The sequence below is a fragment of the Pholcus phalangioides genome, unplaced genomic scaffold (genome assembly GCF_987345545.1).
Source record: "Pholcus phalangioides strain wild (caught in Gottingen) unplaced genomic scaffold, Ppha-v1.0 ptg000010l_1, whole genome shotgun sequence".
In the NCBI taxonomy this organism is placed as follows: Eukaryota; Metazoa; Arthropoda; class Arachnida; order Araneae; family Pholcidae; genus Pholcus; species Pholcus phalangioides.
The window spans coordinates 31,685,421-31,969,482 of record NW_028301603.1 but is presented as its reverse complement, the minus strand read 5'-3'; the positions used below and the strand labels follow the sequence as shown (position 1 = coordinate 31,969,482).

General features: G+C 37.7%; 6 protein-coding genes and 1 long non-coding RNA gene across 12 annotated transcripts; 2 read left to right on the top strand and 5 right to left on the bottom strand.

The window, feature by feature from the left end:
* Positions 1-33,770: 33,770 nt before the first annotated feature.
* Positions 33,771-34,067, bottom strand: LOC149081286 (uncharacterized). Its single transcript, XR_016193417.1, has 2 exons — positions 33,930-34,067; positions 33,771-33,824 (listed from the first exon to the last, which is right to left on the bottom strand). It is a non-coding gene; the product is annotated as an uncharacterized LOC149081286 (long non-coding RNA).
* A 20,115-nt stretch (positions 34,068-54,182) lies between these two features.
* Positions 54,183-63,531, bottom strand: LOC149081285 (retinol dehydrogenase 7-like). The gene is made up of 5 exons (XM_089238125.1): positions 63,172-63,531; positions 58,170-58,382; positions 57,893-58,075; positions 57,675-57,807; positions 54,183-55,429 (listed from the first exon to the last, which is right to left on the bottom strand). Exons 1-5 carry the CDS (start codon positions 63,479-63,481, stop codon positions 55,087-55,089), a joined length of 1,182 nt encoding a protein of 393 aa, XP_089094251.1. The 5' UTR covers positions 63,482-63,531; the 3' UTR covers positions 54,183-55,086.
* Positions 63,532-70,542: 7,011 nt separating this feature from the next.
* On the bottom strand, positions 70,543-103,102 carry Pitslre (cyclin dependent kinase 11B pitslre). 2 transcript variants are annotated; one of them, XM_089238123.1, is made up of 17 exons: positions 102,942-103,102; positions 98,456-98,622; positions 96,685-96,809; positions 94,451-94,769; positions 89,524-89,642; positions 88,496-88,660; positions 86,537-86,731; positions 85,184-85,264; positions 82,670-82,864; positions 79,030-79,151; positions 77,981-78,086; positions 76,352-76,473; positions 74,827-74,934; positions 74,620-74,736; positions 72,042-72,190; positions 71,601-71,790; positions 70,543-71,496 (listed from the first exon to the last, which is right to left on the bottom strand). In XM_089238123.1, the coding sequence occupies exons 2-17, from the start codon at positions 98,593-98,595 to the stop codon at positions 71,392-71,394; spliced, it is 2,358 nt and encodes a 785-aa protein (XP_089094249.1). In that variant the 5' UTR covers positions 98,596-98,622; positions 102,942-103,102; the 3' UTR covers positions 70,543-71,391. The 2 variants fall into 2 exon arrangements, with proteins under 2 accessions (XP_089094249.1, XP_089094250.1); XM_089238124.1 differs by having other exon boundaries at positions 102,921-103,087.
* Positions 103,103-111,254: 8,152 nt separating this feature from the next.
* LOC149081283 (histone acetyltransferase KAT8-like) lies at positions 111,255-128,098 on the bottom strand. Its single transcript, XM_089238121.1, has 9 exons — positions 127,897-128,098; positions 124,300-124,377; positions 122,386-122,555; positions 121,863-121,916; positions 118,733-118,897; positions 118,560-118,649; positions 116,263-116,497; positions 115,161-115,311; positions 111,255-114,842 (listed from the first exon to the last, which is right to left on the bottom strand). Exons 1-9 carry the CDS (start codon positions 128,063-128,065, stop codon positions 114,629-114,631), a joined length of 1,326 nt encoding a protein of 441 aa, XP_089094247.1. The 5' UTR covers positions 128,066-128,098; the 3' UTR covers positions 111,255-114,628.
* A 3,705-nt stretch (positions 128,099-131,803) lies between these two features.
* Positions 131,804-224,654, top strand: LOC149081282 (sushi, von Willebrand factor type A, EGF and pentraxin domain-containing protein 1-like). 5 transcript variants are annotated; one of them, XM_089238116.1, is made up of 23 exons: positions 131,804-132,234; positions 135,254-135,400; positions 135,718-135,912; positions 139,182-139,364; positions 143,453-143,617; positions 149,961-150,128; positions 155,317-155,502; positions 162,374-162,547; positions 171,004-171,195; positions 177,133-177,306; positions 184,725-184,907; positions 196,280-196,459; positions 202,549-202,740; positions 202,902-203,081; positions 204,044-204,232; positions 209,177-209,365; positions 215,946-216,146; positions 217,940-218,131; positions 220,678-220,941; positions 222,404-222,451; positions 222,621-222,674; positions 222,813-223,019; positions 224,249-224,651. In XM_089238116.1, exons 1-23 carry the CDS (start codon positions 132,159-132,161, stop codon positions 224,401-224,403), a joined length of 3,894 nt encoding a protein of 1,297 aa, XP_089094242.1. In that variant the 5' UTR covers positions 131,804-132,158; the 3' UTR covers positions 224,404-224,651. The 5 variants fall into 5 exon arrangements, with proteins under 5 accessions (XP_089094242.1, XP_089094243.1, XP_089094245.1 ...); XM_089238118.1 differs by having other exon boundaries at positions 132,164-132,234; positions 135,166-135,400; XM_089238117.1 differs by lacking the exon at positions 204,044-204,232.
* A 22,010-nt stretch (positions 224,655-246,664) lies between these two features.
* Positions 246,665-249,754, bottom strand: LOC149081281 (uncharacterized). Its single transcript, XM_089238313.1, has one exon. The coding sequence runs from the start codon at positions 249,752-249,754 to the stop codon at positions 246,665-246,667; it is 3,090 nt and encodes a 1,029-aa protein (XP_089094439.1).
* A 3,655-nt stretch (positions 249,755-253,409) lies between these two features.
* Positions 253,410-276,599, top strand: LOC149081280 (BTB/POZ domain-containing protein 7). Its single transcript, XM_089238115.1, has 8 exons — positions 253,410-253,785; positions 262,720-263,939; positions 264,093-264,301; positions 266,413-266,488; positions 267,175-267,500; positions 268,956-269,139; positions 273,124-273,512; positions 275,318-276,599. The coding sequence occupies exons 2-8, from the start codon at positions 262,781-262,783 to the stop codon at positions 275,456-275,458; spliced, it is 2,484 nt and encodes an 827-aa protein (XP_089094241.1). The 5' UTR covers positions 253,410-253,785; positions 262,720-262,780; the 3' UTR covers positions 275,459-276,599.
* The last annotated feature ends 7,463 nt before the right edge of the window (positions 276,600-284,062 follow it).

The window sequence follows — 284,062 nt, the reverse complement described above, 5'->3', positions numbered from 1 at the left end:
ATCTATACCACTGGAGAACACGGACCTGCCTTCCTTTATTTGGCGCACTGGGGCGTGAGACACTGAAGTATATAGAGGCATTTGTATCCTTTCTTAACTTCAGCAAGAGGGCCTATGTTCGAGTCCCAGTGGAGACCAGATGACTTTTATTTCCGAGTTCACCTCTAATATCCAGAAAATATATTTCCTTAATACATTGCGCTGAGAAAAAACCGTCTATCTCTATCTCTACTGTCCCAAGTAGGGGCCATTTGCTGAAGTTAAGAGAGGCTAGCTACTAAGAGGCTACTGCGCGGCCTCTACTTCAGCGCCTCTAATGCCTCTACTTTAGTGCCTCACGCCACAGCACGTGAAATAAGGAAGGTAGGGAGTGTCTCCACACTCGCCTCAGAGGGCAACAGGCCTCTACAACGATGAAATTATTCAATGATTACAATTCGCTTAGAAAAACTGATGGCAGCACAACAAGCATTGCACAGAAGCAAACTTCAAGTTAGGTTCGCTACACGTACATACACATTAAGTCCTAAAGTCATTCCTCCGCTTTTCCGAGGCTCAGTTCGTCCTAGATTGGAGTATGCTGTATGGTTTTGGAGTCCATACCTACAGAGGGGCATCGACTTGGCTGAAGGGGTGCAGAGAAGAGCTGCGCGTGTCCTTATTGCCACACGCTGCTTGAGTTATGAAGTGAGACTTCATTTTTTGAATATGTTTACATTGGATGAACGCAGGTGTAGGGGAGATATATATGATCGAAGTGTTCAAAATTTTGAATGGGGAAGATAGGATGGACCATGAATTATTAATTCACCGTCAATGGGAACAAACACCATTATCGTTTAGTAAGGGGCAATTCTAGGTTGGTGTCACAGGGCATTTTTCTCTAATAGGGCTGTTAGTAAATGGAACAGCTCACCCCCAGAGGTAGTTAATAGTAACACAATTGGCACGTTTAAAAAAGAAATACGATGTTGGGGTAAATCGAGAAGCTATTCATACTTAGAATAAGACAACCATAAATACTTTTAAGGGCATTGTATTTTTAGTTTCCATAATGGCATCATTAATTGGGTTGCTGTATTTTAGAAACATATTGTATCCATATTTTTTATGGGAATTTTTTTTCCTCAGCCACCTCGTTTCGTATTTTGCCTGTTGTGGCGTTGTATTTGTATTTATTCCAACATGTATGAATTCGTTATAAATTCCGCAGAGGAATATACACGAGGTGCATGTGTGGTTTAGTAGGGTCGTGTCTCCAGTGGTGCAGATGGTAGTATGCCTGCCCGGTTTGCGATAGGGCCTGGTCTCGAGTCTCGGCGGAGAACAGATGACTATTCCTTCCGAGTTCACTTCGGCATGACATCAAGAAAGCATATATTTCCTTGATATATTGGCAGAGAAAAAGCTGTATATCTCTCTGTTGGCACTATTATTCAATAGCATTTTGTACCAGAAATATCTCGTGACATACCCACTCCCCGGACAAAATACACGTCATGCCGAATTGTCGTGGAGGAAGATAAGGAAGATGCATAGGAGCACTTCATTGGTTTGGAAACGTGTAGCGGGATACATAAGTAAATGTATCGCGGGCCATTTAAAGTGGTCTGAAGCAGCGCCCCAGGTCACTTAAGTGGCCAGTGTCAAGGATCACTTACCTCATCTGTAAATGTACCGAGAGTCGCTTAAGTGATCTAGAACAGCGTCCTAGATCACTTCAGTGATCTGTAAATGCACCGCTGCTCAATTAGGTGATGTGTAAATACGCCGTGGGTCATTTAAGTGATCTGGGAACGTGCCGCCGACCACAAAAGTGATCTCAAGTCAATCACTCAAGTCAGAGGCGTAGCGAGAAATTTCGTTCGGGGGGGGGGACCACTTTCATTTCTGGGGGGGGGGACCAAGTGAACAATAGATTTGGCCATCTTTTTTCCGTTTTTCGATCATTTCTCACATTTCGGGGGGGGGGGGGGACCAGACCACCAGGCCCAACCCCCGCTACGCCCTTGACTTAAGTAGTATGGAAATGTGCCTCGGGTCACTTGAATGATATACAGTCGAATCCCGTTATAACGAACTCCAAAAGACTGGAGAAATCCCTTCACTTTAACGAAATTTCGTTATAAAGGAATTCCTAATTTTTGAATTGTTTCTATGAAAACTTATCTGGGGGGGATTAGAAAAATATTCTTTGAAACGAAATTTTAGCTATAACGGTATTCGTTAAAACGGGATTCGACTGTATAAATATGCCGTTGGTCACTTAAGTAGTCTGGGAATGCACCGCGGGGTCACTTAAGTGATCTGGTTACGTGCTGCTTAGTTCATTCTTACAAAAATCAAGTTTGAGGTCGCGGGTCACATTAGACGACGACTCCGAGGGCCACATTCGGCCCACGGGACATGGGTTGAGCATGTATGTGAGTTAGAGACCGAATGCATTATTAAACTTTGGCTTACGTTTACCACCGAAGTAACTCTCGAACCCGTTAATCAAGTCACTGGATGCGCGTGTGTGACGGGAGGTTTCTTCTCCGTTGTACAACATAACAGAAAGCAACTTTTTAAAAAGTTTTTCGTGAATCTAGTAGAGAGAAATTATGTAACTTTTTTCTTTTTTCCGGATGTTTTACGAGGCCAGATTTTTCTCCACAGTGAAAAAATATATATATAGAAGAATAAAAAACTATCCACCCTGAAAAGAAATGTTATGAACGAATGCGTAGGCGAACACGAATTCGCTTTAAACGTGTAGCACAAGGTCAATGGGCTGCTTATTTTCAAAAGAAGAAGAAGAAGAAAAGCCAAGAGAGAAACCGCAGAACAACTTGTTTTTTTCCATTTCCACTTTTCCCATTCGCAACAAAGAAAGGTAATGGTCATAAACAAAGGGATTAAACCGGCGCTTATAACTTGTAGCAATTTGTCCCTTCTTCCAATTCGTGTCGTTTTTGACACCTGGAGTTGTCAAGTTGGCGTCTCGGTTGCGCAGTTGGCGATGATCTCTTGCCTCTCCCGAGTCGTTGTAGGCGGTCGATACCTCATCAACTAATTGGGTTAACACGTAGGCATCTAAAAAATCTCATATGAATCACTCCCGAAACCTACTGAGTATCGAGCGCGCGTGACACGGAACTGGATCGGTTGTAGTTCGGAATTGTGATTGTAGGCGTGTTTTCTTTTTTCCATGAAAAGGCGGGTTTCGGAATGAATTATTGCTAGATGTTGTCTACGATGGGTGGCCATCATAAAGATAACCTTAACCAGCAATAAACTATCACCAAATCAGTTGTACGAAATCATGAGTATTTATGTTTCAGCTTTTTTTTCCTTTAAGGTGTGAGGTAGATCTCATTCTGTGCACGATTTGCGCATTGCCACGAGGCAAATAAATAGATAAATATAAGTGTCATTAAACTTCTGTGACTGTGACAAGGAAGTCCGTGGTTTAATTTGTGCATGTGGTCTGGAAAATCCCTGGACCTCAATTCTATCGGACACTTCCGGATGATGGAGAAACTTTCAAGTACCATCTAAAGGTATCGAGAATTAACTGCATTCTTTGCAGAGCTCAGCTGATGCTGAAACACTAGAGGTTTCGGGTTTTCCGCTCATTCATTCCCATAAATTAATTTTAACGAACTTATTCGTTTCACTTTCAGGCCGGTATTGCACTATAAAAGTTTGGTAAAAGTCCATTTACAAAACTTGAAAAATGCAGCCAATAAGGTCACCGGTTGCATTTTCCAGAATGTAACCAATAACTTCATTGGTTATATTTTTCAAGTTTTGTAAAAGGGATTTTATCAAACTTTTACAGTGTAATACCGGCCTTAGACACTTTTATTCAAACCTATACGCGAAGATATACAGGGTGGGCAAAAAGTCCGTGTGTAGGGAACTTTAAAAATTCATAAAAACCGGAAAAATAACCGAAATAATAAACGGTTTGCAGGGTTAGCATCGCTAAGTCACGGGAATTTTTAAGACACCAACGCCACCTATCAGCTGTTTTTTGTTGTTTTTCCCGTTTCAAAAAATAACTCAAAAACAGCCGATAGGTGGCACTGACGCACACAAGTCAAAGAAAAGATACGCAAATAACAAACAGGATGCCTCCAAATCATTTATTACAGCAGTAACAAGTTCTTATAACCATCTCATTTGCATATTTCCACCAAAGTGACATAGTGATGCTAACCCTGCAAACCGTTTTTTATTTCGGTTATTTTTCCGGTTTTTATGAATTTTTAAAGTTTCTACACGGACTTTTTGCCTACCCTGTACTTGAAAGTCATGGTGGGGCATGATGACGATTGCTGGGTGGGGGCGTGATGATGATGATATGAATTCATATATACATTAGATCAGTCGGCTACAACTTTGGCGCTGATCTTATAGTCATCTCATTGCACTACTTAGAGCTGGAACGTCACAGATGTGACGCCACAATTATTGCCATCGAGTATCGTAGACGTAGATTCACAATTGATCTTACAATTAGTGTTCCTTAGGTATCACAGATGCAACGTAACAATTAGCGTTCCTCGGATATAACAGCCACTGCGTAAGAATTACTATTCCTTAAACATCGTAGCATGTGTCGCAAACATGAGGAGTACATTTAGTGTTCCTCAAATATCATATATGCGACGTCACAATCAGTGTTCCTTGAATATCACAGACACGAATCATTGTTATATTTTATTAAAATGAAATTTTTCTCCACAGAAGGGAAATTTAAGAGATTAATTAATTGGTTTAGAATACAATTTTATACCTGAATAATACCAGACTTCTCTCAACAAGAACTCAGCCCAATTCCTCAGCGAAAGAGGAACGTGATGCTCGTCTACCACCGTGAAGGTTGCTGTCATGATCCCAGGTTCAAACCCGAGGGAGGAAGATATATAGATAAGATATTTTCCCTTCCCCTAACGAGCTTGTGGTGACCACTGATAAACAGCGCCTTCATTTCGAAACCCATCTCATTAATGGCAGTAAATTGCAATATAGCGATATGGCCACCGATAGGATGAACCTAAACATAAAATGAAGTTTAAAACTCGTCTGAAGCTAAAGATACAAAATAACACAGATGTGAAAAATTTCATACCTTATCACAACTATGTTCCATAGAAAAAAACCGACATTGTCCCAACACGTGCAAATATTTCAGTGTCTCCCCCCACGAAAAAAAAACAAAAACATCAGTTCTTTTTCACTATTACGATGTAGACGCCCCCGTGCGTCTTTGTGCAGAACTTTTTTTCTTTTCTCCGGGACGAACCCAGCGCAGTAAAAATACATTCACGAGGAAGGAACCCCGAAATATATTTCAATGATAGGTGGAGCCCCAATGAAAACTGCTTAGACAGCAAAACAAAAGTGAGAACCTCAATGTCTTTGACCTTCGGGAACAGCACGCGACACATTTCCATGTTCATAAACGACGCCATTCCCGTTTCTTCTTCTTAAACATACACTGCTCCACCAAAAAAATAAAGAAGTAGGAAACAGAGAATGTGAAAAACCACATGTTTGGGATAGTTTCGAACAAGCGAACCAGTTTCTTTTTTGTTGTGTTTTTTTCTTTTTTTTTCAATTTAAAACAGTGAAAAAGCAAAATGTTTCGGATGTATACAGAACCACTCCCCAAGTTTCCTTTACAGGAAAGTACCACGTGGATATCCAGGTCAGGGGCGCGGAGGTAAAAATACTTTACAGAATATCCGTTAAAAAAGTGAACATAAAAATTCAAATGTTTTGACGCTTTTAAAAAAAATAATAGATTCTCAATACAGTAGAACCTCGTTTATACGTCTCTCAGTAATACGACTTTCACGTTTATACGACGTTTGATATTGGTTCCTATGAATTTTAACGTTAAAATAATTCATTTATTCGACGTAAAACCTCAATTATTCGACGTTTTCACTTTGACTCGAAAAATCAGAATCTTTTGAAAAAAACGTCATGTATATCCATTAAATGCATAAAAATTTGTTGTATGCAGCGAAAATGCGTTGCTGCAACAGTTTCTCCTTTGCATAATGTCACCGCGAAAGATATAAATTTTGGGGTGATTGCTGACGTTTACGAAAATAGTGAACTTGCTGTGATGGCCGTTTAGACTCTTGAGTGATTTTTTTTTATTGCTTGTTTCTGAGAATACACAGACGCGGTGGACCCCAAATGAAACTGAATTCAATTATTTTGACGGCCATATATCCTTCCAGAATCTTTTTACCCCAGTGTCTTCAGCATCATCCCCAGACGGTAAGAAAGTCCATTGTAAGCATTCGGAGCGTACAGGTCTGCCGATAAGAGACACCTAAGGCAGTGGTGCGCAAACAGTGGGTCACTTCCCCCCCCCCCCCCGGAGTGGTCGCAAGAGATTATCCAGAATAAAAACTTCCAAATAAGAAATTCATTTTCATTTTAAAATACGTCAATGCTAAAGAATGCTTTTATTCAGCTGAGCTAATTACAATGTATCATACAATGCAATTTTATCAAATTCTACTTGCACAATAATCAATATATCAGCTCCGTCATGCCAGAATCCCGAATGTGCAATATCCTTGCAAAAAAAGAACGTTGGAAATGACGTTTTGACGTTTGAATGTTTACTCTACCCATGGAATGTGTACTCTATGGAAGTTATCATCCTAAAATCTTTTGTAACGTGTGTTTCAGTAGGGATACACATTCGAATTTCAGGCAAAACAAGGTATCCAAACAGCTGATAAAGAAAAGGGGAAAATTTGTACATTCGTGCCTCTGGTGCATGCGGCGGACGATATCAACGACGTGTTTTTACAGCGTGACTTGGAAAGAATCACCCGATTTCCAAAATTGTTTATTTCTTAAAAACTGAAAACACAAAATGGAATGATAAGTAATATGTTTTACACATTACAATACATTTCCACTTTTCAATCAATTAAAGCTACTCCCTCTGCAACATCTGTACGTTTACAAAAGTTTAAAAATGTTTTATAAAAGAAGTCGCCATCTCAATCTGAAATTACATAAATCTGGAATGCAATTTAGACGTCATACTATACAGGTACCAAGGCCAAATAAAACTCGTTTCCAAAATTTTTTCCTTTATTTAGCTCCCAAAATATTTAATTTACTTCCTCAGTTACTAAAAGAACAATCTTCATGTACATCTCTTTTTATCAATTTAAAATCTTGGTTGTTAACTCAAGAAGATTTAAATTATCTGTTTGATATCGCAATGTAACCTTCTTTTATCTTGCATACGCTGCTAAATGCCAAATTTTTTTGTTTATCAATTCCATTCCTGTTGCCACTTATTTCTTGGTGTTATATATATGTGTGTTTTTTTCTCTCGTTATTATTTATGCCGACAGATATGTATCGGATATTGTTTTGTGGGCTCACAAGGTTGCTTAGCCCCTAAATGTTTTGTAACTGTGTTTAAAAATCTTAAATAAAGGAAATTTGAAATATGTGAATATAAGGAGGAAAATGTGTCTACGTTTTATGAACAATTTTGGTTAATGGTCGATTTCAAATGTAGAATCATTTTTAAATCGGATGAATCTTTCTTAATCACCCTGTATACGAAAATCAAGGAACATACGATTCCATCGCTACACTTCCATCTTACATAAGGGACACCAAGTCCATCCAAAAAACAAAGTAAATCTTTATATAATGCTAAAAAAAAATTGAATATCTCTTTGAAAGAGTAAATATCGCCTAATGAAAATCGAAACGAGCTTTCGGGACAGCACGTTTTACTGGCAAAAATGAACTGCTTCACCTGGCCATATCGCTATTTACTGCCATTAGATGGGTAGGAAACGACGTTAGGGAAACCATCTTACCTATACCCTCCATTGGGTTCGAACCCGGGACCGTGGCAGCAACCTTAACGGTGGTAGATGAGCATCGTACCACCACGACACTCAGGCGTCAGCAAAAATATTCTAGCTGATATAATTTATATTATGAAAATGCAGTATGCGTGTGCTTCGCGACGTTTTAGTAAATGCAGTCGAATCCCGTTTTAACGAATAGCGTTATAGTGAACACTTTTGAAATCCCCCAGATATGTTTGCATAAGAACAATGCAAAAAACCTGGAATTCCTTTATAACGAAATGTCGTTATAACGAAGTGATTTAACCGGTCTCTTGGAGTTTGTTATAACGGGATTCGACTGTATTAAAAATTTCAATAAGTATCGTGTGGAATAAACGGGAAAAAAAATGTATAAAAAAATCCGAACAACGAAAATTACAGGAATGTCCCGTATTACGGGACACAAGTGGCCCGTCAAATCGTTTCAGATATTTTACTGGTCCTTGTCTTCAGAAAGGTTGATGAGAAACACCTGGCTTGTCGACATTTACACGACGTTTTGACTCGACCTCTCGAACGTCGTATAAACGAGGTCCCACCGTATTTCCGATTACTGTTTGTGGTGGAGAGAAAACTTCCGACATGTGTTTATTCCGTCGATCATGGTTTTTTAATGATTAATGCCGGCCTTGTTCAAAATGCCAATGTTTGATTGGTGGGCGTGTACGTGTGTGCATATCAATATGTGGTAGAGATTCTTCTCTGAGATAATGTCTAGAAAAAATTTTTTTGTCTTTTTTTGTATTTTTCGTTAGGGTGCGGTTATTTGTCAAGGTTCTAATTATGACGACGTGGTTACTACTGTTAGCAAGTGGTTTATAATGTGCGTCTGATTTCCGGAAGAACTACGTGAGCGCAGTTCGATGATTTATTGTCTTTGGGTTCGAACCACAAAATATGAATAGAGAAATCATTTAGTTGGGTCTGCCTTTATATTGCTATTGACAAATATGTGCTCATTGAAGACATTGAAATGAAGGCATTAAGAGATAATTACACGAACCAATGACATTTTCGATCACCACCTGGAAGATATCAAAAAAGAGAGATAAATAGATTTTTCCGTTACGGAAAATTGATAGTGCCGACATTTATGCAGTGGCGTATTTGTAAGGGGAAGGGGGGGGGAGGTTGGTGGGTTATAGCCCAGGGCGGCATGTTCTGAGGAACGGAAAATTTAGAAAATGAGTGGCCAAGAAAAAATTTTTTGATCATTTCTGTCGCATTACGGTCATTTTCTACACACGAGGGCTAATTAGACCGTGATCTACAATTTATTGCCGATTCCGAGAGAACGGTGGCCTTTTTTATACTTACCGAAGGGGTTGGTGCGCTAACCCCTCGGTGTGCAACTCCCTGCGGTAGCGATCTTTTTCTGTGGTCATGTCACTTGAATGGGCTCATCATCCCGCAAATTCGACTCAAGATCAAATCTCTTTGATCGAGAAGGAGGAACCACCAACATCTGAAAGTATGAACATCACAGACGGGTCCAAAACCGTTGACGGTACCGCTGCTGCTTTTTTGGTGGTTAGAGACCAGACAATATTATTTCAATGGTCTAGAAAGATGTCAATTTCCAATAGCGTGTTCCAGGCCGAGCTCCTGGCGCTCTGGGAGGCCACTAAATATGCCGCCAGGACAAGAGAAGTAGAAAAATCTATACGGACTCTTTTTTCCCCCCATATGCTATTCTGGACCCCCGGTCATCCCACTCCATGGCCAGGAATATTCGTATGCTTTGCTCTGAACATTCTCACATATCCCTATCATGGGTCAAGGCACATGCACAGAACTGAGGAAATGAGGCAGTGAATCGACTGGCCAAAGAAACAACGACGAGTGAAGAGATCAGTGTTTCACTGCCTCCCCCAGTTTCGTGGGCGAAAACACTGTTGAAGGAGGGACTATTCAATAGATGGCAACATTACTGGGACTCCACAGTTCGTTCCGGGAGGAAAGTTCACGAAATCGTCCCAGCAGTGGCCTTCCGGAGTCTCGGATGGATTAGGGAAATGGTCTACTTCTTCACAGAGCACGGGCCATTTTTTTCGTACCTTCACCGATTTGGTAAGCGTGACCAGAGTACCTGTGAATGCGGAGGTGAAGGGAATGTTACACATTACGCCACAGAGTGCAAATTTACCGAAAAATTTCACTTTGGGAAATTCTCTGAGGCAAACAAAACTCTCTGGAGACAACATCTTCTTCAGAAGAAGTCCTGCTATCAGCAAATTGCCAAACTAGTTCGTTTCATTGAAGACACACAATCATGACTCCATAATTCTCACATATCTGAGATGTCAACTGACAGATCCGGATGCTGACTCCTCGTCAAATTCTGATGAAGATTTCTTGCCATAAACAGTCCGTACCCACACGGACACTGACATTTGGCCGATTTCCGTCGCTACGTGCTCTATACTTGTGAGATTTGTCATGAATACTAGCAACTCTCTTCTTGGTCCCATACCCTCTCTCGTTCGAATATGTAATTTCTGAATTGTCAACCGAATCTTTTATACAGAGTTTTTGTCCCGCATTTACGTTTTTTCGATCTTTCAAACGTTCTGAGAAATGATTCTTGTGTGTGCTGAACATCTTTCGATACATTAATTTACAAACATTCCGTTGTGTGAGTGTTCTGTTGTTGTATCACGAGTAACCTTTGTCAAAGTTTCATTGGATCATGTAGCAAGTGTAATTCTCAAATTTTAGACCGAATTTTTTATACAGAATTTTTTGGCGTATATTGAGAGATTTTCGGTCGATGCTTCGTTATATTTGTATTTCTGTTCATACAAATCAAATGTTTTTGACTTTTTAGACTTCCTTTTTCATTTTTGATTTTGTACGTCGTATTTGTTGTAAATCTATGATCACCATGTATTATTGGCAATTCTTATGTATCTTTTCATAATATTGCATTATTGTCTATATGCTCATATGTGTGTAAATATATAACTTGTATAACTAGTTTTCGTGGGCCCACTCCTGACCTGCAGGCGATGTGCGTCTCTGCACCTGCCCATGTTCCCCCATATCTTTCTATTGATACATCATTTAATGTACAACAAGTGGGGAAGTGTGTGTGTACTTGGGGAGGGTGAAGTTGTATGGGGGTCCTGTTGCGCTTGTGGCTTGTTTGCTGGTCTTGGATGCCGTTGGATTTTTCCACCGTGGCCCATGTCTCCTGAGACGGACCAGCTTATATCCCCTAGCGGGACAGAGCGGGGGTCACGGTTGGTCTGGTGGTTGTCATGCCACCGTATCTGTTGTACCCCAGGGTCAGGAAAGTTTCTGACAAGGATGAACCGGGTATCGAACTCGCGACACCTCTAAACATCCTTTTGTACTTTAGGCGAGTGCCTTATCTACCTGGGCTACCGCGCCCGCCAAGAAAATCAGTAGAATGGGAAGAGAGTGGCAAAACTTTGTATATATAGCCCTCACCATGAATCTACCTCTGCCCAGATAGCGAGGGATTTTTCAAAATCCCAGTTACTGTTGTAGACTTCAGCGAGCGTGTTCAGCATTTTCTCACAGAGCTAGAACTTCGTTCCGTTTTCGTAGAACGCAACCCCTGATCAAACCAAGACTGAGGCAAGACGATTGGCAATTCGTGATCTTAGAGGTTTCTCTGCAGCTTTGTGAGAGTTGGATACGCGTAGATGCATATAGATATGTGGTTCAAAGACTATCAATTTTTTTTATTTTTTTTTCATCTGCAAAAGCAATTTTTTGAGAGCAATGCTTGCGTAACAATCAAGCAAACGTTTTGGTCGTGAGAAAGTGATCTGTCCCCCATCTGCAGGTTTTACGTTTGGAACATTTCAGAGCAAGCAAGGTATAGACATCGTGAAGAGATCCCGCACGATGTAGGAACCGCACTTGAGACCATATGATGAATCTATACTTATTTACTAATAACTCCACAGAGATCGAGAATGCGATGACTGATCACATGCAACAAACAGGCGCCCTATATCTTGAGGCTGTGATGAATCGACATTTATTCGATAATAACTCGACAGAGGCCAAAATTGCGATGAATGACGCACTATCTTGAAAAAAAGATAACACAACAAAGATCAAAATCGCGATGAATAAACGTGTGACAAACCAGACGCGCTATATCTTGAAACAGTGATGCATGAACATAATTAGCTAGTAACTCGACACAGATCGAGACTGCGATGAATAAGCATGCAACAATAAGACGTGCGATGTCGTGAGCCAGTGATGAATAGACAAATATTGTAATAACTCGACAGAGATTACAATTGCGATGAATAAACTTGTGACAAACAGACGCTCTATGTCATGAAACAGCGTTGAATCGACATGATTCGCTAATAACTCGACAGAGATTTAGATTGCTATGAATAAACATGCACGATGTGTCTTGAGACTGATCAATCGACATTTATTCTATAATTACTCGACGGAGATCGAGACTGCGATGAATAAACATGCAACAAACAGACGCACTATGTCTTATAACAGCGATGAATCGCCATTTATTGAATAATAAACAGATCACAATTTTGACAGGGATCAAACTGCGATGAATAGATGTGCAACAAATAGACTCATGATATCTTGAGACCGTGAGTAACAGTAAAGTATTCTTATAACAAAGATTGAGAATGCGATGAATATACTTGCGACAAAAACTATACACTCTATGTCTTAAAACAGCTATAAATCGACAATATTCGCTAATAACTCGACAGAGTTCGAGAATGCGAGGAGTGAACAGACGCACGCTGCTTGAAACTGACGAATTGACAAATATTCGATGATAAGTCGATATAGTAGATCGAAACTGCGATGAATAAACGTGTGGAAAAGGGATTAATAATGAAATCGCGATGAATCGACATTTGTTCTTTGGAGACAGAAATCAGAGACTTGTGTAACAGAGAGAGATATAAGTTAACGTGCCGTAACTTTTAGAGTGGCACACACTCGTTCACAAGACGCACAGATAAACAGTGCCGTCTTAAGGTATGGGCCCGGAGACCTCAAGATAAGATGGGCCTCACAAAAATGAGATCCGGTTGAAATTTTCGAGAATTTGCCTGGGCCTCAGAAAAATCCCTTTGCCCGGGGGTCCATGATGCTCTCAAGACAGCCCTGCGGATAAAACCAGACTGCAATGAATAGACACGGATATGCACACTACATAGTAGTTACCTGACTGTGACAATAAACACCAAGTTTCTGGCTTAGATTGTCATCAAAAATCTTACCAGTGTTTATAGGAAAGTGATCACGTGATCAGCTCACAATTGAATCTGCCACTGTAAATGATTGTAGCTGTCATAGTAATAATAATAATAACTGTAACGAAAAGGGAAAAGCGAGGTGATTTCTAAGATGGAAAAGTGCTCACAACAATAATAATTCGGCACACACACACAAGAAAAATTACAAGAAGGAATAGGTAAAATTATTAGTGTGTGCGTAACGGTCACAATCTGGTGGGTCATAACCTCAGCTGACGAAGCATGACGGGTAGTTTTGTCTCGATTTATATCTATCATTATATTATTACAGACATACGTGCGTACTTTTAGTTGTATAACATTTCTGTTATACATGATGGAGAGATTGGACACGTGATAGCGAGTGGTTCTGTCGAACGAAGCCGGAAAATTCGCACTGCGCGATGGCAATTGAAACGTAATTGCCGCGTGCCTATTTTTTACCCTTTGTTATAATAGTTTGAAATTCTTATAATTACACCATAAAAATCCGAAAAGTTAAAATTGTGTTTCGTACAACTACACTGATAATAAAAAAAAATTGACGTGAAGATATGATTGAAATCATATTCTATTCCTGGAATAAAAAAAAAACTGTTATTGAATCATTTTTGTCGCACCATGGTCATTTTCTGAACACGAGGGCTAATTAAACCGGGACCTACAATTTATTGCCTATTCCGAACGGCAGGCTTGGTTTTCATACTCATCGAGAGGTTGGTGCGCTAGCCCCTCGATAGGGGACTCCCTGCGGTAGCAATTTTTTCTGTAGTCATGTCGCCGTTTTTGTTGTACCCCATGTGTCAGGAAAGTTTTCTGACAAGGACGAATCGGGTATCGAACCCACGACACCTCTAAACATCGTTTGGTACTTTAGGCGAGTATCCTATCGACCTGGGCTACCGCGCCCAACTGTTATTGAAATGTGGTGATTTTAATTGTTTCCAGAACAATTAAAATCATCGTATTAGCTACGCCATACATGCTCAACCCATTACGTGCTGGTCAAATGCGGCCTTCAAAGTAATCGTACGTGGTCCATGATCTCAAACCTAATTTTGTAAAAATTTACCAAGCAACACATTTCAAGAGCACCTAAGTGGCTCGCAGAACATTTACAGATAACTTGAGTGACTGTGGCACAGTTCCAGAGCACTTGAGTGCTCCGTGGAACGATCTACAATCCTGCAGTTGGATAGAGAGGTTTGGGTGGACGTAATTCTCAAAAGACCTGATGACTACGAAGTGAACGATAAGAGGTGGCTTCATCATCCCAGTGTGAACTTGTTTCAAGACCAAGTTCCACTGCCTGGTGTGGAAAAAAACAATGGCCATCAGATGGAGCTATCAACATATTCATGTATGGATCAAGAACAGAGACAGCTACGGCCTGTAGCCTGTACTGAATTACTGAATACAGATATATCTGGTTGGAGAGAGAGTCGATGGTTGTGTCAAGGAAACAGCATCTTCCAGGCGGAGGTTCTGGCCATACTAGCTGCAGTGGAGTGGGTGATTATGTAAGTTCAGCAGATGACGATATATACTGACAGCGCGTCTAGTATTAATGCGATTCGTGATGACGAATGCGAAACATGAAAATACTCGGCGTTATACGCAAGCATTTATGCAATTATTCGTCGATCAGTATCAAATGGGTCACGCAGGAATAGCGGGGAATGAGACTACGGACAAATTGGCCAGAATCTCTTAATCTCCCAACGAAAGAATAACTCTTTCTGCCACGCAACCATATTAAATAGGTGCTAAAAAGTGACTAAAAAGTGGCAACTTCTATGGGGCAAGAATGCTCATAAAGATGCCTACAAGTAACAGAAACACGTCCGTTGGAATAGTACCATTTTGTCTAGAGAGAAAGTGATTATGACAACTGAACACGACATATCTAGAACGTCTCAAGAAGTCGGACAACGCCAAGTGTGCTTGTGGTGAGATTGGATATTTATGGCATTACCTGACATCTTGTCCACATACGACAAAACTTCATTTTGGTGCTATCCCCAGAAACGGTCGACTGTGTTTCAAAAGGAGAGTTTTGAAGAGTCCTATGAACCTTGCTCGGGTTCGGCGGATTGTTCCTCGATAACAACCTACACCGCATACATACTAAGAAGACTGGCAGTGCGCGTTTGAGCGGTGAGAGCGATGAGTTCAAGCCGACATGAGCCCCAATGAGTGATCTTAAGAGGAAAAATATGACCTCCGACTACGACGGCATCAACAGAAGAAACCAGTGAACGGGAAAATCTAAGCACGTTCACCTGTAGAGACAAATTAGGTCACATCGACGACAAGGACGTTTCAAATGTGATTGTTTATAATTTTGATTGCCCATTGGCTTAGGCCATGGTTTCCCAAACTTTTCATTCTATCGCCCCTTCTTGACAAATTTTTTTCTCTCATCACCCCCCAACTCAAGTGAACCCAAAGGATCCCCTGTTGCATCGGTAGTTTCTATCGCCGCCCTGGACCATTTCATTCCATCGCCCACCGGGAGACGATATTGACCACTCTTTGGGAAACACTGGCTTAGACCGTTTATATATTTTATTTATCTGTTATATGATTCCAGATTGGCAATTGCTGATGTTTCAAGATGATTGTATTTTTATCTTATATTTTGTTACTTTCGTCTGAGGTGACTGTTTCTTGATTCTAATAAAACTTTCCGGATACATCCATCCTTCGGGAACGCTTCGATATCTCTCCGTGATGGTGATGGGAAGCGGAGTGTTTCCTGTCTTCAAAGGTCCGCGGCACATACGCAGACAACGTAAATGGCCAGCAGCACATTCCCAGATGACTTTAGTGACCCGCGGCATATTTACAAATAACTTGAGTGGACCGCGGCACAGTTACAGATCACTCAAGTTGCACTCGACCTATTTTCAGAACATTTAAGTGACCGAGGATTCAGTTCCACATTTTGCATTTTCAAAAAATTAGGGAACATGTAATACGTACTGTCGTAAGGTGTCGGAGAGGGGGGGGGGGTTGGCCAGATGCCCAATATACAGTAGGAACTCTAGGGCCATACCCTGAGCCCCTCCTTCTTGCACTTATAGTGCTGTAGACATAGAGCAATGGTTCTCAACCGGGCGAACTTGAGATATAAGTGGGTCGTGGGTGCAAAATCAAGTAAAAGGAGAGCCGTGATAGGTAATTAAGGTGGCCACACAGATAGAGGCTGCTCAAAGTCTGTGTGACTCATGCAGCCACATGGGGCGCCGCTAATGGATGGGGCACCAAATTAAGGGGTAAATAGGAAAAAATTATTGCAAAAAAAATCAGAAAGAAATGCTTTATTAATTTATTTGATATATAATATGGAACGATATCATAAAGAAAACTTTAATTTTTGATGCGTTCCATCTAACATAGCTGTGAGTTTCAGCTAGTTTCACTGGTACACAGGGCCTGTTCCTCATAAGCTCTGGCCCTATGCAAATATGATTTTTTTTTTTGTTGGGGGGGGGACTTATATGTAGTCTTGTTTGGGAGAAGCGTACACACAGGAGTAAAGGCATGTAGGTTGTGCCGATTCAAAAGACAACCAATTCGGGAACCCTGAAAATTTATGGGCCCTGGGCACGTGCCCTTTTGCCCATGCGATAAACAGACCCTGCTGGTGCTGTTATACGCGAGAAAGGTGCCGGAACGATGTTTCGCACAGAGTAGGGCTACCAGACGCTTTCCTTCTTTTTTTTCACGTCATTTGAAGCGTCTTCCTATGTTTTAAAAAATTCATCCTTTTTGTCCTCTTTTTTTTCACCGGTTTCCAAAATTCTTTTTCTTCTGGTGAAAACATATTTTCCCCTCTGAAACATATATATATATCCCTTTTATTTTTCTTTCACAAGTGTTTATGGGTTTTGACCGACTGCCGTCGAAACTCCTAGAATACAAGAACCCAAGTTGCTTCCGAGCAGGACGCAGATCCCATTCTAACCACGGCCCAGCTTTGCTCCAGGATAATATGAAAAAGACAGTGGGAAGGGGAAAAAAAAACACAGATCTGGAAGAAGAAGCCGTAACATCCATTTTCAGAATACCACTGTTTGCGTTCGTAAACTCGAATGCCATGTAGGCTACTAAAGTGCGGAGGGTGGGGACCCCAAAGCAGAATGTGCCACAATCTGCGACGTACGTCGCAGAACAATTACCCCTACTGCAGAACAGTTTGGAAGAATTTTAAGAAAAAGTTACATGTATGGTTACATGTATGTTTTACATGTAACATACATGCTAAAGTTACATGTATGGGGATTTTTACAGCATTTCCAGTCAACCGAGGGCTCGTCGCAGAACAGTACTAAACATTCTGCATTGGGGGGTGGGGGAGTGTTACCTCTTCCATTCAAAAATAAAGAAAATAGGATGCAAAAAGAGCACTCAATGTGGAAGAAAAACCAACGCTCCCTAAAGAAAAAACCTGAGGGTAAAGCTATGAAATCTTTCAGAAATGCCAATAAATGTAACAACAGTTAACGTTATTCGCCAAAGAAAACCTGTCGTCATGCTCCAGGAAAAGCAATAAAATTGTCCAGAAGGTGGGAACAATTTATTATAAACGAAGGGAGATGGATTGTTATTTTTTCTTTTACTTCGTTTCTTTAAACGGTCCTGTTTTAGTCGAGAAAAAATAATTGTGTGTGTGTGTGTGTTTTTTTTTTGTCAGTATAGTGATGCCATCTGCTGTGGAAAGTGGCGTTACTGAGGTTGAGTGTGCAAGCGTCCTCCTTTCTCAGTTTTCGAATCTCGTAACCCTACGCACGGGTGAGATTTTTTTTTTTTGAGTCGCCTCTGGCCGCAGAGAAAACCGGGTGCCTTATCTTGCCCGTGATTAGGGTGGCCAGATCATGCAACTTTTATTACCAGACGCGCCCCGCTCCCCATCCGATACAGACACCAGAGCGTTCCCGAAGTTCGCCAGGATAATCCAGCCAACTTTTTTTTTTTCGCCAACGGACGAATAAATAAATCGTAATCACCGTCAACGGACGGGTGTATACAAAATCTTAATCGTCAATTGAAATCAAGAAGAATAGATTTTGACTTGATAATCTTCGACTTGAGCGTCCTTTGCGCGCCCGTCGTCACGCCGGGAGGAATCTATTACGTCTAAAATAAAATCGCAATTGACAATATATATGATTAGGGTAACGAATTTTCATCACTAATGCAATCGATTGATCTGTTTTCTTTTTGACCTCTGAAGGCTTGAAATCTTGATGCTCTTCGTTTTGTCCTCAAATATATTTTTGCTCCCGTCTCTTTCTCTTGCCTAATCTCCAAAATCAATGAAGTCTTAGATAGCAGGGTTTAGTTATTTATTTTTTCGATCGTGATCGAGTTAGTGGTGGAGAACTACGATCTTGCATATCATGTGCCGTCGATCTTCTTGTTCGACTTGTTAAACTTTTTCAGCTGCGACCCAAAATACAACGACATTACCAACTTCACGATCCATCGGTCCGTTTTCAGTTAAAACATTCGTATTAAATATTTCTGATCAGTCGTTTAGTTGTCGAAATAAGTGAAACCAGTTTCTTGCATCTCAACTGGTGGGCCAGCAGGCCCTGAACTCAGTTACCCGAATCACACAAGAGGGCTCCAAATTATCTTTCCAAATTTATTTCAAAAGTTCTAGAATTCAAGATACATACCGGCCATCTCTAGACTGGTTACAATAAAAAAACGCGTATGTGACAACTATATGAGATGAATATATTTATAAGACCGTAATATATAAATCCCGATAGCCTAAACTGTCATGATATCAATTATACTACGATAAGACCGTAGTGTACCTTCTCGGGGCAGACTTTTCCTTCGGGGCCCCCCTCTTGAAAGGCTTATTATTAGGCAAAACAAATGTAAACTCTTGTGGGGCCTCTTATTCGGCCCGTGCCAACCATCCTAGTTACGGCCCTGGATAACTATGACATCATTTCATTAATATATGTCCTGAAAATAATCTCAATTTTTTATTTCAAAAATCCGAAAAATTCGTTGGAAACAGGGCATTTCATGAAAAACTTGGGAATAGTCAAAATAACGAGAACCTCCCGTAAAATGTGGGCCACATGGCACCCTATATATACAAGTTTCTGACCCGCGATTAGCAAAAATACCACTTATTATTCGACATTAGTCCTACAAGCATGATTACCCACACTTCAAACATTTACCGTTCAATGATAATTTGCAGAATTTTCTAATGATAAATAATATGGGCAGACACAGCACGAGATGATATTCAGAATGTATTTATTCCTGTCAAATGCATACTGATTCCAGATTGTACAACAGCCAACAACAATATGGCAACTAGAGCGCAATCCGGGAAGCATCCTCAGTAGTCGTAGTAGTAGTCTGCAAGGAGAAAATACTTCGTTTAGAATTTCAAGGCGAGTAAAAAAAAAGAAAGACGCTCAAAATTTAATACTACATGCCATACAGATAATAAAGAAACCATGCATAACGGAATATACGATTGGTACACATCACAAATTAGAACAATTTCTAAAGCACTTACATGACTGTAACATTAGAGAACCACAATATTACATGAGCATTTATCTCTATAATATCAGTATATATCTTCCCCTTTTCAGTACTCAAGAGTGCTCGAGGATAGGGTCTGATTTCGTTCTTCACGTACTTAAATTTGCACTTGTGACATCGTCCTTCACAGTGCGGAATGCGAGAATTTATTATGCCGAGTCCCGCACTCAGGACTATAACAGCGGCTTACAAAAGGCCTGGCAGGCTGAAATTCAGTGGGAAATAATTTCCCAAAGGCCAAAGGTCGAGTCCGGGTAAAATCCGCTTATGCTTTAAAGTTAAGATTTTTTGCAGGTTGAATTTAGCACGTTAAGAATGGGAACGAGCCAATGCGAACAAATTTTGAATACTTGAAATCAACACGAAATTAAATTTAATTTCGCGGATGAGATGAAAATAATACAAGTTCAGCTTGTTAATCGTGTTATAATGAAGAAGTCCTTCACAGCGACCTGACTAGAGCGTTTACGGTGGTCCCATGGCAGCAATGGCCATTCTACCACACTTAGGGGAAGGCCTTAATAAAAGAACTTCAAGAAGATACGTTTTAATCCGAAAACCGTAATTGGTGAAACGGGGTTCCAATGGATAGTTATAATCCATCAACACCCCTTCATCATGACTCTGCCAATTCCTGTGCAGTAGTGCGCTTTGCAGTGATAGTTAGATTCTAATAAGGTGGGTGAAGACGTAGGTTCACCTGAGACCCAAGGGTTTTTTTTTTGTTTTTTTTTTCTTTCAAAAGTTTTCAAATCTTCATAGACCTGGCAACACAGGTCGAGGCATGTGTAGAAAATTTTTTGGTCTTTTTAATCGTGCTTTGTGTCTACTGTCGTATGATGAAATCTCCGCAAGGTGTGGAAATTCAGAATCGTTCAATTTATCAAATAAGTTCTTTGCCAGTTTCTTTGCATATGACGTTACATCAGCCACTCCGGAATCACGTCTGATATTAACGTTTCTAACGTACCAAGGTAGTCCGGTGTATCTCCTCAGAGTCTTGTTCTGAAATCTCTCCAGAGCGATGATATTCATTTTCTTCGAGAACAACCAGACAGGCGCAGCATACAGAAGAATCGGTCTAATTGCCATCTTATACAGAATAATTTTATTTCGAATTGAAAGACTTGAGTGCCTGTGGCTTAGTCTGTTGAGCATGACCGAGGCCACGGTCGCCCTACGGATGGCATCAACACACTGCCGGGAGAAACTGAATCTCTTGTCCATTATCACCCCCAAATATTTATTGTGAATGACTGGGTTGATTATAACTCCTTGTACCTCTATGTGTGCTTGTTGTGGTAATGAGGACTTGTTAGTGAACCACATGAATTTGGTTTTATCTGCATTCAGTTCAACACGGGTTCGCACACACCAGCGCTCGACCAATCTTACCATTTCTTGCAAGTTTGAAAGGGCCTTGCCAGGGTCCCTATCTGTGCAACAAAGGGCACTATCGTCGGCATAAAGAGCAGTGAAACCCTTAGGGGCAACTGGGAAGTCATTCATATGAAAATTGTGTAGGATAGGACCTAACACACTTCCCTGAGCTATTGATGAACGAATCTGTCTAGAATTAGATATTGAGTCATTTATCTGTACTCGGAAAGAGCGCGAGTCGAGATAATTGCTCACAAATTTGATGATGTTATACGGCATTCCCATGCGAATCATCTTAAACAGCAGCCCATTGTGCCAAACTTTATCAAAAGATTTCTTTAAATCGAAAAAGGCTACTGCTGCAGTGTCTTTATAAATTTTGGCTTCTTGAATTCGTTCTACGAACCGCAATAATTGAGTGGTGGTCGAGTGCTTGCTGCGGAAACCGTGCTGCTCTGGACCGATAATGTTATTGTCCTCTACAAATTTGTGTAGTCTGATGGCTACCACTCTCTCAAAAAGTTTCCCTAATGAACTGAGAAGTGAGATTGGGCGCCAATTCTGTGGATAGTGTAGGTCATGTCCAGCTTTGGGGATGACCTTAACTTTAGCGAGTTTCCATTCTGCCGGAAAGTGATTTGTACGAAGTAATTCGTTGAATATGTTGACCAGCTGGCGAACCATATTTTCGGGGAGATTCTTGATAGTGTTGTTGGTGATGGTGTCCTGACCAGGTGCTTTTTTCTTTTTGAGGTTTTTGATAATGTTTGTTACTTCTTCAGTGTTCGTAGGAAATAAAGCAGAGGGTTGTTCTGGGAGAATATCCCTAAAGAATACTTGAACTTCTCTGTCAACACTGGCAATAAGCTGAGGAGGAGTGTTATCACATGGAGAGAACTGTCTCTCATATGTGTCAGCAAATACTTCCGCTTTATCACTGTCACTATATACTGTTCTGTTTGTGCCGACAATAGGAGGAATCCTCGAATAAGTGGGCTTACATGTTTTATACACTTTGTATAACGTGCCATCAGCACAATTTGCCTCACGTAAAAAGCTGAAGTAACGCTCACTCATAAATTCTTTGATTTCTCTAGATACTTCTCTTTTTATAGATCTGTATCTATCTTGGTAGTACGGATTTAACGTTCTTTGCCATTTCCTCCTAAATTTGTTTTTTAATTTGATGCGTTCCTTAATCCAGTGAGGAATACCCAGTGGATTATTAATGGGAGCATCTCGGGTGGATTCCTTAGCAGTGTTAGTGATGGTTTCTGTGAAAAACAATAAGTCAGATTCAATTTGATCAATATTGCCACCCGTGAAGGAAGGCAAGGTGATTCTGGCCAGCTTTCGCTTAAATAATGGCCATATCACTATTTTCTTTGGTTTACATATAAAAGGAATATTGAAATCCGCTACCAGAAATATAGGGTTGTGATCAGAATCCGTGACAGGTTGAACGTGAACCGACATAGCAAATGTATGGTTCTTAGCAAGCGCTATGTCAAGAATATCTGGTGACTGGCCAGCCTGGTCAGGAAAATGAGTTGGAGTGTATGGCGCATAAGGTTGAATGCTCTTTCTGATACAAAAATTTTCGAGCACCCTGCCTTGGGTGTTTGTAGAGTACGAGTTCCACAGAAAGGATTTAGCATTCATGTCGCCACACATTATCACTGGATACTGACAATTGAAAAATTCGTTAAAAAGTGGAATGTCTATAGTATTTCTCGGAGGTTTATAGCACACTCCTATCCTAATTTTTTGATTGTTTACGTAGATCTCTATTGCTATTACCTCACATTGTGTCGAGGGAGGTAGCTGAATAATATCATAATTAATGTGTCGCTTTACATATATAGCTACTCCTCCTCCTGGACCAAAGCTTCTATCCTGTCTGATACAGTCATAATTTGCTACTTTGGCAGTGTGATAAGGACGAAGCCAAGTTTCCCCCACCAGTGCCAAATGAACACCCTCAGTGTCAAGGATGTCCCTGAACTCAGTCATGCTAGAGACCAAGCTTTGGGCATTCCAAGCCATGATCTTCATGTTATGCAACACAACATTTTGTGTACTAGGCATTTGTGAGTGTTGAAGCAAATAAGTGTTCAGCTGCAGTTAGAAAACAGTTGAAGAAGATTTCTATTTTCTCCTCGTTTGAAGTAGCTCTGAGGATTTTCAGAAAGCAGTCCTTCGTAATAGATATTAGTTGTTGAATCGGGAAAATTATGCTATTAGAGTTCATATTGATATCGTTATTTGCTATTTTCGTGGGTTCTTTTTCCACACGGTTGCCACCACACATGTCAGATCGTTGATTCGAAGCTGTTGGTTTCACCACATTGCAGTTTACTTTACTGCTATTGGAAGCTGCTTTGGAGACCCGCACGTCTCTAACAGCTGTTGCCGGTGATTCACTTCGTCGAGGAGGGGACCTCAGTATTTTGGCAAAAGGCACCATCTCGTCGGTAGCCCGCTGAACCACGACACTCTCGTCATCATGAGTTGGCACTGCCTCAGCCGTTGGTACAGTAGAAGTCCTTTCAGGTTCGTTGAACCTTCCCTTCCTTCCTTTGGGCCAGCCTCTAGCTGAACTGACGCTTGAGCAGTCATCATCATGGTCATCTTGAGATTTATATTGAGATTTGTGACTTGGTCTCAACTTGTCGGATTGTCTATCATTTTCACGATTATGCATACCAGTATTTGGTCTGTTTGTTGGTATATCTGGACGTCTTGTCATGTTTTCATTTCTGGCCATTCTGCCTTTGCTAGTGGGGCACGATAAACAGCCTCTATAATTTGCACTGTGTTTTCCTCCACAGTTGGTGCATATCGGATCTTGCTCACCCCGCTTCAGACTGCATTCAGAGGAGTGATGTTCCCCTGGACACTTGACACAGCGTGGATCATTATAACATGACTTCGATGTATGTCGCCAGGCCTGACAATTGAAACACTGGACCACACCCTGGCGTTTTCTATACATCTCAACTCGAATTCTGATGTAGTTCAAAGAAGTCAACTTATAAATTTCCTTACTCCGATTTTTTCGGGGCATTTCCACTAGCCAAATCGGAATTGGTACTACTATTCTGTCAGGGCCCTGTCCTCTATGGCTTTTTAACTGAGCAACATTTATGATTTCGAAGCCCTCGACTTCCAGCGACTCTTTGATCACTTCACAGGGGGTGTTTCTTTCTAAGTCCTTGATAACCACTTTTATTGTCTTATCTGAATGGAGCATGTATGTGCTATACTTTATGTTATTCGCATCGAACATTTTTGTAATCGCACGGTGGTCATTTTCACAGTTCAAAAACAACATCATATTTTTACCGGCTGTTTTTGCCGAAAAAGTCTCTTGGCAGGTGCTTTTAATTTTTTGCAGCAATTCCATCCAGTTCCCATACTTGGTAAGAGTCAATGGGGGAATGCGAACTTTCTTATGAGAGACTTCTCTCCATTGATTAGGATTATCAGGGTCTGGATCATCAATTTCTTCATTTTTTGAATTATTTCCAGAGTTTCCGATATTTTGTCCTGTATTTCCCGCATTTCCTACGGTACTTGTTGATAGTATAGCTTTGGTGACATCGCTCCTGCGCGTCTTATTGCTGGTTGAGTCCTGATTGGCTGTAGCAATGACGTCACAAGTAGCTGTTTGCCCATTGGCTGGAGCGACCACGTCATTACTGGCTGTTACAACATTAGCCAAATCGACCTTTGATGCGCTGGCCACAGCGTAGGCACTAACAAGTGGGGATTCGTTTGAACCATCATTACACAGGGTACCCTGGGGCACCTCACACCTTTCTACAATAATGGGTTCACAAATAATGTCCTTCGGGCCATTATCTCTCTTCTTTTTCTTCTTATTTCTCTTTTTCTTCTGACCTCCCTTTCCATTGACGCTATTTGCATCGTCATCAGATGATTGACGGAAGTGCTCGATGCCTCGGCATCGAGCACTTCACCCAGTTTCCATATCATAGCATCCTCAATTTCGTATTTGTCATAATCAACTTCACAGTTTACGAGCCTAAAGCCCAGTTCAATAAGTTCACAGAAAGAATTGTCACCACTGCACGCGCCTCTTGAAGACGATTTAATCTCTGCATGTCTCGTACGGGACGAATGCATGTCGAGAGTTTTTAGTATGGCGACTATTAGGTCGTGTCTAACACTAGTTTCGTTAGGGGCCTCGTCGTCGTCACTACGTGCGTTCATATCATATTCAAGTAATGAAATATAAGCATTAGATACCTTGTCCCATGCCGCACGATGGCTGGCAAAAGAAATCCCATGCAAAAAACACAGTTTCGACATACTCTTACTTCCCATTTTCAAGCGCACTGACAGCCCAACAAAAATGAAATCGGCATAATCAGAAGACTCACCCCTCACAGCAACGAATGCGCACTCGAATTGCAACACTATTTTACGTTTTAAGATCTTCTGAGATGATACGTTTTAATATACACTTTATGATAATATACATAAATAATTAACTTTAGCAAATATTACAGGGTATTTATACTGCGCACGTAAATGAATATATAAATTTTTTTCATTCAAAATTTATGCGCACACACAATAATTTTTTTAATACTTACAGGCTGTGTATCGAATAAGATTTCGAATATTAATTTTTATACATACAATAATATCAAACGAAAACTATTTTTGATCTGATAGATGGCAGCACCATCATCGAGTGTTTCCAATGATGAATCTTTTAACCAGAGGCAGATTTAACGGCAGGCGCAACGGGCCCCAACTTCTGAAGGGGACCCCGAAAAACCTAAACTTTACACTTTTTATAATCTAAGGAGGCCCAACATTTTCTTTTGCGCCCGGGGCTTAAACCGACTTAAATCCGCCACTGCTTTTTAAACTGTATTGTAATCCAGTGTTTTTCTCAACCTCAGTAGGGTTAAGACCTTATTAACGGATTCGAAAATGGAGAAAGGAGGATGCCCAGTGATGGTAACCTCTTCCAGCAAAATTTCCCTTTTGACTAAATTTTCCCCACGCATTCAGAAAATGTGCTGCCATCTAGCGGGGAAATTCCATTTAGCGGGGAAATACGTAATCAAGAATTTTACAATAGAAATGTATTGCATTTCTTGCAGAAATTATTTTGTTTGACGAACTCTCAAAATTTCCTACAAATGCTAAGAAATTTCCCACTTGGGCGAATTTTGTCCAATTTTTCCCACGAATATGGGAAATTTAACACGAGTTACCATCAGTGAGGATGCCTGCGCATGTACCCTTACTGACGTCACTTTTTCAATTTTCATAATAGATGGCGCCACGATTCTCACTAACAAAAAAAAACCAAAAAAAAAACGGCCACAACAATAATTTTTTCAGCTCTGAAACTAAACTGTAAAAAATAAATGCGGAAACAGAAAGAAGTCTGGGAATATTCCTACAGCCAGAGGCGCTGACATGAAGAAAACATTAGGAGGGCCAAAAGTTGCTGGTCGCAGGGCCATCTCAAGAGCATCATGGGCCCGCGGGCCAATTGGTTTTCCTGAGGCCCTGCCTCCTAAATTCTAGAAAATTTCAACCGAATCTAATATTTGTGAGGCCCCTCTTCTCCTGAGGCCCCCGGGCCATACCCGGGTGGGCCCATGTGTTAAGACGGCACTGGCTGGTCGTCCGGTATATACGGGACTCAAGCGGGTTCGCAGGAAAGGGAAGGTGCATTGTATTGATTTTTCAGAAATTATTAAGGGGACCCGGATCCACTGCTGTGTCTTGGTTGGCGAACATGCACACGGTTGACTAATGTGCGACGTTTTCGAACGTGCGTCGGTGTCCACGATTACGTATCTGAGCAACACCTAGTCAATGCATTCTACAAATGTCTCTTGGACAATAAAAAGCATTTCATTATGTTCATCGCTAAACGCTAGCATTCCAAGATGGCGTTCGTGACCCTCCATTTGAGGTTTTCATTTGTCTTTATGCACCCTAGCTCTCCTATAAGTCTGTGCAGTGGCGGATTAAAGTCGGTCGAGACCCCGGGCGCAAAAGAAAATACCGGGCCCCTTAAATTAGATAAAAAAGTGTGAAGCTTGCGTTTTCTGGGGCCCTTTACAAGTGGAGGCCCTGGGCTTGCTCCTGGTGCGCCCGCCGTTAAATCCGCCTCTGAGTCTGTGCATGCTTTTTTGGAACATCCTTTATTTATATTATACAAACGTCTTCGAGGAATGTAGGAAATATTGGAATACGTAAAGCTATACTTACACGCTGCATAATCGATCACGGGATTTAATTGCATGAATAATTCAAAAAAATTATTTATGAAAATTAATTATGTAATCATGAAAAAATACAAATTAATATTTGTCATAGTCAGAGTGAGCATATGAACCGTGTTTCATGGGACATTCCAGCCGGGTTTTATGGGATCTTAGCCGTCCCGACTGTTTCATAAAAATGTCCCGTTTTTTTTACTTAAAGAGTCTCCTACCTTTTTACATGGTAAAAACTTTCTTATGTAGAAATATTATTAAAAATATTATTTATCCAGTGATTTATTTCAAATTTTTACCTCATATACATTATATTTGAGAGTGTATGCTTTCCTATGACAGTAAAAAAATTTCACACATGTTTTTGGTACTTAAAATTTTACAAATGAAAAAAAAAATGCATTAAAAACATCTTGAGCGCATGATAAAATTGCATGAAATCAATGTTATTGAATAAAAAATTATTCAAAATGAAAAAAAATTAAGATCTTCTCTCGAGACTCAATCTTTATTCAAAATTAAATGTTTAAGACTTTTATAAAACATAAATATGAATGGATGTCGAATCGTTTTCATCATTTTATCTGAACTGAACAGTTTCCTTTATTTTAATCAACTTTTATTCAACTTTATTGATGTCATGTCTTTTTATAATGCGCTCAAGCGGTTTTTAATACTTTTTTTTGAAAATTTGCAAAAAAAAAAAAAAAAAATTAAGCTTTATACAAATATGTAAAATTTTATACTGTGGCATAGGATAGCATATAGTACAATCTATACATATAGAATAACATGTCCTGACTGACTGATTCGTCACCGCCGAACCGAAACCGCCGAAACTATAAATATGAAACTTGGTCAGTGAAGGAGTTTTTCGAAATTCGACCGCCAAGAGGGTCATAGGGAGTGTTCAAAGGTAAAGAAGAGAACTATCACGCAGACAGTCGAAACTGCTTAAGTCATAAATATGAAATTTGGTCCGTAATATATTTCATAATGTAGAGATTCACTAAGACAGGATTTCTAAAAATTCACCCCTAAAAACCGGGGGGGTCACGAGGGATTCAGATGTAAAATGGAAGAAATCATCGCGGAGCAATTTCCGGATATTACCAAATCCAGCGAACGAAGCCGTGGGTGATAAAAACTGAACGCCTCCCCCCCCCCCCCCATTTGGATGTTTGTCATACATACCACCAATCAGCATAACAGAAATGCATATTTGACACTTACCCTCTAATAAATGAAATTCAAATCGGATTGATATTTTGGAGTTCATTTATTTACAAGTAAGTTAATTTAAAACAGGGTGCGGGAGGAACTTCACAAACCTCCCCGAAGTCTTTATAAGGAACCCTCAAATGGGTCCGTGGACTTTTAATTAAGAACCTCTGGTGTAGCGAAGAGGTGTGTGTTTCGAAGTTTTAGAGTCGATCCAAAAGTCAGTCAACATTTGGAGAAGTTTAGTGATTCATGGAAGAGGGATAAAAATTGATATACAAATGCTGGCTGGAAAAACGATATCGGTTCCATTGAAACCTTAAAAAAATAATAACAGAAATGGGCAACTGATGGCGCTTCATCTGATAACAAAAGCAAGAATTCAGGATTACAATGCATCTTTTAGCAAAGATTAATTCATATATATCAATTAAAGATAGGTTAACAGTCTGTCCAGCGCCGTCTGTTGACCATTTTTGTAATTTTTTTTTTCAGATTTCAATAAAATCCCATGTCGTTTCCACAGCATGTGTCAATTTTATCCCTCTACGTAAATTACTGAACTTCTAAATGTTAATTGACTTTTGGATCATCCTGTATTATCAATATTAGGTTATGCTACACTCTAAACAAAAGGAAATCATAATACTTACTCTCTAATGAAATAAATTAGGCATAGTTGATTTATTTATGCTATGAAGCAGAGACAAGTTTCAAGTTTGAGTGCTGGACCACAGAACTGAAGTTGGGGGGGGGGAGGGTGCGATTATTTTTAAGATTGGCTCCGTATCTGGTAAAAGCGGGTCTGCTAGTCCAGCACAAAACAGCTCATGCTTTAAATGTGAGTATCGATCAATGATTGACTATTACAAAAAAAAACCTCTACACGCTCTTAAAATGCCTTGACCCGAGACTAGTGTCAAAAAAAAACTTTCATTAGAAGAGATACGGTATATATATTATGGTAATTTTCGGAAGCGCTGTGAAAATTATGGGGCTACTCTACAAATTTCGCAGTTGTCCCATGTAGAGATCATGTTCAGGTTATGCCGATGGCAACACATGTAAAGAGAGAGAGATATCGGAAATTATATTTTTTCAAATAGATTTAAAAACAAAAAGACTGGTATCGCCGTTCTAATATGGAGGGTGAGGAGTCCACCCGGTTATAAATGGATGGACTCATCGTAACCCTAAGGCTATAAAGGTGCTTAGGGTGAGTTAGGTATGATGGTTAGAGGCATGGCAGCTCTGTTTCGGTTGGACAATTATTGTTGTTCTCCAGGACAGTATAGTGGCGTCATCAGTTGTAAGCAGAAATAAGTGACGTTGCCAATAGGGAGGGCATGCGTGAGCGTCTTCATTTCAGAGATTTCTAAATCTGGTCAACAATTAACCAATATTTGCCTCGTAGCTGGGCGAGAATTTTTTTTCATGTGCCGCCAACTATTTTTCCGATTTGGACAAATCGCATGTAACGAGTTGACGCATTTTTCTCAATGATGCAGTGATAACGAAATAAAGAAAGAAGTGTATAAGTAACTCTTTACTTACGCGTCTGTACTGTAAATATAGTATTGAAAAGTTGCATAAGTTTCCTCTGATGGCAACTAAAATTCTTTTGAAGTACAAAATAATCTATATTTAGTAATAACTAAAAAAATGTTAATCAGTATTCTTTTAAGTACATAAGACGTAACGGCTCTCCTTTAGTGAAGAGCCAATGATCGGGGAGATTATGGCAATACGTGGTCGGTACTCTGAACCAAAGCTGGGTTTGTGACACGACGGCTACGCTCTTTCAATCTGACCACAACCATCGCCATGGGCAATTGACTACCGAATGAATTGAGTCGGAAGTGTTGCATGTTCAAATGACAGTCTGAGTGCGTATTTAATGTAGTGCGTGAAATTTTCAGTGCTTCCATCTATTTTTAAAATTATGAGTGAAGTGTAGTTATTGCAGTTTTGTACCGTTGTAGACCTGATGACGCATCGATTTGAAATAACTGTCTAATTAGGCCTAAAACATTAGTATGGACATATTCCTTTTGTATATACTCAAATATACTTACACGCTGATTTAATAGATCACAAAGGTACGCATATAATTCAAGTCATATCAATCTTATTTCGTAACTCTTCCGTATAAAAGTGTATACGTGTTCAAATATGTATGCACATAAACATACAGGGTGGTCCGTAACTCTATGTAAAAACTATGAAGGAAAGCAGAGAACATGAAACTGTAAAAACATAATGAAACAGTGAATAGCGCTACCTTCTGGTGAGGTTTTCCGTCATGTGTAAATGTGATTTTATTTTTTAGATATTCTCTCCCTTCAGAATGTTTATATATTTCTGAATCACCCTGTATATGCTCATGTTTTCTCTATAATATATGAAGGAGTCATAAAAATGTTATACACAATCATGTTGTACTTACACGCTGTGCGTTCATGAATTTCATTCATTATTTAAAGATTATCAAAGATATTATAAAAGTAATCAAACCACAAGATGGTTGTGGAAATTGAATTTACTACAGAAAAATTTCACACGTGTTAGAGTTATTACAAAGTGTGCGAGAATTTCAATAATATCGAATATTACTTACAGGCTGTTAATATGAATAGAGACCGTAGAGATATAAACTTCTCTATTCCAGAACAATATCTTTCATACACCTTCGTAACATCAAAAATGATTCTCGAACGGTGTGTCGTTGCAATTTATGGTGGCTGAATCAGCCAGTTTAAGGAAAATTCACCGCTGGGAATTGCATGTGCATGTCCATCATTAGAAGAGGAGCACCTAGGGCAAGGGTTCTTAACCTTTAGGAGAGTGTGGGGCCACTTCACTTGTTTGAAAACGTGTCGCGAGTCACGTGATTGTTCTGAAAATGTGCCGCCTAGTTAATTTTTACAAAATTACATTAGAGGTCGCGGTTACATCAGATGACTCCGAGGGCCACATTTGGTGAGCGGGCCATAAGTTGAGTAAGTATAACCTATATACTCATATGCCTAAAATGTGACCCATGAATGATGATTGTTTAATACGGGTATCGATCTTTCTCTGGCGATTATAGAATCAGCCGCATTCGGAGCACACTCTTATTACTTTGAAGAGCACCACGGTGCTCGCGAATTGTCATCGGTACGCAATTTTGGTCTACTCTTCAGCAGGAATATCTAAATTTTAAATAATGAAGTCCTCTATTCTTTGGCTAGAACGGGGTAGAACAGAAACAAAAAGGGCCCATGAGAGAAGAGAAGAGAAGAACGAGACACCCTCTTTATCATACTGAGGATGAAACGTCATTATTTTGATTTTAGGATGAAACGGTACCTAGCGAGGGGCGATATCACCCACACTTTGGGAAACATTTCCTCACTAAACCAGATAAAAGCCATTGGAAAACTCCCAACGGTAAGAACCCCGCCAAAGATCGCGGTTGAAGGTGCCTTGGTATGCTTATTGTACCATTTGTTTTTGAGACCCCATTCGTGTAAATAATGATTGAAACACGAGCACTTACCCTCTTCATTGAAAATAATGAATTCGGTTCGTCAATTTTTCATTGGAATTGCTGAATTGAAAAAGAATGAAAAATTGCGAAATGCAAAATAAACGAATCCGAAAATAAAAGGAACTTGAGTTTGAAAGCCCCGTATGTTATAAACGTTTCATCCGTAACTTGTGGGATTAATCGTAATAATAATAATAATACTTACAGGTTGCTGTTATTTTAGAAAAAAAAGCAAGAGATCATATATATGTATATATTGTAAAATGAAATCTTTCACATTTTTAATTAACTTGCAATTTTATTTCAACTTGTATCGGAAATTTGTAGAATAGCGATCGATGAATCAAATGATTAATGACCTTTAAAATTGAACGAGTGAAGGTCGTACTTTCATTGCGTGGCCCTAAAAATCCCGCATTTTACACCCCAAAAAAAACATTATTTTTTGTTCTTGGGGGAGGGGGTGTCTTCTTCTGAATCCGTGGTTGCCACCTTGGCCACCAGCACTTCGGTCCATTGCCCCATTTAGGTAATTTATTGCCGATTCATTTCCCCAAGCACACAATCGCCGTCCTTCCAATTCTTTTTATTCATCTGCAAATGGATTGCTCAAATTCATTGTCATGGGTGGAGATACGGGAAGAGTGGGGAGTCATACTATATAATAAGCTGACGTCATCATCATCATCATCATGTCCATCACCAATCATCATCATGTCCATCACCAATCATCATCATGTCCATCACCAATCATCATCATGTCCATCACCAATCATCATCATGTCCATCACCAATCATCATCATGTCAATCAGCAATTATCATCGTGCCCCATCCCCCAGACTTTCAAGTTTATTTCCGCCTATGTTTATTGTATAAGGTAGTTATTCTTAACCTGGGGCCACATACCCTCCTTTTCGTCCTGGGATATTCCAAGGGGCCAGGGGTGAAAATCAAGTGAAAGGGGAGCCACAACAGGTAGCTGGGGGGGGGTGCCCACGGAGAACTGGGGGGTGGAATCGACTGGGAAGAGCTAAAGCTCTTGAACGAGATATGGTGAGGGGAAAAATATGACTACTTTCACAATCTCCAGGCAGACCTATACCATAGAACCTGGACCATTTTAATGCATGGGCTCATCCAGGCATGACCTGGGGAGGGGGGGGGGGTTGAATCATGCCCATGTAAGAATTCATGACGACGAGATCTGGTGCTATTGTATCTACTGGGTAGAAGTAACAGCTTATACTTATACTCGTGAAGTATGGGGCCCGAAAATGAATGCAATTTGTACAAGGTGTTTGATTAGGACGTTGATGTTGATCAAGTTCACGCGAGCACGAAATTGGACACGAAAGTCGAGCACTCTGGGTGCTTCAGGGTAGCACCGTGGTGTTCGCGAGTAACACGTTGAAGATGCCTAATCTGGATCCTTATGAGAAAGGGTCCACTCCCTTCGAGAATTATTTTAGTACGTTTTTAGGTGGTTCTCTAAAAACGATTAACGGATTTTAGGTTGTAATAGTAATTTAGATTAAGGGTGGGATAATAACGGATTATGCTTACATCGTAGTAGTAGTAGCTGCCTCCGCCTCCTCCTCCTCCTCTTTGTTTCTTGCCACTTGAGGTGTCGGAAGGATATTTCTCTTTAGCACCGAACTGTAATGAGATAAGTTAAATTTTATGGCATTGTTTTAAACCGCACACATTAATTCATATTTAGTTCGCGAATCACGTGATCGAACTGAGACAAAAGCGACTTACGGCTTGATTCCAGACTCCACGGATGTCACCTCTCTGAAACAGAAATTACCCCCATAGTATCATTATATATATATATACTAACAGTATAGTATCATTATATCCAATCGACGTTGTGAAACCTCGCTACAACGATAAATCCCTCCACGACGTTATGTTTTCAAATCTTGTTTGGAATTGCCTATACTCTAATGCTGAACTCTCGATGTGTGTAACGATATTCCTTACTACTATAATTCCATTTATAACGATATTTTTCGAAGGCACAGCAACGTATCTGTAACGATATATTTTTATATTTTGCTCAAAATCACCTTCAATATATTTGTAAATTCTTAAACATTTTTTGTGCTTGAGAATCGGCGATAAATCTGGTAACCTTGTCCTAACTCAGCCGCACGTTAGAAAGAGTAAGATGTAATAAGTAAGATAAAGTAAAGTAAGTAAAGTAAGAAGTTTCTCAGCCACCTCGTTGGGCATTTTTCCTGTTGTGGCGTTGTATTCGTATTCGTATATAATATATTTGATATACGGTGTAACCACACCTGTCACACATCCCTAACGGTGGCTCTGTCTTGAAAGTTCAGAAACTCTGGGACAGCTATTTTTTTCAATATAAAATCCAAAATTCATGATATCTTGCCGCAAACCACGTACGCAATCATTAATTTTGTTCGATAGTTTACGAATTTCCGAAAAGCCTAGTGACTTTTTGGTTCACCCAAACACCTTTTAATTAGCAACATGAATCACGACAAATGTGAACGTGAATTAATTAAAACTAGTGAAGTCATTATACTTACGCCCTGGATTGATAATCAATACAGGAAATAGTACATTAGCATGACAAAAACAATAACATCGGTTGGAACTGTGTAATTTCAATTGGAATGATAGTGGCATATACATTATCATGTATATCCACATATGTACATACATTACCTGATCATTTGTATCCGGGCACACCCATGAAATATTGTGGACCTAATTAGTAACTATATGCACGGCCGTCTTAAGAGCATCGTGGGCCCCCAGGCCAAATGATTTTTCTGAAGCCCTACGTGGCGAATTCTCTGAAATTTCAACCACATTTCATTTTTGTGAGGCCACTTTTCTCTTGAGGCCCCCGGGCCGTGCCCGGGTGGGTCAATGCGTTGAGACGGCACTGACTATATGGCTGTCGGTTCCCCCGGCCCTTTGGTTCCTGAGCCACAGCATCATATACTTTACGGACAATCAACTCTCTACCCTGCCCACACTGTGTCAAAAGTGCAACGAAAGGTCCTTTTCTGTTTCAGGTTGTAAGCTTCAGGAGAAACGAAGTGGAAGAAAGCCTTTGAGAAACAGGGGATCACGAGGAAGAAGAACAGACATTCGAAAAGGGAAGAAGGATCGTGTGGAAGTTTGTACCGGAGGGACATGACGGTTTTGTTGGGGAAGGTGGATAATAAAATGAAATAAAGCCCCGTTCACATGTGCAAGATTGGGGGTCGCTTTGGTAATAATTACCGGCATGACAACTTTTTTCCCCTCGTAGGGAAGAAAAACGTGGGAGAGAAGCTTATCAAAAAAAGCCCATCTTTCTTGGGGTGGATTGGTGGTCGACACCGACCTTCTCTCCCATAATCCTTTGCGCCGCGAAAACTACTTTAAGCTCCTTCGTCAGTCATCTTGAATCAATCACTTCCGTTCAACCCACGTAACCCGTGACGACTTCCGGAAAGAAGAGGGATGATTACCGGCATAAACTAAACGTCATGTGAACGGGTTGTAGCGAAAATCCCCGTTACCGGGAACTCCCCGGGATGTTTTATTGCACATGTGAACGGGGCTAAACTGTTTGTTTTTCTTTGGGAGTGTAGAACCCAGTTATTTCGCCCCGAAATAGCATTTGAAGTACAGCCAAGGACCTGCGACCGATAAGAAGAAAACGGGGAAAGCTTTATACTTAGGTCCATACTGTTCGTGACTCGTCGTACCGTACGCAGCTGGTTTCTTGAGATGACTACCCAGGAATCGGATTTGACTGCTTAAGAGCCCTGCCCCTAAGGCACTTAGAATAAACCAAGAGGACTCATCGTCCTTCATCTTCGAGTGGCAAAACGAGTTTTCTGTTCAAAATGACGTCTATTCATTAAAAAAAGCATAGGGAATAGTTGTCGACTGTAACGATGGTACTGACGTCACAGTTCATGCAAATATGCCGAATGAGCCAGCCTGGCGTTTCCAAGATCTCTACCCTGATCTATATCCTATCGAGTGAAATGACTATCCAGAAATCGGATTTGACTGCTTAGAGCCCTGCCCCTAAGGCACTTCGGAGTACCTCTGAGGTGAACTGAAAGCAATTAGCATTTTAAAGATATTGAAAATATGTTTCCCGGTTAATGACTTTAGTCAGAAATCCCGTAGGAGATGGACCGAGTCACCACACGGTTAGTTTGTTATTTTTCTGTTCAAATTGACGTCTAATGGTGGGAAAAACTGGATAAAACGGGAACAGCTGTTGGTTGTTGGCGATAATATTGACGTCACACTTTTCGCAAAAACAGCGGATAAGTCGGCATTGGGGTTTCCAACTAGCTATAGCTGCGATTGCAGTTGAAAAGGTGAAGTCACTCGTTATTAATTCCTGCTGCGTGGGCCGATAACTTGGAATATCGAAAGAACACTCGTGATCAGATAGTGTACATGATACTAAAGAGTTACTTGAAAATCAAAACGACGTTTTAAATGGAATAAGTTTCGATGATATAAATGTTAACAAACATATTCATAAGAGAGTATAATTTTGTACATTATATTGCCAAAAATATTCAAACAATTAAAATACACCGATTTACCACAATATGTCGTGGTTCCAAGCATATTTGTGTAGGAAAGGGCCTAGTCTTTTGATCATTCAGGCTTCCACCGTGAACTTCCAGCATGGTCAAAGGTACCAGAATGTCTCTTTGTCTGGGAGTCTATGGCAATGTTGAGACGGCCGATACCGATTAGATACTACATATCGATTAGATATTTAGAAGGTATTGACAGACCCTGCTGAAAACATCATGTAATAATGGGCTATCGTAGCTCTTTGAAGAGTTGAAGCACTCATTCAAGTCAAAGATGACTCTAACTATATGCATTTGATTTTGCTACATGTTGTGCTACTTTTAGTTCCAAACATGACCGCTTACTTTTGGTGATATAATGTACGTATTTGAAAGTGGTCAATGGGTAGATAATGCTAATGATCATAACCAGGATTGTATACTCACGAGATCCTTCACACCCTGGGCAATATTGCCGGCCTGTGGGCAAATAGATAATAATAATAATTATTATTATTATTTTAAACGAATGACACTATATTTATGATGCATCAAAAAAGTATAACACGCAACATCAAGTGTAATCACTATCGAAATTTCAGTGCGCAAATATTACTCACCATATCTCCAAGAGTGTCACCAACACCCCCGACCTGAAATTCAAAAGCAGTAAAATTGAGAGGCTCTGGTTACTGACAGACTGACGTGCGTGCTTCATGTATAGTATAACCATTGAACATATTAACTACATGGTTATTATAGAAATTTTACACTGAATGAACCCGTTATCGTCTTGATCAACTGAAAGAACTACTCACCAACTGCATAGGGAATTCGCAAATCAAAATAACTTCCACCGGAATTGTCATCAACAATTTCTATCTAATACAGCAATAATTGTGGGAAAAAAACTGGCGAAAGAAGCACCCAAGTCCTTATAACCAGGGCAGTATAAGCACTGACGCCATCTTCTGGATCAGAAAAAGGCCTCAGACTTCTAAAAATTCCTTCACCACCACAAATCAGAATATGAAAGTCCTTGAATATATGAAGTCCCTTGTCGGTTGGAAGCCAAGGCGATACCTTTTCGTATTCTGCAAGGAGTTTAGCAGGTGTCTGAGCTTGCTCACTCGACATTCGAAAAGTATAGTTGTAAGTTTGTCAAAATATTTCATCGCCAGCCAAGCAACGCGCACTAGACGAACGCCAAACTTGGAAAACTCTACCAACGATGGATTCGGGAGGAAGAGCTAGCGTTGAATGCCTTTGATTTTGTATGGCCAAGCAGTCGGAACCGAGTTGTGAGTGGGTGTGAGGAGGCGGAGAAAGAAAGAAAAAAAAAGAGGAAGGGAAAAGAACACGGAGACTTGCAAAGCAAAACCACGACGAACAGAGTTCAGTGCGAGTTAGCCTATGCTAGAGCAACTTTATATACAGCATATAAAGGCGTCTACGCCTATGCCAGGAGATAAAAGCACTAATCTGCATTGCCAACACCAAGGCACTGTCGCACTCAAACAAATCTTGTCTAAAGCCATTGTCCCAAAATATCAGGATGAAATTAATACTTACGTTCTACGAAAAAACATTTATGAAATCGTTATGAAACGGTGAAAAATAGTCTAACGCAAATGATATATATACCATTTTTTTACAAAAAAATAATAATTCCGCGATTTGATTTCTGGTGCTCGTGTTTGTTGTGTCATCTATTGAACATTGTACGTATTGTAATTTAGTAGTAATTAAGTAATTAGTTTATCAGTAATTTAATTTTCAGTTTGAATGGAACTAGGCAGATTCCCCTCCCCCAGCCCTATAATGGGTAACTGGTATAAATTTTTTTTATTTATATTACTTCCTTGAATGAACGTAGACAATTTTAAATTTCAGTGTGGGGGGTCGATAAGATAGAAGCAAGTTTGACCGTTTTGTTCGTTATGGTGGAAAAGTTTTCATCTTTTCACACACACAATCGCTCCAACGAGTCAATGAGCCCCTAGGTTGAATACCTCTGGTGTATGTATAGTAACATGAATCTTAGTTATACAGAAACGTTAATCAAATGAACATATGAGCTCGAAACAATCTAAACACCGATTTTTAGATGTAAGCGATAAAGTACTTACGGGCTGAATAAGGATACGTTTACATTGTTTACAGCAGGTGCCCATAGAATCGGAACTTTTTGAAATACGAAAAAATTTTTTAAGTAACTTATATTGTTGCATTAAAACATGTGAATTCGTTTTTCTTCCCCGTTTCGCAGTATAAAAATATCGTTGCATTGCAAGTCCAATTTGCAGATATGATTCGGGCTTCGGCCGGCGAATCGGCTGGAGATCCCAGGCCGATGTTCAATGTGCTGATGTAAGACGATCCGGTAGGCGTCAAATCCTTTTTTTTTTTCCTTTCATAGCCAACGTGTGATATATGGCTATATACAGGGTATCCTGTAAGTGCTAGCACGGCCTTTATCTCATCAACCGTCCCCTTCGTAGAGGTACGATTCCAATTCGAAAAATACTCAAAAAGCGTTCAAAAATTACTCTTTACTAGTTTTGAGGGTGACAATACAATGTGTAACAAAATAAAAATCTAAATTTTTATGTGGTCCCCTCGTGCTCGAACTTCCAATTAGAAAGTTGTTGCCCTGTCTCTCCCGATGCCAATAAAAACAAACTTCCACGCTTCTAAGTGTAATATTCGCTGAGATATTCGAATTCAAAAATCGGAGAAAAGTTTGGATAGGACAGCATAAATGAGGGAAAAAGAGCTTCGTGTCCGTAAGATTTTGCTGTTCTCTCATAACTTTTCTCCGATTTTTGAATTCAAATATCTTAGTGCGAATATTGCACTTAGGAGCGTGGAACTTTTTTGTTAACATCAGGGGAGACAGGACATCAACTTTCTAATTGGAAGTTAGAGCACAAGGGGACCGCATAAAAATTAAATTTTTTTATTTTGTGGTATACTGTATTTCCACTCCCAAAACTGGTACGAGGTGATTTTTGAACGCTTTTTGAGCATTTTTCGAATTGGAATCGTACCTCTACGAAGAGGACGGTTGATGAGATAAAGGAAATTCTAGCGCTTACAGGACACCCTGTATACTAGCTGTATAGGATTAACTCCATGTGGCGAGAGGGGAAAAAAGAAAGAAATTTGAAGGAAAAAAAGAAATTTATGTATTAACTAGGGGGGAGAGCCCCCCCTTGCCACCTTTGGCGACAACCCCCCCCCCCCCTACCACCACCACTTCCCTTCACAACATATCTTGTTCATTTCGTCCCACTTCATGAGCGTGCTATGGAAAGGAACGTGTGAAAGCACCCTTCCTGAAGAAGCGAATTTTACAATAATAAGCAACAAAAAACAAATGAGATTCATCAAGTACCCCCAGAAAACTTCCCCATGGGGGTCCCCAGATTCAATTCGCTGAATTTTAGTGGGGCATCAGACTGGATATATCTCGGGCTACCGATGTGTGGCGAATTTTACAATGTTAAACAACAAAAATCAATGAGATACATCCAGGGGCCCCGAATTAGAACCTGTAACATTTTCATGGGGCCTTGACCTGGAAGCTTGTCGGACACCACCCTGTGAGGGGCCACGAAAATTTTTCATTTTTATCAATTTTACAACGAATAAAATACAGGGCCCCACATCCAGTAGCGGGGACACAATACGCAGAGTTTTAGTGGGGAATCCAGACTGGCTTTATCTCGTTCTTCCGCTGTTGCAAATTTTGCAACAGAAAAGAATGAGATTCATCCAGGGCCCCCAAAATGAAACCTGTAAACATGGGGCCCCGACTTGGAATCTTGTCGGTCATCTCCCGCTGCGAGTGCCAAGAAAAATTTTCATTTGTATTCGTTTTACCAACGAATAAAATTCAGGGCCTCCAACCAATTACCCGTCACACCAATTCGCATACTTTTAGTGGGGCCCCAGACTGGCTCTATCTCGGGCTTCCGCTGTTGCAAATTCTACGACAGAAAAGAATGAGATTCATCCAGGGCCCCCAAAATGAAACTTGTAAACATGGGACCCCCGACTTGGAAGCTCGTCGGTCATCCCCCGCTGCGAGTGCCATGAAAAATTTTAATTTGTATTCGTTTTTTACCAAAGAATAAAGTACAGGCCCACCCACGCAACTATCCGTGACCGAATACGCAAATTTTATGGGGGCCCCAGACTGGATATATCTTGGGCTTCCGCTATCACAAATTTTTCAACGTTAAAGCAGCAAGAAAACAATGAGATCGATCAAGGGTCCCTGGAAATGAAAACTTTTAACTTCCCCATGAAGGTATACGTGCAATCCCCTCGGGTACCCCGACTCTGTGTGTTGGGAGCACTGGTGTTATATATATATTATACATATACGTACCTCTCGGCATGACCCCCCACAAGGGCAGGGCTGACAGGGGCCGGAACGATTCTTATCACTTTTTGATTTTTCACACTATAAATTAACCACAGAGGGCCCCCTGAAAAGCTGGTTTGGGGGCTCGCCAACTAAATTCCGGCCTAGGGGCCCTGCTTTAGGATGTGGGAGCCTCTCGGTACATGCACATAACATGGTCCCGATGGGTCAAATGGGTCCCGATATATGCTAGAGTTAAATGAAAACCGACCCAAAATCGTAACCGACTTCCGTAACACAAAAACGTCACCCATTTCCGTAACATAAAATTGTCACTAATTTCGGTGGCTTAGAAACAGGCCCTTTTCGAGTTTGTGATTTTTAATTATAGAGTAGATATAGGCATGTAGTGTTTTCTCTGTCAAATTTCGGGGGAAAAAAATTATTATCGCATCGTGACTGCGATATGACGGGTTGACATAGCTAACTAACGTGGACGTAACTGCCACGAAAAAAATATGCCAAATAGCAGTGCAGCAAAGCATGCCTTTTCTTTCCGGAATTCGCCGGCCAAAGCCCGAAATTCGGACATAAGCGGGTAAATTCACAACCAAGTTGGCCAATTAGCGAACTGGCAGATTCCGGGCTTTGGCTGTAACGTGTACGCAAAATTGAAAGGGAACGTATTTTCATACGTAAATTGCCCCGTAAACAAAGAAAGATATACTTACAATCTGTACGTTAGAAATTAACGTTTTTGCTCGTTCATAAAAATGCATTTGAAGAACAACATTTATTATTATCATATTATACGTTATATATTTTCCTGTGGGTAAATATTTTTCGAATACTTACAATCTGAGCAAGAATGAGCACAAATTGAATTAACTAATGCTTATCGATGAACTAAGAATCATGAGCGAATTGTCAGAATAAGCACCTAGGCTTTCTAAAAAATGGGCCACAAACGGAATTTTTTAGTCATCGAAGTCTTTACAGGGAAGTGTGTAACATCAGATCAAAATTCCAGTACTTACTCCCTCCTGAAGAAAATAATTGAAAATAAACGATTACATATAACATTCGAATGATAATCGTCGTCGATAATTTTAGTCGACGTTATTGTCAAAGTATAGAAATTGTAAATTGACCGTAACACGAGCACCAAATATCAAATCATGATTCGATATTTAGTAAATATAAATTTATATAAGTAACAGTCGTACCCAGACTGTACTTATGCAGTATCTGTCTGACGCAGTGTTTCCTAAAGTAGGCAATATTACCTCCCCGGGGGTAACGAGGCAACGGCCCCCCCCCCACCCAAATGATTGGCCTGCTATGAGTTGGTTTATGATGGGGGCGATGAGACGAAAAAAGTTTTGAAAAGGGGAGCGAGATGGAACGAAAAGTTTGGGAAACTATGGTCTAACGCATAGTTCCCAACATTTTTTGTCCCATCGCCCCCTTCTTCAGAAATTTTTTTCTCCCAACGCCCCCCCCCCCCAACGCAATCTAACCCATAGTATCCTATGTTATACCGTAGCTTCTACCGCCCCCTGAAACATTCCATTGTCCCCAGGGGGGCGTTAACGCCCACGTCGGGAATCACTGGTCTAACGTATAGAAAATAGTCACTCCCCCTCCCCTTTTCTCTTCACATCATATCTTGTTTAAATTTACAGTGTTAAAGCAACAAAAAAAGCCAATGTGATTCATCAAGAACTCCCCTCCCCCCACCGAAATGAGTCAACTTTTCTATGGGGTCTCCAGACTAGATTTGAGCCCTGTTGCAACCCCCACCCCTCGTGAGGGTCACGAAAACTTTTTCATTTGTAATCATTTTATCAATGATTAAATTCCGAAAGCCCCTAACCTAGGAGCGGGAGGACAATACGAAGATTTTTGGTGGACTCCGTTTGTAAGTGGATTTATAGCGACCTTCTGCTTTGGCAAGTTGCTGAAATAACCAAAACCAATGAGATCCATTAAGGCATCGCCGAAATTCAACCTGTCAACTTCTCCATGGGCCGGGGAGGGGGGGGGGATCAACAAGCTGGATCCCTGTAAGACTTTCACCCCTGTGAGGGCCACAAAAGAAGAAACTTCATTTGTATTCATTTTACAGGTTGAATGAAAACCGAGGCTCCCCGAAATGAAGCCTGTCAACTTCCACAGATGCTTTCGAGCTGGAGGCTAGTCGGACGTCGACGAAAAATTTTCACTTGTATTCATTTTACCAACAAATAAAATCGAGGTCCCTCAACCAACAAAGACCCAGGGCCCAATCCACACGTTTTTAGTGGGGCCCCACACTGGATTTATTTCGGGCTTCTGCTATTGCAAATTTTTCAATGTTAAAGCAACAAGAAAACAATGAGATTGATCAAGGGCCCCCTCGAAAAATGAAACCTGTCAAATTCCCCATGAAGGTATCTGTCCAATGCCCCACCCTGGGTACTCGGAAACTGTGTGTCGGGAGCACTGGTGATATATACATATACATACCTCTCGGCAAGGGCATAGCGAGGGGAGAGGACTTGGAGGGTCTGGTCCCCCCCCCCGAAATGTGAGAAAACAACCGAAAGAAGGGGAAAAGATGGCCAAATCTATTGTTCTATCACTTTGCCCCCCCCCGAAACGAAAGTGTGCCCCCCCCCCTCCCGAACAAAATTTCTGGCTACGCCCCTGCCTCTCGGAACATACACATTGCTTGGTCCCGATGGGTGAAACGGTTCCCGATATATTCTCAGGCTTTAAATGAAAACTTGAACCAAGTTTACGTCAGCAAATTTTTAGTCATTTTGATTTTGACCCCACCTCCCACGATCAGCAAAACTCTGACCCCCCCCCCCCTCCCTCCCTCTTTGTCAGCAAAATTTCGTCAGCTCCGCCCCTTACCTCCATTTCCTAACGCATATTGGGATCAGAGAAGTATGTTGTTGGAGGGGGGGGGGAGTTAGGGGAGGCTCGTGTATTCCCCCAGACGATCAAAAATTTATTTTTTTAATGAAAAAAAATTAAAATTTTCTCAAGAAAATACCTTTATATATGTTACTATAATCAATTTCTGTTAATTTCAATGCTATTTGAAGGATAAGAAATCAAAATTTCTCTTTAAGACAATTCATTGAGGCCCAACCTTAAGCCTAATCCAAGCCCCTTTTCTTTCTTCCTTTCTTTAATACCGAGCACAACTCAGTGTGGTCTATCGCCAATTTACTACCTGGCGAGTTGTGCCGAAAGTGTGAGTGTGTGTGTACCTAACAGTCTAAGTGCGTATCTAGTGTTGTGTCTGATTTTTCTGCGAGACTTTTTAACAGGAAGAACGCAGCTCGCATTCGTGCCTCGAAGTTGGGAACCACCGATATGCTAAACTCATGGCCCACGGACCAAATGTGGCCCTCGGGGTTATCCGATGTGGCCCACCACTCCAAACCTAATTTTGTAAAAATGAACTAAGCTGCACATTAGCAGATCGCTCAAGTGACCCGTGATACGATTCCAGAAGGCTTAAACGGTCCATGGCACATTTAGAGATGATCCCTTGAGTGACGTGTGGCACAGTTTTAGAGCACTTAAGCGGCCCCCCAGTGCAGTTCTACATCATTCCAGTTACCACATTCCCAGGTTACTTACGTGATCCGCGGCATAATTAGGGATCACTTGAGTGACGCGCGAAGCGGCCCGGACATATTTCCGGATCACTTGAAGGATCCGTGGAGCATTTAGGGATCACTAAAGTGGCTCTGTAGTGGACTTATCAATAGGGAGAATGTTAGTTCAGGTGGCCACAAACTGGGCAAAGCTTTTTCTTGTTTTCGGCACAGCGAGTAAGTTGCCCCATTACTAATATTACATATTTTTATAAAGAGTGGTTGATGACGTAAGCATCATTCAAACCCCCCCCCCCCGTTGTCATCAAAAGTCAGCAAACCCAGAAACCCCTCCCTCCCCAATATCGATGCCGACGTAATACTTGCATGACCCCCATAGAAATGGGCATATTTCAAGTTTGCGATTTTATATTATAGAGTAGTATATGGATTACACATGTGATGACTATTATTTGTAAGCACGTTATTGCATATGCAGACACAATTTCAGCTCTGTTTGGAGTATGCAAATAGCCAATAATACTTACGCCATCTAAGCAAATAAAATAGGGAAGGAAATTATATTGCAAAAAATTGCGATACAAATAATTAAATAATCCCTGTACTTCTATAATGTACAGATGGTGGTTACCTATAACTTTTCGCACCCAAGAAAAGTATTTACCCGCGCTAGAAACCCTTCACCCACTTGGGTCCTTCGCCCCAAATATTAACACTACAACGACGGTAGCAGTCATTTTGACAGGTTTTTGATTTTTGAAAACGCCATAATCTCGGCAGTATTATTCAGTGCACACACTCCATTTTTGGTGACTTTTCATTATTTCTGTACTTATCTCCGTGTACGAAAATTTGAAGACATTGAAGGTTTTTGTTCGGGAGATATCGCCTAGAACGGCCAAGAGCAGTCATTTTTACTTAAGTATTTTGACAGTAAATTGTACATGTTTGCTCCTTGGGGAAGCCATTCATGTATACTTTTGCTCGGTTTATTCCCTATCACTCCCTGATGTCACACACACAACACAACATATATGCACGAGAAACATTCACGACCAATAAGAAAAAATTAATAATTTTATTTATTTTTGTATCATGCTACTGGGCAATCTAAAGAGTCTATTGACAGGGACACACAGTATGTATCCACAATCAAAACCCTATATTTCAATGAGCTATAGCCTCTGTTATCAAAGTCGAGGGAAAAAAAAAAAAATTTCTGATTGTTCACTTCAAAAGCTGTTTTTGCTTTAGTTTGGCATTTCATGACTCTTCATGCCACCACCTGCTTTAAAATCTTCCTAGAGGAAAATAGGTTCATTCACAGTACAGCCGGGTTTTCCTAGGAGCAGGTTTCCTGTGCCGCGCGAAACGTGATTCGCCCAGCGCGACACGCCGTCCACTCACCAGTAAGAAAAGCAGCATGACTGTTTTCCTACAGAGCGCAATACGCCTGACGACAGCGCTTTACGTCGGGCATGATTGGCCGACTGCTTCTGGAGGAGTCAAATGCGTCGTGCGCCGTGGTTTTACCGATGTTCTCTTCACTCTTGTGTGTCTTCTTTCCCTTCCCTTCAAACCGGAGCATGCAGACGACAGAGTAGCTGATGCCAAAGCCATATACGATAATATAGCCGCCCTGATCTGATGCGCCTCGCTAGGAAAACACAAACGCGTAGCGTGATTATGTAACACGTTTCTGTCTGCGCGAAATAGTCTGATTCGGTTCACGCTGAGCAACAAACCTATTCCTAGGAAAACCCGGCTTAAGTAGTAATTTTTCAAATCCTAATCCATGGCTTAATTCTAAGCATATTAAGAAGTCACCAACGAATAAGGCGAATACACGAAAAATACACAAACAAATTGTGCGTCGGAAATACATTTCGACACACAATGGGTGTCGTCTTCAGAGTAAAAAATATTTAACCACTTATCACGCTGACCGAGGATCCCACTCGGATTGGACGCCAAATCTAAACTCTCGGTTGCTCAGCGGGGGAAAAAAGTACATGTGTTTATTCCAAACTTCTTCGTCAGAAGGAAGCTGAGAGCCTGCGTGTAAGACTAAAATGCAGCGCTCTAATTGAATGCTTGTGGAATGGACTACCCAATTGGTCTATTCTTAGAATTTCCGCTCGCAGTGAAGTTAATCCGTGGCGTTGCGGTCGGTGGTGTTGATTTATTGGCGTTTACTGATATATTTTTGACGTCTCGAATACATGTGTCCTCTCGTAGAAATCTTAATCGGCTACGAACTTCGCTTCCTGAAATTTAAATCTATGGCCCTCTTGCCAACAGTGGGCGGTGATGGCCGATTTTTCACATTCCTGATGCAGAGCCGAGCGTGCTCATGTAACCTTGCTCCTCCTCCTTGTCTGTCTTGTATAAGCAAAAGGGCAATCACCACATGGAATGTAACAAATCCCCAATTGCTTATTCCGTGTTGTAATATTTCTGGGGGCTTGAAACCTAACTTTTTAGTAGGTTCATCTATGGGTAGTGGGTTGAATTTTTTGAAGAATCGGTTTGATCTTGAGTGAGACTATCGGATCGTAAGGTATATAACTACACTTCCTTTTAGCGGCCTCTCTGTGACATTTCATGAAGTGGTTTCCCTTGTTGGTTTTATGAATTTTCTACTAATTTTGTCAACGATCTTAGTGCTGAACACCCCTGTGTCGTTCGCAATCGCTCTGATTGTTTCAAGTTCATGGTCAGAACATATGGTAAATGCTCTCGCTACATAAGTACGAAACGCCGGAGTGTCTGTTGCATGTGGGGTGGCAAGATCTACAATGCGGTGGTAGTGAGCCCGAGAAAGGCTCGTGGTATTTGATTGATAGGATTACGATACTTCTCTTACGATAGTTGGGGACTTCTTAATATTCTGGGGCAAAGTTGATTCTACTCTTCCGTAATTCTGAGCATACCAACCTTTCCAAAATTGAAAATTAGGTGAATGAATCCCAGAAGAGACATAGAGTACAATAGAAGAGAACCCAATAACATTAATACTGTTAGGTGTGACCCTAAATGCGTTTCAGCACTGCAGTTTATTTTTCTCAAAAAAATTCCAGTGCTGAAATATTATTATAGCCACACTTTATTCCTTTGTCGTGAATGTCCAGCAAGCAAAAAACGAGCTATCACTTACCACCGGCGAAGACTCCTGTAAAAATGGAAAAAACTAGCATTTAGATCATAAATATTCAGCTTAAACAACAACAACACGACATGTTCGTTCATTTTAACATTTTAAGTAAATAGATCAACTTGAAATAATCACAAAAAAAAAATAACGAAATTCATGACCTCTAGAATTTATTTCTTATGAAGGACAGGAAGGTTATAAGTTAATACGTAAGATTAGAAAGGGGTGCCATATTCTGAGGAAGACGATTCCTGGGCGGAGAACGGTTCTGATTAAAAGCCACCCTTAGAGGGGGGTGTGGCTGGTGCGATCGCACCGGGACCCGCAATTACAGAAATAATAAAAACTCCTTTCATGAATTCTGCAAACGATGTACAGCGACGGAGTAATAAAGCTTCGCTTGTAGCTTGAATATCATCTACTTTTGATAGAGGATGCCTAAGGCCGTGCACATAGTGAGGCGGCCAAGAGGTACGGGGATGCATAATATACACTTGTGACGAAAACAATCGTAACTCGAGAAACGAGATAAAAGACAGAACGACGCCACTCAACGAGGTGCGGGAGTTGAACAAACATGTTTTTATTTTCACCTCTATGTGCTGATTTTCCCTATCTGCTGATTGATCCGTTTCTCCCTTATTTTGTTTTTCTCTCCCTCTTCTGCGGAAGGATCACGCCATGTGTTACCATCATCCCACCCCTACATTTCAGAACCCCCCTCCAGTCATTTTCTCTATCCTCCTGTTTTACTATGTGTGGAAATCTCTTCTTCCACCCCAATGCATAGGAGAAGATCATCAGAAGAAGAATACCCTCGCGGCAAGTTTGGCATACGAATGCATGAGATCAGAATGATTTTAATCCTTGATATGCAATTTGTACAAGGTGTTTAATCGGGATGTGGATTAAGTGTTCGCGAGCAGGAAATCAGACACGGGCATAGAGCACTATGGGTGCTTCAAGGAGCACCGTGGTGCTCTCGAGCAGCGGGTTGAAGACGCCTGCTCTAGAAGATACGACGAAGTCAAAGGCCAGGATTACACTATAAAATTTTGATAAAAGATCTTTTATGAAACTGGAAAAATTCAACCAATATGCGCATCGGTTACATTCGAGCAAATGCAACCGGTAATCTTATTGGTTGAATTTTTCGAGTTTTATCAAAGAGCTTTTACAAAACTTTTATAGTGTAATCCCGGCCTAAAAGTATATAAAGACGCCATAAAATTATCGTATTAAGCGGGAAACATTGTCACTACGGGAGTGCTTTTTTTGCCGGAGTATTTTATACAAATACAAATACAAATACAACGCCACAACAGGCAAATTGCCCAACGAGGTGGCTGACTTAAGAACATCATGGATCCCCGAGCCCCTACCTACTACTGCTACACCACACATGCACCCCCCCCCCCCCCGCGGAACCCCCCAACGAATCGGTTATCGTAACCGTTCAAGCGAGGTATCCGTTTATGTATTAACGGAGTGGTTTTTAGTTTCATGAAAAACAATTCCGACAGGGCTATCTTCTTTGAAGAGTTGCAATTCGAACCGAGCACGACCAGACTTTGTCACAAACGTGATTTAAGGTCAGTGCTACAAGGGAAGGTGGTCGTGCCGGAAATGACTCCAACGAAACATATAGCATAGGACATTTTCAGTGCTACACAATGAAATAAAATAGAGAAAAAAATCTGTACGTATATATCGCGGGAAGGAGAGTGCTTGATTCTTTGAGCATTGAAGGACCGGACACCACTCACTTCACATCTTGGGGAGAGAAAAAAAATTTTCTTTCTGAATTTCTCTCCGGCTTCTTTAAAAAGTAAGGGTGGATTCACCTCTACAGACACTAGCTGTGTCGTATCAGACATGGCTAACATTCTTTAATATAAAAATGCCTGTCTGCGCCTGAGCAGGCACAATACGATAGATATGAATAAGTTCACTTGTCAAACAATATTTGCCGTGTCTTAAAGGACACGGCGAGTCTCTGTAGATATGAGTACACCCCTAAAACGGTGTTGGTCGCGAAAGACTAGTGTCAGTTACAGTAAATTTACGATATGCATTGCACTCACCGGTGAAGCAGACGGCCGCGAGCACGGTAGCAGCGCAAACCACGAACACCCTCATGGACAACATCCTTGCTTGTTACAACGATCGTACGAAACCGACCAGTGTGTCAGCCGCTCAAATGCTCGACGTATATATACGTGGGAAAAATAAATATCTAATTAAATTAAACGCTGAAGGCATTAATTATAAGAATACCAAAAAAAGAAATTGACGAGTTTACATTCAATTATGAGGAGATCGAGATTAAGATCACAATGTTCTAAGGAATTCGCTCGTGATTACACTACAATTTCCCGGTGTCCATTCAGCTGTGCTACCGTTATCTTCAAGCATAATCTGACCGTTTTCTGATGAGGAAGCTCCACATCATCATCGAAACTTTGTGTTGAAAACGCGTAACACGTGCTGTGTGCGTTTGAACACCTTCAGTCGTCTTCGTCACTGGCCTTTTTTTTATTGGGGTGCTCATTATTTTTTTTAGTGTTGATAGAACAAATCACGCGTACGTCATTATCTCCCAGGAAGTTCTTAGAAGACCTTATTAATATTTATGTAATATTTATGATGTAAGAGGATAATGGTCATTTCTAAAATTAAATTTAACTGAAAATAAAATATTTAAATTTGGTAATTTTACAAAACACACAAAATGCTCCCGTATCAGTGTAAGATGGTTTCGTCTGTGGCTGCTTTAGGATTTGTGATACTCTAGGCTAAATTTCCACGGTTAATCTGTTAAAACAGTGATCTCCATCCTCTTTAGCGCATACCCCCGGTATGAGCCATCGGGGGGGGAGGGGGGGGCGTACGCGAAACAAAAACTACTAATAGTGGTCGTCATAGTCATGAACTCGCATCGCGAGGTCCCGGGTTCGAACCCCACTGGCGTCACAGTAATGGTCGGCTGAAGTTGATATTCTGTGGTTCCCAACTTCAAGGCACGAATGCGAGCCGACCTTTCCGTTAAAAAGTCTCTCGCCACAAAGGCAACAGGCCTACAACCGGTACAAATGTTCAATCATTAGGGTAGAGGGGTACAAATCCGCCCCCCCCCCCTTCTACTGGCTTTCGTGTTGTTGCTTGGCGCGAGCGAGTTATTAGGCACCGCCCTAGAGAGAGACGCGGAAAGCTTCAGTCAGTACCGCCATTGAACTTGTTACGTTCTTGATGACGCTGTGTTGGTTTATTTGATCCTAATGTTGAAAATGGCGTGATTCGTGGAGAATTTGGTAATAACGGACTTCGGTACCGCTTCATTATGTGCTCAAAGTGGGCTCATTCTGAACACAGTGGATGCGACAGTCCGAAAAATTACATTTGTGATTTTTGCATACGCCCATAAACATTTTCACTTTCTATTATGACTTGATAGACCTATTAATATTGTCATCTACTTGACAACTTAACTCTGAATTTAAACTAATTGCTGGGCTATAGCTTTTTTGTAATTTGTAATAAGCATACGTTTTTATGCACGAGTATCCCTATGTGTGATATACTTAATTTAAAAAAAAACACCTATTTAGCTTATGGCGGAATCGTCGAACTATATGAGGCAAATCCGCCACTTTGCACAAACTTTACCTTTTTAATATATCTAAGTTACATATATACTTTTCTCAAAAATAACAAAAGGTATATAAATGATCTATTAATGCGTTTAAATATATAAAAAAATATTTTCCAGTTATTTTAATGTCAGAAAAAAAAAAATTTGTCTTAACGTAATGGCATAATCTCGCTTTCCCCTATACGTCTCTCTTTATTCGCTTCTGAAATATAGACGGCAGCACTGAAATATCACGCACAACACTAGATATGTACTCAGACTGTTAGACAGCGCCCTCTTAACGCATGGGCCCACCAGGTCACGGCCCGGGGGTCTCACGAAGAGAGGGGCCTCAGAAAGATGAGAAGTAGTTAAATTTTTCGGTGGAATTTTTAAGGTGGGGCCTCAGAAAAATCACTTGACCCGGGAGCCCATGATACTCTTAAGACAACCTTGCTGTTAGGTACAATGTACAAACACTTACACCTCCGGCACAACTTACAGAGTAGTAAATTGCCCATGGCGGTAGAGTTGAGTTGTGCTCGGTTTGAAAGAAAGAGAGAAAAAAACCAATAAAATGGCGGACAAGAACGTGTTTTGACGTAATATACAAAGAGATACGCAAACGCAATTTCTAAGAATGTTCGCCACTCGTGCGAACGAACTGTATTTCACGTCGGCCGAAAAAAACCCGAAAAACTTCAGTTTTTCTAAACTAATCAGTTCGAAAAACTAATAAGTTTTCTATATTCGTTAATTTTTTTCCTGTAAACAAATTGTTTACGCGCATTTCAAAGGATACCCTTGTTTTTCCGCGCATATACAATTCATTTCATGTACATAATTCACACATATATAAATACGATTCATCATGCATGAATGAAACGGTCTTCATTAATACTTTTATAATTTCTTAGATTTATAAAGATGACAATTTTTGAAAAGAAACATACAAATTAATAAATAAATTTGGCGTAAAATATTAATATCATTATGTGGAGCGTCAGTTTAAAAAAAATATAACATGGCTCGTTATAGTGTTATTTCCGAATTAGAGTGAAAAAAAATGGATGACAAATAAACACCAAAAGACGTCAGATACGACATTTTTAAAAATATTGTTCAATATTAATAATGGAAAGTAAGAATTTTTTAAACAATTTTTTGAAGGAGTATTTATTTTTTTCATTTTGGGTATCGATGGCTAATTTATCGTATTGTTTTGAAGCTAAAAGCTAAATAAACGAAGTTTTTATATGAAATAATTTTCATTCGGTTTAGGAATAACTAAAATTTGATTTGGTCTTCTCTGGGATTAATAACAATGCGTTTATTGCACTGAACTCGATTTTTGTGAGCGGCAATGCAGATTTTATAGAAATACAAATGTCTAATGGATAAGATGTTAAGGTTTGTACTGTTAAGTCAAAGTTATGCTTCCATTAAAATTAGATAAAATTTTGATAAATTTATTTTGCATTCGTAAAACTTCGTTAATTTTAGTGGTATAGTCTCCTCCCCCATGCTATATTTGAGATTGAATCCAGGAATTGTACAGTGTTAGTGAAAAATTATTATTCACTTTGAATTTTAGAGTAAAAAAATTTGCTTAGAAAAAATCGTAATTTATTTGAAAAAAAATTTTATATGGGTTTTCCATTTTTTAGATTAGGGTCTATATATATTCCAAGATATTTAATAGATGAGACTTAGAAGTGTTGGCAGTTACAATTTGTTAGTACTATTATCGTTTGACAGAAATTATCGTGATATGTTAGAGCGAACTCAGAAGTTTATAATATTGTCAGTCTCTTTTAATTTGAAAAGCATACATTTAGTTTTGTTAATATTAATATCCGTATCGTTTGCCAGAAACCAGTTACGTATCCTGAATAAGTCTTCATTTATATTAGTATTTAGAGTATTTAAATTCTTTGATGTAGATGAATATAGAAGCACGGTGTCATCGGCGAGAAGCTAATTCATTTTCCCTTTATTTTATTTATTTATTTAAAAATGCAAACTACGGGCAAAAGCCCAGTTACAGTTTTCATATATGAATACAAGATAAAGATAAAAACATTTGTTACACAAAATTAAAAATACAAATTTAAAACTATACATCATCAGTATTACTCCATCTTAAAAATCGGTACAATAGAGAATTTTTCAAAACATTAGAACGATATGGAGGAACATGAATAAGATTGATTCGTGGGCAATGAAAAGTAATAAGTAGAGCCCGGATTATATGCAAATGCATATGCACATATGCATTTGCATATTTAGGCTTTTTTGACGCCCGGAATATTATTTAAATTCAAGACACCTCTGACTCCGCTATTATTTTCGCGCCGGGCTCCGGGTCTGGTAAGGACGGCCCTGGAAAGTTTATGAGGGGAAGGGGGCAAACGGGATTTTGCCACCCCACAGTAAACTTCGATGATTTTAGAACAGTGTTTCTGTTCCTTCCTGAAATTTGCGCCTCTTAAATATTGCTGCCCGGGGCAGTTTCCCCTCTGATTCCGGCCCTGACTGCCAGTGCTGTATATTTTTAGACGACACACACTCACATACGGCAGGAGCTGGTATTACATTACATTATGGAGATTTTACGCGTCGTCTCAGCTGCTGTTGGTTCGGTTTTTTTTTTTTTTTTTTTTGCAAAAACTTACATAGTCTCGTTAGTCTAAAAAAACAGCTGAGTATGACCTTGAGTAAGATAAAGCTCATTAGTTGAAGCTGAATCGGCATTCTTAAAAGTGTAGGACGATTCTTAAACATATGACGATTCGCAAATGTAAAATTTATTCCATGTCCTACATCCACGCTTTCATCAATTCTCACAAAAACGTGGCCTCTGTTAAAATGCGAAATATGCATTAGGGACATTAGGGGCCATTCAAGTATTACGTAAGTAGATTTTTAGCCATTTTTGACCCCCCCCCCCTTGTCAGCAAAAGTCAGCAAAACACTGACCCCCCCCCCCGTCAGCAAAATCTCGTCAGCAGCTTAGAATATTTCATATCTTCAAAAAGGGTGGTTGATGACGTAAGCAACCTTCACGTCAAGGGGGGGGGGGGAGAGCCGTGAGTGAATAATCGCTAGGACAATGAAGCCGCGGTTGCCGAAAGAACTACTGCGGTAAAGAGAGAGAGAGAGAGATCAGCTTATATCTTTAGAAATTTGGCATGGATGTGATCTTTGACAATCAAAATCTAGATACCAGGATAATTCCTTGAAATGGACTAGCCTTACGTTGGTGAGTGACCACCGGTCACCAACGTAAGATGCCCGAGAGGAGTGTGAAAATGATCCGAGTTACATCGATCAAAACTTGTTCTGTTAGACATTACGGCAAGGGTTGACCTTGATATACCGATTAATGACTCCCGTGACTATAACACCTTGGTCATCTTTCAGTGTCCATTAGATAGCGACCTATACAGTAGTCTAGAGTCGATTCCGAACGGCTGGAGAAAGACATCAATGCACCGGTTAGTACTTGAACACAGATCTATTGAACCGAAGGCTAATCACTTGTCCAAAGAAAAGAAACGTCGCCTGTTATCGAGATTGTTGCAGTACGACTTCATTTTTCATCATGTCTCTGGTGACGAGATGGTCGTAAACAGGTTTCGGCAGGTTCCTCAATATCCAGGACAGAGCTCTCAGAGATCTGGCCCCGGGGCCGTAAGAGTATTTAGGTTGTTCGACCGTCACGGCTTCCTCGAGACACTCCATGACGTCACCAATGCCATCGCTATACAGCATGTTGGCAAATTTCGACAGCTGTCGCTTGTACAGATCCAAATAGTCCGGTGAATACAGCGCTTTGATTTCTCCGGAAGTTCCGCTCCACGTCTTTTCCAGATTCTCCGACATCAGCGACGTGCCGTTGAATGAGGTTCTGCAAAGAGAGAAAGAAAAATGCGTTATAGTTCATGGATGCAATAACCCCCGCCCTCATCCCTGAAGCCGATACGGCCCATCAAGGAATTTTACAGGACCAACGAACGATTTGAAACAAGTGCGTTTTAAATAAATCTGTCTTCTTTTTTTTTCATTTTTCTTTTTAGTCATCAGACTATTCGACTTCAACCGCTTCGCTTACAAGCAATTGGCGAGAAATTTGGATGATCTCTGTTTGACGAATCGGCGATAAATATAGTAATCTTGTTCTAACCTAACCGCATGTTAGAGAAAAAGAGGAAAGAAAAAGTAGAAAAGTAAGAAAAAAATGAAAGTAAAAAAAACAAGAGAGGGAAGAGATATATACTTATCTATTATATGGCTTTTATACTGCCTACTGAACAATTTATCCAGCTTTTATACTATAGAGAAGTTACTCAGCTTTATACTGTCTTATTTAGTTTTTATAAAATTCCCATGGAGAAGTTACCCAGCTTTTATACTGACCGAGGCCTAAACGATACTGGCATAACATGAAATTTCAAACATTTCCATCTTCACTTCAGAAAATGGAAGACAGACAACACGAAACAAGAGCAACTCGACATTATAAATACGTCAGAGCCACACATACACTCAGAACCCCCCATTCCGGCATGTACCGATTCGTTAGAAATTCCGTAGAGGAATGTGTACGAGGTGCATGTGCGGTTAATTGGTAGTAGTAGCAGCTTTTACACAGCCTATGAAAAAGTTATCCAGCTTTTATACTGCCTTTGAAGAATTTATTCAATGTATGTACAGTCCTCGAAGAAGCTGTTCAGCTTTCCCTCGAATACGTTATCTATTCGATATAATACAGGGTGCTTCAAAAAGAATCATCCGATTTAAAAAAATCATAACTATTCAGCTTTTAATCCGTTTTGATCGAATAATGTATAGGTAGAAAGAGGGGAAATCTCGAGTTTCACGCAGACCCTCGACAGGTAGCGCTAACGCTTTTCCTTCGGCCGCTTGAAAGAGAAATGCTTGAAAACTAACTTTTCCCAAAGTTAGAAACCGATTCGGATGACCATTTTCCAGCAGGATGGGGGCACCCCCACACTGGAGCCAGAGAATTTTTGAACAATATAGCATTCTTAAACGATGGACCGATCGTACGTGACCTGACGATTCAGTTAAACATCACTGGCCTCCAAAATCGCCGGACCTCACAGTGTGCGATTTCTTCTTGTGGGGGTTTATAAAAGAATACGTTTATGTGCCTCCCCTTCAAGCTACATTAGCCGAACTGAAGTAATAGCAGCAGTGGATGCGAACATGATCGCAAAAGTTTAGGATGAATTTGACTACCGTATAGACATATGCCGTGCATCCCAAGGTGGACATATTGAGCACCTTCCAGTTGGTTTGGGAAAAAACTTTATGATTAGCCATGTAATATAAGATTAATCGTAAGTGGCTGTGTTCAATATTTTTCGTAATATACGCATTTCAAATCAGGTGATTCTTTTTGAAACACCCTGTATATAGCTTCAATTGTAGCTTTAACCCTCTCTATGGCTCACCTGCATAAAAAATGTATTGAACTTTTTTTTTTACAAAAACGGATGTAAATTGGTACTGTTGCCATAATTTTTATTGAAACAATATATCAATCAATTTAATAAATTAGAGGAGATTTTCTAATTAGCAAAAATGTGGTTAATCAAGGGCAAAATATACAGTTTGCCTTAATTCTATTGTTATCTATATAAACAGATGAAATCTTGCTCAGCAAAGTTTAGTAGTTTTTCCTTGAGCGTCTATTCGAACCCCGTGCGGCCCCACTGGTTGCTAAATCCGTAGTAACGGATAAAAATAACTGCAGGAAAATGTAGAAAAAATGTCTTATCTGTAAAACTGAAACTTTGGACGTAATTGAGTGGACTAATGTCTGTGCGCCAAAGAAACAGTAATTTTTGATGCATTGCATCTATACTAGCTGGGAACCAGAAAAACAATGGATATTTATCAGTTTAAGCAGAAGTGGAGACCAGGGTAGAATTTCAATCGCTAAATTGCCAGTTCTTTTCCCAAATCACTTATGGCGGACACAAATTTGCGAATTTTCTGGGTAATTTTACTAGTGCGGCTTATACACCGGAGTGTTGTCGCTGGTGCGGCCCGCGACGCTGCAACTGGCCATCACGTTGGCCCTTGGACATTAAGAAGTTCGCCACCCCTGCTTATACTGTATTTACCTGATCATATAGGGCTCCACCGTCACGACGTGGACACCAAACTTGTACATTTCGATGCGCAAAGATTCGCAAAAGGTGATGACGGCGCTTTGGCTCGAGCAATAACCTGCCATTCCCATGAAACTCAGACGACCTGCAGACAGGAAAATGAGACTGGCGTGAGTGACACGGCGAATTCCCATGAATGTGATAATAATGACTCGAACATCGCGACTCACCGGCGGCGCTGGTAACAGCGATGACTCGTCCCTTGCATTTGCAAAGAAGAGGGAGGAAAGCTTTCACGACTCGGACGGTTCCCAAGTAGTTGTGGTCGCATATTTTCTGGAAATCGTCCACGTTGGTCCAAAGGAACTCGCCTTCGTCCTGTGCATCGGCGTTGCATACGACTGCCCACAGTTCTGGAACACGTATGATTAAAATTAATTATGAGATGCAGGTAGTGTTCATATCAGGGTAAGTCGCGGTGCGGAACTCTTACATCAATAAACTTACTGTTGTTGCCGAGGTTTTCTGAGACATCCTCGAGCGCTTTCTCAACGTCCCCATTCTTTGTAGCATCCATTCCGACGACCCGTAAACGGCTGGAAGAGGTCTCTCCGAGGCTTTTGGCTTCAGCCTTGTCGGGATGAAGACAGCAAGCGAATACATGGAACCCTTTGTCATCCAGTTTCTTCGCCAAGAGTCGGCCGAACCCGCTGTCACACCCTGAAAGCAAAATACCAAATACTTTGGCACAAAAAAATTGCATCTGGATATGATTATTCTTTACAGAGCCCTCAAATCTTCGAGCCAGGCTGATGTGGATGAAGGGCAATGTGTCGGGAGGGGCGATTATTCGTGCACTGAGCTATAAGTAAACTGGAGTGAAGACTTCCTATACAATAACACAGACGTGCGCGAGCCGACGCAGAGGAATACAAAAGTGGGCGTGACGGAGTGAGACGGGCAAAACATTGCTATTTCAGCATGTAAACAATAGGGGAAACTTCCATCTCGAGAGTTTTTTTCAGTTGTTTTCATATTATTTCATTAATATAGTTGTCCATCTGCACATACACAAATGGTGATATTGTGTTCTGTCTATAATTGCTCTAACCGATGATGAAATTGAAGGAAGATGGAAATATACTTCAGTTTTTCATAAGTAAGTGCACGTGGTATTGTGTTAAAAGATGCATTCATTTTTATACTATAATTGTAAAATTAAACGCACGTAGTTCTCATTTCACGTTCAATTTCTGTTTAATGAGCATAATTCAAAATAACAAATTAATATAATTTTGGGGAATTATTTATAATAAAATAATTTTGGGGAAATAATGTGAGAATGAGGAGTATTAAAATGCAATTAATACTATTTACATCATCAGTTTTTGCTAAATATGAAAAGCGAAATATGCAAAATCATAAATGTATCATAATCATCAAAGTATTATAATTATGTTCACATCTAATTATATTATTAATGTATTATAATTATCAAACAATTATGATTGTTAAGCTACTATTATGAACAATGATTGATTGATTCTATTGCTTTCTTGAAGCCTGAATATACTTTTTTTTTTTAATAAAGGTTTCCCTCTTCGAAACCCAGAAGTTCTTAAACAATGGGTGGAAGCTGTGAAAGGAAGGTCTTGACATCCTATTTGTGCTGAGAATTTCGCAGCTGACAGCTAAACTCCTCTTCTCAACGCTATTTGAAAGAACATGATGTTCCTACTATATTCAATTTTCCAAATCACCCTCAACCTTTGCAGAAGCGACGCTGATCACTTATTAAACACCTTCCACTGGTAAGATATTAAGTTATTTTTCCTTGTTTAAGTGGTTCGAGTACAATCGGTCCCACTTAAATGGTTATCAACAGTTCTGGAACATGATATTTGATTAACCAGTGTATTCAATTATGCGGCGAACAGTCAAATTGCCATTGTGCACCATAGTACACAGCTTTTATATTGCAATATATATATATATATATATAGTTATAAATACTCAAAATATTGGCAACTTCTGTTTTTCGCGTAAAAATGAGAAAACTTTATTTGCAAACTATCCTGGAAAATTACAGTAAAACTTCCTAACAGCGGCCACTAACAGGACCATCCAAAATAAATTAAGCCTTCTTTCTAGGGCATTTTTATGTTCAGTCCGATAGCTGAAGACGTTCTTGTGAAAAGATTGACACATCCCTCCCAAGAAATTTATGCCCTGGATATTTCTATTCATTTGTTATTTGCAAGGTCCATTTTTTGTATTAAACCATGCCTTGAAGTAGGGAGTGCCACATAAACAAATCTTTTCTAGTAATTGGACAGCTTGTGTATTAGTGTTGACAGCATGTCTTCTGTTGTCCCCCCCCTCTAACCTGTAAGATTTTTTTCCCCTCTCCACTGCCGTCAACACCTGTCTAGCATTTATACCCAGGAATAGAAAGCATACACACACAGTCGTTCTTTTCATAGAATTTGGTGAGGGGAGGGGGGGGGAACTGCCTTGAAAATCAACTTGAATTTTTTTTTAATTTTTCTCATTGTGCTAATTATATTTTTTCAACTCCGTGTCAAGTGTTCGTTCGGAAATAGTTGATCGGAGGTTACTTGTAATGTTAAGTCTGAGACAGAATCCTTTGGTTTCAACAAAATATGGCAGTAGTTCGGAGGTGGCCATTAGAAGAGGTTTACTGTATATGAAATTAATATTTTAATTAGGTTTGTTTTTTTTTGCAGGTTTTTAAAAGGTTGAAAACTGCTGTTCACAATCATGACAACATGGCGAACACTGATGAATCAGATGTTCAAAATGAATTTGAAGCAGCTGCTACAGCATTATCCTTTGTCAACAGTCTACTGGCTACAGTCACTTTGTCAAGGGAGGATTGCCCTAATTTTCCAGGCCAGATCAGTTCTGAAGTGCCGAAGTCAGATATTCCCACCAAAGCTGAACTGAGGCGCAAAATAAAACTGCTCCATGTAAAGATTGAAATGGAGTGAAATTGAGGGACAAAAAAATATCAGATCTTACGTCAATGTTAACAACGGTGCAAAAAGTATGTGGAATGCCCATGCAAACTGTTACCTTGTTAAAAGACATTTTTGGAGTTGTCCCATTTGAACTCCTAGTATATACCAGCTGAGAAATAAAAATGTGAAACCGAGTAGGAGACGATACACATCATGTATGAAAGAATTTGCACTTACTTTATATTTTTATTCTTTTTGTTCATATAATTATATATAAATTTGTGAAAAAAGTTTACCCTTCCCCACCCAGCGATGCTGAGATCATGGGTGAGCTCTACCGAATGTTACCCAGGTTTCATGAGCGAAGCTTTCTCATATGTTGAAAATGTTACAGCACAAGGAAGCACTCCCCTGGATTGTGCTCTAATAATTGACTGTCTATTAGGGTAGGTCCTGTAAGATTTGATTTGTGTGACTTACATGTTCTTCCATGTCAACTCCCCAATTAATGAATACACAATGCCCTGCTTTCTTCATGTTGGCACCTCTGGTCTCTCCTTGAGCTTCGATTGCGTAGTTGTGAAAATGCCAATTTAATGCAGTTTTTTTTTGGATAGTTTCAAGTTCATTTAAATTCTAATGTATCGCCTGTGAAATATCTTTTATTGAAATTTTGGGCCACCACCTGGTCATCTTCCTTAATGTGTTGATTACTGCTGCTGTGGACCTGTTTGTAAATTGTTTATTGGAAAAAACTTGTGTGTGCACATTGTTGTATATATGTTTGAAAAAAAATATTAAACACTTTTTTTTCTCTCTAATTTTTATTTCATTTCTTGCGTTGAAAGTTCTTTTTTCAGCAGTTAATTCGCGGAAATATTCACTGCTATGAATTTTCGAAGTGGAAGCCTTCACCAAAATGAAAAACACAATATTAGAAATATATGTAGGTGTTTTTTTATAAAAAAAATAGTTCCTCTTAAGTTTTGGAAAAGAAAGGGTATTTCGTGTACGAAAGTAAGTATTCATTTTTATACATTTTTTTGAAGATAAAGAATACATAATTATTGGCCGAGAAGTGAAAATAAACGGAATGTACACGTCTCGTATTTGGAATTGCCCTATTACATTAACATGGTCAGGAAATTTTTTGCCCGGTTCGCTACAAAAGGGTGATGCGGTCGCGTAGGACGACGGCTCGCGCAGTCCTCACTCCACTTTACTTATAGCTCAGTGTATTTGTGTAGGTTCGGAGGATTGTCCCGTATTTTACAAGGCAGACTAATTTTTCCAATACTATCCGGAACTTAAAAAAGGTGCTCGCCAGCTCCCGGTGTGCACCACTGTTTCTGCGGTCCACTTTTAAGTGCAGAAAAATCGTTTTACCCGTATTTAATGCTGTTTTTCGCAAATTTCCTCCATTTTTTCGAATTCGGATATCTCAGTGAATATTGCACTTAGAAACATGGAATTTTTTTTGTTGGCATCAGGAGGGACAGAGCAACAACTTTCTAATTGGGGTTTGGAGCACTGTATAAAAAGTTAATTTTAAGAATTACACAACCCCTTGAAACATGAATGGCATATCTGAGTACTACACGTTATTTGGAAACCTTTTTTTACTTGGAAGTATACCTCTATACGGTTCGTCAGTCAAATGTCATACCACCTGTTTGATATGCACCCTGTATATATGTTACGATAAATGTGATAAATGCAGTTGTTATATATAATAATCGGAGATTATGCGTAGTACCAAGCTTTGCGTCGTTGGTGAACATGATAAATCGTACTATATGATAATTCATACATGTATCATTATATCGGGGTACGATAGTAAAATTTGTTATTATTATATCGGGTCCGACTATAGGCTATTCATCACACATACTAACAAGCCCGTCATTTGGGGGATCAGTAGGAGAATGGATCAGGATCAACCTGGCTTTTACAAAAATTTAATAGAAATGGACGGACAAGGTGAAATATATATATATATATATATTTATTTAATATAGCCCCCCCCCCGAGCCAAGATTATAGTGTTATTTTGCAGGAAAAGACGTAAATACCCCCCGGAAGGAAAAAAAAATCTAAACCCCCCCCCCCCCGGAGAAAATTCTGCGTACACCTATGTATACACATTTATTGAGCATTTGTTCTTTGCCCCCCCCCCCCGAAAAAAGATGAAATGATGGGCCTGCATACACCAGACCATTTGGAATATTTTTCATATTTATCAAATTACCAATTATACACTAGAGTATTATGAATAATTACAGATAAAAGCTATAAATTTCAAGCATTTATCAAATTTACCAATGACGATTGGGTTTGATGCATGTTCACCGGTAAAAGTTATAAATTTATCACAATTACCGAGACGATTAGTAAGTATGGAAAATAACCGGTTATTATGTATAATAAATAACAATTTATCACATTTACCGTATAACATATATACGTATATATATATACCCCGCATCTCTGGTAATGACGACCCTTGAAAAAAAAAATCATTGTCTCACCCGTAATGAGAACAGCCTTCCTCCTAGCTTCGACCTTACGCTCGCGCTTCTTGTTACCAACGAAATTGGGAAACAGGATGGCCGAAAGGCAAGCCGAGACGACAACCATCAAAGACCAGCTGACACATCTAGGAAGAATCCATAAGATAAGAAGACCGATCAGTGCCCCGATGGAGAGCTCCTTCAGGGCTGCTCTATATGGCCGGTTCAAGTTCTCTCGGAAAGTTTCCACCAAACGCCAAAACCCTCCAGTTCCTTGAAGTTCCTCTCGCTTCACAGCACCGTCCGAAAACCTGAAGAACTCGGACATGATGGTGACCACTAAAATGAGAAAAACGTAATCTGACCAGGGATGAACGAGACGTCTGGGAGTGGCGCTAGTATAAGAGCGTTAAGTGCGATTTCGAAACTTGATTGTCAATAAGGAAGTCACCCTTTTGTTTTCCGAACACAATGTCCATCTTTGAGTTATTCTTTTCTGCCAAAAAAAAATAGGGAAAAATTACTTCTAAATGAGGAAAGTATTTTGAAGAAAACAATTGAGAAATATATATTTTTTGTGTTCATTATTTTCCATGAAATTCTATCATGTCTCGTTGCGATAATTCCGGTTTTCTCAAAAGTTGTTGAGCAAGAAAATAGTTTAAAATAGATTTTTTTATCTCTTTCTTTGAGAAATATCCTCTATTTTTTTCTGACAAAAATTTGCAAACAGTGAGGTTATTCGAGATTCTCTCTTATTAGGTGAAATGTGAATTTGAAAAAAAAAATTGGCAACAGTTTTAATGTACAGTCGGCCCCACTTCCAAGAAGAGGCATTCAACGGTTCGAGCACATAATTATCCGATTGAGATTGAGCGGGGCATTCGGTTATGCAGGGGAAAATCTACATGTACATTTTTGCCCTTACTCAAAGCCTTAGTCACGTGATCATAGAAACAAAGGAGGTTATTTACACATGACCCTCCTTCTATGAACCCTAGCTGAGGAAGGGGAAGTCCTGTGTAACTAACCGCCTTTGCTTCTATAGTCACGTGACTAACACTTTGGGTAAGTGCAAAAATGTAGATGTTGTTTATCTTATTTTCCAGATGGCATTCGATCGGGTCCAACATGGTAAACTCTTGAGGCGTTTACACGAGGTTGGGATTGGGGGACAACTTCCTGAATTTGATAGATTCGCGGTTAAGAGATAGGTCACAACGAGTTATGGTGAACGGGGAATTCTCTGATTGAACAGGCGTCACAAGTGGAGTTCGTCAAGGAAGTGTCCTTGCCCTCCCCCCCACTTACCTTTTTTTCACTTTATATCGATAATCTCGATCAAGGTATCGATGGGATTTCTAGCAAATTCGCAGATGACGTGAAGGTAATGGGGGTAATCGGGAATCAAACCGATAGAGAGTTGCTCCAGACCAACTTAAACAAGACTGGAGCATGGGCAAATGAATGGAGCATGTCGTTTAGCGTTGATAAGTGCATGGTCACTCATTTTGGTTCGAACAACCCACGTTTCTCTTACAAGTTGAATGGTGTCACTGTCCCGGATGCGACTGAGGTGGGAATTCTCATTGACGAGCGGCTTAGGTTTTCAGAACATTGTTCAGCGGTGGTCAAAAAAGCGAATAGAATGCTCGGTTTCATTTTCAAAAAGGTCTCTCCGCTTTCGCCTAAAGTCATTCTTCCGCTTTTTCGAGGCTTAGTTCATCCTGGACTGGACTATGCTGTAAGGTTTTGGAGACCATGACTACAGAGGGACATAGACTTGGTTGAAGGGATGCAGAGAAGAGCCACGCGTGTCCTTATTTTAATATGTTGACATTGGATGAACGCAGGTGTAGGGGTGATATGATCAAAGTGTTCAAAATTTTGAATGGGATGGACCATGAATTTCATCGTCAATCGACTGCTTTTACAAGGGGACACCACTATCGATTGATAAGGGACAATACTAAGCGCGCGGTGTCGCAGGAAATTTTTCCCCAATAGAGTTTCTTTCTTTGTTTCAAACCGAGCACTATCTAACAGTGTATACCTAACAGTCTGAGTGCGTATTTTAATGTTGTGTCTGATCTTTCAGTGCCACCATCTATATTTCAGAAGTGAAATGAGTGAGGTGTAATGACTGGAAATTTGTATCGTTTGCGCGCCTGTTGCTCTCTGTGGCGAGACTTTTCAATGGGGAAATCGGCTCGCATTTACGCCTCAAAAGTTGGAAACCACAGAAAACCAACTGCAGCCGACCACCACTGTGGCGACGGTGGGGTTCGAACCTGGGACCGGATGCGAGTCCGTCACTCTGACCTACCTCTGGCATTACTTACCTGGCTAAAAATTCCTACCTACCTACCTATTTGCATATTTACTCTTGAAAATCGGAACCAGATCTAATTTTCACTTGACACCTCGGAGAAAGTGCCCAGATGGGGTCCATGAAGTAAACCAAGTTCTACAGAATAAAGGCATGATTTTTGTGGGTCATTAGTGGATCAACTGTGTAGTTTGATCTATAGAAGTAAAAGAAATGCTACCAGGTGTAAATTACAAACTTAAGAATGTATCTAACAGAAAATATACCCAATATAATGATGATTCATCGGAAATAAGATACCTATAGGCAGGGCCGCAACTGGATACTTGGTTAGCTGGGCCAATCACGCATTTAGGCACCCCCCTCGTAATGCTGAAGGATAGGATGAATAGTGAAATTTGCGCCCCCTTTTGTGATGCTCCCGGGGTACCAGACCCGCCTGCTCCCCCCACTATTTGCGGCCCTGCCTATTGGTAATATTATGCCCATTGTAAGATTCAATGGTTTGTCCTCGGAGTGTTGTTACAGCCTTTATCTCATCAACCGTTCGTCGTAGTTGCTATGGTCCTAATTTTAAAAATTCTCAAAATGTGACCGAAACTCACCCTTTACGAGTTTTGAGGATGAAAATACAGTATACACAAAATAAAAAATGTAAATTTTTATACGATCCCCTCGTCCTCTAACTTCCAATTAGACAGTTGTTGCTCTTTCTCTTCTGAGCCCAATAAACAAATTACATGTTTTAAACTGCATTGAGATATTTAAATTCAAAAATGTGAGACAGGTCCGGGCTTTTTTAGGAGGATTTCGCGGCCCAATGCAAAAAAAATTTTTGCGGCTCCTCTAAAAAAATTGTATGTAGTTGCTCCCCGACTTACAGACTTTTCGAGTTACGAACATAAATCTTGAAGGGAAAAAAAATTTGCAGAAAGAACGCATTTTATTACACTCGTTTTTTCATTATTTCAGGAACGCGTTCATAGTCAGGATCGTAATCAAACACTATCCTGTCTAGAGGGAATGGCATTTAAATGAATTTTGCAAAATTCATAAATTAATAATAATAATTAGCGCTCATCGTAGACACTCATCGTAGCTCGAATCAAACAGACATAAATTTTTGTCATACTTTTGAAGCGCTTCATCATCTCTTTATCAAATATACGTTGCAATTCGATAACTGATCATTTTTCGAATTTTTTATTGCTGTTTTTGTTTAATTAATGTAAATTAATAGAAGTAAAGGAATCAAGTTCTGGAATTCCATGACCCCCACAAGAGTGGGGCTGACAGGTAGGATCGTCTTAAAAGCATCATCACCCCCCCCCCCCCGAGCCAAGAAATTTTTTGGAGGCCCTACCTGAAAAATTCTCGAAAAATTTAAGTACGTCTCGTTTTTCTGAGGCACTTCTTCTCTTGAGGCCCTTCGGACACGGCACGGGGTGGGGGAGGCATGCGTTAAGATGGCATGCCTAAGGTTCGCATCAGGCATCCTCCTTTTCAATTTTGAATCTGATAACCCTATCTGAAGACCACACATAACCCGTATTCTCACTTATTTGTTCGATAATCCATATCGTCCGAATTTTTTTGTGGAAAGAAATAATTATTTTTTCTACTTAAAAAAATCGATTATTGCAAATGTACGACTTTTGTTGCCAAAATTTTCGTCCCAAAAAAATTTTATGCTAAAAAATAACAAACTCTCTCTCAATTTTTCATCATCGCATGAGTTGCCTGAAATTTCGAGATTTAAATGGCAGCACCAACTACCTCAAGCCTCCATCGAGCTTATATTACTGGAGAGAGTATGACGTCAGCGGTCTGCGCCTTGGCAGTACTGAGAACGGTGTCCCCCCAACATCTTTCGTCGTAACATCACGTGACTCGGTGAAAACAAACACGATCCCCCGTTATTTTCTTATGGCATAAATAGGAGTTTAAAACAATAGATGAAAAAATAATTTCAACATCGGTGAGATAATTCCAAAATTAATGAAAGAGATCATTTTAGCATTAATGGAAGAGATCGTTTTAGCATTAATGGAAGAAAATATTCTAGAATTAATGCAAGAGATAATTTCAGCATTAGTGAAAATAATAATAATAAAATTAATGAAAGAGACAATAATAAAATTAATGAAAGATACAATAATAAAATTAATGAAAGATAATTCCAGAATGAAAAAGAAGAGATAATTCTAAAATTAATGAAAAAGAGATAATTCTAAAATTAATGAAAAAGAAATAATTCTAAAATTAATGAAAAAGATATAATTCTAAAATTAATGAAAAGGAGATAATTCTGAAATTAATGAAAAAGAGATAATTTCAAAATTAATGAGAGAGACAATTCCAGAATCAATGAGATATAATTTCAGAATCACTAAAAGAAATAATTCCAGCATTTATAAAAGAAATAATTTCAGCATTAATGAAAGAAATAATTTCAGCATTAATGAAAGAAGCAAATCCATAATTGACGAAAGCAATTATTCCAGAAGTAATAAAAGAAATAATGATTAATAAAGAGGAAATAATTCCAGAATTAATGAAAGAAAATTCAAGAAATAATGAAGGAAAATTTCAGAATTGATGAAAGAAATGATTCCAGTATTAATGAAATAAATAATTTAATTTTTTTCACCTTTAGAAGAGTTCTCTATCCTTTTTTTAATCTTTAAAAAGCAATATTTAGAGACCGAACTGTACATTTCTATGGGCAAATTGCCAGGCAGGTCCTTTGTTTTCATCGGGTCACGTGATTTCCTTGCATTTGATGTCGCTGCCGTCGCGATGGCTGAATGCTCCCTCCAGTACTGTCGTCTGCTTCCTTCCGGGTTACTTGTTTAGAACGTCTCCTTGTGTCCTTTAGAAATTACTGAACTGGCAGTTCGAATTTCCAGTTCTGCTTGTGAGCTTAGCTTGTAGGGAACCGAACAAACTGTCTGTCGTCTGCTCAATAAGAGGTTATTCGTTTTGGACGTCTCCTTATGCTCAAATAAAATAACCGAACTTTCAGTTTAAACTTCCAGATCAGTTTATGAGCTTTGTTTATAAGGAACTGAGCGGAATAAAGAATATAGATTTTTTTACTTCAAACTTCATCATCACCACTTGAGTCATTTTTAAATTTGAGATTAGATGGCAGCACATTACTATAAAATGGGAATGTGAAAAAATTCACTTTTTACGATCTTACCTGTCACCTTCTTGTGTGGAGCTCCTTTGTTTTGGATGTTTCCTTGGGTCTTGAAAAAATAACTGAACTGGAAGTTAGATCTTTCAGGTCAGTTTATAAGCTTTGTTTATAAGGAGCAGAGCTGAATGAAGAATTTAGTTTTTTATACCTGATATTCGTCATCACCACATAAGGCACTTCTGACTTTGAAAGTACATAAATAGCAACACCAACAATATTTTTAAAAATGAATGTCTCAAAGTATTCTAGATAGGGGCGTAGCCAGAAATTTCGTTCGGGGGGGGACCACTTTCATTTCGGGGGGGACCAAAGTGACAGAACAATAGATTTGGCCATCTTTTTCCCTTTTTTCGGTCATTTTCTCACATTTCGAGGGGGGGGGACCAGACCCCCAAGTCCCCCCCCCCCGGCTACGCCCTTGATTCTAGAGTATTAAATTAATTTTAATTCCCTTAAAATTGTTAGTGCCATTGTGAATTCGTGGCAAATGCTACAAGGCAAAAAAAAACTGCTATTGGCGGACGGCGTAACGTTTTGAGTCACCCTTTGTATACTCATTACTTCCTAGATACAATATCTATAGGATGTACTGGCCTAGCGGGAAGACGGGATGCATTTGTCACTCCCACGTCCTGCAGCAGGGGTGGCTAGGCTGGGAACGGGTCGTTGGTCCCGTTCTTGCATGATCTTTTTCCGGCCGCAGCGATGTCGTAGATTTTCATTTTTTACCGGATTCCCGATATTCACGGTACACTCGTGAAATGGTCGTACGTGAAAATCCAAATTTCATCGCTACCTCGGAGACGCTATGTCCCATTTCTCGTGCGCCGACTATAACACCACGTTCAAACTCACTTAAATCTCGATAACCTGCCATTGTAGCAGCAGTAACCGATCTAACAACTATGCCAGACACTTGTTGTGTTATATAGGCGTTGCCAACCGCAGCACCGTACTCTGATTGGTTCCATATCTCTTTATTTTGCATACGCATGCCTGTACCAGTTTTTTTGGCTCTTCAGTGTATATATTTACAGTTATCGTGTGACTCACAATATTCAATTAATCGGGGAGTTGTTTATAAACTGTTCTATTAAGTGGGGTAACTTCAACATCATCTCTATGGGAGAAAATTTGAGTCCAATGGAATTTATTCGTTAACTGATTAAGTGGGCCGAGACTGTATATGAATCTTACAAGTGTTTTTGGTGTATACTTATGATTCAAGAATCAGGCTTGCAGTACAGTTTTTGACACAGTATGGAAACCTGGATACCAAGCAGAAATCCAGTTTTTTTTGGGTTTTTTTTGGGGGGGGGGGGGTGTAGCACATGGAATCTCTTCCAAAACTTTTGAGTCACTAACCTCCAAAAATTTATTTCAATTAACGGAACTGATTAATGTAGCATATAAAGACATTGAGATATTTTTTTGGCAAAAATACTACTTGTCATTGATTGTCTTGGGAAAGGGTAAGCACAGGCTCTGTGCATACACCTCTGCACGTTCAAGTATTCAGTGTCACAGTAATTAATCCATAATAAAATATTTCGTAAATGCTATTTATTTTTTTATTATTGTTCTGCAGCGAAATGTTGTGTTGGGCACAGAAACAAAGAGATTAAAACGATTGTGAACACATAATATCGAGAACATTTAGCTCAAAGGTTTTTTCTTTGATTATGTAATTATAAATTTGTCATTATGCTAGATATTCCACTTCAATATCATTAATTGGCTGGGTCATCTTGTGTACTGACAATTTTTCGTACATTAAAACACATTTTATAGAGCTTAAAAAATGCTATTACAAAACAAAACTAAATGTAATTAAGAAATATACATACACGGCACAAATGTAAAAAATTACGTTTATTCTGGCTTTTGTACGATTATACAAATGATCATTATTTTCACAATTTCTGTCACATCAAGACCGAGTGCTACATATACAGGCTGTCCAAAATTGTTTGCACAGCGGATATCTCTGCAACCGTTGACGTTAGAAAAATACTTTGAGTTACAAAAAGTTTTCAAATGACAAAAATGCAGTTACTTAACCTTTACAACGGCAATCCTGAGATATCTAGTCATCTTAAATCCCTCTCACTTCAGCAATCTTGAGTGTAACTAGCTCTCTGTACAGAAGGCTTTGCTTGATAACATTTTTTCCTTCCCCCCCCCCCACCCTTCTTTTAATCAACTGCCAGTGGGCAGAGTCAGCTTTTGTTCAAAGTTAGATAAGAGAAAGACTGCCCCCCCCCCATTTTTTTGGAGTTGTATAGAAATATGCATACAGAATAAATGATAGAAAAGAGATATAGAGTGTTAATCTCTCGTTTTTATTATTCGTTTTGGAGGGGGAAGCATTTATCACTACATGTGAGATTGGAAAAAAATATTCTTCTTGAACACAAGTGACAATTTCTAGAAGGTTTAGTGATTTTCACTGCGGCAGTTATAATGCAGATGAGGGAAATTTTAAAAACCGTTTAAACGGTTAAAATCATAAAATTTGTTTGAGGGATGAATACATAAAAAAAGTAAGAAATTAACTGTTTAACTTATAAAAAATTGACAGTGCTAAAACTCACAATTATCGAAATGTAGATCCTGAAATCAATGATTGTAGAGATATCAGCTGTGCAAACAATTTAATAAAATAATGATAACAATTTAAGGACATAACAGAGAGAAAAGTTCTTCAAAACTTCAAACTGAAGCCGTGGCCTTTTGCTGACTGTCCCTCGTGAGTAGCACCCATGTGGAAGCCAGCAGACACAATGAGACCTTCATCATCAGCTTCGCCCTAAATTTCAGTGGAAGAAAAAAATCAATGCACAAATCATATAAATTTTATGTTTGTTCTAACAAGAAAAGTATCATATCGATTGATATGCATGCAATACATACCATTTGACGAGCATACTGCTTCCCTCCAGATGGAGGCTTTGGACTCTGAGCTTTCCTATGACCCTGCTCGCTTTTCGCTGGCCAAGTGGGAAACATGGACGGGTGCACTGGTTTGGGTGTCTCGTTGAAGAATTCATGCCGCCTACCATCCTCAGCAGTGATTCTTCTTGCTGGGTTATAGGTCAGGAACCTTCGAAGTAGAAATTCAAATGCTTGACAAGATATCAATATGCATAACAGCACTCATAAAAACTAGACCCATTTCAAACTTGAATGCATGTTGAAGACAAAAATTTCACTTGATAAATTTCTTATGAATGAGCATTGATGCTCAATGCTCATTCATAAGAAATTTATCAAGTGAAATTTTTGACAAAATCAGACATGAGCATTGAGCATCAATGTCTGATTTCTAAAAACTTTTTCTACCATGCTCCTTACCTATTTAATAAGTCGAATCCCAGATTTGTGAAATTATGGCCAAACCGACTTCTCAAGTTATTGTATGGATATTCTGTGAAAGTGACCTTTTTCACAACGGGTAACTCAGTGTAACCCGGCCATATTTTCTCACTCGGCGTACCAAGATCCTAGAATGTGAAAACCAGAAATATCTCATGTCATTATATATCACAAAAAATAAAGTAGCACCTTGCATATATTAATGTGAATCGGTGAACTGATATTAAGTACATTAGATGAAATCATTGGTAGATATTGCAGACAGAGAGAAGGTACAGTCAAACTCTGATTCGATGCCACCATTTATTTCACAGAATTCTAAAGCTAGAATAAGTTGTTTGGTTTGATATCAAATCACGGTTTTACACATGTGAAGGGTTTGGGTGACTTGGGGGAGGGGGAAATGACGACATTATAACGGGGTTTGACTGCATTTATGACATGATGACTCTCAGTAAATCATCTTTCTGGGTTGAGACCTTCAGTTTTGATCAGAAAACCTACACAAACAGTTGTACTTCAGTATCTGACTACTTCAGAAATAATCAAACAATACTGGTTTAATTTTGAGGGAAAAGAAATTTCTGCACTCAGTGACAAATCTAAATATGAAACAAGAGGCACTTCACATCTGGTTTGACAGAAATAAAAAATTTGCTGCTTCTAATGAGAATACGAAAGTAATTGCAGCTTGATAAGGGGAAGTTTCGAATGGGAATAAACATGGGCAATTCATTTCATGTACAGTCAAACCAGTTAACAGGATCGAAACAATTTTTTTTAGTATTACAAATAATTTTTTTTTAATTCAACTTCTTTGAGAAAAAATATATGCTCCACTTTATAAGGCATTACATAGCGTTATGCGATTTGCATTTACAATAGTCTCTCGAAAATCCAAGCCTTGAAAGTACGAGTCTCCCGGATAATGAGAGGTGCTGAATGAATGAACGCCAGGGTCTCTGCCACCGAACTTATCCCGCTGCCGAGATCTCTTCCAGTCCAGCTTCGTGGCAGAGTCTGGAACAAAGTGAGTGTGTACACCTAACAGTCTGAGTGTGTAGCTAGTGTTGTGTATGATATTTCAGTGCTGCCATCTATACTTCAAATTGTGAGTGAAGTGTAATGAGTGAATATTTGTAACGTTGTAGGCCTGTTGCTCTCTGTGGCGAGACTTTTTAACTGGGAGATCGGCTCACATTCGCTCCTTGAAGTTGGGAACCACAGAAAAGATCCGAGGTGCTGAAAATTTCCAAATTTCCTTCTTGAGAGACCCTCTTTTTTTCTATTTTTTTTCTCCAAGAATTCAACTTCTTTTTTCTTCCAAGGAATGCTATTGGTATGCCCATTTTGTACGGTAATTTTAGTTTGAAAGGGACTAGGCAGCTCCAGCACTATAATGGGTAACTGCTGTCAGAGACGTACGTGGGGGAGGGGACCCATTGCACCCCCCCCCCCTCCCCCAGCTGACCAAACATTAGGGAAAAAGAGAGATTTGCAAGTGGTTTCTTCGCTATTAGGCCATGGTTCAAAGCATTCTGTGACAAACAAGAAAGGCTTCATAAATCTAGTGTCGTCAAGTTGGTCTCTATATAGGCCTCTGAGGCTTGATCAGCCATAGAAGAGCCACACTGGCTGACGTTTGGTAGCGGATCAAGCCTCAGAAGTCTAAGATATATAGATCAACTTGACGACACTATTCAACAATAAACACTCTCTCACCTGTCACAGAAATCTACATAACATCAGCAGATGCCTACCACAGATATGGGCAAAAACGTAAGGAATAAAATACCTTAGACCATGGCCTAATAGCCCGGAAACCACTTGCAACTTTTGAGAGCCACTGAAGCCGGCTTTCCACTAGTCACGAAAGCCTCAGACAATAGTTCAATTATAAAAATTTTTTAGGAAAAAAAAACATTAAAATGTTTCCTGAAAAGTGGTAACTCAAAATTTCTTGGGAAGAAAATTTTTATGCCCCCAGCAAAGGTTGATCCTACCTGCGCCCTTCACTGCTGTATTATACTCCTTTGGATAGATGCAGCCCATTTTAACTTCTACAGGTTAGCTGAGAAAGAGGAGCAAGTTTGACAGTTTTCTTCATAATGGTGTAAAATGTCATAATGCCCCCTTAATTGCTTGCATGAAATCATTGGGAAGGCAGTTGAAAGCTCTCAGTGTCATTCATCATCAATCCCATCCCCCAACTCCTCTGAATCCCTCTCTCATTTTCATTTTAACATTCTTAATTTTTTTTAACACATTGCATATCATCTATATCTTAATCAAGAATAAAAATACAGTTAGTATGCTTGTACCACTTTTGCCTGTCTTTTTTTGTTAAATTAAAACCATTATTTAAAGCATTTTTTATTGTTTTTCAGATAATTCAAGTTTTTCGATAATCTGAGGTGACCTTATTCCCATCCCATACCACCTCGGCTTATTGAGACTACTATACAGTGTTTGACTATATTTACATTTGAAAAAAAAGATTTTTTGTACAATATTTTACTGTTTTGTGTACGAGAGAAGAAAGGACAAGTTCATATACTTTGAATATCCTGTTCAACTGATCGATCTCAGATTTTCCTGGAAACAATGGCTTCATTGTTAAAAGCTCGCCAAATATACAGCCAACAGACCACATGTCAATCGCTGTGGAATATTGCTGAAAAGGGGAAAAAAATACCCATGTAATAGTCAAAAATGTATCACCAAATTAATGCACACAATGAAGTAGAAATTGAATTACACTTACTTTTACACCTAGTAACAGCTCCGGGGCTCTGTACCATAAAGTTACGACTATGGGAGTGTAAGGTTTCAGTGGTGAACCATACTCACGAGCAAGACCGAAATCCCCTACCTAAAATAAAAAAACTGGAATATAATATATATATATGACTTCTCTTTCAAATATAAAATTAATACCTTGAATGTAAGAACTTGCATGATATGTTGGATGCCCAATAAATATCCAGACTTTGCCAGAATAATCAATAATCTGCGTTGCAACGTTCACAGAATTAAATTGTACTGTATACAGGGTATCCGTAAACTGTTAATAAAAAATGGGAAGGGTGATAATTCTCATCAAGACAAACAATATTTCTGATGGAGCCCATGATGGAAACTCACTCAAAGCGTCAGAAAAGCGAAAGTTAAAAGAAATGCGTCCAACAAGTCCTCACTTCATTGACGCCATTTTCTGCTCTGCCAGAAAAGCAGCACTTCTTCAGAACATAACTGTCAATCATTTGCCGTATGCAAATTTCTAGGTATTACATACAATTTATGCAAATATGTATGGAATATTTGCACATGAACATACATAAATATTGTTCATCTTGATTTTTCCCTTTTTTTCTGAACTGTTCATGAACACCCTGCATAATTGACATTAGATATGGAAAGATGTGAATTCCACCTTTTCTTTGTACCATATTATTTGAAATTGTGCCTGATCAATTAGCTCTAGTGTACCGATTCCCAACCTTCCAGATTTTCTTCCCCCTCCCAAATAAAATGTATAGGAGGCATATGTATTCCTTCTAAAATTGTGTAAGAGGTTACAAATTACTAGAAGTATTGCAATAATCTGAGGCTACTTTGTACTTTTAGGGGTTATTTTGTACCAATGCTGAAAAAAAGATTCAATGTTATCTAGCCGCTATTCTAATGAATATTTCTAAATAGTTTACATTTTGCCCAACAAGAGATGTTATAGGTCAAATGATGTATTTGAGTTATTGATGCATTTGCCATTTTGTGATTAAAAAAATTTCAATTTTTTTTCACTAAAATTCCAGTTGAAATTGAGCAGCTCACGTATTTTTATTAAACGATATCCAAAATGGCAGCCGAATCAGTAGCTCAAATATATGATTTGACCAATAGCATCTCCCGTCAAACAAAATCAAAACTGTTTGAAAATATTCATGACAATAGCCGCTAGATAACCTTGAATATCTTTTCAGCATTGATGCAAAGTAGCTCAAAACTATGGTACATAACAAGAATGCTTATTCCATGAAATGTGTAGGAAGTGCATGAACCTCCAAGAAATTGGTAGAGGGTTTGCATTTTCGTACAAATGTGTGTTGGCAGTATTTATACACCAAGATTTGATTCATTAAGAATGATCTTTCTGAAGGTTCCCCAAAGCATTCTTCCATGATTGAAAATATTGCAACTGTGTTTTGAAACTACACTGTTTATGTAGATTAAGTTCAAAAGAAAGAAAGAAAAAAAATTCTCCATGTTTGTTTGTCTACTTCACTCACCTTCAGGATTCCCTTGTGACTGAGCAGAAGATTTGACGTTTTCAGATCTCTGTGCAGTATCCAATTGTCATGCAGGTGAGCAACTGCATCAAGCAGCTGGAGCATCAGCGTTTTAACCTCACCTTTGGAAAAAATGAAATAAATTAAGCACAACAATATTGTGAAAAGAATGAGAGAAATTTTAGGATTCAATTTGTGATGAAAATCAGGGAGATCGTGGCTAACGAGCAAGAGTATTAACACATTGAGGTTGGGCAAAATCCGAGAAACTAACTATTCTACCATGTCGACCAGAATTCGACCAAGACCTGTTGTACCTGAGCTTTAAAACATTTCAATATCTAGTAAGAGATGTGAGGTAGGGTTGATCTGGTGATGTCATAACTCGAGCTTGGTGTGCTCATTATCACTCAGCAACTGGTCGTCAAAGCTTTCATCATTAATCTGTTAACACCCAGCATACAATTTATAGAACAGGAAAATAAATTCCATGCCTTATAACATGAATCATTAGCTTTTATAATGAATTTGATTCAAAAATACTCTTGGATCACAAATGAAATAATAGAACATATCATAATCTGTCCATTACAATACAACCAATAAGCTGATCGGTTACACTCGGGCAAATGTGATGGATCAGCTTATTGGTTGTATTTTTCAAGTTTTATGAAAGCACTTTTACAAAACTTTTATAGTGTAATCCCGGCCTTAGATACAGCGTAGAAAGATAGCTGTTATATTTCTAGACTTTGTGAATGAAAAAAAAATTCAGAAAAATATATATACAGAGCTGAACTTATAACTGCACAACGAATTTGCAATGCATTACCATAGAGCACCAGGGTTTCCTCTGCTAAAAAAACAGAAATTAGTTTTTGAATAAAGCCTTGAATTCTATGTCCCTAATTGCCAATTTAAAGTAATAAATATTGTACCAACATGAATACCGTTGCACGTGAAATTTTAATGTGAAAAGTGAAAAACCTAAAGTTTGCTTGTTTTTTTACAAAAACTCGTTAAATCTGAGAAAGAATAAAAATGTGTAAATTATATTAAGCAACATTGTGATAGTCGGAAACACATAATAAATGCATACATCAATTGTGCAAGAAACAATCTTGTCAATACAATGTTTTGTTTTTTTTTCATTTAGTTGATGAGGCTGACCCTTTGGTTGTACATCGAGATGAATCAAGAAACCTTGCATCATATGTGATACTGAATCGCCACCAGATATTCACTTTAAAGGGTGGGGGGAATAAAAGCACTTTTCTCTACAAGAGAAATGTTAATCCATGAAGTTAATTTGGGCTCCACAACCTTTTATGTTACAAAAACACAGAATTTTGGTGTTCCTTTATATATTTTGCTTGTAGTTTATTCATTAAAGCTGAATAAAATTTGAGAGATTATATGAAAATATGCATTTTTAATTATTAACAAGGAGTTTTTAAAATTAGTAAACAGTCAGTTAATTAAAATAAAAAGAATCCGATTGAAATAAAAAAAATCTGAGTTTTTTGATTGTTTTTTTTAAAATCACGATTTTTTTCATATCTTGTAAAAATCCTATATATAGGATACTACTGGGTGTTAGTGGGTTAAGAGCAAACAATGAACACTCACCTATTAGGAAAGGTTGCTTCATAGTTTCCATCAGGCTTTTCAAATCATGTTCCACATAGTCCATCACGATGTATATCTTATCCATGTTGCTACCAACTACAATTTCCTAAAAAGAGAAGAAAAACTTACAACTGCAGATGAAATAAGACTAATACAGGAATAATTTAAAACTTTCCAAGTAAATAAATTCTAATGATTGTAATGCAATAAAAATTTTTGCTAGAATTCTGCAAAAATATATCAAAAATGCATTGAACTTTTCAACAATCTATGAAAATTTTAGATTACATTCTAACTAGGGGTGGGGGATAGGCCTAGTTCCTTTGGTAACAGTTAAGCACAAACTTCTCGCCATTCAGATTGTACACCTCAGACTACTTTTGTGGATCGTATAAGAAAGAACTGTGACACAGACTCTTCACAAGCCAAATATTAATCAGAAACACTGAGAAATTAACTTAAACAAAGCAGTGTTAAGTATTACTGTTAATTACTGTTACTTGTAATTACTGTTTGCATAGTTAATTCTATTCCACAAACACATAATATTTGATTGCACATGCTGAGGCGTATTGTCAAATAATGATATTGGAAAATTATACTTCGATATTGCTTCAGAAGCCAGATAAAATTCTTCAAAATGCCAGATTGGTCGGGGTAGGGGGAGGAGGGAGTTGATGCATTCAGCTGTAAGGCACTCACTTAAGATTTTGCTATTAAAAATGACATTTTCCTTCATATACGTATATAAGCATAAACAATGCAGGTTGAAGGATTGGAAGGGGCAAAAAGGTGTTACAACCTCCAGAGCTAGGGGATAAAAACCCCCTTGCACCTAAATGTCACGAGGACTGAAAGAAATACATACAGATATATAAGTACAGCCATAAATAAGGAAAAATTAGCCTCCTGATAGCTGAATATGACAACACTAACTGCACTAGATAGCAAACAAAACCTACTGTAACAAAAGTTTCAGAGAAATCTAGAAATGCATTATAAAATTATCATGACAGATTCGATAGTCGAATGAGGGTAGTCCTACCTACCCTCACTGTGACGATGTTAGGATGCTGAGCTTTTAACAAAGTGTTGATCTCCCTCAGTGACGTGATGGGAAAGCCTTCTTTTTCTTTTTCCATTTTCAGACGCTTCAGCGCTACTATCTCTTCTAGGATATTAAAAGGAAAAAAAATCAATAAATTTTCACATCATTCTTAGTTATCTATCGAATGTAATAAATTATTTCTTCAAAAATGAAATTTGAAAGAAATCAGCCATTTGAGCATACATACAGCATAATACACATACTTTCATACAGCTTTAAGTCTATTTCAAATAAAAAAACAGCAAAAGATTGATAACTTTTAATCAGAAGAACTTTTCATTCTACAACCCTCACAGATTAAAAGGATTCTGATATATCTCAATAAAACACATCCATGGGACCAGACACTTTTTCCCCTTTAAATAGAGGTGCCCTTCCCCCTATTTACAGGTAAATTAATTATTCAAAGGAACATGGGTAAAAACACCTTTTTTTTAAATAAAAGATTATTAATTTGAACATCCCTTCCTTACACAGAAGTTTGACAGGAACAATTTATTTTCGAACGCGGGGACCTCAACTATATCAGATTTCTGTGAATAGGGAGCAAATATTATTTTGCTGCCTCCCACCACTGTAAAATTTGGTTATTTTATAACAGTGTTTTTGCTCCCTATAACACTTGACACCCTCTAGCTCCAGCCCTGCATATACATTACAGGCAAAGCAGGGTTGGATTTTTGCCAGCAAAAATGGGGGAAAAAATTGAAAATAATACAGGGTTCACATACAAAATTTCCTAAATAAAAATTAAGGAGTTTTTAAGGACTTTTTAAGGAGTTTCAAGCAGTTTTTAAGGAGTACTGGCAAACTTCATAACTTACAAGTTTTACAACAAAAAAAGGGCGGGGCACATATGCAAATTTATTTTTAATTTGCCAAACAAATTTTCCCTCTTCTCAAAAATATAGACATAGAAGTGGTTCAGAAATTTTGATTTGTTACCCAGCATCATAAGAATTCATAAAATAATCAATCCACAGATAATCCATACTTTTCTGTTGTCACCAAAGTGTTCCAAAACCTTCAAGTTTCGGTTAAAAATATAACTCGTAACAGCATCACATAAATTATAAAAATTCTATAAGTGATATTCATTTCCCCTCAATTGTATTCAAAATAAAAAAACCACAGCTGACAAAGATTTTTCTTACAAAATTATTTATATTTTCAGCAACTCTTTATTCACCTCTTGCTCAAAGTGGATCAACACATACACAAATTCTTTAAAATTACGTTTTTCAATTTTCCTTCTTGTTTTTCAGAAAGAAATTGTTGCAAAATGGGAGCAAATTTCAAGACATTCAACATGATGTTTGGTGATTTAACACTCGTTATTTGGCGAAATTTACAAATTAACACTCGTAAATCGGCGGACTAGCTCTCATTCATGAAATGAATTTCTTTTTTCTCCCCACGAAACATTGGGATTTGACGTAATGATGATCAACCGTAGTAATTTTTGCTGCTTGCTGTGGTGACTTTTTTCTTCTTTATCTTTTTTTGAAAACTGAAACTGCGGTCGGTTGTTGAGAAACACTGGACTAGAGTAAACCATCTTCAGCTGTATGATCAAGGATATGATCGGGGTTTCACGACGAGGGGCCGATAATTTGAGTAAGGAGCTGTGGTTACCACAATCCAATTTTCTGGGACAAAATCAAGAGTGGGAACTTGCCAAGAAAATCCAATACTCATCTAAATTCAATTTCAATCCTTCAAACTTTTTAGAGGACTGAAAATACTCTTCCAAATTTTGCGTAACTTTTTTTCATAGGATAAAATACCACTTAAAAATAAAAATAAATTAATAATATTAATAAAAAAAAATTTTTTATAAATACCTCCCCTTAAAATTTTGGAGACGAGTGAAATCACTCTTCAAAATTATTTTCTCGCATAGTTCTAAGTGCGACTATGGAAGATGGGAGGAAGGGGTGGTGCTGAAGTACAAAGGAATAAAACACGCTCCCTGGGAAAGAATCGTTTTGTGGCACGCGAAACCTTTTCTTGTGCCCTTTTCAGAAAATCTGTGAATTTAATGCTAAGCGTCATTGTACATACTATAGAGGAAAAATATAAGTATTTCTTTCTCCTCTAAAAGGTCAGGATTACATTATAAAAGTTATTTAAAAGAGCTTTTTTAAAATTTGAAAAATTCAACCAATAAGATTATGGGTTGCATTTGTACAAATGTAATTATTTGTAAATATGCTTTATTGGTTGGATTTTTTTCAAGTTTTATAAAAGGGATTTTATCAAACATTTATAGTGCAATCCTGGCCTAAGGTACATACAAGGCAGGTATAAAAGTATTTCGAGAAGTTTCCAAGTCCACACAGAAAAAAGAAAAAAAAAAGCACTATTTGACGCAGAAAAATATGAAAACACACTATAGGAGCAAGATGTTAATTTTGGCGCAGAGTTCCCACCACTGGTAGTAGCATCATTTTCTGACAGAAATGATAGTTAGAACTTAGCTAACTTCTTTATTTCAATTTCATTGTCAATTTTTCGACAGCACAACAATCTTCTTTTCCCGTTTTTCTCAGCATATCAGAAGCGGGTGTGGCCACTGTAGTCCGACCAATCAGGTGATGTTATCTCTTAGCTGTGCTGGTTGTCGGCAGAGCTGCTCCCACCCACTACAGGGTGGCCTTGAAATCCCTATACAGAAATCTCCCCCGCTCCCCCACCGACACGCCTCATTTTCTTTTTTCAGGGACTTTCTTTCAGCATCCAGTGCTACTCATCAACCTTAACAGGAAATATTCCAGAGTGGGAGAAAATTCTTTTTTTAGAAACAGTGGGAAGGATTTTAAGGAGTTTTTAAGGGCCTTAAAAAGGAAATGAACTTAAAAAGGAAATGAAAATTAATGACTTTTTAAGGAGTTTTTAAGCACCGTACGAACCCTGAATATTATGTTATGGATGTTGAGTGATTATCAATCATTAGAACTATTGTGGGAGCTTTTCATGTAAGTAGTGTATATTTCAAACAAAACTACTTAAGCATATGATTTTCAACAAGCTCATTTCCCTTAACAATAAAAAAATGCTACATGCCAAAAAAAAACTATTTACTTTTCATTCTTAGTTATCATTTAGCACATTCAAAATTTGTTGAACAGTTCTTATATGAAGTGACAAATTAAAATTTTGGTTACAATTATCAACTTGAGCAATACTGAAAGATTATAATACAGTGAAAACCATGCTTGGCTCCTATAAAAGCCTAAATTTTTATACCGCTTTGTCCCACTTGACCTTATGCAACCTAAAAAAATATAGAAAATTCTAAACTTGATGATGATGGACACAATAATCTCTCGTTTCTTGGTCCTATCAACTTCTTCGTGAGGTGGGTATGACGTTAAAGACACATTAGCCTGACTCAGAGATTTTCTGTATTAACATAAATATTATTTATCTAATAAAAGTGAAATCGTTATTCCACATCTAATATTGTCCATGTTTTCAGTTGTAGTTAGACTTGTAAATGAATGAATACTCTATTTTAGGTAGAACCATATACTGAACCATCAGAAACTGAACTGCGAACGAAATGAAAACATACATACTCGTACGTTGATCCATTGCCCTATATACAACACCATAAGTGCCTTCTTCTATTCGGTTTAGACACTTAAATTCTTCAACACTTCGACATCCCTGGATAGCAGGATTATAACACGGAGCCATCACAGCGGGTGGTTTGGTGGGCGATGTCGCTTGAGTATCTTCTTTTTGTACCTCTTTTTCCTTTGCTCCTTTATCTGAAAATATATTAATATACAAGATACATTGTTTAACATTAGAAGGACCACAGCAGTCATTTGGACCATTTCTTAAATTCTCATTAAATTTTCATGAATAACCAGATTATTTAGAATGCAGATGTGCCAACTTTTGGAATCCAGAAATCCGGAGATTCTCCCAAGAAGGGAGTACCTCTCCCGCTCATAAAAAAATTTCACAAAAATTTTTTTTCATCTATTAAGAAAAAGTTCCAACCTTCCCCCCTCCCTAGACAGGTTCTGCATTGTCCCTGAGCAGAATATAATTCACTGTCAGTCTTTCCATGCAGAATAGAGAAATCACATCTACATACTGTTTATAAAACATAAGTTTCCTTTGGTGGATGATATCAGTAAAATTGAGAACCTTGGGTATACGAACTCTTAAAAGCAGTAGAAATGAATTACCTTTTGGATTAGATAATACAATTGAATGACCGACATTAGTTGAACCCATATTAGAAAAGAACCGCGGCTATACGCGTTTTGGAACTATAAGTTCCGTCATCAGCAGCAGAAACAAAGAAACATATCAAAAATACTCCTTATAGTGGGAGTTACTCACTGTTGTAGACAAAAGATTCTAATTCAAAATGAACCGGCAACAAGAGCGGAGAAGGACGGGAAAAGAAAAATGGGTCCTATAAGGAGTATTTTTCAATATTTTTCTTTGTTTCTGCTACTGAGGAAAAAACTTCATATAGTTCCAAAACTTGTATAGCCGTGGTTCTTTTGCAATTTTGGGTTTAACTAACATCGGCCGTCCTATAGGGCATGTTAGTGTGACGTCACGACCGGCGGCACTGATTCCAAACAAACACAAGCTGGGCGAGATTATAAAGGAAAACACCATAAGACGTAGGTGAGTCTATTTAAATTATTTTTCTAAAAAATATAAAATCAAATAGTACTTGTGAGCTCTTGAAATGGAAACTTCAAACTCATGAAAATGCAATGTTAATTATTAATAATTTTTCTCTAATTAGCTATCAAAGCTTTTAATTTCTCGCAAGCTATCTGTTTACTCATATTTATCCCAGTAGCCATGCTTTTGATTCATGCATTAGATCCATGAATCACTTGAATCTACCAATCATTGAATCATTATTCAATATTGATTGAATCTAAAAAATTGTTTTCGGGTCATTTTTTCTCTATAAAAAATGGTGATGTGTTTTGTGCCTGATTGTAAATGCTTTCACTATGCCCGAGATATTTTCATCATCTCTATCATAGTGAATGGATCTGACATGATCAGATTCTATTGCATTTTCCCCTCTTTCTCTCAGTTTAGTTTCTTTGATGGAATCAAGTAAATTATGAAACTGTCACATTTTTTCGAGCCATATTTGAGAAGAAACCTGAAAACAAAAATATAATAGATACTAAAGTGAAAACTAATCACAACTTCGCTTAGGACAGGGCCCCCCTAGGCTGGGATCTTTCGCGGGCCAGTCGAAATATCAATTTAATGTCCTAGAAGTAAATAATCAATGAATATTATGACTTCTTTATTAAAAAATATTCCAAAGTGAAATACGGTTTTGAATCAACAAGTGAATTATTTAGAAACAAGTTATGTTAATCTTTCAGGTGTTCAAGGGCTAGTGCCCTGGTCCACAGTGCTGTGTGCAGTGGCACATTTATGGGGGGGGGGGCTTAGCAGGCTATAGCCTAGGGTGGCAAGTTCAGAGTAGCAGCAAATTTAAGGAATGATTGGCCAAGAAAATTTGTATAACCCTCAATACACCCACCTCTGCCCAGACAGCTAGGGGCTAGGTCATTGAGTGACTAAGAAAGTAATCTAGATAGTTTGCAAGCACGAGTGAGCAAAAGAGTGACTTAGAGCACGAGCAAACATGTGAATGACATATAGAGTGAGGGACCAGGTCAGTTTGTGACCTAGGGAGTGTGCAAGCTTGTGAATGACCAAAATAGGACTAAACTGTACAAACATGTGAATGACTAAAAGAGTGACCTAGAGGGTGTGAAAGCATGTCAATGACCAAAAGCGTATGAAGCTTGTGAATGGCAAAAACAGCGACCTAAAGTGCATGCAAGCATGTAAATAACCAAAAGAGTGACCTAGAGCTTGTGTAAAGGTGTAAATGATTAAATGATCTTAATCAGCATAAATAATGCTAATAATAAATGCTGTGGATATGTACACGGCCATGTAGGTTTATTTGGTGTAGGGGAGAAGTGACAGCACTTCCATTATGTCAGCCATTATACACTGAAAGAACGCATGCTGCCATGTATGTATCTTCAGCAAAAATTTGAATTTGATCAACTAACCTTCAGCCTTGACTGCTACTATCTCTGCTTCATCGGCAGAAATCTTTTCACTTCCTTCTTCATCCTCCGAATGACTTGATTCTAAAAATATGAACATTATTTGTAATAGTTTGTAAAAATCAGAATCTTGAAAGAATTACTAATAGCAAGCTCATTGATGAGGATTCACACTGTAGAGATAAATATAGGTTTAATAAGTACTGCAGTCTCGATAATCAGTCTCATAATTTCAAAGTTTGGGATAACAGGAGTTGCTGATTTTTTTTAAATTCATTTTCTGTCGGCATGGACTTTAGCCCCCCTTCAGAAAGTTGCCAAATGTGTCATTTTGCTTATAATTATATATTTTCTCTGTGTGTATGCTTCTTTGGTTCTGATGTTTTTCCTATCTAATTAGTATCCCTCAGTACCATTTAGAAGCAAAAAGCCTTCTAAAAGACAGTGTGGATATATTTTCCTATTTAATTACTATTGCATAAAAAAATAAAGTTGCCTATTGTAAAAATAGATTGCCTGTACTTAGGGAAGAGAACATTGAAGTGAGTAAGGGATGCCAAGCATTCTATATATCCCCATCCAGTGTCACTAGACAACACTTTAAAAAACACCCACCTATTTAAATGACCTCAAAATTAACTCTAAATCATAGTTTCCCAAACTTTTCATTCCATTGCCCCCCCCCCTTCTTCAGAAATTTTTTCTCTCGTCGCCCTCTAACTCATGTGAACCCATAGAATCTTCATGTTGAATCCGTAGCTTATCACCCCCACCCTGGACCATTCCATCGCCCACCAGGGCGATATTGCCCACTTTGGGAACACTGCTCTAGATGTTGTAACCATTTCATTGTCCCTCATTCATATTTATCTGTCGGCAGAAACTCAATTTAGACAGCAACAGAATTAAAAATAAATGTGAAATTCAAAGTTTCTTTCAGAACTGAGGAGGATAACAGGATTCAATAGAGCATGCTGGAACCACCAAGGGCCTCATAAAGTTTCTTTGGTGCTCAAGTGGTCTTAAACCCCCAGGTTTCAGTGCCCATCTCCCTGTCCCAGCTGAATAAGTGAAGATAGTTTAAGCATGAATCTAGAAGTCAATTCTTGATGGAAAACACAATTGGTATTATTTTCTTCATTGCCATTTTGCTTCCAAATTGTAGCTACAAGCAATGATTTCATTACTTCTCATAATTTCACTGCAAAAGCATGAACATGCAAGTACGAAGTATCTTAAGATATCAGAGATCAGCCTTCTCATTTTGGGGGCAGAGTTGTTGGACACCCTGTACAATTAGGTACTAATAAAAGCAACATAAAATAATGAAAGGATTTATAATGTAACATTCCGTACCTTCAGAATCACTGTCACTGCTTTCAGACTCTACATCTGTGTCCGTTTTCTGCTCTGCCGGACTTTCTTCTTCTTCCTCTTCTACTTCTTCCTCCGAATTCTGGCCACTTCCTTCACTTTCAATCTCTTCATCTTCTAACGTTACAACTACTTCATCGTCTTTTTCCTCTGTTTCCATTGGCTCAAGTCTGTGGGCTTCAGAAAAGAGTCATAAGATGCATCACAATTAACTGAGAAACAAACATGTCAAAACACAAGAGGTACAAGACTATAAAAAAGAAGCTGCAAAAAATATATCTTGAAAGTGACCAAAAAACGTTATTTGTTGTTGTTGTTGGGGAAAAAAATGCTCACAAACAGGATAGACTTGGGGGAGAGTGATAAGAATGCTTTAGCACCAAAATTATTATTTCAAACCAAATAATTAAAAACTAGGACTTCTTCCTTCTTTATGGTGACAAAAATAACAAAATTTATCACCTGAAGCATTATTAAAAGTATTAGTAAACTACATTAGTTTAAAATTGTTTGTTGAGCCCCATTCCAAGATGGCTTGGGCCTCATGAGGCATGCCTGCAGGACATCGTTGGAATAGAGCATAAAAGAACTAGTTCTCACTCTCTCATCTTCTGCTGCTCGCTAGAATAGTCTAATAAAGAACTGCTTCATGGTGATGAATAGGCACACGTTAATAAGGACAGCTCACTATGGTGCTTCAAGGAACTACAGCACAGACTTTGAGAGCCACTGGCATAGAAATTAAAAAAAAAGAAAGGAAATCAATAATGGAAAGAGAGAGCTGACTAGAGTAGAAGGCACAGATGGACAAGGACACTAAAAAGATAATTGAAGAACTCACTGCCAAAGAGAAATAAAACTAGTGAGCTATATCATCTGAATAGAAATTGGCCATCCATGTCTGCAAAAAACCAAGACCATAATCAGGCCATATCAACCCATACACCAATTAGCCCTTGATATAAATAATTACAGAGTCCCAAAATGATGAATGGTATAGGTATAGTGATGGCTATTTTGCTGACACAAGTAATAATTTATTTGATAAACTTGCAGAACAGACATCAGCTCAGCTAGAGTGGAAAAGAAAAACAAAATAAAAAATCTACAGCTATAAGCAAAGAAAAGAGGAAAATCAGGAAATTTCGAATGGAAATATATACACATTACAATACAGAAAAAAAATGAACAAAATAAAAATGCTCAAATACAGCAGATTGCGTTTATAATATTTTCAAGAAATTATCATTATGATACCATATAAGCAGGGAAAAGGCTATAAACTAGAATAGTCTAACTACTTAAAAATTATCAGAAATCCTTTTTACAGCTATCGTAATTTCTTTATACAGTTTTTGAATTATTTACAAAAATTACAGCATACAGATTTAGTAAGAGAGAAGTGACTATTTTATATTGCACCATTATAATACTAATATTCACATATTTTATACAAGAAAAAATTAATCATCTATAGGGAGTACCACACGATGCAGAAGTCAATTCTTTTTCCTACAGTTGACAGAAAAACTATGTCTATATTATTATATAAGTTTATTATTACATTAAGTTATCATTATATTAGTTTTTATTCTCAATTTTCTCTTTTTTTCACTGGTCATATGAAACTAATCCAATACAGCTACTATACATAGCCAAGTATCGTTTGTTGGTGATGAAAAAAATTTCTAGTCTTTTTGCGAATTGGCCAACCAAAGCCAGAATCATTTCTGAAAATCAGACTTAGGCTGTAACAGAACGAAGAAATAAAAAAGCATTGCTTCATTTTGAACTGAAACTCTTTGTGGAAGAATTTCTATAGGATAAATATTTTTCTCTCTCTTGATTATTCAATTCCCAAGTCTCCTTACTGCACAGATAAGATATGACAAAAACAATACAAGCAAGACTAAATTACATTAAAAGTAACTTTTTAAGTACTTGATGTCGTCTCTTTTTCAGTTCCTTTCTTCATTTCAATGGATCCTTGTTCCTGTTTCATTTCTTTTCTAGGACTTCTGTACTTCTCAATTCTTCTTTCCCGGTCTTGGTTCCTTTCCTTTTCCCTTAGCTTCTCCCGCAAATCTCGTAATTCTGATGGGCCAGCTAAAGAATTTAAATGAGAAAAAAGTTTATACAAATAATAATGACAACCAATATGAAGCTTGTTACTAAGGTACCTTATAGCAGCAATAATTAATGATCTTTCTTTTACTATAATCTTTAGAGCCCAGATTATTAAAGCTATCAGGTGCAGAAGCACTAACACAAGAAAAACATCGGAAAGAACAGAGCCAGAGTGTTTAGCCCGTTGTCTCATACATGGGGGAGGGGCTCAAAGGCCTACATAGGAAGGGGGTGTCGCATTGTGTATCCATGAATTATTAAGAGGAGAAAAAACTATACCCTGAGCTCAGAGTTTCAGTATTCCCTGTGATGAGGTGTCACTCAACCACTAATCTGAGTACTTTCTAGTCTTTATCTAGAGTTACGACATCTATGGCTGTCATATGTAGAATACTACAGTTAAAAAAATGCAATATCATTCTATAAGTGATTTTAAAGTTATACTGTGATTTTCACATTTTACGCTGTAAAAGCTTCTGAAGGATTCTACAATCAGTACACACCTTCCCAGCAATGAAAATGTGCATACCCCCCCCCCCCCATTTCCATTCGATATTTTTATCAAAATAATGCTTTTTATTAAGAAGCTCATCACTGAATAGTTTCGAAAATGTGACAGTTCTTGCACCTTTCCATAGGCACTGCCCATAACTGTGGTCTAGGGAGTGCCAAATTTTTAAAAGTCTACAATACTAGAATCGCAGTTGATTTATCAACAAATAAAAGAAAATTTATTAAAAAGAAGGATTGAACGGCTGTAACTGATTAAAAAATGCAAATGAAAAACCACATAGAAATAATGGGATTTTTCATCTTTTTTTTGCTTCGAAACATGAGCTCACCTTCCTTTGTTGAAGACCACATCATCTTTGTCCCCTTCACATTCAAATTCTGCTCCTTTCTCTTGAGAAAGAGCTGCCGTTTCTTCCTCCATTCCATTTTCTTTTCTTCCCACTTCTCCCTACACAAAAAAAAGGAATTTAAAAAAATAAATAAATGTGCAAGAAGAATATGAAAAAAGGATCTTGCATTTGAACAGTCATGGCATTTATTGATAATGCGGTGGTACGATTTTTTGCTAGAGCCTCCAGTTTAAACAACATATTTTTGCCAATTAGAAAAATATTATTCTCCTCATAACTGTTTTCCCAGGACCTCTTTCGAGTCCAAATTTGAGCCACCTTTCTCTCTCCCCATAAGAAGGAAGGAAATGATTGTGGTACTATAAATATTTTAAATATTGCACTAGTAAAAAAAATTGTGTACCATAACAGATGGTGTCTCTATCAGTTTGTAAACATCATCTACTATTAATCAGAGCCCTTTAAACACATGGACCCCCCCCCCCCAGGAATAGTCTATGGGATCTAATGATTTTCGAAGAGTAAATATGAATATTGATAGGCAGTATTTCCAGCTGGGTGGGGGTTATGCACAAATCTAGGATGATGTGTAGGGAAGAGTAATTGTGTAATTCCATTGAACCTCCCCGTATTTTACGGGACAGACAAATTTCTCCTATATTATTTGGCTCATAGAAGGGGCAAATTCCCCCTCTCTTTGGATAAGCATTTGGGTGGGGGGAGGGCAGAAGATCACTTTGCTTGGAGACCCACGGTGCTGTTAAGATGGACCTGCTTATAATTAGAGACAGCTAAAAGTAACAATCAAGAAAGTTAATACTAAAATTTCTACTTCATTTAAGGTACCCAACTACATTTAAATTGCCATTTTGGAAGAAAATATCAATTTTTATTTTTCATAAAAGCCATATTCTTTGTGATTCAAAAACAGGCCTTGTTTTGTTGATATGATGCTCAGAACCAAAGTTACATCCACTTTAGTGTTGCGTTTTTACATATAAGTAATGCGTGAATAAAAACTTTAAATGCGCTTAACAAAGAATATTATTTTTCACATTTTACTTGAGTTTGAAGCACGATTTCTAAAGCTATATTCATTGTATCACCAATGAATAGACTTGTTTTACATACAAGTAATGCGTGAATAAAAACTTTAAATGTGTTTAACAAAGAATTTTATTTTTCACATTTTACTTGAGTTTGAAGCACGATTTTTAAATCTCTATTCATTGTATCACCACAAAATTTTAATATTATATTATGCTATATATTGCTGAAGTTATGAACCAAAATGTAAAGTCTTTTACATACATTTGTTTAATTACAGTGTTTTATAGACGATATCTAGGATGAAATTTCAAAAACTTCACACGTACATCAACAGATTTGAGTGTAACTTATCAGCATATCATGCAACCCTTTAAATTTTAGTTCATAACCTGAACCATTACTAGCAGAATGTACTGTGAAAATAACAAAACATTGCATTCGTAGAACTTTTTGCAATTGCGTTCGGAATATAAGATGTATTTTGCTTAAAATTTGACCTAAAGATTTTTTTTCCATAGAAAATGACATAGGTAGTCCAAAACTTGTTTTCATCATTTTGAGACACTTTCTATCCAAAAATGCTATTTAGGTTCACTCCACTATAATTTTAAAGAAAAGTGACGAGAAAGGTGTTGTTGGATACCTTAATGGAGGTTTGAGGTGAAAAATGCTCAATTTCCATCAAGTTTTCCCCCACAAGTTTAGTTTTCAACTCTTTAACAGAATTTAATAATTATATAATCTCATATGATTCTACTCCACTCCACATTTGCTCAATTTGAAAAAAAAACCAATTCAAACAACTGCTCTCTTCACAAGTCAATATCACAACTCACAATTCAAAACAGAAACTATCAGTCAAAGGATTATTTTTTTTTCTAACATGAATGTTTACCTGTAGCAGTGATGCCATTTAGGAAATGTTAAAATTTTACTGTTGCCACACAGTAGAAATATTCAGCAAATTATTATTAACAAAATAAATATTTAAAAAAAAATGCCTTTGAACATATAATATACACGGTGGACAAAAAAATCTATAAAAACTGAAAAAGTTCATTTAAAAAAAATGGAGACATATTATTTTACTGAGGTAGGTTGGGAGATTTGAAGTTCTGAACATAAGGGATCATTTATTTATTTCTAAGAAGAAATAGTTCCATAAATTCCTGTTTCATGAACTTCTAAAGCTCTGTAAATTTTGGACCTAACTGCTTTTCATCTCATACAATATATAGTCGGAACCATTTTGAATCCGGAAGTTGTTTCCATCAAAAATGCTTGTTATATCCACTCATTAAATCCATTTTCAAGCAAAAAAATTAAATTTTGGAAATAAATTACATCAAACATAAACTATATATATATATATATAATTTATTTTCTGTCTATGTGTTTTCTATACAAATCTACAATTTTGGATCAATCATCACCAAATTTTGCATATATACCAAATGGGACGATAGGCTAGTTTAAAATTTCGTCAGAGCAGGGCAAATACCCCAAATGGGCTAAAAACTGTCGGGCAACAATGGTTTCTGGGCCTCAGCAATCACTTTCGGAATGTTTACTTTGGTTACCGTGGTTCCATAGAAATGCATTTCAGAAGTGTATATGCCTTTACAATGGTTTGCCACATTTTCAATCTTACCCGTATGAGACTTTTTAAATAGATGTCAGAATCAGCATCACTTTGAGGTTCAGGCAAAGGACGATCCCCATAGAAATCAGTGTTAAAATAGCCTATTTTACTGTAAAAACACGGAAATTTAGTGGGATTTTCTGCCACACCGGTAATTTTAAAAACTGTATTGAATTCTCGATTTTTGAAATATTGAGTTCACTTAGAGATATATACAACTTGTATATACACAAAGCCCAGAAAATTAAATAGGAAGTAATTAGTCGGACCTACTTTTGAGTTAAATATTCATGCAATAACATTGATTTAAACTTTTTATTTATATCTTCTCAAACATGAAAATTAAGTTCTTTGTATTATCTTTTCATATTCAACTGCATAAATTGATATAGTTTAGGTTGCTTTAAAATTAATTATGGGCCCGTAAAGTAGATCAAAGAAATTCCACAGCTTTAATTAAGAAATTTTGGAAGCTGAAACAGGCAGATTAGATTGGATAATTTGAAGTTTAAGGAAGAGGGGGAAGGAATTGAAACACCTAGCGTCCCTTGAAAAAAGGGAAAAAATATTAATTTCTACCTTTCTTTAAATCTAGATTTCTTTTATGTCATGAGTCACACAGGAAATCACCATATTGGTTAATTTAGACACGGTTTGTATGTCCCTCAAAGAAAGAGGGAGATATCACATGATCCAAAAAGCCTCATTGAAGAAACCCAGCGCAGTGCCGGGTGTTATAGCTAGTAACATTATATCGATATTTGATTTTTGAACCTTTGTTTTTTCACTTTTTTTAGATAGGAAATCCTTCAGCTTATTTTATCCTAGACAGTTAAAAGTTTGCTTTTGGATATTTCTTTCCAAAAAAAAAAAAAGAACACAAAACACAGTGAAAGAAAAATTCTGGTGATGATACCCACTTAAAATACATAGTTTTTGTATTGGAAATTCAGCAAGGGCTGAAATTGTTTTCAATTCTGATTGGTAAGTTTCTTATCTTCATATTTCGGATGCCAACTCCTCTCTTCAAGACAAAGTGTTGCCTGCACATTGACAACAACCCTTGAGGGTTCTAGATCTTCACTGGATAGGTCTTTTGTAAAGCTGTTTGATTGCCATTTAGCTATCGCTCGTCAAAGTATGTTACTTCCATATTATAATAGTAAGAGGAAATCATTTTTGTGGTCGCCCTTGCATTTACATGCTTCTCACATGCTCTCATTTTACTTTTTTTTACGATACCCTTTTAAATCCAAGGTGTCGTGAAAAACTTTCTATAAGCGGATTGCTATATAATTAGCATCATACCAAACAAAATGCATTAATTTGCTCATTAAATCCAGACTGTTGCTAAACGCAGCCTTGTTATAGGCAGATGTGACTGTATAACCTCTCCAAAGGAACACATGTGTGTACCTCATTTTAAATGGATTTTAATGATTCTTGTTTCAAGTTAAGACCTGAGGTGCACATATGTGTACCTAACTCAAATGGTTCTATCAAAGATATCAACCCAAATAATTAAAGCCCTATTCTATGTGATTCCAAAACAGGCCTTGTTGTCTTGTTGTTTTTATGACACTCACTACAAAATTTTAATATGATATTCTGCTATATATTGCTGAGGTTACAAACTACAATCTAAAGTCTATCACATATATTCATTTAATTAATGTTTTATAGACAGTATATAGGACAAAATTTCAAAAACTTCATATGTGCATCAACATATTTGAATGTAACTTATAAGCATATCATACAATCCTTTGAATTTTAGTTCATACCCTGCACCATTATTAGCTGAATGTACAGTGAAAATAGCAAAACGTTCCATTCATAGAATTTTTTGCAATCGTGTTTGGAATATCAGATGCATTTTGCTTAAAATGTGACATAAAAATGACTTTTCATGCAAAATAACATAAGTAGTCCAAACTTATTGTTTCCTTCTTCCATCATTTTGAGACATAAACGAAATTAATTAAACCAACCATACAAACCCATATAACCCAAATTAATTAAAATATCTCCCAAGGTTTTTACTGTTTTTCATTTAAGAAATCCCTCTTGTCCTGAATCCACTCCTGGCCTCTGTTAAATTTGTATTCGATTTTAAGAACAGCACACATATGTATGAACAAAAATAGAATCAAAGATTAGAAAAACAGTTTCTACATAATTTAGAGGGAAAAAGAGAAGCAGGAAAACACTTACAGATCTTTATCATCTTTGCTCTTGACTATGAGGTCGCGAATCCTTTCATTTTTGTCCTGAGGATCTTTCATGTCAGTTTCACTTTTCATACGAATATCTCTGATATCATCGCCCATTTTTCTAATTTGGATGTCTGGAATTGTTTTATCCGTATTTTCTGATGCTTTGCGAGAATCCCGGTGTCTGTCCCAGCTTGAGTCTTCTTTTTGACGTGAGGATCTGTGGTCACCATGTCTCCTTCTGCTCCCTTCTCCAGAACGGTTATGCGAATCTCTATGAGAATTATGTTCCCGACTTCTGTGATGTTTCTTCCTATGTGCTAAAGGGGAATGGAGGAGGGGTGCAGAACATTAATGAACTTTATCTTTTATAACCTTTTCAAAGCTTCTGCATAAAATGACAATTTTGAATTACGTGTTACAAATTATGGAAGTGCAGTGAAATCTTGATAAAATATTTTGCCAACCAAGAATATAGTTGAAAGGTTATCAATGTAACCAAGAGGTAGCGTTACCATCAGGCACCGCCAAATTTATGCTGTCATTAGCATCTCTTCTTGATTGCCATTGTTAGTAACACCCTAAAATGCAAAATAAGCATTTATTCAAAGCAAAAAAAATACTAATTGAATAGTTGACAAAATTCAGTTGATTTGTTTCAAGTTACATGCTCAATTAGTATGTACATTTCCAGCAATTTGGCCCAAAATTGAAAAAGAGATGCTATTGACATTGAACATTGAAGGACCGGACACACCCCGCTTCCCATCTCAGAGAGATATCGAAGCTTTCCCAGGGGATGGGTGTATCCGGAAATTTATTAATTTATGTGAAAATAACAATGATATACATATATACAATAAATAATCTGGAATAAATAATCGTACAAATTGTGATCATATAGCATCATCCACAGATAATGACAGCATAACATAAACTAAAAAAATAGGTTTGAATAAAATCTTTTCAGAAGGAACAAAACATATGTGGGAAATTACCACAGGCGAAATGTTCAAACATGCATCTGCTAGCAAGTGGCAGTCTTCCCCTCCTTCCTAGTAGTGATTGGGTCATTAATTTCTATGCATCTCTCCACATGCAGCGGGTCACCCATATCCTCTTTCAGTTGCTTCTAGGATTCCCATGGAAATTGTATCAATTAATTTTGGGTTTTCTTGAAAGCTTGAAATAGATAACTTTAGTGCAGGAGAAAGAATAGCAACATCTAAAAATATAATTTAAAAGCTTGGCATTGCCTTTCCTCTGGTAATGAAACGGTTGAAAATGTTCTCACGCAAATTTTTTGTGGATCTATTTTTTTTTCCCCCTCTCAGTATAGAAGATTGATTTCTCAAACTTCTATCACCCACGACTCCCACGCCTCAGTCAACCTTTATCCGCAGCTCTCCAGAACTGTCAAACAAAGAATCACTTTAAAGCACAGCGCATTCACACATCAATATCGTCAGCTCATTACGACACTTGTGACAAAGATTAGCTACAGCTCTAGCAGCCATAGAACGCACTATGGGAACCAATGGTAAAGAGGTTGAACTTTATTGCATAGATATACCTGTATATAAATTATGTACACATGTTTTAACCAATGAAGCATACAAGAATGATCACGATTCATATTCGTTAACCACATGCTGTCAACCACAGCGTTTATGAAGATCTATTGAAAAGAAAGAGCATTCTGCATCTGCAGTGTGAAAAGAGTTTTCTCTGAAAGTGTGATCTCATAGTTACTGAGCATGTTCGACTAAGTCAAATTCGCTGGTTTCTTTGTGTTTTTTTTTACTTTTTTTCATACCAGAATGGCTCTTACTTTTGAAACTCCTTAATACAGCAATAACTCCTTAATACAAATCACCTCTCTTTTATGGCCAAAAAATAATAATTTTTTTTTAACTCTTCAATAGCATCCCCAACAAACGTGGGGTCATTCCACTTTCCCCAGACTATTTTTTTTCTCACTGGTTGTCCATAAAAGAGGGGGTTCTACTATATCACAGTAAAACCACTCTTAACAATCACCTGTCTTACAGCCAAATAATAATTTGCCCTTATTTTATAAAAGAATGCATTTCAAACCATGCATTTTTAAAAGTCACTCCATGCAAAGAATGCATTTTTAAAGGTCACTCCTCTTTCATGGATAGATTTTTTTTTTTCTTTTGTCCCATCGGTGTATGCAAAAGAGAAGTTTTACTGTATAACAATGTTACTTACTGTCTCGCGAGTGTCTGTTTCTCTTGCTTCGACTCGAACGGCTACTAGGCTCCTTTGAAAATGAAATCTGTGGTGGTTTTATTGTGAGTGATTCGTCATCTTCATTGTCTTCTTGGAAGCTTTCGCTAAATGAAACAATGAGAGAAATACACTTACTTAACTTTCATTTTGCAACTGATAATTTTAAAGAAATCTTTGCACAAGGAAAGTTAAAAAATTAAATGGCTATAGAAATGTTTTAATCTATTGGAATATCATTTCGGTGAATTCTATAGAAATTCCCAGTTTCACAAATAAAATAGCCCCTTGTTTTGGCATGAGCATTAGGATATCTTTGTATTTTAAATTAAAAATTTAATCAGGTTTTTCAACTGCAGAATCTAGAGGTTTCTCATATATACACCCAGTGTTTGCCAATAGGCATCTAGACGCATGATTCATGTATCAAAATTCAATTTCACTCCTTCAAATTTTGTTGAAGAGTGAAAATACTCCTCTATTAATCCTCTTAAATTTCAGGTAATCTTTCTTAATACAGTTGTTTCTCAACGATAAAAGAAAATACCTTTCTTTATACAAAAATACAGCTTATAATTTTGAAGACAAGTGAAATTACGCTTCAAAATTATTTTTTCAAGTAGCCAATGTGTGCAGTGTGCCCCCAAAAGATGAAGTCCAGTGGATTTAGAAGTGTTGGCCGCACCCCAGGTCCACCACATCCGATCCACCGTCCATGATATCTGACATTCAGGACATGTCGAGCATTTCTCATCAGAAATTTACATGCGGCGAATGATTGATGGTGATGTTCTGGAGAAGCAGGCCTGTCATTTGGGGGGGGGGGGTCTTTTAAAAATACACTAAAAATGGTGTGTGTATATATATATATATATATATATACATACATTGAGTACATGTTCTTCGAAACCCCCCCCCCCCCCCGGGATAGTTGAAATGACGGCCCTGTGGAGAAGTGCTGCTTCTCTGACAGAGCCGAAATGGTTTTAGAAGTGAAGACATGCTCGTTGGACGTGTCTCGTTTCTTTGGCACTCTTGTTGAATGGATGGTGGCCATAGGTTCTATTGCAAATATTGTTCATCTTGATGGGTATTATCACCCCTTCAAACAGTTCATGAACGCTCGGTATTGTGCTCTTTTTTTTTTCTTAGTCAACAATATAAACATAAAATGAGTGATCATGGCCCAAAATGCATTTAAAAAAAAAACAAAAATTATTGAATACCAATCTTTGACATTTCGTCCTAACTCTTCTCCCAATATGCACAATAAAGGATTGGGTTAGTACTAATATTGTTCCAAACAAATTTTCCATGGTATTACATACCCAAGACTTGAATTTTATCACGCAAAGATGGAGCATGTTATGTTAAAACTCCAAACTTTCCATAGCCGCTGCTCTTATTTTTTTAAAAAAAACCAAAATACTTCAGTTTCATGAAACAGGAAAGAAAGATGGGAAAAGGCAGTGAGAAATTGAGCTCCATAAGGGGATGTGTGTAAAATAAGTGAATAAAGGATCCTCAAACAGGGTAGGGGGCGCACAATTAATCTGCCTATCACAATGAGTGTGGAGGGGTAATCCCCCTTCGACTGTATCCGCCTATGGTGTGTGCGCACATTATCAGTTATATCTTATTTGTGTCTTTGTAATTCCACAATTCCGGAAAATAATGAAAATAAACTGAATTCAGTACTTGACAAATGGAAAAAACAATTAATTCTAAGAATCTAAAAAAAACCTGTTATTACCTTTCTTCATCTTGTGATGCTTCCTTGGGCTTGACAGCTTCTTCCTCCTCATCTTCTTCTTTGTTTATTTCTCCATCCTCTTCCGATTCCGAAAAGATGTTGGCAACTTGAACTTTTCTCAAGTTATCAAATGACGCCATCACATGCACCTATGTTTTTCAAAGAGTCTGGAATGAAATGCTATTAGAATAAAATTTATCCAAACAATATGATAAATTACTGTTATCATCATAGAAAGGCTTGACAAATCCTACACACCATGACAATTTAAAAAAATTAATATTCGCGTCTAAAATTACCCGTATGTGACTACTAAATTAGCTAAATTTGTGCAAGTGTCTACTAATATTGAAAAAAAGATGGGTCATCAACTCTCAGAAAAATGGTAAACAAGGTGCTTATTTGGCCATCTTACTTCACGAGTTCCTTCAGATGTGGGAAATGCCTTACACCAGAGATATTCAGCCTTATTCTAGTTGTGAGCGCTGCTTGAATCCATCATCAAAAGAAAAGCACCCTTACAGCAAATTTGACATATCAATAATGGGGTCTAGGTCAATTCGTCGCGATCAACTTGTCGCAATCAATTTGTCGCAGCGTCAATTCGTCGTGCTACAAACTCGTCGCGGTACAAATTTGTCGCAGAGTCAGTACGCATAGATAAGTTATGATAAAATAAATTTTCAAAATTAAATTTTCACCGTATAAGCCGCACTCCCGCTTTCTGGCGGGATCTCCATTTCTCGCAGCGAGTGGCGTTGGGCAAACACACCAAGATGATAAATTACGATAAAATAAATTTTCAAAATTAAATTTTCACAGTATAAGCCGCACTCCCGCTTTCTGGCGGGATCTCCATTTCTCGCAGCGAGGGGCATTGGGCGAACACACCAAGATGATAAATTACGATAAAATAAATTTTCAAAATTAAATTTTCACCGTATAAGCCGCACTCCCGCTTTCTGGTGGGATCTCCATTTCTCGCAGCGAGGGGCGTTGGGCGAACACACGAAGATGATAGATAAGTTATGATAAAATAAATTTTCAAAATTAAATTTTCACCGTATAAGCCGCACTCCCGCTTTCTGGCGGGATCTCCATTTCTCGCAGCGAGGGGTGTTGCGGGAACACACCAAGATGATAAATTAGGATCAATGCCCATCCCAAAGCACAATTTGCCTAAGGGGTCATTCAGGTATTACGTCAGGATCGGGGAGGGAGTTTCGGATTTGTTGACTTTTGATGGCGGGGGGGGGGGGGGTTGAAGGTCGCTTACGTCATCAACCCCCCCCTTTTTGAAGATATGAAATATTCTAAGCTGCTGGTGAAATTTTGCTGACAGGGGAGGGGATGGGGGTCAGTGTTTTGCTGATTTTTGCTGACAAGGGGGAGGGGGTCAAAAATGGCTGAAAATCTGCTTACGTAATACTTGAATGGCCCTAATTCACTATTGAATATGTATCTGCCATGAAGGGAATACATCTTTGAGGAATTTTTTACCGACAATATATCTAAGGCTAGCATTACACTATGAAAGTGTTCTAAAAGTCCTTTTATAAAACTTGAAAAATTCAACCAATAAGATTATCGGTTGCATTTGCTCGAATGTAACCTATGAACTTTATTGGTTGGATTTTTTGAGTTTTTAACTTGAGCAACTTATCCGGTGCAAATTAAATTTTGAAAATGTATGTGATCGCAATTTATCATCTCGGTGTGCGCCCCAACTCCCCTCGCTACGAGTAATGGAAATCTCGAGAGAAAGCGACAAGTGTGGCTTATCCGGTGAAAATGAAATATTAATTAAATTAAATTATTAATTATTTCAGGTTCTTGTGGAGATACTGTAGTGGTTAATGTTGGTGGGAGTCTCGATTCCACATGGGACAGATACAAGTTTACACTTAAAGAGAGCCTCCGCTGTACTGTAATTTGGGGAATATCATAAACACCGACATTTTTTTACAGAATTTAAAAATTTTATCATAGAAAAAATGATTTTTTTAACATTTACAATAATTAAATAATAAAACATTAATATCAATTGTAATTTTAATTTCGATGTAATTTCGATGATTTTTTTCGAAATGACAAAAAAAAAAATTTAGTAAACTGTGTGCATTTCTTGATGGAAAAAAACTTTTCTTCATGTTTATTTTTTCACGTATGAGACAAAAAACCTACATACAGATCGCGTGACGAGTTGACTCTGCGATAAATTGACGTCCCGACGAATTGGTTACACTACAAATTGTCACTGCGACGAATTTGTACCGCGACGAATTGGCTCTGCGACGAATTGGCTCTGCGACGAATTTGTACCGCGACGAATTGGCTCTGCGACGAATTTGTACCGCGACGAATTTGTATCGCGACGAATTGGCTCTGCGACGAATTTGTACCGCGACGAATTTGTATCGCGACGAATTGGCTCTGCGACGAATTGGCACTGCGACAAATTGATGCGCGACGAGTTGAGCACGACAAGTTGATTGCGACAAATTGACCGGCTACGTCAATAATGTGTGAAATCAGGATAATTTTAATCCGTCAAAGCAATCTGTACAATGTGTTTACTTGGAACATTGATCAAGTGCTCGCAAGTACAAAATCAGACACAAGAGTCTAGTACTCTAGGTGCTTCAGAGAGCACAATGGTGCTCGTGAGCAACAGGTTGAACATGCCTGTCTCATACGATGCGAACAAAAGTATAATTTTCCCTCAACCATCATTTTAGGGGCCTAGCAAAATCTACGGTTGCCACCAAAAAATTAGAAAAAGCATTATTTTGGATAGTCTTTTTTAAACAAAATTGCAGAGATCGATCTTAATGCAAAGAAAGTGATTTTTTTTATGAAAGGTGAACAGCCTTGCAACTGGCAACATTTTTAAAACTGGCAATGGAAAATCTGTGACTCGTCTGTGATTTTGAAGACGCTAAGCTTGATTTTCGCTGAACTTTGAGACTTTTTGGTTTGACTTGATATTTTTTCCCTAAAATATGTAATTCACTATTTTTTTTATCATTGTTACATATGCGTATGTTTGTGAAAAGTTACGTCAATTTAAATTTAATGCGGTGAATCATAGTATCAGTGCTGAATCCATATCACCAACATCCTGATTGGCAAATAAATGGGCCTACATAATTCTACGCTGATTCTCCATTGGTGATCTTATATATACGTCACAAATTGGTGTTCAATCTGTTTATGAATATTTGCATCAACTATTTTTCGAATAGATGAATTGAAAACTTTGTATATGAGAGTGTCAAGTACAGGGTGAAGGTCCCCTATTTTGAGCTGCCTATAGATTATGAAACTTTAGGAACGTTCTAATGAAGGAATGAAGAAAATTTTCAAAGCCCTTTTAAAGACAGAAAATCACTGCATAACCATAGGCACCAGAACCGGGGATAAGGACCTGAGGCTACTTGAACCTCCCCCCCCCCCCCTATAACTTATGAATATACAATCCAATGCAACCCTCCCCTGTTGTGTACTGGCTCAAAAAAACACAAGACAACTATCAACTTTCTACCCCATCCCCCATCGACATTCTCTTCATGCTGACACCTCTGAGCATAACTTTTGGCGCCAAATCACTATGTTTATGAATGACTTTCACCAGCAAAGCTTGACCTTGTAAACTCTTGGGTGTTTAAAAGTGTCATACTTTTACATGCAGTTTAAACCCGTTATATCGCCAACCTGAGCAGTTTAGCAGTATAACAAATCTTCCATTTCTAGGCCTTACGTGTGAAACTGTGATTCAATACAATGTCAAACTCATTTTAGTGCCAGAACTAAGCAAAATAAATGGTGGTAATAAATCGAGGTTCAACTGCATATATGTAGCAACCCAATTTAGTGATAAACAGTAAGGTGTTGTTTGAGTACAGTAGAACCCTCTCTTGTTTGCGGACACCAGTGGGACAAAAAAATTATAAAAGGGGTGACAATTAATCATTGGGTTTGAAATGAATACTCATATTATACAAGGGCAAATTATTATTTGGCCATAAAATGGTAACTGCATTTGAGGGGTGTCCGTTGAGAGGGGTTTTACTGTATAGCCAAATCTCAAGTAGTATCACTGTTTATTGGTGCCTATTACTTCCCTTTTACAACTCGCCTAAAGTTTTGTAGCCAAAGAGGTAAGTCAAACCTTGTGAAAAACAAACATGGACAAAGACAACTCCATATGTAAATGCATTTCATACAGTGCCTGAAGTTTGAGCCCTGGGCAAAAAATAATTTTTTGAGGCCCCTTACACATGGTATTTCTCGAGGCAGAGAGGCCTGTGCCTGTAACATAAAAAAAACATTCAATTTCGGGGAGTTGAAAATTTGTGGGCCTTGTACGTGCCCCGTTTGCCCATGAGAGAAACGGCTTGGAGTTGAAACGGTAGACATTAAAACATGCAAAATTTAACTCAAAGGCAACGACAAAACACGATACCTAGGTTTAAAAATAACTTGCCAGTAATAAACAATCTCCTAGATACTTCAGCTTAAACTGATCATTGGTTATTCATAATGCGAGGATTTATTTTCTCATTTTATTTGTCGATTTCAAAGTATCAACAAACGCACAACGAATAAACGTCCTCAAAACTTGCCATAATTAGGACGGCTTTAACTCAAGAATAATCACCTTGTCCAGGGAAATTTCCTTCAAAAGTTTCCCTTTTGAGTAAATTCCTCACATATACATTTGGAAATGGATGTGCTGCTATCTATTAGTAAATATACATAGATATGTACAAGTCAAACCTCGTTAATGAGTCACTCTTGGGAGAGCAAAAATATGACTTAGTAAGCGGAGTGACTCGTTAAACGGAGTAAGCCATAAATGTGCCGATTCCTGCCTGAAGACAATTGGGACTTCCAAAAAAGTGACCCGGTAAACGGAGTGACTTGTTAACCGGGTGACGCACTAACGAGGTTTGACTGTATTTGATGGTGATAAAAGCATTTTGCACTGGGCCGGATGTTATCATCAAGGAGAAATATAAGTTAAGGCGGGGTTTCCTAGGAGCAGGTTCATGTGCTGCGCACAACGTGATTCGCCCAGCGCGGCACGCCGTCCACTCACCAATAAGAAAAGCAGCATGACTGTTTTCCTACAGAGCGCAATACGCCTCTCGACAGCGCTTTACGTCGGGCGTGATTGGCCGATATTCTCTTCACTCTTGTGTGTTTTCTTTTCCTTCCCTTCAAACCGGAGCATGCAGACGACAAAGTAGCTGATGCCAAAGCCATATACTTTATATAGCCGCCCTGATCTGATGCGCCTCGCTAGGAAAACACAAACGCGTAGCGTGATTATGTAACACGTTTCTCTCAGCGCGAAATAGTCTAATTCGGTTCACGCTGCGCAACAAACCTATTCCTAGGAAAACTCGGCTTCAGGAGCAGGTTTTCTGTACCGCGTGTAACGTGAATCGCCCAGTGCGACACGCCGTCCACTCACCAATAAGAGAAGCAGTATGACTGTTCTCCTACAGAGCGTAATGCGGCTCACGACAGCGCTTTACGTCGGGCGTTATTGGCCGACTGCTTCTGGAGGGGTCAAATGCTTCGTGCGCCGCGCGTTTTGCCGATGTTCTCTTCAGTCTCGTTTTCTTTCCCTTCCTTTCAAACCGGAGCATGCAGACAACAGAGTAGATTATGCCAGGGCTATATACTATAATATAGCCTCTCTGGTCTGATGCGCTCCGATAGGAAAACACAAACGCGTAGCGTGATTATGTAACACGTTGCTGCCGACGCGAAATTATATAAGAACAGTCCCCCAACATCTTTCGTCGGAACATCACGTGACTCGGTGAAAATAAACAATCCCCATTAATTTTCTCATGTCATCCACAGGAATTTAAAACAATAAATGAAAGAAATAATTTCAGCATCGATGAGATAATTCCAGAATTAATGAAAGAGATAATTCCAGAATTAATGAAAGATAATTCCAGAATTAATGAAAGATAATTCCAGAATTAATGAAAGAGATAATTCCAGAATTAATGAAAGAGATAATTCCAGAACTAATGAAAGAAAATATTGTAGAACTAATGAAAGAAAATATTGTAGAACTAATGAAAGAAAATATTGTAGAACTAATGAAAGAAAATATTGTAGAATTAATGTAAGAGGTAATTTCAACATTAATGAAAGATAATTTCAACATTAATGAAAGATAAGTTCAACATTAATGAAAGATAATTTCAACATTAATGAAAGATATAATAATAAAATTAATGAAAAAGAGATAATTCCAAAATTAATGAGATATAATTTCAGAATCAGTGAAAGAAATAATTCCAGCATTAATGAAAGAAACAAATCCACAATTGATGTAAGCAGTTATTCCAGAAGAAATAAAAGAAATAATAATTAATAAAGGAAATAACTTCAGAATTAATGAAAGAAAATTCAAGAAATAATGAAGGAAAATCCAGAATTGAAAGAAATGATTCCAGTATTAATGAAATAAATAATTTAATCTTTTTTCACCTTTAGAAGAGTTCTCTATCCTTTTTTTAATCTTTAAAAAGCAATATTTAGAGACCGAACTGTACATTTCTATGGGCAAATTGCCAGACGAGAACTTTGTTTTCACCGGGTCACGTGATTTCCTTGCATTTGATGTCGCTGCAGTCGCGGCGGCTGGTTGCTCCCTCCAGTAATATAAGCTGGATGCAAGCGCAGCTCAGTGGATGCGAGCCTCCGAATCTCTGTCGTCTGCTTCCCTCCTGGTCACTTGTTTTGGACGTCTCCTTGTGTCCTGAAAAAATTACTGAACTGGCAGTTCGAACTTCCAGTTCTGTTTGTGAGCTCAGCTTGTAGGGAACCGAACAAACCGTCTGTCGTTTGCTCATTGAGGGGTTCTTTGTTTTTGACGTCTCCTTATGCTCAAATAAAATAACCGAACTTTCAGTTTGTACTTCCAGTTCAGTTTATGAGCTTTGTTTATAAGGAACTGAGCGGAATAAAGAATATAGTTTTTTTTTTTACTTCAAACTTCATCACCACATGAGTCACTTTTAAATTTGCGACTAGATGGCAGCACATTACTTTAAAGTGGAGTGTGGAAAAATTCACTTTTTACGATCTTACCTGCCTGCTTGATCAGAGGTCCTTCGTTTCGGATGTCTCCTTGAGTCATGAAAAAAGTAACTGAACTAGAAGTTTGATCTTTCAGGCAAAGCTGCTTTAAAAAAGTGTTTCAAGTGGCTTTGCTTTCAGGTCAGTTTATAACACTGAGCTATATGTAAACTATACTATAAGTAAACTTTACTTGTTTATAAGGAGCAAAGCTGAATGAAGAATTTATTTGTTTATATCTGAGCTTCGTCATCACCACATGGGGGCACTTCTGATTTTGAAAGTAGATAGCAGCACCAACAATATTTTTAAAAATGAATATCTTAAAGTATTCTATAGAGTATTAAATTAATTTTAATTCCCGTAAAATTTTTAGTGCCATTGTGAATTCGCGGCAAATGCTACAAGGCAAAAAAAAAAACTGCTATTGGCGGACGGCGTAACGTTTCGAGTCACCCGGTATATACGGGACTCATTACTTCCTTGATACAATATCTGTAGGATGTACTGGCCTAGCGGGAAGACGGGATGCATTTATCGCTCCCACGTCCTGCAGCAGGGGTCGCTAGGCTGGGGCCTTAGGGGCCAGATTTTTCACTGGTTCCCCGATAAAGAATGTATAGTATGAAAAAACAGAAATTATAAGAAACTACGCTGAAGCCTTTCAGCCTCCACAGAGGCCGTGCGACCTGTGCAGCCACATGGAGCACCTATCTAGGAAAGCGTGCGAAATCCGAGTTAGAAGGTAAAAAAATATTTGTTGAGCTGAGAAACGTCATCGGGGGGCACCAGAAATAGATCCCGCACGGGCAGAGAGAGATTTCTTTCTATTTTCTGCCCCTACCCATATTTGTACATCAAGGCTACCTTAAGACCAGGGCCGGATTAAGATGCTTGAAGGCCCTAAGCTAATTAAGTAATTCGGTGCCCTCCCCGCTCACATTATTGAATCTATCAATTGAAGGGAAAAAAAATTGGGCGTAGACACGACCCGAAGTTTTGACGTGAATACGTTCTTCGTGATTTGAATCGCGTAGTAGGTAATGACAATGATGTTATTAAATTGCTATCATCAGATTTGTCTGAAATAACTAACAGGCGATAAGAATGCTATCTATACGCATTCCGTACCTTCCGAGATACAATGTAAAACTATTTCGTTACGAAAGCGGACCACGAGCCTGGTGACCAGAGAAGAGGTATTAAAACCAGAGGGGGATATCATTGGATTTACTTTAATGAGATCTACCCGCAGACATCAAAATCACTGATATATACTGAATACTTCTTGAGATATGAGCGTTTGAATTAATTCGTTTTCGCAACTTTTTGCGGATTCACCCAGTCTCTTCAAATGTATTAAAAGACGTATTTGCCTAAAAAATACGTTGGATGAAATTTTATAATAAAGAAGTAAACTATTGTTACGATCTAGAGATGATAGATGGCGTGGTTCTCTATCGCAATTTTCTGTTGGCAACAAGAGTTGATACCAGTTTCGGTTTAGCGCCGAGACATACGATTAGCGGAGAATGTGTAGAGAAAATTCCAGAGGGATCCACTCCTCCAGACAATGGCACCACGAACCTGGTACTATGGAAGAGAAATTTGTGGAATGTGTTCTTTTTCTCGAAGTTTCGACCGAAGCTATAGTGAGGTGAACACAAGATGCCAGATTCGAGATTAAAGAGACTGGATGAAAAGTCAGTTGTGATTTAACTTTGCGAGAAAGTTGTTAGCTCTCTGAAAAGCTTGTAAATACGTGGAAATTGCTGTTCGCTGTTAATAAATCTGTGTTTGTCTGTCGAACCACTTCTTGTTTTCCAATCTCGAAGTCTTGTGGAAAATTATCCGGAACACTATTATATCTAAGGCAGAATATAATGTGAATATTTCTACGCACACACTTCATTTATTTGGAAGGTTCACCCCCCCCCATTTTTTCTAGTTTTGCAAATTCTTTGATGACATTAAAATCAGTGCCACATAACACATCTGCTTGTACTTTTAGTTGAAATGAGAAATCAAGCTCTTTATTGTTCTGCAAATTTTTGTTTCAGTGCTTGACATAATTCTGGTTTGAAAATGACAAAACTACATTTCTGTAGTTTTTTAATGAAAATTTTTCTTATTCGATATTTCTCGTAAGGAGCCATTCAAGTATTATGTAATCAGATTTTCAGCCATTTTTGACCCCCCTCCCCGTCAGCAGCTTAGAATATTTCATATCTTTAAAAAGGAGTGGTTGATGACGTAAGCAACTTCAAACCCCCCTTGTCATCAAATCCAAAACCCCTTCCTCCCCCCTCGATGCTGACGTAATACTTGAATGACCCCTAATTAGGATGTAAAATTCATTAGAATTTTTATTTGTTGAATTTAGCAAGCTAAAGAAACGCAAGTCAATGTTACTATAACTGTTTTTGAATTTTTCAAAATTTTTGGAATTTTTATTTCATGTTTTCGAAAGACAGACCTCAGGTTTTTTACCTTTTGTTCTAGTCCAGTGTTTTCCAAAGTGGGTGATGGAATTGTCCAGGGGGCGATAGAAGCTGTGGATTTAGCATAGGATCCTATAGGTTCACTTGAGTTGGGGGGGAGGGGCGATGAGAGAAAAAATTCCTGAAGGGGGCGGTAAAATGAAAAAAGTTTGGAAACTTTCTAGTCTTTTAAAAACATTCCAAGATATTTTCTCCCATTGACCACTATAGAATTCCCGAACCGGCTTCAGAAGGAACCACTGAACTGGCATAGCCCACATCTTCTAAAGAAGGTTCTCTAGGTGTTGCATAGCCACAATATTATTATCTACAGGTACCTCATTTTTGGTAAATCACCATCATTGGGTGCCTTTTCCATCTGATAAATTTTTGAATTCGTTTGCAATCTAGATCTGGTAGTATTTCTTTTGCTTCTAAAATAAATCAAACTATGGGCATAGCCAGAAATTTCGTTTGGGGGGGGGGGGCAAAGTTATAGAACAATAGATAGATTTGGCCATCTTTTTCCCCTTTTTCTCACATTTCGGGGGGGGGGGGAAACCAGACCTCTAAGTCCTCCCCCCCCCCTTCTCGCTACGCTCTTGGATCAAACTACACACAGTCGATCTTATTATCCATAAAGAGAGAGGTCTTGTTCTAAGTTCATCCTTATTCTGTTAAGCCGCTTCTAATTTTGAGATTAGATGACAGAACCAACAGTAATAATTGTGGAAAATCTTATTTCACCTGAGGTCTGCTTTTTCAAACGTTCTTTGCTGCAAACACCTCCTTATTTCTAGGATTAATAGAATTGAACTTTCTATGTAGTTCAGTTCACTGGCTTTTGCCCATGGGAAACTGAACTGAATGAAAAAATTCTGCTCCCTCTATACCCGAACTATATCACCATAAGTCATCTCAAATTTTGAGGTTAGATGACAGCACAGTGGAAAACCAAACGGTACTAGACATAACTATTTGGCTCAAACATGTCTATCATCTGCAAAACCACAGCAGGCGCAACCCTCCCACCCTCAAGTTCCTAGGATGGATCAACATTCCATCATAGTAGCAGCAGTTTTGGTGCTCTATCCCCTGCAGTATTTTGTAGCAATTTGTTAGAAATTCCATAGAAGTATGGTTTAGTGGTAGCAGTATTTTGTAGCAAAGGGCAGAGAGCCCCCAACATTGATTCAGAAATCAAAACATCCCACATCAAACCAAACATCCATAGAACTAAAACATCTTCAATGCCCCTCATCAGAGGGACAATTTTTAAGTAGGCTTAGCTAAACTGCGCTTCTACGAGTGGAGAAAATAAGTGCATTGCAAATTAAACATGATATATGAAAACCATATAGAAATGTCCTCCACTTGTCAGTACAAGATTCATTGAAAGACTGGTTATTTGTGGAGATGAGGATTACAAGGAAGAAAATTCATCACTGCCCCCACGGGGAAACGAACCCCGGTCTCTCGCTTGCTGGACGAGTGCTGTACCATCTAAGCTATGGAAGCAGATAGAATGTTTCAACCTTGGAGCGTATATATATATATATATACACTCGTGTATAAGCCGACCCCCCACCTTACTTCAGGACCACCAAAACCGCAATAAATTGAAAACCCGTGTATAAGCCGATCATAAAAAAATCCGTGCATTTTAGAGAGAAAAAAAATCTTATATTATCATGCAAAATGAATAGCTTGCAGAAATTTACAACAGAAAATGATTCTAACTTTTTAATCCATTTCTTCTGAGTCCCCAAGCTCATCGTAATCCATCAGATCATCATTGGGGGTGCAGCATCTTCGATTTTTTCTTCATCTGGGCTGTCATCGCCATTTTCAAAGAGGATATCATCTTCAGTTCTGGCCATCGCATTGCTGATGCAACACTTTTTGAAGGATCGGCAGAAACAGAATTCCATGCATCATGTACCCATTGGCACACCAATCCAATATCAGGTTTCTTCAAGTCACCACTTTTTGTAGTTTCTTTATCATCGGAACTCATCTATTCAATCCACAAATTCCTCAAATAGTCTGAGAGGCTTGTCAATGCTCACATCTAAAGGCAGTACAATTGACGTTAGCCCACCTGGTATCAAAGCCAATGATGTTTTCGATTTCTTTGCTTCGACATTATCCGTTCTGTAGGCTTTGAACATATCCCATACCAATAATGCCGGATTCTCGAACACTGCTACAAAAATGACTACTGATTGTGGGGATCGATATTTTCTCATCAAAAACTGACCCGAGTATAAGCCGACTCCCCCACTTGGGGAACAAATTTTTCCACAAAAAAACTCGGCTTATACACGGGTATATACGGTATGTTGAAAGGCACCGTACATGGACGGCGTCAACAATCAACTAATTGATTCAATCATTAGATCAATTCAAATCATTCAATCAATTCATCAATAGCTCGTGAATGACATAGGCCAACCAGATGCCCACATGCATATAGAAATGTCCTCTCCACTTGTCAATACAAGATTCATTGAGAGACTGGATATTTGTGGAGATTACAAGGAAGAAAATTCATCACTGCCCCCACGGGGAACTATTAGTTGATTGTTGACACTGTCCATGTACAGTGCCTTTCAACATATACTTGTATATACGCTCCAAGGTTGAAACATTCTATCTGCTTCCATAGCTTAGATGGTAGAGCACTCATCCGGCAAGCGAGAGACCGGGGTTCGTGTTTGAATTTTCTTCCTTGTAATCTTCATCTCCACAAAAAACCAGTCTCTCAATGAATCTTGCATATGAAAACCACAGGAAATTTTAATGGATTTGATGCGCTCACACACATTGTGTCTTCACTTGACAGCACGCCAATTTGATGGTGCCTGAATAAGCCACTTGATTGAGCACAAATGAATCACACATCGCTATAAGGGGTGATAGAGCACACCAAAAGTATATATATTTTTCTGGCTCTATCACCCCTTAAGGTTCATACCATGCAAATCATATTCTTTAAATGCTTTCAAGTTTTCTTCTGACAAGAAATCTGTGGGGGTGGGGGGGGGGGGGGAACATAGCCAACAGAAGATATAACTGGTATTTAATTTCATTATAAAATAGCAAACAAATAGGTACACATATTTTAACACAGGGAGGGGCTCTGTTTTCAAATTTATGAAATGCAGATGTATGTGCAAGATCATAATTAAATTCATATAAACTTTTTTCAACAGAATTTATAAAAAAAAATGAAATACAGTCAATAGAAAGTAATCAAAGGCATTTCCCTTTATAAAAATGCAAGAGAAGAGAAACAATTTACTGGCATTCAATAAAATTGGGTAGGTGAGGTAGATTATTGACAGAATGACAACTTGCTTACCAGCTTCCCAACTATACTTTGAACTGTCAAAACCTTAAATATTTTATATCAATTTTGAAATTTCTCTTGAAAATAACACACAGTCGGACCCACTTATATCAAGTCTGGATTTAAGGAGCAAATTAATGCATTTTGATTCGGTACAATGCTAATTGTACAGCAATTCTGTTGCTTTTAGAGAGCAGGTTTTTCACGAATCCAATTAATTATAAAGTTGTTGCCCTGTCTCTCCTGATGCCATCAAAAAAATCCCATGTTTTTAAGTGTAATATTCACAGATATTTGAATTCTAAAACAGAGAAAAAGAACAGCAATAAATGTGTATAAAATAATTTTTACACCGTTAACAGCATTTAATGCTGTTCTTTCCCAAAATTTTCCAACTTCCTCCATTTTTTTAATACGAATATCTCTGTGGATATTGCACTAAGAAACATGGAATTTTTTTATGGCATCAGGAGAGACAGGCCAACAACTTTGTAATTGGGTTCTTGAGCACATGGGGACATTTGGCCGCTGTGGTGGTCGAGTGGTTATAGTGCCGGACTCGTGATGCGAGGATCCGGGTTCGAACCCCACAGTGGTGGTCGGCTGAAGTTGGTTTTCTGTGGTTCCCAACTTCAAGGCGCAAATGCGAGCCGATCTCCCCGTTAAAAAGTCTCGCCACAGAGAGCAACAGTCCTACAACAGTAAATCATTCAACCATAACACTTTACTCATAGTTAGTAAAACTGGGGGCAGATGACAGCACTACACATAACAAGCATTACACAGAAACAAACTATACGTCAGGTTGCACTACACGTACACGCACATTCCCGCATTTACCGATTCGTTGGGGGGTTCCGCGGGGGGGGGGGGGTGCATGTGTGGTGTAGCAGTAGTAGGTAGGGGCTCGGGGATCCATGATGTTCTTAAGTCAGCCACCTCGTTGGGCAATTTGCCTGTTGTGGCGTTGTATTTGTATTTGTATAAAAATTTAGATTTTTTTTATTTTGTGACACTCTGTATTTCCACTCTCAAAACTGCTACAGGGTAATTTTTGAGATGTTGAGCATTTTTTAAATTGGAATTATAACTCTACGACAGACTATTGATGAGATGAATGCCCTGCTAGCACTTACAGGACATCCTGTATATTTATATAATCTCATGTAGACTCACTATCCAAACTTAATTCTAAAATTTCATGTTTTTGACTTGAAAAAAGGTTGAGCGAGTGACCAGATTTAATGAGCATTTGAAACAATCAAATGCTGAAAACAATCTTCTTATTACAAGTGGATCTGACTGTACTACAACCCAATCGGTGAGAAAGAAAGAAGTACAAGTCCAAATTCACTCTTTTTTTTTTAATGAATTGGTTTGACAAATGTAGATCTTAACATTGGGTGTAAGAGCAGAACTAGACCAGCCTTCTTTGATTGGTTCCAGGCATGTTTTAAAAAAGAACAGTACCTGTTTTGAAACTTAAAACTTGATTATCTCGAAATGAGAATTTTGGACACTAGTACTGTACTTCTCACTGATTCCATTTAATGTTTAAAATTCCAATAATTACACAAAAAAGAATGCCAAATATCTGATATGCTTATTCAAAAATTAACTACTTCAGATTTTCAAGTAAAATGGTTAAAACCAGTTAAAAAAAACCTAGCCAATTCATTCCCCCTCTATGCTACCATGACGAAATTACAAGTCAGGTGACAGGTTAAGCACAACATTTTTTTCAAAACAAATAGTATTATTGACTATTGCTCACGGTGAAGCTGGTGATTTGACAACCAGGAAATAGCAAAGCTGCGTGAGGAAAGAAAAGAAATAGATTGCTGCTGTCTGAAAAAAAAATTACCATTTACTCCCGTAATGATGTTTGCTCAAGACAAACTTACTGACTAGTGAACAACATGCACCAGAAACCTGAAACAAGAAGGCACATGCCAGAATTTGGCACATCTTATCGCAGCATATGCACAAAATTGCACAAGGAGCTTCAATACCATTCATGCAAAATTTTGATAATGCATAAACTGCTCATGAATGTGCAAAGAGACTAAACTCATTTTTCAGAGGGTTCTGAAAATTATGAGTAAAAACTTTGAGCTTATCAGCAGCCTGATTATGAGTAAAAAGAAAAATTCTGATCGAACTGGCTTTGTAAACAAGCAGAACATTTGATACTGGTCACATAGGAATTCTCAAATGCTCCATGAAAAGCTGTCTGTCCCACAATCAGAAAATGTTAATGTGCCGCGGCATACCATAGCTTAAAACCATAATAAAACTCCTCTTTTGCAGACACTGACAGAACTAAAAAAATTCATTCATAAAAGAGGGGTGACCGCAATTAAGGGGTTTGAAACACATGCATTATACAAGGGAAATAATTATTTGACCCCAAAAGAGAGGTGACTGCATCTGAGGTGGGGGGGGGGGGGTGACCAATAAGAGGGGTATTACTGTATTAAGCCTTATTTTCGTGATAGACACAGAAATGGCAATGTCCATACCAAGGGTGAATGTGATGAAGAATGTGAGGCTCACATGAAAACTTTCTCAATAATGCCTCACTGAGACTTTGAATGTGTGATAGAGAATGGAAATACCTGCATGAGTGGAGATGTCGTTCAATAATTTAAAAATGATTGTTTTTGATTCTCCCCTTTCACTGTCATACCTAGTTTGATAGAATAGATTTCGAACAGATAAAAAATACAGTAAAACCTGTCTAAAACGATAGAAATAATATTGTTATAAAGAGGTTATCGTTATAGACAGTTAAAGCATTTACACTATATCCTATTGAATAGGATTTCTGCCATGAACACAGAAAATATTGTTATAGGCAAGTTCATTGCTATAGACACAGTATCATTATACACAGGTTTCACTGCATATGAATTTAAAATATCAAAATTAATAACTGGTAATAAGTTCTTAAAAATAGAAAACATTGTTATCTGCATAAAAGCAAGCTGCTTATTATTTCATGCATCTATTTTGAGTGAAAAATTATTTGGAAACATCAACTGAAGTTCGTGACTATTTAAATCAGTTTATGTCGCTTGCTATGTCAAAAACCTATCCCTATTTCAAACATTCTGAGCATCTGAATGCTCTGTTCACGTACAAGACAAAAGCAACAAAGTAATAATGAGCAAAATTAAAATGGATGTATGATGATATATAACAAACATGAGAACGAACAACAATCTATCTTCATTTCTTTACAGTTTTCTGTTTTTTTGGCGGGCTCCATCGCAAGCATGAAGTTTCTACAGTGAGCCTAGGCTTTTTGTACTGTGCTCTACGCAAATGTTCTTCCACAAGTTTTGGTGTGACACATATCACATATTGTCCTTTCCAATACCTTACCATGTTTAAACTCTGGAGGGTGTTGATGATGTCACCTTGCGTGATGCTTGTCATTCGACTAAAAATATAGAAGAGGAAAAATTGAGCAATGTTAACTACATATTCAGTTGTTTAACTATTTATACTTGAGTTATACGGCTCAATTTTTTTGTTTAAAAACTTGTTCCTATATTGGGGGAGGGGGGGAATAAGCTTATATATGAGTATACAGTACATTAAAAAAGAAGAGTATAACATGGAAAGATAGAGAGAGAAGCAAAGACACAAATTTGATAATTTTCATTTTCAATATAGGTGATTAATTTCAAAATTATTTTAGATTGAAATCTGAGAACATGAAAACAGTGGATGAATCTGAAAATAATGAGCTTCGTACCTGAGTTCTTTGATTGAAATTGCTCCCCGGACATCTCTGAGTATTTCAAGAATAACCCAAGACCAGTAGCTTCGATAGCTCAGCTTTCCCAGATCTGATAAGGGTTTTTCGGGAGAGCCAACAACACCTTCGATTACTGATAGTTCATAGCCTGTGAGAAAGTTGGAAAACACATGTTCAAAATCACAGAATATGAGTATTATTTAATATACATCATATATGAAGTGCAGTCCTCCCTTGATATTCGCAGGGTTTGAGTTCTGGGGGTGACCACGAATAACTCAAATCATACACTTTTGCTTTTAGGCATCTGGTTTGTACAGTATCTGCTTTGTGTGGAACTAGTCAATGTACTAGCTCGTCATGATGCCTCTGACAAACGTTGGCGACGCCTCAAAGAGCCACTTTGAGAACCTTTGTGTTCTAATCTAACTTTCTTGACCACCAATTTCCAAAATTTGATCCCTACTCTGGGCAACCTGGCCTATAACACACTTAGCCCATTCACCCTACAACAAGGATGTTCACCGTGAAAGAATAAAAATTTTGCTTAGCATTAACAGCTTGCCCATGAATCTTGCCTATGGCGGGGACTGTAAGAGAGATACTATTGGACTTCAGTGTGTCCCGATTGTTTCTCCTATTTTTTTGTTTCTGTGTTTTTCATTGTGTCTGGCCTTCACCCAATATTGGAGAATTTATAACATCGTGTATGTGTGCATGTAATTATTACAATTTTATTATTTTTTTAATGTGATGGATTTTCACAGTAATTCCTTACATTATAACAAAATTAATATAACTTTTTATACCATCCAAAATATGAATTCTCTTAAGAATTTTTTCTTTTTTTCAAGCGTTTGTTATAATGATTTCCTAGTATAACATCCATTTTCTGATTAAAGGAATAGGGGGAGGAGTGTCAATGCATGTAGACTGTATTACAATAAAATTGTTACAAAAAAGTGTGTACTAAAAAAAATAATATGTGCTCATTCATACATAACCAGCCACAAAAAATACTGAAAATAAAGAATTTCAACTGGCAAATAAATAACCCAGTAAAAAAATATCGATTTGAAAGTGTTTTTTTTCTACTCACTGAAGGCAATCAAAAATTTTCCATATCCCTTGCGTTGGTATGGAGGTAGTGTGAGTATGCAGGCCACGTTATTGTTATCTGCAGACTCCTTTTCCTTCGAGAAGTATCCAACGATATGGGAACCAGTCTTGTCTACTTCACAGAGAATATAAAACATGAAAGGCTCCACATCAAAATACAATGTCTTGTGGTCCAGAAACAGCTTTGCTAACAAGCACAGATTTTGACAATAAATCTGAAAAAAAAGAGACAGACATACAGATCTAGATAGAACCTAGAATTTTTCAATCAGGTGGTACAGGGAACATTCAGGAGCCTGAACTACAGCATTAAAAAATTTCAGCAGGTATTCTGAACTCTTCGCTGGACCATTCACTCAATGAAATGGCCAGAAGGAAATTCTTACATTACATATGTAAAAACTCAGACATCTGCTGATTAGGAATAGACAGGATGACACATGTGATGCATACCTCAGATATTCACATAAATATTAGGGGGGGGGGGGACATATATATATATACACGCAGTAAAACCTATTTAAGTTAGATACCTACAATTGAACTAAAATCTGTCCAAGATATAGAAATGTGGTACTGTGGACATTTTGTGTTATAGAATTACTAACAAACTGTCCAATGTAGGGAAATGTCCAGGATACAGAGGTGTCTAAGTAGGTAGTCAGGTTCTACTGTATAAACCAAGAGTGCACAATTTCTGCCAGCAGGCCAAATACAGCTATCCAAGAGATTTCATGCGGCCCGTGAAAAGTGTATTGGTAAAAAGTATCAACATACAAAACATGATATGTACTTAAGCTGGCTATGTTTCTTTCATAAAAATATGGGGTATTGAGATAAATATGGGACAACAGCAATTACATTTTTAAAAAAAGTTAAAGGTAAGTAACGTTGCCATTTACCACTGAACAATCTACAGTAGCAGGGAAATGAAGCATTTTAAATCGCAATAGATCAAAACATAATTAACGAAAACAAATTAGTTTCACAAATATGTGAGATGAATATAGCCATGTATATGACTACAATCAATTATGATAATTATTGTCAATTGAGATTTTAGAAGTTATGAAAATAATCTCAATTCTTATTTCATTAAAGAACAGATTTGAGAAAGCTCTGTTAAAAATACAGAAAAAAAGGGGCATTTTTATAAAAAAAAAGTTGGATGACAGAAATTGAAGAGTTCGGCAAAATAATGGTCTATGTGGTTTTTCTGAACTTTAGAAGAGATGCAATAAAAGTCATAGCTAAATCAAAGAAACACTTTTCCTGCCAGGAAGTAACATATAGGTTATTATTCCGTCACATTCTTAAGGCTGTGAAAACAATGAACGCAATGGAGACATAGACCACTCACGATTTGCAGCTATGTAAAATGGCATATCAGCAGCAAACATATGTTAATTTCTGTGGGAACTTAATTAAAAAATATGTAACAGAAGCTTCATGAAACGTTATTCAGTCAAAAACCTTATTTTGCAAAAAATGTGACATAGACCATTTTTTATTTGGCTGAATCCTTCAATTGTGGAAATGCCCTTAAAATACTTTTGGCCTGCATAATAGCAATACTGCATATCTGACCAGAGAACGTGGGCAACGCTTGGGAGATCAATAATACTCACTAGCTTTAACACCCCCCTAAAAATAAGACTTTAATACTCCCAGCCCCTAATACCCACTCTGGCTTACGAGTGGTACCAATACTGCATATTTGACTAGAGAACTGAAGAGGTTGGGCAACTCCTGGGAGACTAAAATTCAACACTTTGTGGCATGCTCTGATTTCAAAATGCATGTGCAGTTTAGTACAGTGCATGAAATACAATGAGAAAAATTTCCGTCACATACAGTGTCTGTCTTACATTTCCCTGTAGTAGTAAATCGACAGTTCTGAGTTTGAAATTCAGCAAGAGGCATGAAAACATAGCCATTTGAAACCAGTTTTAAACTGTAGTCCCGGATCTAGAGTATAGAGAGTTCTAAAGTGCCTAAAATGGCAGTTTTACTGTAAAAATGACAAAATAAATTCTTCTCGCTACTCGATGGCATTATTTTGTGTTTTGCAACTGAAAACAAAAAAATTCAACTGTCACATCATTACACATCAAGTAAAGTTGATTAGCTATTATAAAACAAATACAAATACAACGCCACAACAGGCAAAATGCCCAACGAGGTGGCTGATAAAAAGATGCCCATAAAAATATGGATGTCATATATTTCAAAAATACAGCAACCCAATTAAAAATGCTCACTTAAAAATCAACTCACTTTATGATCTTTCCCATCCACTTCATGCAAGCATATCGTACCTTTCCTGTAAATTTCTTTACCTGGTGGCTGTCTGCAAGTGCATTCGCTCTAAAAAAGACAATTTTTGATTTTTACAAAAAAATAATTCCAATAGCATATAGTACAAGCAAATATAGAAGCTCAATACTAACTTGATGGTATCTGTAAGTCTTGACCAGTCGCATGTATTTCAAGCAATACTCACAGATCCACAGCTTGGGTTGTTTGCCATATTCTTCGGGATATGGTGAGAAATACCAGGCATCAATCTCATACTTGCCAAATTGAATTCGGTCAACATACTTAACTTTGGTTATCTGTGTAAGAAATTATGCACATTATGAGACAAGAATAATAAGATAGCCACACACACACATACACTGTGAAATCTCAATACACTCTGCTGACCAAGAAAGCATACTGTTGTAAAGAGATTGTTATATTGAGAGGCAGCAGCTTAATATTAGAGCAGGGTTGGCCAACAGCTGGTCCGTGAGGTAATTTTGTGCGATCTGCGACTAGGTAAAATTACTGTGTAGTCTTATCACTATTTAAGCCCTCATTGCCTTTTCTTACTCACGCATTGCTCTTAAAATTTGTTACAGACATTTTCACTCAATTGCTTTCCACCACCTCGTTGGGCGAGTTACTTTTTTGCAGCTTCTGTATTTGTAGCTGAATGTATACTTGGTGTTCTGCTCACAGAGACAAAACTTTTTTCAAAGTGCATGTCAACTCACAATGACACTTTGAAATTACAACCAACTAAAATACACAGACCCTAAGGCACATTCCACACTGGTGCAAGCGATGCTGCATATAAAACCTGAATTTCAGGGTTTTAACCAATTCACATCGAGTTGCATGCAGCATTGCTTACAGTATCGCGACAGCGTGCACCCTGCCTAACAATCTGAAAGAGCAAAAATGTGTCATATTGGATGGTTGGGTTTATATTTTGCCATTGAACAAGAATTCCACACTCATGGAATTTTAATGTCAAAACTATGATTTTTTTTGTGACAAAAACAGAGAAGCAGCTATCTTTAAAGTTCAACATAGAAGGTTGGTGGCATTACACATTGAAGCAGACTAACACTTTCTCAAACCAAAATACCAATATTTTGTTCCAAGAATGTAACTCAAATAATAAGAATACATGTATCACAAATCTGGTTCCGTGTAATCTCACGGACCTACTAGGTAATGGTGCGTGTGTGCATCCATTCACATCTACAGTCTGTCAGGTCCATGTGAAGCTAATCCATCTTATCTCCGTACCATCACATGTTTACCTATACCAATACAAATACAACGCCACAACAGGCAAATTGCCCAACGAGGTGGCTGACTTAAGAACATAATGGATCCCCGAGACATTTTTTGGAGGCCCTACCTACTACTGCTACACCATACATGCTACCCGCCCACACAACCCCCCGCGGAACCCTCAACGAATCGGTACATACGGGAATGTGCGTGTACGTGTAGTGAAACCTAACGTGAAGTTTTTTGTTTCTCTGTAATGCTTGTTATGTGTAGTGCTGCCATCTGCCATGATTGAATGATTTATCGTTGTAGGACTGTTGCTCTCTGTGGCGAGACTTTTTAACGGGGAGATCGGCTCGCATTTGCGCCTTGAAGTTGGGAACCACAGAAAACCAACTTCAGCCGACCACCACTGTGGGGTTCGAACCCGGATCCTCGCATCGCGAATCCGTCACTATAACCACTCGACCACCACAGCGGCTATGATAGTCAATACTATCCATGTCTACAATGACTAGCATGACTAGCTTTTGGCATGCTTTCTATCTTAACACATTTGAACCCTGTTATAAAGAACTCCATTAGACCGTAGAAATCACTTCATAATAGCGAAATTTCATTATAAGGGATTTCCAGATTTTTACATTGTTCCTATGCAAACTTATCTGAGGGAATAGAAAAGTTTTCATTAAAACAGGATTTTGCTATAACGGTATTCATTAAAATAGGATTTTTGCTATAACGGTGTTCATTAAAACAGGATTTTTGCTATAACGGCGTTCATTAAAACAGGAATCAGCTGTAATAGAACTTCTCTCGAACTATATCGGTGCATGAATCAATCCCTTGAGCATCTATTCCAGGGTTTTCCAACATGAAAGCTCTTGCAGAACCCTTAATGGTTACGAGACTATTTCACCGAACCCTTAACCAATTTTGAATACTTCTTCCCTATACAGGGTGTCCCAAAAGTCAGCATTCGCTCTGCGGAACAAGAATCCCCACTTGTAGTAGATAAACGTGTCAATATATATATATATTTGTGAGTTACACATAGTATGACTCTATGATCCTTTATAGGAGAGAATAATTTTTTCATAGTAAAATTCAGCAATTTTATCATTTTAATTAAAAATTTTAATTTTGTCAAGCTTGCCAAAAAAAAAACTCACATTGAAATTCTGAAATCTTGAATTCACTATTTTAACATGAGCTACGCAACAATGAAAACGTCAGCTTTTTATTCTTTCTCATTTGGTCATCCTAGTTATACAAATAGCTTCAGGGTAATGAAAAACATGCTTTAATATATTTTTTTCTCCACCACCTTAATTTTGTGCACAATAGGACAAATTAAACCGTATATTAAACCAGATAATACAAATACAACGCCACAACAGGCAAAATGCCCAACAAGGTGGGTGAGAAAGCTTTTGATTCTGAACGCTTTTTGCATATGAGTAAATTTCATATTTATGGTTAATATTACAAGTAGTTGGTTTTTTTTTGACTGAAATGAATTCATTAATTTAGGAGCAGTAGATGCTTTTTTTTGTTTTCGGCACTTCAAAATCATTTCTGAATCTCGTTGCAGTCCTATTTGTTTTTCTTTGAAGCCAATCTTCATTCTCCAATGCAAAGTTTATCGTTCTGTAAATGTATAATTGTCCAATGTCTAGCATGTGATAGTTTATTTTTCTATTGTTTTCGGTAGAGGTTTGTGAGTTAGCATAGCTCTTACCTTGTTGTGTGTGTTACTTAGTTTCATGATATTACAATGGTATGTTCCACCCAAGCACATAAACCGTAAATTATAATTGAGAAAACCCACGCGTAAAAGACATCTTTAAAAAAATCCTCTCCTATGAAATACTTGATACAATCGCTTGTATAAAAGCGATTTTTTCCCATTATTTTATCACAATGAATATTTAATTTCAAGACATCCTGTATGGTTACCATATTTCAAACAGAATATTTAAATTAAAAAGAAAAAATACAAAATGCACTCACTGCTTCGTGTTCTTTCTCCAGAGCAGCAGTTGTAGGATCCATCTCCGCATATGTCTGAAATAAAACGTCATAAGATGAAACAATGTGACATGAATTTTGACTTGATGATTCCCAAAATATGTTATTAGCAATGTAATTAATTTACAAAAATGAAAGAATCTGAGATAGTATTTGATATATATCTGGGATAGTTAAATTTTATTTGAAGCCAATATTTAGTAACTTTGTTGCACTCATCTTAAGAGTTGTTGGTAGTAATCACAATTTGTTTGGAAGTATTTCAATCGTTGGAAGTAGTGTAATATGGCACTAAAAATACCAACACAGTATTTGCAGACAAAACAAGGGGTGAAATTCTGAGTGACATTTTTGATATCCGAATATAATCCCATCATTTTTCTTATTGTCAGGGCCAAAACTATGAGTGAAGTCAAATTATAAATGAATACAGTCATAATTGTGCGCCCCCCCTAAAATCCTATTTACGGCCCTGCTTATGGTAAAAAAAGAAATAAAAGGTAACCTTTTGTATGTGGTTGATCTCATCGTGCATCCGCTTTTGATTACGAGTGATCTTGCGATCTGGCTGCTCCCCATTCTGAGCTGTCTTTGTCTGTTTCCCGTCAAGGTCTTTGTTTCCAGAGCTCAGATCGAAACGGTCTCTGTTGACCCATTCGTCCAACCTACGATTGTCTAGAATGTTTAAAAAAAAAACGTTCTTGAAAAATGCAAAGAAAAGGTAAGTTTAACAAAATAAGTTCAAAATTTTTTAACACATTTTTTACATCTTACAAACTGTAATACTGTAACAGAAAAAAAAAATTAGGTACCAGCCAATTCAGTTTTAATAGAAAATTTTTGGCATCAAAAAGCCAATTTTTAATTACTATAGCATTTGCACTCAGGATTTGTCTGGAATTCAACTCAACATCTATCAGACAGATGTATTCATAATGTTTGTGTGCCGCTACTGAAGGAGGTAGCACAGGCAATAGCACATGTGACACATGAATAGTCAGTCAAAAAGGTGGCATTGCAAAAAAGATGTTTTGCATTCTTTGATTGAGCAAAACAAAATCTATAAATGTTGCGCAATAACATTTCTAATCCAATTGAGAATAAAGTTGCCGCTGTCTTCCTGTAACTGCAGCATCATCCAAACACTTGACATATCCGGAAAAGAGTCTCCCATGGCAGGTTAAAGGCTATACACTTTCTTTTGGACACAGCCCTAGAATAGATTAGTCATGCTATTGCCTACTTAACTTGCCTAAAGACCCGTTTACATGGGTTGAGTAATTTAGTGGCCAATTAAACTTAAAGTGAATTTAGAACATCCAAGTTAAGTAATCAAGTGATTTTGTTGTTTAATCAAGTGATTTTGTTGTTTAATCAAGTGATTTTGTGGTTATGTAGATAAGTAGATTTGAATCCAGTATATTCTTTTGGCTCAAGTAGGTACTATCCGCATGGGCCAGTGAGCACGAGCAGGAATGGCCTCATATTATAAAATAGTCATTCACTATTTGTTACTTACATAATGGGACAGCTTAACAACAGACTTAAAATTTATTCAACTACAGTGAAATCTGTCTAAAGCAGACACCTTATGAGACAGAGACTTATCCTGTGCCCGAGTGGCGCAGTGGTAAAGATGCTCGTCTTCCACTATGAAGGTTACCATCAAGGTCCATGGGTTTGAATCCGGGCATAGAACGTTAGAAGCAAGTTTTTTACCTATCGAGCCTAGGGCGACCACTAACTCCACTGGTTGGAAATTGCCGTATGGCGATATATGACCGGAGTTGGTGTGCGGTGAAGTACAGACTTTGCCTGAATGAAAATAGTCCCATTGGGGAATAGTGCATTGATTTGCACCTTTGGGAAACAAAACATTATTTCAGTCCCTTGACGTTCCGTTTTTCACACACATCCAGTACTAAATTACTTAACCTGTGCAAACAGGCCTTGAGCAGCAGGACACTAATTTTATGATTTAGGGATCACAGTCATGATTCATGTCTTCAACTGCAACTACTTAACAACAGCTGGAAACTGTACACTTCTTTATGAATCACCTAGGGCAGCATGAGAAAAAAATCTCTACAAGCATGGGACCTATGTTTGGCAACCCCCTTGACATTTTTGGTAGACAGTTTTTTACCCCTTCCAACACAGATTTAGTGCCCAGTGAATCACCCTGTATTAATAGAGTGGATCCCATTTAAGAAGTTTTTTTTGTCCTAATGATGACATATTGAGGGGGATCAATTGCATGTAATTTAATCGTTTGCTTACCATTAGATGACAACTACAGCTAAATTACACTATAGTGAATAACTGAGTAATATATAATTATAACAGGGTTAGGCATTATTTAAAATGGCTTTTATTCATAATTATATTTTTTTCAACAGAAAATGAAAAAAATACTCACGGCCTTCGTAATGAACATAATACTCATATCGACCACCTTCCTGCTCATTCGCCCGAATCTGTATAATCTCAGCATTATCTGAAAAATAAATATTAAAATATAAATACACATCATCTCAACCAAATGATGACATTTTTATAAAAATTTTCTTCAGAACAATTTGAAAGGAACGTTTTTCCCATTAGTAACTGGAACAGTATTTTAGCTGTTGATATACCAGTGGTTTTTTTTTCCAATTTCGAAATCCTCACTAGCCTCAACAGCATAATACGTGGATGAGAAAGTCTCGTGAACTTTTGTTACGAATGTCATTCCCATAATCAGGGGGCAGTGCAACTTGTGTGAATGCAGGGGGGGGGGGGATATAGGACATTGCCAATATTTGCCAAAAAAGCCAAAAGTAAGCCAAGCATAATAAATACTTAATCGGTCAGCATTTAGCTCAGAAAATCACTTTCCTACAATTTCCAAAATTTTTCAACCGAAGATAATTTTTTAAAGAAACCTATCTTTCAAGTCAGGTCTTGTTAGCATCCCACCCAAATTCTTTTGTTTGATGAACTCTCAAAATTTCTCACAAATGCTAAGAAATTTCCCACTTGGACAAATTTTGGCCAATTTTTCCCACGAATATGGGAAATTTCCCACGAGTTACCATCACTGATCCCAAGTGACTAAAATTGAAAAAGAATATGTTGAGAAATCAAAAATATTGCAGGAGAAAACAGCTGTTTGATTCATACTGTTGGTGCCGCCATCTAATCTCAAAATTAGGAGTGACTCATGTGGTGATAATAAATTTTGGGTCAAAGGAGCAGAAGTTTTCATTCAGTTCAGCTCTACTACTAATTAACTACTGAATCACTTAAAGCCGGGTTTTCCCAGGAATAGGTTTCTTGCGCCGTGTGAACCGAATTAGACCATTTGGTGCCAGCAGAAACGTGTTACATAATTACGCTACCCATTTGTGTTTTCGTAGCATGGCGCATCAGATCAGGGCGGCTATATTATAGTATATGACCTTGGCATCAGCTACTCTGTCGTCTGCATGCTCCAGTTTGAAGGGAAGGGGAAGAAAACACACGAGTGAAGAGAATATAGGCAAAACCGCGGCGCACAACGCATTTGACTCCTCCAGAAGCAGTCTGCCAATTACGCCCGACGTAAAGCGCTGTCGTGAGACGTATTGTGCTCTATAGGAAAACAGTCATGCTGTTTTTCTTATTGGTCGCGCTGGGTGATTTACCTTGCACGCGTCACAGAAAACCTGCTCCTAGGAAAACCCGGCTTAACATGTGTAAAGAGGCTTTTAAAAAAAGCAGAACACAGGGGAAATAGATGTTTTAGACAGTTTGATTTAAAATGATAGTGCTGCCATCTTACCCCAAAATCTGAGACGACTCCCTGCGGTGATGTCAAGGGAACAAAATTTTACATTTAGTTCAAAGCCAACTAACTGAACTGAACTTGATAATAAGTTCAGTTCTTTTTCCCCAGCAAATCAAGAAGCATCTGAAACAAAGAATCGTAAAAGTAGGCAGACGGCAAGTGAAATGGGAGTTTCAAAATGTTTGATTTAAAGTGTTGGTGCTGCCATCTAATCTAAAAATTTGAGGTGACTCATGTGATTATAAAGTTCAGGTCAAGTGAGCCGAATTTTTCATTCAGTTCAGCTCCTCAAGAGCAAAGCCAACAAACTGAACTGGATAAGTTCAGTTATATTTCTCTGAAAATAAGGTAGTGTCCAAAACTAAGAGCCTAGAAGCAGACGACAGGTGAAATGGGAGTTTCAAAGTTTTATTTATACTGTTAGTGCTGCCCTCTAATCTGAAAATTTGATATTATTCATGTGATGATGATCATAAACTTTATGACATAAAGTAATATTTTTAAGAACTGCAATAACTAGACCCCAATGACTGTACAATAATTGCAACTCTGAACAATATTTGTCACGATGAAAAAAAAAAACTTTTTTAAGATGATTTTATCACTCTTACTTGTGTTTATATACTAAACTATAAGTTCATTTTTGGATGGGACTCGGACAAAAATTACAAAAACAAAATTTGCACTTTTAAGATGGGTTTTCGGCAGCGAGTGCAATGTGAATCATCCAGTGCAACATGATTTTCACTCACTGACCCGATACTGTTTTCCTATAGAGCACAACACGCCTTACACCAGCACTGTACATCTGACATGATTGGACAATTGCTTCTGGAGGAGTTAAATGTGTTGTGCATTTCACCAATATTCTATTTTTTTCTTCTTCTTTCTCTTCGGATCAGAGATTGCACACAACAGAACAGCTGATGCCAGGGCCATATACTACATAGTCACCTGATGCCCAATGCTAGGGAAACACAGACATGCAGCGTGATTAAGTTGCAGGTTTCTATAAAACAATAGCGTTATAGAAGGAATTCACTATAGTAAAGGATATCGCTGTATCGATAGTTGAACATTATACTAGGCAATTCCAAACAAGATTTAAAAAATATCATTGTAGAGGCATTTATCATAAAGTGTCGTTGTAGCGGAACATTAGGGAAATGAAAAAAAAAAAGAAGTTTTTTTTCTATTTCCCTTATGCCTTGGGATGCACTAGGGTTGCATCCCGAGGTTCTTGGCACCCGGAAGGGTAATTAAACTCCATTTTCTCACCTACAAAATAAAAGCAAAATCCACATATTCACATGCAAGTATGTTAGCGATAGGTCAAAACTTTGGTACAAGTGCTGTATAATCCAGACCGCCAAATCCAATATAATCCAGATCGCCGAGGGCACTATAAGTTGCCAACGCCGGCGCTCTCACTTATTTTGCCGGGTTGTCGTTGTTCTTTCTAGAAGGTTCTATTACACATCTATTATAGATGACGGTTAAAGTGCGGGCGATTCAAACGGATAATGGCGTTTTTTCCCTTTGTGCAGTAGCGTCGTTGCCTTGGATTATTCCTGATTACCTTTCGCTAGTTGTTTTTAGCGTGTCTTTTCAAACGTTTGAACAGTCATTTAGTTTTTTTCGTTCCGAGCGTTAGGATTACACAAATTGGATTACATTTTTATCGACCAGTAAGGCTGTGTCCTTTTTATTTATCTTTCTTAGTAATATTCATTATTTTATTTTCATTATCAACCTAAGGTCTTAGCGCCAATTATGCGAGCAATAATGGTAACTAAACTCCCTTTGTCGCCATTCAAATTTACTTATTGAAATACTTGGCCCATGTAAACTGGCAGGCTGGTAATTCTAGTCAGATAGGGACCCACCCCTTTCTATAGCACTTGTCCAGAGGCCCCCACGATACCCTTGAGAAGACCCGTAACTTTTAAACGTTTCGGCGAGAATCAGCTTCAGACACCACAGCTAAATCAAGAATGAAGCGTTTTAAGCGGGAAAATACAATACCGAAACCCGTAGATCAAAAAATACGATGCATGTGGGTAAGATTAGTATTAGAAACTGGTGAGAATAATTGCAGGCGAGCAGAGGATGAGAGTGAGTTTGCGAGGATGAGCAGAGTGCGCAGAGGAAATCTGTCATCGTCTGCGCATTAAATCCTAATGAAAAACGAGTTGACATTGTACTTACGCCACGAGTTGTCACTTCTCCTGACCATGAAATGCTCGCCAATTTTCAATCTTGGCTCTTCAGACTCTTCGTGACTGGCAGGCATTTCGCTACGTGTAGAATGACTCGGATGACAGCTGTCACCAAAAGAATTGCCGCCAAGCATCTTGTCGTCAATGAAGTCGTCCATTTTGCTGAAATCAAAACATTAAACTTATCATCTGTTGCCATTTTTCAAAAGTTCAGACTTAGACATACAGTATGACCATACGTCCTGCTTGATTCAAACTTGGGTTTTTTTTTATTAATTTTTTATGACACGATGTCACTCTCCCCCTTTTATACAGAAAACTGGATGTTATGAGAAGTTATTTATTTTTTGAGATGTTGATTTCTTTACGGAAGAAAAAAACTCAAGTTTGCCTTTACTGGGAGTCGAATCCGGGTACCTCGTTTCAGGGCACGACCTCCTATATAACCAGGTATCCAGGTTATATAGGTTATCTAGGTGGTCGTGTAACACGCCGTCTTAAGAGCATCATGGGCCCCCGGGCCAAGTGATGTTTTTGAGGCCCTACCTGAAAAATTCTCGGAAATTTCAACCACTTCTCATTTTTGAGAGGCCCCTCTCCTCTTGAGGCCCCCGGGCCGTGCCCGGGTGGGCCCATGCGTAAAGACGGCACTGCCTCGTTTATCGGACTGGTGTTCTCACCACCAAGCTACACCTTCCCTAGACAGTATGCATGCCGAACGAGACCGTGCAAATAGATAGATACACAATCGGTAATAGCTCATAGACAAGCCACCTGAAAGATATACAGTGGAACTTCGGCCCAGATGACATGATGTCGCTCTACACTTAATAATGCAAGATATACAGAAAACTGGATGTTGTGAAGATGTTGATTTTTTAAGGAAGGAAAAAGTTTCCTTTCTCCTCTGTAGCTTACTGGTGCAAGCACTCGTCCGGCAAACGAGAGATCCGGGTTCGACTCCCGGCAGAGCTGAGTTTTTTCCTTCGTTAAAAAATCAACCATCTCAAAAAATAAATATCTTCACAACATCCAGTTTTCGGTATATCGTGCATTAACAAGTGGAGAACTACATCATGTCATATACATATATATCCATCTGGTGGCTTGCCATCTATGAGCTGTTGGCTGATTGTGTGTGTGTGTGTCCATTGCACGGTCTCGTTATCGGCCTACATACGTGCCATGGAAGGAAAATCTGTAGCTTGATGGTGAGAGCACTCATCCAACAAACGAAGCATTCGGGTATGACTCCCGGTAGAAACAGACTTGAGTTTCTTTTTCCTTAAAAAATCAAAATCTCAAAAAATAAATATCTTCGCAACATCCAGTTTTCTGTATATTTTGTATTAATTTTTTAGCCCCAAAAATTTTTTGTTTAATCTGATTTGGTTTCAAAAATTTCGTCATGTCTTCATAAATTACCAGAACATCTGGTAAACTTTAACGTTTATTCGACCGAATCAATCAAGCATTGATAAGTTGGCAAACAAAGCAACTTAAGACTGATGGAAACAGGGCCGCAACTAGGGGGGGAGCAGGCGGATCTCATGCCCCGGACCTGAGGGGGCGCAAATTTCATTCTAAAATCTCTCCTTCAATATTACAAGGGGGGGGCATCAAAATGCGCGCTTGCCCCGGGTGACTAGTTGCCTCCCTGGATAGAAACCACTGGAAACGATGGCGAACACATCATCCAATCTTAGTGAGGTGACTTTTTGCCTTGGTGAAATCACTCTTGACTCATCAAGGGTACAAAAACTAGTTCTCCGTCATGTTTTGGGTTTAAATGCCCTGTTACGTCAAGACCGACCATATTTACATTAGTAATGTGCGTTTATAGATTATTTTGTACTTTTCGGTTATCTGTACAAACATTGGCGTGTTTTTTTCTTCAAATGGCTCTTTTCAGGAAGAGCTTGTCACATCGATTGTAGCTTGTGTCGGCAATATAATCTGAGGAATATCCATTATGGCTTCGTTGCGAAACAAGCGGGTCCCCATGTCTGATAATATGGACGACTTTGGCTAGTATTGAGAAAATATCACATATCTAGAATTTGCTGCCTGCTACAGGTTAAAATGATACTAGTTTATATATTTTCGTTTACTTTTTGAATAATAGATAGCAGCATAAGTCTTATTTTTCTTCTGTTTCTAATCCATTAATTACGTTCTTGAGTTTCAATAGGTGGCAGCAAAAGCTGCTGTATTCTGACAAGGACCTCAAATTCCATAATAACTGACCATATCAAGTTCAAATATTTCGGGCTGCTTTTTGATCACTTTTGACAAAAGCGCCTCAATCCTTGTCCGACTCTGTTCTAGTGTCGAATTTGATTGGACGTGCGTGATCATAGACGTAAAATCAGGATTTTCTTCCTTGTAACCTTTTGCATGTGGCTTTGGCGCTATTTTTTTTTTTTTCAAGCAAGTAGACCGCGAGGCTACCGTAACTTTTGATCCATTTGGCGCCACCATATTTCCTAGCGACATTTAATAATGGATATTCTAAGTTTAACTTCAGTTTGGCAGCCAGAATTGATGCAGTGGGAAGTTCACGGGACGCTTAAAACGAAGGTTATGAGTTCGGGTCCCTTCGTAAAAATCCAATTTTTTTTTTTTCTAGCATCTTCGTTTGAAAAGTTTAATTTCTTATCACATTTAATTTTTTTCTTTTAACCGTTGCACGGGATAAACATGATTTATTATATTATAATTCACCACAAATTGTCAGATGCACGGGAATGGGGGGGGGGGGGGTCTCCCAAACAGCGAACTTGGCGATACAGGGGGGCCACCCCCGTATAATAAGTTATCGTTTATTGAATCACTAAAAAATGTTTTTTTTTTTTTTCTGATTTAATCAAAATGTGGTTCAGTTGCATCAAGTTGACAATAGTAACGGCTCGCGAAGCGAGCGCCCAGCGAAGCTGGGCCCTGCTATCATTTATTGATTCATAATGCTAATAGATTCATTAGAAAACGAAACATAGAAATTGTGTTTCGGCAAGCCACTGTATTTATTGCATGTCAATATAATTATTATTATATAATATATATCATTATTATTATGATCGTTATAGTATTATAGTTAAATTATATCATTGTAATTTATTATCGTGTGAGCAAACGAGACGTAATGACAAAATAAAAGCGAAATCGTTAATAGACGCTGATGTTTGGCGATAAGTTGCCAAACGTAACAGCAGGAGGTACACTTTACACATACGGTGATGTTTCTATAACGTCACAGTAGCCTTATTCTGATTGGCTGATAATGTCAAAAATATAAATAAAATCGTCATAACTACGAAGAACAGCCAAAACTAGAGAGGAAATCTTTAATCAGACGTCATTGATCACGTGATACTAACTATCCAATCTAATCCGACACTAGAAAAGAGTCGGACAAGTGTGGAGGTGCTTGTCTTTTGACGATGATTTAAGCTGGAAATTTTTTAAGGATCTGGCAACACTGGTTACCACCAATGTGGTGTGATCTTTTTCTACGTTCCTAAGTAAAAATCCTAAAGCAGTGATGGTAACTCATGGGAAATTTCCCACAATCATGGGAAAAATTGGCCAAAATTTGCCCAAGTGTGAGATTTCGTAGCATTTGGGGGAAATTTTGCGAGTTCATCAAACGAAAGAATTGTTTTTGAAACAAATAGAAATTAATGCAGTGCAATACTTTTCAATTGTAAAATACTTAATTACGTATTTTTCCCGCTAGATGGCAGCAAATTTTCGAAATGCGTGGGAAAAATTTAGTCAAAAGGGAAATTTTTGAGGGAAATTTTGCTGGAAGAGGTTACCATCACTGTCCTAAAGAATTTTTATCCCAGCTTTTGCTGGTATCTGAGCACCACGCGAAGTCAAAGCGCTTGCGCGAAGTTCATTACCCGTGGTGGTGAACGCAGCTGAAAGTGTTGTGATTATGCTACGCTCTGCCGATTTTGTTGACTTTGAGAAATTATTAATTAACCTACATGGTTATTATTGGGGCACTGGCCGTCCAGATGTCAGCTCCTCAAGAATTCAAAACAGGTGCCCTAAGTGAAGGAGTATTTAAGCATGCTCCGCTCAACAATGGCCATCTAAGAGGGGCATCTAATTAGTCACAGCATCATGCCATAGTGTTCATCATATGCCGTTGAATATTATAATGACAATATGTTTGAATATATACGACGTGTAATGATCGTTTCGCCATCTACGATTTAATCAGTTAACAATAAAGGACTAGAGATGAGTTCCGCTCCCGGTTCCATTTCGAAAATCTTGATTTTACTGTCATTGCCTATTTTGACTCCGGGCCACACGCGTAAGTGTTCCTATAATGTACTACTCGATTTTGTTGAGTTTGAGAAATTTATTCATAATTAATAAGACCGCGCATGAAATAGGGATTTGCGAATTATGTAGATCAAAGTTAGATTCATAATTTGGTCCCTCGTGAACAAGGGATTGTTAAGTACTTTGACTGTACTTCACTGGATTATATATAATTCAGTGGAACTAGAACGTATTTTATCCTGTCCATCCCGAGAAGGATATATTCTGAACCAGCCATGAAAAATTCATTGTAATACACAGCGTCGCAACAACAAGGGAGTAGGCGGGTCTGGTGCGCCGGAGCAGAGGGACTCAAATTTCACTCTAACTTTTTCTTCAACATCACAGGAGGGCGCCAAAATGTGTTTGCCCCGGCTGACTAAGTATCCAGTTTCAGTCCTGGTAATACAACTGTGCAAGCGAAAAGACATTTCAAATGGTTAATTCTCAATGTATGAGTAATTTTCCCAGTTCTGGGAATATGATTTGCCATACAGGGGTTTGGGGTGCGGTCGCCCAGGTCCATAAGATATACTCGCCTAAAGTACCAAAGGATGTTTAGAGGTGTCGCGAGTTCGATACCCGGTTCGTCCTTGTCAGAAAACTTTCCTGACACAGAGGTACAACAAAAAAACGGCGATTGACCGCAGCAAAAAATTGCTACCACGGGGAGTTCCCCCATCGAGGGGTTAGCGCACCAACCTCTCGATGAGTATAAAATAAGCCTGCTGTTCGGAATTGGCAATAAATTATAGGTCCCGGTCTAATTAGCCCTCGTGTGCAGAAAATGACCGTGGTGTGACAAAAATGATTTAAAAAAATGACCATACGGGGTTAATTCTCAGTGTATGGTTTACCCTTTGTTACCAAGTTTTTGACTATGCCGAAAAATTTATATGTTGCTAATATAATCCTTTACCCTTCAGAGGCATTGGGGCAGGAGCTTAGCGGGCTATAAGCCCAGGGTGGAAAATTTGAGAAATGAGTGGTCAAGAAAATTAGTTTAATGGAAAAAAAGGGTAGCAAAATTTGAAAAGTAGGCAGTAAAAACATAAATTCGCTTCTGCCTATAGAGTAAAGTAATAGGTCAGTGAGTGTCCAAGCAGTTGACCTAGGGAATTTGCAAGCATAAAAGTGACCTAGTGAGTGACCAAAACTCTGTGCAAGCATGTGAGTGACCTAGGGAGTGAGTGATCTAGAGAGTTTGAAAGCATGTGAGTGGCCAAAAGTGACCTAGGGAACAGAGGAGCCAACATGAAGAAACCATTGAAATTGCCATTAGTCCCATACGCAGAAGGCAAAATGATGCATTGCATTGTATGTTCATGAGTTATTGGTGCCGGAGCTGTAATGTCGAATAATAGCATTTTTGCAGATGATTAATCGATGTCAGTGTGAGATTCATAATTAAAAACTTTGTTCAAAATAATTGAAAATAGGTAATTTTGATTTGGCCAATTCCCAATGTACGTATACTGTTTTATCGCCAAATTTTTGTATGTGCCAAAACAGCGGTATGTCACCAACATGATTTTTCCAGGTTCTAAAACGTAGATGGCACCACTGCACCATTTTCTTTTCCAGCTTATTGTTGCCATTTTGTTTTACTTTATCAGTTTTGCTCGAAGTTTTGGTATTTTTTTCATGCTATTTCCTGGGGTTTTTTTGGTTATGGCTGATCACGTAGATTTAATGTATCTGCACGGGTTACAATTCAAAGGGCTGAGAAGTGTTATTGACTTCTATATGAAGGTTGGCAGTAACCCTAGCACATAGCATTTGTGGTGGTCCGAGGTGGTCCTGATATTTTCAGGTCCTGGTGCCGTCATTGTCGGCAGAAGGAGTGAAGCAACATCCAAGAGTAGTGAGGGCACTGGGTGGCGAAGCCATTTGCCTGCCTGCTGTGATGCAGACCACTGCCTACAGGTGCTTATTGTTTAAATAATTATTATTAATATGTATTTAATATATATAATTTTTTTTAAATTTCCACATGTTTTTAATCGTTTTTGGGTATTTGGGCAGTAACCCTAGTGCCAAAGTTTGGTGATAAAAAAGTACTGAAATAACAATATACTGTACATTGGAAATTTACCACCAAGACAAACTCAAAATAATAGAAAATTATCACATTGATCATTGCGCCATCTATCAGGAACAAAATTTATTAGGAAAGGGGGCCTCAAATATCCTCAGCTTGCAAGTTATGGCGCCTGTGCTAAAGAGCAAGGGGTCAGGTCGGTGAGCAATCAAAAGAGTGACTTGAAGTATATGCAAGCATGTTAATGACCAGAATTAAGAATGACCTAGAGAACCAAAAACTAGGTCAGTGAGTTACCTAGAGAGAGAGAGAGAAAGAATCGATCATATTGAGTGACCATGAAAGTGCAAGCATTTGAGTGACCGAGAGAAAGGAAGACCAGGTCAGTGAGCAATCGAAAAAGTGGCCAGAAGCAAATTTATAGGGCGGGGGCTAAGAGGGCATTGGGAGTGAGTGGTCAAGAAAATTAGACTAACAATCAATGGGGGGGGGGTAGCAAAATTTGTATAGCCCACAGGCTGCAAAACCAAATCGGCCTCTTTCGGGTTTGAAAATGTTAATGAATGTTTCTATTGTCCTTTCAGTAATAACTATGATCAAAGTTCCTCTATTTTTTTATATTTTTTTTAAGTCAGGCCCATATTATGTGAAAGTGATAACTATACTTGAATGATGACAATATCTGCGATTCTGATAAGCAGGATCTGTTGTATTTTTATTACTAGGGCGGGAGAGGTGAGAGAGACTGGGTACAAGCTCTGGTCTTTCTCTGTTCAAAACTTTTGTTAGTGCTTAACTCAAAAGTCAGAAGTGCTGAAAAGCCAAATGTCTTTTGCTGGTTCAATAAAATTGAAAGATCTATTTGTATGGTATTTTCAGGTTTATTTTTACGGCGTGTTCTGCTTGACCTTCTTCAAACCAAGACATGCATTTCACAGTTGTTATCTAGTTTCAAATTTATTTCTAGACTGCCCAGTACTGCCGATTGATTTCAAGGACTTTGGAGTTCTTGATTGCTCGCCTTCAAACACAGATGAAGGACAAGATGAGAGCTTTCTACTCAAGAATGCTAAGTGTGTTGGTTTTGCTGGGTGGGATATTCCGACAACAGAAGGTAAACATCTGTTCCTATATTTTTTTTGGGGGGGGGGTGCACTTATGTATGGGTCAGTTTGTGAGGAGAAAAATTTAATTACCAGAGTTTTATCAATACCTGCTATAGCGAAGGAAAGATCTCTGGCCTTCGGGCTAACACAGTCACCATCCTTCCTGAGTTTGTCGCAACAAGGTTAGAATGTAATTGGGAAATAGTATTCAGCATTATATGAAAATTTGACTATTAAAAAATTTTTTTTCTTTGCCATGTAGCTTTCTCTCTTGCCCCAGCTTTTGTTTCATTGCGTAATAATAGACTTTTTTCTTTGATTGTAGGTTGTTCTCATCCAGTTTTACCACCAGGCACTCAATTAAAATACCCTTGTTATTGCGACTTTGGAGGAAAATGTGAAGCTGTGTGCATGGAGGGCTTTGAAATGAGTGAGCAAGATGTACAAAAGAGAAAGAACATTATCACTTGCCAAAAAACTCAGAGCGGTCGCGGAGCTTGGTCTGAATTCCCCAAGTGTGGTAATTTGCTGTGTCGTCATTATCATTCTTTTATGTCATCTGTCCTTGGAGAACTGTGTGTCGTGTTCAGGTGTTATCAAAGTCTGATGGCTTTTGATTGAAACTGTATGTATACCAATATTTCTGAGCAATGTTTTGTGCTATGGTTTTCAATATATAATAGTTTTTTTATTTTTTGGTTGCAACTTATGTTCCAACATGTAAAAGGAACCTTTTTTTCCCCGCACTTTTTTGCCAAAAATTGGGCCTCACTTTATCAGGGATGCAAGAGCTGCGTCAAACTGCGCTGAAATGAGTCTCTTGCTACAAGGTCCGCCAAAGTGCCTAGTGTTCATGAATTATTTGAAAGCCTCTGCTTTCTCTTAAAGTTCTTTAGGGGCGGGGGACTTATGTGGCCTGAGCTTCTAGGTTCCAGTGCATATGGGGGAGGGGGGGGGGTTGTATTTAAATGAACTTCAAAATTTTTTTTGGAAATTAAATTTTAAATTTTCTAGTGATTTTTTTTTTTATTGTGCTATGTTGTCTGGTAGAGGGGGGGGGGTGGTGGAATACGGAAATTCTCGCTTAGGCTTTTAGCTTGCATGTGTATGTTTTGAAAAATGTCAAATAATTGGTTTTTCAATTGAGCATTGCATGTTTTAAACAGTGGCAGATATGCCGATATATACGCTCTAGCGAAGGAAAATCTCTATCTCCTCTGTAGCTTAGTGGTCAGAGCACTTGTCCGGCAATCGAGGGACCCGGGTTCGACTCCCGGTAGAGGCAGAGATGAGTTTTTTCCTTCCTTAAAAAATTAACATCTCAAATAATAAATATCTTCACAACATCCAGTCTTCCGTATATCTTATATCTTGTACTTTCTATTTTACATTCTCAAATTTTAAAAACTAATTATAAATAAAGGAAAATATCTAAAGAAAATGAGGCCACTATGTAGCACCTACTCATGACTAACAGAACACAATTTCACAAACACTGATTACACCTATATGATAAAAGACCCAAAGTTTTTGTTAAATTTAATTGCTGCTCTTATGAGGCTAGGAGCTAATATTTCACCGAATAAAGTCAAGCTATATTTATAATTCTATCATATGGGGGACAGCAATACAAAAAACACTGGAAGAAGGCTTATCAAAAGACTGTCTTTAACACGTTTTATTTTCATATCCCCCAAGTCATGCATCAATTCAAAGAATATTTTCAAATTTTGTTATCTTAGAAATCATCTTGGCACAGATAGGGCAGCTATATTAGTTATGTGTTATCGAATGTTAAAAGGCGCAGCTGCGCTTAATTATTAGTGCTTGATTGTTATGTAAGTTTAATTTCATTCTGTAATCATATCTATTGCTTTTTTTCTAATTTTCATGCGACAAATTTTTATCCCATTCTTGTATCTTTCATGTTTTCATAAATCAAATATCTAACCTCAAGGCAGTTCAGTTTCAATTGTTTGATAACCTGATATCAGTCATGCAACCCTTTACATATACTGTTTTGAATTTCAACATTTTATTATATTTAAAATGTAATTAATAATATAATATAATTTATATAGTAAAAATTTTAATATTTGATTATAGAAGTTACCTCTTTATCAAATTGTAAAGTTTTTCACTTATAGTTATAAATAGGAGGTTTTGGACAGTTTAGGACAGGAGGGTTTTGGACAGTACGGTAAAACCACGGTATTTACCGTGGTTTTCACCGTACTGTCCAAAACCTTGCCAACCCTGATTTCTACTCTTCCTATTGTTATGTACAAATCATTATTTTCTATTGCTCATATAATTTCTATTTTTATGGAGTATACAGTTATTCTTCTCCAGATCAATGGATTATGTGCAAAATATCTATTGTGCAATGTAATTGTATCTGAATGAACATGACTCTGGGTCCTTTACATTCCGTGCCAGGCCACCCTGATTTTATTGTAATCTCATACATTTGTATTTAGCCCACAGGGTAAATGTTGACTAATCTGCCAAACAGAAACAGGTGATAGATGAGCCATATTAGAGCATAAAAGACCTTAGCAATCCTGTCCTATCTCTGTTTTTGAGTTAAGGTGGATAGAAGAAAAATGTATGAAATTTTAAAAACAAATTTTTGAAGTTTCTGAGAGTCTTACATGCAAACTAAGCATACATTTGGAAAGAACAGAAGAAATCCTATAAGGTGACACCAATTTCAACAGAATATCTGAATTTAATGGTGGGATAAAGCTTTCGAAAGAACCTAAATCATATTGAAAAAGGAATCATATCGAAAAGAATAAATCATATTGGTATTTAGTTCAGGAGAAATTTAGTTTCTTGTTTGCAATATACATCACTGAAATCTGCATTTGTCAAAGTAGACATTTGACTAACATTCGGAATTGGACTAGAACACCAATATGGTTTATTGTAGGTCCTTTCGGTTCTTTCAAAAGCTGGTGGAATGGACAAGTTTTTGGTAAATTTGACAATCTAGCCAGAAGGGTGTTCGAAAGATTGGCAGCCTTCTCATTTCATATAGATTATAATGAAAATTAGATTTTGGCCTTCGTTAATCTTTCAGTTCTTGTAGCTCAATATGTATATATTAAATCCTGATATTCTGAAAAAATTGGTGTCACCTTGTAGGATTTTTTTCTGTTTTTTCCAAATATATGCTTAGTTTGCATATAGGACTCTTGGAAACTTCATAATTTAGGTTCTTCAGATTTAACGCATTTCTCTTCTATCCACCCTAACTCAAAAATGGTTAGAGATAGAATAGAGTTGCTGTGGCATCTTATGCTCTACTTGGGCTCGTCTGTCACCCACTTTGGTCTGGCAGATTAGTCAAAGTTCACCCTGTGTAATTAAACTGGTACATGTTACTTTCAATCTTGCATTTGAATGAAAATTTTTAAATGGCCCTATTGTCTTGGCACTCTAAAGTAGTCCCTCCCCCTGAACTCCTCGTACAATCTGATAATTTTTGAATATGCCTGACCTTGCTTGTATCTTCTTTTTGAAATTGTATCTGAATGAACATATGTGACTTGGGGTCCTTTAGGTCCCACGATAGAGACCTCTGATTTTTTTTTACTTGTAACCCCGAATTTTCTCTAGCATGACCAAGCTCTCTAGGGCAATGAGCTTATATTGCATAAGTGACAGAGCCTGGTCATGCTTGGTCAGTTCTAATCTCTTAGTTTAATGATATTTTCATTAAATCAAAAAACCAATTATTTTATCCAATATCATTACCCTTTAATGTTTTTTTTTCCAATTCAGAGGAGTTGAAATGTGATGCGCTCCAAATCACCAATGGACGTTTGGACAAAGAATGTGACTTCAAGAAAGGATCCCGTTGCAAAGTTATTTGCAATGACAAGTATGTTTTGGGAGGACCAACAAGGGTCACATGCATCTATCCGAAATGGTCAGAAAATCCTAGTCCGACATGGTGCAAGATGCGTAAGTAAATATATGTTGTATATTTTATAGTTACATTCCCTAATGCACCCCCCCCCCGGGCCAATTGATTTTTCTGAGGTCCTACCTGGCCAATTCTGGAAAATTTCAAAGGGTTCTAATTTTTGTGAGGCCCCTCTTCTCTCTCTTGAGGTCCTCAGGCCCATGCGTTAAGATGACACTGACTGTGGGGAGTATATGGGAAGAACCCGTGTCCTCATGAAGGGTCAGTTAAGTTTTTTCTCTCTTCATAACAATCACGATAGCTCTGATCTGCTCTTCACTAAAATAGAAATCTCTTTTTATTAGAGTGCTGTGTGTCAAAAATTTAATAAACCACAACATACCTTGGTATATGAGTAAGTTCTTATGTGCCAGGAATATTTTTGAATTATTCAAACATTGCAGTGAAACTTTTCTAAGCCATGTTTACTTGTGGTCTGGGAGTGTTGCACTGCACTCTAATCTATCCAACAACAACAATGAAGTCAAGCTTTGCTAGGTACCTGGTCATTCAGGTATCTCAGGTGAAGAATTAGCTGACAAGAGCTAACTAGAAGGAATTCTAAGACTCTTCGTTGGTCCTGAGCCAGCTTTGGGAATTTCATATAGGAAGTGACTGTAGAACCGTGTTTCTCAACCTTTTTGATGTCACTGACCCCCCCCCCCCCACTGCTGCTTATTGGTTACATTTTTAAAGTTTTATAAAATAATTTTTATAAAACTTTTATAGTATAATCCTAGCTTAAAATATATTGTTTTATCATTTTCATATCATAAAATATTGAATAAATTACAATTCCTCAGTACAAAATGTGTCATTCATAGTAAATGAAAATGATCCACCTGATGGATTATCACTAGGGTGGCCAGATGAGATACCTGAGAAACGAAGAGAAATCCCAGAATTTGTTATTAAAAACAGGACATGACATGGAATCCGTTAATAAAATCTGGAACAAAACTGGGACATTTCAAAACCCTCATTTTGTGGGCATTATAGTGCAAAATTGCCAACTTACAATATGATACACAAATATTGTCACACTACTTTTACACAGCGATGCCAAAACTCGTAAAACATCAGGATGGGTCTATGATTGTCAGACGTCCCTTATATATGGTATTGAAGAGCATATGCCATGGGGGTATTACATTATGTACTCGTATATTACTGGGAGGGGGAACTCAAGTACTCTGAGTCCATTGTCTAGCATTTATGCTTCCACTTATTTAATTACAGTAAAGCTTCACTACGACACTCGATACAATGATAAATTTCACTTTTAGAATCTCATTTTAGAATTCTTTTCACTGCTGTCACTTCTGCATTCATGCTTCTCCGACTTCAAAAACAACTTTGGACAACAACAAATAATCTGACTTTTCCCTGGCACAAGAGAAATTTCCATCACAGGCAGTGGATATGATGATCAAATAAAATAATATTTAATAGTGTAACTGTGAATAAATATATATATATCAAGATGTATGCCAGGGCTTGATGAATCAAAAAAAAAACAAAACAAAAAAACAAAAATTTTAAGCGACAGCAAAATTTCTTAGGTGTTTTCTTCGGTAAAAATGGTTTTAATCTTAAGAAAAACTTTTGAATAAGTTTTTTCTTTTCCGGGACTTCACATCTTTTCCCTATGTTAAAAGACACTGTCATTAAATCAGAAAATTTTGTCATTCACAGACGTCAATTTAGCAATCACTTTCAGGCAATTTTATAGGTGCCAATATCGATTTCCGTCACCATGTAAACCTGGCCAATGAATTTGTCAAGTCCTGATATATGTATAGTAATATTTTTCTCATAAGAGTGTTTTTATTTTCTTTTTGTTTCAGTAGTCAACTTTGCAATTTTTGAATACAAGTCATATAATGGATCATTTGCCATTTCATGAAAATTTGTGAGCAGCTCAGCAGCCAAATATGCCTGCTAAATTATAATATATACCCGACTGTAATAAGATTTTTTTTTGTCAAGTTTTTCTTTGAAATTAAGGGAAGTAATGTTATACAAAAAATAGCTATACAGCCACACCCAAACAAGAACTATTCTGAGCATCATCCATAAGTCAAAATCATTCAGAATGGAAGGTTGTTAATTCCTTGATCTGAAACAGAGCAAAGAAAAATTTTTTTTCGAATAAATAATGCAGGTAGTGTTATATACGAAGTTTGGTATTTTAATGGTTTTTGAAAAAAAAAGCTATCCAACTCAGTCTGAATAATATGCTATTCATGTTCATAACGTGCTAGGTCCTCCTGAATCTTCCTCTGCACTAGAGATGGGCAAATATTCGGCTGGTATTTGACCCAGCCAAATAATGCTCAGGTATTCGGCTGAAGTCTAAGCATAACAAACTAATTTTTAAATATTTGGAATTTTTCATATAAATTAAAAATTTACTGATTATATTTTATCGTATGGTGTATATCCCTTTCTGTGAAAGAGGTTGTCAGGGGAAATTTCCAGGATAAAGAAAACATGGAACTGGGACAAGATAGAATCCTACTGCAATAAAGTGAAAGTGAGCATGAATTACACAAGTTCACTAACTGAATGATGTACTTGAACAAGAAATGTATTAAGTTATCAAGAGGCAAAAAACATCTAATGGAGAAAAATAATTCATAAATTTCATGATGCATTGCTAGTTGAGTGTAAATAATAGTTGACATTTTCTTTTAATTTAGATGTAAAATTGTAACAAGTGTTGAAAAAAAAAATTATTCTTTAAGTAACATTAAAATACAATATTTCATCAGCAAATTCAATTGCCAGTACCATGGAAATAAAAATCTTTCAATTACCAGTCTTTTAATATTTATTTCAATAATAAATTCAGACATGCCAACATTGGCTTATAGCTTGTCAGTAGTGAGTACCCCCCTCCCCTCCATGGTAACTCCCTGAACGTATTGTGTATGTATTGTATACCTAATGTAAAGTTTGAACACATAACAAGAAACATTACTCTGAAGAACATTACTCAGAAACAAGAATTGTATTTTTTCTTCAGAATTTGGAAGCAACAGTATGCAGCAGGGTATTTTGCCCTCTTCTAATTATTTATGAATTTTAAATTTTGTAGATTTGATTGTTTTCAGCGTAGGGACTTTTTTAAATGAGAGATGGGCTTGTGCATTTGCACCTTTAAGTTGAAAAATCGACTTCAGCCAACTACAACTGTGCTGTCAGTGGGGTTTGAACTTGGGTCTTTGTGATGGGAGCAATATCCCCAAAAGCAGAATATGCCAAAAACTGTGACGTAAGCCACAGAAAACAAACAAAACGGAAGAATTTTAAGAAAAGCATAGAAAACACTATTATGGTTAGTTTTACTACTACTTATACTACTTAACCGTACATGTATCTCGTACACATTCCTCTGCAGAATTGAACTGATACGTGCGGGAATGTGTGTTCTGAGTATGCGTGGTGCTAAAATATTTGTGTTGTCAGAGTTGTGTTTGTTTCGTGTTCTTGCTGGTGCTGCCTTCCTTATTGGTATCTTCTGTATCCTCAAGTGAAAATGGTAAATGTTTGAATTTTCATGTTATGTTCAAGGTCTTGCTGCTCTCTGAGGGAGACTCTTTTAAATGTGACACTGGCTCACATTCACACCTCAAAGTTTAAAAACCACAGAAAACCAACTTCAGCTGACCACCATTGTGCCACCAACAAGGTTTGAACCTGGAGCTTCATGATGAGAGTCCAGTATGATACCCACTTAACCACATAGCGGCTAGTAGTAATTAGACCTTTACATCAGAAGTTTCTTAATTTAGTCCATTCAGAACTACAGTTGAAGATCTGTGTTGTAGGTAAATAGTGGTTAAATTTGAAATTGTTATAGTTATTATTTATTTTCATCTTCCCTCCCCCCCCCCCCTTAGTAATCGTCTTGACTATCCAAAAAGAGAAAAATTAATAAGTGTTCATTAAAATCGTGAGTTGTGATCTAGTCAGTTAAAAACCAGTACTGAGTAAGATGTTTTTCAGATCTTTTTCCTACTTTATCATGTCAACTACTAACTTATTCATACATTACTGTTTAATTTTTTTGCCCATGTTACAGATTGTAAATTTGATGCTATACCCGCCCATTTTGCTCGTAATAGCTGTTATAATGAAACTGGAGAAACATGTGAACTGTCATGCAAGGATAGTCGTCTCACACTGAATGGTTCACCTACAATCACGTGTACTGGAACTGGTGAATGGACTAAATTTCCAGATTGTGGTATTTATTATTGTTTGTTTTAAATCTCAGTAAATTAGAAATACCTATCAGATTAGTTTCTTGTATAAACCAAAGTTTCCCAAATGTATTTAGCAACTTGCCACACCTACTGTATCAATATCCCTATCATCTCAAAATTTTGCACAATGATTCCTTTAATACATTGATGACTTTCTGCAGTCATTTATGTTACCTGTAATTGCATATCATCTTGGTATCATATTAAGATAAAGTAATGCTTGATCTCACACAGCTTGCATATTTCTGAACGGCCTCTTTGCTGTTGACAGTTTTGACGACCTCTTTGCTGTCTTCTTTAGCTACTAAGGTCACCATACCTTTTGCCAATTGAACACATATGGAGAAAACAATGGGCTATAAGTGGTACCCCCAAATGCCACAGATCTGGAACGAAAATTGTAAAATGCCGGGCAGAATGTATTGCGAGATGAAATTAGAAACTTCACTCTTTATATAGATGTATACATGCGTACATTGTTGCCAGAGGAAGTTTCACCAATTACTGATTTGAACATTCCATTTTCATGTGCTAACAGTAATGGTGGGTCCTACGACCTTGCAAAAGTTGACAACACGGAAAAACTAATAGATATTGGTTGATGAATTTGATGCTCCGAATACAGCAGTACAAAAAATTATGTATTTATGAAAAAAAGAAAATGAGTAAAGATTCAGAATATAAAAGAAAAATGATGCATAAATATGAGTGTGCACATACATAAGTTCCACAATTTTCTGATTTCACTGTACAACAATTAATGATGATAATCAAACAATATAAAATAACAATGATACAAATAAAAAGACCTGAAAAAACAAACTTCTTTCCCACCAGTTTGGAGGGAAGAAAAATATTAAAAAATTTGTTTGTAAACTGTCAATATTCAAAGAAATCTAAATTTTATAATATCATTCAAGAACCAATGGGTTTTAAAATATTAGTTTCATAATGTTTCAGAAATTCAGGAATTGATTGATGTGCCAAGTTTTTTCTAGGTATTTTGATCAATAGTATGTGTAAGCATTACAGAGAAAAAGAACATGCTACCAGGTCTCGGGAGAATTTTTATTACAAAATGTACAGTTTGTGACTGGGTTAATGAGAAGCACCTTTCCATTCACATAAATATTTTTTTTTCCGAGTCGAATTTGGACAAAAACTCTCTTGTATTTCAAATTATTGTTATTCTGAAGAAATTGTTTCATTCAAAAGTTGGATTTTATGAGCCTATACTGGGGAAATGATGTAGAATTATATGCATTTGATAAGTCTACTTGTAAACTTTGGTCACATAGAATCAAAATAATTTTCGATAAGTGCTTTTTTACCAAGTTTGGGTCCATAGATTCTTTCAGAAACTCAAGCCACAATGGTCGAATATTCTCCACATGACGAAAAGCCAGTTATGTCTATCAGGCAGAGAGTACTTCGCCTTTTCCAACAATTGGTCAAGACATAGTCTCAGAAGTCTGTATTTTTTCATTTTTAGAATTCTGACAAAAAAGCAGAGGATAAACTTTTTGAGTAATATGGACAGTCTTGGTTGACCAAGTTCACATCTGATTATATAACTTGGCGTGTCTCGCGGAAAGTACAATAGTTTTTCGCAAAAAAATTTAATACAACATTGAAATCATCCAAATATTCTTTGCTCCAAGTCGGTGCACCATATGACATAGTTGATACAACCAGAGAAGAGAAGAATCTAAATGCAATGTTGTGTGTGTGATTGATGAAATCCTAGATTGGATAAGGATCGGCCAGATTGAGCTTATTGCGTTTTTTGCTTTGGAGATTAATTTGATTTTAGCTGTCTGAAATTTTCCGAAAGATGAAAAGGAAATTCCAAAATGTGTGTACAACAAAACTATTTCTATTGGGATATTAGATAAATACCATTTTTCTGACTTTTTAGTCTCCCTCCCCTTCTGAAGACCATAACCTTAGTTTTATAGAGATGTTAATTTCCAATTTATATTGTATGCAGAAAGATTTTATAATTTTTATTTTCTTTTGTAAGTCTACTGGATTATCTGAGAGGAGTACTGTATTATCTGCGTAAAACAATTAATCACTCATTGTTGGTCAATTTGCAACTGGTGAGTTTCGGAATTATTCAGATTATTAAGTGAATCGATTAAATACAGACTAAATAGGGTTGGAGATAAGATTTCTCCCTGCAATATTCCCTTTGTGATGGATATTTTATCTGTCAAAGCTGAGGCAGTTCTCACCTTCAATGTTGCCCTTAAGTACATATTCTGGATCATCTTGATAAAATGTTCACTCACTCCAAGTTTTCTTAGAATGTCCTATAGACTTTTGTGGTCGATAGAATCAAATGTGTGTCTGAAATCTATGAACAGTGTATAAAAGTGGCCCCCTTGGTCTGGAGAGTGTCTCCTGAATCAGATAATTAAGTAAAGATCAAAGAAATTGGATGAAAATTCTGTGGTCTAGAGGGATCCCCCTTTTTATATATTGGAACAACAATAGCTTCCATCCAACACCCTGGCAGGATAGAGCTATGGAAAACATTGTTGAAAATTTTGAGCAACACCTCTCTATCTAGCATCTGGTGTCAAATGCATCAAAAACTCATTCAAGATTAAATCCTTACCATAGGCCTTCCTGTGTTTAACATCAATAGCAGTGTTTAATTTGGTAAGTGAGATATTAGCATCAAGGAGAGGGTCAATGTCTGGGTTAGTGCGAATTGCAAATTCTGTAGCAAATACTCAATCACCTCCAGAAAAAAAGCTTTCACGATGTTCTTTCCAGATTTTGGGAGTGATGGCATTCGTAAAAAAAGCCCCTTTTAACTCTAAACCGATTTATGATCTCTCAAAATGTAGTCGAGCCTCCAGCGCTATAAAGAGTCTCATTTATGCTCATAAAAATCTCATGGGTTTTTTTTTTTAACAAATATTCTTATATTTATTACGTGACAGTCTATATTGTTCCTGATTGTGATCATTGAAATGGGTTCGAACAATTCTTACATGCTGAAGATCAGATTTTAGTGTGGAGCACTCTTCATTGAACCAGAGGCTGGAGATCATTTTATTTTTTGCTTTACTATTTGAGATCCTGAAACAAATGATCATTCCTGATTTATCAGCTGCTGCAAGTAATATAGATCCAAATTGCTTGGCATTTATATTTGCAGATTGAAGTTCATACAAACTGCTCAGTTCTGATTGAAAAACCTTTTCTGAAATTTTTTCAACTGCGTTTTTTAATTATCGGGTTTATTGTATTAGGATGCACAGGCCTGTGTTTTGAAGCTGGGTTCTGATCTCTAAATCCATAAAAAAATCCCTATAGACAGAGTATGACGTAAAGCAAAGATCAATTGTGCTAGCACCATTATGTGAGATATATATGTAGTGTCCTTATGCATTTGAAGTGCTTAAACCATTCATAGGATAAAGTTATTTTTAATAATGAAATCAGATCTTATGTCCCCAATAATTAGTGATTTTATCCTTTGACGCACACAGTATGGTCCGCCTAATGAGTGCTCATCGTTTTCGTATGGTATATATAGTTTCTCACCCACTCTAGCATTTAAATAAGAGGCTATAATTACATACACATAGCTCTCGCATAATTCGGTCAGTAGCAAAACGAATTCAGAAAAATTTGCTTCATACTGTTTGTCAGGTGGGAAATATATGAAAATATAAACAATCATCGAAAAATTAAAACAAAATCACATTCGACAATAAGAAAAAAACGGTTTTTAGCTTTAACAGACATATTCCTAAAAATGTTTTTGTTGTATGCAAAAATTATACCTCCACTGCCCCAGCTTGTGGTTGTTGAGTGCTAGATAGCAGGTTGATCAATAAATTCAAAGTCACTATTTAACCTAGGTATATCAAACATTTTCATATGCCACGTTTCAACAAGGCAAAATGTGTGCTGCGAAAACAAACTAGACCACAAGTCAGGAAAAATGTCTTTATTTTTAAGACCTTCAATATTATAAAATGTTATATTATATTTGTTATAATTATTTACTGAATTAGGTATTTCAGGGATTATCAGTGTTCGGGAAACATAATACAAAGGTTAGATAAAGGAATATTATTAAAATTGATTAATTGGGCTGATACAGATTCAAATTTTCTATGTTAGAAAAAGTTTCAGATCAAGAAATACCTACTTTGCCCCAAGGGCGTGCAGGATTTATACAAGCACAACAATTAAATTTAGAAATACCATGAACGCTAGACAGATTGTTGATCTAAGTTTGGGGTATCAGTAGTAAGAGATCTGTCTTTAAGATCAATGATCTTATCATGTGCATGGCTCTCATAAAATAGTTTATTGTAATGAATAGAGAAGGTACCTTGACCCAGTTTTCTGTCTGAAGCAAACTGGCGAAGCCTCCATCGAGCATATCTTGTTGCAGCCTCATTCACTTGTATTTGACCCTTTCAGATTTTAGTGATTTTTCAGAATTGTAGTTTTTTGCTTGAAGTACGAAAATTTGCAGATGACCAGGCGTGGGTGGTTCGGCTGCCTCCATTCAATTTTGTGAACCTTCTCAATACCAATATCAGCAACCTGTAGCCTAGATAAACACAGATCCCTAACATCAGCCTCGAGCTGCTCAGCATTTTCATCTTTTTTCAGCATGCCGGAAAACATAATGTTTTTTCTACAGCTGCGATCTTCCAACTAAATCCATTTATCCTGTATATTTTTATACTCCGGAATCGATGTCTGCACTTTGTTGTCAACTTGATTATTCACTTTTTGGACACAGTCCTATATCTCATCCCTACGAGACTCTATCTCCACCAAGGCTGTATCAATATTTTCACACCACTGATTAAGATGATTTATTCTGTCCTCAGTTTTTTATAGTCTCGAAATCACTTCCGTGTTGAAAGAAAGTATTAATTTGGTACTTTGCATATATTGAATTCTCCATCGGACTGAGAATGTTGAGCGTTGATTTCATCTAATTTTGATCACCGTGATCCATCATGGGTTTCCAAAGGTGATATGTTTTTACGCTTTAATCCAGAGCCAGATTGAGAATTCGTGGTTGTGAGTGTATTTTCAGAACACACATTATCCTGGTGGGTAAACACTGCTGCAGAGATGCGTTCATGACATTTCCAGCAAGGATGAGAATGCAGACCTCTTGACCCTGGCACAATTAAAATGGAAGATCGACCAACAGGTCTCGCACTTAATCTCAAATTTCCCCTTTATGAATGCTTTGTTGTATTTTTTGCACATCTGGTCACTCATTCATTATTGGTAATTGAATGCAATTTTAATATTTGTAGAACAATCCTTTAAGAATTTAAGCTAGGTACTTTTTATTTTTCAAAAAACTTATTTCATCAAATTCCATGTTGCCCAGAGGGTTAAATGTGCGTAATTCATTTAATAATATATCTGTTAATATGACTAATTTTACTTAAAATTCATTGATTGCAGCTAATGCATGCTTCTATTGATGAAAATTTCTTTGGCATGTCTAATTCAGTGCAGAAATGTGATCTGGTTAGACCTTATCGTTCTTCCAGGATCCCAGGAAATGAATTCAGATTCCTAGTTGCATTTTGGGTACGGGATCTCTACCTTATTCTTGAGGTTGCAAGCAAAAAATGAAAAAAAAAAAACCACATTTGCTTGTCTTGTAACATCCTGTTGGTGTTGATGCATTATTGATGTGTATATTTTAAGAAAAGAAAGAATAACTATTTATGACATGAATGTCGCTCTCCACTTGTTAATACAAGATATACAGAAGACTGGATGTTGTGAAGATATTTATTATTTGAGATGTTAATTTTTTTTGAAGGAAGGAAAAAGAGCTATTAGCTGATCGGTTCACCGTCCATTGCACGGTTCCGTTCGGCACATATACGCTCTAGCGAAGGAAAATCTCTATCTCCTCTGTAGCTTAGTGGTCAGAGCACTCGTCCGGCAATCGAGGGACCCGGGTTTGACTCCCGGTAGAGGCAGAAGTGAGTTTTTTTCCTTCCTTAAAAAAAAATTAACATCTCAAATAATAAATATCTTCACAACATTCAGTCTTCTGTATATCTTGTAATAACTATTTAATAACATTTTTGAGTGCACCCATCCTTTGGGAAACTTTGATATCTCTGAGATGTTAAGCGGGGTGTGTCTGGTCCTTCAATGTTCCATGTCTTGTAACATCAAACAAAATTACTAAAACTTTAACATTACAGCCATTAAAAGGTCACCCTAATAAATATCCTGTATGTGTGCATGATTTTTGGTTGCAAAAATTATGTGTCAATATATTCTATCATTTTACTTATTCAGGATGTAATCCGAAAAGCTTACCGCTAGGTGTGGTTCTTAAGCCAGTTTGCTACTATAAAGTGGATCAAACGTGCATTGGTGCATGTGCTACTAATTACTATATGAAAAACAAAGCTGAAAGCATTACATGTGGTAAAGATGGCCGCTGGAAAACCCAGATTGACTGTTGTAAGTTAAAAAATGCTTTGTATGCATCCAAATAAACAGGTTTAATTTTTGAAGTAAAAAATGTGCATTATAGTTTTGAGTAAAAGAGTATGAGTATTTCATATATGCTAACCATCTTGGATTGCTCATAAGTTTGTTAATAGAGTTTTGTACATGTAGTGTACCTTATTACATAGTGACCCAGGTTTCACTCTGGACATTTGGTACTATGATACAAAGTGAGACAAACTCCACAGATTTCAAAGATTAACATAACTTAATTTAAAATGTAAAATTCACATTTTCGAGAGCTTGTTTGGCTGATGTGATAGAAAGTTTTTATCTTTCAACGTTTTGTTTATGTGGTTGGCAAACATTTTCAAGAAATCGTATGTAATGGCGGGAAAAGGGCTACTACTTATGCTTTTTACCTGCTTGAGTCGCACTGCTTTGTAGCAATTGATCAGTTAAGCAAGATTTTTCTCATTGGATGTTTCCAATGGTTTTGGATATTGCGTGGGTGTTAATTTCATCATCTTTAAGATGGGAAGCCGAGCACTTCACCTCTCTCTTCTTTTCTGTTGAAGCAGTTCTTGTGCTTTTGAATCTTGATTGCTTCTCTAAAAATATGTGGAAAATATTTTATATTGCTGGATAACACTTGGGTGTTTGCAAAGAGAATTTTGTGATCTTTTGGTAAGGGCATTCTGGGCTACTGCTGACTTGGCAACTTGACCCAGTCTACAATTTCATTTGTGCTCGACTAATCTGGTCGATATCAATCCTTTTGTGTAATGCCTATATGTACTTCTCCACAACTGCACAGATAACCTCAGCTGTTTTCAGATCATTACGTTGATCTTTGGCTGACCTGAGACACTCACCTAGCTTTTTGGTTGGCTTAAAGATTGTCTTGGAGCAAAATTTTCTCAGGTGCTGTTCGATTCTATTTGTAACTCAAGGAATGTAGGGCAGAAATGCTTTTCCGGTCACAGGTGGTTCTACTTTCTATGGGTTCTTTGGATGGCCCTTATTACACTCCTGCAGAATATCCATTTGCCTGGAAGTCTCGGAGATTCTTGCCCTTTCTACAGAGCTTTGATTATACCTTGCTTCTGGGCAGGATGGTGATTGGACTCTTGGTGCAAGTATCTGTCTGTGTGACCCAGTCTACTATTTTCTTGTGAACAGCCCCAAAGCACAATTTGCCAAAATCTGTGACGTACGTCACAGAACAATCCAAGAGAATTTTTAAAAAAACGATAGAGAACACACTACTATAGGGGTTTTTACTGCAGAACATTTCAGTCAGCCGAGGGCTAGTTGCGGAACAATGCAAAATTTTCTGCTCTGGGGGTGAACAGGACATCTAGAAATGAAAGGGTCCCTGTTCTTTCTCCATTGTGAATCCGTGGCTTTCTTGCCCTAGTTGACGGTCATCCACGGCTCCCCAGAGCAGCTTAACAAAGACCTACTTCAAAGCAATGAGCAGGAACATATGAATCTCGCAAGCTCACCACTGTTAAATAGGAGCCGCAATGCTCCCTTAGTGAACCACTGGTATACAAAAACGAGCAGTCAAAACATTCTTGACCCGAAACAGCACCATGCTAAAAATAGGCTTATCTGTAGTATGGTGTTGGCCACAAGGGGTATTTGTCGGAAGATGAACAATGAATCCAAACTTGCTGAAGTATTTGGCTAAAAGAAAAGTTAATTGGGAAAATGTTGATAAAGAGTGAAAAGATCCTCTGCAATGAAGAGACGGAGCCTAATTTCAGAAACCATTAGAGACCTGAACCAGATGCACCCATGTTCTCATCACCTTCCTGAAGAAGGGATGCAACTGGAAAAGATATAGTTTGGCTGTCTATGTCAAGCTGTCCAGCATAACTGGAGAGGCCGGCAACACTTTTTGGAAGTGCAGGAAAGGACATGTATGCCCCCCCCCCACATCCTGGAGCAAGACCCCCCTAGGCTGGGACCTCTGGTGGATCCCCAGACCCAGACTTTTCTGGGGCCCCCTCAAAAGAGAATTTATAGCATGAAAAAACAAAAAATGATGAAAATTGTCCCGGACCCCAGGCTGGAGCCCTGTCAGCTCTGCCCTTGCGGGAGCTGTGTATTGAATTGAATTGAGCATTGAATAGCATTTTGAAAGTATGTTTACTTGTGGGTGTTTATCCACTCGCAGTTTTCCCTTAAAATGGTTTCGATTTGTGAAGATCTGAGTGTGAGAGAGAGAGAGAACTCTCATAAAAAATGCCGCCCCTGTGAACATTCCAGCATAGGCTGTTGCCTTGTCATCTCATGCCTGGTGCTGGCCCTGAATACAGCAACCCAATTAATCGTGATCTTTTAATTTGGAGATCGGCTCTCATTCGTGCCTCAAAGTTGGGAACTGCAGAAAACCAACTTCAGCTGACCACCACTGCAGCAACAATGGGATTTGAAGACGGATCCTCATGATGCGAGTCCGTCGCTATTACCACTCGACCGTCACAGCGACTACCAAACGATACTGGTATTCCCTTGTAAAAGCAGTCGGCTAACTACGTATTAATAGTTCATAGTCCATCCTATCCATACCGGTGAAAATTTTGAACTCTTCGATCATATCCCGACACCTGCATTCTTCCAATGTAAACATCTTCAAACAGTGAAATCTCTCTTCATAACTCAAGCCCTGTGTGCCAAGAATATAGGGTTTCCAAATTCCCTACATTTTGGAGCCATCGAGAATGGGAAATTGTATTTCGTGAGAATTCCGAAATTACTTATTTACACTGTAACCCAGTTATATGACTCTTGTTTATGAAAATTTCTCATTTATACAACACTTATGTGTTTGTTCTCGATTATTTTCTATGATTTTTTTATTTTAAATTACTTTATTTATGCTCTGCGTAACTTCAATTAAGCTGCGTTTTCACTTTGACCCAATCTTAAATTTTTGGAAAAGTATAATTTCTCTAAATTAAGTTTTTTTTTTTTACTTTTTTCTGTAGGCAGCATAGTTAGGTAACTGAAATCATGTTTTATAGATATTGTAGTCTTAAAAATCATAAATATATATATATAAAATTGATTTTCTGTGTGCGTGTCTGTGTGTGTGTATGTTCTCTATACAAATCTACAATTTTAGATTGATCGTCGTCAAATTTTGCATATATACCAAATGGGACCCGACTTGAACGATAGGCTACTTTAAAATTTCGTCAGAGCAGGGCAAAAAAACTGTCAGGCAAAAATGGTTTTTGGGTCTCAACAATCACTTTCCGAACGTTTACTTTGGTTACCGTGGTTCCCTAGCAATGCGTTTCAGACGTGTATAATTGTATATGACTTTACAATGGTCTGTCACTTCTCTAATACTGTTACTGTATGTATAATAGTTTATGCCTTTATAATGGTTTGCCACATTTTCAATATACTCTCAGTAATGAGGCTTTTTGAATAGACGTCATAATCATCATCAGCATCGCTTTGAGAGTCAGGAAAAGGGTGATCCTCTTAGAAATCAGTGCTAAAATTGTCGATTTTACTGTAGAAATGCGGAAATTAGTGGGATTTTCCGCCCCATCAATAATTTTAAAAATTGTATTGAATTCTCGATTTTTGAAATATTCAGTTCACTTAGAGATATACGAAGCCCAGGAGATTAAATATGAAGTAATTAGCCTAACCTAAGAGCACATGTAGCTCTTCTCTGCACTTTTCATGCACATGACATCTTTTAGCGAAGGCGTAAGGAGTAGCTTTTAGCCCCCCCCCTTCCCCACTGTTACATAAGATTTCTTGAAAATGTTTGTCACCCGTGTGAACAAAATGTCAAGAGAAAAATTTTTGTCAGGTCAGCTAAAAAAAAAACCAGAAAACTATGATTTTTACATTATATGAGGACCACGAAAGTCTTGTTTGTTTCATAACTTAATTTATTAACCATTAACAAAATTATTTGGTTAAGTTTGGTAATTAACAATTGTTATTGTTGGTATGATTGTTATAGTTATGTAAGTAATAGTTGTATAAAGTTTCTATGCTATTAACATAAAAACTTCATTACTGTCATACTAATGGTGGAGTTGTCCTGCAAGTCCACAAAGTTATTACACACAGGCGAACTGGTAGCAAATTGACAACTATGTTAATATCATGTGAACAGTGACATCACTGGGTCGAACCAGCCTTGACAGAGAGAGGAAGGCCACATGCTGGAGACAAGACGTGGCACTACGATGGCAGGGTAGGCATGGCAAAATCATAAACCATTAGATCTGAGGAGCATTTGTGGAACACCAACCAGCAACAGCGGACAAGACTACTGATAAATAGAAGTGAGGAGTTTAACCAAGCTGGTATTTTGCCTGGAACAAGTGTATTATTAAGTTTAATATTTCACCGGTAGGACAAGAACCGGAATAGACGGACAAGTGAGTAGACAAGTACATCCAGGGCTGTAACTAGGCAGGTGCAACAGGTGCACCCGCACAGGACCCATTTGGAAGGGGGCCCAGAATGGGCCTAAATTCAAATTCTTGCACAGAAATGGCTAGCTACTGCCCTGAGTACATTGTTACCCGAGCTATTTATACCTATAAAAGATACAAGCAGTATGGTTTTACTCCTGGGGCCAACCACCTCAAGAAACTGCTTTTAAACAACAGTCGATAAAAAAATATTCAACATAACTAATTTGAATATTCACACATAGAAACTGAAAAATTAATTTTAACGAAACTTCAAATGGCAACACAACGAAATAGCATTGTGATTAGGACTGTGTTAATTAATGCTATAAATAATGAATTTGTGGCTATTATATATATATGTATTACAATTGTATGGTAAGAAACGGTTTTTTTATACAACAAATTCCTTACAAAAACAGAATTTTCATTATATAACATGTACTATAAAAATATATAGAGACGGGTTATGCCTATCCCACAGTGGTCCCGACTATTGTTACACACAGTCACCTTGTAGGCTTTCAGTTTTGCAAAGGATCGTATATTCAAGCTTCTAAGGAATTTTAGTCATTGCTAAAGCAAATCCACAGCATTGATCCCATGTCATGGCTTTGGTTCATTTCAGGCATGAATTTGAAGAAAAAAAATGAATAAGTCAATCAAATATATATTTTTTAATTTCTTGAAGGAATTTTTATTCTAAATCATGCATAATTTTTGTTTTAACGCTTGTTTAGGGAAAAAGTGTTCCCCACCTCAGATACCAGCAACCATGGAATATGTTGGCCGATGTCAAAATGCTCAAACTGGACAAACATGCAAACTGAAATGCAAAAGTCCTGTGCATCGCTTAGCTGGTACACTCGACACTTTTCATTGCTTAAAAGAAGGGAAGTATTCCAAAATGCCAGACTGTGTAGATAGTAAGTTGATGAATATTGTGTTCTTTTGAAATAACGGTGATACCCAGATTTCTCTTATTTCCCACATTGCATGTTTTTTTTTTTTATTACCTCTCATTTCATTTCAGTGGTGTACTCTTCTTTTCCATTTAATGCTATGTATATGTTACTGCCAAACACAGAAATCAGCCAGTTTGAGAACAGGCTAATTTCATTGGATATTGATCTGGCCAATGTCTGAATTTTAGGCTTTGGCAATCCAGTTCCTGATGCTGAAGATCTCTGGCCAAAGTGTGATTCAGGATCATCGTAAAGTTGGTGATGATTTTTTTTTGCGATCTATCTTTTCATTTAATTATGTCCACGTTAGTTATGGGAACCCAGCAGACCATAGTCACAATGTGGTAATTATTTTTTTTATTCAAAATTTTACAAAAAAATCATTTTTTTTTCATATAAATAGTTTTTTCTTCAAATTTCTATTTTTCTCGTCTTATGGAGATAATCCAATACGGTTACTATGCATAGCCATGTATCTCACATTGGCAATGAAAAAAAAAAGGATTTGCTTACTGGACCATCTTACATCAGCACATCCAACTTTGGCCAGAGATCTTTGGCCACTTAGCTAATTGGCCAGCCAAAGCCCATGTCATTTCTAAAAATTGGACTTTGGCCAAACCTGTCAGTCATTTCACGAATTTGCCACATTACTGGCTTTGGCAGTAATATATATACATATCTATTTTCTTAAATGTACATGGAGTGGAATTCCGGTTATTAAAAAGTTAAACTTTCTTTTTTTCTGAAAAAAATGCATGGCTTTCTTCAAGGCCCCTTCCTTTTTATGTGAAACTAGCTTACCCGTCGCGCATTGCTGCGATATCAGAAAAAAGGAAATGAAAGAAAGGAAAAAAACTATGCCAGAAGCCTTCGCGGGAGTGTATTCAACTTCCCAGTTTCATGGCGATCGGATGAATCGTGTAATGCATAAAGGGCAGACAGACATATATTAGTTTTATATATATAGATTATGAATTAATTCATAAGCAAGTACTTTTGTAGAAACTGATTTTTATGCTCACAACCAACCAACTGATCAGTTCTGATGAATTATTCTGCAATGATTTATACAGCCAGCTACCAGAAACAAAAATTTAAAAAAATATAAACACACACATTTGAATAAAACTCAATTTCTGATAATTAACTTGTTTTCTTTGAAAATTTTAAAATATAATTAATCAAACATTGGACATTATAATTTTTGTTTAGGCCTAAAATGTGTTTATAGAAATGCATTAGAATTTCTCAAAGTTACAATGTCAAAAAAGGAAAGTTATTGGATAATAAAAACGAAGTTCTTAGTGATAGCTAAAAATCAACTTTCAAATCTATATATGCCATGGCTGTACTATACTACAGAAAAGTATGGCACTTCAAATCGCTATGTTTTATCTGTCCATAGTTTTGAAACATTGTTCTTTCTGAAATACAGTGATGTCTTTTTAAGATCTTTGTAAATCTGTATTGCTTTTCGAGTTATTTCTAATCAAAACTTAGTTTTAGGTCTGTTTATTACCTCCCCCATGTCCTACTAGTTTTTATTGTATACATTTGATGAAGCTTGGTTTGAAATGGCTTATTCATTCTCAGAATTTAGGAATTTCTAGAAGCTATCCATTCTTAGAATAAGACAACCATAAGTATTCTATATGGGCATTGTATTATATTTTATCATGTGTATATATTGTTTATAATTTGCGTTAATTGCATTTTTAATTGGGTTGCTGTTTTTTTTTTTAAATATATGACATCCATATTTTTATGGGCGTCTTTTTATCAGCCACCTCGTTGGGCATTTTGCCTGTTGTGGTGTTGTATTTGTATCTGTAATTCCCCCATCTAATGAACTTTTTGAGTGTAGTAATGACAGATAAATCAACTTATACTTATTGTTGGGCAATAATTGGCTACAGCATGACACGAAATGGCAAAAATGGACAAGGCATCATTTTATTCATAAAACATAACAGTTATTAACGGGAACACAGCATTAAACATAACATTCCTATGAATTAAAAAAACACAAGTGCAACCACGTGCACACATTAAACTGACATGACAAAAAGAAACCAGAATCTCTATTTTTCTCCCTCACAAGTGATGGTCTTTTGCGCCTGTTATGTCATCTTTCGTTAAATTATTAGTCTGAATTCCTCCCTTCTCATGGAAATTTTTCACAAAAAATAGAGGGAAACATTTTTTTTTTCTTATTTCAAAATATCCAAGTAGGTATACAGTGAATTCAATTTACACACACATCCAGTACCAGATACATTGAATATCATTGCCATGAAACAAATAATTAGAGAAAAGTATATGTATATATAATATGACAGGTGTACACATCAAATTCACACTCCAGTTAAGCAAGATTTATACATCCAAGACTGATTTGAAAAAATATTAGGATATCTGGATAGAAGGTTCCCCAGTTGTTCCCTTCTGAATTTTCAATAATTGATTTTTGATTTTATCTCATTTGTCAATTCTGACTCTCATTAGCCTCTTCTTCAAGCTTGGGTATTTCATCTTCGTTTTCATTTGGAGAATTTTCTTCTAAATACAAGAAATTAACATTTTCGGCTCATGTGAATATGCTAAAGCTTTATTTTAAATGATGCACATACATCTTATTCCTATTGGGAATTTAATCGCATAATTGATTGCAGAAAGTTGAACTTCTCCAGGACCCATCCACTGAACAGACTTGTTTGACTTAGAAGTGGTCACTACCAAAACAAGGTCACCAGGGTTGAATTGACGTATTACCAAAGCTGCATTAAGACTTTCAAGCAGCTTTGCGTATTACTGTCTTTCAATCAAGCCATAGCTTCCATATTTCCATGGCATATTCCATGTGCTTTACACCTAGTTCTTGGCAATATTTCATTTGATTCATAAGTTCGAAAACATAGCTCACAAAACTTTTTTATTTGGTTCTCTGTTATATTCTTGTACAATAACATTATGAGTGTTCTTTCCATGAACCAATTCAGCTGGCAAAAAACATGTACTGTCATGAGTCACAGTTCTTAGTGAAAAGGAACTTGAATAAGGATCTTTTTCCAATCTGGATCAGATTCTAGACACAAAACACAAAGAATCCTTTTTAAAAGCTCTATGCATTCTTTCCATTTCGGCTGGGATACTTTGAGGATCATGAACAGAGCTTCACACAACCTTGATATTAACTTGTTTTAAAAATTGTGTGGCAAGTGTACTTATGAATGAGGTACCTTGATTCATTTGTATTTCACCACAATATATTTAGTCTTTTTAGCACACACTGTTTGCTGCTTCAATGTTTTTAATTCATCGCTATCCAACTGTTCTTTCAGAAATGTTTTTCTAGATATTTTTATAATATCACAAAAGTCTCAAGTTCCACTGAAGGTAGAATGTCATCTTCATAAATAGGTACTTCATCATTTTGTTCAACTTCAGGATTTATTTCACCTGCTTCAAGTAATTTTTTTTTTTGTGGACAGTTTGATTTCAGCTCTAGTCTGAACAGCATTCACCATAGGAATTTCAACTTCTTTATAACCTTTTACTTCCTCAAATAATGAAGCTGTTTAATTGCCCAAAATATATTTTCCTTAATCAGTCTCTCTCAAAACAACAGCCTCTGTTACAATATGACCAAAAATCATAATCTCATTCTTCCTCTGCTGAAGGCAAGCATACTGGGCTTTCTTTGAAAGATGTTTGTAAGCTACACAGTTTCACTTGTACAAAGAAGGCTGGACATAGTTTCTACATCTACAGATTAAGTCAAGAGTACTTGAAGAACACCTTCTGAAGAAGAGAGAAGTACACCAGTCTCTTCTCACTACTTTACCAAACACCAACTCCGGCCATATCGCTATATTGCAATTTACTGCCATTGATGAGTTGGATTGGGAATGGAGGTTCCATCAACAGCCGTTTTCCCATTGGTATGTTAATTTTTTATTGAAGTTTCAATTTCGATTTTTTTTTTTTTTTTTTTTTTTTAATCCTTTTGACTTGTATCCACTGTAACTTCTGTCTTGAACTTTGTTAATAACTTTCAAGGGCGATTCCTTATTCGGGAAATTTTATCTTATACTCTCATATTCATCCAACTTTTCTGCCCGATCATAAGGTGTTTCATCTTTATTGAGAAAATGCTCTCTCACTTCTGCCGGAACCAGATATCTCAGTTGTTTGACAATCATCAGATCTTTCAACTGCTGAAAGAATTCAATTTTCAAATTAGCAATCTATTTGGAGAAGTATTTATGTAATTCATGTGTATTATTTCTCTAAAAAATTTTGGGGGGAGTCTTATGACAGTGAAATAATTGTTTGTTTTTCACTGTTGAGCTTATATTGCTGAAGAATGAGTAATTTTCCGAAATCATGATTTTGTCTCTTCAAGTGCTTCTCTCACTATCATGTGGAGTTCAGACGAAACTACACTGAGCAAGTAAGCCATCTAGTATTTTTTTTTTTTTTTGGAACACTGACAATTATGAATTTCCTTTTGATATTGACCAAAAACCAGCTCATTTCATTTTTGCTTCATCAGAATTGGATAAAATTTGTTACAGATGATTTTATGATTCTAGTGATATTGAGGTACTGATTCGGTTTGCGAAAGTTCTGGTCATTTCCAAGTCATGCTGCTTCTTTTCCCCTCTTTCATCTCGTTTGAGTCATTCTCAAATAATTCTAAAACCACCTTCCTTCATCTATAATAATAACTAGCTATAATACCCGGCGCTGCCCGGGTTTTCTTCAATGAGGCTTTTTTTGGATCACGTGATATCTCCCTCTCTTTTCTTGAGGGACATACAAACCGTGTCCAAGTTAACCAATATGGCAACTTCCTGCGCGATTCATGAAATAAACAAATCTTATATTTACAGAAACGTAGAAATGAATATATATTTTTCCTTTTTTAAAGGGGCGCTAGGCATTTCAATAAACCCCCCCCCCCCCAAACTTCAAGTTACCCATCTGCCTGTTTCAGCTTTGAAAAATGCTTAATTAAAGCTGTGGAATTTTTTTGATGAACTTTTTTACAGGCCCATAATTAATTTTAAAATATCCTAACTCTCATGAATTTATGCAAATAAATATCAAAAGACAATACAGAGACATTAATTTTCATACTTGAGACGATATAAATAAAAGGTTGAAATCAATGTCATTGCACGAATATCCAACTCAAAAGCAGGTCCGGCTAATTACTTCATATTTAATCTCCTGGTCTTCGTATATCTCTAAGCGAACTCAATTTTAAAAAATCGAAAATTCTATACAATTTTTAAAATTATCAATGTGGCAGAAAATCCCACCAAATTTCCGCATTTCTACAGTAAAATCTGCAATTTTAACACTGATTTCTATGGGGATCATCCTTTGCCTGACCTTCAAAGTGATGATGATCATGACGTCTATTCAAAAAGCTCATTACTGAGAGGATTGAAAAAGTGGCAAACCATTATAAAGGCATAAACTATTATACATATATATGCAGCATTGAAGAAGTGAAAAACCATTGTAAAGGCATATACACATCTGAAACGCATTGCTAGGGAACCATGGTAACCAAAGTAAACATTCTGAAAGTGATTGTTGAGACCCAAAAACCATTTTTGCCTGACAGTTTTTTTGCTCTGCTCTGACGAAATTTTAAAGTAGCCTATCGTTCAAGTCGAGTCCCATTTGGTATATATGCAAAATTTGGTGACGATCGATCTAAATTTGTAGATTTGTATAGAGAACATACATACCCACACACACACACACAGACAGAAAATCAATTTTATATATATAGATTTGTTTTATTTGTGCAACCTTAGTCAAAGGCATAAAAATTTCACCCAACTCTTCAGCAAGCTCTGTGAGATCTTCCCCAAGAAAAGACATATTTTATTTTTTCCAAAAATTTAAAGGAAAATAATTTTTAGAATATTTTTAAGTAATAATTACTAATATTTTAATATTTTTCTTATTCGACTTCTAAATTGATACAATTTACAGTTTAACAGCCCATTAAACACATTGCAAAGCAATTTTTTCCCCTTGAATTGCGATATCAAAATTGCATATGCATGAAACTTCAAATTCGAATATACATACCTTAAGTAATCTCGTGAGATTTTAATACCTCAATTTTTTTTTTCACGTTTTTTTTGGAGTCACTCTTTCAACTGAGAACACAATCATGCATTAAAAAATTTTCTATTCATCTGCATGATATTATAAATTGAAACTGATAGTCACTGCATCACGTTGAGATGACCCGCATCCAGAAAATCGTATCCGCTTGCTACCATCATTAAAGTCTGTAGTGTGCCAAAAAACAGCAAAGATGGACAAGGCGGGGGGGGGGGGGGGTTGGCACATGGCAGAAACACAACATTAAACATAACATTCACACAAATTAAACAACAGGATGAACACAACCACGCACACACTAAACTGACATGATACAAACCGTAAACTTTTTTTCTTCCTCTCCTGCTATGTTGATTTAAAATCATTACAGTGCGCCAATTGGCTGGCATCATGTCCAGTTTTTGTTATGTGCAGCTATCAAATATGATTTAAAATATTTTTTTGCCAATTACCAGGGGTTTTGGTCAATTTAGCTAATCTTTTTTCCTTATTTGGTAACAATTTTTTGTATCTGATTTTTTTGGTATCTTTTTTTCTGTTGTTATACATCACTTCAGAATTATTGATTATTTCACTTGAAAGTAGGGGAAAATTTTTTTTACATATAATGTTCGTCATCTAATCACTGTTTTGAGTCACATTAGAGAATTTAACTTTGTCTTTCCTTTTCCTGTAGTTCAGAAATGTTCTGCAACAATGGACGCTACAGTGCAAGTTGTTGGTGAATGTCTCTACATAATAGGTGGAACTTGTAGGGTTGCTTGTAAGAACTCAGGTTGGAAAATGGATACAGATTCTGATAAGATAACATGCAAAAGTGACAGCACGTGGGACAAGAACCCCACATGCAGTATGTTAATTATTTCTTTCCTAATATCTCCTAGACAGTGCCGTCTTAACGCATGGGCCCACCCGGGCACGGCCCGGGGGCCCCAGGAGAAAAGGGGCCTCACATAAATGAGATTCGGTTGAAATTTTCTAGAATTTAGGAGGTAGGGCCTCAGGAAAACCAATTGGCCCGGGGGTCCATGATGCTCTTGAGACGGCCCTGCTCCTAGACTCAATCTTTTGTTTTCCATGGGCTGTTTGTGATAATAAGATGAAAGCCACAAACCCCAGAGGCAAAAAAATAAGACTTTGAACCCTTGAACAGAATAACATTCAATATATATATAATAATGTAAAAACACTGTACGTTAATTTATTTTTTTCCGCAAGCTCACAGATCTCTGAAATCTCACCAAGAAACTCTGGGTCAGCCTGTGATTGAAATTTTTGAAGTGAAACTTCTGTAGGCAGGGTAGTGAATTTTCAATTTACCTGGGCTAACAAACATTTTTGATACGGATACACACGCTAACCTAACGCATTGTGCGCATGATTTTTGATCAGCCAGATTCATTTACAGTAAAACCTCGTTAAGTCATCACCCTAATAAGTTGTCACTCCGGTTAATTCGTAATTTTTCTTCAGGCCTGTACAGCTTTCATAGACAACAGTGCTATTAAACCCTCGTTTACTCGTCGTTAATTTCGGTTAACTCGTCACCATGAAAAAATTTGAGATAAAGGGAACAGATAATTTCTATGGCTTCCTTTAAAAAAAGCTTGTTATCAGCATTGCCATATGCTTAAAAGTCACCATAAAAACCTTATGTACCAAAACGGAACAGTTTGAGTTACAAAAGTTACGCTGGGGAAGTTCATTTGCCAACTAAAGTTTTTGAAACATTAAGGACTGTTCGAGCTAGACCTGACTTTTTCATGGGCTTCGCTAATTAGGGCTTCAAATTTGAACAAATTGTCTTTGTTGAAAAACCAAAATGTCAAAGTGGATCCTGTGTTTGAGATTATCTTGTAGTTAGCATGTGAAAGATTACCTTGAAAAATTTATTTTATTTCATTTATTTCCTTTATTTAAGATTTTTAAACACAGTTACAAAACGTTTAGGGGCTAAGCAAGCTTGTGAGCCCAAAAAACAATATCCGATACATATCTGTTGGCATAAATAATAACGAGAGAAAAAAAGAAAGGAAAAAAAATCATATATATATATATAACACCAAGAAATAAGTGGCAACAGAAATGGAATTGATAAACAAAAAAAAATTTGGCATTTAGCAGCGTATACAAGATAAAAGAAGATTACATTACAATATCCAACAGATAATTTAAATCTTCTTCAGTTAGCAACCAAGATTTTAAATTGATAAAAAAAGATGTACATGAAGATTGTTCTTTTATTAACTGAGGAAGTAAATTAAATATTTTGGGAGCTAAATAAAGGAAAAATTTTTGGAAACGAGTTTTATTTAGCCTTGGTACCTGTATAGTATGACGTCTAAATTGCATTCCAGATTTATGTAATTTCAGATTGAGATGGCCACTTCTTTTATAAAACATTTTAAAACTTTTATAAACGTACAAATGTTGTAGAGGGAGTGGCTTTAATTGATTGAAAAGTGGAAATGTATGCGTTAGTCTATTTTTACTCAGAATGATACGGATGAAGGACTTCTGTGTGATAAAAAGTGAAGAAAGATTGCTGACGTATGTCCCACCCCAACATGTAATGCCGTAACTCAATCTTGATTCTACTAACGCAAAATAAAGAAGTTTTAAAATAGATTGGGAACATTTATTCCTGATAAAATAAAATTTCCTAATGTTCCGATTTAATTCTACACTTAAATAATTAATATGTGTTTTCCAGAATAGTTTTGAATCTAAAAAAATCCCTAAATACTTGAAGGTGTCTACTCCATTTACAACTGTGCACATACAATCCGAGATACAGCCATCTGTCATACTATGATATTTTAGTACACCAAAATCATTGAAAGTACCAGAACGTAATAACATATTTACCTATATTTAATTTTAAATTATTATTTCTAAGCCAAATACTTATTGAGTTAAGATCATTTTGCATGTTATTCCTCAAGTTCATTGAAGAGCTTTCAGAGTAACAAAGAGCTAAATCATCAGCAAAAGCAGTGATTTTTCCTTCCAAATTAAAGTTACACGAGTCATTTATGTATATTAGGAATAAAATCGGTCCAAGTACTGATCCTTGAGGTACACCAGATGTAATTTATCTCTTTTAGTACTCAAGACGCAATTTACTTTCACACTTTGAACTCAGTAAGATATGTTTTGAAAAATTTAGTGGCAAACCCAGAATTCCTGCATATTCTAGTATGGTTAGAAGAATACTATGATTCACGGTATCAAAAGCTTTGCTGATATCTAAAAATAATGACGCAACTTTACAATTACTGTTATTTGCTACATACACATTTGAAAGAAAATTAACAAGAGCGTCCTCTGTACTTTTTGCCTTTCTGAATCCAAATTGGTTCTCACTAAAAAAATTAATGCTGTCAAGTAATTTTATTATTCTGAATTTGATTATTTTTTCTATGACCTTTGAGAAGATAGATAGTAAAGAAATCGGTCTGTAATTATTAACATTCTTTTTGTTCCCTTTCTTGTGATTGGAGAAACGATTGCAAGTTTCAGGCACTCTGGAAATTCACCAGTTATAAAACTTAAATTAAAAATAAACGATAAGACATCACTTACATATGGTGCAATGCACTTCAATGTTATGGAATTAATTTTGTCAAATCCTGACGATTTTTTGGAGTGTAAAGAATTTATTATACTCAATACTTCATGACTATCCGTAGGGTATATAAAAAAAGATTTCCCAAAAAAATTTAAATTTGAACAATATAATGAATTACAATTATTAGGAAGATAAACATTATTATAAAAATTAGAAAAAAAGTCATTAAAACATTCAGCAATATCAATTGGATTCGTTATTTCGCCAGTTGTTTCAGCCAAAAACTGTGTCAATGCTGCTATATTTATCCTCACCAATTAATTTGTTTGTTGAATTCCATTGAGATTTTGAATCACCATTTGGTTGAGAATAAATACTGCAGTATAATAGTCATTCTTACTTTTTTTTATCTCATTGTTTAATGTATTTCTAAATGTTTTGAAATTATATCGCAGCTCAATATCAAACGGTTTCTTTTTCATTTCTCTCAAAAAATCTATGCTTAGTTTTAATTTTTTCATAAATGTTTTTCGTAATCCAGGGTTTTCTTATTCTTTTATTATACTTTACTCTAGTAGAAACATTCAACACAATTCATAATTAAATCCAAGAAAGTATTCATTGCCGAGTTTGCAGATTCACAACTGTAAACGGTATCCCACGTAACCATTTTCACAAGATTGATTTTCAATTGATTTTTATCAAGATAGGTAAAGCACCTTGTTTCACAATTTGAGTCATTGCTGTCATGATCTGTTTCTAAATAAAATAAAGCTATTTTATGATTAGTTATGCACAAATCGAGAAGTACAGCTTTTTTTAAATTTAAATTTCTGGATCTACGAAAAATATGATCTATGCTAGTTGACGTTTCATCGGTTTCTCTAGTTGGAGAATTAATTAATGATTGAATCCAGATCTTGTCATCAAATTCACATAAGAAAAAATATTTAAGTCTTCAGATGTTAAAATATCAATGTTTAAGTCGCCAATCAAATACATATCTTTATCTTGTTTATAAACAAGCAAATAATTAATTTCGCTTATGAATGTATCAATAGAATACATGTGGTACCTGTAAATACTTAATAAAATAAATTTGTATTTCCTATAAGTGCAATCAACCAACAGCGAATCAACATATGTCATCTCATTTAAATGCAACTTATTAAAAATTATACTTTCAGAAAAAAATAGTGCTATACCACCAGAGCAATTGTTTTCACATTTAAATAAACTTCTGTACCCGTGTATCTTGTAAAACAAAATTTCGCATTCAGAGATCCAGATTTCACTGAGTATTATTACTGAGGGTTTTATATCAAGATGATCTGAATATGCTAAAAAGATGTCAAAATTTGCACGTAAACTACATATATTTAAGTGGGCTATGGTAAGATTATTTATATTGTCATAACAAAATATGTTGAAATCATCAACTGTAGAAAATGTCAAATTCTGATTCATTTAAAAAAACAAGCAAAATCAATCACATACCTGAGTTACAAATTTTTTAATACATCTAAATTCACTACACGAAATGATCAATCACCTGATTGCTTTCTCATTAGAATCTTACTATCTTTGACCCACACGAAAGTATAACCCTTCTGTTTCGCAACTTCCTTGGCCTCCTTGAGAAGTAGTTTATTCTGCTGCGTGAGGTGCTTGTTGATGAACACTCACTGTTGCTCCGAGAAGGCGCCATGGATGTCTTTTGCCGTCAAACACATTTTTCGTGATGCAGTAATTTTACCAAGATTACCTTGTAGTTGTTTCATGAACTACTGATAAAGAAATAAAACACTAAGATTAAATTTTTCAAATGTATGTAAAATTGATGGGAAGTAAGTAGTTCTGTCATGAAGAAAAGCTAACTAATTCAGCAGTTGCTCTGATTAGTCTAAATTAAAAATTACTAGTATAAACGAAACTGTACCAGTATATTTTAATACAATAAGTTAAGTAATAAGTGCTTTAAAAAGATAAAACTTCAATTTTTTTCTTTTGCAATCTATAAATTTTCTTAATATTGTAATTGTAATAAATTTTATGTTACTTTAAATTTATGCAATTTTCACAATATTATGCCTTGAAACTGATGGCACTCCACTTAAGCCGTCATAATTTTTCAATAACATGAGGTGACGATTTATCAAGGTTTTACTGTATATCTTTCTCTGAATCACTTTTCAGATATACACCTCAATTTCTCTTTCAGAAAGCTGTTGAGCCATATCATGTTAAATTAATGATTGAGCTAAGTAAAAAATTCATAAAAAAAGAAGCTTGGACTAATGTTTTTAATACACACTGTCAACCATTTGCACCAAATTTACCGGTCTTGAAATTCTAGTAAGAGCAGAGCCTGATTTGCACATGAGCATTTGCCTGAGGCTCCATGTTTTAAGGGGATCCCAAATTTATGATAGTACAGTAGACTCTCAATAATCTGGCCCATCCTGTAATCCAGCATTTTTGCTTCAAGCACAGAAGAGGAAAACATGTTACTGCATATCTGTGCAAAGGAGTTCTTTTCAGTGCATGCTGCTTAATGTGATCGCATTGTGACTCAAGGTTTCTGATAACAATAACAAATAAATAACTATATCTGAAGGAAATCCAGACTCAAATATGATGACCACACTTCCAGTTTAATCAAACCAGATGTATGAAAATGTTACTCTTTGGTTTTTCTTTTCCACACAAATGATTGCAAAATGTTGAATTGTACTGTTTTCTTTTTTCATATTCTTCTAAACCAAGATATTTTTACTTTAAGCTAAAATCCTGTGCTTGTTGTTATATTCAGCCACTATGAAGAGTGTGAATGAAATCATCAAATATGTTCACAAATTATGGCAACTTTTTTTTTTATGTATGGTGTGTTCCATAGATAACCTTAGTCTTTTGGCTGAGTTACTGTGAATTTGGTCTACTGAAAGAAACTGACCAAGAATTTTGTTTTTACATTACATTTGCCTTCATTATAGGTGGGCTATTGAAAAGTAACTTCATGCATACATGGATTATAGTGGCTACTACTACTACCACCCGAATAGGGTATTGTGAACTGAGTATGGAAACATCGGCAAGGAAAGAGTACAAATTTTGACCTCCTACATAATTCTTACGGGTTGATAACGATATTGAGAAAGCAAGTCTGATTCAACCTCAGCATCACAATATGTACAAAAAACTTTCTTTCGATGAAAAAAAAATTGATAACACAAAAAAAAATCTTGATAACTGTAAGCATAAATTACTCCCATTTTAATATTAGTACAGTAATTTTAATATAATGTACAATGTACCTATTGCAATATTATATCCACAACAATAATATGTTTTTTAATGTGTCAGTCTATTGTTTGATTCCTCAACTTCACATCATTTCAAATGTAAAATGATTTATGAAATGATCGCAAGAAAGTTTGTATGTTTGATCCACATAAAATCCTCAAATCTTCATGAATATTCTGTACATTTGCAATGCAAAACTTTATGCATCTGATCTTGCAAACATTTTTTCAGACGAACTGCAACAATTTTCATAATTTGTTCAGGTTGATGACATAATACCACAAATGTGAAATAACACTAGATGAAGGTTTTTAACAACTGGCTGTTGCGAAGATATATTTTGGACGGAGATATATTTAAAACTAATACTTAGAGGAAAGTATCCGTTTTAAAGTGCAAGTGGTGAGCCGGTCAAGCGAGAAAAAGAAATAATAATTCATTCCGGTTAAAGTGGATAAAAGCAGTTTGAGCCGGTAAAAGCAGGTAGGAGGGCGCGCTATGGCCGCCCCAATGAGTTTTCACAATCTTTTTCTAGCTGCGATAAAGCGAGAAGCGGTCCACTATGGACGCACCCTTACACTTGATTCTCGCCCGTGGCATCTATGTGATTTTTTTTCACACAGATCTCTTTTCCTCAACCATCTGTCATGCCATAGCTCTTCTGGCAGTCAATTTTCACCCGTGGCCAATATGAGTTGTTTTCACAGCCCTCTGTGCTCCCCACTCAACCATATAAGTCCTACGAAGGTTTTAACAACTGGCTGTTGCGAAGATATATTTTGGAAAGAGAGAAAATTCAACTGCCCCTGCGGGGAATCGAACCCATGTCCTTTCACTTTCCGGGTGAACGCACTAGACTACAGAGGCACCGAATCTCTCAATCTTTCCTTGGAGCTCGTGTACACTGAAAGGACCATACATGGACGGCCGGACCAGACTCAGGCCAAGCTCACAACTGCTGACGCTGTCACCAGATGGCGACTTATACAAGGATGATGCCACTCTCCACTACCATACGAAGGTTTTTAACAAGGTTTTGTTGAATTTTCTCTCTTTCCAAAATATATCTTTGCAACAGCCAGTTGTTAAAAGCCTTCACATGGTAGCGGAGAGTGACGTCATCCTTGTATAACACTAGATGTTTGCAACAGATGTTTCCAAATATTGAGCATTGAATCATCATTGACATCATCACCAATATCAAACTGCTCTAGAGAAAGATCATTCTTCTTATTAAAAAGGATAAAGCCATCAGTTCGCTCAACTTTTTTACTGGAGAAACTGTCATCTTTAGCTTTAATATGTATTGAAGCTGAGATAACTCAAAAATTAGGAAATAACTCAAAAAAATTGCTCAATTAATTTTGATGAAATTATCAATGATTTTGCTTGTATAAGCATGCAAAAAAAGCATTTATTGTAAGATTTTTTTCATAAAAAATGTAGCATTACATTTAAAATAGTGTATCTTTTTTTTTGTGTTGTTGCAAACAACGTGTACTGTATTTGATGGCATACAAAACCTCTTCAATCGCAGTCGAGATAGGGGCTCCCCACAATACCTCTTTTGCCCAGAGCCCCATTAAGTCAAAGTTGCACCCTGAGTAAGAGCTAATCTTTTCCATATCTGCATGCATGTATGAGAAAAGGAAATGAGCTAATCACAGCATATAGAGAAACTTCATGATATTTAATAGAATGTGTACATAGTGTAGAATAAAAAGATCTTCAGTATATCTTCTGGTAAATTCTCATTTGTGAAGTTTTCCATTTCAGCCTTTGGCCAGTTTTCTTTCTTTTTTGCCAGTGCTTTTTAGTATTTTATAAAGCTTCAAATTTCTGGTCTCACTTTAAATGAATAATTTGATTTTCCATTAGGTTTCTATTAAAATCATATTTTGGCTAATGAATGTTAATGCAGAACTAACTAATATCTTTAGCCAAAGTATTTCAGTTGTCAGTTCATTTGGTATTAATTTATTGTGACAGTCTGGGCAACTTTTTTTTTTCTCAGACTGCCTTAAGGGGGGCATAATCATAAGGGGAAAATTGTATTATTCATAATAAGAACTGAGATTTCATTTCTGAATGTAACATGTTTCAGTAAATCAGATAATTCATGCTTGATGTACAGTATGCTGCTAATAAACCATCTAAAACAGGGTTTTTTTTTGTTATTGTGGTTCTCCTGAGCTTCTGAAATTTGCACTCTCCTCCCAATGTTCATTTTTTTATCACACTAAAGTTTACCAACGTGGAAGTACGTTGTCAGTTTTCAGAAAAATGGAGTTACTAAAAAGTTATTTAGGGCTGATGCCTGTCTTATAGATGTTGCACTATATTTTTTATATATCATAAAAAGCAAAATGTTTTACTCTATAATTTCACTTGGAATGAAACTCAGTTTATTTATTTTATTTTTTTTATTGCAGAAAGATTTTGCGCACCTTTGGAGTTGAAGAATGCCACTCTAAAAACTGATAAATGCAAACAAGAAGTTCCTGCATCTTCAGAATGCACATGGCAATGTAATTCTGATTTCACTCCAACTGAACCATTCAATGTCAAGTGCGAGACATCTGGGGACTGGTCTGGGCAGAAAAATTGCAGTGAAGTTAGTAAAGGTAAATATTAAAATTATTTTAATTAGTTGGATGACATGATTGAGAAATTATTTTTTTTTAAAGAAAATATCACATTGATTACATTACTGCCACTGATCCTCATAAACATTACTATCAGTAATTTCTAAACAATTGATGTGAGGTGGAATATGAATGTATTCTCCAAGGTCATGCTCACACTGAAATGCTGATCAGAAATAAAGTCTGTGGGAGGATTGGTATGAGATATAGTGCCGGATAAAGAGGTGTTCACAGACACTCTGGAGTGGCAAGGGTAGCACAGATTTAGGAATAAAGCCATAGAGGTAATAAAGTGGGATAATGCAATGAAAAGGAACGAAAGAACAAAAGCATGCAAAAAGTTTATGAATTAAAAAATTGGACGTGACAATATTGAAACCAACAAAGGCCCCCTCTTTAAAAATTAATAGAAGATGAAGAGTAAAAAACAACCATCACTAACTATACTCTATAGAATACAATCCTACTGCGACTGGCATGAGAATGTGATTTATAGAAGGATACCATATGGTTGAATTGGTAGCTTTGGCATTCATTCTTTACTTTAGGCTTGCTTTCTCAGTTATACACATCCGAACCAGTGACTTAGTCCATGTTCCAATTAATTCTTTAACTGAAAGGTCACCACAAAAATTCAAAATGCACACAGTGTGTCAAAGAATTTTTAAGATGTGCTAGATCTCAGCCTATATAGTGGTGCTATAAGTGTAATCCTGCATGTGTGATACCTGTCAAAAGTTCTGCCCATTTGTTAATACAACTCAAATGGTTGTCAATGTCTAAGGACATTCATTAGAGAAGTGAAACTTTTTCATGTTGAAGTACAGCAAAACCTGTACGAAACAGAACATCTATAGACTGAAATAATATTCCGTTTTAGAAAGATTTCCATTTTATAAAAGTGCAAATATAAGCACTAATCATTGAAGAGACTATATTTTGATTCCGTTAAGACAAGTTTCCATCTCATACAGTGTCCGTCACAGACAGGTTTCACTATTAAGATTGAACAAAGAGCTGTTATTTAAATGTAATGCAAAACTTAGTAAAAGTGCCTTGGAAACATACCAATTGATGAAACAAGTATATAGTGAGTTTTCTTTAAGTAGATTAAATGTTTTCCTGTGGCAGAAACGTTTTTTGGACAGAAGAGATATGCTAGAAGGTGATAATGCATACCAGAAGACTAAGTTCATCTAGGACACCTGAAATTATTGAAAAAAATGTGGGATTTCAGGGCAAACAATGCTGTACGTCATTGAGAATGATGAAAGAGTTTTTAAACATCAGCAAAGAAAAAATTCAAACCATCCTGCATGAAGATTTGGCAAAAACAAAAGTCTGTGCTAAATTTGTTCCACACACTTTAACCAATGAACGAAAATCAATGAGAAGTGCAGAGACATCATTTCAGTTGCTGAAAATGATCCAAACTTCTTAAAATTGGTTGTTACAGGCCCCAAAGCTGAATGTTTTGCATTGTTTTGCAACAAACCCTCGGCTGACTGGAAATGTTCTGCGATAAAAATTCCCATAATAGTGTTTTCTAAACCTCTTAAAGTTCTTCCAGATTGTTCTGCGACACACATTCCAGATTTTGACATATTTGGGTTTGAAGTGTAAAGGAGATGAAACATGGTATTTTTAGTATTATCCAAAGATTAAGTGGAAATTACGCGCGAAATGGAAATAAAAAGATTCGCAACAAGCCAAAAAAAAAAAAAAAAAGCTTCGACACATGCTTTGGAGACATTTCTGCGAATTGAACTAGAACAGGCATTCAAATCATTACTGAGTTGTTGTAACAAGTGTATTGAAGCCAGAGGGGCTTATTTTGAATAAAAAGCCAAAACAATAAATTCTTGTTTCTATTTCATTTCACACACCAAGCATTAAAAATTATTTGACACACTGTGTAAGCGCCTAACATGCACATGAATGTCTGAGGTGCTGTGTTGTGTTTGGAGAGTTCTGCTATTGCCAACTACCAGTACTAAGCCACACATGCACCTTGTTCATATTCCTCTGCGGAACATCTAGTGAATTGATACATGTTTCAATGTGCGTGTACATGTTGTGAATCTAACCTGAAGTTTGTTTCAGTGTGATGATTGTTACGTGTAGTGGTGCCATCTATAATGAACTTTTCTAACTATGAGTGAAGTGTAACGATTGAATAACTGTACCGTTGTAGGCCTGTTGCTCTCTATGGCGAGACTTTTTAATGGGGAGATCAGTTTTATCAGGATACACTTGCTACTGCTGCACCATACTTGCACCTTATGCTGTATACCCACACATAAAGCTGGTTATACCAAAAAAAATTGAGGTACACCATGTTTTATATATAGGTTTCAAATCATTGGTGATTTGTGTGTGTGTGTGTGTGTGTGATCATGCTGGGTAGAAGAAGTTTCGATGTTGTTCAGTTTAGTAAATTTAATTATTAAATTCTCTCTCTCATATACATTATATCAATATTATTAAATTCATATTTTCTTATTAACCACTTTCTCATGTTAATTTTTTTTTTCACTTTCTCATGTTAAATAAATTTTTTGTTTTATCTAAATTTAAAAAAATTGAAATTTTTTTAATCTTCTGACCATCAACTGTAGATTAGATTGGGAGTCTCTTTGTTGCCATTAGGTCTTCCTCTGTTATTTGAGCATTTTTTTAATTGCTCTTTCAGTTTTGATAAATTTTAAACCCATGTCTGTAGTATACTCAAGTGCTTTGACATGTACTAACATTTAAATACAAGTACAAAATCTGATGCCACAACAAGTAAATTGCTTAAGAAGGTGGCTGGAACCTATTAAAATCACAAAATTTTAAATGGACATTCAATTTTAACTCAATTGTATAGTCACCGCCATTTACAACAATTATTTTCAGCCTTAGCTGGAAGCCAAAGAAATACACAAACTGACTTCTGTTCACTTCAAAACTATTTTCGAAATATTGCTGAAGGTTTCAATGAACACCAGATATTTTGATGATGAAACCTGGATATTTTATGATGATCCCATTGTAACTTTTGCAAATGAAAAAAGAAACCCTGTTAAGGCTGAATTATATTGAGAAGATCAGCCATATAAAGACGCTCAAAATTTTAAATTACCAATTAAAACGATTATTCAACATTTTTGTTGAATGTGAAAATTATACCCAAAACTACAGTCAAGTTCTGAAAAAATATTTATATTTTTCTGGCATGCTCTGAAATGCATGAGAATATGGTAAATATGCCTCTGAGGAATTTCTAATGAACTGGTGCATGCCAAAAAGTGTTGTTTGTGCTTACGTAAGTATCGTGTTAAAAGTCTTTAAAAAGGGAGGATAGCTCACATTTTTGTGCCTCAATAGAATATTTTCCTTTATCGAAAATCATTGATTAGTCATTTGAATAGATTAATTTTTAATCTGATCTGTGGCTGATCTTAATCTTTCTGTGTGTGTGTGTGTCAAAATTATGGTAAGCTTTAAAAACAATTGGAACATGATGAGATGTACTCATCTTTTTCTATCATATATTCTGTAAGTATATTCCTTTGCTACTTTTAATCTTCTAACACTAGAACCGCGGACTGGGTTGAATGAACCCAAACTATGAAGAAACTGTGTTCCATAGCGAAAATAGGAATTTATTTTCTGTTCCTGGGGTTCCCCCCCACTCTTATTCGATGTTGTTCAGTTGTGTAATCGATAACAGAAAAATATATTTGTTAATGAATGTAAAATAGACTCCAAAATTAGCTAAGAAATGATTAATTTAGTAAAAATAAGATTCTCTGTACAGTATTTACATTGTTCAGCACAAAAATTTTTTCAGTAATCCCATAATATAACAGATGTAAAGTAAGTGTGTCAAATTAAGTATGAGAATATGAATAATAGATTCTGTCATATAAGTATTGATTTCTTACCGATGAATGGAATTTATTATGAGTAGTTTGGAGCAAATTTTTTCCATGACTCTTGTACATTTACTGCATGTCAAAATTGCTCAACCCATGCAAAAATTTATAGGTTTTTCCCCTTTATTTTTTTGTTACCTGCCATCAAACTCATTCAATTTTTGTATATATATATTTTATGGCTAATGAACAGTTACATGATTAAGAGTGCATGAACATTTCCTCTTGCACTAGAGCGACATGTATGATGAACGCAGCCCTTCAATAAGATTTTAGACGAACCACGTTTAAAAAATAGTTTTTCCATTCTGTACTGTTCCATACAAAATCCAGAAATTTATTATAATGAGATCTAAGATGTATAAAACAAGAACATGCCACTTGCAAGATGTTACTTTCACCAAATAAGTTCTGGCTATTTGATCTGCTAAATCTGTGGCGAATTTTGTTGAATTGTATAATGTGAAATTGTTTCTGGAAGCTTTTTGGGGCTACTACTGTCAATATCGACTGTCAAATGAAGCATGCTGAGTAATGAAAATTTTTTATCCATTTTTCCTTGATAAATTTTCATTATGGTATCACTGTTTCCCAGTAGCAATGTTACATGCAACTGTAGTTTTACTATCTTTATTGTGTTAGGTACTTCTCTTCGATTTTGTTTCATCGTCCCTAAGCTCGTATATTTCGCATTTGAGTCAGCTTCAGTGTAGTGTAAAATATTGTTAGTTGTAGCATTTATGAACTTGTTCTCAAATGGCTTGATCATTTGCATCACTACATACCCTCATTCACTCTGAAAGGGACATTTATTGGAATCTGATCCTTCCCAAAATTTGGGAAACCTGTTCAAAACGCATTTGGTGTCAACCAACCTCAACTGCTAGCCAAAATTTTATTTATTTTCTGTGATATCGTTTTCTTACAGAAATTTCAGCTATACATTTTTTCTAGAGTTGAGGTTTTACTTTCCCAAAAACCGTTCTTGTTTCCCATCAGAACATCAGGTATTCAAGTTTACAAAGAAAATTTTTTTAGCTATACTTCCATTCCTTCATTAGGAAAAAGATAATCTCAGACAATAAATTGGCCTTGACCTTGAAAGACCCGTATTCTTCACTATTTCTATTTAGAAATACAATTTAGAGAGGGTAACCACTTCCAAGAAAATTGTATACCCTTTTTTTTCCTATGGATAATATGTTGGGTCAGAATGACTCAAACCATAGTTCTAGATGTACTAAGTGCTTATAGCTCTAAAATACAAAATGTGAAGAAAATAAAATTTTCATGAATTAAATACTTATATGATATTATGAAAAGCCAAAGAAATTTTAAATCATCTGCACTTGAGTTTTTGAGATAAATGAAATAGTTTCATTTTGCTCAAATTGACCCATGCCGCGGTTCCAGTGTTAATTAGGTAAAAAAAAAAGAAAGGGAAAAAAACTATTTCAAATATTATCTCCCCCCCCCCCCTATTAACAAAATGGAACTAAAATGGCTCTGCTCATTGCCAGGTAATCTGACAAGTCAGGGAAGATATGAGAGAAGAAAAATATCTTTGATGGACAAGTGTGATTTACTATTAATTAATTTTTGGTTTCTTTGCTGAAATGAGAGGTGTTTAAGGAGTGAGATGTCTTGGTATTGCTGATGAAAGGGTTAAAGTAGCTTATCGTTCATGTACATGGTAACCTATTTAGTAATGCACAAAATTTAGGTAAAGATCAGTGCATATACCCACAGTATAAGTATATACAGGCTTTTCGAACAGCCCTTCCACCTATGCCACTATTACGGTTTTTAGTTTATGCTGCTGATCCTCCCACCCCCTCTCCCCCATTTCCACACACACAGAAAATCAATTGTACATACATGGGTTTTCCTTCCTAGTTTTTGAGGTACTTGAATAGAGCGATAAAACACTCAATTCATTAGAGAAAATAAGTTTAGTTAATGAATTTCACTCATTATTTATAATTTTCTTCTCTAGAGCATATGTGTCCACCTTTGGGGAATTCAACTGGCTTGGCTTTTCTTGGGCGTTGCAGTCGTTTGCCTGGCGCCATGTGTCCTGTGCGTTGCAGAATATCTTTTTTTCGACCTTTTCCCAACGGTTTAATGGTATGTTCAAGAAATGGTGAATGGTTCACTATTCCAGTTTGCAGTAAGTGATATTTATTCTCTCATCAAAATGTTTTCAAAACCAGTATGCAATTTAAACATTATTGAGTCAATTATAAAAAGTCAATAATAAAGTGACTACTAAACCACACATGCACTTCATCCATATTTCTCTGCGGAATCTAATAACGAAGTGACTGCAGGACCTTTATTTATACAGTTTTAGATTATCTGAGGTATTTGTCATAAATTGTTTTTAAAATTATTTGCTGGAAATTTACTGCATGACAAACTGGTTCACAGAATGCTGCAGTTTGTAACAAGAGCTATACTGGGGTTGTGAAGCTAGCTAATAGACAGTTGTTTCACAAAATGGACAATACAGATTCTTTTCTTGGACATTGCAGTCACTTGCCTGGCACCAAGTGTACTGTGCGTTGCAAAATATCTCTTCATCGACCTTATCCCAGCAATGAAATGATATGTTTAGTAAGTGTTGAATATTTTACTATTCCAACTTGCAGTAAGTGATATTTATTTTCTCATCAAAATGTTTTCAAAACCAGTGTGCAACTTAAACATTGTGAAGCAATTATAAAAAGTGACTACTAAACCACTAGGTAATAAATTGGGGAGGGGGGGTAATGAACCAGATGGCAGTAGAAGCTACAGATAAAATATTGGATCTTTTGGATTGTTTTGGGCAAGGAATATTAAGAATATATTTTTTAGAAGAAGGGGGAAAGATAGATAAAAAGAATAAATTTTTAGAAGATTCTGGACTAGATGAACATTTTAGACCTGTTGCTTGTGAGCACCATTGGTGCTCCCTGTAGCATTTAATTGTTTGATGACTGGAGACGTTGAATGTCTGTTCCCCAAAAGTACCTACTGTAAAATAATCTTCAGACTGAAATTAATAGGCTTTCTGGATATTATGCCGAGGTGAACAGGAAAGAAGTGTTTTTTCTCTCCACCGGGAATCGAACCCAGGACCTCTTGCATACCAGAAAAGCGCACCTACCATTATATCACAGAGAGGCAATCCTTTTTTTAAACTTTAGCTATATTTCAGAAATTCATAAGAAACTTTGTTATATTTACTCAATCTTTTTATTGCATTGTACATCAGAAATTAATAACTTTTGTGCAAAACATACTTTAAGCCATTTATGGTTGTCTTTCATTTAACCTCAAAATTCTGTAAGACCCACATTATCTGAAGTAAATCTGGTCCATATTTAACGGGAATAATCAGGGTTTTAATTAAAAAAATTAAAACAAAGCTAAACCAAGGGGAGTGTATTATTTATTGCAGCAATGCATTGTATTAAAGAATTTTTAATTAAAAATGAGTCTGAATAAGATTAGGAATGATTCAATTTGAAAATAACAGTGATATTTGATAGAAAAACCAATCTGAAATTTTATTAAAGGCAACAAAATTTCTGATTGGTTTTTCTATTTTAGAGCTATTAATGTCCAAATTAGTTATTCATCATTAGACACTGCATCAAAGGATGTCCAAGAAATGCATAATTGAGTATCGCAGCTTGGCATGAAGAAAATCGGCAAAGTGTCTCAAATAGCACCTATGGGGAAAACTATACCACAGAGCACAGCAAACTCAGAATCGAAACTTAAAGTGAAACCAGTAAGACAGACTCATGCTTGTTATCGTTGTTTGAACACTTTTCACATGGCTCATTAGTGTAAATTCAAGGATGGCAATGGTAGATTTTGTAAAAAGAAAGGACACCTACAGAAAGTGTGTTGATCGAAAACTAATGTGAATCAGCTGAACCAGGAATCAGACATGTTTTCTGTCAATAATCTACAGGCTAATTGAAACAAGAAGTTACTGCTTGATGTTTACCTTGAGGGAAAAAACTTTCACCAATATGGTGAAGTTCACCAATATGGCGACTTCCTAGAAAGAAACAAATCTAGATTTAAAGAAACGTAAAAATAAATAAATATATATATATTTTTCTAAAGGGTGCTAGGTATTTCGATTCCCCCCTCCCTGAACTTCAACTTATCCATCTCTGCCTGTTTCTGCTTCAAAAAATGCTTAATTAAAGCTATGGAATTTTTTTGATGTACTTTTTACTGGCCCATAATTAATTTTAAAACATCCTAAACTACATGAATTTATGCAGTTGAATATCAAAAGACAATACGGAGACATTAATTTTCATGCTTGAGAAGATGTAAATAAAATGTTGAAATCAATGTTATTGCATGAATATCCAACTCAAAAGTAGGTCCAGTTAATTACTTCATATTTAATCTCCTGGGCTTCATATATCTATCTCTAAAGCGAACTCAATATTTCAAAAATCGAGAAATTTATGCAATTTTTAAAATTATTGATGTGACAGAAAACCCCACCAAATTTCCGGATTTTTACATTAAAATCGGCAATTTTAACACTGATTTCTATGAGGATCACCCTTATCCTGACCCTCAAAGCGATGCTGATGAGGATTATGACATCATTCAAAAAACCTCATTACTGGGAGTATTGAAAATGTTGCAAACCTTTATAAAGGCATAAATATTATACATATACTGACAGCGCTGAAGAAATGACAAACCATTGTAAAGGCATATACACGTCTGAAACGCATTGCTAGGGAACCACGGTAACCAAAGTAAACGTTCGGAAAGTGATTGTTGAGGCCCAAAAACCATTATTGCCCTACGGTTTTTTTGCCCATTTGGGGCATTTGCCTTGCTCATTTTAAAGTAGCCTATCGTTTAAGTCGGGTCCCATTTGGTATATATGCAAAATTTTGCAACGATCAATCTAAAATTGTAGATTTGTATAGAGAACATACACAGACACAGAAAATCAATTTTATATATATAGATTTGTCTTCTATGATTGCACCTTTGACTAATTTGCTATGTAAGGATAGTGAATTTATATGGAATCAAAAATATCAAACTGCATATATGTACGCTTGAAACAAGAGCTTCTGATTGAATTTTAGTTCATTATAATCCTAAATTGCCTCTAATGTTACAGACTGATGCTTCATGGGTTGGTATTGGCACCGAACTCAGTCATTACATGCTGGATGGTTCAGAAAACCCATATAGTTTGCATCTCGTACACTTTCAAGAACTGAAATGAAATATTCTCAGATTGACAGAGAAGTGTTAAGTATAGTGTGGGGTGTAAAAAAATTCTGCCATTATTTGTTTGAGGGGCATTTCTTTCTAGTAATGGATCACCAGCCCTTGGTGTCAATATTCTCTCTACACAAAAGTTTGCCTGTACTCGAATGTTACATTATGCTATGTTTTTACAAGCATTTAATTACACTATTCAGTACAGAAACACAAAGGATCATGGGAACGCTAATGCTTTTTCGCGACTTCCGGTAGAGTCAAGAGGACGGTTATACTGAAATTTACTGTCTCAATGCAATACGCAGATTGAAACTGATGCTCAAGAAATGATGACTGATGATGACTGAATGATACTTCTGACTGCTCAAGAAATTTACAGTGCTGCTCAACATGACAAATCACTTTCTGAACTTCATCACTGCTTGTTTAAAAGAGACTGAACTACCCGTTCCTTGGAAGGGAAAAGAGATTAAATTATCATTGCAACATGAATGTGTTTTATGTGGAAACAGGGTCATCATTCCACAAAATTTTGGGCAAAATTTTCTTGAAGAATTACATGTTGGTCATCCTGGTATAATCAAAATGAAGGCTTTAGCATGAAGTCATTGTTTTTGGCCTGGTATAGACAAAGATATCGAGATTTTTGTATCCAATTGTGAATCTTGTCAGAAAACAAGAAAAGAACCACCAAAAGTTTTGTGACATTCCTGGGAATGGCCAAATGGTCCTTGGCAACAAATACATAGATTATGCAGGTCTATATTTTGGAAAAATGTTTCTTGTAGTTTAAGATGCGTATTCCAAGTGGATTGAAATAATTATAACACGAAACATAACTGCTAGTATCACTGAATCACAACTTCATAAATTGTTTGCTCAGTTTGGTTTGCCACAAACTTTGGTTTCTGATAACGGAACAAATTTCACGAGCATGGAGTTTCAGGAATTTCTCAAGTAAAATGGTATCAAACACGTAGTATCAGCTCCATACCATCCTGCTATGAATGGTCATTCTGAAAGAATGGTCCAGTCATTCAAGTATTCGATAAAATCTATCTTTCTTACCAAATCAGATCTATGTAAGAGATTGCAACAATTCTTACTGATGTATAGAATAACACCACACTCATGGCGAAAAGCAGAGTATGTTGTTTTTGAAAAGGGATTCGCACCAGATTGGACTTGATGCATCCCGATGCGAGAGGGAGTGTGAAGAGGAAACAAGAATCCCACACATGCATTCCATCGTGAATTTTCAGCAGGAGAAAAAGTTGCTGTTAGAAACTATCGTGGTGTTGAAAAATAGAAGTTTGGAACTATACTGAATAGATATGGTACCCTTTTATACAGCGTGCAAGTGGGACCTGAAATCTTGAGATGCCATGTCGACTAAATCCGGAAATGCGAAGAAGCTGTGAAGGATGAGTGTGATGAATGAGAGAATATTTGAGATGTGCCTCCTCTTGTGACTTCGGGAGAACAGTCAATTGCTACTTGTAGTAATAATGGTCAGTTTTGTTTTTCAAGTTCTCACACTGGTATTAACAGCCAACCTGGAGCAGAGGATCGGCCACACATGGCTGGAGATGAGACTGATGATGTTGTGTCATCGGGTGTCGAGCCGACATATACCTGCTCATCCTGTTCTTCGTAGGTCCACCTGAAAAACCTCCGGAACAACTTGGGTTATGACATTTGCAATGCTAAGAAAGGGGAGAGATGTTATGTACATGGTTGCCTCTATGTCAGACAAATGGCACTACCATGTCATTGTATTGTATCGCAGCTATTGGACGTTTAGTTCAGTTTGCACCACGTCATTGTTATGACAGTATCTGTGTTGGGGGCGTATTTCACCCTTTTACTTCCCTTCAACATTACGGTGGGGGGGGCTAAATACTTACCAAGCATCTGTTCGAGGCACTGCTATTATAACGTTTTCCCGCTTAGTACGATTCATTTTTGTGATCCCATCTTTCACTAATATTGATTGATATTTCCTGTATAAAGAATTTTTCTGTTTACAATGTTTTTTGTCAGTTTTTGAAGAAATGTTATTATATAGCGGGATCCATTTGTAATGTTTAATCCAGGTACTTATTTATTCACACCTGAAAGATTTCAAATTATTGGATGGAGCTGAGGCCTATATACCTAAGGCCAAAACAGTGTGCAAGCATGTGAATGACTAAATGAGTGCGCCTTAAAGCAATTGTTCTCAACCTTTGGAAGCCTGCTGCCCAGTTGATCTGTTTTTCGTGATTGAAAGGCCTGCCTATACACATGATTAATGTTAAATAATTGGGAAAAAATTAAACAATCAACCACTCAGACCTGGTTTTGTCAATGCCATGGCCTGATACCAGGCCACGGCCCAGCGGTTGAGAAACACTGCCTTAAACAGTGTACGAGCATGGGAATGATCGAAAGAGCGACTTGCAATCACAGGTGTACTTGCCAGAGGAGGGGGGGGGGGGGAAGGTCTAGCAGGTTATTACACAGGGTTGTAAATTCGATGAAACAGTAGTCAAGAAAATTAGACTGGAATTGGGGAGTAAAATATTCATGTAGCATAAGTAGCAAAATCATAAATGTGCCTCTGGGTCCCCTGTTAATGTCATTATCAGTGAATCTGCAAGTGAATGCAGCTTCATTCCCAGGTGGAACTTCAGATCTGCTATAAAAGTTGTAGAATTTTGTTTTCTTCTCCCACCTATTTTTAAAATTTGAATTTTTCACTTAGGATCTTCAAAAAAACTATTTTCGGTAATCCTGTCATTTTTTTATCCACCTCAAGCTTGCATGTTTAAAGAGTGAAGCCAAAAAAGGGGGGGAAAACAATGGCTAGAAAAGGATGATTCACCTTATTCGATGGCTTGTGGTTCACCAAGAAAACTGAAGGGTGTATGTTTGCCCCTCTCCCTTGCAAAAAATTACACATGTGCCCTTAGGCGCTAGGGATTTGTATGGGTGAGTTATACTGGAAGGGCAGCATGATGGCAGAATTGCATGGAATCCCCATAGAACCTTGGTTATCTTTGGCGGGAATACAACTGACCTCCTCTGGCCATGTCTCTTATTCTCTTTGGACCTTACCACCAGGAGAAAGCTGAAGGTCACACTTCCTAGGGTGCAAATTTCAGCAAAAGGAAATTTGAGAAGAAAAAAGAACAAGAAAATATTAAAGATTAATATAAAGAAAAAAAATGAGATAACCAGAATAATGTTCGCTTGAAGGCTGTTGGGAGGCGCGATCACCCCATCGCCTATTGTTTGAAGGTTCTTGGGGGAAGGCGATCGCCCCTGCCTGGATCTGCCACTGCTTCACTGAAAAGCCATTGCAAAAGCAGCGCTATGCTTACATAGAATCATATTGGCTATTATGGCCCAATTAGGATATTGTGAAACTGAGAGTACAAAACTTTTTTTCCATCAGAAAGCCTTCTAATCTCTTACATAATCTTGCCGATTGATAATGATAACTTGTAGGGAAAAAATGAATCTTTTTCAACCTTATCTTAAAAATATGTGAAAAGAGAACTTTTAACGAAAAAAATTTGCTAACATAAACCAAAGTCCTTATACTTATAAACAAATTTTTTCCCATGTTAAAATATTGGTCTGTTCCGTATTTGGTGAAAATTATAACAATACCTGAATGATAACATTATTTGTTATTCTAATAAGAAGCGCTTACTTGAATGGGTCGGTTGAAAAATCTGCACTAGAGGGATAGATGGTCGGAAATTTTAAATGTCAGCTATTACATTTTTTCCACTCACCTTACATAAGAGTCGCTCTCCACGTACATTGCTGCTTCAAAAATAAAATAATAAATGGGCTAAATTTTGAGTCGGCAACCCCAACATTTTTTTGACATTAGATGCATGGTCAGAAAGGTGAAAAAAGGCACAGCTAATATGAGTCTTATGTTAGTGAAAAATATACACCATTCTCTAATGCCTATACATTTCATTTTCAACTATGCAGCCTACGACAAAAAAAGAAAACAAAAACGTTTATCATGTATAGTCGAAAATGTGTCTTTTTGTCTAAAAATGCATTCCAAAATTTGGGAGGTGTATACAGGTCAGGTTTCGCAGAGAAAACCCTTGATCTGTACATTGTGGTTTTGGTGGTCTTCAAGTTGGAGAGGGGGGTCAGCAATATACAAAGTGATGTATAAGATATTTTAATGATTCAATTTTCAATGTTTTCAAACACCCTGCATTAAAAATTATGTTTGTTTATTTTTGAATTTTGTGCTGATGATAGAGAGCTTGAAAATTTATATATTCATTTATTTGTCCATTACAGGAAGAGGGTGTTTCCTTTTTTATCTGCCAAAAGGTGTTGGCAGGGGGAATTGTCCTACAGTACTTGCTAGAAGACAAGTTTGTCATCTGACATGTGAAGGTTATCCAGAAACAGAGCCCTCTCCTAATACCAGAGTTGTGTGTCGTGAGGAGGGTTTGGATTATCCTGTGGGCCTCAAATGTGGTTTGTGATTTATCCTTTTATTTACTCATTTTTTCTATTTGAATATCAAATGTATATAGAGAGAAAATAATGCATTTATTTTTTAGAAACTGAAAAGATTGTTTTCCCTTTAAACATACACTGAAGAGCCAAAAAAACTCGTACACCTGCCTAATATCGTGTAAGGCCCCCGCGAGCACGCAGAAGTGCCGCAACACAACGTGGCATGGACTCAACTAATGTCTGAAGTAGTGCTGGAGGTAATTGACACCATGAATCCTGCAGGGCTGTCCATAAATCCGTAGGAGTAAGAGGGGGTGGAGATCTCTTCTGAACAGCACGTTGCAAGGCATCCCAGATATGTTCAATAATGTTCATGTCTGGGGATTTTGGTGGCCAGCGGAAGTGTCTCAAGTCAGAAGACTGTTCCTGGAGCCACTTTGTAGCAATTCTGGGCGTGTGGGGTGTCGCATTGTCCTGCTGAAATTGTCCAAGTCCATCGGAATGCACAATGGACATAAATGGGTGCAGGTGATCAGACAGGATGCTTATGTACCCGTCACCTGTCAGAGTCGTATCTAGACGTATCAGGGGTCCCATATCACGCCAACTGCACACACCCCATACCATCACAGAGCCTCCACCAGCTTGAACAGTCCCTTGAACAGGATTCATGAGGTTGTCTCCATACCCGTACACGTCCATCAGCTCGAAGCAATTGGAACCGAGACTCGTCAGACCAGGCAACGTGTTTCCAGTCCTCAACAGTCCAATGTCTGTGTTGTCGGGCCCAGGCGAGGCGTAAAGCTTTGTGTAGTGCAGTCATCAAGGGTACACGAGTGGGCCTTTGGCTCCGAAAGCCCATATCGATGATGTTTCATTGAATGGTTCACACGCTGACACTTGTTGATGGCCCCGCATTGAAATCTGCAGCAATTTGCGGAAGGGTTGCACGTCTGTGCCGTTTAATGATTCTCGTCAGTCATCGTTGGTCCCATTCTTGCATGATCTTTTTCCAGCTGCAGCGATGTTGTAGATTTAATTTTTTACCGGATTCCCAATATTCACGGTACACTCGTGAAATGGTCGTACGTAAAAATCCAAATTTCATCGCTACCTCAGAGATGCTATGTCCCATCTCTCGTGCGCCGACTATAACACCACGTTCAAATTCACTTAAATCTCGATAACCTGCCATTGTAGCAGCAGTAACCGATCTAACAACTATGCCAGATACTTGTGTTATAAAGGCTTTGCCGACTGCAGCGCGTACTCTGATTGGTTCCATATCTCTTTATTTGCATACGCATGCCTGAACCAGTTTTTTTGGCTCTTCAGTTTATATCAGGAGCTCTTAACCAGGGGATGTACCACCTCTATGGTCCAAAAGAAACTATTGGCCCCAAAGCAGAATATGCCAAAATCTGCAACTTACATTGCAGAAGAATCAGTGGTGCTGCAGAACAATCTGGTAGAATTTTAAGAAAAATGTAGAAGGCACCATTATGGGAATTTTACTGCAGATCATTTGCAGTCAACCAAGGGCTCGTTGCAGAACAATGCAAAACATTCTGCTTTCAGGACTACTGGTTCGAATGGCGATGTGAAAGACCAAGTTTACTGTCAGTAGCTCAGAGAAATCACAAACTAGCATTTCATAATAGTCCTTGAGGTCACCTGATGTGAAATAGTATTTAAGAGTGTAAAAAATGATGTCGAGAATAGAGGATTAATCAATCCAAGTGTCGTTTGCATCCTACAACAACTACTAAGTGCTCAAAAATCTTTTTTCCGCAGTTCTGATGGCAGCTATTTAATGTTAAGCAGCCAAGAGCTGCTTGGAATCAATTTTTTTATTTAGCACAACGGAATAAAAATACAGTGATGCATTGGCTTAAAATATTTATTTAGAACTCTAACATGATTAAACTTTGAAAATTGCAACACACAACTTGCGTGCGCTTAAACTAAAAATCTGATCAGGGAAAAAAGTCAAGCGAGTGAGTATTACACAGCTTTTATACTCTTGGTGGCTGATGTCATACGTCACACATTGTTGCCACAAATGTTTACGGACTGTGAACAAACTTTTTGTAAGGATTTTTTTGGTGCAAGTTTTTGTCACTCTTGCTTTGCAATTTATTTTTTGTAATGCTATAAACACTATATTGCCAAGGACAAAAATCATTGTTGGGAAATGGAAAAAAATCTCACAAAAAAAACATGGAAAAAATCATTTGGAAGAAATGCGGTTTCTTTCACTGAATGTGGAAAAATCTTTTTTGTATATACACGTGGAATTTTTAGTCACAGCTTTGTCTTTTGATCAGTAGATGGTGCTGCAGTAGGCATGAATATGGTTAAGATAAAGAAGGATGGCAACAGGTTGTCAAGGAACAGAGAAAAGAAATGTTTTCCCATGTCAGTGTATATCATCTTTTATTTTATATGTTTGTTCACAATAAATGTTTAAGGACTCCATGTAAAGGAGGAATGGGTCACTTCTAGGATTACTACCTTATGAGATAAATGAACTGATTGCACGGGAACCCAAAGATAATGTGAAAAATTATGACCTTGTAAAAGAACCACTGTTGTAGACTTACAAATTCCTTTATAACGCATTGGAAGTGTTTTAGACCTGTAGGTGCTGGAATCAACTTTTACATAGGAATTTTTGATTTCTGAATTGCTTCTGGGACTGCTCAAAGGCATGATAGAGTACTGTGAAAGAACATCCACAACACCCTGGCTCTGACACTATTGCCAAATGTAACCAAAGCATTTTGGAAGTTATGGTCTTAAGAATAAGAAAGAAATAACCTTTTCCTTCTTTCTTCAAGCAAAATAGGACTCATTGGAAAACAGTAAAAAAAACAAAGATTTTACAGTAAATTACCAAAAAATACACCAATGGAATGTCTTCAGGAAAAAAAAAATTCATCTCTAGCTAAGCATTGTAGAAAGGTAAATTTTCAGGTAAAAGATTTATATAAGAATACAAAGAAATTCTCAAAAATTATTGTTTAACAACTGGTTAAAAATTTGTTATAGGTGTACTTTGCTGAAATCTGTGTTTGTTATAGGCAATCATAATAACGCAGATAAGCAATACAAAATTCACGACTTGAAAAAACTCGTTATATGTGAAAATTCGTAATACCTGTGTTCGTTATAACCAGATCTGACTGTATTATGAGAAAATTTGTATTACCGACAAAGTAAACATTAAAAATCCAAATGAACTTGAAGAACATGACAAATGTATGAAAAAAATCAGAACAATTGAAGTTAAAGGAGTGTTTTGTAATGTTGGACACAAATGACACAACAATTTGTTTCAGACATTTACTGGTCCTTGGGCTCAGAAAGGTTGAGAAACGTTTATTTTAGACCAGTGCTTCCCAACATGGGCGTTAACGCCCCCTGGGGAGCAGTAGAAGCTATGGGTATAATATAGGATCCTATGGGTTAGATTGCGTTGGGGGCGATGGGAGAAAAAAATTTCTGAAGAAAGGGGCTGTTCTATTCATGTCTGCAAAAGAATAGAATTCCCGGTTTAAACGAAACAACAAACTTTATTTAATTCCGAATTGATCCGATGAAAAAATGTTGCAGTCATGCTTCTCGAACGGTGGTAACAACAACAATTATTCGGACACACTTAGTGTCGCGGACCCAACATCTGCATGAGAAAATTAAAGAAAAATATATAAAAAAATGTGAACACAACGCCATCTGCTGGCGCATTACCAAACTGTAAACATACTCCTGCCCTAATTAATTACTATTAATTATTATTCATTAGAGTCACAAGGGAAGCTTGATGATCTTGGTGATAGTCTGCTTGTAAAGGCCCTTGCTAGTCTTCACTGTTACTACACGAACGAGTCTATCAGTTCCGGGATGTATCTCCACAATTCTAGCAATCGGCCAAGTTGATGGTGGAAGGTTGCTCTCCTTAAGTACCACAATATCACCTATGGACAGGTGTTCTTCCATTTATGCCTTTGTTGCAAAGAATGGATATATTCAGTGTGCCATCGTTTCCATAAACTATTCTTCAGATTCCGAACAAGTTGCCATCTCGTTGACGGATGCTTGACATCATCCACTTCTTCTGGAACTGAGCACAGAATATCGCCAGTCAAAAAATGAGAAGGTGTCAACACTTGCATCAAGTCTACGTTTTCGTCGTTGTGAGCCACCAATGGTCTGGAATTGAGTATCCCTTCGATTTGACACACTAGAGTAGATAGCTCTTCAAATGTCAGGCGTGAATCTCCAACAACTCTTTTCAAATGAAAAATGAAACTTGACTGATTTAATTCCGGCCTCCCGAAGCCCTCCAAAATGAGAAGGTGGTATCATGAGTGGTAACGTGCATGTGACCCATGAAGGTGGAAATATGAGATTTTTGGATTGACGTTTATCTCCTTCGCGAACAACGTTAGTTGATCGAGCTTACAGCGTTCACCAACGAAGTTGGTTGCATTATCACAGTACATATTCAATGGCGCGCCACGTCGCGCATTTAATCTCTTCAAGGCCGCAATGAAAGAATCCGAGAGAGATCACTCACAATTTCGAGGTGTACAGCTGTAGTTGCCAAGCATATGAAAAGAGCAATGTATCCCCTCGCGAATTTGCATCCACAACCCTTACGAAGCTTCATCTCGATAGGGCCAGCAAAATCTACACCATAGTTCTTGAATGGTCTGCTCATGGTAACTCGAGGGCCTGGTAAATCAGCCATCAGCTGAGAAGTTGATTTGCAACAGAACCGGAAACACACAATGCACTTGTGAATAACGCTATGAATTATCCTTTTATCTTTAATAATCCAATACGATTGCTTCAAGATGTTGGATAGAAGCGTCGGACCAGCATGCAGATTCGCAATGTGAGATTCACGAATAATAAGCAGACTAATTGGGTGATCTTTTGGCAGAATGATCGGGTGTTTGGCTCCATAAGTCAGTTTTGATCGTTGAATCCTGCCTCCTGCCCGTAAAACACCATCTTTATAGATAAATGGATTCAATGATCCAAGAATGCTTTTACTGTCCAATGGTCTTCCGTTACGAATGCAATTTATCTCATCGTTGAAGGAACAGTCTTGAACCCACCGAATGATCTCTTTCTTTACACGTTCTATCTCAGACAACTGCGATGGCTTCACAGTGGGTTTCGCGGTGTTGCTGCCAGTAAGTTTTGTCCCAAAGCATTTTGACAAAAATCTGAAGCATTATGCAATGATACGAATGATTTTAGACACAGATGAATATTTTTCAAATAAATCACTCAGAGTGTCGTTGATCGATGTTGCGTATGAGTATATTGGATCCAGTCTTTCTTCAGGTATAGATGATGAGTTCAGCACGTCATCATTTGTCTTAGGCCAGGTCGTAGATGGATCACAGAGAAATGGTGGTCCATGCCACCACAGTTCACATTCTTGCAGCAGCTCAGGACTAATTCCTGGAGACGCAAGATCAGCTGGGTTGTCCTTTGATGCGACGTGATTCTACATACTTACTGGTAGCGTATCGAGAATCTCTAAAGTCTGGTTGGCGGCAAAGGTTTTCCATCTTCGTGGGTGTGACGACAACCAGGACAAGACCACTCTGGAATCAGTCCATGCAAAAACTTGAATGTCTGGTACCTTGATAAATTTCAGCACCGATTTGAACAGCTGAGCCAGCAGGAATGCACCACAGAGTTCAAGTTTTGGGATCGACAGTTGTTTCACAGGCGCTACCTTAGTCTTTGACACAAACAGAGTGACCTTAGTACTCCCAGAATTTTCTTGACAGTAATAAATCACAGCAGCATAAGCTTGAGCAGAGGCATTACAAATTCCATGTAATGATACCGGACCCTCTAATGCGATACACAACGAGGCACCTTTAGCACATATATTGCATTAAAATGAGCTTGAAACTCAAGCCATTCCTTCGTTAGAACATCGGGTAATGGATCATCCCAATCACATTCCACCACTCACAACTTTTGGTAGAATATTTTGATCCATACTATACATGGGGAAATTAATCCCATGGGATCGAATATCTGAGCAGATCTAGAGAGGACTTTGCGTTTCGTCAAGGGAACATCAATGTTCAAACATGGTGTGAAAAATGCATCATCCACAGAGTTCCAGTTCAATCCCAATACCTTGGACTGTTCATTGCTATCAATTGAAATATTGTGGTCATCACAATCTGCATCTAGCTCTCTTAGTAGTGATTGCGAATTCGATCTTCACTTATGAAGCTCAAAACCTCTGATTCAAAGTAATGAAGACACTTGTGAGCACAACTGCTTGGCATCTTCCGTAGCATCTGCACCGGACAGCAAATCATCTACGTAGAAGTTATTAGAAATGATTCTTGCTGCATCTGGATAATCGTCTTGACTGTCAATGCTTATTTGCTTCAAGCATCTAGTAGCCAGGAACGACGAGGAAGACAAACCGTAGGTGACAGTTTGTAATTTGTACACAGCGACAGGATCAGAGGAATTGTCACGTCATAAAATACGTTGGTATGATTGATCAGAAGGAGAAACAAGTATCTGTCTACACATTTTAGCAATGTCTGCCGAAAATGCAATTTTCTGCAATCGAAAGGTCAGCAATATTTCAAATATATCACGTAGTAGTTTAGGACCAACACCAAGAATGGAATTCAAAGATACAGAATTCTTACTAGCACATGATCCGTCGAAAACGACTCTTAACTTTGTGGTTGAACTGGAATGTTTATGCACAGCATGGTGAGGGAGAAAAAATTTCTGATCATCTGGGATCATCGAGCAGTCATCATCAGCCAAGTGCATGTGACCCAAATCCTCGTATTCTTGCATAAACGATCTGTATTCCATTGACAATTCTGGGTCGTGCTTGAATTTTCTTTGCATCGACTGCTGACGCGAGAATGCAGAGTCATAAGAGTTTCCCAATTTCACATCAGGTTTGTAGATTGGAAGCTTCACAACAAAACGTCCATTCTCGTTGATTGAGAGATTTTCCCTGAAATGCTTTTCACAGAATTCCTCCTCAGGAGTTAGTTCAGGAACCTTTGCACAAGGAATTGATTCGATCTCCCAAAACCGCTTCAGTTCGTCATTCATGCTGAGATTTGTCACTGTCAGTCCAACAACCGAAGAGACATTGTTGATTTTGCCAGTAACGACCCATCCCAATCTCGAATTTTGGGCGATGGGCTCCTTGTTTGCATTCATCACCTGACCAGGAAGAATTATCGAGAAGAAGTGATCAGCTCCTATGATTAAATCAATGTCACTTTTGGAGTGGAAAATGTTGGATCCGCCAGCTTTAGACCATTAAGCATGTCACGGTCTTTGAACTTGATCACCGAAGATGGTGGAAGAGCAGTCAGTCTCTTTAGCACAAAAGCATCCATGATGAACATTTCGCGTTGATCGTATTTTGATGTTATGCACAAACTGACAATTCCTTGAGTAGTGGTCGGTTGAAAAGATGCCAATCCAGCTACTGGGACACGAACACAAGGTGATATCTCAAAGCCAAGCCTATGGGCAATTGATTGAGAAATGAATGTAGCCTGAGAGCCAAAATCAAGTAGTATTCTGATATTTTGACAACGACCCCAGGCATCATGAACCGATGCAACTGTAGTAGGCAACAATGCAATGTTTCCCTGTGCAGCATTAAGAGACAGTTCAGGTGGTCTGTGTCCGAGTGGCATGGTGGTAATATGCTTGTCTACCATCGTGAAGGTTGTTGTCAGGGTCCCAGGTTCGAACCCAAGGGAGGATATCGATAGAGGAACTCGAGGCGACCACCGATAGACAGCGCCTTCGCTTCCAGCCCATCTCACTAATGGCAGTAAATTGCAATATAGCGATATGGTCAGAGTTGATGTTTGGTGAAGTAGTAGTAGTTCAGATGGTCTTTCTGGCGAATTTCCAATGCACTTGACAGTTGGTTCATCACGCGACACCGAAGCAGTAGCATAATTTGAATGCATTTGCTCGGGGAGACTGGAATGATGTCTCGCGTTGCATATTCGACATGAAAACTGAGAGCAGTACTTCTTGCTCAAGTGCTTGTTTGACAAGCAATTAAAACAAAGATTTTTCTTCTGTCCAAAATCCTTGCGTGCCCCGACACTCAGATGTTTGTAACTAACACAATTCGCGATGTTACCGTTACATTTTGAACACTTCATGTCAGACAATCTAGATGCAGTGCTAGACGTACCTTTGGGTTTCACTTCGGATATGGAATCAACTGCCGCATCCTCGATAGCCGATGATCTCTCATTGAGGAAATCGATGAAGCTCTGGAAAGTTGGAAAGTCTTTGTATACAGTCCTCTCGAACCACAATCGGCGAGTACTGGCATCAACCTTTTCGAGCAGCAGATGTATCAACCATACGTCTGGGCTGACGACCCCATCACCAAGAGTTTTCAAGCCCCGGACGAATTGTTCGGAAGTGTCGGCTATACATCGTTAGTTAGATTTCACACTGGTGACCCTGGGCTTATTCAAGAAAGTAGAAACCAGCGAGCCGGCTATTTACTTTTTCTTGTCGTAGAGCTCCACCAGCCTTCCCGAACCTTCTTGATAACTAACCTGTGAGATCGGAATGTGGCGGATGATATCGGCTGGATCTTTCTCGAGGAGTCCTTTCAAATAATGAAACTTCTGTATTGGGCTGAGAGTTTCGTTATTATGCACAACACCTAGATACATGTCCTTGAAGCTAAGCCATTCCATGTAATCTCCGCTGAATGCAGGAATATTCAGCTTTGGGAGTTTGAATCCACTTGACCCAGTGACCGGGTTCAGGACTTGAGATGCGTAGTTGGAGTCCAACACCTCCACCATCTTCTTGGAATTGATGAATTGGTTCATCTTCGATTTAACATCGAAGTACTGATCTTCGACTTCTCCCATCTCTGATAACTTGTCTGGAAGGGCTTGGTCATACTCCATGAATCTTTTGAAGGCATCTTCAATCCGGTCTAGTCTCACCAGGACTGCTTCCATTGATGTAGAGTCCTCCAGCGACACTGCGAAACTGGCAATGCGAGTCAGAGCGGCCTTTTCTCATCCTCATAGCTTGACGATTTCCGTCTGAGTCGGCATTTTCAGGCAAGATGATCTGATTCAGATTCGGATCCCGGCTGAGCCCCCAAAAAATTTTATATTCGCGTCTGCGAAAGAATAGAATTCCCGGTTTAAACGAAACAACAAACTTGATTTAATTCCGAATTGATCAGATATTAAAATTTAGCAGGCATGCTTTTCGAACGGCGGTAACAACAACTCTTATTCGGACACACTTAGCACCGCGGACCCAACATCTGCATGAGAAAATTGAAGAAAAATATATAAAAAAATGTGAACACAACGCCATCTGCTGGTGCGTTAGCAAACTGTAAACAGGGGCGATGAGACAAAAAGGTTGGGAAACTATGATTTAGACAAATGAAGTAATTTGGTATCTTCTAGTGAGCTCTCAGAAAAGCTTTATAATTGGGAAAGTGTTAAGAGACCCGTGAAAACATCGCATGCTGGTGAGTGGGAGCGGCAAAAATTCCCAAAGTCAACCTACCGAAATTTCCATGGCTAGTTCACCAGAAACAAAGAAGTAGAAGATGAGGATGTAGGAAGATGGACGCCTGGAAACAGTTGAACCGAGAGAAATGGTAGAGTCAAGATGTAGGTGCAGTAACTTCTGCCATTTGATGTTCCATTGTCTCAAGTTATCCAGGAATGACTATTGCTCAACATCATTCAACAAAGGCAGAGAGAGCTGAAATGCCAGATACTCACATTATAGGAATATCAATATGTGACAGGACAGAGGTTGGAAAGCTTCAAAAGAAAGTTGAGTTAGATGGAAATGGTTTCATCTTTATGTGGCACATTGTACCCACAACACAACTGAACTTTCAAGCAGTGATTGGAGCTGGAATCCTAAAGCAGGCTTCATTGGGGTTTGACGAAAGGGGAGTCGTTTTTCACAAGAACTAGGAGAAAATGTTGCTTGTGCTGAGTTGTGCTGAACTGAGCCAATGATTAGATTCTGTGTTGGGAGATGAGAAATAACCAGACCTGTAAAAAGGTAACCGCAACATGGGAGGTCCAAAAGAATGTTGTTGAACAAGATAGCGTGTAGAACTTTTGAGTTTTATGTAAATGAACTTGCTGTAGTTCTTGTTGACTCTAAATATTATACATTTATGTATAATTTATGAATGTGTTTATCATATGTTTATAAACATAATATGACTAGAGATCAAGCAAAGCAGTTTCATCTGCTTTATTTGATAGGGTTGTCTACACATAAAAATGTTTTTCTTGGTTCATTTGTGATTGCAGGGCCATAACTAGGCTGGGGCAACAGGGGCCTTGAACTGAATGGGGATAACCTCAAAAATATACTTATTTGGCATAATAATAACCCTTTCAAGAGGCCCCAAGAAAAAGTCTGTCCCGGGGGCCCTGAGAAGGCATGCTATGGCCCTGTGCGATTGGAGAATTTTGTTTGTATTTAATGTTTCACAACCTATCAAATATTATTTAATTTAGTATTGATAGGTTTTTGATTGTTAAAGCTTCAAAACTGGAAAAATTAGAATTTTACAGGAAGATGAGATGCCTAAGATCTTTTTATTCACGATATACTTTACTAACACCAGATTTGGTCTATTAAAGCTGGCATTAACACAGCCCAGTGGAGTTTTTAGGCGTCCCCATCCATTCGTGATTTGGTCAGCTCATTTCTGCATCTGATACATGCAGGCAGAAAAGATAAGCTCCTAGAATGTTTAGATTGATGAAAACAGAATGAAAAACAGTCTTAACAGAAAAAAACTCAATAGAATGAAAAACAGAACGTTAAAAAAGCATGTGCTCTGAAAAAATAGGCTCTTTTTTTTTTTCAATGCATTTCATATTAAATGAAATGGTTAAAAAACTTTCAGAAAGAGAAGTGGGTCTGGAAAAAGATTCCGAGGTGGACAGGAGTTAATTAGGCTCGAGTGATAGCAATTCTGATCATGATTGGCTCAAAAATTCAGTTTTTGTTGCGATCTATTTCATTAGTTTATAATGCTCATGTGATTTAAGATTGCTGTCTGTTCTGCTTCCATGTGTCTTGATTTCATTCACAATCATGTAGCTGCCATGTTAACGTCTATTTGCTTCATGTTTCTTTCTTTATCATGTGTATATGTACATTTCCGAGAATATGAAAGTTCACAAGTCACAACGCTGCTGTTTTATGTTAGTGTTTGCATCCATATCAACAAAAATGTTCATTAGCCATGGTATAACTATATCTTAGAATTTTGGAACACTATGTTCTTTTCAAGACCATATTTTTCCAAACAGTGTCGTCTTGTGGAAAATTTGTATATCCAGAGTTTCTCAAACCAGTGCATGGTGAAAGCTGTGATAATTTGACACCTGGAGCAATGTGTACTGTGGAATGTGATAAAGGTACAACATTACATGGGTATAGTAGCGTCTTTTGCTATGGCAACGACCAATTTTCTGAGATACCTCAATGCGGTGAGTGTTGCTTTTTTTTTTTTTTAATATAGCTTGAATTCAATTTTTTTTCTCACAATATAGGTCAAACTTGGCTTTTTCCACTGTCTGTATATTCTCCCCTTATCTGAAAAAAGTGATTCATTATGAAGTCTTATTGGATAACATGTCCTTATGTCGTGGCCAAAACCTATCATGCTCTTTCTTTTCAATCCGGACTGCAGGAAAAAAAAACTTGATTTTTCGAGACATGGGTGGAGGGGTAGGCCTTCACTCACAAGTGTTTATCAGGAGACATTTATTATGAGACATCCCGTGATGTCTCTTGTGATTACAAGCAGATTAAACCAAATTCTCTTACATTAAAGAAGGTCAAGTTTAAACACATTTAATGACGGATTTTGTCTATTCCTCTTGGAAAAAGTAGTCAAGGCAGAGCAAAGTTTGGGCATTTAATTAATTGAATGAACTTTGTTGGTCATTATATTCAATAAAAAATGACAGGATAAATTGGAAAGCATTAGGAACTTGCAGTACCAGTCATTTATGGAACAGTAGCTATAATGCTCGGCTGTTATAGTGAGCATTGACTATCTTTTCCTGACAGATGCTTTTACAGGACTTTCAGTGGTGGACAGGTGGGCTTTCAGTTTAAGCCAGGTTAAAAACTTCAAAAACCGGACAACCCTGATTCAAGGGACACCGAGATTATGTTATAACCAAAATGTCGTATAAAATGGTTAATTTTATTCGAGGTTGAGGTTTCAAGATAGTATTTGCTCATTTTTATCAACTTGTGCGGATTTGAACAATTCACTTGTAAACAAAGCTGCATTAAGAGTAAGCGTGAACAGTCCTATGGAAAACCCGGAATCCAAACATGACATCAGCGCCCTCTCTGTTGAGGAAGGACAAATTCCTACTGCTGGCCTGTGATTGGCTGCTTGCGTCGGGAAGGAATCGTCTTTTTTCCTCTCCACGTCATTTTGTTTACTTTACTCACGTGAAGATGCTTGGTTAGCTATTGCTCTTTATTTTTTTGGCGAATTTTAATCTTTAAAATTCTTAAAAGATCCTTCTAAGGGCCAACTAAAATTCTCTACATACCTTGTAGCTATATTTATTGAATATGTCTGCGTATCCGAAGTTTTATTGCAGATTTGATGGTTGCAAAATGAACTCAAAGACTGGTGTTCACATGTATAAATTTCCGAAAGACAGCAATAGGTAAGTGAAAAATTTCCTTCATTTTATATTTTATATTATTTTCTAGGACATGATAAAAGAATTGATTTATCAGGGCTATAGTCAGTCATTCATCCGTAATTTTCATTTCATCACATTAGAACCGTAAAAATGTGCGAAATTTCACTGAAGGGGAAAGAACCTAACATTGGTAGGGGTAATAATAATGTGCTTTGATGATAGAAGGTAATCGATGTTCCACTGCACTTTCACATATATATAACTGTAATATTTCAATTCATTTTCACGGACGTTGAGGGGGGTAGACATGTTAGGGCAGCACGTTTTTACTTGTAATTAATGTAAATTTACAATTAATAAACTCTCTAGTTAATCAAGGAAACAGTTATTTTCCGGATATTATGCTGAGGTGAGCTCGGAAAGAAAAGTCATCACGTCTCCGCCGGGACTCGAACCCAGGCCCTCTTGCATACCGGGCAAGCATGCTACCATCTACACCACTGGAGACACATGAATCTGCCTTCCTAATTTCACGCACTGTGTCGTGAGGCGCTGAAGTAGAGGCATTAGTAGCCTCTCTTAACTTCAGGAAATGGCCCCCGGGTGGGACGGTTTAGAGATATAGATGGCTTTTTTCTCAGCCAGAGATATCAAGGAAACAGTTATTTTCCGGATATTATGCTGAGGTGAGCTCGGAAAGAAAAGTCATCACGTCTCCGCCGGGACTCGAACCCAGGCCCTCTTGCATACCGGGCAAGCATGCTACCATCTACACCACTGGAGACACATGAATCTGCCTTCCTAATTTCACGCACTGTGTCGTAAGCGCTGAAGTAGAGGCATTAGTAGCCTCTCTTAACTTCAGGAAATGGCCCCCGGGTGGGACGGTTTAGAGATATAGATGGCTTTTTTCTCAGCCAGAGATATCAAGGAAACAGTTATTTTCCGGATATTATGCTAACTGTTTCCTTGATATCTCTGGCTGAGAAAAAAGCCATCTATATCTCTAAACCGTCCCACCCGGGGGCCATTTCCTGAAGTTAAGAGAGGCTACTAATACCTCTACTTCAGCGCCTCACGACACAGTGCGTGAAATTAGGAAGGCAGATTCATGTCTCTCCAGTGGTGTAGATGGTAGCATGCTTGCCCGGTATGCAAGAGGGCCTGGGTTCGAGTCCCGGCGGAGACGTGATGACTTTTCTTTCCGAGCTCACCTCAGCATAATATCCGGAAAATAACTGTTTCCTTGATATCTCTGGCTGAGAAAAAAGCCATCTATATCTCTAAACCGTCCCACCCGGGGGCCATTTCCTGAAGTTAAGAGAGGCTACTAATGCCTCTACTTCAGCGCCTCACGACACAGTGCGTGAAATTAGGAAGGCAGATTCATGTGTCTCCAGTGGTGTAGATGGTAGCATGCTTGCCCGGTATGCAAGAGGGCCTGGGTTCGAGTCCCGGCGGAGAAGTGATGACTTTTCTTTCCGAGCTCACCTCAGCATAATATCCGGAAAATAACTGTTTCCTTGATATCTCTGGCTGAGAAAAAAGCCATCTATATCTCTCTAGTTAATGTTAATTTAAATAAAATAATTGGTGATAATGATACTGGGAAAGCTCATGTATAATGTGACAAACAAATGTAAGAAAAAAATATTTCCCATTTCTGGAAGAAAATAATACTGTTCATGGTTATGAGAAAAAAATGTCCCAGATTTTCAATCTGGAACAGGATAATTTTTCTAAAAAAAGGATAAATTTTCCAAAAGTTTTGCTTGGAAAGACATAAAAAATTGAAATTCTTTTGTACACAAATTTTAAAAAATACTATGGTACTCATTGAAATTTTTTAATTTCAAAACATTGTAATTTCATTCATGTGGAGTATAGTTATAGTTTGTCAGTCAAGCCCTGTATCACAAAGATATGTAGACCACATAAATTTTGTAGAAGCTATTTTTGTACCTGGAAAACCAGGTCCAATAATAATGTTTCTTTCACTTTTCCAGGGCATGTCGACCTTATTTCAAATTCTGTGGTGTCCTAACTCCTAATCATTTCGTCTGATCAAAGAGGAAAACAACTGATTCAGATTATAAAAAAAATTGTCCACATTTGTGAAGTGAGTTAAGATTTGTTTAAAATTCACATTTATTTTTATGAAACTATTTTAATAAAATATGTTAACTATGAATTGCTATGGCGATAATACTTAGTCAACCAAGCTACATTTCTCTGAAAAAGAAAATTCAAAAAAAAATTCTTGCTTACATAAAAATACTATCGAGGAATGACATTAGTCTCATACTGTTCTGCAGAGTAGACTGGTTAAAATTATGACGTAAAATTTTGGTGATTTGAACAACAGAATTTAGTTGAATAGAACAATAGTTCACAAAATAATTAATTCAAATCAAAATAATAGTTTGAAAAAAAATCTAGATTTTTTTAGGGTATGAAAAAAATCTAGATTTTTTTTCATACCCTACTGTAATCAAAAGTTTTCATTTTTATTTATTTTTTTTTTTTTACTTTCCTTAATGAAAAATAGATTTCTCATGTACAATTTTTTTTTCTTTGCAGGTGTCAAAAATGGGTAGCTGCCTGTAACAACCCGAAACTCATAGGGGTTTCTGCTGAGAAACTACATGGCAATGCTCGTGTTTGTGAGAGACATTTCCAGGATTGGTGTTTCATGAACATCAAATTAAAAAATAGCTTAGTTTGTTAGTACAGAATGGACTGATATTTCACAGTGGAGCATTGGCTGTAATCAGAGCATGGCTTGATATTTTCATTGGAGAATGGACTGATATTTATCAGTCAATAGTGGGCTGTAATTACCATAGAATGGTTTGGTATACTTTTCTGGTAACGAGGGCTGATGTTTGTCAGCATAGAATGGACTGATATTTTTCAGTCGAGCATGGACTGAGAATTTTCAGTGGCTGGAAGTATCATAGAATGGCCGGATATTTGCATTACCGAATGGTTTGGTATACTGTTCTGGTAAAAAGGGCAGATAATTTTTGTCTTCATCTGAATTTATCGATGAATAGGGCTAAGATTTTCATGCTGGAAAAAACTAAAAATGAATGAAACTAAGCATTTTCCTAGAGAGAATCACGAAATATGATCTAAAAGAATTGTATTTCCGTTAGCATAATTTTCAACTTATATTGAAGCTTTTAGCATCTTCATGTAATTGTATACTTTTATGCATTAGTAAAAAAGTTGGTAGATATGCGAAAACATACAAAACTTGTAGTCATGTGTCTGACTTGTATCAGGTTTTACACTGAAATGTTTGATAACCACCTATATTGTATGTATTTGCCAAGCGATTTATCTGATTTTGAACAATTACACATTTGTGTTACTTTCTAAATGCTGCAAAAATAAAAGTTTTGTTTGAAAATTGTTTTTGTACTTGAAGCATTTCGTCTGAATGAATTTGGATAGTGATATAATTTACATGCATTAAAAACAACAAATTTTTTCGCTACTTTAAAAAATTAGCTCATTACACAATCGCGAAATATTAAAGTTCATTGGGGGGGGGGGGGGGTGTGAAGATAAATAGAGTATCGATTGCAAATTGACTGATCTGTATTTTTTAACATAAATGTCTCCTAAGAAAAAATTTCTCGATTTCGTAGCAATAGACTACAATAATAAAAATGTCAAGGATGAAATCGGACTAACGAAAGTAAAGGGGTGTGGAAGCCACGCCCATCAGTCTGAAAGTTTCTCCTTCCACACTTCAGATGGCGCTGCTATCAATTCCGCGGCCATTCTTTAACATTGAGTGGATACGCTTATCTTTCAAGCGGCTTTGCTTGTAAATGAGAAAGATGTTCAAAGAAATGTAATATTGTTTGGGACTGGAATACTAGTTCCTGATATTGTGTATGTTCGCAAATGAGAAGTTAGTGGTCATTCAAGTATTGCGTCAGTATTAATTGGGGGGTTCTTTTTGCTGACTTTTGATGACGGGGGGGGGGGTTTGAGTGATGCTTACATCATCAACCACCCTTTATAAAATATTCTTAATGGCTTCTTTACTGAGTGTGGCAAAAACAAGAAAAACCTTTCCCTAGTTTGTTGACACCTGATCTAGCATTCTTTTTATTGATAAGTCCTTTATAGAACCACTTTAGTGATCTCTAAATGTCCCGCTGATTCTTCTAGTAAGCTGGAAATGTGTCCCGACTTCTCAAGTGTTCTAGAAATGTGTAGAGGGCTGCCTTTAAGGGCTCTGGAACTGTGTCACGTGTCACTCAAATGGTTTGTAAGTATGTCGCAGATCACTTAAATAATCTGAGAATGTCCCGCTGGTAACTTAGTGATGTAGAACTACAGTTCAGGCCAGTAGTGTGTTTACAGGGGGGGGCTGAGCGGGCTATAGCCCAGGGTGGCAAATTCGGAGGGGCGGCGAATTTTGGAGTATAGAAAGAGGGGCCCCCTCAGGGCTATTTGTGGAGCTTCATGAATTTAAATTTTGAGACAAAAACAAATCAGTTTTTTTATTTTTTCAATGGTTTTGTTTTTGTCACAAAATTTAAATTCATCGCTCAGGTCGTTGAAAATTTGGGTATCTTCATACCAAATTGAATAAATGATAAAAATTGTGCAATGAATCCAGTTTCCGGTTCTGATATTTATTGATAGAAAAAAATTTTGTATATGTCTGAGAATTTGAAGGAGATATGCCAAACAAGAATGAGTACAAATGTACCAAAAAAATTTTAATATTAACAAACTTTACCTTTAATGTTATCATTTATGAAAATCGGCTGTGAACAGCGCTTAGTGACTTATCCAAGGTGTCATAACAAGCAAGGTTGTTTCACTATATTTTCACACTTGTCCACTTGCTTTATTTTTTAAATATGTTTACTTCACAGCAAGTGAATGCCCAGAGTTGACTGTGATTCAAGGAAGTCGAGTGGATATGTGCTCTTATGGAGAATTACTTGGTTCGATATGCAATGTAGTCTGTGTTCATCCACTCCAAAAGATGAATGGAAACAGCTATTACCAAGTTGAGTGTATCACTGATGGAAACACATTCTATTGGACTTCTGCTCCTGAATGCGGTATTCAATTTGATTTTTTTATGCAATTTTAATAATGATTCTTTATTCACTTAGCACAAAAGATTCAAAAATGAAATTAATTTTTTTATTTTTAAGATAGGAATCTACTGCGGATTTTGAAACTTATGTTCATGTAAAAAGCATTTTATGTGTATTTCCAGAAACTGCATGTGGCAGCCCTGTATTAGATCTATCAGTGAAATTGGTATATGGTCAAGTGTGTTACGACAAAGTCGGAACCAGATGTTCTGTTGTATGCCAAGAGGGATATGTAGTGACTCCAGTGGTCATGTTTATAGAATGTTTAGCTGAGGGAGTTTGGTCTGAGAGTCCTGTTTGCCGTTAGTATTTTAGATTGAAAATTGTGTTATTTACATACAATATTTGTTGAATTTTCTAAAGTTATACAGCCAGACCCGGTCATATCAAATTTAGATTTAAAATGACCTCATAAGTAGAGTAGACTCTTGTTAATCTGTGGCACATATCAGAAAAGGGGTATGCTAGATTACCGGCATTGCCAGATGAGTGGAAGTTAACTGAAATTTCTGCATACAGACATGCAATGGTATGTTTTCTCCTTTTACACTCAAAGAAAACCTGCTTAAAAATGCTGGATAACCCTACATGCCAGATTAGTGAGTCTACTGTATTCCATTTATATTCAATTATACAAATATATAACAGGATATAAATAGACACAGATATATTGTGTGGTAAAACTGTATTCATCAGACGTAGAAAAATGCTGATGTAGAGGGATGATAATTTTTTAGCAAGAGTTTCTACATCATCATGCACTGCCAAATTTATGGTGTTGTCACCTCTTCTAAATTGGCCTTGTTAGTACCACCAGAAAATGCTCTTACAAGGATTTATTGGTTACACAAAATTATACTGGTTGATTAATGAGATTTTGATAGGTTTCACCCTGTAAAGGAGCTTATAGTATAAGACTTTTGTGTCTTACAATGCAAATAATGACAATCAAACTTCATTAACACTTTTGCTGGCAAGTGGCGCAAAATACTGTCACTCGATGCCCTCAAGAGTCTGTATTGTCCTATTGTTATAGAAGGATTTATAAATCATAGTAATGGATATATCGTTGTATTGAGATGAATGCAACAGTAGATCAAATGCGATACCAAAAAAAAAAAAAAAAATTCACTGTGAGATTTATCATGTATCATTGTAATGATGTTTCACTGTAATACAACATTACTATATAAAGGAGCACAATGAAATGTGCCTCCTCCATATAGCTGAACTGCTCAGATTCTTTTATATTTATTCTTTTCAGTCAAAGGTTGTGACATTCCCTATCCGGTTGCAGTAGGGGTTTTGCAATTTGCTGAACCTTGTTTGAGAAGCATTAATGCTATGTGTGCAGTGACTTGCACCCAAGGAAAGATTTTAGGCGATTATAGAGTCCAGTGCTATGAGGTAGAGGGACAAATCGCTGGACAATGGGGGGTATTTCCACAGTGTGGTGAGTGGTGTTTTTTTTTTCAGTCTTTATATGAAATGACTCGTGTGGATAGAAATAAGTTTGCAACTCACAGAAATGATGTCATTACATTGATACCTAGGCTAATGAATTTTTTAGTGGATGTGAATTCATTTCCTAACATAACATAGCTTCATTCTGCATTGTGAGAAGAATATTTGCTCTGATCATCATCAGAATCGCTGTCACTCAAGCTCAATTGATTTATTTCCTTCTCGAAATGACTTTCTGGATATACCTCTTTCAAAAAGTTGTTGTTTTTTTTTGAGCCATTTCGTGTAAAATGAATAGGATAATGAAAAATTGATTTTTTGTGAAAAAGAAAAACACAGTCGCAATGTTTTCAGCACATACACACGCACACAGTAAAATTCATAACCATCGTCAATAATTGGAATGCGTCAGTTCAAACTCCCTGCATATATGAAACTGAGAAATGAGTTGATTACATCACATAGTGCTGCATTACATTTGCACCCATCTTTTTATTTTGCACTGTGACCCAAGAAACTAACTACGTTGTTACACTAGTGTAAAATAAAACAGTCTTCTGTTTCTCATTTTCCTGTAAATTCTCATCCATCTAGTTGTAAAGCTATTCATCTTAGCCTTTGGTTAAATTATTGTTTCATAAAACTTAGATTGTAGGAAGTATCTGAAACTAGCTGCTGTGGTGGTCGAGTGGTCATAGTGACAGACTCGCATTACTAAGACCTGGGTTCAAACCCCATTGTCACCATAGTGGTGGTCGGCTGATGTTGGTTTTCTGTGGTTTTGAGGCACAAATGTGAGCTGATCTACCCATTGAAAGTCTTGTCACAGAGAGCAACAGGCTTAAAACGATATACTATTCAATGATAACACTTCGTGCATAGTTTAAAAAATTTATGGCAGATGGCAGCACTACACATAACAAGCATTACACACAAAAAAACTTTACATTAGGTTCACAACATGGACATTCATGCACATTCCAACATTTACAGATTCGTTAGAAGTTCCGCAGAGGAATATGGATGAGGTGCATGTGGTTTAGTAGCATCTAAAACTAATTCAATAAATTTTCAAGAAAATCTGCCGGAAATTGCACAAGCACCCACACATTTCAGCTAACAGAACAAATTGTGACCTATGTATCACTGTACTGTATAGTATTTTTACTTGCATGAATATTATTTTTGTAATGTACCCTGACAGCATTGATTTCAGTTTTTTTGTGGTTCCTACAAGTTTTGCTATTTTGAAATTGAACAATGAATGCTACCAATATGGAGACCAAAATGTTTTTTGGTTTTCAATTTTCAAACATTAAACAGGATAATAGTAAAATTTTGCATACCATTTGTCCCCAAATCAATTTTATATCTACATTCAGTACCTTTTGCCATTTTAAAATTATAACACACACACACACATTGCAGGCATCATAAATATGTTTTCGTTTATTTTTCCTACCTTTTTTTACTCAAATGCACAAAAATTCACGGCACTTACTGTATTTTCCCCCCCTCCATATTTTTTTTTAGCCGGCATGCCAGGAAATTTGTTACAGATTCTCAAAATTCTTAAATATCTTTATGCAAAGAAATTGAATTGGCTGATTTGAACCTCTTCTCTTCATTTTAGGATCCTTTGTGTTTTTTCATGTTTGCTTCAAAAAGCTGGTATCCTTGCACATTTCAGATACTAAGCATATCCGTTCTCAAGAATTGCAAAATATTTGTGTTCTTTGATCATGTGTTTACGATTTTAGCAAGCAAAACAAAAAATTACAGAATCGAACTGCAAAACATGGTATTGTAATACTAAAAAGGGAAAGCATACTTCTTCAATCTATGAATATGTAAAGAAATCCGTACAAATCACAATATCGGTATTTTGTTTCAGACTGACAATAATTAGTTAGAGCGATAAGTAAATGCTGAATTTTTATTATTGCTATCAAATTCCTGAACAAAACACGCTTGTTACAGTGAAAATTATTGTTTTATTCCTATTCAAGTATTTATATACAGTATTTAACCTAATCAACTCTGATTGTAATACCCTATGTGTAAACAGATTTACCCAGTGAACTTGTATGATGTGATGTTCACATCCTTTTATTACTGGACCTTTGATTCTTTTGATGTGAATGTCACTCGCCATGTATAAAGTATATCTTCATGCAAATTCCAAGATAGCTAACAAAGGGCATGTGTGAACAACACATCACATGAATTGATTTGGTTAATAAACAGGGTGGTTATAAACTAACATAGCTGATATATGAGCCCCTAGCTGCTGCAAAAATCAAAGAATGGAATGAAATTTGAGATATAGTTATTTAAGACTATGAACTCAAGAATGAGAAGATAAAGAAATATCTAGCTCTCATGATTACGGTTACTGCAACAAAACTTTGAAAAATTCAAATGACAACATAGCTTTTATGCATCAGCTAAATAATGTTAGAATTGTTTTTGCAGCACCATAAATGCCTGTGCAGAATACAAAGAAAACTCCAGGCCAGGGGGTTGGCGCACTAACTCCTCGATAAGGGACTTCCTGCGGCAGAAATATGATCTGAATAGGTCGTTTCCACATGTTTCTTTGTCTCTATCTGTTGCTGGCATTTATCGTGCTACAGGAACTGTTCCAGTGCTATTTACGGTTTTTGCTGCGCTGGTCATTTTGCAATGTGTAAAAGTGAGTGTCATCATTTCATTTTTTTTTTAATTTTGTTGCTCCAACCATAACAGGGAGCTAGTTTTTGTTTCTGTTCTCATTCTGAAGCTCTGAAACACCTGTATCTCAAATTTTAATTGCAATCATGGATTTTTGTGGCGGCTCGGAGCTTGTATATGGACCAAGTTATTTTATGAATACTCTATAGATTAGTATAGATCTTCTGAATGTGCAATGTGACCCTCATTAAACCTCACTTTTCCTGGCATACTGGGAATGGACCAGATTCCAATATTCAAAAATCTGGTATCCTTCAATTTTTACGGCATGTTGGAAAATATGAGTTTCAGAAAAACCCATTTCTGACCCAGTCCATTTTTTGGTGATAAAAGGTAGTAAAGTGTCTCTGTTGCAATAGACCAGGGTTGTGGATAGTCAATAAAATGAATTCTTGTGATTAACCAATACTAACTCTTTCCCCTTTGTTGTCAGTTGCACATAGTGTAACTGTTGTATCAACCAGGCCCTGTGAGTTTCAAGGAAAATACAGCGAAACCCCTCTTAACAGACATCCTTCACATGCGGTCACCCTTCTTTTGTGGCAAAATAATAATTTCCCATTGAATAATAAAGTATACATTTCAAACCCCGAATTAATGGTCGCCCCGTCTGTTTAGTTACTGTCCTCTAAAGCCACCTTCAAGGCTTAGTAATTGAGAACCTGTGGCAACTCACTTCAGGGCTGATTACAGAGACAGATCTCCCGACCCAAACGTCTGAAATAAATACTTGGCGGATAGCATTATTTCCAAAGGCTTTGCATATTTTGCAATTTGATTTTTCTGTGTACAAGCTGACATTTAAGTCATAATGCAGCCAATCTTAAATAAGTGACTTCTCCGTCACTGCCACTCTTCACCACTATTAAAGTTAAGATCATTGTGAGTAGCTAACCTGTATTGGTTAAGTTAGGGTAGCCAGATCATGCAACTGAGAAACGGGAACAAATTTTGGGAAAAACAGGGAAATAATGCAAATCCCTTGATAAAAACCGGGGCATCTTGAAAAGCTTTTTCGGAGAACAATACAGTTACAAATTGTATGGCAATGGCTGAAATTACCTGCTGGTGAGAAAGCCTGGAATTTGTCAATGTCCACTATAAATAATATCTAACTTATTGGAGGTTTGTTTAGTTCAGTGTCAAATTTTGAACTTACAATGCAATAGAAATATCATGCAATTACTTTGTATAGACATAAACTTATTGAAGATGTTGTGAGGATAGAGGGCTATATATTGAGAGAAATCAAAAGACACTGTTTTGTGAATATGTGTTCGAGTTTGGACAAAGCAGTCCATAGGGAGTGTGAGACAGGTACAGAGCACCACTCACTATAATAGAAAGTATTGACTGAAAAACAGTTTTGTGTAACAGCAAGGTGGTTGCTCCAAAACTATGAGAATGTTCAAAATGTTTTGAATATGATAAATCATCAAAAACCATTCATTTTATGAAGGAAGAATAGTTTTTTTCACACTAGCCCCCCCCCCATGGGTTAGCAGGAGTGTGCAGTGCCATCTTAATGCATTTGCCCCCCCCCCCCCCCCCCCGGGGGGGCTTCAGGTGCAGAGGTGGTTTATGAATTTGAAATCTAATTCAAATTTTTGACAGTGAGCATTTTAACAATTTCTAGTCAAGTAGGAGTCTCAGAAAAATCACTTTTTCCAGGAGCCTGTGATGCTCTTCAGATGACCCGGGAGTGTGCCGGAGTTTGAGTACCAAGTTGGACACTCTGTACCATTACAATGAATTACTAAATCATTCCGTGTCCAAACTTTGGGCTGTGTTGATGACATTACACTTCATTCAAAGCTAAAAAACGTATGGGTAGTTTAAACTTTCATAATAAAACGATTCTGCCTACGAAATATTGAAAATAACTTATCTCATTTTAGATTACATAAATTAAAAACAGAGACAAAGAGGCATCCCGAAAGCACTTTTTGGAATAGTGCATTTGGTAGTAAGAGGCTGGGGATCACACATCTGGCCACTCTAGGTCAGAGTCAATGTCTTCATTCCCTCCTTGACTACTTTTCTGGATTTTAATGCACTCATTTTGGTATCTGTAATAATTTGGTATGTGATAATTTTTTTCTCATGCTTGTACATAGGTTTTTCTTTTGTTATGATCTGAAATGCTGAGTTTTGAATCATTTCGAAGAGATTGATCATTTTCATAATTTTGAACTTGTAGGATGCCATGATTTTCCTTTAGTGACTCAAGGATATATGACTTATACTAGTGAGTGTTCAGGAGCAGTATCTGAGACCTGTGAAGTGAAGTGTGTGGATCCACTTCACATGGTGGTTGGTGATCCACGGATCACATGTGTGATGGAAAGTGTAGATGTAGGGCCGACTTGGTCGAGTTATCCAACTTGTGGTGAGCAGATATTTTATATGTTTGCTTTTTTTTCTCGTAACTAATAAAAATTTATCATGGCTGATTAAAAATTGACAAATCTTAAAACAAAAACTCTAATAGCTTGATAACTGCTTGAGTGTAATTATGTGTAGGTAGCAATTTGGCCAAACTGAAATCGGCTTGCAAAGAAATAAAACTGAGGGATTTTATATATTATCATGTGTAAAGTGAAGCTCTGTAATTTGTTTCTTTCTTGATTGAAATGTTGAAGCATTGCCAATCACACTTGTGTCAGACAGTGGCACACAATTTACTAGTGAGGTAAGGAGTTAAAGAAGTAGAGATTGTTATCATAACATATGCAAGGTGTAGAAGAGCTCAGAAACGTTTTTAAGTGATTAAGATTATAATACATTTTAAAAGTGGCTCAATCGCACTATTATTAATTTGATACTAAATTTTAATTAACATGATATTATAACAATATTAATTAGTAAGTATACTTCTAATTAGATGTATATCAGCTATTTTTTATATTTATTACTTAATATGTACATAATATGCAACGTTGCAAATAGCATATTCACAAAAACTAAAAAAATACCCAGGAAAAATCCACAAAAACCGTTGTTTGAAAATGAATTTTTGCCAATCCTGTAATGCACACAGTAAAATATTACTTTTCTGCCTATGTGTTATGTATCATTACTTTGAAGTCTACAGAAATCAACTTCAGCCAATCACCTTTATACCTGTTTGGTTCAGACCTTGGTCCTCGCGATATGAATCCATTAAAATATCTACATGACATGATGATAGTATCTATGTTCGCCAGGTACTGGTTAAAAAATGAAAAAATGAAATGCAAAGATTTTGAACAGCTGGCTGATAGGAAGATATATTTTGGAAAGAGAGAAAATTCAACTGTCCCTGCAGGGAATCGAGCCCACATCCTTTCACTTTCCGGGTGCACACCCTAGACTAGAGAGGCAACAAATTTTTCAATCTTTCCTTGGAGCTCGTGTGCACTGAACATGACCGTACATGGACAGTTGGACCTAACTCAGGCCGAAGCTCACAATTGCTGACAGGAAAGATAAAGAAATTTGTTTCCTCTGTAGTCTAGTGGTCTAAGGCATTCACCCGGAAAGTGAAAAGACATGTGTTCAATTCCTCACGAGGGCAGTTACAGAGCTCCCACTCGTCCTACTTTTCCTACTTTTTGGTAAAATGTCCTACTTTTGTCCTACTTTCTCGGTTTTGTCCTAGTTTTTGTCCTACTTTTTCTACTTTTTTACCAAATCCTATCGACAAAATTTGTGTAATTGATTTTAATTGAGCAGGAAATTATTGATATATTGCCAAATATTACAGATGTTGGAGAATGCAATTAATGATTCTGCCAAAGCAGAAATTGTATCATTTTTAAGGTAATTTAAGGGGGGGGGGTATGTGAACCATTTGATTGATTAATTTTTCCTTTGCTTAGGGTTCAACAAGTATAGTAGTCATTAAAAACGTCTGTCCGGATGGAAAAATAATTTTGTATTTATTACTTCGTGGTCTTGGACAGTAACTTTCATCATTCAAAATTATGGTGCAAATAGGTGAAACAACAGTTTGCATTTCAAAGCAGTTGGATGCATGGGCCCATTCTAGGTTTGGTGATTCTGATGCTACCCAATAGCATTCAGTTGTCTTCTGTATTTTTAAGGCATGAACAGGCGTAAACAATATTTACAATGCTCAGCAAAGAGCTAGAAATGGAAGTGCTTCATTTGTCAAAAATGATTACACTGACATTGAACAGTAACATGTGAACAAAACAGAAAAGTTTTAAAAATGATGAGCAACGCAGTAAAACTATCTGGTTCACCTTGCCTTATATACGTCGGATCTTGTAATTTACACATTTTGCATTGTGCTTTCGAAAGTGGTCTCGAAGGTGCGTCATTCTTAAAAAAATGTACGTTTTTGAAATTTGCTGTGCCTTGTCGAAGAGAGTTGACAAGCTCATCACTTTGGAAGACTCCAAAAAACAATGCAATATATATGAGGAGAGACAGCAAAGAATTATCTGTGGTTGCTAGTGCACTGTTTTGGCCAAAAATTGGTTTTGTAACCAAGTCATTTGTCATTTTGTTTTAGCTTGACTGAAATTGTGCTAGGGAAAAAAAAAGTTAATTCAAAATTAAAAAAATTTTTTTTTGCAAAAAAAAATTTTTTTAGGGATTTTTTTCCATTATGTTGTCTAAGGGAGTTACCCTCCCCCATCCTACTTTTTAGTCCTGCATTTTCCTACTTTTTCTCATTTTTTGAGTGGGAGCCCTGCAGTTAAATTTTCTCTTTCCAAAATATATCTTCGCATCAGCCAACTGTTAAAAATCTTTGTATGGATAGCGGAGAGTGACATCATCCTCAGATAAGTTGCCATCTGGTCATGGCCCCTACAAGGGGTGGGCTGAGAAGGCTCCAGCCCTGGGGCCCGGGAGGATTTTAATCATTTTTTTGTTTTTTCACATTGTAAATTCATTATAAAGGGGGGCTCGTAAAAGATCCCAGCCTAGGGGCCATGCTTCAGGATGTGGGGGCCATACATCTGGTGGCATTGTCAGGAATTGTGAGCTTTGGCCTGAGTTAGGTCCGACCGTCCATGTAAGGTTCCATTCAGTGCACATGAGCTCCAAGGAAAGATTGAGAAATTTGTTACCTATTTAGTCTAATGATCTAGGGCAGTGTTTCTCAACCGCTGGGCAGTGACATCAATCGTACCGTAACACATAGGAAAACCTTCCTATAGTTCTAGGACAAAAGCTTTCAGCTGCAACTGTAAATTATAATAATTTGGAGAAACCCTCTTCCCTATTGCACTGAAAATCACTCATTTTGTTGCAAGGCCCCAAGGAAGGGAAACGGGTCTCTGGTCACCACCATATTTGTAATTGTATTTTATTTTCACAATTTTTAGTACCCGTCTTCATGAAACCCGAACAATACAGCAGGGGAAAAAATGTTTTTCCATACTCTCTGTCCTTCCCTGAAAATATTCTACTGCTTCAGGGCTCTGTTAACAACCAGATGACCTGCTGTTTGCATGTTCATTGTTTGCCATTATAGGCACCACAGAAAATGTCCTGAAGACAATAATGACGTTAGCAAACTCAGTATCTGTAGAATTCTCTGGAGACTGGAAAAACATCTGTGCTACTCGCCAGTAACCAAGCCGCGTAACTTCAAAGGGGAATAATTATAAGTGATTGGGAATTTCCAAGTAATAGAAACCACCTTCAACCATTGGACCCGCTATTTATGACCAGCGGTAAAAGCCTCTTGCAGTCCTACTATAACAATGGAGTATGTAGTCACCTGCTCTCAGAAAAGAGTGAAGTATTTTAGATATGGGTGGCAAATGTGAGCAACTAATCAGTGAAGCACCTGCTGTATACAGAAAATATTGTGTTTTGAATCGATCATCAAGGTGCACATAAACTACTGGTGATAACTAACGAATACAGTATTCTTTGCAAGAATGCAGTGAATTACGTTAAAGTTTTCATTTTGATTTTTTTTCCAGTGACGTATTTTCATTTTTGTTCAAATGATAAATTTTTGAAATTTATCAAGTTATACAATTTAACATAAGCCTCGATCGTGAATATACCAAAATTAGTATTTCGCCCAAAATTGAAAATTTTTCTAATTTTCAGCTGACTTTTATGGGGAGTTCCAAATACACAATTTTTTTATATCATTACCTTCTTTCTAGCTAAGATTAAATACAAAATTTGATTTTAAAATAAATTTTACACTAAATTATTAAAAAGGTGCTAATTAATAAGTGTTGCGTTGATGTCATCACAAATAAATTTAACTGCCCACTGTGAATGAAAGCTTCATATCATGCAAACTATGAGAAATTATTCAATAAAAGTGAATACTAAGATGTTTCGATTGATTGATTTGCGATCAATTGAATTTTCTAATGAGGCAGAGGCGCCAAAAGGAGAAAACATTGAGGGGACTGAAGGTTTCCATTTGTCCCATATATACGGGCTCAACCCCTTATGCATGAGAGGGAGTGATGCGTTGCATTGTATATTCATTAACTATTGTGGTGCTCAGCCCCTTGTAAAATTTACTGGGGTGCTCAAACAGCCTCAGTACCTCAGCCAGGTTCCAGTGCCTATGCAATGAGGATGTTTGCTGCAGTTGCTGGTGAAACGCTTCGTTTATGTTTCCACTTCACATTATTAATACAGCACCAAAAAGAAAAAATGTTACAGCAGTCCATAAGATAGTAATGGATTTAATTCATTAAAATGGTTTGAATTAAATAATCAATTAAAATAGCTTAAATTAATTAATAGGTTAATTAAAATGTATTAAATAAATAAATTTAATTAATTAGTTGAATAAATGGGTTTTAAATCAATCAAATAATTAGCTTGTAATTAAAAGGTAAAGCTTGTATTAAAAATTATAAATTAATATCTTATAAATGAGTAAACTATTCTAGACTGGGCCATAGACTCACCGGGCCGCGGTTCCAAAAAAGTTGAGAACCACTGGTCTAGGACATTCACCCGGAAAGTGAAAGGACGTAGGTTTTATTCCCCTGCAGGGGTAGTTGAAGTTTCTATTTCAAAAATATATGTTTGCATCAGCCAGCTGTTAAAAACCTTTGTATGGGTAGCAGAAAGTGACATCATCCTTGGAAAAAATGAAATGGTTGATGTGTGCGAAAGTTGGTAACTGGGCATTCTCAACAATGTTTCGTATTTGATCGTTTTTGCAGCCATTGTTAACTGAAAGAGAAGTTTTCTTTGCAAGGGCTGTCACCCATTTGAGTTGATATTCTTAACATTTTCCCAAGTCTAGTGGTTGGCAGCATCAGGCGTTATCTAATTTGTGTTACTGGACACCAAATTCGATGATGCGTCTTTTTTTTCAAAACTGAAAATATTAACTCGTACTGATAACGACCCTCTGCCATGAAAACCTTTCTTTCAATGGTCTAGCATCTTCAAGATTGTGACTAAAATATTTTCTCATATTGTGCAGTGCATGAGCTGCCAAGCTGTTTGCTTCCTCAGCCAAAAGATATTTCTGCACACGCAGTTAAGTATTATAAGTTACTGTAGTGCAGAAGAAATTTACTACATAGTATGAGGTAGCATGTTTTATCATTCCGCACAGGTGTAAAAAATACAAAACATCAATGGGCGTGTTCTCGCTATCTGTATCAGACAAAAAAGGTATTATAAATTATTAATGCAAGTATAGTGTGTACAATAGTCCTATATAGTTGCTGGCAATGATAGTTTGCAGTTATGCCAATCTTGATGAAACACGTGGCTCATGTAATTCTGCACAGGTTTTTGATGCTGAACATTTGCACTATTATAGTGTTCTTAAGATCTGATCACCAGAAGTTCAACATTTGGATGAAAAAATATATACATACTAGCTTTAATACCTGGCGTTGCCCGGGTTTTCTTTAATGAATCTTTTTTGATCATGATATCTGCCTCTTTCTTTGAAGGGCATGCAAACCATGTCTAACTTAACCAATATGGTGACTTCCTGTGCGAATCATGAAATAAACAAATCTAGATTTAAAGAAACGTAGAAATGAATATATATATTTCTTTTTTTTTAAGGGGCTCAAAGTATTTCCATCCTCTTCCACTGAACTTCAAGTTATTCAGCTTTCAAAAATACTTAATTAAAGCTGTGGAATTTCTTCGATGTACTTTACGGACCCATAATTGATTTTAAAACAGCCTAAACAATATCAATTTATGCAGTTGAATATCAAAAGACAATTCGGAGAACTTAATTTTCATGCTTGAGAAGATATAAATAAAAAGTTGAAATCAATGTTATTGCATGGATATCCAACTCAAAAGTAGGTCCAGCTAATTACTTCATATTTAATCTCCTGGGCTTCGTATATCACTAAGCGAACTCAATATTTCAAAAATCGAGAATTCTATACAATTTTTAAAATTATTGATGTGACAGAAAACCCTCACTGAGTTTCTGCATTTCTACAGTATAATCGGCAATTTTGACAGCGATTTCTACGAGGATCACCCTTTTCCTGGCCCTCAAAGCGATGCTGATGATGATTATGACGTCTATTCGAAAAGCCTCATTACTGGGAGTATTGAAAATGTGGCAAATCATTATAAAAACTATTATACATATACTGGCAGCGTTATTAAAGAAGTTACAAACCATTTTAAAGGCATATACACGTCTGAAACGCATTGCTAGGGAACCATGGTAACCAAAGTAAAGTTTGGAAAGTGATTGTTGAGGCTCAAAAACCATTGTTGCCCGACAGTTTCTTGCCTGTTTGGGGCATTTGCCCTGCTCTGACGAAATTTTAAAGTAGTTAAAGTAGCCTATCGTTCAAGCCGGGTCCCATTTGGTATATATGCAAAATTTGGTGATGATCAATCTAAAATTGTAGATTTGTATAGAGAACATACACACAAACACAGAAAATCAATTTTATATATATAGATTTTTCTCATAGCTATTGTAATCTCTATGATAAGAGTTTTAAATGGTGATTTTTTTTTTTTTGTAGCGGTAGGGGCTTGTGTTCCACCTCCTTATATTGAATGTTCAGACAAACCAAATGTCACTTTTTATACAACCTGCTTCTTGAAATGCATGGATGATAACTACTATATTAGTTATGATGATTATGAGATAGGAGATTCACTTTTCTATTGCACTCCAGAAGCAAATGTGAGATTGGCAAATTATATGTGCAAGTTAAAACAATGTAAGTATGTGTGTATATGAATTTCTTTCTTTTTTCTTTTTTTTTGATACCGTTATTCATAAATGTCTGACTTACAAATAATCAATTGAGGATAGCACTCTCATAGGATAGTATGTACCAACCAATAATCATGATTGCACGCTTTTTGTCATGTTAGAGCAATTTAATTCTTTCAAATAGATCACTCTCATAGCTAATACAGGGTGTCTATCATTATGGGAAAACAAAGAAAAGATCACAAAATAAGAGAGAAGGTGAAGGATTTTTTTACAAATAAATTTTCGGATTTTCCAGGCAAATTTCTATGTCTGGATTTTGCATTGAAAGAGCCCAATAGGTTCTCAAGATTGTGCGGTGGTCGTCAGATGAGATTAATTTACCAAAGTCGCTTAATAACGAGTGTTAAATTGCTAGTGTCACTAAATATTGAAACTTAATTGTGAATGCCTGCAAATAGCAATGAATAAAGCTCCAAAGATCATATTTATTTTCCCAACTTTGTCTTTCATTTTGTAACAATTTCTTTCTGAAAAGCTAAATTGCAATAACCCACAAAAGTCCGGCAGTAATCAGCCCAAAAAATTGGGGGGGGGGGGGGGAGAAGTAAATTCATCCATCATCAGTTCCACATTTCTGACTTGGAACTTAATTGGCAGCTTCTCCTGATCACATAACACTGTCTAATGCACCAAAGAACATTCAGAGATCTCATGTTTTCAAAACCAGCTCACCTCCTTGTCGGAATGTTTTTGTTAATGGAGGTAATATTTCTGTTATACGACAGATACGAAAAACTGGCTGAGTGAGAAGTTATCAATGTTTCAGGAAAGGAAAATTCATCTCTGCCTTCACTGTGACCCCGGTCTCTCGTTTGCCAAACAAGTGCTTTACCAATTAAACTGTGAACACAAATAGAATTTCCCCTACTTGGAGCGTATGTATATGCTGAATGGCTCCATATAAGGGATGATGGCAACATTCCTCGTGAGGGCAGAGATGAGGGCATGTTTACTAAATTAGAGTCTGAGGGTGATACACATTTTTTGGAATTTATATCAATATATCTACCAATGTGATAGGGAGCAACACCAGCAAGAACACGAAAAAAGCACAATGCTGATAACATAAATATGTTAAGGGTTACACAGACACTCAAATTCTGACATGTACAGTTTCATTAGAAATTATGCAGAGGAATGTGTATGTATGGTTGAGTACTAGTAGTATTGTTTACAAGCTTGTGGTATGGACTCTTGATTTAGATGGATCAGAGAAAGGTAAAGAATATCATTCTCGAAATCTCTGTTTGAAAAGAATAACTGACTAACAAATAACTTATTGCACAAATTTTGAAAACAATATCCTGTGTCGCCATCTCTTAAAAAACAATAATATGCAAAGGAAATGGCCAATGCGTTAAAGTTGATATTTTTATGAAAATGGTTTGCTGGAGCATCATTTGTAGATATTGTGAGCAATGCCTCTTTTTAATATTGCCTCATGCAGATTCCGTATTCTGTACAATGAGGAATTTTGAATGTAGCCACTTATAACTCTCCGTTGCTAAATTCATTCCATTTATGTTTTTGGCAGATAGTTATCATTTTCATTTTTACTTGATTTTTTATGGAGTTCATAACCACTTTACTTCTTCTGGCATAAAAATGGTCAAAGAAAACAGTTTTTTAGTTTATGATGAATTTACCAAGAGTATAAATTTTCGGTGTTGTGAATATCGTGCAAGTGTTAAAATCAGATTTTCAAATTGATTTCTTTTTTTCTTCTTTGTGTAGCTTGTTCTCATCCTCCTAGTAATTGGCCATACCAAGATATAGAGCATTGTGATGGAGTATATCCATATCCTCCATACACCAGGTGCAAAGTAATGTGCAAACCTCCTGGTACAGTTTATTCAGTATTGAAGCACCCATATATCTTGTGCAGACCAGATGGACTCTGGGATCCAGTATCTTATCCTATCTGTGGTGATTTCATTGCTGCTAATAATTTATTATGATGATGTATTTCAACTTAAAATGGATTCAGAATCAAAGTGGCTTAATTTAAAGCAGTGGGTCTTAACCATTTTACTGTTTTGTTCTCTTGCCCCTCCCCCCCCCCCCTTTCACCAGTGAACTTTATGAAACACCTCAAATAGTTAATACAGTAGACCCTTATGGAAATCAAAGCTAATGTTATCATTCGGGAATTGCTTTGCATATTACTTTCGCAAAATACAAACCAGAAGTAAGTATAAAAACAATTAAAAAAAAAATAGTTTATAGTTATCAGACTTTTGGTTTATTCAAAAAAAAAAAAATGTCATCCAAAGGTTTTTATCCATTCTGAAGCTCAAAGTTGTGTACCAGACTTTTTTTTTTCTCCCATAAGTTATCATTATCAGACTGCAGACCTTGTAAAGGGTGAATTCCCTTGATGGCAAATATTTCCTTTCTGAATTCATACATTCCTCTTTGAGCCATGGTAGCTGCTATTATTACATTGTTAGCAATGAACTTGGAGGAAATGAATAATTTTTTGAATTTGAATGGGGTAAATTAAATGTAAAAAAAGAAAAAGAGCCTTTTCAGTTCGGGGTCAGTTTCTTTCAACTGAACAGATTCACAGTAACTCTGGAAAACTTTCTCAAAGTATCTATGGTACGATAAGCATAAGCATATAAAAAATCATCATAATCTGCATGTAACAATTCTAGCTCCTCGCATTGGGTGAATAAAAAAAACCAATATAATCATAGCTTAAAAGAAAAAAAAAATTTATAAGGTAACTACCAAAAATAAGACAGGGAAATCTCGTACCCAGTTTTGCATATAAAAAAGAGCTGTCCTGTTTTTTCACACAAATCAGAAAGTATGGTAATCTACTTTGCATCTTGGTTTTCATTGAATATAGCTACCGCTTGGTTATTACCGAAAAAAAGTCCCAATGTTATCACATTGAGCACAGTGTACTGTATACAGTTATGAATATAAAACAAACTAATGCATCCAAAAAACTAACTTCCCAAAGAACTTTCGTCTATGGAAGATGTGAATTTCAGCTATCTTCTCTCCCTCCCAGAAAACAACAGTACTGGAAATCCCTACACACACCATTTTCCTCAGTTCCCTAACCAAAGAATCCCTCATTATAGCACTGTCATCACTATTATCGTCCCACATGACCTAATCCACCACAACATCCCTCTCTGAAGTATCACCATTTGTGTAAATTTCCTGTTCATGAACAGGTACCTTCATTCGCCCTCTAAAAAACCCAGATTCTCTCCTTTAACTCCTGCCCTTCTAACTCTAGCCTATCTACACCAGTGTTTCTTAACTACCAGGCCGTGGCCTGGTACTGGACCTTAACATCAGTCAAACCGTACAGTGATTGTTTCACTGTTCCCTTGCTCATTAGTCGCATGTATGACTGAGCTTTTTCACTTAAAAAAAATCAACCAGGCTGCAGACTTCCCAAAGTTTTAAAGCCATTAATCTACATAACTAAACTCACCAACTGCAACCTCTCTTAAAAACCCAAAAGGAAAACGACTCCTACAACTACCCCTGCAAGAAATTAGTTTGGCCATAATAACTAATCAAGAGGAAGATATTCTATACCATGTATAAAATAAGAGAAAACCCATACCAATTCTAACATTTAAATGTAATGAATAAGAAAAAATATATGTAACACAAAATTTACATTAGAAAAGCCTAACTCGCTATGATAACTAACTAAAACTAACAGAGCATTAAACACGATAAAGAAACAGTTTTTAACCAGTTCGCATACAAGCTTTTGGCAAGAAGTTTGGATTATTTCTATTTGTTGAATCTGTGATAAATCTAGTAACTTTGTACACACCTAACCGCATGTTAGAAAATGGGGGAAAGAAAAATATATAAAAGGGAAAAGTATAATAGATAAGGTAGATAAGAGTATTTTTTTAGAGTCCTCTTTTCACTTTCACCCTACGTGTTCTGTCGCTGTTACATGCACAGTAGAAAGACATTATATGTGTGGAAAAAATCATTAACAGAAGTATAGGAAGAAAGCAGGGAAAGAAAAAGTAACTTCAGTTGTTGATACGGCTAATATAAAGCTGCATGATGATGAAGAGAGGGAAAAAAAACACAGAGAACTTGTTTGAATTCATTCCACTGGTGTTTAGACATAATATTACGCCCATGGTTGTAAAGAAGTTAAAGTTATAAACTAAATGCTGATCCCGAAAAAAAACATGGCCACATGAATTAAATATTCATGAGACAAAAGAAAAGGTGTTTCACGCTTTCAAGTTAACCAAAAAGCACACTTAAATTGAGTTTGTATACCAAGTTAATATTCAATTAAACTATACAGTCAATTAAAATAAACTCGTGAGAAACACTGCTCAAAAAACCGATATTGTGTGAAATACAAGGGACAAAATATGGGAAAAAATAAAACTATTGAACTTCAAACACTTGTGTGGTACTATGCAGTACATTTAACCTTTTTTTTTCTTTTTTTTTTTTTTGTCTAGGTCATGTATGCCAAGATGAAATTCCACATCCAGACATCAGCCTGAGTAACTCCAATGATGAAGTAGGAATGAACCCTTGGGAGATTTATGCTGCTGGATTCTGCAAAGTCCCAAGTTTAGTTTTACACGTGGAGCCTGGTTTTTATCCTGTACTCAAATGCAACCAGATTAGATTTGTTTTTGAACCAGCAGCAATGACATTGGATCCAAATAACCTGAATCAAGATAATTTTCTTTATGCAAGTTGTAGACAGCCTCCTAGTTGTAAGTCCCCCCCCCCTTCCTTTCTCTTCCGCTTTTCACAAAGTTTTCAAAATCATTGTTGCTAAAAATTGTCTGAATTTAAGAAAGCTACAAAAATCACCCATTTCTCATTTTGTGATGCTGTTATAGTAGGTATTTTTCTGTGGTTTCTAATTTCGAGGCACGAATGCGAGCTCATATCCTTGTTAAAAAGTCTCGCCACAGAAAGCAACAGACCTACAACGACGCAAATATTCAATCATTGCACTTCACTTCTGAAATATAGATGGCAGCACTGAAAAATCAGGCACGACACTATATACACAATGGGATAAATCCGGCAGCAGAGTTGTGACATATTAATTATTATAGTAGGTATAGTTATGTTAAGTGTGCAGAGATTTGTTATATGCTTTGGCTCCTCCTTGATTCTCTCTGACATTGTGTTGTGTTCATTTCAAATTTATTTTCCAAATTAAACAAAATTTGAAAGCCAAGTGATCATTTACAGAGAGACCGATCAAAAACCACAACATATAAATGTGAGAAAATTCATGTATTATAAAAACATAAAATTTGACCAACAAAATAAAGATAACTCTCAGCCAGCAAAAATTGAACATAACAATTTATTCGGCATATTTTAAAAATGTGTGGTACATATAAAAAAAAAGATAAAATATCAAATGAACCAAATTATAAAATTTAAAAAAAGGATCGTTCAAGCCCAAAATCTAATTTAAACCAATGAATTAAAAGACAGAGAAAACATATTAATGCATATTCCAAAAACTCATCGAAAACATGTTTACCAGGCACTACTATCCAGCCGCACAAAAAAAAACTGAATTACTATTTTATTTTTATTATAAGCAATGCAATTTTCATCAGATATTATATTATGACCTATTTGTGGTTCACATAGTATGTCGAACAGATATCTTCAACCTTTTTCTAGTCACGAGCACTGCCCGTATCCATCATCAAAAAAAAGTAACCGTACGTGGCAAGTTTGGCAAATGAATACATGAAATTGGGATTATTTCAGTCCTTGAATGCAGTTTGTACAAGCTGTTTCATTAGAACATCCCAGTGAATTTGAAAATGTTGCAAATAAACTTTTGTTTTGCAATCACAGTGTGAGATTTAGGGATTTTTTTTTTTTCATTGAAAACTCAGTATGATAGTTTTCTTTGCAAGCGAAAAGTATTAAAGTGACTAGTTTGTGACAGCTGCTGTTGTTGGCGGATAACAAAAGAACCATAAAAATCATCCATTTCTTTTCCCTTTTTCCTACATCTGATTTCGTCTTGCACGTCAATCACCTATTGTCCAAATTTGTCACTAAAACCAATTAATAATAGTAATATAAATGGGAGGGCAAAAAATAGTGAAAACTGAGGGCATAAATGTTAAACGTGGGAAACACCAACTACTTAACCTGTAATCCTATTTATTCTTTTTTTATTTTTCTATTTTTTAGGTCCTCCTATTGAAAGTCAGTTACAAGGGTTTCCTGTCGTTTTTGCTGGTAAAGTTTCTAATTATTTTTTGGTTATTTTTTACCTGTGCAAAATATAATGTAAAGAATTTGGGGCATCATTATATGACAGGTTTATGGGTTTATACAGTTTATTTTGTATAGAGTTGAAATTGATTATAATTGTTTGTTTATTTGTATGTGTTTTTTGTTCATTCAGATCCAAGTTCCAGATATGTGGATCAGCAATCGAATAGGCCTCTACAAGTGTATGGTATGTCACTGGTTATTTCTACAATTTTTTCTTATCTTTGCAGAAAATATCCTGAAGAGTTTGGGACATCATATGGTACACGTTATTTAGATGTAGAACTAAGAGCGATTATAATTGGGTTTTTTTTCTTTCATTTAGATGAAAGTGCTGCAAGCCAAGGAGAAAAAATATATCCTTACTTCATATTGCGTAAAGTCTCTGATTATTTGTACTTTGTGATGTGCAAATTAACAGAAGGACCAGGAACAGATATAACATATGGTATACCTTTTATTTGGTGTAGCGATAAGGGTGATGGATCTGTACCTACTTGGAGTGGAATGCCTAATTGTTATCCTCGACAGTGTGAGTAGCAAAAAATATTTCACTTTTATATACCGTGCAACTTTGGTTAATGAGCAGCTTAGTTAAAAATAGCAATTGGAATAATGAAAAATTTTTTTAACAATTTTTGACGATGTTAACAAGCAATGATTCTCATTACAAGCAAAAATGTTGTGCTTCATTTACTCAGTTACATGTAATCACAACTGAAATGATAGTTCTTCGCTTTTGCCAACACACATACTGTGAGATTGTGGGTGATACAGACCAAACCTTACCCACCAGCAGTTTCGGAAAAAAACCAGTTTCACATCATGTACAGTAAAAGATCATAGATTAAGCTTGGATTGGATGTCACAAAGAGGATTTCAATTCTGCTTGAAGAAAAATGGGCTGATTGCATTATTGAATTTGGTTTTGGGGGTTTAGTTCATGAACAATCGCTACCACTACTGATGCACCTCATCCATATTTCTCTGTGGAACCTCTAACGAATTGGTGCATGTTGGAATGTGCATGTAGTGAAACCTGACGTGAAGTTTGTTTCTGTGTAATACTTGTTATATGTGTAGTGCTGCCATCTGCCACCAGTTTTTCTAACTGAGTGAAGTGTAATGATTGAATAATTGTATCGTTGTAGGCCTGTTGCTCTCTGTAGCGAGACTTTTTAATGGGGAGATCGGCTAACATTTTCGCCTCAAAGTTGGGAACCACAAGAAACCAACTTCAGCCGACCACCACTGCGGCGAAGTTGGGGTTCGGAACAATAGCTGCCAGTGGTCAACAAGATTTTGTTTTTGGGAAAGACAGTGGGACAAGAGTCGAATGGACTACGTTCAAGAACTAGCGGAGTAACATGGCCAAGAGTTGACCACTGAGAAATTGATGGATCTCCATTACATGCAGTGGCACCAGTTTATAGATAAATTTTTGCCTGAGTAAGAGAAAAATGAGGAGGAATCTCTGCAATAATTAGTGCTATTAATCCATGTCTAGCATCTGTTTTATTTTTATTTTATTTATTTATTGTAAAGTGCCCACCATCATCCATTATAGTCGTATTGGTGATGATGGGGAATGTGTATGAGTTGTATATTTGGTTAAGTAGTAGTGGTGTAGATGGTGACTGACTTGTTTCTGTCTTTTTCCTATTACTTTACAGTAGAAAAAACGTTTTGACAACTGTCCAGAATATTTTGTATGCTATCATTTATCTTTTTTTTAAATTTTGTTTCTTTATTATTTGGCAGGTACAGCCCACCCATTTGTTTCTGCCTGTGAAAGAGAATATCGAGACCAATGTTTATATGATGATGGAAAATGCCCAGAAAAGACGAGGTACATCTATTGCAATGAGAATGGTACTTGGAGCTCTCCTTTGTCTTGTTATAATGTGGGACCATAGGATTATATACAGGAATTGAATGTTATTTTTCCTTTATAGTATTGGATATTATTTATGTTTTGGTTTCAACATGCTCAACATTTATTTTAAAAGTGGAACCTTAAAATCAAGTTCTTTTTTAATGTGTCTTTTATGGAGTTTTTTAATGGCTGACATTTAATGTCATCAAATTGTTTCTCGCCTTCCCATGTTTTAATTGGCATTGAACCATTTTTGTGTTCGAATAAATACTATTATTCTTCCACTGTATGAAAATATTGTCGAGTTTTCTGCTTGGATTTTCTAATTTTATCAAAATTATTTCAATAATTGATTTTATGAAGGCCTGACATTCATGTTTGACACCAGTATGTAATGTCATTTTCAATATATTTTGTACTATGGTAGGAACTCTTTAATCCAACAAGAGAGAAACGGGCTCTCTTGTTGACGTTAGGAATAAAGTATCTCTCTTCCAATTGTTCTTGCTTTGTTATAAACAGTTATGAAACACTAATGAAACACTAAACATTTCAATACATTTATTTTATGTGATTTTGGTTGCTCTGTACAAATACAAATACAAATACAACGCCACAACAGGCAAATTGCAAATTGCCCAACGAGGTGGCTGACTTAAGAACATCATGGATCCCCGAGCCCCTACTGCTACACCACGCATGCACCCCCCCCCCCCCGCGGAACCCCCCAACGAATCGGTACATGCGGGAATGTGCGTGTACGTGTAGTGCAACCTGACGTAAAGTTTGTTTCTGTGTAATGCTTGTTATGTGTAGTGCTGTCATCTGCCCCCAGTTTTTCTAACTATGAGTGAAGTGTTATGGTTGAATGATTTACCGTTGTAGGACTGTTGCTCTCTGTGGCGAGACTTTTTAACGGGGAGATCGGCTCGCATTTGCGCCTTGAAGTTGGGAACCACAGAAAACCAACTTCAGCCGACCACTTCAGGCTGAAGTGGTCGGTACGTCCTCTTTAAGGCCCTGTATAAGCAGTAAAATTCAAAATAGATTTTATAAATGATTTTTCTGGCTTTCTATATAGGTATCATTAACTAAGAAAAAAATTATCACCTCAAAAAAAAAATTCAGCATCGAAGGGTTAACATCATTTTTAACAGTTTTAATGGCTTTTTATATTTTTTTTTTCGAGAAAGTTTTGAGGTACAGGTACGTGTATCTTACGCTAATGTTCCTAGTAAAGATATTGACCCTAATTAATTAATTGAAAAAAAATCTTTTTTCAAGGGCATTTGGACACAATGAACACAAATCAATCAAAAAAAAAATGTTGTAATGGTTAGTTTTGGCTCTGCTGTGAAGAGCTCAATATGTTCATTTTTAATGTGTTTTTTTTTTAAGAGATTGCTAATAAAGCGAAGTATGTGTTTGTACGATTGCGTATTTAAAAAAATTGCATAACTTCTTATTTACATACTGTTACTACTTGTCCACGAATCATTTTAATCAAAATAATTTTTTTGCAAAAATTGCTCCGAGTAAATCTATTTTCTGTTATTTTATAGACTTCAATTTATCTCCTAGTTTTTTTATTTATTATTTTTTGTTTTTTTTAGATAAATTCATAATTTTTTGCCTTGTTAATACAGTAGTCTCGAACATCCGAACCCTGGCCTGTCATTTGGGGGGTTAGGCTTTTGAAAATACACTAAAAATGGTATATACACACACACACATACATTGAGCACATGTTCTTTGCCCACCCTTCCCCAGAAAAATGACTGCCCTGTCCGAACCCCGAAGATGTTGGAGTTTCCAAATAATATGAAGCTTTGAAAATTTTAAAATTTTCTTCTTGAGACCCTCTATTTCTATCACTTTTTGTCCTCCAAGAACCCAACTTTATTTTTTCCAGGAATACTGCATGGTATGTATGTATTGTACAGTAATTTCAGTTTGAAAAGGACTAGACCACTCCCAGCCCTATAATGGGGTGTCCTATTATACTCCCTTGAATCTTATTCAATAATAAAAATACAGGTAAGTAATGCTAGTTCTGCATTTGCTTGTCTTTGTTTTAAGTATTCAACATCTAAATCATTTTTTTGTTTTTAAAATAATTTGAATTTTTGATATTCTGAGGTGGCCCTTCAGTCCCACATCCACCTTGGATTATTGAGACTCTAATATTCAATAATATTACTACTAGTTGTACATGTACCCAGGGCCATCTTAAGAGCATCATGGACCCCCGGGCGAAGTAATTTTTCTGAGGCCCTATCTTGTAAATTGGAGAAAATTTCAACCAGATCTCATTTTTGTGAAGCCCTCTTCTTCTGAGGCCCCCGGGCGGTGCCCAGGTGGGCCCATGCATTAAGACGGCACTGCATGTACTTCATGCATATTCCTCTGTGGAATTTCTAGAAAATTCATGCATGCTGGAATGTGTGTGTGACTTCCTAATGCAGGGACTAGAACTAGAAGTGGCAAAGGAGACAACAGCCGTGGGGGGGCAAATTTTAGGGTGTGGAAAATTTTAGGAGGAAACTAAAAATCTATATATATAAAATTGATTTTCTGTCTGTGTGTGTGTATGTATGTTCTCAATACAAATCTACAATTTTTGATCAATCGTCGTAAATTTTGCATATATACCAAATGGGACCCGACTTGAACAATAGGCTACTTTAAAATTTCGTCAGAGCAGGGCAAATGCATGCCCCAAACGGGCAAAAAACGTCGGGCAACAATGGTTTTTGGGCCTCAACAATCACTTTCGGAACGTTTACTTTGGTTACCGTGGTTCCCTAGCAATGCGTTTCAGACGTGTTTTATGCCTTTACAATGGTTTGTCACTTCTCTAATCCTGTTAGCATATGTATTTGTATAATAATTTATGCCTTTATAATGGTTGGCCACATTTTCAGTACTCTCAGTAATGAGGGTTTTTGAATATACGTCATAATCATCATCAGCATAGCTTTGAGGGTCAGGAAAAGGGTAATCCTCATAGAAACCAGTGTTAATATTGCCGATTTTACTTCAGAAATGCGAAAATTTGGCGGGTTTTTGCCCCACATCAATAATTTTTAAAAATTTTATTGAATTCTAGATTTTTGAAATATTGAGTTTGCTTAGAGATATACGAAGTCCAGGAGATTAAATATGAAGCCAGACCTACTTTTGAGTTGGATATCCAGGCAATAACATTGATTTCAACTTTTTATTTATATTTTCTCAAGTATGAAAATTAATGTCTCCTTATTGTTTAACTGCATAAATTCACATATAGTTTAGATTGTTTTAAAATTAATTATGGGCTCATAAAGTACATCGAAGAAATTCCAGTTTTAATATTTTTTGATGCAGAAACAGGCAGATGAATAACTAGAACTTCAGAGGGGGAGGGGAATTGAAATACTTGGCACCCCTTGAAAAATAAAAAAATATATATATTCATTTCTATGTTTCTTTAAATCTAGATTTGTTTATTTCATGAGTCGCGCAGTAAGTCGCCAGTTGGTTCAACTTGAACACGATTTGTATGTCCCTCAAAGAAAGAGGCAGATATCACGTGATCCATAAAGCCTCGTTGAAGAAACCCCGGGCAGCGCCAGGTATTACAGCTAGTACTATAATAAAATCATTGAATTTCACAGTGATAGGGCGATGGAATTGTTTGCCCAGCCCTATCTTTTGCAAAAATTTTAGTTACGGACCTGCCTCATATATTCATGTTTTTATAGTTGTGCTTGTTTAGTTCTCTGCTGATGCTGCCATCTGGCTTCCATATTTTGGAGTGAAGATTGGCAAACGCTTGAATTTTCATGTTAATTTTATAAGTATCATGTAGGATGTTAGGTCTGAATGCTCTCTGCAGATAAACATTTTAGAAATGGGAGACCGGTTTATACATTCGCCCCTCGAAGTTGGGAAACCATAGTAAACTAACTTCAGCCAATCACCACTGTGCTACCCCGTCGGGGGCACAGTGGTGATTAGATGAAGTTGGTTAAAAATGTTCAATACTACAGAACAGTATCTGAGGACCAATGCCGCTAGTTGATTGAAATTCCAATCTCCCTTGGATTTAAACTATGTCACTCATTTCATCAACCATTCAATTTGCTAACAATCTGCTCAAAACTATCCCTTTCAGGCTCTACAAACTTGCAAGTTGATTTTTTCTCGGTCTAGATATTCTTGCTTTAATCTCATGGACTTCAGAGCCTGCTCAAAAAAGTATGTGAGTCATTCCCAAAAAAATTTGTACAACCCTTTCAGAGACTATGATTTTTTTTATAAACTTTCAAAGCATTCTGGTAGTTATTTTATTTTATTTTTCGTAGTTCTTCATTTAATTCTTGGTTCATATGGTCTTTCTTAATTTGTTTCAGATGGTATCTAAATTTTTTTTTTTTTAAATCCTTGTTTGTAGCAAAACCCTCAAAATCTAGCTGTCCCAGCTTGAAAAAAGCTAAAAAAAAAAAAAAAAGACTTGTAAATCTGGAATTTTTTTCACAAAACTTGGAATAACGTTTTATATGTGTGCCATAGTTAAATAAAAACTGACAATAAAATTTTGAAACAATTTTTTTTGGTCTTATGTAAAACTTTTTTTGTTCGTGTCCCAAATTTTTCCTATCTTAAAATGTTCAACATTCGCTGAAATATTCGATAAACGGAGGAAAGTTGGGAAAGAACAGCATTAAATGCGGGTAAAACGGTTTGCCCGCATTTCCATATATAAAAAATTTGAAATCGAAATGTGTGTGATTTGTTATTGGAGAATACCGTATATACTCGTGTATAAGCCGCGTTTTTTTGTGGAAAAATTCGTTCCTGAAGTGGGGGGGGGGGGGGTCGGCTTATACTCGGGTCCGTTTTTGATGAGAAAATTTCGACCCCACAATCAGTAGTCATTTTTGTAGCAGTGTTCGAGAAACCGGCATTATTGGTATGGGATATGTTCAAACCCCACGGAACCGATAATGTCAAAGCCGAGGCAAAGAAATCGAAAACATCATTGGCTTTGATACCAGGTGGGCTAATGTCGATTGGAAAGCCTTATGTGAGCATCAACAAGTCTTTCAAAGATTATTTGAGGAATTTGTGGATCGAATAGATGAGTTCCGATGATAAAGAAACTACAAAAAAAGTGGTTGCCTTTAAGAAACCTGACATTGGCCTAGTGTGCCAATGGGTACATGAGGCGTGGAATTCTGTTTCCACCGAAATTATCATCCGATCCTTCAAAACGTGTTGCATCAGCAATGCAATGGACGGAACTGAAGATGATATCCTCTTTGAAAGTGACAATGGCGATGACAGCCCAGATGAAGATGAAAACAAAGATGCCGCACCCCCTATCATGATCTGATGGATTACGGATTACCTCAGAAGAAACGGATTAAGAGGTTTTAATCGTTTTCTATTGTAAATTTCCGTAAACTATTAATTTTTCATGAAAATATAAGAATTTTTTTTCTCTGAAATGTATTTATTTTTTTGGGTTTTAAATATATTGCGATTTTGGTGGTCCTGAAGTGGGGGGGGGGGGGTCGGCTTATACACGAGTATATACGGTAACTATTGCCTGTATACTTCTGAGAGACACGGATATAGTGTTATCGTTAGGCTGACCATATTTCCTCGAGAGAAATACGGGACATCGGGATTCCAAATACGGGACATCGCCAAAAACGACGCTAAAACCAAACACAGTTGCCAAATATTGTTGAAATTACGGTTGAAAAAACAGAAAATACCGGGACTGTCCCGGGAAATACGAGACGTATGGTCACCCTAGTTAAGTTATCGTTGAAGTCGGGGCTGAACTCCCTGAAGTAAAAAAAAGCAACCTACCACATCTGTGCGGTATACATGCTCCATACATCTGTGAATATTGGGCAGGGCAGCAACTAGAAACGAAAATTTACTCTGTCGCACGGGGCCAGTGTCCATTTTGGCATCCCCCCCCCGTAATTTTGAACGAAAAAACAGTAAACTCAGCGCCTTTCCTGGTCCAGCGCTCGAGCAGGGCGCGAGGGTCATGGGCCCCCCGAGCCAAATGATTTTTCTGAGGCTCTACCAGGCAAATTTTCGAAAATCTCAACGATCGCATTTTTGTGAGGCCCTCTTTTCTCTTGAGGCCCCCGGGTGGGCCCATGCCTTGAGACGGCACTGCGCCCGAGCGCCCCCCCCCCCCCAATGTTCGGTACTGGTCTGACAGGATCATAAAGGCTGTGTGGTCGTCCCGTGTAGTCTTCACCGGGGTTCAAATCCCACCGACGGCACAGTGGTAGTCTGCTGAAGTTGCTTTTCTGTGGTTTCCAACGTCGAAGAGCGAATGCGAGCCGATCTACTCGTTAAAAAGTTTCGCAACAGACTTGCAGCAGTACAAATGTCCAATCAATACATTTGATACATAATTCGAAATATAGATAACAGCGCCCAAAATTGAACAGCTGCCTCGCTGTCCAGTGGTTAGGGAGCTAGCTTCTGACTGTGCAGGTCTGGGTTCGGATCTCGGGTCGAACATGGATGTCTACTATAACACTAACAAATTCCTTGGACATCTCTTGGGAATACGTGCTGAGCACGTTATTTATTTATTATAAATTCACTGAAAACACAAGATATGCATTCAGACTGTTAAGTACACTCACACTTCCAACACGATTCACTCAATATTAAATTGCCAATGACGATAGACCGGAGTTGTTCTCGGTTTGAATATAAGGGTTATAGTTGTTTAATAATGTTCTGCAATGAAGTTATTTGATACATCTGCTTTGTTCAAAGTTTTGGTAATCGTATACTGACTTCATTGAACACAATACAGGGAGGTCTTAACATTACCGGGGACCTTCCCAGCTAAGTATTGTCCTTTGGCTCCTACTTTGCTAAGAATGCTGGCCTAGCAATTCATGTACTTACTCTTTGAAATCATTAAATTATGGGAGGTTGTTTTTAGCAGTCGGCCCCGTTTCCGCTCATTCAAGCTTCCTGCCGTTTCAATTCCAGACTGATAAAACAATTTCGGTTACATTCAATTATCAAGATGGTTTGCGATCATCCAACTGTAATATCAACAAGCTGTAAGTCAGAAGGCAACCGAAATAAGTTAGAACGAAGTTCCTGTCAAACTTAAATACACCCATACCGGTGAAGTACAAGGTACTTTTCATTTGAATCTGAAGCTTTGTTAGAAATTTTACTCCCTCCAAACCAGTGAACGTAGAAAGAGAAATCTCCTGTAGTTTTCTAAAATTCTTTTTGACCATCCTGTCTTTTTCGTGCACCTGCGCTGCCAGGACACAATATATCGCGAAAGGCAGGACCGACAGTACGAACAAACCGGTGCTGTAACTCAATTTCGAAAAGAAATTCTCGTGCGTCAGAAACTGAAACATCGACGCCATCAGCATGAAAGCGTGTAGAAAGCTCTTGGCAGTGAGAACGAAAGCCGCTGTAGAGAAGATTTCCTCTGTATCTTCGACCAGCTGCCTAATTTCACCGTAAGTTGTTAATTGTTTTGTCAGCGAGTCCACGTTCCTAATTCGGTTTCGAGAACGCTCGAGTCTTTCGTTGAAAGAGCCCAAGAGTCCGGAGAGTTCGAAACAAACGTTTCCGTACAGTACTGTGGTCAAGAATGATATCAGATACTGGCTTAGAAAACTGACTGTGAAGTACAGCAACTTAAAGCCGAAAGAAAAACCTCCAGGGCGGGGTACTCCCAGGTATTTCCAGAACACGTCATCTTTGATCGCGAGTGTCTGACCGATCGCGAATCCTACTAAACAACAAAAGTAGACGACCACGATGAATGGCATGTGCCTGCTTCTACTATCGCACCACATAGTGTTGTTTCTGTAGACTGAACCCTGAACGTGTCGGAATCGCCTGAGCAGTCGACTAACACCATACCTCCGGCAGTACAATATTCTCCACAGCACTACCACCAACGCTTCGGAAATCTTATAGCAAATTATCGTCGCTCTTTCTTGGATCGTTGGCGGAATCTGTCGAATAAAAATGACCAGTTTATACAAGAAGGTGAACGTTATCAGGTATATCACGGTAAACCTGAGATTCCCACACGTCCAACGTTTAATCCACGCCACCAGTCCGCGTCCTCTCAACCGAAGAATCTTGTTTTTCTCTTTGAAATTTAGACCCAGAAATTTGAAGAGTATCAATAGACAACTCAGATCATTCACCAATAAGTTTTGCGCTCGGGCGACTGATTTTCGAGTTGTTATTTTCAGCATGTTTTCAACGTAAAAAGTAATAGATGAGTCAAAACGAAAACAAAAATCGCTACATCCTCCGTACCATACATGCACAATGCAATCGTTCCCGATATTTACAAGCTATTCTCAGGTCGTTAGATACCATTTTCAGGGCAAGGAATGATATAAATGTCAATATGATAAATTCAAGTGTCATTTACAACAGATTTTCATGCCATTTATTCAAAATGGTTGGTATCAATTCTTAGATATACATCTTGTGATGAGTTATTATTTATTGTCTTTATGAACAAGACAAAAGAAGTAGAGAGACACCCTCTCTCTCGAATAAAAGGTATCTAACGGTACCGTTTAATATGTTTTTTAGATACCGTAAAAATAATTGTTTAAGTACCGAATGCTATTCCGTCGATGAGATTTTCAATTGAAGTCAGCTATATTCCCATTCACATTTTGTTAAGTTTTCGAAGTCCAAATCGGTGATATTGAAAAAGGAAGTCTTTGAAGTTCCATCGCACACTTGGCATTGATAGTTTTTGATTTTTTATTAAACTGCTCTCTGTGACGTAATCTTCAAAAATGATTCTTGAAAGTTTGTAGTCAAGTTTCGAACCACTGATTAGAATATATCAACTTCTATTCCATACATTTTCAACAGTGTTTTCAATTGGACATGCCTTTCGTAGATAGCTGCTTTTCCGATCAGCCCGTCCTGAAACTATTCAAATCCATGTAAGAAAGTTCAGTTATTACGCTATTCATTCTACACGTGATTGAATTTTCCCCAACATTACCAACTAGCAATGCCGCATGACTGACACACAAAAAAAGTACGAATAAGTCACTGGACCAAAAACACGCAATTCGCTGAGATTGTCTGCGCGTACATTAACGTATTACATCATTACGTGAGATACTATGTAACAATAACGATTGTAAAGTAGTCTATATGCCCCTGATGATGTAATGCAAACAATATTTAACTTAATAACCACCGGTTTCTGAGGATAATGCTACACAATTGAGTAGGCTATCTATTTTGAGGAGTGCCGTCTTCATCTCAGTAAGTAAGTGATCGATTAATAGTCATGCCACTTTCCAACTTCATGATGGATTGCTAAGAAAAAGTCAATCTTTATGTTCAAAGTACACAGCAATAGTGTCTTCATATTACAATAATGCCTCGGCTTACGAAGATAATTCGTTCGGGAATCGCATTCGTTAGCCGCAATACCATTTTCCATAGGTTTCTTTGGAAAATCGTTTAATTCGTTCCAGAAACGGCCCAAAAATTTTTAAATAAGGTTCATAAAACACCAAGCAGTATTATAAAAAATAAAAATGCTGCGATGAACAACTTTACAATTGGATGAAGGAGAATTTAAAGGAAAATGAAAAACGGTACAAATATACAGTATTTTTTATTTTACACTATATATGTACGTACGTTATACAGTCGGATTCGTGAGCCATTAGCGAAAAAAAAGTGGGTAAGGTGGTGTGCTATGTGATATGTCAGTTTATTTCTCTCACACACACACATGCGGTTGGAGAAGATTAGTTCTTAAAATGTCCAGACTGTTCAGTTTGGTATTGTCTTACCGTATTTACTGGAATCATTCATGTCTGAAGCTTTTTTATGAACGCCTTTGTTCTCTTAGTTGAAGATTCATTTCACATGAAATTTCTCAAAATGTTTATGAAATGTTGTGAAATAGAGATGAAGGAAGTGGACATTTACCGTCTTAAAACATCACGAGGCCCCCGGGCCAAGTGATTTTTCTGAGGCCCTACCAGGCGAATTCTCGAAAATTTGAACTGGTTCTCATTTTTGTGAGGCCCCTCTTTTCTTGAGGCCCTCGGGCCGTGCTCGGGTGGGCCCATGTGTTAAGACGGCACTGCATTTACTGGATACTATGCCGAGGTGAACTCTGAGAGAAAAGTCATCTGATTTCTGCTGCGACTCGAACTCGGGTCCTCTTGCAAACCTGTCAAGTGCGCTGGCATATACACCACTAGAGACACGACCGTGCCTTCCTTATTTCACTCTGTGGCGTGAGGTAAATAGAGGTATATCTGGAAAGTGATTCCGAAGTGGAAATTAATGAATCTTGCTCAGATAACAGTTACTCATTAGATTCATTTCGATTAGCACAAATTTAGCTCACGACACAATTTTTTATGTCAGAGCATGCATCCATATCAACTGAATTTGTTTATCAGTCAAATCTGTATTGGTTAGCAGTAAAACAACGAAAAAAGTCTTCGTAAGTTGAGGTGTTCGTTAACCAAGGTATCACTGCATTGCATTCTAACCGTATGACATGCCTGGGTAAGTTGTATTGATAACGGAAAAGAAAAATGTAGAGAGAGAATTTAATTTTCATTACTTTTGCCTTAAGAAAAGGTAACGCACTGCATTTACGATGATTATTCTTGGTATTTTTTTATGAATGTCTGAATATACAGGGTGATTCAGAAAAGATGGGGGAAAACTTTAAGAGGTGGTAGTACACACAAAAAAACAAACAATTTACATCAAAGAATGCATAGTCTAAAATGAAATGCAAACGTGCTACAGGGTGCAACTAGTAAAACCGAGGATACGAGGAGAAAACAAGAATAACGTATACGTTCAAAAAGCAATTTTAATCAATAATTTACAATAATTGCTAAAAAGAGCGACCGCCACCGGTGATGCAAGAAGAAAAGCGGCGGAAGAGGGATTGGTGAACGATCTGGAATATATTCCAGGCATATCGCGAACCTTCCCAGCAGCAGCCGAAAGTCTTACGATTAGGTCATTTTCACAGTCAAGATACCTCATACACCAGACTCTTCAGCTGTCCCCACAAAAAATAAATCAAGACGCGACATATCGGGGGATCGTGGTGGTCAAGCTACAGGACCACCTCACCCAATTCATCGGTTTCGAAAAGTGACGTCAAGATAGTGCCGTACCTCTCGCCCAAAATCAGCACCACCTAGAGATAGAAGGCCTCTGCACTGTTTGCCACAAACGTCATTCAGACTACCTAGCAAGTATGCCACATTTTGAAACACAGCATCCTATTTCATTACTTCTTATTTTGGCGTAGAATCTTCCTGATTGACTCACAAATACCGCATAGTGATTGGATGTGGGGCATAGAAATCGCAATTCTGAGCCCGATCATTTCTTTTCCTCACAACGATGATACTGGCACGAGCAGGGAATTTTTTTCCCCTGAACATTCTGAGGGAAAATGGACTACTTACTGACGTCACAAGTTGAGTGCGGATGCCTTCTATCTCTAGGAGCTGCTGCCAGTTGGAACATCCTCCAGCAAGTCTGGCAGCATCTCTTGGAGAAACGTCCGATATTTGCCCTCGTCAAGGCGTTCCAGCAGAAGATACGATCCTATTAGGTGCTCTCCGATGATTCCTGCCCAAACATTGATGGAGCAGCGTCGCTGATACTCATGTGGCATGTGGATTTTCAGACGCCTAAACATGTTTATTGTGGGTAACAAATGCAGTGGCGTCGGAGCCGGGGGTGCTGTGGGTGCTCGAGCACCCACGGAAGTTTGTAGAGCGGGTTCGAGCACCCACAGAATTGATTCAAAATCGAAATTTCCTACATGAATCTCAAGACGGGCACCCACAGGTTCGAAACACTTCCGACGCCCCTGAACAAATGCACCATCTCGTGCGAAAGTGCATTCATCGGAGAAAAGAACAGTTGCTGTAAAATCTGGGCGTGCTGCACTCTGCTGTAGGAGCCAGTGGGCGAAGTCTACGCGACGAGCATAATCTTCTTCATTCGATGCTTGGACTCGTTGTAAATGGTATGGGTGCAACCTCTCACCCTTCAGCACCCGCCATGTCGTGCGCGGGGTCTTGGTGTGCGTCATGCACACCAAGGCTACGGCCCACAGCTCGAGTGTTCGTAGTTGGCTGATCTGCCATTATCTCCAAAATCTCGTCTTCTACACCTGCTGTTCTGGCAGTCCTTGACTCAGACCGGTCAGCAAGAAAGGATCCCGTTTCGCACAGCAGCCGATGCAAGCGCGCAAATGTTTTCGGATTGGGTACACACCTGTGGGGAAAACGCTCACCGTGCATTCGTGCTGCTTCTGTCGTACTTCCGTTTGCAGCTCCGTAAATGAAATGCATGTGTGCTTTTTCAGTATTACTAAAGTGAGCCATTATCCCGTACGTTATAACTGTTAGAACGGTTGCACGCTAGAATAACTTGATTGGGCTAGCGTCCGCACCTTTTATTCACTGTGACACAGATTTGCATACGGTTTCTTCTTCCCCCAGGTTACATTTGCATGCATGGTGTTTTTTTCCTCCCGATAAATCTCAACAGGAATGCCATTTTAACATTTGCGGAGCGGCCGTTTGGAAACGCGTTAGCGGGTTGCGTTTCATGTTAGACCATGCATTTTTAATGACAATTGTTTGTATTGTTGTGTACTATCACCTCTTAAAGTTTTTCCCATCTTTTCTGAATCCTCCGTGTATATGAGTTACTTACCCCGACCCGGCGATCCTCCGTGTATGTATTATGTACTGCACGCACAGAGGCGGATTTATGGTTTTGCCACCCGTTTTCCATTCTTGTCTAATTTTCTTGACCACTGATTCTTCAAATTTGTCACCCTAGGCCCGCCCCAATTACACTTATAGCCACTCATTTACGCCCCGCCCCGTTCACATGGGAAATAGAAAAAGCGGGTTTAAAACCGGCTTCGAGAATTTTCTTCAATGACTGTTCTCTATTTCTTTCCGTACCAAGGAAAAAGTCGTCAAGCGAGTGCTAGAACCACGGCCCCCACAAGGCCCGGGATAATTCTCATAATTTTTTTTGCTTTTTCACGCTATACATGAACTATAGAAGGGTCCGTGAGAAGTCTGACCAGGGGACCCGCGAAAGATCCCAGCCTGGAGGCCCTACTCCTGGATGTGAGGGCCATGGCTAGAACTCCCATTGCTACCGCAATATTTGCACATGTGAACTGGGCTCAGGTCACTCAATGACTTGGCTTTTTGTTCTCTAGGTTATTTTCTTTCTTACACTTTGTTTTTGGTCCCTCGCATGCTTGTACACTCCAACTAGTGTTTCTCAACAGCCGTGCCGCTGCCCAGTACCGGGGCCCTTGCATAGGCTGAGATAGACTTGGAAGTTTGGGGGGTGGGCGACGACATTGCCCCCGCCACGTCCCTCCCCCCATATATCCGGCCATGGGCCCTTGCATCAGTTAAACCGGACCGTGAGTAACTCATTGTTACATCCCCCCCCCCCATTTATTTCCCATTAGTCGTGTTTATGTTTGGGTCTTCCACTCTAATAGTAATACGTAATACAATCCGGCCACGGGATTCTAAAGGTTCCGAACCACTGATCTAAATCGCTCTTTTGATCTCTCATTGGCATCGTCCCCTCACTCTCTAGGTCAGTGGTTCTCAACGTTTGGAAGCCCGGTGGTTGAGAAACACTGATCTAAGCCACTTTTTTTGGTCACTCACCGACCTGGTACCCCACTCTCTAGGTCACTCTTTTGGCGTTCATTGACCCATTTCCTTGCTTTCTAGGACATTCTCCATTGCTCAAACACTCGTCTGTATGCTTTTCTTTTGGTTACTCACATGCCTGCACACTTCATTGCAAGGCCGTAACGGAGAAGAGGCGACTTGGGGAGTCTGGTCCCCACACCCCCGAAAGGTGAGAAAATGACTTAGAAAAAGGAAAAGGATGGCCAAATCTATTGTTCTATCACTTTGGTTGGTTTCCCCGCCCTCCGAACGAAATTTCTAGCTACGGGCCGCTTCATTGGTCACTCACATGCTCGCAAACTTTCTAATTTTCTTTCTTTTGGTCGCTCACTGACCTGGTCTGTCGCTCTCTAAGGTCACTTTTGGTCACTCGCATGCTTGCAAACTCTGTAGGTCTTTCGTTTTGTCTCTCACTGACCCTCAACAGACGGGTATTACTTTTATACGGTTTTACCGACTGTGGGATAGTATAAAAAATTTGCCATTCTTCCATTCTACTGAAATTTTCCGTCGCTCCGAACTTTCCGCCCTGGGTTATAGCCCACTAAGTCTCTCCACCCCCCCCCCCGTAAATATACCTCTGTTCACACACAGATTATGTAAGATTCAAGGATAAAAATGGATTTCTGCTTTATATTTATTTTTAATCTTCATAGACGTTCAGCGGCCGTTTTTTCTGATCGATTTCTCTTTGTTTATCTATATTTTCTTCTTTTTTTTTGGAAGGAAGAAAGACGTTGTCCTATGATTGACTGGAGTGTCGGGTGATGTCATAATTTCGTCTGGGAAGCATCACAAGACGCCCCGAGGCTGGTTTGCGTCTCATCCAAGAAATGAAAATGTCAATAGTTTTTCGCATTAATCTTCCATCACACGACCGATCTTGATCACTGCTTTTCAGGACTTTTAGGCGATTCTCTCACCACTGAGCTATAAGTAAGCTTTCCTTATAGCTCAGTGTCCCTCACACACGTTTAACGGTAAAATTTTAATGCAATGGACCCTGCTTATATAACGTTCCCTCTTATTACTTTTTCCGCTTAGTGCGACTTATTTTCGTGGTCCCAACTTTTACTAACAGCTTTTTTAAAGTGTCTTATACCGCTTACTGAGGCAGTAAAACGTCGGGAAAAAAATCTTCGTTTGTGGGCAACGAACCGTCGCATGAACATGCTTCCAAATGCTGGCAATAAAACTAAATTTCGTCATCAGTTGTTTCAATTGAAGAAAACATTGGAAACTGATAAAATTGTCGTCTACAAAAGTTTTGTTTGTAAAAAGCAAGTTTTGACACGAACGCTGAAATAATTCCTTTTGCTTTGATAAAATTCAAATCATTACCTTGGAGTTGTAAATTCATTTCATTAAATTTGGTATATAAATCGGCCAAATAGGCGCGATATCACTCTTAAATTTCAATAAATTCTCTCTTAATGAATCATCCTTCTTTTCAAAAAACTTTGTGGCTGATTCAAAGAGTCCGTAAAATCGTTTCAGACAGGTACCTTTTGACAATCAACGAACTTTTGTATGTACATAATAATAAACGATTGAAGTGTCTTCATCGTTTTCATCACAAAGATTTCTAAATATCCTGTCATGGAGAGCATTGCTTCTGATCTTGTCAACTGCTGTAATTACATATTGTAGCGAGCGATGAAAGCGATCACTAAGATTTTTTGCGACCAAATGTTGTCGGTGAATCATACAATGCACGGCCACTAAATTTGGTACGACTTTTTTCAGGAATGAAATGAATCTTCGGTAGCGTCCAACCATTGCAACGGACAAAATATTAGTCAGAGAAATTCCTTTTTCTTCAAAATAGTGTTCTTAAACGTCAAATATACGTTGTTGATTTTTCCTTTAGTGTCCGTTTCTAATGTTCAGTTGTTTAGAACCCCAATTTCCCCCCCCCCTTTGCGTACGCTAATGAGTGCAAGTGACGGCAGGTAAGAAGACACCCCTTATCGTCTAGGACAGCGTTTCCCAACCTTTTGAAGTTCGTGGCACCCTTGGGAATAATATTAAAAACTTGGGGCACCCTTCCTTGAATACAGAATACAGTTTACTGTGCAACAAAAATCACAGTAAAAATACATCAATAGAGTTTTGTTCGATTAATCATTAATGTGAAACTTGTGATTTACGCTTATAGCACAGATACTTGATATCACGCCTTACAGTTGGCAACGACAAGGGCGTAGCGGGGGGGGGACGGGACTTGGGGGTCTGGTCCCCCCCCCCCGAAATGTGAGAAAATGACCGAAAAAAGGAAAAAAGATGGCCAAATCCATTGTTCTGTCAATTTGGTCCCCCCCCCCCCCGAAATGAAAGTGGTCCCCCCACGAACGAAATTTCTGGCTACGCCCCTGGGCAACGAAACACGTAAAATTGTCCTCAAGGTCTTCTAGTTGCTTTGTATTTTATTGTCGCCGTAGCAGAGAAATCTTGCTTGCATATATGTATGATGTTGAAAAGGGCATTAATTGATTTATTCATTAGATTAAGATACTCCTCTCTCAGTTCAAATCAAAAAGCAGTCACCGGCCCCCCTATTTCTTGGTGAATTTACCTTTGAATGTGGAATCTGCGCAAAGATAAATAAATTCATCTCGTTCGCAAGCATTGAAATCCATTTCCTCCGCACTGTCTGGAAAATCAAATGGTGAGACAACCCAGTCGAGATTCTCAGTTTAAAAAGATGGAAAGTACATATCTATTGCATTTTGCAATGTGTGTTTGCAAGTGCGTACAAATGAGGTCTTTCAGCTCATCCGAGGGTGATGTCACTATCCGCTGTTACTACGGAAGTTTCAGCAGCTGGCCGATGTAAAGATAAATCCAAGAAAGAAAATTCAACGGGGCCTTGCTGGGAATGGAACGCACGTCCTCTCGTTTGCCGGGTGAGCGCCCTAGTCCACTAAACTACAGAGCCAACGAATCCTTTTTCGAGAGAGCTCGTGTACGGTGAATGGGGACGTACATGGACAGCTAGACTTAATTCAGGCCGAAGTTATCATTGCTGACACTGCCATCAGATGGTGACTTATCCGATAAGTCTGTCATTCATGAGAGTAATTAATTCGACTTAATTTATTTTAAGACCTAAGTGGACCGTAATATTTTTTTTGATTTAGCTCCGTAATTCTCGCGGTACCCTAGGGTGCCGGGGCACACCGATTGGGAATCACTGGTCTAGGAAGACCGTGAACTACTGGCGCTTCAGCTGGAGACGCGTTGGTGGGGCAATGGAGCCTGGTCCGTTTCGCAGCTGGATTGCACGGAAAGGATCACGCCATATTCAAGAGAAAGCAGGACCAGAAAGCAAGGCCGTAGGGGTTGGGACTTGTGGGGGGGGGGGGGGTCTGGTTCTCCCGCCCGAAATGCGAGAAAATGACCGAAAAAAGGGAAAAAGATGGCCAAATCTATTCTATCAGTTTGGTTCCCCCCGAACGGAATTTCTGGCCATGGGCCTGCCAGAAAGACACATTTGCATAGGATGAGAGTTGTGCTTGTTTCGTGTTCTTGCTGGTGCTATAATCTGTCTTCCATGTTTTAGAGTAAAAGTGGCAAATGCTTGAATTTTTCATGTTAAGTACGTCGAGGGTCTGCCTATTCTCTGCAAGATGTACCTACTTGAACAGGGTACTCTGTAGGTTCCTGCTGATGAGAAAGGGGTCCTCAAAGGGCAGTAATATTTTTAACGTCCGGTAGATACGTCGTGCTCAGTTTCCTCTGAGGCATGCTCTGGCAGGGGCGTAGCCAGAAATTTCGTTGGGGGGGGGGGGACCAAAGTGATAGAACAATAGATTTGGCCATCTTTTTCCCTTTTTTCGGTCATTTTCTCACATTTCGGGGGGGGGACCAGACCCCCCCAAGTCCCACCCCCCTTGCTATCCCCGTGTCCTCTGTGGTTTTATGTTGGATCTCCTGTGCTGTGAATATCCGTTTGATTGAAGGACTCGGTTTAGAGGATTCAATGCATTGTTGAGTCGGACTGTTTGTTTAGTTTAGCACCGAGCATGCCCAGGCTCTGTCGCTTTTGCGATATAAGCTCATTGATCGTGGGCGTGCCGGAGAAAACTCAATCCGGCCGGGAAAGCACACCCGGTTCGGACCAACACCTCGCCAACCCCTCCAAGCAGCACAACTACACCTCCAATCCCCGGGCACATCATCGCCAGTGCGATTCCCCCTCCGTCCCGACACCCGCGACAAGGCCCCCGCCGCCCCTCGAAGGGAAACCACCGACCACCCTACCATTCCCACCCCCAAGAACTTCTATTGTGGATATGAGAGAACAATTTGTTACAAGAGGTCGGACTGTTACTACCAAACTGAAGTTGCACTTCGTAAACATTCCTCTGAGGAACTTTTGGTGAATAGATGCATTTCATGCTGTGTAGTTTTTTTGTTCTAAGGATACTAATGTGTTCAAAAAGTACTGCCATCTGTCTTCCGAATTTAGAAGCAGTAACGTGCTGCATGATATTTTGCCAGTTGTATTACGCGTGAGTTTTAAATGTTGTAGGCCCGTTTGTGTGCTCTATGGGAGAAGAGACTTTTACAAACGAAAGATTTGCTTGCATCCGCGTCTTGAATATGGAAATTTTGAGCCGGAATGGAAATCCTGGCATGGTGAATGAGTTTTGAGTACAGCACGTTTTTATCCCGGATGGTGGTTCGATGTCCCCCGGAGATATCAGTCTGCAACAGGCTGGTTGAGGTAAGAAAATTCAACTGACTCCGCAAGAAATCTGACTCGCCTCATCCAGAATGCCGGGTGAGTCAACACCTTCTATAAGAGATAGCCTCCGCGCGAAGTTTGAGACGTCACTGAAGTCGTCCATTTCACTTCGTCGCTGGTGGTGAGTGCGCTAGACCGCTACTCTTCAAATAAGTAGCCAGAGTCGAACCAGCCTATACTACTGCCATCTGGTGGCGCAATGTCAGTATATGAGAGCTATTAGCTGAGTTTGGTGTGACTGCCACGTACGGTACTGTTCATCTCATATAAACTCTGAAGCCGGTTTTTCCTAGGAGTAGGTTGTGACCGGCACTGCGATCGTTAAGAGAAAGCGCGCGCTTCGGGGGAGGAAAAGAATTCATTGGTCTTTCTACCCGCGCTCGACAAGGTTGTACCACCTCCGTATGAATAAATTTCTCGTTATCTATTTTGTTGTTTTGTGAAATAACAGTTGGTGACTCGGCAACTAACGATGTCCAACCTATCCGAGCAACCACCGGAAATGTTTCGGGTCGCTCTCAAAGTCCCACCGTTTTAGGCCAGACAACCACATCTGTAGTGACCTTATGTTCTTTGAATAGTGAGCACTCATGATGACAAGCATAAACAGAAATTTATTAATAAAAAAAAATAAAATAAGAACGTTAACATGAGACGACGATCCTACTCGATCGCTTTTCCACACACTCTCTCTCTCTGTTTATTTTCATGGAGGAATGAATAACAGGAGGTGACATCAGGAACGAAAATTGAAGCCGTTGTGGCAACCCTATGAGCTGACGAGTAAGCCCAAACAAACCGCTCTTTTCCCTATACTTAACATGTGTTTTGCCGGATCGAATTCTCTTAAAATATTAATATCTAAATAAATTTAAGCACCATGACCATTTAATGCGTCTTCAGGTGATCTACATGATCCAATAATGGGGAAAGATAAAACTTTATCCTTGTATAAGGGGTATTTATATTTTTAATTTATTTTTGAAAGGGGAAGATCATTTTTCACTCTCAACTCGTCATAAGTTTTTAGTTCAGTGCTTCAATTTATTTTAAAAATTCGATGTATCGCATTAATGTCTATGGGAATATGATTAATTAAAATAATATGAAGCTGCAATAAAATGTAATTTCATAATTTTTTTCTTTTAACTGTTTATCTTGCCTTTTTGTTTCGTTCATCATTATGATAGATCCGGGACATTTCGAAAGTGTTCGTCTTAAGCTTTACATGAAGAATTTTGATTTCTGAATCAATCCTGAGGTGCTCGAGCACCTTCTGACAGGGCCGTAGCTAGGATTTTTGGCACCCGGGGCAAACAGCATTTTGCCGCCCCCGTGCTTCAAACATGGGCGGAGATACGGGGGGGGACCGTGGGGGGGCAAAGGTGGAGTCGACTGATCTAATGTATATATGAGCTGACATCATCATCATCGTGCCCCCTCCAGCAATAATGACCTTGCCCCCCCCCCCAGACTTCCAAGTCAATCTCCGCCTATGGCCTCAAAGTACTGGAAGTGCTCGAGCGTCCTCCGCCACTGTGTATTTATGGTTTTGCTGCCTGTAGGCTGTACGAATTTCGCCACCCTTCTTCCGTTCCAGTCTCATATTCTTGAATACGTATTACTGGAAATATATGCCGCCCATCCGAACTTTCCGCTATGTAGATGTATTGAGAAAAAAATATTAAAAAATAAAAAACTTTTTTTTTACGAGCCGCGATAAGTCATCTCTCTGGCCTATAGTGTTTGTAAAAATAATCTGGGCTGTTTTTTTCCCTCTTCATTTTGTACCAATTACTTTGCTTTTAATGTGGTATGTGTACGAAAATTTAACACAAAAAAGTTTCGAATTGAATTTGAAATATAAAATTGTATCTGTGTTCGAGTTTTTGCCTGGAATGGAGAAATATTTCTACAATATTTTAATATAAACAGCTGAAAGGCATTATATATGCTAATGTTTTGCATATATAATGCTTTTCGCAAAACAAGTCAGATTTTTTCAAACACCGCTTGTTCAAGTGTCTTTAAACATTGTATTTCTCTCAGCACTGAGGTATTACATGTTTTGGCATAATATTTTTAAAATTAAAATGCCAAGAAGAAGTTTTGTGGCACAAGATATGGGTAAATTTTGGTTATTTTTGCAAAAGGTTCCATGTTGTTGAAGTTAATATTCGAAAACAAATAACAACTAAAATTATAAAAGCTCTCGTTCAATTGTATAAATATATCCAAAGAATTTGAGAAAAAAAAATCGAGTTCCTAAAGTAAATAGTAAATTTTTAAATGATTTTTAAAAACGGGGATGTTTCTCATAGGAAAGCATGGGAAGCCACGGTTTGTTTGGGCTTACTTGGTCCCTTTAATAGAGCGATCACTGGCTTCATCTGGCAACCCAGATTCCCCATGGTTGCGCTGGTGGCGTCACCTCCTGTTATTCATTCCTCCATGGTTTATTTTCGAATGTCCCCTTTTGTTTTTGCAACCTCCGGTCTCCTGGGGCTTTTCTTCTTCTTATGCTCTGGAGCCTTATACCATATTGTTACGTCAAGGTTTTAACTGAGAGACGCGCATACAGAACACTACACCCCCCACGCAAGATTGGGTTTACATATAAACACAACCTGTATTCTTCTGTATGCGTCTGGGAATGTTTACAACTATTCACTGGCAAACAGCCTTGACAATGCATCTGCGTGAGACATTTTTGCGCCTGGGCAATGTTCAATTTTTATGTTGAACTTCTGTAGAGCAAACACCCAACGTTGCAATCGCGAGGATTGTGGTGCACACTTTGTCAAGTATGATAGTGGGTTGTGATCAGTATACGCCACTATTTCTGCTCCAAACAACAATGACTCGAACTTCTTAAAACTCCACACAAGAGCAAAAGCTTCTCGTTCTATCGTGGACCATAACTGCTGAGTTTTGTTTAACTTCTGGCTAGCATACGCTACAGGATGCAGTTTACCGTCCACAGTTTGTGATAAACAACAACCGACACCAATCAGAGATGCGTCAGTATGGATTACAAAAGCCTTGTTCATATTTGGAGTACTTAAAGCAGAGGCACTTGCTAAGGACGACTTCAACTTGTTGAATGCAAGTTCATGTGTTTCCTCCCACGGTAATACATCAGGAATTTTCCTTTTGGTTAACTCTGTCAAAGGGAATGCTATTTCAGCATAGCTAGGAATGTATTCCCGATAGTAGTTGCAAAGCCCGAGCAGACTTCGTAGATCCTTCTTCATTCGGGGTCTTGATAGTCGAGTGATGGCTTTGATCTTTTCGGGATCTGCTTGATGTTTACCCGAGCCTATGATGTGCCCTAGGTATTTAATCTCTGGCTTTTTGAAATCACACTTTCGCAGATTCACAGTAAATCGTAACTCTTTCAGCCTTGCCAAAATGATGCCCAGATGTTTCAAATGAATATCCATATCATTTGAAAATATCGCAATGTCATCTATGTATGCCCTTGCAAAATCTTTATATTGATCTAATGCTCGATTCATTTCTCTGTGAAAGGTGGCTGCAGCGTTTTTCAATCCAAAGGGCATCACCTTAAATCTGTATTGGGCTCGATTAGTTTTGAACGAGGTCAGATCCCGACTTTCTTCTTCCATAGGAATTGCCCAATAGCCTTTCAACAAATCCAAAGTTGTTATAACATTCGCTTTCCCTATACTATATATCAGTTGGACGGCATCTTCCATAGGGAAATCATCCATCTTTGTCACGGCGTTCAGACACCTTTAATCAACGCACAGGCGCAATCCCCCATCTTTCTTACTTACGCAGACCACTGGATGAGCAATCTCTGATGAACATTCTTCAATCAGATCTAATTCAATCAGTTCATCTATCTGGACATCCACTTGTGATTTCAACGCTTCTGGAATCCTGTAAACATATGGCTTCTTCCGTTCTTTATCGGGTTCCAGTCTTATTTTATGGCCGCCAACTTTTGCTTTCTGTACCTTCCCAGTAAATATGTCTCGATGTCGGTGAAGTAAATCCCTCAATTGACTTCGTATTTCCACTGGGAGGTGATTCATGTCAACCTCGGAGGTAATATCTGCCGATGGATATCCCGAATTGATTCTAGGTGAAGCTTGAATCTCCCCAAACTCTTGATCATCCTCGAAGATGATTCCTACTGCATTCACTCTCGGAAAATACCTCCTGATTTTATTAGCATGACAATGTCGAACTTTTCTATCCGGCAGTTTTACTTTGTACGAGTGGGGAGGACGGAACTCACCGACTTCCCCAGGACCCGTCCATCGTGCGTAAAGTTTGTTTGATGAGTCTGGGATCAGCAGATACACTTGCTCACCCACTTGAAATTCTTTTGGAACAGCACGCCTGTTGAAATAATCCGCATACATTTTCTGTTTGCCTGCTGCAATTACTGACGCTTGCTCTGCCGCACGTTCGAAATTGATTTTTTGTTCTTGTAAGTAATCTACAATGGACTTGTCCATGTTCAAAGGTATAGGGACATCACCACACCAGCTGGATTTGAGCACACTCAGAGGACCCCTAGCTTCTCTGCCATACATCAACTTGAAAGGCGAGACGCCGGTCGTACAATTCGGTACCTCTCTGTATGCAAACAATACGTATGGAATATACTTGTCCCAGTTGCTCGGATCAGAACGGATTATATGATGAAGGGCGTTCTTCAAGACTCGATTATACCGCTCTACGAGCCCGTTACTTGCAGGATATCCAGGTACTGAAAACCTGGGCGAGCACCCCAATCGTTCGACGAATTCTCGTGTGAACTTAGAAACAAAATTAGTACCTTGATCACTAGCGATAACATTTGGTATTCCAGTCGTCATAAAAATACTCAATAACGCCTCACACGTCGCCCTCGCTGTCAAGGAGCGAAGGGGTATAGCCTCTGGCCATCGAGAATGCTGATCAACCACGCACAAAACATATTTATGTTTGCGTGCAGAAGGGGGTTCAATGGGTCCAATGACATCGACATTAACCACTTCGAACGGTAACCCGGGTCGCAGCACCGGCGTGATTGGAATTTTGTCAATGGCCTTTTCCGGACTACGTAGCTGACAGCTTTCACAAGATTTACAAAATTCCGCAACATCCACCGTCATATTTGGCCAATAGAAGCTATATCTAATTCTCTCATTGGTTTTCTTTTGTCCCATATGGCTACCAAACACGGATTCATGCGCTAATTTCAAAACCTGTTGCCTTCTGTTTTCCGGCAAAACTAATTGATTAACAGTTTCACCAGCAACCTTATCTTTATGAAATAACAAGCCGCCTAGTAAGAAAAAGTTTCCTTTCTCCTTAGATGCGTCTTTCCACAGCTCTTTCAACGATTTGCACCTGTTTTGTTGTTTACACAAGATAGCACTCTGCAGATTCCTATCGCTATATCCGAAACCAACTTCGTTCTCAGCCTCAGGTAGAGGTGACACCTTGTCCTCTTCTTCAATACTCGCGCACACGCCCTCCTCACTTCGCTCCGTCGCAGGAGGATGGTGCTTTTCCCTTTCAGTGGGGAAAGACAATCGCCCTTCTTCGGTGTCTGCAGCCTCGCAAAGTAATCCATGTACGTTTGGTGGAATAATGCACTGTTCTCGAATTTTATCTGTTACTGCAGCGAGGATTTCAACAGGTTTACAAAAATCTTCGTTGTTTCCCACTTTCAACGAAGCACTAACATTCACAAGTGACGCTTCAATTCTTTCTCCAAACGCACTCGTTAAAATGATCTTCCCTTTCTTAATTATTGATTCCGGTATACAGTCCGAACGAATCACTGGAATTTGACATCCAGAATCCACCAAGCTTCTGATTTTTCTATTTCCTACACAAATATCTGCATAATGTAAAGGGTTCAGATCCAGATTTGGCTCACTCGAATCAAATAATTCCGATCGAATTTCTGCGGCCAACACATCATCTTCCGGGTTTTCTTTCGTGTTCGCCTTATATCTTTGGTCACAATCTCGAGCGAAATGATTCAAACCATAGATGTAACACTCCTTTGGGCTTTTTCTGATATTCGTGTTTTCGGTCTTGTTCCAGCCTTTATCGCAACGATACTTCCGATTTGGTGGTGGATATGCTGTTTTTGTCGATGTTTCTCGTCCCTCTCCATAGCTGAAGTGTTGTCGCTGTAACGATGACTTTTCGTCTTCGAAGAAATCCTTTGAACTCTTGCCGAGGTCTACCCTGACGTTCTCGTAGTCATCCAATTTACTAGCAAGGATGTCGGATCGCTTGAATTGAGACCACTCGTCAATAAAATGATCTCGAATCTCTGACGGTACTTTCCGTTTTATCTGATCCGTAATAATCAAATCAGACAGTTCTTCAATCGTGGTAATCTCCAGGCCTCGGATCCATTCAGTGAAGAAGTTTCTGAGTTCATAAGCAAAATCACACCACGTTGCTTCCGATCGTTTACTGTGCTTCGTGAACATCTGTCGAAACCTCTCGGGAGTAAGCTTATATCTCTTAAGCAAAATGGATTTGACTTGGTCATAGTCATCTGTTGTCTCTTCATTTTCTCTAGCAATGACTTGCGCCACATCATAAGGTAATAGTCCAATCAGATATGAAACCCAAAGTTCCCTTTTTATTTCGGCTCTTTTCGCTTGCCTTTCAAACAGCACCAGGTAGAGGCTAATCTCGTTGCTCTTCGGATCGAACTTTTTCAAAATGTTCTGTAGCTCTAGCCTTGGCCTTGCCATTGAGTTAATCGGGGATTCACCTGCCGCGCTGATGCGAATCCTTTCATTTTCTAGTTGCATTTTTCTGAGTTCGAACTCCATTCGTCTCTCCTCACTAGCTTCCATCTCTTTCCGTTTTCTCTCCTCACTTGCTTCCATCTCTGTCCGTTTTCTCTCCTCAATTACGGTGTTCAAAAACTGTTCTATGAACTCTTTGTCATAGCATTCTGCCTCCGTTATTGCGGATTTGAGTTGAAATACTTTCATTTGCATAATATTTTCAAGTCCCATTTCCGCAGCGACTTGCTGTAAGTCCTCTTTTTTGCCTTTGGCTAAGAAAGCCATGATTCTCTCAAAGAAAAGAAAATCAGCGAATTTTCTTATGAAAAAAAAAAAACACTCACCGCACTTTTCCTTCGTTCTTCCAACACTCTTCAAGTGCTCTTCGTATCGTCTCCTCACGACAAAAGTTCTCTTCGCGTCGCCTTCTCACGACGAAAGTTTTTCCGTTAAATATTGTCCGATCTATTGCTCACTATCCTGTCGACTGCGCCAATGTAGTGACCTTATGTTCTTTGAATAGTGAGCACTCATGATGACAAGCATAAACAGAAATTTATTAATAAAAAAAAATAAAATAAGAACGTTAACATGAGACGACGATCCTACTCGATCGCTTTTCCACACACTCTCTCTCTCTGTTTATTTTCGAATGTCCCCTTTTGTTTTTGCAACCTCCGGTCTCCTGGGGCTTTTCTTCTTCTTATGCTCTGGAGCCTTATACCATATTGTTACGTCAAGGTTTTAACTGAGAGACGCGCATACAGAACACTACAACATCTATGGTTCAAACAATTGGATTCTCAATCCCTGGCAAGTGGAATTACTTCTGAAACCACTAAATACCACAGCCATGGATACGAGTGCTTTGGCACATGTGAGTGATCTCATCATGAATCCACCGGCAGCAAACATGTACGACGCACTAAAAAGACGCCTCCAAGCTGAATTCGCTGAACCAGATGAAAGACGCTTGCAAAGTTTGATGTATGAAGTCGAGCTGGGCGATCGTCGACCTTCGGCGTTACTCCGAGAAATGCGGAATCTATCCAGTGGTCGTCTCAGCGATGAATTACTTGGAAGTCTATGGATACAACGCTTACCATATCAAGTTCAAGTAATCCTCTCCACAAGTTCAGAAACTTTGGAAAAGTTATCGGAGATGGCTGACAAGAACATCAACGTCAGTGGGAAGTGCAGACTATTTCACCAAATCTCGACCACCCTCAACAACTTGACGTGCAACATCTGGCAGAAAAAATAGAGACATTGCAAGTTGACGCGCTACGCCGATCTCGGAAACAACGTGGAACCATCAACGTCAGCCCAATCGAAACCGCCACGAAGGTGAAACCTCCACGAGGTTTCAAAACAATCTCTGCTGCGATAAAATGATTACCTTGGGTATATGTTGCCCTTCAAATAGTCAGTGGTCCAGTCCCCTCCACATGGTGAAAAAATTCGATGGGCTGTGGTGATTATCTCTCCGAGACCGTCCATCCCTTTGGGAAAGAGCGCAAGCCATCGCAAGATGGTCTCTCTGGGCAGTCATGTCTGTCAGTGGTGATTATCGAGCTCTCAACGCGAAGACGGTTTCTGACAGATATAGCATTCGGAATATTATGGATTTCACTATGGATCTGCATGATAAGTGCATCTTCTTTACCATAGACTTGAAACGAGCTTATCATCAAATACAATTGTCTGCTTCCGATGTACCACTCCTTTTTTGTCACCCCTTTCGGAATCTTTGAATTTAACGTTCTCAGTTTCGGGTTGCGAAACGTTGCAAGTGTCTTTCATCTGTTCATCTGGTTCAGCAAATTCAGCTTGGAGGCGTCTTTTTAGTACGTCGTACATGTTTGCTGCCGGTGGATTCATGATGAGGTTAGTCACATGTGCCAAAACACTCGTATCCATCGCTGCAACGGCTGTGTGTGGTATTTAGTGGTTTCAGAGGTACTGTTATTCCACTCGCCAGGAATTGCGAATCTAATTGTTTAAACCATAGATGTGGTTGTCTGGCCCAAAACGGTGGAGCTTTGACAGCGACCCGAAACGTTTCCGGTGGTTGCTCGGATGGATTGGATATCGTTGGCTGCTCAAGTGGATTGGACATCGTTGGTTGCTCCAGTGGATTGGACATCGTTGGTTGCTCCAGTGGATTGGACATCGTTGGTTGCTCCAGTGGATTGGACATCGTTGGTTGCTCCAGTGGATTGGACATCGTTGGTTGCTCCAGTGGATTGGACATCGTTAGTTGCCGGGTCACCAACTGTTATTTCACAAAACAACAAAACAGATAACGAGAAATTTATTCATACGAAGGTAGCAAGACCAATGAATTCTTTTCTTCCTCCGCGGAAACACGCGCTTTCTCTTAACGATCACTGCTCGAAATTTCTATTTTATACTGCACATAGTAGTGAGAAAAAGTACAAGTGAAAAAAAAAGCTACAAAACAAGTTTGTAGTTGAGGGTGAAAAAGATAGGCATTATACTAATACTCTCTCCTGTATTATACTGTTCCTCTCTCCACAACATTATTTTTTCCCCTTTCTTTTTTTTTTAACGTGGAACAAGGTAACATATTTATTGCGTATACGTCTAATAAAGATCATTCAAATTTATCGCCAGCAGCTTGTACGTGAAGGGGTTAAACGTCACCAGAAAATATGTTGGTGCCAACCAACAGTCGCCAGAAAAGCGCGACTTTTACTGCCACTAGGCGCTCGTTTATCGGCTAAATTGTGTTATGACCACCCTGTATTAACATCATTATCTTGCAGCTCCTTCAGACCGCTTAGTCTATATTCATGGACCCCACATCCTGCTGCACCGTCCCTAGACAACACCACACTAAACATATATTTGTAGTGTGTTGTCCTAGGTTACTCTACCACATACATCAATGCCGGTCATATCGCTATATGCAATTTACTTCAGTTAACGAGTTTGGTTGGAAATAAATAGGCACCATATCGATCGGTGGTGACCTAAAGCTAGTTAAGGGAAAATATCTTGTTATGCACATTATTCCCCCGGAACCTTCACGATGATAGACGAGCATCTCGGTTTAGAGGTGTCGCAAGTTCAATACGTGGTTCATCCTTGTCAGAAAACTTTCCTGACACGGGTACAAAAAAAAGACGACTTGACCTCAACAAAAAATTGCTACTGCAGGGAGTCCCCTATCGAGGGGTTAGCGCACCAACCTCTCGATGAGTATAAAAAACAAGCCTGCCGTTCGGAATCGGCAATAAATTGTAGGTCGCGGTCTAATTAGCCTTCGTGTGCAGAAAATGACCATGGTGCGAGAAAAATGATCAAAACGAGCTTCTCGGACGTTATGGGGGTCCCTTCAATAGTAAAATTATAGTTTGGAAAAACGAAAAATGATGAGAATCGTTCCTAACCGCAGGCTGTGTCCATCTCCTGTGAACCAAAATTAAATGAGAATACAGAATATCCCGGGAAGTACAAGTCATATATGGTCACAGATGCACGATGAATCTTTATTCACTTCCTTGTGGACATGCCTCTCATCAGACATCTTCAATAAAAAAAACTGTCTTATTGACAATTTTAGCCACGCAAAATAAAAGCTGATTTTTGATTGGACAAAATCGCTCGTCTGCGCTGCGAGCATGAAGTAGCTACGGATGTGGTGTTTTATTTATTTTTATTATTTATTTTATCCGTGTGTTTTCTTTCGAGTGTGGCAGCTGTAGATGTCACGTCAATCATGGCGGATGTTTAGGTTGAGAGTGTGTGTGTGTGTGTCAGTGTGTGTTGTCTTTTTGTGAAATCAAGAATCGGGTCATCCTCTCGGGCATCTCCCGCAGTTTTATTTATTTTTCCCCGATGAAATCCCACAAAGAGCCTCGTTTTAAAATCTGTGGATAATGAGATGGGACCGAATATTAGGCCATGGCGGGCTACGCCTTATCATATGTGGCTAGTTCATCCTTGAAAAATAAAAAATAAACACACAATTACTCCCTCGCCCCCCTTTGAAGATCTTGCTCAAATAAAATTCATAGCAATGTCGTCGATGCTGGACGTTAATTTGAATTCTATGCATGCGTATTTCACAGGTAAGTCCACCAGCACTGATATGGTCAATCGTAGCTTCATTGGTGGTGGGATTCCCCACTGCTATGCGAGGAAATTTTATTCTATTCGTAGTTGCTATGAGTGTGTGGGAATTTTTCCAAAGACTTGCTTGCTTACTATCGGTGAGTTTTTCTCCTTAGCGGATTGTTTCCGACTCCTTTTTTTTTAAATTTCGTGTCCGTGGGAACTGTAAACAACGAGAAGTGTAAACAGTGTGTGACGTTACGAAAGATGATTAATGTGCCTATTAATATGCTGATTAGAAAGTGATGTAATCGTAATCTTTTAAAATCCTATTTAAAGCATAGTCTCGATGCCCGGATTATCACCTCAAACTCGTTTATTACTGTAAACTCGGATTATCCGTAAAAACAGTAGAAAACGCTGTTTTCTTTGTTTTATTTAAAAATAGAACATATTGCAAAATTATAATATTAGGGGGATGGGGGGGGGGCCGCCCTGGTCTAAGAAACTGGTGCTATGATCATGGTCTCGCACATCCTAGAGCAAGGCTCCCTAGCCAGTTTTTTGTTCATGGGGAGGCCCCTTCTATACTGAATTTATATAGTAATTAAAAAAAAAAGATAGTTGTGTATCCTTTGCTGCAGCGGCTAGAGCCCTACCAGTCCCACCCTTGTGGATGCCATGGCTATGATTCAGAGCAAGTAAATTAATATGCAGCACTTTTAGCTATGTAGTGGCTCTCCCGTGCACGACTTTGAGGGGCAAGAAATGCTGTTTGCTATAGTATCTGGTAAAATACAGTAACTTTTATATCTGGACCCCCCCCATAAATATTTGCCACCACCCCCGTAATATCTCTAGAAATATTAAGTTTGAATTCCCCCCCCCCCCCATATCTTCTTGTTAAAAAAAGGCACCTCACTGCGAGCAACAAGCCTACAGTTGAACAAATATTCGACCATTCATCAATAAATTGAGATATAGATGGCAGCACTGACAAATTATGCGGTCAGACTGTTAGGTACACACACTTTCACAACTTGGTAGTAAATTGCCCATGGTAATAGATCTGAAGTGCTTTCAGTTTGAGAAAAAAAATCCAGTAGCACTGATATGGTCAACTCATACCTTCGGGATGATTTGCGGTTGGATGCCGCTGCTGTGTGCTTGAAATTTAATTTTATTTGTGGTTGGTATGAGTGTGTCATTTTTGAAAGGCTTGCTTCTTATTAGCGTGGTTTTTATTTAAAAAATTGTTTCTTATTCTTTTGAATTTCGTGTCTGTGGGAACTAAATGATAAGAAGTGTAAACAGTGTCAGACATCCAAAAGCCGATTAGTGTGCTCAATTACCCGCTTATTGATATGCAAATTATAAAAAAGTAGGTTAATGTACCATTTATAATCCTATTTAAAACTGTCTCAATCTGAGGCCTGCTCTGATATGATGATAACAGTACTATGATATATGATAATCCAAGACCATCTATCATCGAAACTCTTAATTGTTGACACTTCCTGCTAGGTAGGGGTTCCCTTGCGCACGATCGCTGCCCAAGGAACAAGAATAACTGTTGAATAATTTCGTAGGCAGAGCTGTCTTAAGAGCGTTATGGGCCCGGCTAGAAATGGCTGCCTACCAATCAACATGCTTACTCTCGAAAATTTGAATTGAATACCATTTTTATGAGGTCCCCGGGCCACATCTGAATCTGGATTTTATGATTTAGATGAGAAAAATGTGGGGGAAACACTCAAATCCAATCTATCAGATCTCACTGATCACCACCTTTCGAACACATTAATTCCTGATAATGTCAAAGAGAAAAATATTCTAATGAAACTAGTATTTTCATATTTGCAAGGAATATTCAGAATTCTCTGGCCATTCCTGTGGCTTTGAAGTTTTCATAAAGAAACAAAGAACTCTGTGCTTGTCACCCGAATCTTGACTGCTTCATTAAAAAGTTATCAGCCATTTAATTCATCCTGAATTAAAGGTAATTATGTAGAAAAGGCCTATGTGCGCACCAACCAAAAGAAGTACGATTATTATGACATATTTGACCCTCCCTAATTCAGCTTGCAGCCCATAGGAGTGATCCTTGGAGAAATATAACCCACAAGCAGGAAAGTTTTGTACTTAGGGTGTATACAATAGCAAGTAAACAACTGAGAACCATCCTTTTTGATTTATCAAGTCCTCATTAGCAATTTCCAGCTATGACACGAGTTAATTTTCAAACACCCTCAGAGGTATGCGTGTCTTTCCGCAGAAGAAATCTTTCCTCGCTGTTTGGCATTATTAAGCTTTGACATTTATTCTGACTGCACTGTCTCTGGCTATTTAACGACCATTTTTATTGAATAGCACTAGTTCTAAGAAATTAGTACCAGATCAAGGGCGTAGCCGGGGGTCTGGTCCCCCCCCCCAAAATGTGAGAAAATGACCGAAAAAAGGGAAAAAGATGGCCAAATCTATTGTTCTGTCACTTTGGTCCCCCCCCCCCCCGAAATGAAAGTGGTCCCCCCCGAACGAAATTTCTGGCTACGCCCCTGTACCAGATGTTTGACACTATCTTAACAACTATAAGATGGCCACAAGTAGAAACAAAAGAAAACTTTCAAAGCTACATAGGGTATCATGTAATGTCAAACTTGATCACCATATCTGTAAGGTTAACTGTCGTAAGAGAAGTTAGTTTTACCCTACTGTTGGGTATTTTGCCCTTGCATGTAGGCTTTAGCTTGGTGCTGCCGCTGCGTAGTACTAAGCAGGGTTTAAGCTGGATAAAAAATTCCTTTTGCAAAAAAGCGAAAATGGGGGGAAAGCTTTAGCAAAATGCTACAATGCTAATGTAATGATTGATGGTTAGATGTCTACTTGTTTCGTACCTCCTGTATGCATTTTTGCAAAAGCGGCTACTACTTTCGCATTCTACGATTTTCTTTCGCATTTTGCAAAAAATGCGACTGTAGCTTAAACCCTGGTACTAAGCCCCTGAGGTCGAAGGCTATATAGATCGGTATCTATAGCAAAAACCACACGACAGACATTAGGAGGGTTGGCACCATCGCTCGAACCTGGCTCTCAATTCGGGAATTATTTCCGTCTGGCTCTAGTCAGATCTGTACTGAGTAGGATGGCTGCGCCTGATTTACGAAGTTTACCTGAAAAGCCGAATGGACGCGTTTTTTAATAATAAAAAAGTGTCCATTCGGATTCTTGATGGTCAAATCAAAAATTGGTTCATGTGCAAAAATCTGAAGTGAAATTTTTGTTGGACAATCTCGAAGTGTTCAGTGACTTTCAATAGGGTTCCAGAGGAAGGTGGGGGACAAAACTGAGGAGACAATGTCATTGATTTCATTCGCATATAAAATCAAAAGCATTGAATTGACAATTTTTATCTGTACTTGATTTGCATTTTGATTTATTTTTCCATCTTGAACTTGATATAAATTGGTTTGGAATCCGGATTTCATGACGCTTCAATTTTGCTAAGGTTCTCTCTTATTTGGCTACAACTTTTTCCATCTGATTAGCCAAATTGTGACAGTTGATTAAAAGTCGGGGAACCCTGGTCCCAGCTTAATCTGCTGATGTTGAGATGGTCTCTGAAACCAGTGATGCAGCTACAAAATGGATTTTTAGCCATATCGTATATGTGGATTTGTACGACTAATCTCATAAGTATATAGAAGCCCCCACACCATAAACCATAACAATAATTTCAGTGATAATTTTTTATTTTAATCTCAGAAGCCCCCCTACTCACCATGAACCAAGTTTGGGTGTTTTATTTGAAAAAAAGAGAAAAACATTGTCGATACTTTCAGAAAATAGATTAAAATACCTTGTTTGAAATCACAATTATGCTGCAATGTTATGTTGGAAATGAACAAAACTGAAATACTACTACTACTAAATACATGATGTAAAGTTTGTTGCTGTGTAATGCTTGTTATGTGTAGTGGTGCCATTTGCCATCAATTTAAAAGGAAAATCCTACTACTACTAAACCAGACATGAACCTCGTCCATATTCTTCCGCAGAACTTATAATGAATTGGTACATACATATTGAATGTGTGCATGTAGTGAGCCTTCCATGAAGTTTGTTTCGATGTAATGTTTTGTTATGTGTAGTATTGCCATCTGCCATCAATTTTTCTAACTATGCATGGAGTGTAATGATTGAATAGCATACTGTTGTAGACCTGTTCCCCAAAGCAGAATGTTTAGCACTGTTCTACGACGAGCCCTCAGCTGACTGGGAATGTTCTGCGGTAAAAATCCCCATACATGTAATAATGTTTTTTTTGCACTTTTTCTTAAAATTCTTCCAAATTGTTCTGCAGCAGCGCTAATTTTTCTGTGACGTATGTCACAGATTTTGGCACATTCTGCTTTGGGGGACCTGTTACTCTCTGTGGCGAGACTTTTTAACGGGGAGATCGGCTCTCAAAGTTGGAAACTGCAGAAAACCAACTTCAGCCGACCACCACTGCAGCAATGGTGGGGTTTGACCCTGGATCCTTGCGATGGGAGTCTGTCACTATGACCACACGACCATCACACTGGTTAAAATGGAGATACTACACTACATTGTAAAACGATTGAAAAATATATAATAAATAAATAAATTATCAGTTCTGGGGAGATACTTACTTTCAGACAGGGTTGTTTGGTTTTAACCAAGTGGTTTTTTTTAAAAAATCAAATAAAAGAGGCCTAAATATAATTTTTTTCCTTGAAAAATATCATATTGGTTCATTACTAGCCAAAATTTTTCATTCTTACCACATTTTATATTCTTGGGGTACATTCAGATGATATATCTTTAGATGATATAAGTGGTTTTTCCAAAAGGTCTCGTAAAATTGTCCTGAATATATATACATATTTTTTTCATGTGAAGTATCTTAATTATTTGAAGTTATATACCGAAGCCAAAATCATCAGTCTCTTTCTTATCACATTTTCTAACCTTTGGCTAAATTCTGATGCTCTATCTTTAGCAAATTCATTAATAAGGATTGCATCACATGTAAATGTAGTGGTGCATTATCTCACAGGGTTTCTTTTGCTTTGCTTTTTTCCTTCACAAAGAAGTAGCAACAGTAGTGACACCATAATGCTAAGGGTAGGTGGTCTTATAATCCAATAAAGACACCAGCTGTCCCTAAAGGACAAAGACCAGTGTACTAGTAGTGTGCCCGAGTGGCGCAGTGATAAAGATGCTCGTCTTCCACTATGAAGGTTACCATCAAGGTCCATGGGTTCGAATCCGGGCATAGAACATTCGAAGCAAGTTCTTTACCTACCGAGCCTAGGGCAACCACCGACGGATGGAGCCTTCATTTCCCACCGAACTCCACTGGTTGGAAATTGCCCCATGGAGATATATGACCGGAGTTGGTGTGCGGTGTAGTAGTGTAGTTATGTTACCTCACAGACATTTTCATTTTCTTTTCCATAAGAAGTAGCACATCTCACACTGTATATCATCCAGTATTTATATTCAATATTTTTTTATATACTTTCACCATTAAGCCCAATTAATCAAGGTTCTACTGTATAGTAGTAACAGATTTACGAAAAATAATCAGCTATGTACAGGGTGATTATAATTAAAGTTTTGATTCCAAAACTATATAATAAGTACTGGTCAGAATGACTTGAAAATTTGCATGGATACTCCTGAAGCAACGGAAGTTTCTTTCGCAAAAGAAAAAAAAATGCAAGTAGTGCAAAATATGTAAGTAGATGATGCTGTACTTGGCCAGCAGTATAATCTATTTTGTGCAACCACATCATTTCAGCACTTCCACAGCATCAGTGTGTGTGGATAGAACAATTTCTATCAAGATGCACATTGCAATACCAGCAAAGCAGCTGCTGAAGACCTATTTTGACAATAACAGGATTGCACGACACCTGGCCGGCCATCAGTTCATTTGACCTTAACCCTTTCAACTTCTGTCTGTGGGAGGTACCTCAAAATGTTATGGACAGTGGTCGAATTGCAAACTTTGGTGAATTGAAAGCTTCAGCGTATTCCTGTATGTTAGAAGTTCCTCATGAATATTAACGGGGGGGGGGGGGGCACGTTTGGTTTGGTTTAATAAAGGAGAATTGCAAGCGCATCCACATCATGACCATTTAATTAATTATTACAAGTTAGAATGATTTTTTTAGAAATTTTATTGGTTTTTAATGTTAATGCTATTTAAATCAAAAAAATTGGTTTAAACAAAAAAAAACCTGGTTCAAACCAAAAAAAAACCTGGTTCAAACCAAAAAAAAACCGCTGGTTTTCGGTTTTTTAAAAAAAACTGGTCTTTTTACCAACCCTGCTTTCAGAAAAACATTTCAAACGTCAATGAAGAGGAATGCAATATTTTCCTTCACACAGTTGAAACTTCTGTCGCATATTTGTTCTAAATGGTGAATTACAGTGGTCTTCTACATTGATTTTCTACATTACCATAAACTGTTCTCTTCGACGCTCCTGCACAGTGAGCTTCAATACTATGCTGCTGATGTCTGTCGTGATTGATACGGGGATGACTGAAAAACTTCCGTACTAGAAGATGGCTGTGAAGTTGAGATGTTTGTTTCACTTGAATTCAACTATTTCACTAAATGGTGCGCTGCTTCTGATTGCTATTGATGATTGCAGTCAAATTTCTGAACACAGAAAAATAGAACAATCTGTTTTTTATTCTTTGAAAAATTCTGTGAGTAAAATATAGAAAAATAGTTGAATATAGATAATGGTTTTGTGACGGACCTCTGGCCATGACGAGGCATCGTATGTAAGAATGAAAGAACAAAATATAAATCTGAAACCAAAGCTTAGCTGAAAATTCTTAAAATGGGTCTTTGACTCAATTGGTGGTACTGTATCTTATCACTTATCGGCAAAATAGACATCTCATTAGGCAGACACATTACCGTACATGCTCGTGTATAAGCTGACCTCCCAACTTGAAGATCACCAAAACGATAGAAATTGGAAACCCATGTATGAGCTGATCCTAAAAAATTAGACACATTTTGAAAGAAAAAAAATGCACCTTTGTAAGGTATGAAATTTTGAATGAAAAATGATCAAAATGTTTTTCCTCTTCCCATTTACATTCTTCACTTTATGAGACAGCATTAAAATGTTTTATATTGTATCAATGGCTACAACATGGACAAGAGCATGGTTGTACAAAATGTTTGGTCTGTTAGCCAAATATAAGAGTTGGCTACCGCTCGCGGGTCACAAATTGTTGCTTTGTTAATTATCGTTCTGTGTGAATTGATATTATTTGGAAACCCCCTTTTTGACACAAGACCGTCTAAATGCAGGGGCTCACCTCCCTGGGCATTGTCTGTGAGCCTGTTGGTGAATGAGGGGCCTTAGATGACGACCTTGCATAGTAGTTACCATAAATTGTGTCCTATTTGTGGGGAGGGGTCTCAGTGTATTCTTAGGTCAGAGGCCCTCCCACGATGCTGAAACATGGCTTTGTTTTCGAGGGGTTTGTTGAACCCCCTTTGCAGACTAGAACTAGTGCACTTTGCTATGAGGGGGGGGGGGGTGTTAATGAAACTCTGGCCGTATTTTTTTCTCAAAAGCTGACCTGTGTGTCAGTCGACTCTCCTAATATATGAACATTTTTCTAAACAAAAACTTTGCTTATACATAAGGTGTATGTGGTATGTCAAAAGAAAAGCTTTATATAATTAATGAGGGAATATCTGAATTCATTGAAGCCATGGTTCTGTAAAATAACATATATATAGGGTGTTCTGTTAATGGACCGACAAACTCAGAGGGTTGTTAGTAGACATCAAGAGGAACAAAAATTGCAATGGAACATTGTGTCGCAAACTACATTAAGAAGGTGAAAATCGTGAAAAATGCATGCAAGGTTTGACGTCACGCTGGGAACAATAAAAAGTACAATAATAACTACAAAAAGATTAATTTGATTAATTATTACAAGAATTGTTGGAAGTGATGGCCGCTGACGTCATTGCACAGTCTACAATGATGTAAAAATGATTTCCGGACGCACTCGAAGATACCAGGTATGCTTTTGATGTCTGCTGCAGCAGCGGCAATCCGCGCTATGGTATCCTTTGGTGTGTCCACAGGCATCGCATAAATGAGTGAATAAGGTGATCCCATTGGGAAAAAGTCACATGGATTGAGATCTAGAGAAATGAGATTGAGGCCAAAAGCCAGCTCATCCAATCCTTTGATATATAAACTCTGCGTTATATGCATGCATTTTCCATGATTTTCACCCTCTGAACATGGTTTGCGACACCATGTTCCATTGCAATTTGTTTCTCTTGACGTCTACTAACAGCCCTCTGAGTTTGTCAATCCATTAACAGAACACCCTGCATAAAGGATGTTCTTTTAGATCTATCAACAACTGAAACAATATAAACTGCATCATATATATATATATATATTTTTTAATTTAAAAAATAAACAAGGTTATAATAATAATTAAAATAATTATTTTAACACAAAATATGACTATATCGGCAAGGAAAATTTCAAGGATACAATGCCAAAACCCAGAAGCAGTAGCTATGGTTCGGTTCATCGATAATGGTAACCAATATATTTTTTTCTAATTAGTTTCATCTTCAATCTGCTAATTTTATTTAGTATTTTTACCATAATAATAGATTAAACTAAAAATTTCTGAATGTGTGCTTCACCTCAACTTCTGACGTGTGGGAACTATATTCTCTACCTTTCCCTTCACTTCGAACTTAACCACAAATGGACTATAGATATTGTAAGTTGTTAATTGCGACATAGTTCCACTAAATAAAGTTGCTGCAGAGGTGAGATGAAAATAATATTTATATAGCGACTTTTGTTTTGTAATCTGTAAAAAATTAAATTGATTTTTTTTCTTACTTTATTTTCAGTTGGGAAGAAGATTTGAAGGAATGAAGATAGGTGGAACAGTTAGTTCCTAAGTTGAGTGAGATGGGTGCCAGTGCCTCATCACCGGCATCTTGCAGCAAGCCGCAGCCAGAACCCATGGCATCTTCGCTTCAAGCCCAAAGTGTTTGCACGAGCTTTTCCTCTAGCAATATCGATCAGTATGGCAAGGAGAAAAAGAGGAAAGTCGGATCATTGTCCACTCTTCGCAAACGGTTTGCCCGCAGGCGGAGAACGAGCAAGGGGTTCGACCATGCTCAGGTATTCAGAGAGTTCATTGCGGACTGGAGTCCGAGGGATGTCATGGCATTGGTGGAGGAGTACGAATCGACCGCAGCTCTGAAGGAGATCACCTTACAAGCCGACCTTGCAAGGCCTCAGGCGAGTTCCTGCAAGCAGGACCTCGGGTTTCTGTTCGAGAACAAATACTGTTCGGACATAAATCTCATCTATCAAGGAACTGTGTTTGCCGTTCATCGTGCCATTTTGGCAGCGAGGTGTCCTTTCTTTCGCGAAATGCTCAACAGCCTCTCCTCAATTTGTACGGAGGTTGCAGTAGACATAGACATTGCTGGCGTTAGCATATCCATGTTCAACGAACTGCTGCGATACTTGTACACCGGAGAACTCTCTGTCTCTGAGAGCTATGGTGGAAACTACGATATCCTGTACCAACTGAGTGAACAGTTTGGTATTCCAAATCCTCTGGAGCAGGATTTGAAGTACTTGCTCGAAACTGGGATATACAGTGATATCTCCTTAAGTTTCACCTCGCCCGGTGAGTCTGGCCACTCAGTGGTGCGTGGCCAGGCTGCGTATATCTGTGATCACATTTTAACGGAGGCAGAAGGCAAGCCTTGTAAAATCTGTCATGGTACAAATGAATTCTGGTGCCACAGGGCCATTTTATCGGCTCGATCACCCTTTTTCCGCAATGTCATTCATAGGCAGCAACGACGTTCCGCCGAACTGCAGGAGACTCATAGAACCCGCATTTTGTTAGACGACAGTATCATACCTCGTCGCTATGCATGCATTTTGCTCAGAGCAGTGTACCAGGATGCTCTGGAGTTCGGGGCAGTGCTTCCAGAGGGCTCTAAAAAGGGAAGTTTGACTGATGTTCACATACCCCAGACAACTGTTGAGGAAGCTATGCAACTTTTTGAAGTAGCTCGTTTCATTGAAATGGATGCCCTTGTTCAGAGTAAGTTCTATGGAACCTAATAATCTGCTAGATATACATTTACCATTTTCGATTGAAATGGTTATATCTCATTTTGATTCTTAAGTTTGTGAATTACCTTGCATGTGTCTGAAATTTACTTCGTTACTTGAAACTTACCTTCTTTTTCTTTAGGTTGTGAAGATTTCATAGTCGAGTCGCTTAGCCTAGACACCCTACTTCCTGTTTTACGGTGGAGCAGTCAGCCTCACGGATCTCAGTGGGTTTATCGTCAAACTATTCACTTTATTCGAGAAGAGTTCATGGCAGTGGCTTCATCGCCAGTTCTGTTTCAACTGGAGAAAAATCATCTGATAGACATAATAAAATCCGACTTCTTACAGGTGAGGAGAAATTCTGTGTGGATAGTTTAACCATATTAATGTTCTTTTAATGATGGAGTGCCATTGGTGACGTCAGCAGGCGTAGATACAGGACAATGTGTTGGGTAGGGAGAATTGTGTAAGTTCATTGAATTGTATTTTACGGGATATACAAATTTTTGTATACTATTTAGCTCCTGAAAGAAGCGATCATTCCTATTGAACTGACCCTCTGGATCCATGCTTGAGTGGGGCGAATTTTCAGCTGTGAAGGAAGTCAAGGCAGACGTCTTCAGATTTGAACAGAGCGAAGACAAAAATCTTCAGCTGCAAATGGAATGGAGACAGGCATCTTAGCAAAAGCAGACATCTTCAGCTGTGAATGAAGCTGAGGCAGGTTTAGCTACAAATGGGGGAGGCAGGCAGATCCATGGCGATGTATTGGAGGAGCACAACTTATTGTGCAGGTTCATTGGATCATCCTATATTTTATGGGAAAGAAAAATTTCTTCTAAATTATTCAACTTTTGGGATGAGCTGTTGCCCCACCTGGATTCGCAATTGTCTGTCAGTACGTTTTGCTGAACCATGCATATAATGACAATTACCGTAATCTCCTCAATATAATATGCTCAAGCAAATGTATGTATAAGGTGCTAATGCTTCCTATTTACCTTAAAGCCTAAAAAGTAAGATCTACTAAGCAGTTGAACTCAGTCAATTCAAAGTCAAAAGTCACGGGAGAAAAGTTTGAATTATCCAATTAATCTATCTTAGATCTGTGAAATGACTACAAATTGTGACTTAATCATCAACATTCACATGGGATGATAATTATCAATTATTTAAAATGCTGTCATCAGTTAAGAAACTGCTTCCTAAATTTTTAATAATTTAAATTATAAGAATTGATCTTAGCTGCTACGTTATTCTACTGTTGTAGAATCAGCATCGCTGCAGGATTTCTTGACCATGTTCAAAGCCTGATATATGGAAACAGTTCATGATCATCCGATATAAAACTTTTTCCCAAATTTTGCTTACCATTCTTATGCTATCAAGAAAATATATTTTCATTAACATAAAAATTACAATTGATATTTTCTAATACTTCCCATAATCTTAATGATGATAAAAGATTCAGATTGTGAATGGTAGATCTTGATCCGTAGGTTGAAGAACATAGTAGGTATCAAGTGGTACACAGTCTCGATGCACTCCAGATGAACAACGTTAAAATAGACAATAAATTATCAAAAAAGTAGAGAAAAACAGAATTTTCACTTTTTTAGTAGTCTTTAAAAAGTTGTTTAATAACTTGATCAAGAAAAGCAAAGTCTGGCTGCTTGAAGAATTTTTCTAAACTAAGTTTGGTCGTAGAAAAATCATGATTTCCCCCCCCCCCCCAAACTTTGAATTATCCAAACAATTTTGAATTAAACAAGAAATTTTAATAAATTAGATAGAAAACTTGAGAGTTCTTAAAAGTTCAAATTATTCAAAATTAAAATAAACTGAATTTGAACTAACCAAGTTTTACTGCGTCTGAGAAGAAACTCTTTTTCCATTTTGTGCATGAATATTCTAACTAAACTACTGTAGACTCTCGATAATCTGGCCATGCACTAGTCCAGCGTTTTTAGGCAGATCCGAGCATTTGAGAAGGAAGCATGTATGTGAGCAGCTGGGGTTTAAGCTAGATAAAAAATTCCTTTTGCAAAAAGCGGAAATGGGGAGAAAAGCTTTATTAAAATGCTACAATGCTAATGTAATGATTGATGGTTGGATGTCTACTTGTTCCGTACCTCCTGTATGTATTTTTGCAAAAGTGGTTACCACTTCTTTTGCATTCTAAGATTTTCTTTTGCATTTTTTTGCGAAATACGACCGTAGCTTAAACCCTGGTGAGCAGAAGTTTATATAATTTAAATAGGCTTTTTCAATGAACTTCTAGAAATCCAGCATACCCTGATCTGATATGTGCTGGTTTAGCGAGTGTCTGCTGAAGTTTTTTTAAGTGCTGTGGTGGGGGAAAAACAGAAGGAAAGATCATGGTTTCATTTGTAGAACGTAAAGATAGGCAGGAAAGTTTTCTGATTTAAATAAGCAATGGATCTTCTTTGTTTTTATAGGCTGGAGAATTGGAGGTTCTGCAGGCAGTTCTGAAGTGGGGCGAACATCAACTTTTCAAAAGAGTGGAAGAACGAGGTAATTGAATTAAAAATTTTTTTCTTAATGTCTTCTAATAACTGGTATTTTATTGAGTTCCTTGTGCATTTGAACTTCATTAAGATTAAGTTGACGAATCACCAATATTTCGTATCAACAAATTTAATGTTTACTGACAAAAAAGTAATTTCATTATGAGTTACTTATTACTGACAAAAAGTGGTTTGACTGTATTCTGGTACAGTATAAACTAGGTTAGACGAATCCTCATTTAATATCATTTTTTTAATTTGATAATCCCTGCAGTGAAATCTCTAAGTTGACCACCTCATTTTTCGTTGCAATAACTGGTAGACAACTTAACTTGGGAGGTTTTGCTTTTCTTTTAAACAGAGCACAAAAAACTTCGTTTCCCAGCCTAATGAGGCTGTTTAACGACTTACACATACTTTATTCTATGGGAGATTTCACTGTTTTTGAAAAAGTTATTATTCAGTATGTAAATATAAACTTATTCAAAATTTATATTTACGGATACATTTGTTACAGTAAACGGCATTGAAAAATGATTCCCCTCTGACATAGCAAATCAAAGAATAATTTAAATGACTTTGAAGATAATAAATAAATGTTTAAAATATACATCTTTTCCCATTAACCATAAAAAAAATAATAATTATCTCATTCGTAGATTTTTTTCAAATTTTCTTTCTTTGAAATTACAGAACCTAATCTAGTGAGCCATACAGCACACAGTGTGAGTAGGCGAGGCCTGCGACGACGGGATCTCAGTGACGTCGAACTCAGGGATCTGTTGTCTGACTTGCTGAGCTGTGTTCGTATCAACCATGTCTTACCGCCAGACAGCGAAGTTCTAGTTTCATCCGTTCGGAGAGGGCTGATCAGCACTCCTCCATCTTACATGCTTGGAGATGATCTAATCGTGGGACATAACTCCAACATGAAACCAAAGGCATGGATACGAGGAAGGGGGAACCATGCACTCTACCAAAAGCCTCGTTTGTTCACACCTTATGTGGAAGAAGCGAAAGTTAGTTCTTTGTCTTTGTTGTCTAAGTGTGCGTACAGGGTAATTTAAAAAAACATCGCCAAACTGAAAGGGCAAGTCAGGCATACAATAGTCCAAAATCACATTGGAACATAAGTGCACAAACGCCATCCAGAGCCGCTATAGGGAGTTGTTGCTTTGCAAACTTTTGAAGCATTCCCAAACTCAGCAAGCATGAAGTCATAATTTGGACAACATAAATGCGTTCGGACTATGCATACACTCAGAACACACATTCCAATATGCACCAATTCATTAGAAATTCCGCAGCGCAGAGGAATGTGTATGAGGTGCATGTATGGTTAAGTAGTAGTAGCGAGCATGCAGTCAAAGTGACACAACTCTTGGTAGTAGCTGTGGATGGTGTTTGCGCACCTACATTCCTATGTGATTTTAGATTGTTACAGTTTGCCTGAATTTCCCTTTTAGTTTGATGATGCTTTTCTGAATCACCCTGTATATTTATGCATATACAGGTTACTTTGAATCTGGTATTTAAATGCATATTTTGTAAGTGCCCTCTAGGTGATCTCCCATGCACAGCCTGTGTTTTTACTTACTTGTCTAACCGTACACTTGCTTGTTGAAATTGTATCTGATTGAACATGACTCTAGAGGTATTTTAGGCCACAAGCCTGAAGGTCCGCACTTTATTTTATTGTACAGTCTTGAACTTGTGTATTTATATTTATAATTGTACACGTTGTTACTTTGAACCTTGTGAATGTCAATGAATATTGTCAAAGGGTCCTCTGGCAGACTAAAATAGGAGGGAGGGGGGAAAGCTGAACTCTTTGTGCAACCTGATATTTTACTCATTCCTGCTTTGCACATGCTTTTCAAAATTGTTTCTGAATACACATACATGACTGACTTCGGGTTCTTTTGGACCCCAAATTCTCCCCCTCCCCCATGTAATTCAAAATTTTCCTTTTCATGACCACACTCACTGGGGCAATAAGCTTTTATTGTGTAAGCGACAGAGCCTGGCCATGCTTGTCCTTTGTCTGTTTTGTTCTTGTAAGCTTCTCCCATCGGGAATAGTTGATGACTATAAGAGTAGGGTGCTTTTGTATCTCTTTTTGTTGATTTGTGATACAGGAGGGGAGAAAATCGTTTCCTTGCATGCTAGAAGCTACTGAAGTGTTAATTTCTGACTACTTGCACAATTAAGCATTGAAGAGAGAAAAGTTCTCAAAGTACCAATATCTTGATCAAGAATAGGATCGATCATGAATATATTGATCCGATTGCTCTTTATTAGTAAAAAAAATTATTTCCATTATTGAGTGCACATTAGAGGGGAACCTGTTCAATTTTCTTCAAAGCAAAAGTTTTAAAATTTATTTTTTATTTTAAGAATTACAATCCATATTTTGTAGTATTATTTCATTATTTCAACGCATAATGTTTTTTAATACTCGAATCTTTAACAAGGCATGGCTGGAAGAACAATTGGGACAAGATACAGATATAGTTCGTCAACAGGTCTGGCATATATCCCACATTCCGGATACCTTGTACATGGTGGAAAAACCTTTGTCTTTCAATGAGGGCCTCTTACCATTAGGTCACCTGTGCCCTCTTTCGAGTCTGGACTTCATGAAAGATGTCATATTAGGTAAGACTTACATTTCATTTTTCTTTTCATGATAAATGCTGTCAGTGATGGTTTTCTTTTTTCAGCTTAAATTTTTTTTTTTAAATTCATTGAATGTAATTACTTGTGTGTGAAACAAAGTTGTGTTCCATTGAAAAAATATTTGTTGTCAAGAAAAATAGCTTGCAAATGACGAGTATATTAACGGAAATTTGAGCGTTCTCATAAATTTTGTGATGTAAAAAATTCTAATGTAAACACGATTGTATTAACTTACAATCAAGGGCAATTGAATTAAAGATACCTATCTGGTATTATGCACCTCTACCTTTTGTCCTGATGACGGCAGTGATTGGTCTGGCCGTGTACTCGACTTGACACCTGAATCATTCAGGTGTCTACAGATCCGTGACTCTTGCGAAGTCTTCCACAGTTTATGAAGATTTTAGGAAGAGGATCCACATAGCCCAAACATCTGTTAATTATTTTTCAAATGCACTTGATTAGATTGAAGTCTAGTGACCCATCTGACCAGGAAATCAAGTTAACATCCATGGAGTGTTCCTGAAACTGTTCAGATAAATAGTGGGAGAGATAGCAAGATGCATTGTCATGTTGAAGGTTGAAGCTGCAGCCACACAAATGAAATCCCATGGTACTTAAGAGTCTTCTGATGTTGTTTTTCTGTGAGAGACTGTCACACAGACCAATGGTCGAAGGTCCAATTTCTGTGTCAACATAATTTCCAGATGAGAATACCATCTCCATAGGCTTGGAGGGGTACCCTGCTGGCATGAAGGATCTATCACCTCATGAGGTTTAGCCATATTTGTACTTTGCCATTGGCATGTACCAATGTGAATCTAGACTCATCCCTCCGGGCAACCTTTTTCCATGTTTTTAGGGTTCAGTGGTGATGTTCCTGGGCCCAGGCTAACCAATGACCTTGTTACATGGGAGGGGGGGGGGGGGTAAGCACAGAGGTACTCTTGTTGGACAATGGCTTCTGTATTGCATAGCGAGGAAATGGTTCTTGATGGTGTGGCGTGCTTGCATGTTTTGGTACACCAGTGTTGAACCACTAAGTCATTTCTTGCATTATGGCTTGTCTATCTGCTACTACAATGTTATCTAGCCAACGGCAACCTTGCTCATCCACACGCTGTTGTCCTTGGCAGGGATTCTTTTACCAGAATCTTTTTTTTTCCATACCGAGCACAACTCAGGTCTATTGCCATAGGCAATTTACTACCTAGTGAGTTGTGCCAGAAGTGTAAGTGCGTGTACCTAACAGTCTGAGTGCATATCTAGTGTTGTGTATGATTTTTCAGTGCTGCCATCTATATCTCAGAAGTGAAGTGAGTGATGTGTAGTGACTGAATGTTTGTACTGTTTGTAGGACTGTTGCTCTCTGTGGTGAGACTTTTTAACGGGGAGATCGGCTTGCATTTGCGCCTCGAAGTTGGGAACCACAGAAAACCAATTTCAGCCAACCACCACTGTGGTGATTTACCAGAATCTGTGTACTCGATTGATGCTTGACATTGTGGCGCATGAAAATCCCAGTGCTTGCATGACTTCTATGATGAAGTGATTCATATGTCTGGCCATGACAATTTACCTATAATCAAACACACTTAAATCCTTCATCTCCCCTATAACATATTAAACAATGGCTATACCCATGAACAGCACTCATTTTATTGCCAGAGCATTATTTACATCATGTTAATTTTGATCACATGCAACCTATAGTACCTCTTTTGCATATTCCCAGCTACTTGCTTTTGAGTGTATACCCTATTTTTGATTGCCGTTCTGTGTACGTGTGCATTCTCAATACTTTAAAAATGTCAACATCTCTTGTATAATTTTTTTCTCATGGATATCAGAACTATAGAAAAGAATGCTGTTTCTTTAATTTCCAGCAGGAAAGGGGAGTAGCTTCTTGAGAATAAAACCTCTTCCCAAAAGCAAGGATCACTTTGAGAGATGTTTTCAGGTGTTTCTGGGAAGTAGTGCAGTTTCTCGAGGATTTGTCTGGTGCCCTGCCTGGAACTAGTGGGTTTGATACTTGGGGGGGGGGGGGGGCATTCAAGTATTATGTAAGCAGAATTTTCACTATTTTGACACTTCCTCTGTCAGCAAAAGTAAGCAAAGCACTAACCCCCCCATTCTTTCAGCAAAATTAAGTAAGCTGGGCCAAAGTTACTGGTCCCTATTTAGAAGACTTCTAACCCCCCCCCCCCCAGAGAGTGTATACAGGAGCATGGGGGGGGCCTCCTTGCCCCCAAAAATAACAAAAAATTAAAATATTTTTGTAAAAGAATTAAATATATATTGAAGAAATAATTCCTTTATATATATTTTTTGAATGCATTTCTGTTAATTTTAAATGCTTTTCAAAAGCCTTAAAACATCTCTGAAAGATTTACTCCTCCTCCCAAAAAAGACCTTAGATCCACCAGTGTGTGTCCTCCAAAGGAAAACTTGAAAACAGCCCTTACCCCTTGAAATTTCTTGTCTCTTGAGGATTCCCATTCACAACATGTAACTTTCAATACCCCTGTCCTGCCCCAATCTTGTTATAACCATGTCTGTAAAACTTGACAGCATCATGGAGCCCTCAGGCAAAGTGATGTTCATGGGGAAGGGGACCTCTACCTGATTACAAGTACCAAAAGGATAAGGCTTTCCAATTTACTCACTCTTTCGGAAATTATAGATTATTTCCCAATTTTGTGTTTTCATACCTATTGCTTACATAATCATCATTCAAACCATTAATTGTAATTGTTGTAACTGCAAGGTCATGAGGACATTTCGCTTTTTCCAGGCAGCACTGGATATTTCTGTCGATCAGGGTACACCAATATAAATCACAAAATTTAAATTGAGTTTTTTCTTTACATAACTTCAATGATATTGAAGTAAAAGTAGCCTAGTATGGCATGCATGTTGCTGATATGGAGTTAAGTTTGTGATTAAAAGAAGTATAGAAGATCTTTGGGGTAAATATAGACTTGAACTTAATCCCTAGATACAGTGCAGAAAGAAAACTGCTCTATTTTTAGATTTTGTGTATGGAAAAAAATTGCATGAAGATACAGGGAGTTGAACTTGGCACTTAGCTAAACTGCACTAAGTATTTTCAATGCATTACAATGTGGCACTAGGGTTACCCTGATTAAAAAACAGGAATATATTTTTGTATGAAGCCTTGAATTCTATGCATTTTTGAAAATAATAATAGATGTTGTCCCCCAACATAAATATCATTGGGCTTTTGACTTTACTTTTCAAATTAAAATTTTGAGTTTGCTCTTTTTTTTTTTACCAAAACTCATTAAATCTGTGAAAGAATAAAAATATTTAAACTATTAAGCAACATCATGCCAGTCTGAAGCACATGAACAAATTGTGCAAGAAACAATCTTGTCAGTAGAATTTATTTTATTTAGTTGATGCTGAAGGGCCCTTTGGTTGTACATCGAGTAGTTTGTGATACCCTCACCATATGTGTGATACTAAGTTGTCACCAGGCATTCACTTTAATAGGGGGAGGGGAGCTCTCATGAATAAAAGCACTTTTCTCTACAAGAAAAATGTTAAACCATGAAGTTTAACATCAGAGTTAACACCTTGAAGTTAATTTGAACTCAACAACTTTTCATGCTATACAAACATAGATTTTTGGTGTTCATGTTTTTTGCTTGTAGTTTATTCATTAATGCTTAATTAAATTTGAACGATTAGGGGAAAGAAGCAGTTACGTGATATGAAAATATACACTATTAATGATTAACAAGATTTGTTTTAATTAATAACCAGTCAGTTAATTAAAGTAAAAATCCGATTTTTTTTTTTTTTTAAATAGTGATTTTTTCATACCCTGCTGTCATTCATAAATGCATTCATAAAGAGTTAATAATGTATACCCTACCTATATGTATCAATGGCTTCCCTAACGCTCATTTCTCCTTTATCATTTACACGATTGCTTAGATGAATCTATGCTAAGAAAAATGAAGAAGCGTGAAAAAGAACTGAGGCAGACTCAGAGCGCCCGACGTGCTTATTCTGTTGTTCGAAACCACTGTGATGTTACAAAGCTTTTGCAACTGCGAGTAGTGCGGGAATTCGGTCTTCCAGACAAAGTTATGGAAGTTCTGCATCGAACGACTTATCAGTTTCTGGAAGAGTACGGTGCCGAACACCATGTGCCTGGAACATCAACCATGGGAAGTACTGGCCACCAGGCTCGCTACGCCTCTGATCAGTCATCATCATCATCTAGTCATGCTTACGGGTTACCAAGAAGCTACAAGCCTTCGAGGCATCTAAGTTTAGAACTTGGTGAGGTCAGAGACGATCCAGTCCAACTGCCAAATCAGGTGAGGCTTCATTTGTGAACTGAAAAATCTCAAACATTCTGCCGATTGAATTTTAAGGTCAAGGTAAAAATATTCTCTTCAAATCATGATCGCTATCCACTGCTCTCACAATGCTGCAAAGTTCTCACTATATGCTGTGGTTAGAGTTAAACCAGTTTGTCATTATTTCAGAAGAGTTTCAGCATATCCACCAGAAGGACAAAGGTAAAACATGCATGTTTATTAATTCCACACAAGATCGATCAGCCGCAATTGGCAATTATGTGACAGATTATGAACAGAACAAAAGTAATTGTGCATTTTTATACCCAGAACCAGACTTCCGTGCGGATATCGGCATATTATGCTTTAATGGCCACCTTAAATTCTGCGACCTTGCAGGGATCAGTAATTTCCCCACTTTTGTTAATATATATTAAAGATCTCCCACAAACCCTCAACTGTACTACTACTTTTCACTGATAATTGGGTAATCTACCGTACCATAAATCCCAAGTGAGATCAAGAACTTCTTCAACATAATATCAATTCCATCTCCCAATGGTGCTCAACATTATTAAAACAGTTCTCATGAGAGTTTCACGTAAACTTTCGTCTCGAATTTTCTTACTATATCAATAACTCCATTATAACCCAGGTTTCTCAATATAAATACCTCTGTGTCATCATTTCAGCAGACCTGTGGTAGAATAAACACATCAATTGTACCTTCCAGAAATGTGTGCCCATAAACTCTTCTTTCTTCGCCGCAACCTTACGCATTCTACTCGCGATGTTAGACTCCTTTATTATCAAATCTATACTTTTCCTGTGCCTCAGAAATTTGGGACCCTTACATTAACAATATCGAGACGCTCAAATCAATACAAAATGAAAATCCACCTGCTTTATCCACGACAGTTGGTTCTCCTTTGTGTCTATTTCCTAACTAAAATATTAAGTACTCTGTCTTTTTTCTCAATTAACCATGCTTTTTAAAATTCTCGATGGACATCTAAATTTTGATACTTCCGGTATTATCTCCAAGCCAACATATATCTCTAGAAGACTTGACCGTCCACATAAGATAATCCCTATCTCTGCTTCCACCGGCTGCTTTAAATTTAGTTTTTCTTTCTACATACCATAGCTAACTGGATCTTGCTCTCCTCCACTGTCGTTGGTTCACCCATGCCCTTTATATTTTGCGAAAAATTTAAAACATTACTTCTGTCACCATCTATCACATTCTCATGTATAGGCTTCGGCCAACATTATTGTATAAATAAATAAATATTGTTACATTTGGCAAAGATCGGAATAATGCTACACCTTAATTTCCTGCGTTTAATCCACTGTTCACACATGTGAATTTAACTACTTGAGAGGAAAAAGTCCTCTTTCATAATTCTGCAGCAGCATTTTTAATGTGCAAATTTGAATGCTCTAGATCAGTGTTTCCCAAATTGGACAATATCGCCCCCTGGTAGGTGATGGAATTGTCCCAGGGGGCGATAGAACCTACTGATTTAACATAGGATCCTATGGGTTTACTGGAGTTGAGGGGCGATGAGAGGAAAAAATTTCCGATGAAGGGGGCGATGGAACAAAAAGTTTGGGAGACTATGCTCTAGGTCATTGATATAATAAAAAGGGTGGGGGAAACGCTATCAATCTTTCCATTTGAATATGTTGATATTTATGTTTTGAGCTCACATTCCTGAGGGTCGAGTCTATATATTAAAAATTATTCAATATTATATATTGAATGAAATGTTCTTGATTTCATAGTAAATGCTCATGAAATAATTTTTATTTTTGAACAGATGTCAAGAAGTTGCTGCAGCGATCACTTGAACGAAATCATACCAGACATTGCTATGGCGACTTCTCTTCTGGAACAGATTCGAATGAGCGAGTCTGATGTCAGTCCGGACAGTGGTGGATTCTCAATGCGGATGTTTTGACATGGGTAATAATGAGAAACGATGGTGCAAATTAAAAAAGAAAGGAAGAATATAAAAATCTGTAGCCGTTCACTGCTCGTCAGTCTTCCATGTCCTTCAAGTTTCTCCTCTCTTCCGGGTGCATGAAGAGATGGAGGAAATTTTGCTCTATGGGGAAAAATTTCTACTTCGAAATGTGTGAAATGGAGATGGGGGAATGGATTACACTGTGACGTTGGCGGAGTTTCTCAGCTATATTGTGATCTACATATTTATCAGTTGAGTCTAGAGGGTTTCCTTCTTTTTTGCATATGTGTTATACTACCATTGCATGTTCTTTGTTAACGATTGGAAAATGTTAAGATACTTGTCTTGTATTTAAGGAATGTAATTGTATGAGATGCAAAAATTTGTGTGTGTGTAATAACAAGGGGTTTCCTGTAGAGTATGTGAATGTTGTTGAAGACGTTGTTGAATAATCGTTTGTGTGGGGGGGGGGGGATAGAAATGTACAGATCGAGACGAGGGTGGAAAAACTAATTGATTAACTTTCTAATCTAAAGCAAATTGTTGATACCTGAATGTTACAAAGTTCTTTAGTAGCAAGAAATATTTGCATGAAATCTTTCAATTTGGTTGTTTTTTGTTTTTTTATTTGCTGTATTTCATTTCTGTTGTTCATTACAGAGAATCGGGCTCGTCAGCGGCTGCTGGATTTACGGTTTGGTCAGACTTCTATATGAGAGTTGTTTTGCTGCTTGAGCATGATATTTTTTTGGATGTCCCATGTGAGTCCCCCCCCAAACCACCAAAATCATATGGTAGTGAATCTCATTTCTTTGCAGCATTGTGATTGGAAAAAAAAGTTCTTGCAGCAAAAGAGATTGAAAAAAAAATTGTTTCCTGTGATATGCTTGGAGGGTTTTGGACTGTTTGGTCCGAACGCTCAAAAATCTTCCACCTTAATACCAGTAGAACCTCTTTATACTATTACCCTTTTTTAATTGACTTTTCATTACTACTAACTTTTGATAGTTCCGGCTAAGGAATCTGACAGAGTTCCCTGATATTCTGTCACTTTATTCAAGCTTCACTGTCACTTTTCTCCCCAATCAAACAGTCCTGTCAGGTCAAAATATTTTTTATATATTATACTTATGACAAAAGAAAAATCACCGCTGCCATCTATTGTGTGTCTGTTCCAGACTCTGCCACAAAGCTGGGCTGGAAGAGATCTCGGCAACGGGATAAGTCCAGTGGCAAAGTTCTGGCGTTCATTAATTGCCATCTATTGTGAAGCTTGATCAAAATTTGCCCCCCCCCCCTAAAAAAAGACGCAAACACACTAATGCTATCCCGCAGTCATTCTCAACTTTTTGAAGCCTATGGCCCAGTTCGTTTATTTTTGTCAGTGGATGACCCGGTCATACACATGACTGATTGTTTGTAATAAATGCAGGAGAATTAGAAGGTGAATCATTTGCTACCCAGCATGTCATGTTCTGACTGGTGAGAAATATCCTCATATGCTATTTTTCTTATCCGTTGCTTGCTATCTCCTAGCTCCTTATTTTTGTGACTTCTCATTAGTCATGGTTCCTTTTCCTTATTGTCTTTTTCTTTTGGATAAGCAATATCTGGTAGATAAAATTATCAGTGAGTGTAGTCGCCCCCTCCCCAAATTTTTTGTAACTTGTAAAAATCATGGATATCTCAACTCGAAAAGCTATCACACTGAATGTGTAAATAACGCTAACAAATATTATAGAATAATTAGTTGAAGTGGTATTTGCAAAATAAACAAGATTCCTAAAAACAACCCCAAATGAAGGGCTGGAAAAATCTGGAAAAAAATTCAATCTGCAATCTAATTTCTTTGGAGCCGAGCATGGTTTTTTCTCTTCTCAAGGAAAAGGTTCCTCAATAATCCTTTTTTAACTTTTCCTATACCCATCATTTTGGAAGACACACCGCCATGAAATGAAAATTTTTTTGCGTCATCTTTATATATATAGCTTAATTCAACAATTTTTTATAGAATATATTTTATAGGCTGCAAAACCAATTTTTTAGCAACTTGCACCTGGGATATGACGAGCCTTGGCATAAATGATATTTCAGTATCTCAAGATCTAGTTTAAGGTTTCTACCATCATGAAAAATTCAAAAACTCTCAGAAAAGTTACGAAATGAGGGAAAAGGCCACAGAATGGAAAAGAAGGTCCCAGATTTTTACACAAAATTGATTTTCAGATTTTTTTCCAGCAAGTTTCCATGCTTGATTTTATCACTGAAAATCATAACTCCTTATCAGGCTCACCATTGTGAAAGCCTGATAGATATCCATGATTATGCAAAGATGTTCAGCCGAAGTTGATCTTTGGTTTCCAAACAATCGAGAATGCGAGTCACCACAGTGAGCACCTAGGAAAATCAGGTTTCTACTGTTGATCGGCATTGCAGTAAATCCAGACAAAATGGTTTATTTTGTGAGCGAAAGAGCTATTCTGCCAAATAATGAGAATCAAACCACTAAAGATGTCACCAGATAATGAGTGTTAAATTGCCAATATCGTGAAATAAATCGAGGAAAATTTACAGAAGTTTCGTTTGGGTATGTTGTGTGTAGACTCTCTGTAGTCGTAAAATGACAAAACCAGAAATATAGGAAATGACATGGAAAATTATAAGCCAGTGGACAAAACTCTTCTTAGTTGGCTCAAAATGTACAGATTTCCGAAGCAATCTCAATCTCTTTATGATCACAGGCAAAATACCTTGCCCAGATGCCACTGGATGAAACTCATTTCAGCTATCTTCTGTTTCTTTTACCTCTTTTCTTATTATGAAAAACCATTGTAACCCTATTGTAAGGAAATTTTTCTTTCTATATTCCGGATTTAGTGAATTTTCTCTCCATTATAATGCATCTTTAAACAGGGTGCATAGCAAACGGGAGGGGGGGGGGGGTAATAGCACGTCACTGGTGAACCATTGATCCTAGAAGTATACTTTCAATTAGAAGTAGTTTCCACATAAGGTGTAGTACTCAGATATGTCACTCATGTTTTAAAGGGTTTTATAGTTATTAAAATAAACTTTTTATACAGTCCCTGTGTGTCCCAAAACCCAATTAAAAAGTTGTTGCCCAGTCTCTCCTGATGCCAATGAGATGTTCGAAAAATAAAGGAAATTTGGGCAAAACAGCGTTAAATGCGGGTAAAGTGGTTTTTCCTCATTTAATGATTATTTTCCCCATTTTGTGCCGTAGAGACACAAAGAATGTTCAAGAACTTTTCTCCATTTTTCAAATTTGAATACCTCAGTGAATATTGCACTGAGAAACACTGAATTTTTTTTGTTGGCACCAGGAGAGACAGGGCAACAACTTTCTAATTGGGTTTTTGGGCACATGGGGACAGTATAAAAAGATATTTTTTTATTATTTTAATAACTATACAACCCCTTGCAATATGAATGAAATATCTGAGTACTACATATTATTTGGATACTTTTCTTAATTGGAAGTATGCCTCTAGTCTCAACGGTTCTCTTATAAAATGTCATGCAGCCTGTGTGCACCTTGTATATACGAGAGAGAGAAAAGAACACACACAAAAGGGGAAGGAAAACAATTATATACATTATGTAAGAATAGGGGTGGGTGAAAAAGAAGAAAAGAAAAGGGGAGCTGAGAAATCCCTCCCCCCATTTTATTTCTGAAATACGAGCAAGGGAACCAGTTTTATTGTTGATACTTCTAATACAGATCATCCGAATTAGTTGCTAGGAGTTAATAGATTAAGGCCTTAGAATTCCTGTGATTCCCTCCCCTCCCTTAAAATCACTGTTTCTTGCTTCCATCTTTTATTTGCTTCTCATCTTTTTACCGTCATTTTTTTTTTTTTTTTCATTTTCAAAACATGATAGAGGTTCCACTGTAACGAGAGTAGCTGCAGACAAAGCCTGATATTTCAATACTTTCTGTCTATCCATTCAAGTATCATGAAAGAAATCTCATTTCAGTGACCCTCAGGAATGCTGTATCAGTTGTATGATATGGTTTTTTCCAACTTCTCACTAGTTGGGTGGATGAAATCTCTCTGTTGGCTGGTGATATTTTTCTCTTGAAATGTCAAAATACTAGTAAAAAAAGTGACGTTCCATTCCTGAATCATGAGACACCTTCTATGCAACAACATTGTGTCCTAGCAATAAATACCTTGAAGTGTAACTGTTAAGATGTGCGTTGATGGAAAAAAAAAATTGGCCGGACATTTCATTTGTCGACAAAAAGTAAAATTTTTTGTTGTCTTTAACGCATCATGTTTCGATTTACCTTTTGTATGAACATTGTTTCCCCCATTTCAATTTACCATTTTTAAAGTTTGTGGCTGTTTCTATGGTGATTGCATGATTCATGATAATGGCGAAAGTCTTGTCAACACAGTTGTATTGTTTATTGCAAGTGACCATTGCCTTATTAACCAATGTCACCTACCCACAAAGCAGAATATACCAAAATCTTTGACGTGCATCACAGAACAATCGGTGCTACTGCAGAGCAATCTATAAGGATTTTAAGAAAAGTGTCAAAACACTATTATAGTGGTTTTTACCGCGGAACATTTTCAGTCAGACAAGGGCTCATTGCCGAACAATGCACAACATTCTTCTTTGGGGGACATCTATCTACAAGAAACTAAGGTATCTAGAGAGGTGTGACAGACACACCTTATTGTCCCTTTTGGAGTGGCAAAACAACTTTTATATGTTCAAAGTGATATGTAATTGTTGAAAAAACCAGGATATCGAACAATGATTTGCTTTAGCAGTAATACTACTGACTTCATACCTTCAAAGATGGTGGACGATTCATCCTGGGGTGTGAAGGAAACAAAAAAAAAAAAAACTGAATAGAGAGAGAGAGAGAGAGAAATGTATGCTTGTTGATGAAACACAACCACTTAATCCCCAAAGCAGAATGTGCCAAAATCTGCGACGTATGTCGCAGAACAATTGGCGCTACTGCAGAACAATTCAGAAGAATTTTAAGAAAAAGTGCAAAAAACACTATTACATGTATGGGGATTTTTACCACAGAACATTTCCAGCCAGCCGAGGGCTCGGCGCAGGACAGTGCTAAACATTCTGCTTTGGGGCACTTAATCTTCAGGCGCTATTAATTTTGGGTAATGTTGCACAAATGATACAGCATTGTTGATGCACGGAGCAACTTAAGCGATAGTGCAAGGTGGTGCTGTGCACTCGGGCGGCATGTTATAAAGGATGGCAGCTTAGGCTTTAGTTAGACACTAAAATTGTTAAACATTTCCAATAGAAAAAACACACATAACATGACATAATGCTTCTGAGCCATACTTCGATGAAGATATTGAGGGAACAGACAGAGCCTGCCTATTAGGAACACGAATGTACTGTGACACAAAGGGGCGAGGGGTGTACCCAGGGCCGTCTTAACCCCACAGTTTCATTTTAGAGACGAATTAAAAACATTTTAATCCGATGTCTTATTTCATTTAACAATATCGCATACTGAGCCATTCCCTGCTGGTGGTGAGTTTTTAAACTTTTTTTTTGCGGAAAATTGAATCCCATGACCTCCTGTAAACTATTACCAGGTTTGATAACATTTTGTCAAGTAGTTTTCCTTTTTATGGCCATTTCAAAGTGGAACTTTAATTGTAAAGACCCTCCCTGTATTTATTCTTTACTGAATGTAAGTAATGGCACTTACAAGGGTGGGGTTGACAGGGCTCCAGCCCAGGTGGATTCTTGTCAATTTTTGTTTTTTCATGCTATAAATTCACCAAAGAGGTCCCCCTCCCACCTTGGGGGGGGGGGTGCTGGTAATGATGGCTCATCAGAAAAAGCTGTGGTAATGTGGGTCAAGTTATCTGGCATAATTTTCTTTAAAAGCGGCATTTATGGTGATGGACATTTTGTTTGGTAAACAATGATGTGGGGCCTTTATACTTGAAAAAGTCAGGTTTGACCAGGTTCTTAAGCTAGAGCCCTGTCAGCTTCCTGCCAGGAGAGGCACATGAGGCTTTGCACCCGGGTGGCAGATAAGCTTGAGTCGCTCCTGTGTTGATGTATACTACCAATGCATTGTCTGTTAGAACTGATTACCTGTTTGACTTCTTTCACCAAAGCGTCTATGATGACAAGGGGATCTTGACTAGGTCGCATATATATCATCATTCGCATATTCCCTTCCTTTGCGGAAACGCTTGTGCCAGTCCTGCATCGTTTCTCAGCCTTTTGGCTAAGATCAAAGTGCAGTCCTGCACGCGAGTCCTGACAATGTATGTTCTCCATGTAACACCCCCCCCCCCATAGTGGACACTTTTTAAAAAAGAATTACACCATTGGACTTCAGTGTATTTTACTGCCGGTTAATGGACACTTCCCCCGTTAGCTGACAAAATTTTTGTTCACTAATCAGAGTTAATATTAAAATGTAAGTTACGTTGCATTCACTCTCCCCATCCAGTTGCTGTATTCACTGGCAGGAATTAAACTGTGTTGATAACGATATCGCCTACATCGTTTTCTGTTAAGTGCCCTGTTTTGTGTTTTTTTTTTTTTGCCTTGTAAATTTGAATTCTAATACAAGACTTCGTTATATGTATGTATGCGTGCGTGTGTTCCGATATTACTACTAACATTCCAGTTGAATTTCATGTTGCTTCCTGTATATCCGATATTGTTGAGTTTTAGTTGTTTTTCTTTTTAAGGAGATAGAAACGTTTTAAAAAAGTTTTTACGATAATGATTATGTTATTTATTGTGTATAGTTACGAGTGATGATACTGTAGATAATTTTTTTTTTGTATGTGCGTGGAAGTTTTCTGCAAGGACGTTAGAAGCGAACTTTAAAAAGGTGTCATTCTAGCATGATTGATACATAATTTTCTTGAAATACAATTTTATCGTGCTGCAATCTGTACTTTTTTAAATATTATATTGCCTTGTACCAATTTCTTGTTTCCTATTCGTAATTTTAATTATCATATTGAGAAGGGCCGTTAATTCTCAGACATGGCCATTGATTTCCATTTGAAAAAAACGTGGTGGTAGATGCTCATTTACCTCGGTTTTGTCGTAGTGTCATTGACTAATGTAGTTACGATTCAGAATTGTTTGCAGAATGCAATTTGCAGCATATGTTGGTGCCTTGCAAATTGACACTCATTTTTCCTTGGGAATTCACGTGCATGAAATATTTTCGAACGATTGGTTTTGGCAAAGGATTAGTGTCAAATTACGAGGCGCCAACCTCTAAATTAAGTTCGATTCTTTTCTGGAATGCAGTTTTTTGTGTATGTGCAGACTCATGCTTACTGTGCAGTTATTTTAAAATTCATCTTTATTTCATGCATATTGTTATCAATCAAGCATGACTGTGGGAAAAGGTGACGAGAGCTCCATGAAAATTGGTAATTTTTGTCGCATCACTTATTTTCTGCACGCTAGGGCTAATCAGACCGGGATCTACAGTTTATTGCAGATTCTGGATGGAAATTCAATATTTTTTCCCTTTTTAAAAAAATATTTTGATAAGATGTTGGTCCGTTAACCCCTCAGTGGGAGAACCTTCCTGCTGTAGCAATGTGTTTTGCAGTCATATTACATAGCTGCTCTAGTGGCTAAGTGGTTATGGTGACGGATTCGCATCACAAAGAATCCAGGTTTAAATTCCACAGTGGTAGTCGGCTGAAGTTGGTTTTCTGTGATTCCGAACTTCAAGGTGTGAATGTGATCCGATTTCCCTGTGCCACAGAAAGCAAACAGGCTTACAATGGTACAATTATTCAATCATTGCACTTCACTCATAGTTTAAAAAGCTTATGGCAGAACCACACATAACAAGCACCACACAGTAACAAATCTCATGTCATGTTCACAATACGTACATTTCCACGTGTACCAATTCATTAGAAATTCTACAGAGGAATATGGACGATGTACATGTATGGTTTAATAGTAGTCGTATTACATAGCTGCCAAGTCTCTTGAATTTTCCAGAATTTCCACTCCATGTCTCTCACTTCAGTAAAATTCTGAGGTCTGAATTTTGACCATGATTGTAAAAAATCCCTACTCCCTTGGGGGGGGGGGGGGGAATTATTCCCAAAGAATTTACCCGGAAAAATGTCTGTTGCTTTCGTTTTTTAATCTCTGAAATGATGCCGTAAAAAAAATGTAAATTGTTGCCATTGCATCTAATCACAAAAAATATTCTATTTTTTGGGGAAAGGATCAAAATTTGTTTCAGGACAAAATTCAAAATTAGTCAGCCAGCATCAAATTCACTTTTCGACATCCGTTTTGGGCTCGATAGTGATTTTTCTTGTTTGTGAGTTTTAATTTTAGAGTAGTGATGATGGATAGTTTTATCTATCGGTTAGTGACTTGGCTTTGATTGGTGATGGCTTGCACGATATTACGTTTTTGAAAAAAAAGGAAAAATCCCTAAAATTTTACTTTAACTTATTGTACTTCACTGAAAAATCCCTTTACATTTATTTTTATACAGAATTTGCATACACACAAGAACGTTTCTAATTCTCATTCTCCAAAGTTGGCAAAAAAAGTTGC

What these genes read in the sequence shown, in the direction of transcription:
- LOC149081283 (XM_089238121.1), bottom strand. Translation starts at nt 128,065, where the DNA reads ATGGACGACTTCATTGACGACAAGATGCTTGGCGGCAATTCTTTTGGT. An exon ending in AGACTTACAGATACCATCAA is followed by an intron (nt 118,650 to 118,732) that starts GTTAGTATTGAG and finishes TGTCTTTTTTAG; the next exon opens with AGCGAATGCACTTGCAGACA. An exon ending in TGGATGGGAAAGATCATAAA is followed by an intron (nt 116,498 to 118,559) that starts GTGAGTTGATTT and finishes CTTTTTTTTCAG; the next exon opens with ATTTATTGTCAAAATCTGTG.
- LOC149081281 (XM_089238313.1), bottom strand. Translation starts at nt 249,754, where the DNA reads ATGGAAGCTAGTGAGGAGAGACGAATGGAGTTCGAACTCAGAAAAATG.
- LOC149081282 (XM_089238116.1), top strand. Translation starts at nt 132,159, where the DNA reads ATGAGTTCCGCTCCCGGTTCCATTTCGAAAATCTTGATTTTACTGTCA. An exon ending in GGGGGTATTTCCACAGTGTG is followed by an intron (nt 204,233 to 209,176) that starts GTGAGTGGTGTT and finishes TTGAACTTGTAG; the next exon opens with GATGCCATGATTTTCCTTTA. An exon ending in TAATTGTTATCCTCGACAGT is followed by an intron (nt 223,020 to 224,248) that starts GTGAGTAGCAAA and finishes ATTATTTGGCAG; the next exon opens with GTACAGCCCACCCATTTGTT.
- Pitslre (XM_089238123.1), bottom strand. Translation starts at nt 98,595, where the DNA reads ATGGCGTCATTTGATAACTTGAGAAAAGTTCAAGTTGCCAACATCTTT. An exon ending in GTCACAAGGGAATCCTGAAG is followed by an intron (nt 74,935 to 76,351) that starts GTGAGTGAAGTA and finishes TTTTTATTTTAG; the next exon opens with GTAGGGGATTTCGGTCTTGC. An exon ending in AGCTGTTACTAGGTGTAAAA is followed by an intron (nt 74,737 to 74,826) that starts GTAAGTGTAATT and finishes TCCCCTTTTCAG; the next exon opens with CAATATTCCACAGCGATTGA.
- LOC149081285 (XM_089238125.1), bottom strand. Translation starts at nt 63,481, where the DNA reads ATGTCCGAGTTCTTCAGGTTTTCGGACGGTGCTGTGAAGCGAGAGGAA. An exon ending in GAAGGCTGTTCTCATTACGG is followed by an intron (nt 58,383 to 63,171) that starts GTGAGACAATGA and finishes TTTTGCTTTCAG; the next exon opens with GGTGTGACAGCGGGTTCGGC. An exon ending in CGCTGTTACCAGCGCCGCCG is followed by an intron (nt 57,808 to 57,892) that starts GTGAGTCGCGAT and finishes TCCTGTCTGCAG; the next exon opens with GTCGTCTGAGTTTCATGGGA.
- LOC149081280 (XM_089238115.1), top strand. Translation starts at nt 262,781, where the DNA reads ATGGGTGCCAGTGCCTCATCACCGGCATCTTGCAGCAAGCCGCAGCCA. An exon ending in TAAAATCCGACTTCTTACAG is followed by an intron (nt 264,302 to 266,412) that starts GTGAGGAGAAAT and finishes TTGTTTTTATAG; the next exon opens with GCTGGAGAATTGGAGGTTCT. An exon ending in CAAAAGAGTGGAAGAACGAG is followed by an intron (nt 266,489 to 267,174) that starts GTAATTGAATTA and finishes TTGAAATTACAG; the next exon opens with AACCTAATCTAGTGAGCCAT.